Source organism: Paramormyrops kingsleyae, chromosome 17 (genome assembly GCF_048594095.1).
Source record: "Paramormyrops kingsleyae isolate MSU_618 chromosome 17, PKINGS_0.4, whole genome shotgun sequence".
Classification (NCBI taxonomy): Eukaryota; Metazoa; Chordata; class Actinopteri; order Osteoglossiformes; family Mormyridae; genus Paramormyrops; species Paramormyrops kingsleyae.
The window spans coordinates 17,372,671-17,661,028 of NC_132813.1; the positions used below are offsets into that span (position 1 = coordinate 17,372,671).

The following is a 288,358-nucleotide window of genomic DNA, read 5'->3' on the forward strand; positions in this document are numbered from 1 at the left end:
CTCGACAACGTACCATCCACCATCTGCCCTGTCCGGTCCCCCCGACCTGACCGACATCCTCTTTGCTTTCTTTCTGACTCTGTTCTGCAGTGACTGCTCCCCGTACACAGTTCCTGTTGTCGCCGTAATAACCCTCTCCCTAACCCCTAAGCATGCTCCAGTGGTCTCTCCTTCCAGGCCCCCCGAGGAGCTCAAACCCCTCCCCGCCTGCTCCTAAAGGAATGTGGCAGGTTTGCTAACAGGGAGAATCCACAGGGAACTCGGCCATAATTCCCAACGTTTCTCGCATTCTGTTTTGTGCGGCGATGCGGAAGCGCATGTTCCCATTATTCTAATCATTAAGCTTTTTTTTGTATCCTTCTTGTTGTGTGCATCCCCCTTTCTCTGCACTCCCCTGCTTTCCTTGCTCTCTTCCTGTCTGCCTGCCTGTGAGCCATGATGCTCAGGTCGTTTTTCAAACAGCCAGGCTAACAGCGTCCTTACTTTATTTAGGATTTGATTTATTCGGCTGTGAGCAGCCAGCACCTGCTCTTACCCGCAGCCTGCCCCCCGCCCCCCCGCCTCCTCCGCCCCCCCGCCTCCTCCGCCCCCCCGCCCCGCCCCCCCCCTCCATGTCCTACATGCTCCCTGCCCTGCCAGTCTGCCCTGTCACTGAAAAGAAGCGACAAAACACATACAGCCGCTCCTCAGCTTACGATGGGGTTCCGTTCCAATGAACCCAACATAAACTGAAAATATCGCAAGTCAGATATGAAAATGATATGATGTCACACATAAAAACCACTGTACGACACATTGTTAAACACTGTCTGAGATGTTTACGCTTGTGGTTGCTACAGAGCCTGGAAACGAGCCTGTGTGGAAGCTGACATCACCCTGCATTAGCAGAAAGTATCGTACGAGACGGCGACAGCCGGGGAAGAGATCGAAATTCAGTTTGATGACTATTAAATGTGCATCACTATCACACCATCGTAAAATTGGAGCATCTGTACCCATCTAAGTATGTAGTAATATCTATAAAACTCTGTGACTGAGCTGAAACCTGGTCGATGGTGTTTCAGGCGACAGGGCCACCTCACATGTTCTTTGTATTTGTTGTTCACTGTATTATCCACCTTCCACCTTGAATTTGCTGAAATTAAAGGAGCATGCTGGGATTTTTTTGACCTCCCGTTTTCTGCTGCTGCTGGTGACGCTGTGTGTGTTTGTGTGAGTGTATGTGTGTGTATGAGTGTGAGTGTTTGTGTGAATGTACGTGTGCGTGTGTGAGTATGTGTGTGTGTGCGTGCGTTAGTGTGTGTGTGTGTTTGTGTGGTTGTGTGTGTGTATGTTGCCCCATGTGACACTGTGCCACTCCATCCTCTTCCCTGGTCTCTCTCCTTCCACATCCTATCTTTCTTGAGGACTCGGTGAGAGCCAGTGAGGTTTCTAATCCCGCTAATAGTGCTTATGGGATGTGCTGGGTGCAGAGATGGGCTGCAGGGTTGCCGTGACAATGCGAGAGTGGTGGATAAGGGGGCAGGGGGCCACTTCAGATTCCCCAGCTCTGCTCCTCTCTTTGTCTCTGGAGTTACAAGAGAGAGATCTCCAAAAAGGCAAGAGGACCTGTCAGTGGGCAGTGTGTTTGCCCTCTCTGTACAGCCCGTCTCATCCATCCATCCATCCATCCATCCATGTTTATGCAGTTGAGGCTTACAGTAAAAATTTGAGATACAAAGTGATGCAGAACTCTTCGTTTGTCCATATTTTTCTACTTCTGGGCCAGGTCCAAGGAGATGATACAGCTGTTAAGGAAAGAGCAGCATGTAATAGCACATCTGGCTGTAAAAAGGGAAAAAAATCTAAAAGTGACTTTGAGTGAAAATGTCACCCAAACCACACTACAGTCATTTAAAAAAAAAAGAATAATAAAAAGCTGTCTGGCAGACTGCCTCTCTGGCCTCGTTTCTGCTCTACTGCTAGCCTGCATGTCCGCCAGGGCAGAAGGCTGAGGTGCATTGCAGGCTCTGTCCAGCAGGGGAGACCAAGAGCAATTAAAGCCTCATATGAGCTTTTTGTTGAGAGACGACGTGACAGACTCAAAGCACACGTGAGAGCCATTTGGCAGGGGGCCTTTGCCGCGAGCTGATTTCCACCCCGTCGGCTGCTGGTCCCCACTCAGCATCACCCACAGGTGAATCCTTTTACCAAACGCCCTGCCGAATATGAGAAATCTGGTGATGTAAATGAGCCGTTTTGCACTTAAAGGTGCTCTTTGATGATGCGGAACATCCGACCAATGGGATTTCAACAGCACGCAGGGGAAATTAAATTATGTTAGACGGAAATGCATCATTAGTCGAAACGAGGCCCTAACGGCGTCCGGCTTCGTTTGTGCACCTGTGGTGGAACATCTGCTCGCTTCAGTCACCCTTAAATACATACAGGCCAAACTACGGCTCCCAGATGTTTCAATCCCTTCATCTGCATAAAAACACTGCTTAGGACATCGCAGGCTGCTCTCGCTTTAATGACAGCGAGCGTTCATGCCGAGCAACTGAGCCGTGTTCTTCGTGGTCCCGTCCGATTACGGCACATTAGAGGACTGGACCCATTTGCCGGCAGCGTTATCGGCCGCAATGAGTCTCTGCGGTGCAGCGATTCAGGCCAAAGCCTGGGTTTAGCATCAGCAGCTAACGGTGCCACCGCTAGCCTGGATGTGAAGCGTAAACACAGAGCTAATTAAGTGGCACGACAGCTCACTAATTTCATCATAATTAAATCACAACCTAGTTGGCTAAGCAATGCTAAGGACGGATAGCATCTCTCGCTTCTTTGTGGTGGCCTTTAAGCCAGGACTAATATTTGTTGGCCATGGATGTGAGACTAATTGCTCTCGGCAGACGAGCGTTTAAAGTGCAGCGAGCTAAAGTGTGCTAACAATTAACACCAAATATTCATCCATGATAAAGACCCTAATCTGGGAATGCGGAAAAAAACAAAGAAAACTTTCATTAGACCGTAACTACTGCACCCTGGTTACAGCATTACAGGTTAATTAGCCCTACACTGGTATTTGCACAAATTTAATGGCCTTTTAACTGACAGAAGGGTGTGTGTGTGAGGGGGGGGGGGGGGGGGGGGTCTGAAATGCTAAGGTTTGACTGGAGGAATGGAGTGGAATGCAGAAGAATCAAAACACACACATATTGATACTTTTGGTCAAGTGGCATCAAAATGAAGTACATTATTCTAAAGAAGTGTCAATTAATCACTGGAGTATTTAAGGATGTACTGCAGTCAGAAGCTGGATACTTTTTAAACTGCCATAAATGACATATGCACAGTTCCCAGGTCACCCATACACAGCGCCCCCTGAAGGGGGGGAATGCCATTGGCCGGCAGCTGGCACAGCCCATCCAGGGAAACTAAGAATGTACCACCTTACCTGTAAGCATTGGTAAGTTTAACAGCCTCTCAGTGGATACTCACTCTGAGTAACGCCTTTGGCTCCTTTTTCAGGCCATAGCCTGCAGGGGGCAGCGGCACTGATGAAGGCAGGGTAGCTGGTGAGAGTGAGGATGGCCGCCATGTTCGCTCCCCTTGGAGTTAAAGGGAGGGGCCTCCCAGCAGTTATGCTGCCTTATATCCATCCATCCATCTCCTGTAACCGCTTATCCTATTCAGCATGGGGGGGGGGGGGGGGGGCTGCAGAGCCTGTCCCAGAAGCTATGGGTGCAAGGCAGGGAACAACCCAGGATGGGGCACTAACCCATCGCAGGGCACACCCACACACCACACACACACACACACACACATGTAGGGTAAACATATCCTTATGGGGACCTCTCATAAGGATTACCGGTCCCCAAAGGGAAAAAGAACTGATATTTATCACGTTATGGGGACATTATGTCCCCGTAAGGATAGGTAAACCTGCTCACACACACACACACACACACACACACACACACACACACACACAGATATATCCTTAATTCAGCAAGAGAACCAGTTCTGTGTGCTGAGTCATTACTCCTCTAAACATTGTTTATTTTACACTCCATCCGGCAAAAATAAATTCATTTCAAGGTTGTCAGAACTTGCCATTTCGCAAGCGGCGGTCTGCCGATAACCCGCTCTGACCACATTCGTTAAGCGCGCTATTAAGCAGAGCTGGTCCTTGTCAGATGAAAATAAGACAGCCTATTACACATAAAAAATAATAAACATTAGTGCTGACATACTACTCCCATGTAATCTGACCTTTCAGCATTCATTGAAGTAAAATGGAGAAATTGCTTGTTTAATAATTCCACCAGAGCAAAAGGGAAAAGATATTTAAAATATAATGAATTGGTAAGCGATTTGTTGACAGGGTTGTGGGCTGTTATTAGGGGAAGGGAACATCTTTTCTTCGAGTTGAAAGGAGAAATATTGCAGCAGGAATGTCCATTTGTCCTTGACGCACTCTTAAATAGAATCGGGATTAATTATTAAAATATCTCATAACTGGCAATGCATATTAGCTAACAAGCATCACTGTCCCATGGGGTGCGGGCAATCCGTCCTTTCTGAGGACATGACTGGTGGCCTCAGTGGTGTGACAATTGGGGGGAATTAGTGCGACATGGATTGTAAAATTTTAAATGTGTTACTGGGCCGATGGCATGTTTCTGTCACCTCCCGTCGTTAATCAGGGCTGAGTGGCCATGAGCCGAAAACCTGAGCTCAGAGTCTCCGCTTTGCACACACGTGCAGCTTTGACCTACAATTTTAAAACTCTAGGCTGAGGGACAGCTACGTACACCGAAGCAGGTCAGGGAAGGTTCCTGATAACGATCTAACAGGCTGCTTCTCCAAGCAGGGACTGAACTACAGACGCACATGCTCTCCCCCAGATCTGGCAGCGAGGAAATTCATTTTCAAAAGAGCTGGAAATAATTCTGCCTTTCAGACTCCCTCCGCTTCTGCACGCCGAGGCCACCATTGTCCCTCCCCAAGGTTCATAGAAATCGATACTTTATAGAAAGGAGTAGGGCGCTGAGGGCGGTTTTTCATCAAACATCAGAGAGAAGTCTGCAGTGTTCCCATATTAAAGGATTTAAAACGTCGCACTTAATGAAATGAAGAAATCAATTCTGTCGCCGTGACGAAAAAAGAAAAGATATGCCTTTAAGTATTAAAGAGCAAACGCCGTTTACATATAGTGGGTCTGTTCTCTGAGATCACTGAGGAGCCCAGGCATCCCTGCTCTCCTCCTTGTCCTCCTCTTTTCTCCTTCCTGCCCTCGCACACCTGAACATCACCCCGCAGTCGTACTGTGATACATTAAATGGCAGCCATCAGCTAAGTGTATTTTGTGAGCTATGACACGTCACTGGAAAACACACTCGGCCGTTTGTGGCACAGCGCCTGTCCGACACGGGTGCGATTCACAGAGGGCTCCAGTTACTCAAATCTGGCTTCCCATGGGGGAGGGGGGATGAGAGGGAAAGGAGGCCAGGGCCTGACAGGATGGGGCTCTCAGCCGCTTGCTAAGGGGACAGCCAACCACCACGCGTCCCATCTGAGGAGGAGGAAGGACACACATAATCATCCATTGGCTCACTGGTCATCTCCAGATCACACTGCGGAAAGCAGCCCTGTCATTAGTCTGCTGCGCTCCGCAAGAACAGCACATGTTACGGTGCCGGGGAGTCCCATCCGAGTCAGAGTCTGCAGATGCTGAAAGGTGACCAAATCTGGGCAAATCCAAAGTGCTTTTTTTAACAGGTCTACACGTGGGAACCAGGTGCGAGACAAAATCATCCACTCGTATTCTTTACCCCCCCCCCTCAAATCTGTAAACGAGACAAGGGTATGTTCAACACGTTTTAGCTTTGGCGGGGGGACGGGGGGGGGGGTAGCACTCGCTGGGGACAGGCTATGAGCAGCAGAGGCTAAGCTAGTGTGGGCAGAAGCGAAAGAAGAGGCTGCTTAGGGCCCAGCGGCCACTAGACTCACCTCCATCTGATCCGCCTGTCAGACCCGGAAGGAAGATGACAGATGACAACCAGGGCAATCACATTCTACTTAGGGCCCCGAAAAGGGTTGGGCTGGCAGAAAAGGCAAAATCTCTGAGGCTTTCAGGATGTCTGGGAGTCATCGACGGCAGGTATGTGATTCCCAGACATTGTGTGTGGTGGACTTCAGCGTCCAACATGGGGGGGGGGGGGGGAGAGCTGGTCAGGGGACATGCAAGGACAGAGGAGGGTCCTGGAAAAAACTGAAAGCTGGAGAGGTAAGGAAAGATTTATTACAAGAGAGGACATACTACCTCAGATAAAGGAGGCCTGTGAAGTTAGCGTCTAAGTGAAAAACAAAACCTTACATGAAAAATGACTGTTACAAACAAGAGGATGAAAAAGGATAAGCCCAGCAAAATATATCATTATGATTGTAACGCTGCTTTCCCATCCGGGATGAAAGATGTGGATATTCGTCAGTGAAAGAGCTAACGATATCGGGAAACAAAATAAAACATTACAGCGGCCCAGAAATACGTTTCGTCAGGCTTTCTCCCGCTTTATGGATCCCGCCCCCTATCGGCCACCTGCAAGACTGCAGTCATCCTCTTCCTTCAATCCCGACACCGAGCCTGACACCGAAGATGTATGATCAGTTTGAATATAAATGCCTTTGTTTCCCAATTTGCAATTCCACCGACCACCCTTGCTATTAGTTTTTCATTGCTGATCGTATGCAGAATAAATATAGATGTTCATGCTTTTCAAATATTAATTTTACATTTTCTCTATCCCGCCCCGAAAATGTACTGTTTTTGAATGAGTTTATTTCCCGGTGCTTTTACCAGACTGACTACATTCATTCACATTCCACTGCCATTTACTGTCCCAAATGAGCAGTAGAAACAAATGATTTTTTTCTCAACATCAGGAGGATGCCATGTGAATGTGAGAAGGCACATGCGCCGTTTGCAGTGAAAAACGCGTCTTTTCAAGGATTTGCCAAAACACTCATTATGCCACCAATACACAAAGCACTCGCCTTTTTCTTAAAGGCAATCTCAATGAGCTGGTCTCTCCATTTACCACCTTCCTTCTCACTCCATCCATCTTCATTACAATATAGAGTGTCTACAAGCCAATGCGGATTTCTGGCTGGGTACCACTCCAGCGAAGTTTAAACTGAGATTTCATACTTGTTTACTTATATCTGTGCACTGTGAACAAATCAAGGCGAGAGATCCACATTAACTGGATGTGCTCTAAATGTATACATAGAGAGAGACGTGTGAAAAAGTATCCCGCATAAATACACACGGGGCCCCGTTAAAATGTGGAACGGTAGGAAATGGAGATTTATAGATACCAAACCTTGGCATCTAAGTCAAAAATATCCTAGTAATAGACTAATAACTGTATGAAGAATCATTTTTGAAAAATAATTACGCAATTGGTGGTTTATTTTCGATTACGATTGTAATAAAAATAGGCCTAATAGTGAAACATTTTGGTAAACAATATTAAAAGTTGGCTACCTACAACCGAGACCACACCCGCTGTGTGAGAGTGTCAGGCAGCTCCACTGGACAATAACAGCAGATGCTAATCAGGAAAATAGGGAGAGGGACGTTTTAACGGATAGCCATTGCATTCCACATGAATATGAATAAATCCCTCCCAGTGACGTAGAGCCGGTCCCGGTGCGCCGGTCCGCGGTGCCGCTCCGCCAGATGCCAGCGAGCAGCGGCTGTGCGGTGCGCCATCGCCCGGCTCCGCTTCACCCCGCAGCCCGAGCATCACCTGAGCTTTACTGAACGGAGAGGAAGAAAGAAAAGAAAGAAAGAAAAGTGCAGCTTGTGGCAATTTGAAGAAGCGGTCCGAAGAGAAGGAAAGAGAAGGAGGCTGGGAGGAGGAGTAGGAGAGAGGTCATCGCGCCCTGTCTTGATCTGTCTCCGGGAAGATGCTGCGATCATCCCTGCTGCCGCTCCTGCTGGCGGTGGGGCTGTGCGCCGTCCGAGCCGGAAAAGGTGGGTGAAAGCGCAACTTGCAGTGTCCGAGCTGCTCATTTCTGGGCTGCACGGAGGTAGAGCGATGCTGGATCTCAGCACCCTGCCGCCTGGCTGATGCTCTTCCAGCTTAAGACGAGGAGCGCACCTCGACCAGCGGGCTGGATCCCTACCGCCGCGTCCGAACCGCTTGATTAATTGCGCTCGGCTGTTTCCTTTGCAGTGATCTTTTATAAAACCTTAACATTTGAGTTTTATTTGTGGCGTATGTTCTGTTTTACTATTCTTACTTCAGCATCTCAGCACTCCTGTAAAGAGACTTGATTCGTATTACTTTATATTCCGGGGACAAATCAAACAAGAAATAAATGAGTGAAAACAAATAATTTCCTTATAGCTGAGTTTTGGGATACAATCGCGCAATAAGCAGTAATAAACTATTTTGTTTCCCAAAACAGCTTAAGGTACGACGAAGCAGCGTGGCGTGAAGTTAATCATGACCAATTAAGCGTTATGATGATTATCTAAATAAACATCAGAGGGAAACCCGAACCATTGCCCTGTGGTAATTGTGTAAGGTCACACTCACGCGGATCACTGTTCCCTGTTCACTTTCCGTTTACGGCTGTAATTTTAGTCCTCAAATCCCGCATCACGGAAATAATGACCAGATAACCGCGGCGTGACAGAGACTTCGTGTGGGGAGCGGAGTGAAGGGACCGGGATGAAGGTGTCGGAATCACCGGGCTGTCGGGTCCCAGGCGCTCCCGATCAGCGTCTTAAAAACAGCCACCAGCTAATGAAGCCCCCGGGGTACGGAGTTCAGGTAAAGCGTTGCTTTGTATGATGACCTTAAGTAGAGACTTGCCAGTGTATGGCGTTATGACAGGAGAGACCCGGCCACATATGCTCCATGTTCAGCCATATGAACGACTTTCCCTGTTCGGTAATTCCCCCGGGAAACGGCTGAGTATCCAGCGTTGCTGAGGGTGAGGGAAGGGCCGAGAAGGGAGCGCCTGAGGGCGCGGGGCGCGGGCAGCTTTACCGGAGAGCTGGGAGTGCTCACATCCACCAGGCAGACAATAAACGGTGGAGCCAACAATGTGACCAAGCAATTAATCCGCAATCACTCAGACCTCACCGCTGCAAGTTATTTGGTCACGCAGAAATGGCATAAGTACTGTAAATTTTCTAATCCAAAGCAACATTAAACCCTGATTTAAATACATTAAACGCGTTTAACCTATCCATTTATCCAGGAAGTAATTTAACTTCCTTTGATCAATGTGCATGTGTTTCTGAACAGAGGTAGGACAGCACTGACGGAGTGAGCAGGTATTTAGGGTCTGAATGGGCAGGTATTCTTTCTGTGGGCTGCCTGTGACACTTTTAAAACTGCCAGGGATGTCAGTGTCCCTGCCAGAGCTACTGCATTGGACAGGGGACACCCCCAACTGTAATCTTATCTAGCGGAGAGTTCTAATCCATAACCCTTGGAGTAAAAATCCTACTCTGTATCCCTCACACTGCCAAAGTAGCCCGTCATAGCAGAGACTGAGCCATGTTTTAAGCCAAACTTTCTGAGAGTGACCGGAGGACGTGGACTTTGGTCGGGAGCGTGAACTTCGCTGGTGTTTCTCCAAAGGGCAGCGGCGGTTTGGAGCCGTGTTACTCCGCTGCTTCTGCTGCCTGGGGCGCAATCTCCCATGGTGGCCTGGAGAGGGATGGAGAGGGAGGGTGACACAGACCTTATCATGGGGAGGGATGGAAAGCGGCCGGTATCTGTGCTGGCTCTTGTGGGGGGGGGGGATCGGCTTCTGCCGGCGCTGCATAAACATTGCAAGTGATAGATCTGGTCGCGCTGCGGTGTAAAAATAGTTCTTAGCGGCGAGGCAAAGGTTGTCTGTTTGGTTGGCGTAGTGCAGGGAACAGATGGGAGAAAATTGGAAAAATGAGAAGCAATTTGCGCATTTACTGTCCCTATGCCCCCCCCCCCTTCCCCGCCCACCCCCTGCCTGTCCGAGCCCGCGCCCTTCACTCTCCTCGGATGGTGCGCCGATTTCAGGGGACGCCAGCGCTTTCTGCATCCAGCCTGTGGGCGTCGTCACGGCACATTAACTCTGTCATTAATGCCGAGAGTGGGAAGACGTGCTACAATCTGGGGGGGGGGGTTGTGTGGTGTGGCCAGCTCTGGCATCCCCCCAGATCGACTCCAGGCCACTGCAAATAGGGTGGGGCATGGGGAGGGGGACATTGAAAGCTCCATCGATTTCTACTTAGACACCCTGAGAATGTGGGGGGTGGGTAGTTGTGATCACAGGAGCAAAACAAACAGGGGAGTGGCTCATCTGTGCAGCATGGGGGGGGGGGGGGGGGGCTGGGGCAGGGGACTGGCAGGCGGGGGGACAGTAAGGTCACTGAAAGGAAAATGAGTACAGGGCAGTTTTCTTAATGACATTCGGTTTGTGCTTTTTATGCACGGAAAGTGCTGAATTGCATCTGAGGATGTCCCAGCTTCTGACTCAGAAATAACGGGAGTCATTCGGCTCATGTGGACCTTCGACGTTCACGGTGACAGCGTTGTTTATGTCAAAAGGAACGGTGTGAAATATTCAGAAGCGCTGCCAGATCCAAGCCGTGGATTTTACCCACTGCTCCGATCGGCTATCTCCTGTTTTACCCGTGGTTGCATCTGTGTTTTGCAGCCTGTTTGTTGGGGTTCTATGCATCTGGCGTGTGTGTCTAGCTGCAGCGCCCCACGTGAGCGGCGCGAGTCAGGCATGGAGGGAGACATGCGGCGTATCGGCAGCCTGTAGGGCGGCGCCACGGCCCACAACTTACGACATCCGTCGGCGTCTTTCGCGCCTTTTTCCTCGCCACTCCTGCTGGATTTTTTTTTTTTTTTGCACCGAGAAGGTGCAGCCTGGTACCTTCTCGGGGTCAATGCCAGCCGCTGTGACGGAGCCTGATCTTACCTGCAGGGTGAAGGCGGGATCACTGAGCGGGGGGGCGGGGGAGCAGGGGAAAGGGGGCGATACCTCCTCAGGGCACAAAATCAAAATGACAGGCCCCATGAAAAGGAGGCGGATCCATGTGGGTGGCATGTCAGGTAGATTTGTGGGACTTTGGTTGGGCACGGTGCTGGGGTACAGGGCCACACGCTGGCACGTACCCTGGCACGCCACGGATGCAGTAAACTGGAGCTGACAGACCGTCATGCCGCCCGCAGGCTGAGTTGTTCTCTTGGGCAGATGGCAGGAGCCCAGGAAATGAGAGCAAATGAAAAAGTTAGAGTCAGATTTAACCAGAAAAGCACAAATAGACTTTCTTGGCAAAGGGTCAGAGATGTGAGGAGGATGGGGGGGGGGCAGAAGCAGATGCGGGGACGTGCAGACCAAATCTCCCCTCAATGTGGGAGATGCCGACCAAATGGACAGCCTGGGAAATAGAGGGGGGGATTTCTGACAGTCACATGGGGGGGGGGGGGGGGGGTGGCTGCAGGCTGGGATGTGGAGTAGCTGTAAGTAAACAGCTCCGGGGGCTGACAGTCAAGAAAGGAAGAATGTCGGGGAGGTGGGGGGGGGGGGTGGACGAGGGCATTCTGAAGCGCCTTCTTCACAGCTGAGAAAGGAGAAGCATCCAGAAAGTGTCCCTGAGACAAACGGGATGCTGGCTGGCCCTGGTGAGGGATGCTGAGTCTCACTAGGAGATTTGTCCTGCAGATACATGTGATTAAGTTTAAATGCAGCTTCTGATTGGCCTGCATCCCCCACACCTCACCCCCCTTGTCTGTGGTGACATCACAGGTTGTGGGGGTGGGGGGGCTTTCCTTTTTACCCCATGGGATTAAAGCAGCAATGATGTCTGTACATACCTACTCGGATCCACATGGGTGTGAGAGTGTGGCTGTAGGTTAAGTCAGGCTCGATCTTGGTGGGGTAAAGCTGTTAAACCATTGAGGGGTTACCCTGTCAGTCCTCCAACTGACTCAGCATTCAGTGTCCTGGACCTTCCTCTGTGAGACAGCCAGTGTCCCCCCACCCCTGGCAATAGCAGCAGCTCCTAACTGAGAAAACTGGGTCACTGACTTTGTAAGCGGAAAGCAAGTGAGTGCGGGGAAGGCGGCCTGGTTCTGTTAAGCTGTAACTGCATCCGCCAGTCCCTGCAGCATGGTGAAGAGCGGCCAGCTGCGTGCTCACTGCATGGGGGGGAGGTGACAGGCTCGAGTCTGGGACGCGCTGTGCTGTGTTGCATGTGTGTCCCTGGCAGTGATTACCACTGGGCTTTGGTGTCCGCAGTAGTTCTGTCAGTGAGGGATGGTCACCGTTTCAGAGAGACACATGAAGTCAAAGGTCACCGCAGTGTCGCCTATACATGGCATCCCGCTGCAGAGCCATGTCAAGCGGGCCAGGGGTGTCGGGCACACACACACACACACACACACACACACACACACACACACACACACACACACACACAGAGGACTGGAACCTTCCACGGGTTTACAGCCCTAATGCGATTTATGTGGTCCCCGACAAAACCCAGTGATGTGGCTCATTCTGCTGGGAAGGTGATGATATGAGTCAGCAGGTGTCCCCATCACCTCTGCAGTGTCACCATGACACTCGGCCGGATGTGTGTGTGTGTCTGTGTGTGTGTGTGTGTGTGTGTCTGTGTGCGTGTGTGTGTGTCTGTGTACGTGTGTGTGTGTCTGTGTGCGTGTGTGTGTGTGTGTGTGTCTGTGTGCGTGTGTGTCTGTGTGCGTGTGTGTCTGTGTGCGTGTGTGTGTGCGTGTGTGTATGTGTGCGTGTCTGTGTGCGTGTGTGTCTGCGTGTGTGTATGTGTGTGTGTGTGTGTGTGTGTGTCTGTGTGCGTGTGTGTGTGTGCGTGTCTGTGTGCGTGTGTGTCTGCGTGTGTGTATGTGTGTGTGTGTGTGTGGTCGTGATTATGTATTTTTTTCATGAAACAGGTAAACAGGTGGCAGGTAATTGTTATGATTGCAGATGAACTTTCAGCGATACGCTGAGAGTCCTTCGCTGTGAAGCTGTTTAGTGGATTTTAGAGAAAAGCAGGGATTAGCACATTAGAGCGTGTGTGTCTACTGTGTGTGTGTTTGGCAGCAGGGGGGGGGGGGGGGGGGCAGCACGTGCAGCAGGTGTGGGACGATACTAGGCTCCCCTGGAGTGCTCATTACTCAGGTCCTGCAGTCCAAAGGCGCTCTCACACCCCCCTCTACCCCCAGCAGCTTTGCAGATCTCCCTATTTCTGCACCTACAGCCCATTATACAGCTCAGCATTTTAATGAAACACCTTCTGCAAAAATACCACGGGCCCCCCACAGAGCTCCCTGACCTGAAACCCAGAAGGGGAGGAACAGGCACTTTTGTGGCCCTGATGTGCCCCCACTACATGGAGCCAATGTTTGGACGGGAAGGAAGGGCCCTTGTGTTGGGGCTGTTGGGAAGAGGCCTTGTGTTGGGGCTGTAGGGAAGAGGCCTTGTGTTGGGGCTGTAGGGAAGGGTCCTCGTATTGGGTGTTGGGAGTACATGGTCTTAGGAAAGTGTTATTAAGGTGTCATTAAGTTTTTTGATTGTACACCCCCTTGTGGGTGAAATTGAAACACCCAGAATGAATGGATCCTGAATAACTGGCGCCCAGAACTGCACAGCTTCAGAGACTCATCAAGTGACAGTCGCTGCGTCATCAGCAGGGGGATCATTTTCGAATCAGCCGTCGAGAGTCTTTAGAGCCCTAGGGGTGGGGGCTGGTGGGGGGCTTGGCTGAGCTTGCTGTCATTTGAAAGGCCTCTTGTGAATTCCCTACTCCACATCTGAAGTGGGTGCCAGTTGTGCAGACCAAATGATTACACCATCTGGGAGGAGAGTACCATGCATTTTCCCCTGGGGTGGGGGGGGGTCTATGCCCACCCATTATAGATGGAAAGATCATCCTTGCTGGGTGGGAGGGGGGAGTTATGAGTCTCCATTAAGGACGGGGCCTTGCTGAGTGGCATAGAGACCGAGTTGTTAGTTTGTTCCCTCTTTCTCATGCCATATTCGCTTTCCAAAAAAAAACACCCAAAAATATCTTTAATGCACTGCAGAGTCGGAGTAGGTCCTGCCCGCCTGATGGAGGTCCTCCCGTGCTGGTCAGCCACATCAATTATGGATGTATCAGCAATTTCACACAGAATTCCTAACTCAACATGGCTGCCCCTGGAAATTCTGCCGTCCTGCTCTGCTGTTTGCTGTTCCCTGTCTGACATTTCACACGTGTGAGTGTGTGTGTGACAGTCTAGTGTCCCATCCAGGGAGTACACCAGCCCCCCCCCCCCCCACACACACACACACCATGACCGTGCGTCTGGCCTGTAGATGATCTTTTCATTTCCTCATTTCCTCCGCTCCAGCTTGTCTGTGTTTATCCATCTGGAGGCAGCAGTACCCTCCCCCCACCCCCCCACCCCACCCAGTATCCCTGTCTCCCATTTAATAGCTGCACTGCCCGCTCAGCAGATCAGTCTTCCCAGAATGCAGAGGATCTTTTCTTTTTTTCCAGCAGCCAAAGTGATTCCATGGTGGGATCTCTCTGGGGATCTGCTTAGAATTGACGTGATTATCGCGCCGCTGTTTCCAGTCTGTTTTAAACCTACAGAAGGTTATATAAATAGGACACATTAGGGGCTTTTCGAGTCGGCCGGCTCGGCACGGACGGCCCGATCTGTCCGGTACCTGCGGCGTCCCCGTCAGCCTGGCACGCCGCAGCCGGAGAAGGGGAGCTGCCATGGAGACAGGATGATGGAATGCGGATGCGTGAGGAAGAGTGGAAGGAGATGGGGTGCGGCAGAGAGGTGGGGGTGGGGGGGGGGGGGCAGCTGCTCGTCGGGATGGGCCCTGACGGGACACCGCGGTCTGATGCTGATTCTATGCCGTAATATTATTTTTATTAAACAAGCGTCTCGGATGATGCGGCGCACAATCCGTCCTCGTCGGGAAAAGGTCAGCCTGAGTAGAGAGGCTTCACAAAATGCCAGCAGGACCCAAGCTATTGAGCACGGTACAATGGCGGGAACCGGAGCGGGGGGGGGGGGGGGGCACAAGTTTACAACAATAGTTTTGACCGATTTCGTTTTGTGCATTCCGGAGCCCTCTTCCCTCCAACAATGAGCGTGTCATCGCCGAGGAAACAGGCCCGGATAATTAGCTGTCTGGGAAATGCCAGCCCAGGCGGCACTGGAGCGGGGCGGTGTGACTGTGTGACTGTGTATGCCGTTTTATTACATGAAGCGTGTAATTTCCCTAAGCAAAATGCCAGTAATCAAGTACAGCTCTTGCTGTCGTTGCTTTAAGGAAAGGAGGAGGTGTGGGGCGGAGGAGTACAGATGTGTGTTATTCAGCAGACTCTGTCGCTGACTGTGTCCCCGCGGAGGTCCGGCCAGGCTGCCAGGTCGCAACAACACCCCCCAGAGGGCTGTATTTGGATTGTGGGGGGGTGAATTGGGTGAGGGGAGGCCAGGAAACCACCGGGGGGCGCTGTGTGGAAGCGGAAAACATTTAGCAAGGGGGTCCACGTCAACCCAACTAAACGTGTAAATCTGAAAAAAAAACTTTTAAATGAGAAAGCAGCAAGTACACCCCCCCACCGCAGACATGAATATCTCTCAATTTGTCAATTAGTTACTCCTGTGCTGCCGCTGATTTCCCGGTGAGCCGGCGGGAGACGGACAGGGGTGGAGAGAGATACCATGTGGTCCGTATTAACCCCGCGTCATGCCGCTCGTGGGCACGGTCATGCCCCCCCAACCCTTGCTCCTATTTGCTCTCGTTAATCGAGAACGACCCTTCATATCTAGCACCCCTACCCGTCTGGTACACTGATTTTAATTAACATGATTGTGAGGGGGGCATAGCCGTCCTGTGGTTGGGTGACAGTCTCACTGCAAAAAATGAAGTTCTAAGCAAGTATAATTTTCTTATATTTAGACAAAATTCTATTTTCATTAATAAACTGACTAACAACACATCTGATGAATAAGATTAATTTGCTTGCATGTAGGCATATTGTCTTATTTTAGGAAATCTTACCAAGTACAATTTTTTTATTGCGCTGGCAGATAATTTTGCTAGTTTTAGGTCATCGTATTTCAAAAGAGAAACAGTTTATCTTGAATTTGAAAGGCCATGTTTTGCAGTGCCAGTGATACTCGGACCTCACTGGCACATTTGCAAAGCCAGAGCCTGTCTTCATTCCTGACCTGTGAACCTAATGCTAACCCTAATGATAATGCTAATGCAAAGCCTAAGGATAATGCTAATGCTAAGCCTAAGGCTAATGCTAAGCCTATGGCTAATGCTAAGCCTAATGCTAATGCCAATGCTAAGCTAATGTCAATGATAACCCTAATGCTAAAATTAACCCTAGCTAGAGAAATTGGGTTTTACTGAACTCAGGGACATGATGCTGCCTGCTATCAGTGTGGGAAGGGCAATGGGTGGGAAAAAGCCTGGGGAAGGTGACTTGGTTTTTGTTTTCACCTCCTGATGTGTCTCAAGGGTTGGGCACTCGCATGGCACGGGACATTTAATGGAGGATGCTGGTTTGTGGAGACTCACTCTTCCCCTGGGTGCTGGTGACATATCTCTCTGTGAATAGAGGGGGGTGGGAGGGGGCGTTCCATTTGTGCCACAGGAAAAGAGGCCACTCTTGTTAGAGAGACACGCTGATCGTCCCTGAGCCCGGTGCGGCCGAAGCATGGACTCAGGGCCGCACATCGCCGGCGTCTCTGCCTCGTGACAAAGGTCGACCCCGTGCATGTCCAGATTCATTCTGCTTCGGCCACTGTCTTGTCTTATAGTCTGAGGTGTGATCTGTGATCTACATCCATCTGTTTTGAGTCCATCAGAATTTACTAGCTGTCTCTGCTCAGTATCTGCCTGTGTTCAGTATCTGTGTTCAATGTCTGTGCTCAGCATCTCTGTTCAGTATCTGTCTGTGTTCATTGTCTGTGCTCAGTATCTGTGTACGATATCTGCCTGTGTTCAGCATCCATATGTACTTCAGAGGCCGTGTCTTGTCACAAAATGAGTGCCTTATATCACTGAGGGAACCCTGGCGATGTCCATGACGAGACCAACATCCTCACTGGGGGATGCTGGGTACTTGCTTCTCGTGACTTAGGGAGGGAGGGTGACTGCCTGATTTCAGATGCCTCTCCCGCTGTCGGCACCGGCAGCGCGGCCCTTGGCATTTGCACGTGAGTGGGCGGACAGCCGCATCCCATCATCTTTCTGCTTTCAGAGTCGTTCGGGATGGGAGGGGGGCTGAGGGGGCGCGGCGGCATTTTCAGTGGATGATGGCGGGATCCTGTGTTCAGCATCTCCGAAATCACCATCTGCTCGCACGCTAACCCGTGGGACCCACTGTGCCCACTGTGCCCACGTGTCAGCACTGGCCTAATGAGGGCGCCGCTGCTGGCATCGCTGGTGATCTCGAGCCGGAGGAACCATCAGGCGGGGGGTGGGGGGGGGCAAGACATGCCCAGAGGAACCAGTGACGGTACGCATTGGTTATTACACGTTTTATATGCGGTGCTGTCCACTTTTGGGGGGGGGGGGTGAAAACAGGCAGATACTGAGCACAGATACTGAGCACAGCCTGCCTCGCGGAAGCCCGGGTCGGCCCACGGTGTCTGGGAGCTGATTTCCCATGGTGGGCAGAGGGGATGTCAGCGCGGCGCCGCTCAGGCTTGGGCAGCACGCAGCCAGGGCTGTTACTGCGCTGGTATTTCGCACCTGACATTTTTAATATCGGAAAAGGTTATACAGCCAACCTCGCTCTTACTTACTACACCGTTCCGGATTTTCCACAAAAACCATCATCATCAGCTGCCTCAGAGCAATTCAGAAAGTTGCCTCATTGACTGGTTGGTTGGTTGGTCGGGTGGGGGAGCCGGGGGTGGGGGGGTGGGGGGGGCGGAGGGAGAGTCACTCAGCAGCGTCGGTGAAAAGTGGCACTGCGGCTGTGACTGTGTATTTTGTGTTGTTTTGGTTCCCATATCATTCACATGGGGGGGGGGGGGGCAAAGCTCAGACAGGTGAGTGTAGTTAATACAGTGAATCAGACCCCCTAGCCTTCTCGGGGTTTGCGGCAATTATTTCTGTTATTTTCTAATCAGGACATGTAATTTAACACCTCATAACACTGAAACAAGCCAGACCCCCCCCCCCATTTTAAGTCCCTCCCCCCACCACCCAATTTTCATTATTATTCGTCACGAATGGCTGCCACATGGGGGATCAGCGTGCTGTGCTCTCTGCGGACCGCTAACATCTCTGCTGGTCCTGAAGACCAGCGCATAACAGCGGGTGCTGCGTCCTGACGTCGCGTGACGGCGGCCGGAGAGACCGTCGGCTTCCGCCTTCCTCCGCCAGCTGAGTAAAGCTCCGGCTCCCCGCCAGCTCCTGACCTCTTGGTCCCTCTCTAAGCTAAGCTGCACTTAGCTTACGCATGTAGTCGGAAGTCTCTGGGCTTCAGGTATATGAAGCAGTGCGGTATGACATGGCAGGTGAGATGGTTAGGACGAGATGGAGGAGAGGAGAGCAAACACAGGGTGGCCATTTTGGGCCAATGATGCGGGTGAAAGAATGTCACCTGACTTTGGTCCACCCCCTGGCATCGAAGCCCCTCCCTTAGCTCACAGTATTTTAGATATATGAACACAGCCCCACCTCACATACATATCATTACAGTAATCATACCTGGAATGCATTCACAGCTGCCATAGGCTTTACCCCCAGCCTTCCACAGCTAGAGCATTCTGGGCTAAGGAGATGCTCCCCCCCAGAATGGCTTTCCGGCGAGGCTTGATGGCATGTAGCGATTAGCCCCTGCGGGCTGCGCTGCGAGTTGGGCCGTGTTCACAGTCAGGCCCCTTTCTGTCTTATTTCTCCAGGTTAAACCCGGTAACTGGATTTACCCGTCAAATTTAACCAGATGCAGGAGAGGGAACACCCTTAACTCCAACTCAGATCTGCAGCCGGCCCCCCTGAGGGTGATATTGCCTCCCTCTCAATCTTAATCTGTGGGACAGGAATGCAGGGGACGTCCCTCTGACACCAGAACTCTCCAGAACTGTGTGAACTGCTTGAGAGTTCGGTTACTGTAATTGGGTAAACATTTTTTTGGTGCAACCCTTCCCCCCAGACACCTGTGCATCTTAATTTTGGGAGGGGGTCTCTGTCCTAATATGATTATTGCTGCAGTGATGGGGTTGGACTCTTCCCGAATCCAGAACTGGTTCTGTGCATTTCCACTGCAAAAAAACTGGCCCTGGACCAGAAAAAAATCAGCTTCCGTATGGCACCATAGAAAAGCTAGTGTCAGAATTTGGAACCATAACATCAGCGAAAGTGGGACGGCTATTGCGTCCAAACCATCTGCTCACCTGGAAAATACAATCTATAGCTGATATAGTTTAGTCTAATTTCACTGATGCCTGGGTGAGGGGGGAGGGTGGGGCAAAGGGCCAGAGCAACAGGGAGGCAGGCGAGCGGCTTCCAGGTCTCTCTGGATTTCTTCATGTGACTTTTCCAGTGTAGAGGCTTATTCTCATCCTGGGAGCGGCAGCAGAGCTGCAAAAGGTTTATGGAGTCCCGCGATGTTCTTACGTAGCAACCCCTGCTTCTCATCGTCGACGGGGGTGGGGGGGGGGGTGAGCTTAGCTTCATAAAAATGCCAAACAGTGAAATTGCCCTCTGAACTGCCAAGTTAGCTTGAAAAAATGGGGAAAGCCATGCAGAGAACGTTGTTTGGGTGTTAATGACAGAATCTGGGCGGCCATCTTGTTTTTTTTTGAGGCACTGCTGTGGTTCGTCCTGTTTTCCTTTATAGTGTAACCCCCCCCCCTGGCTTGCATCAAGCACCCCTCTACGCATGTTAGAGGCAAGCAGCCGAACGGCGGAAGGGCGATATGCTGGAAAGACTGAAACAAAACTCAGATGAAAGTCGTCCTCTCTGCTTATAAAAATTAATGGAGCCGGAAGATACCATTAGCATTTCAAACGGGGGGGAGGGGAAGGGGGGGCCTCACATATGAAACGGACTGGTGTAATCATGACCAGAAATAATCAGCCGAGGGAGGCGGGTCACAATTGTCAAAAAAAATGAGTTGTGATGTGTTGAAAGTGGCCATGCTTGGCTAATGAGACCTCAGCAGTAATGAGCGGCAGGGATGTGACCCTCCAAGCTTGGAGATGAATCTGCCTGCGGTTTGCTGTGATAATGTGCATCATGAGAGTATGAGAGAGGCACGTAAAATAATGAGTAAACCATGGTGTGCCGCTGATACGGCCGCGTGGACGGCTCGGCAGAGTGCGTGCCTTTGTTCGTTTGCTCCGTGTTCATTAAGATAATGACTCTTACGCACTATCCTGTTTCAGCCTGATAGTAAACATCTCTCTGAGGCTATAAAGCACATGGGAATCGTGCTCTCTCTCGTGCTTAGGAACAGAACGCTCAGGGCAGCGGGAGCGCCGTTACCGTGATAAAATCCCTATTTCAGACCAAGATCCTCCCCCCGGTAGAGGGGGCCGCAAAAGTGCTTCCAATCTATGGCATTTGTAAACATCTTTAACGTTCATGGTGCCCCGAGTGTCTTCACCAGCTCTCGCATGAGGCCTGTCATTTCCGATCCTTAATGAATTCTTCTTTTCAGTGAGATAACGAGGCAGTGCGGGACCGGCCCGATATTCTGAATCTGTAGGATTCAGAATATTTCCTTTCAACGTTACCCTACCGTACCTCTTATCATTCTCATCACACATACTCTGCTTCAAAAATTCAGAATCTGAGAATTTCAATAAAGCAAAATTCATTCATCTCGATAAAAATCTCGTGACTGCGATTTCAGCTCAGGAGCGGCACGCGCTTTAAGGAGCATTTAGCTACCCGGTAAACGGCTGCTCATTACATTTCACATTTTAGCATATTTAGTGGATGCTTTTATCCAAAGCAACGTACAATTGAGGCAGACAGCACATTGCAATCATTACCATAACAACCAGAGTCCAGACATATCGCCTGTTGATGTATTTCGGTGTTGTGTGTATCACCGTGCCCTGCGTGAGGTAATTAACTGCTGTTTGATCGTTATTTGAAAAAGCAAGCACCTCTTGGCAAGTCGGATGCCTCAGAGGCCGGTGCTGAGTTTCTAACCCCACGCTCTGATCTGGAGGAGGTATTTAACCTTTCGAGCGCCGGAGCGTGGAGCTACTGAATATGTAGCCCGTTCTGGGTAATCACTTCCACTCTGACGTCTGTACAGTGCTTTTCCGGAACATTTGCTCTGAGTGAATCGAATCGATGTGCAAGTTCCTGTTGTCCACAGGCCGCCAGCGACACCCGCCTTCATTCACTTTAGCGGGCAGTGATGGACAAGGAATCCAGCAGGACCCCCCCCACACCATCCGTCACTCCCCTGCCCGACCCCGGGGGGGCCTACTTAATGGTTTTATTGCTGATGCGATGTTGGTAATTAAGATGAACCACCACCGAGGTGGGAGATCAAACTCCACCTTCTCGTTGGCTAATGTCTGTGATCGATGTGTTACAGAAGCTGAATCGCACACGCGGTTGATGTGCCTGTGCGCTTTACACGCGTGTGCGTGTTCCGTGTTCCGTGTTCCGTGTTCTGTGTGTACGGCTTGGAAAGTGCCGCCAAGGTCATTCGGAATGCTTTTCCCACACGATCCCTGGCAGCGTGGCACAAATTGCCCCTTATCACTGCAATATCAGTGCCCCAGCGCACTGCAATATTCTGGCCCAGTGCTCGTTCACTTGTGAGTGAGAGCTGTTTGTATGGCCGGGCTTTGGCAAGGGCTAACTGGGGCCCCGAGCTGTAAGGGGCCCCAGAATAATCTTACAGGGCAACGTTTTGTATGTAAATATTTTATATTCTTTGTTGCTCTGCAAGTACCTTGTTTAAAACTTACGTGGATGTATTGTCAGAAATGTATATAGTGCATTATATATGAGATGCTTTATCTTTTTATAAATAGTTATAGCCATGTTTATAATACTTTATGAATGCAGTATAATGCATTAGGAAGGTACCTTTGGTGCTGTCGTACCACAAAACACTTAGGGAGGCACGTAGCTCTGAATCCGCAATGGTTTATTACGCGGATGGCAAACAGAAACAGAATTGGCATGCTTGATCGTGGTCGGAGTCACGGAGCAAAGGGTTGTAGAAGCCAGGCAGGTCAGTCTGATGAAGAAGGCATAAGACGGGGGATTACACACGGCAGGGATCTGGGGAGTTGGGACAAAGACAGGAGCACGCAGGTAGGCTGGGTCAGGGCTGAATGGAGGACAAAGAAGAATCACTCAGTACATCACATGGAATCAACAATACCTCACCCCTGCGTGGCGGGGGGGCAAGCTCCTTCAAGCCGTCAGCCACAGGTGCCGCAGATCTCCACTGCTCAGATAGCGAGCTTGCGAGGGGGGCATGACAGGTGCTTATATAAAGTGTTACCATTATGTTAAAATGATTTTACAAGCTTGTTTCATTTAGAAACTGTTCTGGGTGTTCAGGGAATAAGTATTCAGTAATAGTTTGCACTTATCATTATTTATGGCTTGATTTGAGTATTTGGTGTTCCTGCTTTTGCAGTTTTTCGCAATAAGATTCTGTAGTTGATTGTTTTCAGACTTGGTTAGTGATCATACTCGGTCATTCTGTAAGCCACACAGTGCTGGTGTAGTGTGCAACATACTCTGGTTGACTCTGAATCCTTGAAGTTGATATGTGTAGCACTTAGTAATTTTTATACTCCAACATATTTTGTGTAGGTAGGGCCCCAAAAATGTCTCTAGCCCAGTGGACTCCGCCCTCTTTAGTATGGGCCCGGCCATTTGGCAGGCCTTCTCCCTCCCCAGGCTACAGGTTCTGCCCCCTCCGTCTGGAGGAAGGCATTATGAAGTTTCCATCTTTGTGTCGTTGTGGGACAGATTTCTTCCTTCACGTTGGACCTCTGCGGGGATGGGGGGGGGGGAGGTTTTTTCCTGCTCTCTGATTATAAATACACCCCACATCCGAGGGGTTCAGACGGTATGGGCATACAGCTTAAGGGCACACTGACTTGATGAGGTGAGATTCGTAACAACAGTGTTTAGGAACACTACCTTGAACTCTGGGACTAAATCACCACCGAACTCATTTGTCAGGAGTCTTCTCTTTGAGGGAATCTCACAGATTTCTGTGGGGGGGGGGGTTCAGGCTGTCGTAGATAAGGACTAGAGGTTTCCTCAGTGATGTCTGTTCTGCTGTGAGTGGACTTAAATAGGTTTTTCCGATAGCAGGATGTCCATTAGATTTGGGGGTGGTAGTGGGGGGGGGGGGGGGGGTTACCGTGATAATATAAAAAAACAACCCGAAGGTGTAGCCCAGGGTCTGTCCCCTGTCCCAGCTCAACTATCCTGTCAGCGTTCCTATGCTGCCCCGAGACAGTTGGGTGACGGCCAGGAGACTCATTCATCATCTGTCCAGACGGCCTCAACGGCGCCGGAGGGTGGGAAGGTGGAGTATTCCTACTCCATTCATCAATGACTCTTCAGGATTTAACTGTAAATAGAGGCCCAGATGTCATGTGATCCCTCCAGATGTCATGTGATCCATTCAGATGCACAGGAGAGCTCTGTAAGGGAGCCCGGAGGACACAAATGCATGTAGGTATACAAGTGTGTGTGGGTATACTGTACATATGCATGTTAAGGTTCAAGGGGGCGGGGCTTGAGTCACCTTTCCACCACCTGATCCATACTTCCCAGCTTCTCCATCGAAGCACTAAGCAGAGCCGGTCCCCGACGCCAGTGTCCCCTTGATTCGCTGGCGCTTTCTACCCCACATTCACTCGTGTTTTTAAATGTAACTATAACATTCGGCCTTTTTTGGATGGTCTGTGTCCTTGAACGGTGCTTGACTTGGCTGTGAGGCTGCAGCTGTTGCGGGGGGTTTCACAGTGTGTTGCTGTGCATGCAGTGGTGGTGGGGGGCGGGGGGGGGCACATTCAGCACTGCTCAGTTGCACATCGTGATGTGATGTTTCGAAGCTCGGGTGAAATTGAAGTGTCACACCCCGACGATTATCTTTTCCAGTGTCCCTTAACGTGTATTGTTTTGCTGTTGATTTTAGCCCCTCCCCCAAAACCCGAATCCCTTGCCCCCCCCATGTGTGGAAGGTGCCCCGGTACCCCCTGGCGCCAGGGGCCATGGCCAGTGCCTTTCCCAAGAGCCGTCAGATGGCTGCTTTCCTCCACAGTGTGTATCAGCTGCGTCTCCAGAAAAACAGGCCCGTTAATCCATTTTTTTGATGAGTGAGCAAGCTAATCTGCTTACCTGCCCATTGTGGATTAACTCAGCGATAAAACAAGCGGGTTAAAAAAAAGTGACTCTCTGCAGAGACAGAGCACCTCTGTCAGATTAACTACCCCCCCCCCCCCCCCCTCGCCTCTGTTCCAGTTCCTCTTGCTGGGAGCAAAGTTTCCTATTATTCATTTCAGAGAAGATCAGATACGATGTTCTTCTATTAAATAAAGGCTGAGCCATTTGTTTCTTCCATTCCTCCAAAAACGCCTGGCTGAACTCAATCTTTCAGAAAATGTTCCTCAGAAGTTGGCTGAGATTTTAAGTTTTAAGCAGCCCTGTCTCAGACCTGACCAGGAGCTTGCACTGGTCAGCGGGGGAGGGGGGGGGGGTGCTCGGTGCTCATGTGTTTTTGGGGCAGAAGGGCTTTTCAGAATTATCAGGGTCTGACAGGAAGGGGTTCACTCATTTTCTTTGGTACATCTACTGTCAGGGCAAGGATATTTCTGGCTTAAGTCTGCCCCCCCCCCACATCTCACCAGAGCAGAGTGGAGGAGGATGCAGTTTTTGTTTAAAAAATCCATCAGGTCTCATTGGGAGCTGCTGTGTTTGGGAGTGCAGATGTAGGGGTGTCTGCATATGCAATCTTACGAGTAAATGTGGATCCTCTAGTGCAAAGTGGCCTCCCCGATCCATTGAGGGAGGGGCTACATGCTGTGCTAAGCCCTCTACTACTTTATTTATTGCATTTTAAATGTGCTTTCTGGTTTTTAAAAATATTACTGTAACTTTTCAGAATGAAAGGCGATACAGAAAATGAAGGAAAGGAAATAAAGGAAATTTATCTTTATGGAATTTTCCAGAAGAAAAGCTTGCAGCGTCGATTTGGGAAAGCTTCCTGTGGGGTTGGGGGGGGGGGGGGGGTGGGGGATGAGGAAGGGTGTCTAACACAAATGGAGGGGGAGTGTCTCACAGCTTTTCCAGGTGTGAGCTTACTGGAGAAATACAGCCTCATATGAAATATGAACGAGAACATGGCGGCCAGGTCCACCCTCACACATTTTTGGGAAACGCTTTACATAAACTGCACCTTCATAGTGCTTTTATATTACATTCATAAAATGTTCAGTGCAGCTTCATAATGTATTCATTAAGTATTCATAAAACATTCATAAACATCATGTATGTATACATTAACATCCTAACATCTCTTAACAGCTGTAATATACATTAATAACAAACATTATTTAATAATAACAAACATTATAATTGTATAATCATGTAATGTTTGTTATTAATGTATATTAAAGCTGTTAAGGGATGTTAGGATGGTAAGATGTACTTGCATGCTGCTTATGAATGTTCTACGAATGCATTATGAATGCATTATGAAGGTGCACTTAATGTAAAGTGTTACCTGTTTTTGTTTGTCGCTTTGTGGAGTTTTACCACAAACTTAATAAATGTCATACTATCCTTATTGGGAGCGGCTCGCCCCTCCCTGACACCACACAGTGCCTCCAGCATGCTTATGGGAACCGCCTATGAAGCCCCATACCCCCCCCCCCCCCCCCCGCCCTGCAAATCTCCCTGAGCCCTGTTTAAAAACAAACGATATGTCTGCCTTACCGGCAAGCTGCAGAAATAAAAACAAATTTGCGTTTCGTTTTCCATTTATTGACGTTTAGCGCCCGAGAAATGCAGAACGCTTTTTTTCTTTGTAAGAACGAATTACCTGCACGCTTAACACGGGTTAGTTTGAATTTATAAACGTATTATAAATTTTGCATTTTATTATGATCGCTTCCCTGTAAATGGGTTAGTAATGCAGTCCCCGCTTCGCTGGCAGAGCTTCCCGTGCTCTCTGTCCACCCACCCCCCCCCCCCCCCCCACCCCATTGGCTTCTGCGATGTTTGAAAAGTGGCTGAGAGGGGCTGAGAGAGGAATTGGCTTCATGTGGAAATGTGCGGCTTGGAATTTCGGGGAAGAGGGGAAGGAGGAGGCCGGCAGCTTCATCCCACTGCTCCTGCTGGAGCTCCTCATTGACCCCATCCTGTCCATCACGCCTCTCCCAGAACCGCCTGCCCCTCTGTCCCCAGCCAGCACAGGATATAAATCACGCCACAGCCAGTCCCATCTCGCTTACAGAAGCTCGTTTTGCTGTAGACATTCCCTCCCTGCTGGTCGTGTTTCTGAACTGAGATATTTTTGCTGCACCTATACCCACCCATCCATCCAGCCATCTTGTAATCCAGGTGGGGGGGGGGGGGGGGGTGGCATAGGGCGCAAGGCTAGACAGGGGGTCAGACCCTCACAGGGCATTCAGGCACCCCAGGCAATTTAGAGAGAGCAGTCAGCCTCACTGCATGTCAGTGGACTGTGAGAGGAAACTGGAGAACACAGAGGAAGCCCGCGTAACACGGACAGAACACAGAGAGAACGTGGAGAGAATACAGAGAGAACATGGAGAGAACACAGACAGAACATGGTGGAGACCATGGAGAGAAAATTAAGTGAACACAGAAAGAACACAAAGAAAACATGGAGAATACATGGGGAGAACAAGGAAAGAATGTGGAGAGAACATAGAGAAAACACGGAGAGATTGTGGAGAGGACATGGAGAAAACACGGAGAGAATGTGGAGAGGACATGGAGAAAACACGGAGAGAATGTGGAGAGGACATAGAGAAAACACGGAGAGAATGTGGAGAGGACATGGAGAGAAAATTGAGTGAACACAGAAAGAACACAAAGAGAACAGGGAGAAATCATGGGGAGAACATGGAGAGAACATGCGAAGCCCACACACGGAGAGTGTGAGGCCCCCGTAATACATTCTGAAACAGCCTGTCCCCCAGCAGTTCCCGTGGAAACAAACCCGTCTCGGGTGAATTATGTAAAAAGCATCAAGGTTTTTAATTTAAATATTTTTCCAAGGTAAAGGTGGAAAAAACATTAAGGAAATTAAAGGCATGGAAGCTATCGATCACATCTATGAATATTAAAAACGGGTAGCATTGTGCATGAATTAATGGTTCCAACTGCCAAACAAAAGATGAATCATAGAGAAAGATTATTAGATTATCTTGGTGAAATATGGTTTGGGCTTTGGCACTGCTTCAAAAATGAACTTGAACTAAAGCCAATAATCTGCATCGAACCAAACAGGGAGCGGCGGGGATCAGACTGAGAGATTAATCACCGTGTCCCAAACCAAACGGAAGCCTTCACAGATATTCTTGATGAGATGCTTTAATAAAAAGGTCAGGAGACACAGAAGCTTTCATGTGCCTCATTTTGAGATGGCTGCATGAGCAGAATGAGTTCCTGAGCTGCCGCACTCCGGACCCAGCCTCTGGGATGACGTGTGATCACGGCCCCCCAGGGAGACACCGCAAAGCCCCCTGTGAAGGGTGAGCCGCTCCGTTCGTCCTCCCCGATTTAACCCTAAAAACCTTCCCGTGCTCCTCGTCCTGCAGGTGGTGTGACGTTTGGAGACACGCTCGCTCGTTTCTTCTGTGTCAGGCAGCTGTAAACGCTCGAGTGGCCACGCTGTGAAACGCTGGCGTGTTAAACTTTACGGCAGATGACCTTCCTGGCGTGTTTTTATTTGCCCGTTGACTGGGAGGCACCTCCGTGAAATCAAGTGTTCACGCTTTGAAATCAGCCGTAGCTGTGACGTTCACCATCACCGCCCTGTTCCTGAGGAGTGTGTACAGCAATCGCTGTTCATGGGGACTCAGTTAGTGTGTGTGTGCGTCTGTCTGTGGGTATCTGTGTGTGTGTCTGTATGTGGGTGTCTGTGTGTGTGTCTGTGTGTATCTGTGTATGTGTGCTTGAGAGTGTGTGTGTGTCGGTGTGTCTCTGTTCTTGTAATTATTACATTGTGGGGATCAGATTTCCCCACGATGTGATAAAAACCTGTAACTTTTTACCTTGTGGGGACATTTTTCCAATTACGTTTAGGATTACAGTTCTGAATGGATGGATGGTGGCCACAAGGATGTAAATACAAACCTGTTTTTGTCTGTGTGTGTGTGTGTGTATGTAAGTGTGTGTGTGTGTGTGTGAGTGTGTACGGGCTCCCTCGCCTCTTCCACAAGGTGCAGTCAGTCAGAGTAGTGCTGCGTTTGCTGCTTATGCATCAAAAGCATCTGTTGTGATGTCAGAATGACAGAGAGTAAGGGAGGGGCCTGTGTGCCGTGGGGAGGGGGTGTTTTAACCTTCAAGAAGAGAGTCTGGTGTTACCGCGACGCCATCGATCTGCCCGGCTAAGTGGCAGCCAATTGCCTGGCTTGAGCAAAGGGAACCAATGGCGGCTCAGAGTCTGGTCCCGGCGAGGGCTGTTCAGCTCCACTTCCTTGATCGTCAAAGGTGATTATTGAGCAATTCCTCCTCGGCGACTGGCCGATAGGTGGAGAAGGAGTCCGTTATAAAAGCAAAAATAGGAACAGGAACGCAGGAGATGACAAGCTTTCCGTCTAGAGCTTCCCCCTCCCTGCACGCTGCCCCCATGCGGCGGCACGAGTCCACAAATCCTAAAAAAACTCCCCGCTTGTAATTATTATCAATTTTCTTCAGTTTAGCCTCGTGGCTAGTTGCATTAGTGAGCTTTAACTTTGCCAGCTCTGTCAAAAAGTTAATTAAATTTGTCTTCTGGGCTTGTGAAAAAGTCAGAGACCTTTCGCTCTGCCGCCGGCTTTCTCATATTCATTACGGCATAGCTAATTGGCTGGCGGTGCTCAGTCCACGGCCCGCGAATCCGATGTCGGTTGCTGACACAGAGGATGCGGGGCAGTGGCCATCGGTGATGGTGGCCCGGCAAGTGACGCTCTGTCTCCCTCCATCCATAACGAGAGACGGACACTCCCGTCGGGGTGCCTGGCCACCCCGGATCCATCTGTGTGCTTGTTTAGTGGCTCAGCGCTTATTCAGTCATTAGAAATCTGTGTGTGTCCCCTGCCGAGCCCAGGGGAGCATCATCATTAGGTGTTAATGGGAAGGACTCTGTCAGCTGGCCTTTAAAACCGCCGTTGGCTTTGGACCATCAGCGCTGGCAAAATGATCATGAAAAGATACAGGCGTACACACACACACACACACACACACATACACACACACACACACACGCTTGTGTAGGGTAAACATATCCTTATGGGGACCGCTCATTCATTTCAATGGGAAAAATGCTAACGCTAACTATGACAACCTTAACCCATAACCATAAGTAACCAAACAAATACAAGAGTTTTTGCATTTTTAGTTTTTTCATAGCAGTGACCGATTTTTATAAAATAGAGTTTTCCCTTATGGGGACCAGGAAACCGGTCCCCATAAGGGAAAAAAACGGATATTTATCACGTTATGGGGACATTATGTCCCCATAAGGATAGGTAAACCCGCTTGCAGACACACACACACACACACACACACACACACACACCCTGTTTGTTCTGCTTTATTAGCTGTCTGGGCCACACCATCACAGGGCTCTAATCAGGATGCCGGTAAACTAGCAGGACATCCCCACACTGCCACTCAGTTTACTGAACAAATTGGCCTTAAACTCACTTTGTCCCTCTGTGAGTAAAATAAATTAGGAACAAACAGCACATTTGAGATAAGTTTGTCTCTAAAATGCTCAGCTCTTTGCTGCTAGGGAAGGTGAGTGCATTGAAAGCAGGAGGCATGGGGGGGGAGCAGAGTGGAGGATACTGGAGATTTTACTGGGTGTGGCTTAGTGGCATGGAGGGGGCCGGAGATTTCCCTGGGCGTGGCTTAGCGGTGTGGAGGGGGCCGGAGATTTCACTGGGCGTGGCTTAGTGGTGTGGAGGGGGCCGGAGATTTCACTGGGCGTGGCTTAGCGGTATGGAGGGGGCCGGAGATTTCCCTGGGCGTGGCTTAGCGGTGTGGAGGGGGCCGGAGATTTCACTGGGCGTGGCTTAGCGGTATGGAGGGGGCCGGAGATTTCCCTGGGCGTGGCTTAGCGGTGTGGAGGGGGCCGGAGATTTCACTGGGCGTGGCTTAGTGGTGTGGAGGGGGCCGGAGATTTCACTGGGCGTAGCTTAGCGGTATGGAGGGGGCTGGAGATTTCACTGGGCATGGCTTAGCGGTATGGAGGGGGCCGGAGATTTCACTGGGCGTAGCTTAGCGGTATGGAGGGGGCCGGAGATTTCCTTGGGCACAATCTCGCATCCCGCAGCCCTGCACCCATCCTGCCTAGTGTGACATAACAGTAAGCCTCCAGCTATAAATCTCTTTGCATTATATTAAAAACTGCACGTGTGTCTGTGTGTGTGCATGTGTGTGTGTGTGTACACGGTTGTGCGTGCCCAAAGGTATGCTCACCCAACGTCTCCCATAAGCGCCACTCTCTGTAGCTGGTGCTGCCTTACCCCGCGTGTGAATGCTCTGTGAGTTAATCCGCCGCCCTGCGTGAGGTACTGATGCTCTCTGTCTGAGGCAGCGGTCGCGTCCCTGTGAGCCGGAACCTCGGCATGAATGTGCCCGGGAGAGACGGCGAGGCCCCGAACATCGAACACAAAGCAGCGTGTGTCACGTCATTAGTTGCCATTAGAGGTGGCAGGTCTGCTCGCTGCCATTAGACAGACACACTTGGCGACTTCAGACTGTGGCACAGATAAAGAGCAGCAAGGCAGCGCACAGAGCATGCATAGAGACGACGGGCAGGGCTCCTCTGATGCCTGGCTGGCAGCTGGAGTGGAGGAGAGCTTTTTTGGGAATCAGGAGGCTCTGCGGCAGGGAGCTGGAGGAGCTGTTGCTCTTTCTGTACAGAGAGAACTGGGGATGCAGAGAATCAGTTGAGAATTCAACCAAAAAAGGTCACAATCTGAGACAAAAAACCTTGGTTGGTCTGTGCATGTTAAAGGCTGATGATTCTGAAAACAATCCTTCCTGATTGGTGACACTTGTCCCGCCCTAAATTCTGTTTCAACCAATGGGAGCCTGGCTTTACTACCTTTGGTGTCGATCTATTGAGCTGCTGTCCCAGAGCCCATCTGATCCTCCGAGCCGTGCAGCGCCTTTACAGGAACTGCTGCTCCATATAAAATGCTCCCAGCTGGAGGTGTGGATCTCCTCAGCCGAGGATGGAGTGCCTGGCTCCTTTGGGCAGCTCCCTGTCTCCTAGTGTGGCTCCTCCATGGTGTTTCTCACCCCCTCCTGGGTCTTTAAGCTTTCAGTTTATTCCACAGAAGGGCCTATCCCAGTGATTCTCCTGTTATTCCGTCCATGTCCCGTTCCCCAGTATAAATTGACTGGGCCCGTTTCCGCAGGTTAGTGCATCTGTGACGTCACCCAGGCGACAGGCCACAAGTGACTGGATCAGAGAGATAGATAGATAGATGGATGGATGGATGGATGGATGAATGGATGGATGGATGGATAGATTGCACAGTGGTCTGTGAAATGAAAACGGGAATGTTCCATTCAGATATCTGGTCATCCCCAAGTGGGGATTATCTCCATTGCAGGGAATAAAACTATTAAGACCAAAGACTTTGACACTGGCGTGTTTAATCTGAAATAGAGGTGTGAGGTTTTAAGGATGGGGGTGGTGGGCTAAAGGAGGGGCCCCTAGTCACCTCCATGTTCAACCTCTTTATCTGTCTCTCCTCACATCTTCTCACATGTTGGTGACTAATTGGCAGAGTCACTTTTGCTCCCTACCTGCTCAGAGGATGAAAGAGGAGCGACACGGTGGCTTGGGGAGACCATTCGTTTCGTTTCTGTGCTTATTAACTTTGCAGGAGTCCTTTGAGGGAGTCTTTTAGCATCTCCCGTCTGTCAGTAATTAGGCTACCCTGAGCTGTGCTCCTCTTCGGGAGTGTGCTGTCTGAAAGGCATACAAATACATGAAGATTTATCGGATACCTGTGTGATAACCAAAGTCCTCGTCACCCAAACATTGAATGTTTTCTCTGCATTTACATGCATCTCCTGATGTGTCTAAAGCACAGCAGCACTCCAGAGTATGACTATTCTCCACCTGATTGGTCCTTTTTTATCATATGTTCTGGGTTTTTTATGCCTTGAGCCCTGCCCAGCCAGACTGGATACACACTCCATGTTTTTTCCCTGAGGAATCCAGCACTGGGGGTCTGACCCAGGGCACAGAACTTTGTCAGAGAGCCACCCTTGCAGCTGACAGTGGGGGCTCCCCTTCTCCCTTGAGCCATGGAGAGATTGGATCACTCCAGATAACCGCTGGACAAGTCAAGTCATCCCAGGTCCCTGACACCTAACGTTATGTCGGGTAACTGCTGGACAGTTCGGGTCCAGCTGGATAACTGCTGGATGGCTCAAGCTACACTGGGTAACTGTTGGACAGTTTGGGTAATGCTAGATATCCACCAGGCAGCTTGAGTTACGCTGGGTGACTGCTGGAGTTACCCTGGGCAACCGCCGGACGGTTTGAATCATGTCAGGTAACCGCAGGACAGGTTGAGTCACACCAGGTAACCACTGGACAGCTCAAGTTATGCCAAGTAACCGCTGGGCAGCTACACTGGGTAACCACTGGATGATTTGAATCACTGCTGGACAACAGCAAGCTGCACTCAGAGTAGGTCCTTCCAAACTTTTGATGACCACAGACCAGTTTATAATGTGCAAATAATTCACAGACCAGTAAAACCTGTTGACTGGGGCAGGGGGGGAGGTGGGGTGGCAGTGCTGGTGGTGGAATGATCCGCATTTAATAATTTATTAAGTGGCGGGACAGATCCACTGTTTCCATTTTTTTGCAGTGTCATCGAAAAGGGAATGTTAAGGGTTATAAAAAAGATTTTAAATATATTGCATTCTGTGGCCTGGGGCACAGGCCAGCGTCTCCACAGACTGAGGGAATACTCTGCACAGGCCAGCGTCTCTCTGTTGACTGGGGGAATACTCTGCACAGGCCAGCGTCTCTCTGTTGACTGGGGGAATCCTCAGCACAGGCCAGCGTCTCTCTGTTGACTGGGGGAATACTCTGCACAGGCCAGCGTCTCTCTGTTGACTGGGGGAATCCTCAGCACAGGCTGGCGTCAGAGACACCTAAAGGACCTGCTATGGATGTCTGTTCTCACGCCATCTGACATTGCTTCTGTGGGACTGCCAGAGATTCCGAGTAGCTCTCCTGCTCTTAGTTTCTCTTCTTCACATTTTTTTCTTTAATCTTGTATTTTTAAAAATTCCTTCCTTTAGAATCATTCCCCAGCTCCAATTAGTAATTGCGTGCCCAGGGTGGCAAGGCTAGGGCTGGATATTCGAATGCAGCCTTGACCTGCTCAGCCAGGCTGTCTGCTGTAGGATGCAGTTGGAATTGATTAGACAAAGTGAGCTGAAGAGTGCAAAGTGTCGGGCATGTTCTCCTACAGCCATTGGCTCCTCTGATCTGTCAATCAAACAAGTGCTTTGTTTCCATATCCAGATTGATCAAGGACATTACATTCTTTCCTACTGAGTGCCATCTCAGAATGTGAGCAGTCTCAGCTCCTGTTACAATGATACGGTTTTGCCCAAAACAACTTGTCTTTTCACAATGGATGGCCAGAGAGGGCCATCCCTGGCTGTATTTCGGGGGGTCATCATTCATAGCCCGATGTTCCTCCTAATTAAGCTGTAGCTTACACTGAGATTTGCCAAGTCAAGACGCCAGGCTCACCATGCAAATTATCAGCAGCTCGGTCACTGAAAGGTGGCTCCACAAGGCTCTGTCGTGCCGTCCTGGTAAATGTCACTCTGGGGAGACCTGCATTCATAAAGGGTCGGCACACCCTTTAAGGCTCATATCAAAGGATGGGAGAAGACACCTTTTTTATTTTTTCACATCAGGAGGTGCCTTATTCTTTAGTGTGTCCTAAAGGGTTTTATTTCTGCTGATTTGGAGGGGCTTATGGGTAAGCTAGATATGAACAGGTGCTGGTGTAGGAACACAGGTCTTCTAATGATCAAGTACATGGTGTATGCAGTGTTTTCCTGTATTTTGACCAGGTCCAGCTGATGATGCCATGATCTTCTGTACTGTTTAGTTGTTGTTGGCTCTCTCACATCATGAATTACTGCACCTGTGGCACCATCCCGTTGACCGTCCACACATAACGTTTAACATTTAAACCAGCACTGCTTGCCAGCAAGTAACAGTACCAGACAGAGTGAGGTACCTCTGTCAGAGAATGGATGCAATCCTCCTGCCTGGGATGTTCTGTCCTTGTTGTATCAGCCACCTGTTTTCTCTGTTCCCCCAACCCACCTCCATAAAGGTGACATGTCCAGACCTGAAGGAATGTGCGCTCGTGGGTATTGTCACCTAGTATAACCTGCCCCCCTTAAAAATCACTGCCACTTGGCTCAAGTCTGAACAGGCGAGGTCGTCGATCAATAAAGGTCATCCGTTCTGTTCGCTGGTGACAGCTCACTTCATTATCACCACGAGCAACTCAATCTTCCGTGAGATAATGGAGAGCCACGTTCCCCCCACCACTACCCCCACACAGCTCATTCTCGGAAAAAATAACAAAAAACACAGTAGAATTCCCATTCCAAGTGGTCATACAATATGGTGACTCTCTGGGGCTAACTTGCTGCTCTAAGTAGATGCTCCATTGCTGTTCTTCTGAAGAGTTTTGACCCGATTTGTACGTACAAGCTGAAATTAATGCCAGTCATACAGCTTTAGATTACAAAACAGAGGTCCCCTTGTGACAGTGCAAGTGTAGTGCACTTACAACATCAGTGTGTATGGGCTGTGTGAGCTTCCGGCTGTGAATCTCAATAGCCACTGGTACCTGTGGACCAGCAGGTAGCACCTCAGACACAGATGCGTGGACCAGCAGACATGAGAAGGACAAGTTGTAAAGAAGAAGAACAAGGTTTTATACCTCCTTTGAGGAAAAACTTATTAACAAGCCAGAAGACTGTTTTTATTGGAACTACAGAAGTACAGAACAAGAGGTTTGATTGAACTACCGGTCGTTAATCTTCATGTCTGCCGTTCCTGCTGACAGCTCTACTTGCACATCAGCAATGAAGTCACAAAAACTCTCGTCCCCTCCCATAATCCTCCAACGGCAGACAGAACGAGCATGAGTCAGAGGACAGGGGCGTCTATGAAAATATTACATTCGAAACAACTTCTTCAAATATTCCTTAAGCGGAAAAAGGAAAAGCAGAAAGGACGGCCTACTTTGTCATTTCAGACACGCACCCGGAAAATGGTAAATATAATATGCTGCTGTGAGAGTGGAAAATGAAACCCGACAGGGTTTTAGGGTGATTGCATTACCATAATCACAGGCTGCTGTAATTCTCTGTAATGAGCTGCTTTGCGCAGATGGGGAACGGGCACTCAAATGCTGGGCCGTGAAAGGGGGCAGGCGAGGCAGTTGGAGGGAGTGGACACTCGTGGGTGGGGAGAGGGGTTGAGTTTGTCGAGCTCGGATCTATGAGTTCATGTTTATGACCTGATCTCTAGTTTATTGAGGAGAGCTGATGTTTATTGAAAAGAACTCCTTTATTGAGAAAATGAGTAGAGTAGAACTCACATTTATGGGTAGAGCTTATGCCTTTGGATTAGAGCTTGAATTTATGGGTAGATCTCATGCTTCTTGTGTAGGGCTTGCATTTATAGGTAGTTCTAATGTTTCTTGAGTACTGCTTTCATTTATTGGTAGGGTTCATGTTTTTTGAGTAGTGTCCGCATTTATGGGTAGGGTTTATGTTTTTTGAGTAGTGTCCGCATTTATGGGTAGGGTTTATGTTTTTTGAGTAGTGTCCGCATTTATGGGTAGGGTTTATGTTTCTGGAGTGGAGCCATGTTTATGGGTCATGGGGAAGGAGACTTGCAAGCCTGAGAGCAGTTGGGAGATGCCGTGTCATCTGAGAATCACCTCTTCCTTGTTGTCTTCAGCTCTGAAGCAAGACTTATACTGGAATTAAAGGGAATTATATAGCTGTGCAGTGATCTTTTTCTCCATACAAAATAACTGGACAGTAGTTTAGCGGGCGGTTATACTGTCAGAGAGGATGCACTCATTTCAGCTGTTCATCTCCTGGTGTTTCATCGCCTGTATGACTTGCTGCTATTTCTCTCCTATTTATAGCCTGACTGTATGCTTTTGAATGGTCAGTACAGCAAAGCCTTGGAGAAGCGGCCTGCCCCCTGACAGCTCTGCCATTCTACTGCCATTTCCATTCATTTGAGGACCACTTCTTCATTTTTAATGAAACCTGTCATCCCAGATTGTCTCTCATTATTATATTATATGTCCTTGTGATCCTTCACAGCCTGGCTGGGTTTGGCTGTCACTCAGAGGAGTGCTCGTATCGATTATTATTTCAGTGTTATGACGCCTTCACTTTGTGCTGCTTCACTAAGCTGTCTGTCATCCCTGCTTCATTTTGTGCCACTTCACTACGCTGTCTGTCATCTCTGCTTTACATGTTGGTGCTTCACTAAAGTGTCTGTCATCCCCGCTTCATCTTGTGCTACTTCACTAAGGGGTCTGTCATCCCTGCTTCACTTTCTCCTTCTTCATTATGCTGTCTGTCTCAGACACTAAGGTGTCTCATCCTTGTTTCACTTTGTGCCTATCCCCTACACTGCCTGTCATCCCTGCTTTACATTGTGTGGCTTCGGTAAGCGGTATGTCATCTTTGCTTCACTTTGTCCTTCTTCATTATGCTGTTTGTCATCCCTGCTTCATTTTGTGCTGCTTCAGTACACTGTTTGTCATCCCTACTTTACTTTGTGCTGCTTCAGTCAGCTGTATGTCATCCCTGCTTCACTTCGTGCTGCTTCATTATGCTGTCTGTCATCCATGCTTCACTTTGTGTCGCTTCACTATGTGCCTGTCATCCCTGCTTCACTTCTCTCCCTTTCATGTTTCATTCCATTCTTCAGAGGAAAGCGGCTGAAATGTCTCCAAGCTTTCCGGAGAGCTGCACCGATGTGAGGCATCTGTTTTGGGAAGGAACACTGTGTGCGGTTCTTGCGTGTGACTGGCTCGGCAGGAGACTTGGCTGCAGTTCACTGTGGGGGAACAGGGACCCAATTATCAAGCTCTGCACCTGCTGACACCCCCTGCCCCATGACCAGGGAGTGCTCAGTCACTCTCAGGGGCCGGCAGAGTGGAGCCCCTCGGAGGGGGAGACTGATATATGGGTGAAGCTGGTTGGCCTGAGCACAGCGAGAGAGAATGGGGGGGGGGGGGGGAGGGGGACGGTAGAATGTGTGATGTGACACCTGGGGGCATTGTGGGTACGTTGGAGCTGTCAAGGTAAAAACATGCTTATTTGGTGGCTTCTCTAGTTAACTTTGACAGAAGCTCCATGAAGGAGCATCTCCAACCTGCTTCTGTCACTAACCACCATTCTCTTGTCTCTCCAAAGCCCTCGTAGGTCCTGCATGTGCTCCATGATGCACTTCATGCAGGCGGGAAGACGTGAGTAATGGCGTGTAAACGCCACGTTCGGTTAACGTGTGTGAGTTAGAGTGCCGTGGTGTCATGGTGGTAACAGGAAGCAAGAACCGTACGCGGAATCTGTGGCACAGTTGATGCCTTTCCTGTTTGTGCCGTGAAACGCACCTCATGGTTACCGATGCCCTGGGGCCCTCACCGCCAGTGGGCTCTCGTTCACTCAGACGTGAGCGGCTGGGCAGGTGGTCTGTGGATTGGTGGCACTCTGCCCTTTGCAAAAAGCCCAGTGGTCCAGCTGCAATCTGCAGAGATGATGCAGGGTGAGAGTGAGCGGGGTGCCATGCTCGTCGCACGCTGCCTATGACGGGAGCCTCTCCGTGCCACGTCTCCGGGATGTGGTGCCATTGCCTTAAAGTCCCCGGCGTGTGCTTCACCGTGATTCTGGCATGGAAGGCAGAACAATGCAGCATCGCTGCAGGAAGAAATCGGCTTCCCGAGAGAAGAATTGATGTGCTTTGGTGTTTTATGACAATTGGAGGAATCAGAGTGAAGATGACAGGCCATTGTGAGTGTGTCCATCGTGGAGGCGATGTGACAAAAGCGCACTTCATCATCAGCTGCAGCATTTTAGAGGAGGGAGTGTGTGTGCGCGTGTACAGAGAAGTGCAGGCTGTGTGTGTGACTGAGTAGCAGCTCGTCATTCAATGTTCACTCTGCGTATCGTGCTTCTGTGCACCCCGCACACTCACAGGAGGGTTCAAGGGAGGGTTCTGTTTGCAGGGCTAATTATCACACATGCCCCCTTCCCCTGGATGTACCTGGGCAGTGCATCTTTGACTGTCATGTTTGCCGCACTCCTGATTTCTGTTACCGATGCGTTAACCATCTTTTGCTAATCAGCTGTGATGGAAATGTTTATTTTTCCAGACATTTTTTCCACCTCATGCCAGCAGTCCTCCAGTGCTCCTGCGGAGAACTGCGGGTCCTATATACTCTCCGGAAAGGGCACTTCGTGCGCTGATTAATGCAGGGTCAGGAACGCCGGAATCCACATATGGGGGAAGGGGGGGAGGCAGGATGAACAGAGGAAGTGCTGGAAAAAATCAATTTGTTTATGTTTCCTCCCTGAAATAACTGGGATTTTTTTTATAGTCCGGCCAAAATGGCAAAAGGGGCAGAAAGTAACTCCACAAGGCAAATAAGTGACGCGGAGGTGATGGATGGTGATTAAAGTGCGCCCCCTCCCCCCCCCCCCCACTTCACTCTGCCGTTCATCACGCCTGCTTTGTCAAGACGCTACTGCTGGGCCAGACTACATCCCGGGGTTCAAAAACAGCAAAAGGGGGATTTTAAATCAATGTGACATTTATAGAAATAAAAGCATGTTTGGACCGAGTGCTGCTCACATCATTCCCCCGTGTACAGCCCCCGGGCAGGGTGGGATGGGGATGGCGCACTCACAAGCCTCGCATTTGCCCGGGACTCACACCCCTCCTGTACTTAAACATAGAGAGTGGCAGCTCTGCCAGTATTGTTGTTTATTTATTATCTTTACCATAAGATAATGGCTAAGAACGGTGCCATGAGATACACTGGGCCACTCTGCCGCTTTCCCACACTCATCCTCACAATTATCCCCACATTCATCCTCACACTCATCCTCACAATCATCCTCATACTCATCCCCACACTCATGCTCATCCTCACAATCATCCTCACACTCCTCCCCACACTTAAAAGCTTGTGAAATCCACCCTGCAATTAATCATGTCTCCTTAACCTGACAGCTGGGGGGACTGGAGGGTAGCAGCCATGTGGCTTGTTGACTCATATCCATCCTGCATTGTGCACCCCCCCCCCCCCCCCAGTCCCCCACTCTTTGGTCTAAGCATTAAAACTAAATTCACCACCTCTCTCTCTGGGCCTGGAGATGGGGGGAGGGGGGACTTCTCCCTGCTTCATTACGAGAGGAGGTTCAGCTTAATCAGGCCAGGAGGTCCCGTCCCCCACCCCACCATTAGCCAGAGTGGGCATGAGTAGCTCAGCAAATAGGCACTGATTGGGCTTTATTTTTAATGCCATTAATTCGTTAAGTAGGTGCTCCCCCTGGACTGCCATTCTTGTTAGCAAAGCCTCACTGTTAGCTTTAAAGCTGCTTAATTAATAAGCCAATTAATGGTGCTCCAAGGCAAGACCTGAGTGAAGGAGGTGGCAAAAGAGGTGTCTGGGTTCCCTGGAAGATGGTGACAACCCCCCCCCAGAGACTGGGGACAGAGAGGTAGTGGTGTCATCATGCCACATCTCCTAGGATACAGCATCGTTTGGCCATCCGGGATGCAGCCTTCCTGAACTTTCTGTGCTCTCTGAAACTTGCCGTTCTGACCTCTGACCCCACTGGAGGTCTCATCGCACACATTGAGTGTTAAGGGGCCGTAAACCCGGGGCTGGGGGGGAGATAAACCAGAAAGTTCAGATATCAGTACAGGGTTCCAGTCCCAACCTTCTTTGCCCCCCGTCACCCCATCACTCTCTGAGTGGACAGTTACCACTGGCTTCAGTACAAACCTCCTATTATAAATCACCAGCCCTAAAATCCCAAGCATTTTGGGTGGCCATGGTGTCGGATTCTCAGGGAGACATTTTGTCCCTGTGATGTCGGGGAGACACATGGGCTCAGATTCCGTCTGGGTGACGATTGGTGGGGCTGGCAGATCGAGTGGTTCCAGCTTGGGAGGGGTTAACATGAGCTCCACACATAACCTGACGTCGGGAAATGACTTGGGCCGCTTCTATTTCCTGTGGGGGCCGGGGAAGGAGCGCAGGAGGAGCGAGCTGGATTCTGCTGGGGGGGGGGGGGGGCTGCCCCCCTGCTGCTTAGAGCCGACAGCCGCTCCATGCCATTAAGCGCTCACGTTCTCTGTGAGATTCTCACTTGGGCTGGAGCGCCATACGCAGAGATTCCTGCTGATTCCTGCTAAGGACTGAGGCTTTGAGTAGCAGGAGGCCCTCTCTGGTGGCCCTGCACTTACATGTGATTCTTAATCCCGTTTTAATGCGTCATTCTTATCTGATTGCCCTTTTTAAGGGGCTCCTTTACGGCGGCTCTGTGGAGCGTGTTGCGCAGATCATGAGCTAATTTAATCACTTTAAATACATTGCACAAACTTCTAAGAACACAGTGTCGCCAGATGGGTCTGTCTTTGTGCATTGCTGGGCCTAGGGGGGATGGCAGATAAGATCCAGGCGTGGAGAATGTGAATATTAGTGCATTTAAGCATTAATCGTGTGCCCTACAGTCTATATGGAGCATCAGTAAGTCTGACTTTGAGAGAGAATCCCAAGCATTTACCAAGGTCATTATTCATGGATTTCTTATCAGCAACATCGGAGTGACCCACACACATGCATGTCCTTGGGGCCGCGTGTGCACTTACACACCCATTCACGAGAGTGTGTACAAGCATGCAAACATGTATGCGGGCACAGGAATACACGCACACGTGAAAACATATTAATGTACCATACCAACACACGAGTAGTTCTTGAGTGAGGTGGGAGTCCCAGTGTGGCACTGGAGAGGCAGGGAGGGCGGAGGGCAGGGTGGAGAGGGCATAGGATGGGGTGAAGAGGGCAGAGGGTAGGGTGGAGAGGGCAGAGGGCGGGGGAAGGATGGGCAAGAGGACACTCAGGAGTGTCAAGAGGCACGAGTGGATAAACAGGCTGCATCCACTCGCCACTGGGCCGTGGGCTTATGGGCTGTGAGGCGCTTGGCAATGAAGCCCAATGAGGCGGATTAGTCTCACAGCAGTGGAAATATGAAGAGGACTGGTGCACAGCTTAAATCAGAGGATGAGTGAGGGCGGGGGGCTGGTGGGGGGGGAGTGGGTGACATCAGATAGCAACCAGGAGACAGCAAGTGCAGCTGGAGAAGGCAGGAGGGTGACAGGTAGGAGAGCAAAAATATATCTTTGAAATGCTGCTTGTCCTGCTTATGGTGGAAATTCCACAGTAATGCTGCCGTCCTACGAAGGAGTTGGACATCCTAAAAAAATAGGAGGTATATTCCAGTCAGGGCACTGGGGGTATTTCAGAATGGGGAGTGGGGTTTTCTGTGCCTTTTTCATTAACGGTTTTGGTGCGGTCAGTGCCACCACCATCCCACCTTCAGAGATCATTACAGAACCATCCATCAGTCTTTAGAACCTCAGTCGCTCACACTTCAGCGCCTGACGTGAGTGACTCCCTTTAGGCTCCCTGTCCTCAGTCTCCCCTCAAACATCTGTACTCAGTGTCCTATCATCAGTCTCCCACAACTATCTGTACGCATTCTCCCCTCATCCCTCTGTACTCAGTGTCCTCTTATCCCTGTGTACTCAGTACTCAGTCTCCCCTCATCTCTCTGTATTCATTCTCCCCTTATCCCTCTGTACTCAGTGTCCTCTTATCCCTGTGTACTCAGTACTCAGTCTCCCCTCATCTCTCTGTATTCATTCTCCCCTTATCCCTCTGTACTCAGTGTCCTCTTATCCCTGTGTACTCAGTACTCAGTCTCCCCTCATCTCTCTGTATTCATTCTCCCCTCATCCCTCTGTACTCAGTGTCCTCTTATCCCTGTGTACTCAGTACTCAGTCTCCCCTCATCTCTCTGTATTCATTCTCCCCTCATCCCTCTGTACTCAGTGTCCTCTTATCCCTGTGTACTCAGTACTCAGTCTCCCCTCATCCCTCTGTATTCATTCTCCCCTCATCCCTCTGTACTCAGTGTCCTCTTATCCCTTTGTACTCAGTACTCAGTCTCCCCTCATCCCTCTGTATTCATTCTCCCCTCATCCCTCTGTACTCAGTGTCCTCTTATCCCTGTGTACTCAGTACTCAGTCTCCCCTCATCCCTCTGTATTCATTCTCCCCTCATCCCTCTGTACTCAGTGTCCTCTTATCCCTCTGTATTCATTCTCCCTCATCTCTCTGTACTCAGTCTCCCCTCAACCCTCTGTACTCAATCTCCCCACCCCCCCATACTCAATACTGAGTTTCCCCTCATCCCTCTGTACCCAGTACTCAGTCTCCCATCACCCCACTGTACTCAGTTTTACTTAAGTCCTGCATTCAGATTGATGAAAGGGACTCATTTCATATCCTTGCTGGGTTCCTGATGGACTTTTCTGTGAGAAAACGCCTCTTCATCGTGTCTGTCACCTGTTGGTGGCCTTGCCTGCCTGTCAGCATAAGAAACAGGATCTGCATGGTGCCGGGCCACCCTCCAGACCACCTGCTGGGGGCGCTATTTTGGCTATGCCTTATCTCCACTGGCATTTTGGATAATTTTCCAACCCAAATCCCAGCCCAACCTGTTCAATTCAGGCTTTAGATATTAATTTGAGATGGACCTGTTTCCCCACATGCGATCGGATGTGTATAATTCAGAATAATTCCTGACAGCCCACATGATACTAACACTGCAATCTCCCTTCTTACGGGATAAAGACTAAAAATATAAAAAGACTAGAAATATAACAATCTGATCTGGTTTCATCTTCCTGCTTCACATGGTTGCTTCTCATCTAAAGTTCTGATTCAAACTTGATCGGTTTGGTATTTGTCTAAATGGCATTTTTGGAAAAAAAAGAAAAAAAAGAAAATGAAACGTGGAAATGATGTTATATTACATGCCGCTGCAGAAAAAAATTAATTCAGTCTAAACTAACCTAAATTCACATTTTAAAACCTTTCTTTTGTCAGACTTAGCCGGACAAGGTCATTCATATATATTTACAGGCAATGTGGGCTCATGCAGTGAGTCCTAGCTGGAGGTTATGCTGATGGGATTCATAACACCTTGTCCAGAATGTCTTTCAGTGCTAGGTCTGCATGCTTTCTAGAATGTTCCATAATCATAGCGCAGGGACCATAAACAGACCATAAACGCTTCCACATTGATGGTCTTCAGGCTCTTAAAGGACCAAGGTGGAGGTGTGGAGTCTGCAGACTTTAGCTTCTAAGCTTCTAGCTTGGGCAGGACGGTCTGTGTTTGCGATACGATACGCATGGTCTTTTTCCCAAAGAGTTCCCTCATTTATGCTTCTGCTTTTCCTCGTAACGAGATCCAAAGTCAGGCCCCGCTGGCTTCCATGCAAAGCAAAGCGGGGTCTCTGCTCACCCCCCTCCCACCGCTGGCGGCCCTGGATTTCTCTGGAGAATTGACGGAAATGGCCCTGTGAGTTTATTGGCCGCAAATTGGCTGTGCCTCGCACAGCGAGCGCGTGATAACATCACTGAAATGACATTCCTTACTGGCAACGCGGGGGTAGATGGAGGGGGGGGGGGGGGCAGTGATCTGCGGGGCACTGCTGGGGGCTTACTCTCTCTCACCATGAGACAGGAGCCGTGGCATTAAAGGGATCCGCTTTGTGTATGGCCCGAATGAATTTGCGTGACAGTCAGGTAATGGGTAGGTCTTGTTTTTTTACATAAATCATGCAATTGCTGTTAAATATACTGTAGCTTTCAGCAAATACATCTCTGTATATTGTAGCAGTAATAAAAATACTTCAGATCACAACAAAAGCATGTGAAGAAGGTAAAAGTAGTATGATCCAATGAAATTCCTCTGAACCAATGGCTATCTATGAGATGGGCTGCGCCACTTTAGTCTGAGGATGGGGGAGCATCCTGGGATCGATGGCAGTCAGTGTTCATTAAGTCGGGAGGCAACGTCTTGTCACACCCACAGTAGCGGAGTTTGTATAATTTACTGGCACAGGTATGACGGACCTGATTAACATCTGACAGGTTATTTTTTCTGCTTCCCCCCGGGTGAGGACAGGAAGGTACTGCCCATGGCGCGCCACTAGAACCCAATGAGGAAGAAATGTTGGGGCAAGTCAATGGATTCCCCCAGAGACAGACAGACAGAGTCCCGGGAACCCAAGGGGGACCAATCCAACCAACAGCCCCCTCAAAGGGCTGTACGGTAATGGTCAGAGCAGGATGTTTCTGTTGGCACAGAAGAAGAGTCCCTGTGGTTGTTCCCACACTCCTGGAGTCTGCTCTCAGATGTTAGGTGGTGGGTGAGACCGTGCAGTACCATCACCATGGGGTAAACTGGTGCCTTGGGGTGGGATTGGGACCCTTGGGGTGCAGCCGAAGCATATCCACACAGATTAAAACCACAGTGCCCCCCCAGTGCACCTCTAGAGTATATAAAGGTATTATAGCTGCAAGTGGCTTTAAAATCTGATAACTGGACTAAAGTGTGACATATGGCTCTGTTGGATCTGCCTCACGGTGCTGTCTGGGAGGAAGACCTGCAAGCAGCCGCGGATTTCATCTGTTCCCGAATCTGATCTCAGTTCTCTCTGGGCCATTATTTTCCTCCATTCGCAAGCGGAATCAGCGCAGAGTGGTGGTTCAATTCTATATTCATTAGCCAGCTAGTCACTGTACTGAAAGACGAACAATGAACCAAGACGTGAAAAACACAGCAAACACCTGCCCGTCAAATGCTAACGACGTTAATTAGCGCTCTGATCGCGGCCCTGTTATTTACCGGAACGTGCCGGTTGAACGGCGTCTTCTGCCGATGACAAGGAGTAAGTTCCCATTTGCCAGGGATGTCGCTGCGCAGAAAGGAAATCCATTAACAGGATGTGATTGGCTGCCCAAGGTTTGATATTCAGCTCTCTCGATTCGGAGGGTTTGCGTCAGGCACACGCAGTCTTGTGCACACACCCACACGCACACACACACACACACACACACACGCACACACAGGCCTGTGTCACTCCTCAGCTGTGCTGTGGTTTATTATTACCAGCCCTCCAACCCCACCTCCCACAGTCGCCAAGGGCAGGCAGATAAGGGGCTCGACTTCGCTCCTTTATATACGTATTCATCGCGGCTGCTCTTCACTCCACACACAAGGAACTGCGGCACATTCCCACGGGGCCAGCCGCCCTGCACGGTTTTTCCTAACCATGGCATTGAGATGAAAACAAAGCGCTGCCCCCCACCCCCCAAGACAGGGTCACATGGCACATTCCTCCGCTCCTGTTCCTCCACTGCTGTCTGTTGACGGCACCCCCTGCTGCATAACTCGCCGCTCTCGCCCCCATGTGGCATGGTGGGGTACAGCCGGCACCGCGGCCCGCATTTTAATGAGCTTTGCTCTGTGATTTGATGAGAGCATCAGGGGTAGTGACAGGGGGGTGGGGGGTTGGGGGGTCATGGGTGTGACTTGCCGTTTTCAGATGCTACTGATTGTCATGGCACCCAGCCCCGCCTTAGAAAGGAAGTCAGTGGCTTCCATATTCAAATCCCCCACCAGGTTATGAATGATCCTGCACCCGTTTATGTTTCTGTTTGTGTTGGTGGAGGGCACTTTAGGGAGGGGGGTAGATTCGCTTGGTACAATCGACTGCTTAAGAGAAGGTGCTAGAACTTCCAAGATGCTAGCATGGCTCTCTCGTGGTCCCAACTGATGGTCTGTAACTGGTACGGCTAACTCCTGGTAGGAGTGTGGGGGGCTTCGGTAACCCGTCCTCCGTTTGGACCAAAGACGCCCATGTGTGTTTCGGCTGACTTATTGAGATCTGTGGCTTGGGCTCCTTTGCTGGACTTCAATCTCTTTTTCTGCGGCAGTGGACCTGCATGGGGCCGACCCGTCATCTGGAGAGGCGCTTCCTGACTTAGTGGGTCGCTGGCAGAAGTAGCCACAGCATCTTAGAAAACATCACCATGGAAGCCATGAAGATACGTGTTTTAATGATGTGACTTTTCCAGTGTTTTTCCCGATCCACTGTAAGAAGCACAGATGTTAGGGATATTCCAGTCGGTCAGGTTATGGTTGGGGCAGTGCTGGCTTTCATGTGGGCCTCCAGACAGGCCATTTCATATTACACAGTCTGCTGTAGTCATACAGACACACCCCTCCCCCAACTCTGGTGGCCTTGACCTAAATTCACCCTTTTGATTTACTGGTAAAGCGCTGCACTAGGAATAAGCCTGTGTCTCGCCCTGGGGCCCCCTGGGAAAGCGGAGGCAAGGGCACCACGATCCAGTGATGCCTTCCGGAAATGAGCTGGCGCCGTATGCAAGCGACGGGATGCAGCGACCATGAGACTCTGACCCTACAGTGCCGTCAGGTCATGTGTCACCCCCTTGGTGACAGGAACTTTGGAAAGGTGCATAACAAAGGACCTCAGCTGAAGAGGGTCAAGGTGATCCATCCATTCATCTGTTCACCAAGGCAACTCGCCTCCTGCTTTCCAAACGTGATGAGCAAGAGATAAATGTCCATTTTACGTCTGCTGCCCACTGTCCACTCCATCCTTGTGGGGACATTCACAGCCTTGTGTTACTGTCCCTGTCAGCATTATTGTCCCCGTCAATGTTACTGTCCCTGTCAGTGTTATTGTCCCCGTCTGTGTTATTGTCCCCGTCAGTGTTACTGTCCCTGTCAGTGTTATTGTCCCCGTCAGTGTTATTGTCCCCGTCAGCATTATTGTCCCCGTCTGTGTTACTGTCCCTGTCAGTGTTATTGTCCCCGTCAGCGTTACTGTCCCTGTCAGTGTTATTGTCCCCGTCAGCATTATTGTCCCCGTCTGTGTTACTGTCCCTGTCAGTGTTATTGTCCCCGTCAGCGTTACTGTCCCCGTCAGTGTTATTGTCCCCGTCAGTGTTATTGTCCCCGTCAGCATTATTGTCCCCGTCTGTGTTACTGTCCCTGTCAGTGTTACTGTCCCTGTCAGTGTTATTGTCCCCGTCAGCATTATTGTCCCCGTCTGTGTTACTGTCCCTGTCAGTGTTATTGTCCCCGTCTGTGTTACTGTCCCTGTCAGTGTTATTGTCCCCGTCAGCGTTACTGTCCCCGTCAGTGTTATTGTCCCCGTCAGTGTTATTGTCCCCGTCAGCATTATTGTCCCCGTCTGTGTTACTGTCCCTGTCAGTGTTACTGTCCCTGTCAGTGTTATTGTCCCTGTCAGCATTATTGTCCCCGTCAGTGTTATTGTCCCTGTCAGTGTTACTGTCCCTGTCAGTGTTACTGTCCCTGTCAGTGTTATTGTCCCCGTCAGTGTTATTGTCCCCGTCTGTGTTACTGTCCCTGTCAGTGTTATTGTCCCCGTCTGTGTTACTGTCCCCGTCAGTGTTATTGTCCCCGTCAGCGTTACTGTCCCCGTCAGCGTTATTGTCCCCGTCAGCATTATTGTCCCCGTCAGTGTTATTGTCCCCGTCAGTGTTATTGTCCCCGTCAGCATTATTGTCCCCGTCTGTGTTACTGTCCCTGTCAGTGTTACTGTCCCTGTCAGTGTTATTGTCCCTGTCAGCATTATTGTCCCCGTCAGTGTTATTGTCCCTGTCAGTGTTACTGTCCCTGTCAGTGTTATTGTCCCCGTCAGCGTTATTGTCCCCGTCAGTGTTATTGTCCCTGTCAGTGTTATTGTCCCTGTCAGTGTTACTGTCCCTGTCAGTGTTATTGTCCCTGTCAGTGTTACTGTCCCTGTCAGTGTTATTGTCCCCGTCAGTGTTATTGTCCCCGTCAGCATTATTGTCCCCGTCAGTGTTATTGTCCCCGTCAGCGTTATTGTCCCCGTCAGTGTTACTGTCCCTGTCAGTGTTATTGTCCCCGTCAGCATTATTGTCCCCGTCAGTGTTATTGTCCCTGTCAGTGTTACTGTCCCTGTCAGTGTTATTGTCCCCGTCAGCGTTATTGTCCCCGTCAGTGTTATTGTCCCTGTCAGTGTTATTGTCCCTGTCAGTGTTACTGTCCCTGTCAGTGTTATTGTCCCTGTCAGTGTTACTGTCCCTGTCAGTGTTATTGTCCCCGTCAGTGTTATTGTCCCCGTCAGCATTATTGTCCCCGTCAGTGTTATTGTCCCCGTCAGCATTATTGTCCCCGTCAGTGTTACTGTCCCTGTCAGTGTTATTGTCCCCGTCAGCATTATTGTCCCCGTCAGTGTTATTGTCCCCGTCAGCATTATTGTCCCCGTCAGTGTTATTGTCCCCGTCAGTGTTACTGTCCCCGTCAGTGTTATTGTCCCCGTCAGCGTTACTGTCCCCGTCTGTGTTATTGTCTCCGTCAATGTTACTGTCCCCGTCAGCGTTATTGTCCCCGTCTGTGTTATTGTCTCCGTCAATGTTACTGTCCCTGTCAGCATTATTGTCCCCGTCAGCATTATTGTCCCCGTCAGTGTTACTGTCCCTGTCAGTGTTATTGTCCCCGTCAGCGTTATTGTCCCCGTCAGCGTTATTGTCCCTGTCAGTGTTATTGTCCCTGTCAGTGTTATTGTCCCTGTCAGTGTTACTGTCCCTGTCAGTGTTATTGTCCCCGTCTGTGTTATTGTCCCTGTCAGTGTTATTGTCCCCGTCAGTGTTATTGTCCCCGTCTGTGTTATTGTCCTTGTCAGTGTTACTGTCCCTGTCAGTGTTATTGTCCCTGTCAGTGTTATTGTCCCCGTCAGTGTTACTGTCCCTGTCAGTGTTATTGTCCCTGTCAGTGTTACTGTCCCCGTCAGTGTTATTGTCCCCGTCTGTGTTATTGTCCCCGTCAGTGTTATTGTCCCCGTCAGTGTTACTGTCCCTGTCAGTGTTATTGTCCCCGTCAGTGTTACTGTCCCCGTCAGTGTTATTGTCCCCGTCAGTGTTATTGTCCCCGTCTGTGTTATTGTCCTTGTCAGTGTTACTGTCCCTGTCAGTGTTATTGTCCCTGTCAGTGTTATTGTCCCCGTCAGTGTTACTGTCCCTGTCAGTGTTATTGTCCCTGTCAGTGTTACTGTCCCCGTCAGTGTTATTGTCCCCGTCTGTGTTATTGTCCCCGTCAGTGTTATTGTCCCCGTCAGTGTTACTGTCCCTGTCAGTGTTATTGTCCCTGTCAGTGTTACTGTCCCCGTCAGTGTTATTGTCCCCGTCAGTGTTACTGTCCCCGTCAGTGTTATTGTCCCCGTCAGCATTATTGTCCCCGTCAGTGTTATTGTCCCCGTCAGCGTTACTGTCCCTGTCAGTGTTATTGTCCCCGTCAGCGTTACTGTCCCCGTCAGTGTTACTGTCCCCGTCAGTGTTATTGTCCCCGTCAGCGTTACTGTCCCCGTCAGCGTTATTGTCCCCGTCAGCGTTATTGTCCCCGTCAGCGTTACTGTCCCCGTCAGCATTATTGTCCCCGTCAGTGTTATTGTCCCTGTCAGTGTTATTGTCCCTGTCAGCATTATTGTCCCTGTCAGTGTTATTGTCCCCGTCAGCGTTATTGTCCCCGTCAGCATTATTGTCCCCGTCAGCATTATTGTCCCCGTCAGTGTTATTGTCCCTGTCAGTGTTATTGTCCCTGTCAGCGTTATTGTCCCCGTCTGTGTTATTGTCCCCGTCAGTGTTACTGTCCCTGTCAGTGTTATTGTCCTTGTCAGTGTTACTGTCCCTGTCAGTGTTATTGTCCTTGTCAGTGTTACTGTCCCTGTCAGTGTTATTGTCCCCGTCTGTGTTGTTGTCCTCATCAGTGTTATTGTCCCTGTCAGTGTTACTGTCCCTGTCAGCGTTATTGTCCCCGTCTGTGTTATTGTCCTTGTCAGTGTTATTGTCCCTGTCAGTGTTACTGTCCCTGTCAGTGTTATTGTCCCCGTCTGTGTTGTTGTCCTCATCAGTGTTTTTATCCCCGTCATTGTTACTGCACTTGTTAATATTATTGTCCTCGTTAGTGTTATTGTCCCCGTCTGTGTTATTGTCCTTGTCAGTGTTATTGTCCCTGTCAGTGTTACTGTCCCTGTCAGTGTTATTGTCCCCGTCTGTGTTGTTGTCCTCATCAGTGTTTTTATCCCCGTCATTGTTACTGCACTTGTTAATATTATTGTCCTCGTTAGTGTTATTGTCCCCGTCTGTGTTATTGTCCTTGTCAGTGTTATTGTCCCTGTCAGTGTTACTGTCCCTGTCAGTGTTACTGTCCCTGTCAGCATTATTGTAACCGTCTGTGTTATTGTCCCCGTCAGTGTTATTGTCCTTGTCAGTGTTATTGTCCCTGTCAGTGTTACTGTCCCTGTCAGTGTTACTGTCCCTGTCAGTGTTATTGTCCCCGTCTGTGTTGTTGTCCTCATCAGTGTTTTTATCCCCGTCATTGTTACTGCACTTGTTAATATTATTGTCCTCGTTAGTGTTATTGTCCCCATTAGTGTTATTGTCCTCGTTAGTGTTATTGTTTTTGATTTCTGCTATTATTGCCATTAGCAGCTTGCAGCTGTTCCTTCTTCACAAAGACTGGTTTTCCACTTCAGGGATAAACTCTCCCGCCGCCGTACCTCTATGTGTCCGTCCCAGTCTATAGATAATGGGGAAGATCAGCTAGGAAAAGCGGAACACGAGCAGGGCTGCCATCGCAGGGCTGCCATCGCATGGCACTGGAGAGCAGGGTGGGCGGCTGCCTGAGCGACAGACAATCTATCTGCGGCATTGGGCTCCGTCGTGCGGTTTTTCCTGATATGCCGATGAATGCCGTAATCTGATCTGTGCCAGGGTCTGGCTGTCAGGCTGTAGGTGTAATATGAACATTTGCCCGGCTTGGAAATAAGCTGCCTTTAACTGTAGGTGTACATCAAAGCCACATCTACAGATATATATACACTAATCACCTGTTAAGAAGGTGAAGATGTGAGAACTGGGGAAGATGTGACACAAACAACATGTCTTCTGGTTTTGGCACAATCACGGCTGAATAACTTATAATCTCAGGATTCTCTCTCTCTTTTTTTTTTACTTAAATCATTTTCTAGTGCGCTGCTTCAGTGAAACACTATCACACCCATAACCACCAGCTTTAAGGCAGAATAACTATTAAATTAACAAGAGGGTTGAAGCTGAGGACAAGATTTAATCTGCAAGAATGTCATGCTTATATACTCTTATATAATGGAATCCACGGAACAGGTACGAGAAATGCTGTTGTGTGGTCATGATCAGGCCTTGTGGACTTATTCTCCTGCCTGCTGTATAGGTTAACCCTCATCAATGACTGTGATCAGTGTCTGTGAGCTTGTCTTTTACAAGCAACACACCCTCAGGCTCTGTGACAGCGCAGCGGAAGCTGTAAAAAGAGCAACGGCGGCAAGAAATTCTATACGATGGCATAACATTCTGCCATCTTTTAGCTGAAAGCAGGGTCCTCTGACCCTATAGGCAACATAGGCAGCTGCCTAGGGTGCCAATTTTTGAGGGGGCACCGATGTACCAGCCAATTTCACTTTGCTTCAGATGGGGGTGCTGATGCCCGCCTATCAGCTACTGTAGGACTGTTAAGGAAGGGCCCGGAAAAAGCCTGTATCTTTCTTCAAAATGCAAAAAATCTTAAATATTACATCGTTGTGAAGAACTCAGATCACTATTTGGGTTTATGGAAATGAGCTTAAATGAGTAAATGTGAAATGCCAGGAGAGCTTACAGGCCTGGATGTCCGGACAGCTCTGTCAGCTGAGACTCAGCCTGGAACTCTGCTAAATCCCTGCGTGTGAAATTTCCTCCTCGCTGTGAAATCCTTTCTGGAACTGTGGTAAATCCTGGTGAAGAAAGTGTTGCTTTGGTCACAGAGGGGATTATATCTCCAGCATAGTCGGATGCAGCATTAGGCTGTGTTTGATTCCCCTCTGTCGCCAAAGAGCATCTCGAAGAGGCGAAAGGACTTTATCTTTCTTTCCCTGCACGGCATTCCTGGGGCGTAGGGATACGTATGTGTGCCCAGGAAATGCGTGCTGCGGCTTGTTCAATAAGTACCCATATTGGGATGCTGATGTGCTCAGAATATCTTAAAAGTCATTAAAAGTTCTGTGAGTTTGTGTTTGGTCTTCAGCGAGCCAGGCCTGGGGGATTGCGGCCAGCCCTGGCATCCGCTGCTGACCCTCTGCATCCCACTTCATCATCTGTCCCGCTCGTCTCTGTGTCCCTCTTCATCATCTATCCCACTCGCCTCAGCATCGCTCTTCCTCAGCTGTCCCGCTCACTTCGGCATCCCTCTTCATCATCTGTCCCACCTCTGCCTCCCTCTTCATCATCTGTCCCCATTGCCTCTGGGTCCCTCTCCATCATCTGTCCTGCTCCCTTCTGCATCCCTCTTCATCATCTGTCCCACTCCCCTCTGCGTCCCTCTTCATCATCTGTCCCACTTGCCTCTGCGTCCCTCTTCATCATCTGTCCTGCTCCCTTCTGCATCCCTCTTCAACATCTGTCCCGCTCGTCTCTGTGTCCCTCTTCATCATCTGTCCCACTCGCCTCTGCATCCCTCTTCATCATCTGTCCCACTCGCCTCTGCGTCCCTCTTCATCATCTGTCCCACTTGCCTCTGCGTCCCTCTTCATCATCTGTCCTACTCCCCTCAGTGTCCCTCTTCATCGTCTGTCCTGCTCACCTCTGTGTCACTCTTCATCATCTGTCCTTCTCCCCTCTGCGTCCCTCTTCATCATCTGTCCCGCTCGTCTCTGTGTCCCTCTTCATCATCTATCCCACTCACCTCAGCATCGCTCTTCCTCAGCTGTCCCGCTCACTTCTGCATCCCTCTTCATCATCTGTCCCACCTCTGCCTCCCTCTTCATCATCTGTCCCCATTGCCTCTGCGTCCCTCTCCATCATCTGTCCTGCTCCCTTCTGCGTCCCTCTTCATCATCTGTCCCACTCGCCTCTGCGTCTCTCTTCATCATCTGTCCCACTCGCCTCTGCGTCCCTCTTCATCATCTGTCCCACTCCCCTCAGTGTCCCTCTTCATCATCTGTCCTTCTCCCCTCTGCGTCCCTCTTCATCATCTGTCCCGCTCGTCTCTGTGTCCCTCTTCATCATCTGTCCCGCTCATCTCTGGGTCCCTCTTCATCATCTGTCCCGCTCGCCTCTGTGTCCCTCTTCACCATCTGTCCTGCCTCTTCGTCACTTTTCATCATCTGTCCCTTCCGCCAGTGTGTGTCCCACATTGTGCCACCAACTCATGTCATCACATCCCACTTGACCAGTGCTGGCTTCGATGCTGCACAGTTACATTTACGGTGCAACCTGTAAGGTTGGCTGCCCCTGGCTCTCTCCCCAAAGCCCCTTCACTCCACTCCCCTGCCCACCAGGAAGACCTCAGTTGTATGTCTGTCAGCCACTGCTGAGTGATGATAAGTGAAGGGAGGGAGAGTGCGAGGGAGAGTGCAGTGGGCACTGTAGGACGTCCCTTACATGTCACCCCCCACTAGTCAGGCTCTGGAGACCCAGCCAGTAGTGCACATTGTACATGGTTGGGAACAAGCCTGTGACTGGAGCCTTCTCCTACTCCCCAGTGATGATGGGGAACATGGTCACCATGGGAATTCCTGTCCGCCTGATGTGCTGTGCTCTTTGAATACCCCCCCCCCCCCTCAAATCCCCGGTGTAGAGGCTAATCTGGTCCAGCTCTACCTTGGCCTGGTGTGGTGATGGAGGGTGCTGCAAGTTCTGCTCACGCGGTCAGGAACGGCGCCCTCACAGGAGGGCTCCCCCCGGACAAACAGCACAGGCGATGGATGTGAGTCACAGAGTTCTCTCCTGGCCTGTCCCCTCTGGTGCCCGACAGTGCCGCCAGCTGGCTCGGCCCTCTGCAAGGCAGCTAAAAATCCGAGCTGACAGCAGGGGATTGTGGGAGATGCCTGCACTCCCACCTGATCCTTCTGAAAGGACACAGCAAAGAAGAACAGTGCCTGTGGTGTTTATTTAAGCACAATGACAAGCGGGGCCTTAAATCATCCTCAGGAAAAGCATATTTCATGATCACAAGCCGCAGGCCATGTGAGCTGTGGCGGGTAGCGTTCGGTGTGCGCGGCGTCCTGCGCGGCTGGGGATTATTACTATGCGCAAACACGTGCCTGGATTAGAGTGGCCGGCACATTAAAGCCAGCCTAAGCACTTCATTAATCTTTCATCCCAGCGTTTAGTTTTACGCCGAAACATTTTCTTCCTCTGTGTTTCTGCCTCTCTTCTCTGAAAGTGCTTCCCCTGATGGGAAAAGAGCCACCGGCTCTGTGTCCTGAGAGTGCAGCTCCAGCTCCTTCCGGACCTCAGTATGAGCGCAAACAGGGGAGGCTGCTCCAGTGCCCCCCCCCCCCCCCCCGCCCCCCCATCTCTTCAAGCCCAGATGCCTTTGATGCTAACGGCACTTTGAACTTGGAGGCAGTGCCGGTTTACTCTGTGCGCTGAACTCCTTAAATATTCATGGTGTTGTAGGTCTCCTGGATCCCCGACGAGAGGTTTTATTCACAATAAGGCTGATTTATGCCCCTGGGTCCCTGCCTGCACAAAGGCCCCTGCCCCAATAAAGTAAAAATATTACACCTCGACTTTATCTCTCAATCACTTTACATCCTCGACCTCACGGAAGCCGCTCGAAGTTCCCCTTCTAGCTCCTTGTAGCACCAGCGCTGATGGTGTGAGAGTCGCTGATGTTGGAGGCAGCCATCTTGCCTGCCCCCCCCCCCCCCCGCTTTGGTGCCTGACTGTGGCTGCATTTTTTTTTTTTTTACAGTGTATAGGCTTGCACTTGGCTGACCTTATATGGCATATGTTTTATTCCATGGTCTAATTGTGATTTTAGTTCTGCATGCACTAGGTCCTGCAACCTCAAGCAGTACTAAAGACGTATATTCACAGGTTTTATCGTATTTTGTCCCCATCCCCTGCTGGTGGCGCTCTGCTCATTTAAACATAATGAGCGTCTTCATTTGATGCCCAATTTTGTTATTAAAGGCTTATGCACAAAGAAGTGAGATTAGCTGTGAGTAGCCGGCCACCACCGCTGACCCGTCACCGGCAAGCGTGCCGGTTCTGAGCAGCCGGCCCCCGTACGCCTTCCACAGGTTTCAAGGTTACCAATTTTGTTAGAACAGCTTCTGCTCGAAAGGAGCGCAGGTCAGCTGACATCCAGCCAATCGGCAGTCTCCCTGCCTAAACTCAGAGGAAGGTCACTGTAATCATGGAATCTGTACTGGTTCGCTTGGTGGTGGGTTTATGGTATGGTGACAAGTCACATGAGGGGGTGGAGTGGGGGGGGTAATGGATACCAAGCAGACGAGGTCTTATTAACCCCCGATTTATCTCAGACGCTGTTTTCATGTACCTTGCACAGCCCTGACTTTATAAACCGTCCACGTTTCTCATGGCAGCCCCCTCACCACCACCATTACGGCCCCCAAAGGGCTGGATCCTCGCACCCATGCTTCCCAGTGCTGTTCTGGCAGGAGCGCAGCCTATGTGAGTCAGATGCTAGCACCTCGTTGCTCATTCCCCCTCCCCCCGGCGTTTAGGCGCCTGCCGCCGTTGGGCCTTTTGTTCGGCATGATGGATGGAAGGAACGTGGGGAAGACGGGGAGGAACAGAGGAGGAGAGACAGATTTGCGGTAACCGGACTGAAAAAAAGGGCAAGGAAAACTTACAAGTGTGAGTGTTAATGGTAGAGGTGGAGAACCTCACAGGATAAGGTGGCTTTCTGACACACTGAGGGGACCCCCCGAGTCTGGGCTAGGCGAGGAATCCCTCATTTCTGTGTCACCATCATAACAGAGATGGAGAGGAGACAGGGAGGGAGAGAGTGTGTGTCAATGTGTGAGAGAGTGTGAGAGTGTGTGTATCAGTGTGTGAGAGAGTGTGAGAGTGTGTGTATCAGTGTGTGTGAGAGTACGTGGGGAATAGGCATCACACAGCAGGGGGTGGGGTTTGAGTCCCCCCTCCTCTCCCATTCTCTTGAACCGTGGCTCCTGTCAGCACCGCAAGGTGATGCCATCTCACATTTTCTTTTTTGGGTCACGGCTGCTGCCTGCAGAGACCCCAGGACATGTTTTATTGATGCATATTTGCTGCTGTTATCATTAGCGACGCTTTCATTGCATTCATCTTTTCATATTGTAGCTGCTGAATAAAGTCCCCCTGCTGTTAAAGTAGGCTGTGTCACGTGTGTGTACATACACACATGCACACAGCACACCCACATTCATGTCTTTGTGGGGACCTATAGGCATAACCCTAATCCCAACATGATAACCTTAACCCCTACCCAGCTCTAACCTTAACCATAAGTTACCAAACATTTTTACTTTTTTGATTGCATTCACAGATCTTTGTGGGAACCTGAAAAATGGTCTCCACAATGTGTTTATTACATTGTGGGGGACTAATCCACACACACACACACACACACACACACAGGTCTGCTTCAGAAGCCCCTTGTTAGAGCAACATTCTCACAGAATCAGCTGAAGCAGTTCAGCCACCATCTAGAATAATCCGGGAGACCAAAGCGCCGTATGGCGGCAAACAGACCTGGCAGCTTCAAAGGGAGGGGGCTCTCTGCCCAAGTTGGGGGCGACCGAAGGACTCCGGCAGGCCTGATGCAAGCCCCGGAAAGTGCTTTGTGTGATTCGGCAGGCCGACGGAGAAAAGGGAAACTTTAAAGTGCTGCAAAGCGAGTGACTCGGCGGCTTCGGGCAGTGGCGGGGTTAGCCGGGTTAGCGGGGTTAACGGGGTTAGCGGGGATAGCGGGGTTAGCCGGGTTAGCGGGGTTAGCCGGGTTAGCGGGGTTAGCCGGGCCACAAGGCGGGTGGGGAGGGGGATGGGTGCTGGGGGGTCCCAGGGGGCTCTGGTATTGGGGCTGGGCCTTTCCGGCCACCCCGAGGGGAAGCATCAGAGGGAGGCTGGGAAAGTTTATGCACCCGCCGGCAGACAACTCACGTACAGAAGAAATAACAGTTCACATCGTGTCATTTCACCTGGTGCAATTCCGCTTAAGTGCCTGGCCCGGGTGCGCGGTCACAATGAAGGGGCCTCCTGCTCCTCCTCCGCCGTTCTGCTGCTGCTGTAGAGGGGACGACTTTGTCCTTCTGTAAATGAAAGGCTCTTTGAGCTCTCGGATGGATTAAAAGATGATTTCGAAGAGCTGTGATTAAAGAGCGGGGGGGATGTGACCGGCATAGCGGCTTGTGTGAAGAGCATAGTGGCTTTTGTGTGACGCGCACACTTGACTGACCTGCGTGTGATTATTTATGCTAGTGACCCCCCGGCCCCTCGGCCCTCCTTCTTCAGCCTTCGCTTCCTCTCACCCACAATCCCGTCCGTTTTCATGGCTGTTACCCAGCTGCAGGCTATTCTGTGTGTAGCCTGTCAGGCTTTTAAAAATAGCGGCTGTATGGAGCGCACATGGGGTGACTCTCCTGCTATGAATTATGAATCATTCTGCTGTACGATATCTGCAAATGTTTATATTTTTAGCAAAATCTGTGACATTCGCAGAATACGTAAATATTAAAGGACAATATTAATGATTTATGCCTGTTTCCTCCTGATGCAATGCGTACAGAAGAAAGAAGCCAAATTTTTACGTGGCAATCGCCCCGCGAGCCCGACTCTCGGCCCATCCCTACACGAGCTTCTCTCCTCGCTAAAAGCGTCGCTCGCGATTGCAGGCCTCAACCCGCTGTGTGGCTTAGCTGTGATTGTTGGAAACCGGTTCTCTGTACACTGTGGTGGCCCTGGGAAGCACAACTCATGCTGGAACAAGCTGCTGGTCGAGGTCCCTTGACTTGGGGTTATAGGAGAGACGCGCATAGACACACACACACACACAGGTTTGAAATTATGTCTTTGTGGGGACTCGCCATTCATTTCCATGGGGAAAACTCTAATACCAACATGACAACCATAACCCCTATCCAGCCCTAACCTTAACCATAAGTAACCAAAAAAAAATACGAGACTTTTGGCATTTATAGTTTTTTGATTGCATTCACACATCTTTGTGGGGACCTGAAAAATTGTCCCCAACACGTCAATTTTTTTTTTATCACATTATAGGGGGATATTTGGTCCCCACAATGTAATATAAACCTAATCCACACACACTCACACACAGAGTCACACACACACACACAAACGGACAGACAGACACACACAGGTTTGCATTCATCTGTGTGCATACACAGTTTTTTTTTTTATGGGGACCGGAAAAATATCCCCACAAGGTCAAAACAACAGGTTTGGCCCCTACAATGTAATATATACATGACCACAGACACTAAGACACACACACATCGGTTGTATACACACGGCCCTCACCTTATTCGTAGTGGGCCCACTATACCACCTGACGGGTATTAACAAGCTATGTGTATCTGCCCCTACCCCCCCAGCTCTAGGAGAGGCAGTCTTCTCACACCATGTCCCATCAGACCACCCCCCGCCCCAGGTGGGGGCTTTAGGAGTGTGCCAGGGAGGGGGCTAAAAACAGAAACAGGATTCAGCTGTGGAATAAAAACAAATTGAATAAGACATCCACATAAGCTAAATAAATCGCAGTGGTACTCGCCTGGTGCTGCTGGGAACGGCGCCCCCTGCCAGCCTCATCTGTTACAGTTTTGGGTAATTTGCCTCAATTTACAATCACCCAGAAAACAATAAGCGTGTCCCTGCCCCCTTCACACACACCCCCCGCCCCCGTGAGGGTGAGCAACTGAGACCGCATCACGGAGGCTGGGGGGGGGGGGCATCGATCATCAGTGTGTCCAACGTCAGCATCGCTGTCGCTGCCACTGCGGACCAGAGAGCATGCAAACAACCTCTATGGCCTCTATGCTCTTATGATTCCACGATCATGAAGAATGAGGCGGGAGAGGGACAGTCCCGTAAAGGGATAGGCAGGGGGCCAGGGGGTCTGGGGGTCTGGGGTGCCTCTGCTAAACTGGGTCGGCTCCTGGCCCTCCATGAGGTCCCAGAAGCCATCTGCAGGGGCCCAAGACTGATAATATCCCCACCCCCTGCAACTCACCCCCCATCCCGGATCATCCCTCACCATCTCGACCATCTCGGGGTTGCTGGTTTATCTATGAAAAACCGGCTGCATTACCATCTAACTGGAATTGACAATTGTAATTGCTTTTCCAATTATGCTATTTAGAAGTCCCAAGGTCCCATGAAATCAATACCCCCAGCTGGCATGCCCCCCAGGACAGGACGTCTGTCCATCGCAGTGCACACCAAAAGAAAAGATTAATTTTACTGGTTAGAAAATTGTATTTGGAGACAAATACCATGTGAACAACACCAGGTGAAAAAGCAGAACTGCGTGATATTCACTCTTTATTATTAGTATTAATATAGTTATTGTTGTCGTTCATATTCATCCTGCGTTCCTCCCCTCCTCCCTCCCTCACTCCCTCTGTTTCCTCACTGTCTCGGCTCTGTGTTGCTTTATCTCCGGCTCTCGTTTGATCCACCTGACATTCGCACACATGGCTCGCGGTGATTAATGTCGGCGTCGGCTGCAGCATGCTCAGCTGCATCTGCGGCAGTCCTCGTGCAGACCCCCCCCCACCCACCCACAGCAGAGGCTATCGGTGAACAGCTCCACGGAACGCAGCCCAACACCTGAGTGCGCTGTTAGATAAGCGCTACATGCGTGAGATTAATCGCCACGTCCGGAGTGTGGGCGGGGCTGAGCGGGGCTGGGCGGGGCTGGGCCTGGAGGTGCTCTGCTCCAAAATCACACGCATGAAGCCCTTTGATGAATGGGCACCGCCGTGCGCTTTAATCCTTTTATTTGTTGGGCATTGTAATGAAAAAAGAAACAGGTGCAAGAGTTGGCCGGAAGGGAGAGTGATCAGGGTGCGAATATAGGCGCTGGGTTGTGGGGCCACGTTGGACTGCCCTCCCCTACAGTAAATACATCTCAGGCTGGAGTGTGAGTGAGGGTCAGAACGAACCCCCTCAAATAGTGAATGTGAGAGTCTCCATGCAGCTCGTGTCACTTCAGATGGGTCTCAGCAGCGCCCCCCCCCCCCAATGGGTTAGAGCCCTAGAATAAGGGGTGTCAGTCCGTAGGGAAGCAGAGCACAGCCATGCACATCCAGCCTTTCAGCCACCTTGCGGGAATCTTCACAGTCTGCAGCGTCCAGCGTTTACAGATAATCATTCGATGAGTGGTGGTTGTGTTGCTGAAAATCACTTGTTAATGAGAGAGGCCAGCGGATAATGGCCAGACTCGTTAAAGCTATCAGGAAGTACAAAAGTAACAGCGCAGTGGTGGGCAGAAAGGGATCTCAGAGGTTCTGAAGGCAAAGGCGGGTCCGACCGGCTGGGTCAACCTAATATAGCCTAGGTTGACCCAGCCTGTGTTGGTGCCTGGGTTTTCCCCACTGCCCCCCCGAAGCTCTGTCCCAGCCCGTCAGCGCCAGACTTTTTCATCTTCCGCCAGGTCACGTGCGGCACTTTTTGGACCGGCGGAGCCCTTAACTAATCAGGCCCGATTGAGATGTTAATTGCACCTCTCACATCATCTGACAGAGCAGGTTATTTGAGAACCTGCTGTACATTTCAATGATGTTAACTGCCATCTCCAAGCTAACAAAACGTCCCCTGTATTTGTGAGACAGCACAAAGCATATTCACTGATTTAATTTACTGAGATTAATCAGTCAGCCATTCAACAACATCAGGAGTAATCACTGATTAATTGAAAACAAATTAGCACTGTATGATGTATAATTATTTATTTACAATTATTCCTTTTTCCCTACAATTTGTTTGGCCTCGGCTGAAGGAAATCTTTGGCTTCTGTGCTCACCAGCACCTCGCCAGCACCTCCATCAAGCATGTCTGACAGTCGACTTGAGCTGAGGATCAGGCCCCTTGTTGAGTCTCATGCACCACGGTATGAAAGACTCTGCTGTCGATGGGATGCCTTGGTGCCACGGATTTGTGAAGCTGGCATCTTTGCAGGGATGGAAAGCCGCCATTATCACCTCCGTCATCCCGCCAGGTGATACACTGTCTTCCGTCCCGAGAACATTCGGGAGAATGAGCCTAGTCTCCACCTGCAGCTTGTGCCCGGCCTGTGCTTTCGGGAGGGGTGAGCTCGCTGAAAATGAAACAACACGTTCCAGGAGCTGTGAAAATCACAGCTGAGGTGCATAGGTCAGCATCCTTGTGGGGACTGCTGATTGGCTGATGTGGGTCACGGAGGTCGGCCACTGATTGGATGAGAGAGTTGCTCTGCATGGGTGGCAAAGCCCACAGAGGATGACGGTTATTTCCCTGGTGAGCGTCGCTGGTCTGCTGTGTGTTTTCTGGCTTTGTGGATTTGAGTAAAAGTGTATGGTTCATTCAAAATGGATCCTCTTCCATAAGCCCACTGCCATATTATTCAGGAGATGATTGTGGATGTGAGGCTCCTGCTGCCCCCGGGATTGTGTGTGTGATTTTGAGACCTCCTGCCTGTGGACCCCCAAATGGAATTGTGTTGTATGTTCCTCTGAAAGCAGAGGAGTCTGTTGTCAAGGAGCCACATGATGAAAGCTGGTAAATATGGGAAGGCGAGCGAGATTACCGCCATCAGCGATTCCACGTGTCGCGCTGCAGCGAAGGGGAGGGTCACGTAGCCTCCCACACGCTTCATCTCCCGGCCGGATGCTTTTTTCACGGCGGCGAATCGATGCCAGTTTCGCCAGAGGGTAATGAGAGTTACTCTGCTGTCAGGCTTTAATTGTACTCCGAGAATGGAAATCTGAATAATCAACTTGACGGTAATCACCCGCAATTAAACGGCAAAAAGCCAGATTTGGAACACCACAACAATATGCAATCGGTGGCGTCGGGCCACGCATCCCGCGAGGTCCCTGCTCACCTCCACGTAGGTGCAAACCCTCCCTCTTGCTGCCGTGAGCGATTCTGTCGTAGATACGTTGAGAGGCGTCCGGCTGTGTGTTTGTTCTGTATTTAATTATGCTGTCTGTCTTCGGTGGGCGCCAGCGAGGCGTTGACAGGGCGTGCTAACAGCTCGCAGTGAGAGACAGGAAGGCAGAGAAACTCGCTGCTGTCGAGGGGGAGCGGACATGTTTGAGAGATTCGTTTGTTTACTCTTCTCTCCGGAAAGGTCCATCCCTGTGACAGGCAGCGAAATAACCTCCTGTCACACAGCAAACGTGATGGGAATTTCATAACCCCGAGGCTTTTCTCCTTACCCTGGGGAAAGGAAAATATCGATTAACATTTCCCACTGTTGACTTTAGGAATCGCGGTGGATCGCAACACTCGCTGAAATATAACAGGGATTATTTCCCACTAGAGTGCTTTTTTTTCCAGTTTTCTGAGCTCATTGATGGCAAATACAAAAGTATGTTCCTCGGAAAACCATTATCACACAGACAAAAGTTAAATGGATTAGCTGGCTCAGTGCGAGTTTCGCACGGACAGTGGAAACAGACAGCCGGCAGGTGCTGGGCAAACGTCAACAAAAGGTGCAAGGAGGGCTTGGATAATCTCAGCAGGGCCATTTCCACAGCAGGCTCAGGATTAATAATCCTTAAATTCTGGTAAAAGTGTGGCATACAAGGAATGCCGCTGTGATGTAGCCACATCAATGGGAATCTCACATGAAATACTGTAAGAAAATATCTAATTTCACAGAACATTCTGTTTATGTGTTGAAATTTCCCCTCTACTTTGAAGATGATGTCCAGCCCAGCTGTAGCATTCACCGCCGCTGAAACCATAAACAACAAACCGGTCCAGGCTGCTTTTAACTGTACCAGGTTCAAATCCATGTTAGAGACTCGTAAACAGGACCTGTCCAGTGCCTCAGAATTCTCTAGAAGGACAGCTGGATCCGTCTGGGTTTTATATCGTCTGGGTCACCGCCCCGCCAGCACAGACTGACAGAAATGGCCACCCACATGAAAGGGAGAAAATGACGGTGACAGCAATCATGGAAGCTGGCTTAAGCAGTGCCCCCCCCCCCATGCTGCTGATGCCATTACATGTTTAGTGATGGGCAGGTGTCTGCCCCCCCCCCCCAAGAGACAGGACCTCCCTTTTCAGACAGCTGCGGGAAACAGTCCATTACTGGGGCCTGAATGCATTAGCTCCTGGGGGGGGTGGGGGGGGGATCCTGCCAGGAGCACATTGCCCCCCCCGTCCGGCATTAAGTCTGAGCCAGAGAGATGAGGAGTACGGGTCAGCGCCCCGTGTGGGACATGTCATTATGTGTGACAGCGACAAGGCTAACAAGATTAGCACAAGCAAGAGCTCCAGCTAGGGGATAGATGTCACATCAAAAGGCAGCCAGTCAAGCAGATTACCACTGCCGGCGTCTTATTTACCTGGCTTTGGGGGATTTTTACTACTGTTTCTTGCCTGATTGGTGCAGGTAGGCAGACAGGCCCTGCAGTGTGGGCACATAAATATTCAGGGTTTGAACCCTGGCAGAACTGGGCCCCGGGGGCTGCATTAACTGCTGTTTCCCCGCCTTGCTCCAAATTCAGTTTGGCAGTTACCAAGCCACCCTCGACTCAAACTGCTACAGCTGTCTGAGGTCATATCCCAAGCAGTGTAGCATCGCCCCTCAGTTTTTGGGTCTAGTGTTCAGTGCCACATTGTCCCCTGAACCTTTGGGGGGGTGGTACAGTCAGGGGGAGACAGAGAGGAACCATGAGACTGGAGTCCATCTCATTAGCTCACACATCGGATGCTCAGCTTCTGTATGGCCCTAAGTATCAGCAGAGCCGTCATGGGATAGGACCGACATTAAAACATTTCCCTACAATGGCAGGTGGCTGTTAGGGGGTTTTCTGTGAAATATATGGAGGGATGTGTGGCGAATTAGATCACACAGACGACCTTTAAACTCACATCCCATGTTTTACTGACACGCTTGTGTCCTATCAAAGCAGAAGCAGCCTCTGTGTTCTTCTGTCACTGAATAATTTTAACGATTCTTTCTTTGTGTTCATCCATTTTCACGGCGATTGAATTAATCCGTCAGCCGAATGCAGCAATAATATTAGGGAAGCATTCATTAAATTTCTGTCAGAAAGGCATTAGCTATTGTTGCGATTCCAGAGCGCAGGATGGAAGGATGGATGGGGGAATACGGCGCTGTGACACCCCTCTGCTGTCATCTCCACACTTCAGGCCTTTCGTCCGGACTCTTGTTATGGAGTTAATAGTAGCTTGGATGTAGTTTGACAAAAAATGAGGAGGCAGTTTCATCAAAAGAAGGAAAAATTTGTCTGTCAATTTGCTATTCGTTTTTTCCGATGCGTGTATTCTCTAAACGCCCACGTTGTGCTTGAGTGACGAACAACGCTCAGTGCCCTGAGCTGCTCAAATAGGGCCCCCCTTCCTGTTTCCCGCAGAATCACCCCTCCTGGGTCTGCAGATCGTGACCTGCATGGCAGCAAATGTGGATTCTGTGTTTTTTTGGTAGGAAACCTGAAAGTCCACTGCTCCCTCCCTGACACAGATAGTGTGCTTTGTTAGGGACAGTGTGCTTTGTCAAGAACAGTGCACGTTTTTATGGATGGTGCGGTTTGTCTCGGATGGTGTGCATTTTTGTGGATGGTGTGCGTTTTCACAGACAGCACGGTTTGTTATGGACAATGTGCTTTTTCATGCACTTTTTCTCAGATGGCGCATTTTGTCACCAAAGACGCACTTTGTCACAGATGTGTGCTTTTTCACAGCCAATGCGCTTGGTCAAAGATGCCGTTTTTTTATGGACAACATGCTTTGTCACGGACAATGCACTTTTTCACGGAAGATGCTCCTTTTGACAGTTTTTTATGGACAGCATGCTTTTTCACGAATGACGTGCTTTGTCACAGATAACATACTTTTCCATGGACAATGCACTTTTTCACAGACAATGTGCTTTTTTCAAGGATTGTGTACTTTTTCACAATTGACAAGCTTTGTCACAGACAACACTTTCAAGGATGATGTGCTTTTTCACAGAGGCATTCTCTTTCACAGATGGCATGCTCTTTCACTGATGACACACTTCGTCATGGGTGGTGTTGTGTTTCACACATGGTGCTCTCTTTCACAGACAGCATTCTCTTTCACTGATGGCGCATGTTGCACATAGCAGGCTTTTTCACGGACAGCATGCTTTTTCATGGACAACACACTTTGTTACAGATGGCACGTTTTTTCACGAACAATATGCGCTTTTTCACAAATGATTTCATGGAAGGATGTTTTCTTGCGGCATTTCAAGGACAGCATATTTTTAATGGACGACATGCTTTTTCATGGATGATGTGCACGATGCGCTTTGTCACGCTTGCTTTTTTTCACAGAGACAATGAGTTTTTTCACAGACAAAGGGCTTTTTCACAGATAGTGTGCGTTTTCACGATCGACATGTTTTGTCATGGACAGCGTGCTTTTTCTTGGACAACATGCTTTGTCATGGATGATACGCTTTTTCACAGATGATACCTTTTTCACGATTAACCCACTTTGTCACACATGGCTCTCTTTTTCACAGACAGCAGTTTCTTTCACAGATGGTGTGCTCTTTCATGGACACTGCACTTTTCCACATACACTGTATTTTTTTCACGGACGACACACTTTTTCACGGATAGCGCGCCTTGTCACAGATGGCACACTTTTCTACAGACTATGTCTCCTAGAGACAGAGAAAAATTAAGGACAGCAGCCCGACCACTTCAGCTGAACCGGGTGTGATAATGCTCTGATGTGTATATACTGCAGACAGTTCCCCCCCCCCACTTGCTAATGCTGACCATAGCCTTCTGGTACCCTTCCTCATTTTCTGCCTCTGTGACTATAAATCTGCTCTTTCATATCGGGTGCCATTGCCTCCGACTTCCACACTAATCCAAAGTCTAGTGTGCACTTGATGGGAGTGGGGCGAGCCTGGGGGCCTGGGTCTCCTTGGTCTCCACGTGGGGGCCACAGTGCAATAGGGGGCCCGTCTCATTGGAGTGCAGGGTCGCAGTGAGGTTTTGGGATGGCCCCGGACATCTGCCGATGTCACCCGCTCAGCGGAAACGCACAATTAAATATTTAGGGCATGGCTTATTGTGGGGGGGGGGGGGGGGGGGGGTCAGGGTGAACGCTGAAACATGGAATGTTTCCGAAATGGAGGTTTAGTGTGGAAAGTGGATCCCCCCCCGAAAAAGCATAAACTGCCAGGCTGCATCTGAAAGGGGGTCAGGGGTAGGAAATGTAATTAGATTTACTGAAACTTTAATGTCACCCGCCCTCCCACCACAGTCAAATGAAAGTAAATGGACTTTCCTGCCCTTCATTACTAATTCAAAGAGCTTTGATTGGTCCAGATCCTAATAGGCCCATATGAAATATTCAGGCATTGGGAAGCAGCCTGCTGTCACTTTTAAAAAGTAGCAAATTGAGAATGTTAAGCCCCCCCCCCCCCCCCCGCCACATACACACACACACACGAACGGTGAGTTGGAAAAGATAGCCGTACATTTCAGATGGGTGGGGGACGTGTGATGTCACCTTGCCGTGTGACACTCGTTTGCAGCTGAGGGTGTGAATGCTGAAGGCAGGGATGTGGGGTGGGGGGGGGGTAACGGGAGTCAGGCAGACACTGTTTATCATTCTCTGTCAAAGCCGGAAGCTTTGCAAACTCCTCTCCCTACCGCCTGGCGAGGAGGGAGGGCTGCGGCTCACCTTGAAACATGTCGTCCGTTTTTTCTGCCATTTCGGCCTCAGAAGCAGAGAAGCGGCAGATCAGCGTGAGATAAGAGGCAAGAAGGTGTTAAAGGTTCAAAGCAGAGAGGGAGAGAGAGAGAGCAGACGGGGGGGGGGGGGGGAGGATAGTTTGCATGGCCTCACCGACGAGGTGGGAGTCCGAGTGGAGGGAGACTCACCCTGCAGTCAAAGCCCATCGTGTCCACCTGCCTCATAGCAAACCATACCCCCGTTCCCGTTCATCGAGACGCTGTGTTCATCATGGCTTCTGAGCTGACCGTATCTCTCAAAGCTTAATTTCATCCAGATTTTTCCATTAATGAACCATCCATGAAAGTGGCAGGTATGCCCACAGACTACGACTGATGTGACTCCGCAATGCTCTGGTCCCTCGTGGGGATACAAAATTACAGTGGTACCTCGGTTCTCGAACTCACTAGAACTCGAATTTCTTGAAAATGACCTAGAACTCCATCTGAATATCAGAAGTCGAACCGGGAACGCCGACCTAATATAAATTGTACGCGCCAAGAAATTAGTCATACAATGCAATTCTTACTTGAATGCCTTCTTCACAGACTGGACGATTAACCAAATAAAGCAGCGCAACATTACAGTAACTAGCAATAAATAAACCACTAACTTACAGTACGTGTACTATTAGAGAATTTATGTCATTTATTTAAACTTTATTTTACCAGGTAAAGTATATACTGAAAACCAGTTCTCACTGCTTTACGTGATATTCGGGAGAAATAGCAGATTACGCATCGGAACTGCCTGGGATACAAACGTCATGCGTGTAACTAAACTCTTCAGCCAATATGGGCAAAGGTGTGTCGTCACGGAGGCGGTTCCAGTTTGTGCAGCCGGGTGAGAGATCGCAATGCATCTAACCGTAATGCATTGCGTCATGATCAGAATGCGTTGCTTTAAGCCAGCGCTGTAAGCAAGTCGAACGCACCCAATGACCGGACTGAGGAAACAAACTGAAACGCGGACTTAATACAGAGGACTAATGACAGACCAGAAACAGCTGATCACACAGGGATTCCACACGGGGTTAACGAGGGGGCGTGGCACACGGAAGGAGCGGACGATCGTTTTGGAATCCATTAAGAAAAAAATGCTCATCTTGTTTTATCCTGTTCATTTTGTGTTTAAATGCAAAAAAAAAATAAACATATTTAAGTGTAATTTTGGGGGGTCGGGAACTAATTAATTGGTTTTACATTATTTCTTATGGGAAAAATTCGATCAGAACTCGAACTTTTTAGGATTCGATCCGGAGTCCGGAACGGATTAAGTTCGAGAACCGAGGTACTACTGTATCTGTTATGTAAAACAGGCAACTTCCTGCTTTAATTACCACCAAGACGCGGTAGGAAGTCACTGGTGCTGAGGTCAGGGGCACCCCCCACCCCCACCCCGCCCCTTCACCATGGTGCTACTGAGATCCCCCGCTGGACCACCCAGCATTTCAAGCAGGTCCCCACTGGTATCAGCCCACCCCCTGACCACTTGGTCTTAGGACCAAACCCCACCTGTAATCACCCCCACCCCCCGAGAATCCAGCCACATCAACTGGGGCATCCAGTTTGGAGCAAGAACGTGAGACCCCTCCCACCAAACTAAGAGAAGGCAGACTGTCCCTTCAATGGCTTTTATTTTTGGACGTGTGAAGATCTGTGCTTCCCTGCCATAATCGTTTAGAAGCACTCTGCTGACAGGACAAGGCAGCTGAACATCGACAACATAAAAATAATACATGCTTTTTTTAACTCAGGCAGAAAAGAAACATTTATAAATGTGTCTCTATTGTACTCTGGTGGCATCAGCATTTGCCCCAAAGGCATCAGGCTCAGGTTCGCCTCCCCAGGCACTTTTCCTGCCCCCCCCTCCCCCGAAGGGCCACCATCCCTGTCTTGTTGCCACAAACAATCAACTCTTTGTTTGAGGACGGCAGCCCAGCCTGGCTCTTATCACACCCCAGGAACCTTCCCAGAAAGGTCACCTTCCCAAAAATAAAACCACGATAAGTTAAATTATCATAGGTCAAATCAGGCAGTCAGGCTAGAAAAGAAAAGCAATCGATTCCAGAATATCCTTCACTAGAAATATAGCACCTTTGTTGGATAATGCCCTGAACAATGTATGAAATAGTGACCGACAGCATTTCGCAGTCAGAGGTGATCAAATAGCATTTCACTGCATTTAGCACTGCATGAAGTGGGTTTCCATAGCAGGTCCACCCCGTGTGGGGGGGGTGGTTTGGACCCACTATGGAAGCCTTTTGCCTCCTGGGGGGGAGCTGAAAGCTGATCTTCCTATTCGTCCTTGTTGAGGCTCCTGAGCCCTACAATACCCCCCCACATGAGTAGAGCTCACGCCCATGTGCTTTGGCCTGGACTCGCACGCCAGAGCCCCACAGGTACCTAAAGCGTTTGTTTAAGCACCACCCAGCAGCCGGGGTGCCCTGGAGCTCATTCAGTCCCGGTTCTGCAGGTTTAGCAGCTATGGCTGGGTAACTAAAACGGGCTTGATGCGGCGAATCCCAGAGCGTCGCAGGTTCTGCTGCAGAGGTTTGTAGGAAAAGGATTTAACAAAACAAAAAGGACTCAAAACTCAAGACAGCAGTGAAGTTGAACCTTTAACAGCCAAACTCCAAACGCCGTAAAAATTAAATGCTCAAACCCACCTACCTTCAGGCGCAGTGGCAAAGCTCCGCCTCTGCTCAGCTCGCATCTCACCCCCATCGCATTTAAAGTGTAACAGCTTGATTAGTCCAACGGGAGCCGGCTGCTTCCCATTAACCGAGAGCTTTGCCACTGCGCTGCTGCTGAGCCCCCTGCCAGCTCACCACACACGTCATTGTTTAGTCCCCAAACAATCTTAGACAAACTGTCAGCCATTTTAAAGCTTTTTTAAAATGCTCTTTGCACACACTTCGGCCTATCTCTGCGCCTTCATCACCCCAGGCGGCTGATTAGTAATTCTGTAAAAGCTACGTCTCAATGACCGTATTTCAGATGGAGAGGCCACATAAGGCCTTTATTAAAAAATGATGCATGATGCATGAGCTGTGAGCCTATTTTATAGCGCCCTGCACAGAGAATAATAGTATCAGGCAGGAATTCACAGCTGCTGTTGTTTTTTAATGTTTATGTATTTATATGAAGACATCAAGCATGACTTTATGGAGCCCGTTTATCAAGAGCACATTACAATATTCCCAGTAAATATTAATTAAAAAGACCAGCGACATCAAATGAATGAACTGTTAGCAGGCAATCAGGGGATCAAAGTGTGCTGGGTGGCGCTCAAAAGGGACTGACCCCCATCTCGAACACCCCCAACCCCAACCCCAAGTACACAGTGTCCCAGCTGTGGCAGCAGCAGACCATGATGTGGAACAAAAAGAAATCAACAGTGTGCAGCCCCAACCTGGAGTTTCCCTTCATCTAAATCACCTGATAGGTTCTTCCATAAAGCAGTCAGGAACACAAATCAGCTGTGATTCAGCCTCTGTCATTTACATTCTATTTAGCCGATGCTTTTATCCGAAGAGACGTATATTTTTAGAGAGAGACACAGGAGCAATTGGGGTTAGGAGCCTTATTCAAGGGCTCAGCAGTGAAATCACCCTGACAAAAGTGGGATTTGAACCCACAACCACCTGATAGGACACGCAGCATTCTGAGACACATGCCACCTGCTGTCAGCAATCACACGTTGAGCATGTTATTACCCCACATCATGTGCCTTCCTCTGATCATTATGGGATGTGTGTCCTCATATTCCACTTCCCCAAAAGCAGCCGCGTGTGTGTGTGACCAAGGTCTGCTTACGCATCAGATGTAACGTAGGGATGGTGATATAAAACACAGCAGGTGAGAAAAGATTTAACAAGGCGATCTTCACAAATAGCGTGTGTTCATTAAGGTAAAGGAGATTTCTTGCAAGGGAGGAATTTTCATAGCCTTTTGAAGTAATAAAAGAAGCAGTTTTTTTCTCTTGTTATCTTTTTAATTATGTTCTCAGTATTTAAGCTGGATATTGTGCCACTCTAATCAGTGAAACTGTGTTTTTATAAACCTGAGATTCATCTGAAATGGTGACAGAGCAGCTGATTTGTGTTTCTATTCACCCATTCATCCATCCATCCGCCCCTGTTCATTTAAGCATGTATTCATCCTTGTGCGATTAAGTGAGGGTGCACTGGAAGGTGGATTCACGTCACTGTGATGAGGTGGGGTACTGACCGGCTGGTACACACGTGACTCCTTATTTCCATGGAAACCGAATCCCCTCTTTGCTCCTGACAGGAGAAGCTCACAGCCACTGTCTGATATTCAGGACCAGAACCACATCATGGACCCTGAGATGTTACGGACACACTCAGCTGACATTTCTGTCCCAATAGTCATAAAACTGAACTTTTCATTCAGTGACACCATTTAAGAATACAGTGTTACCTTGTGTTATGATAATTTAAATCATGCTCGTAGCAGAATCCACTGGCTGGAGACTTACTGATAAGATCTGAATCCAGTTCAGCACTGAATCCGTTTTATGCAAACGAACATGTACTTTGTATATCGCAGTTACTCATTCGCCTTTGTCAAGCCGAAGCTTTTATCCAAAGTGACATTAGATTAGACCTATACTTGCTGCTGAATGTAACTGTGCATAAACCGTTGCTGTAAGGTGCAGGGTGTTCAAATCACCCAAATCTGATAATAGCCAGGGATTGACATAACTTGTACGTAAGTACGGATTCACATTTAAAAGCGATGCGTGCAGCAATCGATTGTTGTAACAGCATGAATGCGTACGTATTTTATGTGCATTTCTGCCGATATAACAAGAAATTATCGTGCATTTTAACCTTTATATGCTAATTCGTACTTCATTTGCGGCATAGAGGTTCACAGAGGTCAAAGGTCATCTTCTCTCCTTGTACTCCCTGCTGATCATGTGGCATTCCTGACAAACATGCGCCTAGTGCCATAACGCGCATTCAAAACCGGGAATAAGAAACCATTTGGAGTACTTCATGCAGCGTAGGTATATATTGTACATCAGCGGATGTGCTCAGGTTATGAAAAACTGCATGTGAATTGGCAGCAAGGTTTCTCACGCAGGAATTTTAGAAAGGCACCTGGGCCAGATGCAGCTATCGCTGACAGGCGCGGGATTCTGCGGGAGGAGGCCTTCCGTCCATCTCACAGAGGGCGCTGTGCTGACAATATCAGCAGTAACAATGCAGCCCAGTCAGCCTCAAACACACCCCCAGCCCCCCCCCCGCAAGAAAGACAAGGCTGATTCAAAGCTTACCCAGCCCTCCCCCATACCTTAATGGCATAAAAGTTATCGTAATTAACCTAGGAGCTGATTAACGACAGCATGGGTCTCTTTGGCTGGGGGAAACACTAACCCTGTTTGTAAAACCCCCTCACTTTCCTAAACTTAATTTTAGTTATTCTGTTTTTGGAACTAAATCTTTGGCAGTGAAATGACTTTTTCTTTTAAACTTTTATATTGGAACCACATTTCTAAAGTACATGTTTAAATATTTCAGGAAATGTGTGCTTCACTTATGGTGCTGAGCTGTGAAATTTTATTTCAAGCGGGAGGTGGTGTACCGTCGCACAGCTGTATGGTAACTGGGTCAGAGTGGCATTAAGGAGGGACGTGATGATCTATAAAGCTGAACCCCCAGGGCACTTACTGGCATTAAGGAGTGAACAAGAGTGTCTCAAGAGTGCATGTAGGGGAGTACCTTTCTGGGGTACCTTTAGGGAGCAATTGATCTTTAAAAATTAAATACATGCAAACTATATGTGTTCCGTTGCATAAATAAGAGCCCAGAAACTGTCCCTCATTGTGGGCAGCTGTAGTATCACATGCTGATTCTGCTTGAAGGCCAGTGGCTCAGCTCGAGGTCAGTCACTCGCTTACTGTGCAGCCACTGCTCTCCGGCGCCCCCTGTAGGGGACTGTTTGGTGGTGCTTCCCCCTTCTGTTCCTTTCTGTTGAGGCTGACTGCATGTCTTGGGCCAAGTGTTTCTCCTTATGCAAGCGTGGAGTGGGGGGGGGGGGGCAGCCACGCCCACTTTCCACCGCGTTCTCCACACCGCAGAGACAGTGTGCATTGTCAGTGCCTCAATTGCGGCAATCGATCCGCTTCCTCCCTCCAAGGCGCATTTAAAGGATGGAAAAACGATCAGTGGGATGAATATATTTGGGAAAGACGGAAATAATGGAGAGCGTCCCAGGACGGGGGAGGGGGTGTGCCTATTATAGTAATCGCTATCGACTGTTCCATTTCTTTATTTATTTCAGTGAGGAACAAATCAAATGTGTTTAACGGAGCAGCCTGCGGCTAACTGGCATGTCTCTCTCTCTCTCTCTCTCTCTCTCCCTGCAGTGAACAAACACAAACCCTGGATTGAGACTTCTTACCACGGGGTGATCACAGAGAATGCAGACACCGTGCTGCTTGACCCCCCACTGGTGGCTCTGGATAAGGACGCCCCTGTGCCCTATGCAGGTGAGCGAGGGGTGCGGTGGGCGGGGAGGTTCTCATAATGGTTACAGACACAGGTGATTGAACTGCTTCACTGAGCTTGTGTTTCGGGTTACCTCTATGCTGCAGTATGGGGTCTTAGGTTATATGTATGCTACAGTATGGGGTCTCGGGTTACCTGTATCCTGCAGTATGGGGTCTTAGGTTACATGTATCCTGCAGTATGGGGTCTTAGGTTACCTCTATGCTGCAGTCAGCGGTGTAATTTCCTACCAGTTCTGAAGCTTGGGGTTTTGGCTTCCCCTACTCTGTTCTCTGGGGTCTTGGCTTACCTCTATGCTGTAGGATGGGGTCTTGGGATACCTCTATGCTGCAATCTGCGGTGTAATTTCCTACCAGTTCTGAAGCCTGGGGTTTTGGCTTCTCCTACTCTGTTCTCTGGGGTCTTGGCTTCTTCCCCCTCTGCTCTCTGGGGTCTTGGCTTCTTCCCAATCACTGTCCAGGGCCTTGGCTTCCCCCCATTCTGCAGTCCCGGGTCTGTCATGCCAATGACACGGCTGTTTTGTCAACTCCAGTCCTCTGTGTCTACCAGGCTGACTGATGCCTGTCCAAGCCCTCGTCCTCCGTGCGAAATCCCCCGATCTGGCGGCTCATGCCCTTCGCCCGTGGCCTGGCTCGGAGCCCTCCGCCTCTGCCGGCTTACTGGTTATTTCTGCCCCTTTCAAACAAAGTCTCATGGCACTCATTTGCTTTCCCTCCTGGGGGAGCCTGGACGACGTTATTCGTGATGTTTCCCGGGGAGGAAAAGCCATAGATGTAGCCCAAGTGACAGAAGGGTGATGTGCAGAGTCGGAGAGCCAGAGACAGTGTGGGATGACAGCTGGCCTCCCAGATAAACTCTCTGCAAAGTTACACAAAGTTCAGCTCTTCTGATGGGGGTCACGTTACCTTTTTCGCTCATACATCCTTCTGGTGATTAATTTGTCCGCTGTTTTCAACAAGCTCCTAGTAGTGAGAAAACAGACATAATCATGGCACAGTGAGTGTACAAATGAGGGACGGACTCGGATTAAACTTTCAGTGACCAGGACAGGTCTTTCGGCCCTGGGGTGGGGGGAGGGGGGGGGTATCCTCCATAGGTCCAAGACACTCCGAAATAAGATGAACATTTATTCAGAAAATGGCAAAACACTAAATCAGCTCTAAGATTACTATTGGTAGCAAACTGGTAATGGACCCTTTCAGCCACAGTATCCAACTATGTGCAATTATGCAATTTCTAAATCAATTGAAAATGTACTGTACTTGTATATGATAATCAGTGAGCTGATACAGTTGGCTGTTTAGTGAGCCACATTAGCAGTGTTATGATGTGAAGCACTGCACATCAATGTTTGCTTTGGAATGAGGTGCGTGCATAGTGCAAATTCTACTATCTTTTTTTTTTTTTTTTCAATTATGAACAGTGTGTTAATTGCTAAAAGCCCATTTTAAGGTTTTAGGCCATATGATGTACTGTGCTGGCTAGCTGGCTATTTTGCTCTCACCTACTGCGAATGACCCAAGGCAGTGTTGTAAAGTTTGCACTACAACTTTTAAATAAATTGGAAAATTTTCTGCACTCAATTAGCTTCTAGCTAACCCAGTGGGACGTAACGGTGTGTGGCAGTACTCCTGTGATTCGCTGCGGTGATTTTCCCTGCGCCAAAGCTCACGTTAATTTATAGCTAACCTGGTAGGAGGTACAGGTGTGTGCAGGCCTGCTGCGATTCGCTTTCCCTCGAAGGCCTGTCAGCTGCACAGAGAGGATCTGTGGAGGCAGCGTTCACACCTCATTAATTAACAACTGGGATTCATTTCCTCTGATGGCCTTGAATCGCCGGTGTCCATTGAGGGAAGCGTGTCACGCCACCGCAAGCTACAGTACATCCCCACAATATCACCACTCTCCCGTCACCATGGAAAACTGTATGCCCCCCCCCCCCCACAAAATTAGGCACCAAGAAGCAGTACAAAGCATATAAGCTGGGCCTGTGGGAGCTGCTATGTGAAACGCAGCTTTGATCCCGTTTTAGGCTGTTTGTTTGTCCCTCAGTGAGGGCAGTTTGTAAGTGAATTCAGGAGCTGAAGTGTCAACACTGAGGGGTCATTAGTTACTGAGGGCAACGTGAGGAGACTCCTGCTGGGGTTAGCAGTGGACATGGCACCGGACGGCACCTCCTCCTGGGGGAAGCGGGGGTCACGGGCATGGACCGAGCCTCCTCCTAGGGGGAGCAGTGGACATGGCACCGGACGGCACCTCCTCCTGGGGGAAGCGGGGGTCACGGGCATGGACCGAGCCTCCTCCTAGGGGGAGCAGTGGACATGGCACCGGACGGCACCTCCTCCTGGGGGAAGCGGGGGTCACGGGCATGGACCGAGCCTCCTCCTAGGGGGAGCAGTGGACATGGCACCGGACGGCACCTCCTCCTGGGGAAGCGGGGGTGACGGGCATGGACCGAGCCTCCTCCTAGGGGGAGCAGTGGACATGGCACCGGACGGCACCTCCTCCTGGGGAAGCGGGGGTCACGGGCATGGACCGAGCCTCCTCCTAGGGGGAGCAGTGGACATGGCACCGGACGGCACCTCCTCCTGGGGAAGCGGGGGTCACGGGCATGGACCGAGCCTCCTCCTAGGGGGAGCAGTGGACATGGCTGCAAATGGCGCCCCCTCCTGGGGGGGAGCGGTGGTCACGGATGGAGCCATAAATTACACGCAGCAGGAAATAAATCTGGCAGTTAGACAGGAGATCAGCCTTGTAAGGCTTCTAAAGTCCGAATGTCAAACCAATATTTAAGCGGAGCTGGGAGGAATCCGGCAGCCATGATGAGGGGGCTTTCCTGTGGCCCTGCGCTGCCTCGTCCTTCTCTGGTCGTCCTTGCTCTCTCCGTCTTCTCTTTCTGCATTTGCCATCTGGAGGTTTAATCTTCTCCTGATAGAATTCTCTAGCATCTGCCCGGCTGCTATGGCGGAAAGTACACCGGAACAATAAAATATACTTTAAAAATGCATGCAAAGAGTGATCCACAGACGGCTTGTCTAAAAAAACAGTTGATAGCGATCCTGCTATATCGCTCCCCACCAATCGCTGCCGTACATGCGACGAATGTAACATTCGACGCATGTCGCATGTGATGCTACGTTCTCCCAGGAAGCAGCAGGGTTAGGGTTACTGTCTCACAGAATTTGGGGCGGGGCGCCTCCTCTGGTGTGGGTAGGTCGCGTATGACTGTAAGATCTCTCTTGACTGGCGGTATCTCATTTAAATGGGGGGGCCTCCTTTTGACTGCAGGGCTTTCCTTTGACTTGGGGTGTCTCCTTTTGTCTCCTTTGACTGCCTGTGTCTCCCTGTTTGACGGTGACTCCCCCCCCCACCCCCCGCAGCCAGCTGGTGTCCCTTTAACCCGGTGCCTTTTCATTAGCCGCCTAGCTGAGCAATGACACCGTGCAGTTAAGCTCCTCTTGTCATCTCCTCCCCCTCTTTCCATCCTTCGTTCCCCAGAGTTTCGCTGCAGTTTAGCTTGGGGATTGGGCGTCTCCGCGACACACCATTAATCGCTATGGGAACGATGGGCCGCTCGCGTGAGAGACACCCACCTTGGCGGAAAATAACAATAAGTCTCGGGCTGAGGGCTGAAGGCTGCTTCCTTCGGTGAGCCCTGATCCTCCGTAATCAAATGACTGCACTGGATGCTTTTGTTTACCTGGAGTGCAGAGCGCTGTACGCCAAGGGCCCTGGGGGCCCCTGCCCCCACAGGACATGCCTCATCTTTATTGTTCTGGCTGATTGTATTTATTCTTTTTCCTGTAGCCGGTCGGCAGAAAAACAAACAGCTGAACGCGAATCGCAGGCTTCCTCACTGGAAGGTCAAATTAAAGACGGCAAAGCAGCGGCATCTATTCCCGCTAATGACATTACGCACCGCCGGCTTTTCCCGGCTGTGGGTTACGCGCTCGCTCCCGTTATCTCCTCTCTGGGGGAGGGCAAGGAGCCTGTGTGAATGTTTGCTCTATTCGTGATTTTGTTTGGTCGGGAGATTAATCGAGGCCAAGCTGAAAGCAGCGCTAGATTAATTCGAGATTGGATCTTAAGTGGGTTTTGTGGGGGGGTTGTGAGGGGGAACGTGGCGGGAGGGGGGAGGGCAGAACGCCTTGTAATCTGGAGAAACACAAACGCTGCTGCTCATCTATTTGTTTCCATTTTTTGGCTGTTGCTCTCTGCATGTTTATCAAAGACGGGCACCCTCATACGCCCCCCCCCATACACACACGTATTCCCCTTAAACTGCAGAGTGTTGCCGCGCCAAATGGCTTTACGAGAAGTGGAGAGAAAAGACAGACGGTCGGAATGGTGACCCGGGGCCGATCTGTAATTAACGACATTAAAAGTGTGGCTTTGAAGAAGGAGGACGGGCTTGGGGCCTGCCAAAAAGCGGGGGCTTGGAGAACAAGGCTGCCCCAGGAACCATCCGTTACTGACGTCAATGTTCAGCCTTGTACAGACACCTTCAAGGTTCGTAGAGCACTGACAGGTACTTAATGCCGTTTAATTATAGTGAGATTTATAATCTCTGGGGTCAGGGCAACAGAGATGGGGTATCAGTCCAGCAGGCGGGACAAACTTTACGGCAGGAGATGCTCGTCAGCGGTCCTGAAGCTGGGGGCGGATTAACTTATCTGAGGGCCTTAGGCTGACATCAGCATGGACGCTCAGGTGTGGTCGATCTAACTAAGCGTGCCATTTTTCCTGTGACGGGGCATGGCGGCCCTGAGCTACAGCCTAGGACCGCTTGCGCATTAATGCGTGCCTGCCTGCGGCGCAGGGTCATGCGGAACAGACCGGCAGACCAGACCCATGTCACCATGACGACGTGCTTTTGGACCTCACATGAGAGGAACTCATTCTGGCCGTCTGTTACTCTCTGGCTGATGTCCTCAAATGCTGAAAAAGTACTGAAAAGAAGCCCATTTGTCCGAAGGGAGCAGATCTCTGTGTAGCAGAAATAGCCAAGCCTGATGACTGGATGCCCTTCTGGCGGGAAGAAAATATACGGCTTTCTCCTTGTGGCCCGGAAGGTGGTGTTTGCAGGCCGCTCTTCATGGGGCTGGGAGGGGGGGGGGGGCATGCCCGGGCCTTACTTGTCGGTCAACTGAACAATGATTTTAGTTAAACAAGTAAAATACCTGGGCAGAAGAAAACAAATGGAGAGGAACTGTGGCCTTTCTAGAGCCTTTTAATTGAAGCCCGAAAATCCTTGCTAGCGAGCCGAAATTCCGCCTGCCTGCTAACCCTAAGAACTGCACGACGTCTGCAGCTGCATGCTGGGATTGATGTAGATGCTGTAGCTGCATGCATGTCCCCCTGGGCATCAGCACAATAAGGCCCCCCTTACATGTCCGATTTCTACACTCGCGCCGTCATTGTTCCTACTCTTGATTCGATTTTTGGAAAAATGTTCTTATTTCTGGCGCATTAAGCAATTTGGCTTCTCTAGTTTTTTTTTTTTTTTTTTTCTTTTTTCATTTTGATGCCCCACTAGACTCTAAGGTTCTAGCAAGATCCATTTTGACTCCGCAAATCCAATCAACCACCCACTTTATTTTCTGTAAGCAAGTGACTGCGAGCATCTGCCAATATTTGATATACTGCAGTCTTCGTCCAATTAGACTTTTTTATCTGGCTTATTCAAAGGCTCCTTTATGCACAGGGCCCTGGGGGCACTACCAGGTTGCCCGTATGGTAGATCGATTGATGCGGGTGGAGAGGGTGCATGCTGGGATTGATGTGGATGTTGCTGGTGCATGCTGGGATTGATGCAGGTGCTGTGGGTGCATGCTGGGATTGATGCAGGTGCTGTAGGTGCATGATGGGATTGATGTAGGTGCTGTAGGTGCACGCTGGGATTGATGCAGGTGCTGTAGGTGCATGCTGGGATTGATGCAGGTGCTGTAGGTGCATGCTGGGATTGCTGTGCTTGCAGGCCGGCCCTCGGCTCTCCACAGCTCTCATCTGCCCCCAGTACGCGGCCGTAATTTCCCTCCCACTGCACATATAAATAAGGAAAGTGCACATCATCTGGGTGGGGGGTGTTTCACATGGATGCGAGTGAGGCCTTTTCCCTGTGGGACGGCCATGTCTGTATGACGCAGGCAGTGATTTGTGGAATGTTGCTTTGCCAGATGCTGAGTCAGAGGCCAGCCTGGCTCTGGGAGGGGTGTGACCCCCCCTGCCTTTATGGCCCACCAGCTCTGACAGTTATGGGCCTGTTCTAAGTTGGCCTCAAAAATAAATCAAACTGCTGGAGGAGAGAAGCGATTTTCATACCCTGGTCCCCCCCCCCTGAAAGGACCTATCCCCGTCCTGCTTACTAATGGATACAGAGGTAACTGCAACTCACACTGGGTAACTTGGTAATAATTCAACAGACGTTCACTGGTTATAATTTGTATTTCTGCTAATTGGACCCTCTTTTTAATCAGCCAGCTGTTTTTATTAGCGAGTGGAGTATATGCTCACGGGTATGAAGGCTTGTTACTTTCGGGAGACGGGATGTGCTCCAATCCGCTGAATCGGTACATGTTTGTTTGGCCCTGCTGCCGTTTGCTCGGTGCGAACAGCCGCCGGCAGTTTCATTTAACAGGGAAATCGTTTCCATTTAACTGTAGCCTCTCCAGGGTCTATACTGGAATTGGGAGCTGCTTTATGGACAGACTGGTGCATCCAGGACTGGCCAGGCGAGTGGCTCTCAGCCTTGAAGGTGCGCAGGGTGTCTGGCGTGACTGTTTTGGGAGATACCTGTAGATGGTTGCCTGCAATCTGCACACAGCTCTCTCTTTTCTGGAAAGCCTAACAAACACCTTCTGACATCAGTCTGCTCTGTAGCACCGTGCTCTGTCTTCCACGGATTACTGGGTTTTTCCGAAGCAAGAAAAAAGAACAAACTTGAAAGATGGAAAATTGAATAAATAGATCACCGTAAATTGATTTGTTAAAGTCCTAAGAAGTAAGAAAAATGTTCCACCTAGACCGGAAGGTACCGGAAACACATCCATCATTCTGTTACGCTGTTCCTGCCTTGTCATGTTTTTTTTTTTTTTTTTATAACATTTTCATTCTCTGCTGCAGTAATGAACGTTTTGTACCCCCTCCCCCTCCCCCTCCCCCTCCCCGAGGTAAGACAGGCCACGATGAAGCCAACAGGGCTGCCTCTCAGAGTCTTGGCAAGTGGGAAACCGACGTGTGGGAGTTGCGGCCCTCCTCAGAGTGAGTGACGTGTCCCAGCGCTGGGGAAATTATGAAAAAAGTAAAGCAGAGGGAAACCATCAGAGGATTTACTCACTAGTGCCCCCCTCAGGCAATCTCCACAGCTTCCAGTTTACCTGTTTCCTATAAGGTGAGAGATTGGATTGGCCACCTGCTGCATCACCTCTGATTGGCACCATTGCCTTCTGCACCTCAGGGCAAGAGGCTCACTAGTGCCCACTTGTGTCCAGGGAGAATAATACAGCTCAGACTGATACCAGGCTGCACTGTCAGGCATTGGTGGCAGAAATGAGCAGAGGCTATTTTTAAATACATGTTTTGAGCAAGCAGGGTCAGGACAGCAACTGGAGTAATTGGGGTTAAGGGCCTTGTTTAAACGCCCCACAGTCAAATCACTTCTGTAGCCCAGGAATTTGAACCAATAACCTTCTGATCACAAGCTGGGAATTGTAACCCATTGAGCCACACACACCCTGACTCTCAACCAAGCATGTGCAGTCCATGCTGTAAGCAATGCATGCTGATTACCAGCAGACGGCAGTGAGCCATGATTTACAGGCAGATAGCTGCACTCAGGCACGGTCATCTCCTTCCTCTGTGGCTGTTACTGTATATTTGCACAGCAAAGCTTTATTTATATGCTAAAGCAAAGTGTTATAAAGCGTGATTTATTCCGTCTGGCTAATAGAAGCCCGATTGGACAGCTGGAGGCCAGCACCTGGCCCTCCTTGTGGAGCTGCGATACGCTTTTCCATGGCACTTTATCTTCTCCCATGATGCACTGGGGCATGTGGCCATTTTACTCAGGTCTGCAGTCACTCAGCCTCTCGTCCTTCATATCACACCCCAGACGGGTGTTTCTGCACCGAAAGAAAAGATTGCAATTTCAGCCCTCAGGCGGAGAAAAACATCAACCAGGCGGATACCATGCGCTGCCCCCCCCCCCCCACCCCCCCGCCCAACCCCTCGCTATCCAATTGCTGAGATCTGTGCCATTTCTGGAAAGCACTGGTTCCAAAGATTAAAAAAGGAATCTCCCTTCCAGGCGCGGTGTTCAGATAGATCCCCCCCCGCCTTCACGCCAGCTCCTGCCCCCCACCCACGGACAGAGGAAGCATGGGAGCCTCAGAAAAGATAGCAGAGCAGAGATGAGAGGTGGGAGAGGTGGGCCCCTCAAAGTGTAATGGTTTATTTGGACAGAGGAAAGCGAGCAGCCATTTTCCCGTCACTTAGCGCCTCTGTGGGGAGGAGCGGGTGTGTTGGCTGGGGGGGCCTTTCATCTCTGCGGGGGCTGGGGGTGAGCTGCTCCACAGGTATGGCTGTCCGCTCTCCCACCTTCAGATGGCTAAAAACCACACTCCACATGCAGCCTTCTCTGTAACAGGAAGAGGGGCTGAACAGCCCTCTCTGGCCTCTCTGCGCCTGCTGCCCATTTGCCGTGCCGGCGAGCAGCAATTTTCCCACCCGTTTGCTCCTGAAGCCATCGAGTATCATAAGTTGAGGACATTAGTGCCCTCGAAAGGGCAGGAAGGCTGGACCAGTAGCACAAAGTCAGAGAGCCTGAATATGCCGGGAAGATTGGGATGGGCAAGAAGGAAGATGAGACATAACAGCAGAGAAAAGCAGTGGGTTGGGGAAGAAGCAGTAAAGGCAGGTGCTTCTTGGTGTAAATATCATGTAATGGTGTCTCCATGTAAAAATCCAGGCCTGTTTATCTTTGTTCTGGAGCAAACATAGCTTTTTGTCTTACGGAATGCTGTATCAATTCCAGTACTGTGGTAAAAGCTGGTGTTTTGCAGTCGTGAGTTGCCTCACAGTGGTACAGTCTTTGGGAAATGGTCCCTAACCCGTTCATCTCACAGCGGTATGGCCCTTCAGAGACGATCCCTAACCCATATATCTCACAGTGGTACAGCCCTTTGGAGACAGTCCCTAACCCGTTCATCTCACAGCAGTACAGAGACGCTCCCTAACCCTCTCATTTGAGGCTGACACGGATAAATGAACATCGGCTAAATGCTTGCTTCCCCTCAACCGCTCCTACACGGAAGTCGCCTGAAGCATTTGTTATCGACAAGAGAAACGAGGCTTCGAAAGCCACAGAGGGTGGCATTTTCATATGCTGTCAATCAATGAGGAGGGTTTAACCCACTTGCTGTCAGTGTCTCCCCATTGGCTGAAAGTGGGCGGTGACTGGCAGTGCTGCGGTAACCCTGCTGAGATGTGTCACCGCTATCGCCGCCGCGTGACGCCGTCGCCGGCAGCGGCGCGCTTTGGAGTCACCGCGCAGACCTTTAAATAAGCAAGATACACCTGGATGAAATGAACTTATCTGATGTCGCCGCTGATGAACAGGACTCCTGCGGCACGTTAATCCAGCCTTGACACGATTAAATATTAAAATGAAAAAAATTCAATCCAAGACGCCTTACAGACCCGTCGTGCCTTTGAAAATAATTTAATGAGTTCAAAAGATACGAAGGACTTGAGGGGTCGTTTTAATAAGCTAACAGATTTAAAAAAGGTACAGCGATATCCACATTTTCTCAGAAGCTGCCAGTTCAAAGCAGTTCCTCTAAGAAGCAATTTAGAAGGGAGAAGATTAAATTAATTCTTAGGGGTTGGGGGGTTACTTCTGTCAAGAAATCTGATGCTCTCCCCCCACTGTGCGTCCAGCTGCTGTGTGCAGGATGTGTGACTGTGTATTATTTACCCCCCCATCTCCCTGCCCCCTCTTCTCATCACGCCATCTATACCTTCTGTTTGCTTTTAAACATTTTAAATTCTTTCTTGGCCATTAACTTCTAAAGATTCACATGGTGAATATTGGTTACTCCACATTACATGTGTGTGATATAGTTTTCTCGTTTTATCGCGCACAACCTGAGATTAATTTTCTGCAGAAGGTTTAACCCCATCCTGTCAGCAAGGTGGAAGGGGCACCGGGTGCAGAATATCACAGACACAAGACTGAATCACAATATCAGCAGCACACATCCCAGGTCACATGACAGGTCACATCCCAGGTCACATGACAGGTCACATCCCAGGTCACATGACAGGACACATTACACGTCTACTTTCCTTTGAACTTCCTGAAGGAAACTGTTTGCATATTAGTGTACAAAGTACCCATTTGTAATCAACCTGAGGACTCTACACTTTAAAGAGCAAAGAGAATTAGTAATACTGACTTGTCTCCTAATGTAGATGAGAGGCGTAAGTCGTCAGCTGACGAGGCACTGGGTGGATGCGTGCATGTTTAATGGTCCGTTCAGCTAGACACCCCCGGGAGTCGCTCCTTGGGCGGCTCTGCTCTCCGAACTTCGTATTTGTTTTCTCCGGCCCCAGGGAGCCGTCAATATCAGTGTTTCCTTTGTGTCTTTTTTGTGGAAACCTTCAGTTCTAAATCCTTATGAATGCTTAATGGTTTTTATAGTATAATAGTATTTTTACAGCGCAGTTTGTGTCTTGAACGTTCCCCTCAGCTATTAATATTATTATTCATCTTTTTGTTTTGTTCTGCTGTTTATTTTAGCATTTACATAAATTAATTTTAGGCTACGGGACATTAAGGCACATGGGAGTAGCAGCCTTGCTTCAAACCGCGGAATAACAAGCTCGCCGTCACACAGCATGCGGATGGGCAGCGCAGCCCGGTCGCGGCAGTGCTGCCGGAAGGTTCTTCGGGATCGCGGGCGACTGAAATGAGACTCTTGGGCATTTCAGTGTCACACTTTTTCCCGCCAGATTCACTGGGATGTTAAAAAATTCGGCAATTACAGTCAGGGGCTTTTAAGCTGATTCAGAGGATAGTACTGAGATCCAAGAATAACGATTCACAGCGAGTATCCAGCCAGAGAGAGGCACGGACGGGGTGGGGGGGTCACGGCCAGCCCCGAGCCCCGGAATGTGTGCTTACACTAAACACCACTTAACACTCTCCCGATTATTCAGGCCAAAAAAACAATTGCTTCATATTTTAGCAATTTGGCTCTGAAATGTCGGCAGCATAATTAATAGATATTTTTAGCAAACATTAGAGTCAAACTTTGAAATGTGTTTTGAGTACTTTAGGCTTTAATTAATGCGCTAAAGATGGCTTGCTGGGCCTGGTTTCATTAGCCCAGGATGCGGTACGAGGCCTCAGCTTGGGACAGGGTCATTGATTGGACCTCTGTGGGATTCGTCTAGGTGCCGGGACTGCAAGACTGAACCCTGACCTACCTACACTAAGCTAACTCACTTAGACAAAAATCATAGTTTTACTTCATGAAAAACATGTACACATCATTTTCTTTGACTGTCTTCTTTGACTTTTGCACAGTACTGTATGTATGCATGTGTGACTGCATACCCAGATGGATGGTAGGATTTCCTCATATATATATATATTTTTCCCCCCCCATATATTTCCTCATATACATTTGTGCACATGGCCAGAGAGGTCCAGATGAGAGCTGCAAAGTGAAACTGACAGAAATGTGGACAGGCAGAAATGTGGACAGGCAGAAATGTGGACAGGAGGAGGATGTTCACCCCGCTGTGTTTGGCAGTGTTGGGGGTGGGGGGACTACACAGGAGCAGACGGTGCAGGAAGGTGACGACCGGCTGCACCTTATGCTCACACTGTCATCGAAAGATCCAGCCATCAGTGACCTCCACACAGCAGCAGCCCCTCCCCCCAGACACTGCAAGCCCCACCCACTGGGTATCAGGGGTATGGTGCAAAGAGACAGAGAAAGGGGGACTTCCTGCAAGGGGATTTTAGACCCAACAGCAGGGGGCGCTGTGGGCAGCCAGCTTCATCTGGGGCACCCCCCCCCCCACACACACACACCCCACACATACACACACGCAGGGCCATTTGTGTGGGATTAAGCAGCTATATGTTTTATTCATTCATGCCTCAGGCTCAGCCGCATACATACATACATACATACTTACATACATTCATACATACATACATACACGTAGGATATGAAAATACGAAACACTCGGCAGTGGACAGGATGTCAGGGCTGGAAACCTACAGGGACGTTGTTTTCCTCCGAAATGTTAGCCTTGGAATTCAAAGTGGAATGCAAGAAAGGATTAGAGGTGAGTTTTCTGTGTGTTTACAGGCTGCCTTTTGGTGTCTATTCCAAGGCCATGGATTAACGCAAAACAATGCCGGTCAGAGCTCGGGGCTGAAAGACGCCCCCCGCTGACTCAGACGTGCATTACAGCGGATCCTTTTCAGAGTTGAGATACATCCTGGATTTCCCTGTCAGCTCATCCACCGTGCAGCCTTATCTACACACCAGAGGAGCTCATTTTCAGCCCTAGAGTCACCCCTGGGATCATATCAGAGTCACGATCGCGGTCACATGCAGGGCTAATTGGTTAAGCTAGCTATCGTTTCTGTAATGTCTCCATGTAATTATCGTTAATGTAATTTCCCCATGTTCTGTGGAATGTAAATCAAAGTCTAAATGAGCTCCTACCCGAGCGGCAACACTCAGGCGACCTGGTGGGTGTGGGGGGGGGGGGTCAATCCTGAAATAATGAGAACTCCCCCATCCATTCCTGGTCATAATAAGGAGTCTGTGCCAGTTAGTGGAGAAGGACTGTCCTGCCCATTAATTGCTTGTAGACAGTGAGGAAAGAGTCATTTTCTTCCTGCTTTCTGTCTAACAAAAGATTCTGGTAAATGATTATTCAGTTGTGTGACTGCCGATTAATAACAAAGTATAGTGGCCACCCCCCTCCCTACAGCTCACACACGCCCCCAAGGGCACTGATGGAGGGAGCGGTTCCCCTGACCGTGTGTCTAACACAGTCTCCTCATTCACACATCAGGTGGAGCTAATTAATATCCCTACAGTATAGGGGGATGAGAAGGAAAGAGCAGGAGTGAACAGGAGAGAGCAGGAGTGAACATGAAAGGGAGTGGGAGAGAGCAGGAATGAACAGGAGAGAGCAGGAATGAACAGAAAAGAGCAGGAAAGAGTAGGAGACAGTAGGAGTGAATAGGAGAGAGAGTGGAAGACAGCAGGAATTAACAGGAGAGAGCAGGAGTGAACAGGAAAGAGTAGGAGAGAGCAGGAGAAACAGGCCCTGCTCTTATGCCTTCGGATAAAGGCTTATTCTAAATTACTCATTTCAGTGGGTTAAAACACTAGTAAATTGCTCATGAACACCCCCTTCCATCTCTCTGTCACTAATACCCCATGGGTAATGTTTGGGCTGGAAGGGGGCATTTTCAGGCCCCTCAGGAATGCTCCCAGACCCCATTCCCCCTGTTCTCCTTCTACCCTTCATCCAGTCTAATTCCTAGGCCACCCAGATCCATACAGCGAGGCAGAACATGCCAGAACACACCATTTGATTTTCCCAGAAGGCCACCTATGGATTAATCCTCAGCCTGCTCCCAGCAGGTCGCTAATCCCATAAAATGTGACGGCTTTTTCCGCGGAGGTGGGCACTCTCTCCGCTCAGCGCCGGCCTGCCAGCTTACGGCCTGCTTTCAGAAGATGGATTTAAGTCGCCCGCTCGCGGATGACTTACAGAGCAATTCACGTCCGCTCGCCTGTTCTGTTTGTCGATGCTGCTGCCCCACTGACTGTGTGACAGCGCTATAACATCAAGGAGGGACAGGGACTCAAGAGAGGAAGGATGTCATTTGAGAAGCTCGTTATGAAATGCTGAGTGTTTTAAGTACATCCAAAGTAAAGATTTCAGAATGGAAAAAATATGGTATTAAAACCAAATCCAGTGTGTAATTTATGCCTCCTACTGGACATTCCTGACGGCGGTGGGGGGGGCTAAAAAAATTTGGAACATAATTGGATTGGTTTCGGTTGGGGGGCCAATAGGATATGCTTTCTTGGTGGCCAAAATCCCTAGCGGCACCCCCGTCCCTGAAAGCATCCCCCCCCCTTCATCAGCCTAGTCTGGGGACCCACCCTGGATGTGACAGGAAGCCTCCCAATGACACCAGGCACCTCCTCGCTGTGTTGAGATGGCGACGGTTGCCGTGACAATGCCCTTTCCCGTTGCCCCGGTCTCTTTGTAGCGGCAGAGGGGACACCGACTATGTGCTCAACTGCCCTGCCTGTGATCCCCGCTTTCATCTCTCTGGTCCATGAAGTTCCTCCATAAGGGGGGGCATATGGTCTTATGTACTGCCAGTACTAAGTCCCACCTCCGTCCCTTTTGCTCCCTGATTATGATGAACTGCTGGATCCTGTGGTGGACAGACTCTGCATTTCATGAGGTATTTCAGCAATTTCTTCCCACAGACTTTTCTTGCCTTGTGTCCATCCTCTCCGGCACAAAATGCTGGCAGCAGGACTGAGTCTTTAATTCCATATCCCACGTAGTTATCCTGGTCTCAGTGGGATCTCGGATGAAGGGAAATTTGAGGTTCAAAGGCACTAAAAATGAGTGTGTGCCATGGGGGTGGGGGGGGGGGGGACATCGGGGCCTGGGGTGTGTGAGTCAGTGGGGAACAGCACACATGTTTAAGAGTCATTGTTATTGTGATACTGTTTATTTGGATGAATAACTATTTTACTTCTGTAGTTGTTATGGTGAAATTTTATTTAATTTTAACAGGCATCAGTTTAGACAACATTTAGCAGGCCTATTAGCAGTGAGTAGCCAAGGTACCTCTCAGGCCCTTCCAGTTGGGACATTGTTGTGATGCTGCCATGGAGAAAAGGGAGCTGGCTGGGGGGGGGGCATGATGCCCCTTGGTGCAATGTCTGACAGCCTGGGCTAGGAACTGGCACCCAAGTCCGTGGAAGTGACAGACTGACATGTATTAGCAAACGAGTACAAATGCATCCTGACAGGGCCTCCCTTCCCCTGGAAAATGAGCCCCCTCCCCACAGGCACGGCCCTCAAGTTTCCCTGATAAGTCAGAATAATTTAAGGCCACATCCCCGAGTAATTACCAACTGTCTCCAGCCTTATACGGCATGCTTAATCAAAGTCAGGAGTTTAAAATCGCTACCTGGCTGGTAATTTCACACGCCGCGCCGTTCAGACCAGTCTGTTCTGCTGTTAGGGAAGAGTAATCATGGAGGCAGCTGCCTTAAAGGCGCCTTAAAGGCACGGTTCACGATTTCTGATCTCCGCCTCAGAGAGGGGAGGCCATCTGTCCCTTTAAGTAATGCCTTCCTGCCTCTCTGGGGGTTCAGGCTCAGTTTAGCCATGATATCCTTACTTTGTCGAGAATTCAGCGAGGAACATCTAGTGCCTTTGTTTAGACCCCTGTGGTTCAGCTCTGTTTACGCCCCCTGGTTCTGTTTGGTCCTCGTTTTTCTCTCACCCTCCCTGGTGTGTAATTCGTTCCCGGTTTACTTCACCTTCAGCAATTTAGCTTTTTTTTTTTTCATACAAAATTTTCATTCAAATTGTCCTTTGACTGCACACATTAATAGGGCTGGATAATTTCCTGGAGAAATTCAGCTGGTGCACATTGTGCCATAGGAGATACGGTGGCCTCTCCTGCGATACAGACCAACAGCATCCAGCGATCGCGCTGCTCCATTAACCGCCGTGCCCCCTGCTGGCCACATCGACTTCCCTCATGTTTAGATTGCTTAGAAGCAGCGTAAAGCGCACTGAAATAAATGTACTGTCTGGGATAAGAAACAAAGGACAAGAAAAGGCCAGAACGGAAGAAAAGAAAAAGGCAGACATTAATCACCATGTTCAATAAGTTAGGGGTTATAAAGTAGGAGGGAGAGAATGGTGTAGGAGGAAATAAAAAAAGATTATCTGAGCTCTGTGGCTGATAAGTACACAGTGAGCCGGCTGGCCGTATTTGCCGAAGTGCGGCGTGATCCATCATGGGATGAAGACGGACTCCATTGAGCCGACTGCCCCAAAAACCTCCTCACTGTGGGGCAGCGCCGTGACACGCCGGGGATTCTGGGAAACGGCGAAAATACAAGGGAGGTTTTAGCTTCAGTGGGTATGCCAAGCTAGCTTGGGTGGGGACCTGCGTGTGGTGCCCTGTATGTGCCCGTCTGCACGCATGTGTGTGTGTGTGCCCGCCTGCGTCTGGTACCCTGTGTGTGCCCATCTGCACCCATGTGTGTGTGTGCCCGACTGCGTCTGGTGCCCTGTGTATGTCTGTCTGCGCGCATGTATGTGCGTGCCCGCCTGCGTCTGGTACCCTGTGTGTGCCCACCTGCGTGTGGCTGTGTCTGCCTGCACATGTGTGCACTAAGCCGTGAAAGCTGTCCCGTCTGCCGTAAGCATCACCTAATATAACAGTGTAATTGGACTGATATTAACATGCATCCTTGGGATTAATCTTAGCCTGGCGAAATAATTAGCCAGTCAGGCAGAGATGAAGCATTCCCTACTCCTACTTCTCCAAATATCTTAAAATTGACTCGATCCCAGTTACTGATGGCTGGCAAACTGCAGTTATTACACAAATAATTACTGATTAATCACTGCCAGCATTTCAGTTTTTGATCAAATTCTTATTGATTACAGAACTGAACTTCACAAAAAAACTTTCATGGAAACTTTCTCTGGCCAGTCACGACCATTAATCATCTCTGTAAATCGTTGCCAATAGCAACAGCGATGGATGGTCACCCCTCCCCCCCCACCACCACCATGGTCTGAAATCACGCTGATTTACAAATTACCTTTGGTCCCCCATCGCCTTCCGTTGCGCTAATTACTCCACCCAGTTTGGCAAGCGCCTGTTTCCCACTACAGGCATCGTGGGTCAGACCTGCAGGATGCAGTGAGTCACAGTTTAAACACGCCGGTCTCGTGTCATTGGGTGGAATTGCTCCTGAAATGCAAATATTCATCCTTACACTTTTCCAGTGTTTTTATTTGCCTAAGTTGTTGCTGTTGGTTTTTTTTTTTAACTCTCATTATGTTCCAGATCTCTGAAATATTGTTTCTGCGGCAATCTGTCATATTTTGGAGTAACCAACTGCATCAAATTATTATATGTACAGGGGTCTTTGCCAGGGAATTGTGGCGATTTCTCCCTGTCATTGAAGAGACTCATTATTGAGAAAGAGCAATATTCATTACCTTCAAAATGAGCCGCTAATATGATGCAACATAAAAGGCATTTAATGAGGTTTTTCTGGCTTTTAATTTTGTATTTAAAAATTCATATTACAAATGATCGTGCTTTTAATGAAGATTGGAAAAATCAGCAACTGTATACCATACGAGATGAATCCTCTCAGAAATAACGACATTAAGTAGATTTTTTTTAATTTTGTGGATGATCGACCCCATTCGCCATGGAAAAAATCTGCGTACGTCTGCGATGTTATAATTAAACTGCTTCTGCTGGGGTTTCAAGGAGGGGACTGTGTGAGAATGAGCGGAGCGTCACATGGCACGCGCTGGCCAGTCTCTCGGGGCTTTACTCTGTTCATGTTTGGTGGCAAGTAAACATCACGCATTCGCAGACAGAGACATCATCAAACAAAGACACACACACACACATGCATGCACTATTACACACACACACACACGCATGCACTATTACACACGCACACACTATTACACACACACACACACACACACACACACGCATGCACTATTACACGCACACACACACACACACACGCATGCACTATTACACACACACACACGCACACTGATGCAGAATAGTAGCTCCACCTAGTTAGCATGTCACACAGGAAGAGAGGGTCTCTCTCTCTCTCTCTCACACACACACACACACACACACACACACACACATACATATGTTTGTATTCATATCTTTGTGGGGACTGTCCTTTCATTTCCATGGGAAAAACCTTAATTCCAACAATGTTATATATACATAACCCACACACACAGTTAGCTGTTAGCAGGACCCACCGAGCTCATGAGTTCTTTACAAATTACCCCTTGCAAGCACTATTCTTCAGCCTATGTTTAAGTGCAGCGTGAGGTGGAAAGAGACCGTGCGCTAGCTGGGCGTGATGTCGGCTTGTTTTGCTTTCCCTGCACATACCGTAGTAATGTATTAGTTTTTAACACCCTCTCAATAACCTCATTTTTAGCAGTTAGTGTCTCACAAAGGCTTCATTATCCCCTGTGATAGAGGGATAAAGGAGAGAGGTTATAAATGAAGTCAGAATGCAAGTATATGTGTGTTGGGTTGGGGGGGGTGGGGGGATATCCTGGAGGATTGCACACTGACCCAGTGTGTCTGCGGGGCTGGGGGAAACACTCCCAGCATTCATTGCACCGCATGGGTTACCTGCGTTGCTGACACGCCAAGGCCTCAGGGCTGACCTCACTGCTCCACGTCGTCTAATCAAAGCAGAAAGATGTGCTGTCGTGAGCCGCAACCCACCCCCCCCCCCACACACACCTCCCCGATGTGTGTAGAGAGGGCATCTCTGTCGCTGATGGAGCACGGGGTAGCCGGAGGAATCACACGCCCCCCAGGGAATTATCAGCTGAAGAAACAGGCTCAGAGCATGGCAGCTTAATGAGACGGGGCGAATTGGATCTCCCCGGCTAGCTTAGGCTGAGCCTACTCCCATTTCCAGCGTCTAGCAGCATGGCTGTTGGGGGGAGGGGGTCAGCTTTGATGGAAGCTCCCATAGGAGTGAGGCTGGGGGACAGAGGCTTGTGGTTAAACCGTGTTTTGCATCCCAAACGTTTTTGATCAGCTGCAAACAATCAAGATGGAGATGCTTCAGCAGGAAGGTATCAGATGGGGGTCCCTCCCCAGGCCCCCGCAGGACGGTACTGTAGTGCTTAATTACAGCCGGATCTCTGCATGAGGGACTCTGACACAGGAGCCGTCCTGGGTGCCGGTCACTTTGGGCGAGGTGCAGGCCCCCCACGCAACCCCAAGTGAAGCAGATGTCTGGAACATCCTGTAATGTGGCAATAAGTGCTGCTTCATTTGGGAGGCTAGCAGGTGGGCTTTCAGGGTGAGCCTCGTCCTTCCCTCTGCATTAACCACAGAGTCAGGAGCATGTGGGGAGCCTTTCAGGCAAATAATATAGGCAGCCTTTCCCAGGAACTCCTGCTATTAAAGGCCCCAAGGCACTGAGGGTTCTGATTGGTGACACACAGGGAGCCCCCCTGTACACCCTCCATTTAGGACAGGGAGGAAAATGCCCCCCCCCCACCCTGCATCTGTGTCCATGGGCTTCCCCCCAATGGCCCCATTCACCATCCCCAGCCTTCTGTATGACCCCCCCCCCCCCCATCCCCTGTGCCCCCATCGCTTTGGCCCAGTCCTGCCAAAACGACATTAACACGTCTGTTATTCAGATATCAAAGGCTGTGTGAGGTCCATCGCACTCGCCAGCCGTCTTTAAAGTGTCTCTCTATCGGTCTGATTCCAAAAACTCCATCCTCTGATATCCAGGAAGCGTCTCGGCACGGAAGAGCCGCCCCCACGAGCGATAATGAACAGAGACGGCATGTCCCCACCGCGCTGTCTGGCAGAGAGCCGCGCTCCGCTGCTCACCGTGACGCTCCTCTCGCGCAAAGATCAGACGCACCTGCCGGGCCGGTTGAACCGGCGCCGCATCCAAGCGCCCTGGTCTGTGCCTCCCGTGATCCGCGGACGGGACGGGCGGGATGCTGAGAGTTGCCCCCCTCCCCCCATCCCTTTGCAGCCCCTCTGAGATAAGCTGAAGGGCAGCATCAGACGGTTGTGCTTAGAGCAGAGAGACAGGCGCAGTGCGGTCAGCACCGGCCCGCCCGCATTAATCCCTGACAATCGAATCATATAATCCCTCAACACGAAGGCAAGGGGGCAGCCCCAGAGGAGTAAACAGGGGCTGTAAAGCCACCCCCTGAACGCCCCGAGTCAAGACAACCCCTCTGCCATTTTAACCACACCGGGGTCCACATCTGACAGGCAATCGCTGCATGGTGCCTCCCTCCAGCCAGAAGATCGCACAGGCAAATGCTCCCCCCACAAATGGGCAAGTATCAATCTGCCCTGAGAACCTGGGTTGGAATTATCGTAAACGTTTCACACTCGCTCGTCGTGCTGGAAGCCTCCTTTGAAATTACACTAGGATTTAAAAGTCCTTCGACGTCTGCTTTTTCTCTTGCGAGGTTCTCAGCTTGATTAAAATGTTTTGTGAGTTTCTTGTCTCTCTGATAAGTTGCTTAGAAACAGGGCGGGGATTCATTTATAGATCTGAAACGCAGATAATTAACTCATAGCACCCTGGTAACACGATGCTTTTAGGTGGATTCAGCGAGAAAATAAACACAAAAAGGGAAGCGCGGATCTTTTTTTAGAAAATCTGTTTGATAAGTAAGAGCTAACGGATTAAATGTGGTTTTCTCGCTGGCTCTGGATTCGACAGAGGTGGGAGATGGATTGAGGAGAGGGAAGATAGATTGGGGCAGCATCCACAGGAGGGACATCTCAAAGTCACTGTCATCCCCACGGACCCTGGACTACATCTGTCAGACTGTGTTACGCTCGGCACTCTGAATCCGCTGCTGAGACATTCCCCTTAAAAGGGCTCATTAAATAGAAAAGCTGCCCCTTTTCAGGAACAAGGAAGCCTTTTCCATGGGTAGGCTATCGATGGATTTTAAGCATTTTACAGTTTAATGTATGCTTGAGTCATTTATGTGTGATTGATGAGCACTGGTGGATGGCCAGAACTGCATAAACACTAGCATGTCACCCAAATCTACATATATCGTTGCCAGCTTTGCTCAATCGACAGGTAATGCTTGTCGATGAAGAGTCTGAATGCCGACACACATCCCAGTATAGGAAGCCGGGGCGCTAACCCCCTTCTGATCACCACCATGAGCATGTCAAGGCCGCACAACCCTCGTCGACACTGAAAATAACAAGGATATTAATTACAGCCAAGGGATATCCATCAAGCACTTGACAGCTTTCCCGGTTTGAAGGTGATCTTTGCCGTAAAAACAGATGGCATCCTGGGAAGCCAGAATTCCTGATGCGCCACCGAAAACGAGGGTTTCGATTCGTTAGCATGATGGGGGGGGGGGGGGGTTGACGACGGGAGTTTTTGCAGAGCTGCCCTAAAGGAGGGGGGGGGGGAAGTCCTAAAGCTCGGTGCTGCTTCATGCCGAGTGTTAAATGTGTGACTGTGAAGCCAATTAACCTACGATACATATGGTGCAGTGAAGGGGGGGGGTTAAATACAATAATTTGGCTGGGGGGGGGGCGCTGATGTTCGACATATAGCATATATAGCACACACACACACACACACACGCACACACACTCTCACCTGACAGTCGTTACCACACATGCCTGTCTCTTGGCTTCTCTGCAGGAAGCCGTGATCTGAATTCCCGGTGTCACCTGTGGGAATCTTCTTGTCTTCACATTAAGGACTGTCAGATAGCTTAGTGCAGCTGTCCATTCCCCAATCCGCAGCACAGACATGGGCGTGGATGCATGCACCCCCCCCCCCCACCCCCCCCCCCCGCCCCAAGACAGTGACGATGCCACAACATCTCACTGCAAAGGAAAGAAGGAGTTGGCAAAAAAAAAAACTGACAAAAAAATAACACATAAGCCAACAAATGTTTTTTGCTGTTTCAGAGATAAATGCTTCGCCAAGAGCTCACTGCTGAAATGTTTCCTCCTGTAGACAAAATATCAGATGCGTTGACAAAAATAAAAAAATGTCCTTTTAAATAGAGAATGGTTAAGAAGGGAAAATGTTCTTTCTTTTAATGAAAAAGCTATACATAAAGGCAAACAAAAGAGAGTGTTCCTTACAGATAATCATCATGATAAAACTTTAATTAAAACTTTACTTCAGAAGCACAATAAATGGAAAATATCGAATGCCAGGCAGTCTCCTGCAGACAGTTATGACTGTTCTCACTTCATTAGACCAATAACGAAAGCCCATAATTCAAAACAATACCTTACATGAACAGATGACGTTTCCATTTCCTGTCCCTCATCTCCCATCTTCTGTCCCATGGGCTGATCTGGGTCACTATGCTAGGTGTGCCATTCCGCCGTGACGTGGTGACATTTCACAAAGGAGATGTCTCCGTCCCACGTGTGACACTTCGGGAGATTAAGCTTGCAGAATCAATCTCTTCAGGCCGCCGCCAAAAATGGCCTCTCATACATTTTATTCAGGAGCGCTGATGAGCATCTGGGGTTGTCGGTGCGATCGTCTCTGCTGGCACTTAGATGTCACCTGCCCTGACAGGCATCTGCCTTGCAGTCTCCGATGTCGAGGGGCTCAATCATCTAACTGGCTGGAGAGCGCCGCCCTACCTGCCGCCTCCTGCACTTCCCTGACTCGTCCTGCCAGTGTCACCAGTGGCAATGCTGCCCAGAGCTCATCCCACCTTTAGCCAGTAGGGGGCGCCCTTCTTCCTCTCACGTACAAATGTGTGTTTCTTCCCACACATAAGAATAAATAATATAGATAGTGCTTCCCACTGTTTTAAAGCTTATCACTGTAGGAAGGGGTGTGGATATCAGGGGATGGGAAGTCAGGTGACCAGAGTTTTTGCTAATTATCTCCATCCCAAAGTCTGACTATGGGCTACATGTGTGTAAGGTGTCAGTTCAGAGCTTTTGTGATATTTTTGCTTGTTTTCTCATGCATATTTACATTGATTATCAAAAGACAAGATGAGTGCACAATTCAGACAGTTAACTGGGCTCAACCAAGGTCATCTATATGGTAATTATGGCAGATTCAACTGGAGTGTGAGGAAGATGTGAAGCCGACTGTTAAAAACCCTTAACCTGTGGTGGGGGGGGGGGGGGGGGTGGCGTCTGTGGGTTCCGTTTTCTGAGGTGGGGTCAGGCTGAGCAGGGGGTGGGAGGAGGGTGACCATATGCTTAGACTTTAAGGTCGAATTGTCCACCGGGTGCAGGCGGGTTTTACGGGAAGTGGCGGGGGGGGGGGGGGTATTACGTTAAGGGTACAGAAATGCCCTGATAAGCTTGTATATTCAGATTTGGAATAATGGTCGTTACAGCAGTCGTAGTCAAACACACAGGTGTTAAATTTCTCCTTGAACACAAACTTAAAAAGAAAGTTTGCCCTGTTTAATTTCCCTGCAATGGTGTACATGTGGACACTCATTACTAATAATGTGTTTGTACATCCTGCAGCATCGTTAGTGCTTTTTTAAGAGCAGAGCAAAAATCTGCAGGATAATTAATACGCTCTCGATCCGCTTGGAGGCTGGACCGTCCGCAGCCCCCACTGCCCCTGGCGCACACAACCAGGGCACAAGGAGTGTGTATCTGCATACTCTCTGAAGAACAGGCAGCTGTAACTGCTGGCCCAGCAGCAACTTCTATCCCCCTTACAGGCCTGTAGGAGGCGCTAACACCCAGGCTGGCAACCGTTCCCTTGCATTTTGTCTGCGATGTAAGAATTTCAGTGGCAAGCACTGAGGCGTACAGGCCCCCCACTGAGTTAGAGGGCTTGGCGGTGAAAGACCTGCCACTAAGCGATGCTGGGGTCCTGCAGGAGGAGGCTTTGGGCAAGAACCTTCAAAAGACCTTGGAGGCTCAGGAAGGCAGCGTGCTCCTGGTTTCTCTGTGTTTCATCACATGATGAATGCAAGGTCTGCACTAATGTGTCAGCTTTGCCACATAAATGAGAAATATAGCATCTGGCTATAGTTTCCGGTGTGAATCGTGCTAATTTCGGCTGGTCCCACTGTGCCTTCATCGGTGCCCATCGCACTGGCAAACATAACAGCCCAGTGTCCTTAAGGTCGACTGGGGGTGGAAGCCATGAAGAAATATTAGTACAAAAGATCATAGTGCTTTTTAAAAGAATGTTTGTGCAGCAAATGCTGTGGGACCCGATCCAACTCCTGAAGTTGTGTTAAAATACTTGGCCGAACCTTTCAGTCGGCATTGCCGTTTCCATGGGGACCGTGATCCACCAAGCTGCTGAGGCTGCGTGCCTGACAATAATAATCGTACGGTGTCACCCACACTGTCACCAGGAACACCACGGCGTGACCCTGCCGCCGAACCTGGGTAGGCGCAGGCTCTCTGAAGGTTGTAGGTTCCAATCCTGGCCAGGGTCCTTAACCCTGAAACAAGCAGTCTAAGTGAAGTCACTTCCAGGGAAACGGAAGGTGGGGGGGCGTTCACACCTGTGTCCCTCCCCGATCCACAGACGAGCCCTATCAACAGTGGCGTCAGTCACGCCAGCCCCTCTGTGCCCCAATAGCCCGCTCTTTCGCCCCCTGCAGTCCGTGTATCTCACGAGCGCCCAGGTGCCCCGGCCTGCTTCTCCTCTGTTTATCCTCCTTGTAAGCATTGGTGGGGCCTGCGAGGGCAGGTGACTTGGGGCTCCAACGCCACACCAGGTGAGGCGAGCGCCACACTCCGAAAGCCACTCTGCCACTTAATGCCCATTGTGTTTCCTGAATATTATTATGGGGTGGCTGCTAGGCATAATTGCTGGACTTTGAGACCGATTCAACCTAACAGCTCGTTGTAATGATGGGGGCATCAGTCAAAAGCGTTGGCTTGTACCCCTGGGGGGACATAAGGCAGTTAATCAGTGCTGTATTGTGATTGTTATATAGGGGGACACGGCCAAGGGAATATGGGCGGGGATTTAACATAAAAAGACAGAGACCAGGGACAGAATGGGTTTTGATACAGTACAGTCCTTCTTGGAGTCCAAGACGTGGCAGAGCATTGTGGGATATCAGAGTTTTTTCAGTGGATTGTTCACTCAAAGCCTATATGCTGTCATGCCTCAGGCCAAAGTAGATAAGTTAAGAATATCAGAAAAATGGTGAGAGTCACAGCCAGCAGTGGAAGAAATGTGGCCCCACAGTGGACGGGATGACCGTGGGTTGTCAGTCAGTGATAGGTGGACCAGCTGAGATGATAGCCAGTGACTGCCCACTGTACAATTCAAAGCTTTACCTTTCCTATTGGTAGTCACAGCCGAGGGAGGCGGGCACCGTGAATGCAGGACTGCTCCTCACCCTCTGGCCTCACAGAGGACAGCAGCTCCACGGGAATGCTGGATTGAATCAGCTTTGATGTCCTGTGTGGCCTCCAGAAAAGAAGATTTTTTTTTTAATCCTTCCGAGCAAATGTGCAAAGTCATAAATCGGGCATCACGCCGGCTTCCTGGAGGGGGGGGTGGGGGCCATTAGGGGATCTGCGTGTGGCCAGGAATGGTTTGGCCACATTTACATTTGTACAAATTATAAATTAAGCAAACCTATTAATTAATCACCGTTGGGAAAAATCAGGGTCAAACGTCTATGAATAATTTTGTGCCCTTAGTATCTTAACTTTGAGAAGCTGAATTTCCTGATGCACCGTAGAACTCGAAATAGATATGCAGTACAATACAAGATCCAGAATATTCCCAAACACACACCTACAGTGCGACGGGGGCCCTGATGAAGCCATGATGACTAGGAGGGAGCCCAAGAGCCCCCCCGGAATGGTGGGCGATTTTGTTTTTGCAGGGGTGGGTGCGGCTCCACACTGAGAATTAAACATTACAGATCAGGGCTTTCTCCCCCTACAGGCATACATGAGCGCTGCAGGAACCTCCCACATCCCATGCGTGATTACTCTCTTGCTGAAGAGCGTCGGAGACAAAGGGGAGTAGGTGTAAACAGCACGATTCAAGGAATCCATCAGACAGGCCCGCCCCGTTAATTCAATCTGCTCCCCCCTCTGCACTGTGCCTCCTTTAATTGGGGATTTGGACTCATCCAGAAGAAAATACCATGTGCAAAGAGTCTCTCATTGTACGGAATATGCTTTTTTAATGAGTTTCTGGTTCCCTGTTAAAACGACTGCACGTCGATGGCAAAATCATCCTGCCTGTACATTTTAAGATGTATCACACAATCCCCCATAAAGCACTGAGGCAGACTTTCATAATTACATGCATATTTTAGCATCTCTCTGCCAATGCAAATGTAAGCTTGTCTCCCGAGTCACATGGCTTGTCTTCCCGGGCTCCTTAAAAAGACAGCCTGTTCCAGATTGTTCCTTAAAAACCAGAGATCCACTGCCCCAAGAAGGCTAAGCGTAGTATTGCCGTCCCCTCACCTCTCTTTCCGTTGGTTTCTTTTTCTTGCTAAAAGCCTCTTGTGTTCTCATCCTCCTGCTGGCCAAAAAAATAAATCAACACGCAGCTGCTATGCGCAGACAAACATGCAGTAAACACTCGCTGTGACTGTGCGTGTCATGCTAATGGGCGAGGCGTAGCAGAGTGCGTGAATTAAGCAAACAGTCACGTCCAAAGCGGGCCTTCTTGTCCTGAGTACATCTGCTGGCTGGCCGCTTTAAAGTCTCCTCTCTGTGGTCCTTCTCTTCCATTACCGACTATTACCCCTTTCTGTTCATTCATTTGATCCGCAAAGTCATTTTCATTATTCCGGTCTTGTTTATTCATGGCAAATGGCAGAGGAGTACAATGGAATCTTTTACTGCATAATTTGAGAAAATTGTTTACTGCGTATATGTAGTTCTCTCCGTCTTTAGCTAAAGTGGGGGCCTGTGATGCCGTCCGTTTGCGGCCCCTGCCTGTTGGGACTGTGATATATCTCAGTAGCACTGCACCCACAGGTTAAGGATCTCCTCAGAGGTCCAGCCGTCCTGGGCAGACCAGGAGAGAGTCGCCCAACAGGATGCGCACAAGCTGCAGATATGCTGTCTGCAGGCGCGCAGTCACTCCACTCATCTATGCCAAAAGGCTTTGAGCAACACAGTGATTGATCATAATACGGGGAGCTTCAACACAGTGACCAGTCAGAAGACGGGAGCTTCAACACAGTGACCAATCACAGGACAGAGACCTTCATCACAGTGACCAATCAGAAGACAGGGAGCTTTAACACAGTGACCAATCACAGGACAGAGACCTTCAACACAGTAACCAGCCAACTCAGAGTACAGTATCACTGTACTGGAGAAACATGTAGACGTCATGTGGAGAGTGGGGTAGTGAACGGTAAAGCCTGGGCCATTAAATGAATATGCTCCAAAAAACACCAAGCCATACAAAAAGTTAGTTAATTAGTTAAAAGCTCCTCAATTCAATGTGAATGAGAACTGACAAAACATTATTACAAGTGGCACGGAAAAGACAGGCTGACCTGCCAGAGCTCATAGTGAACCTGGTGTTTCAGGGGTCGGGAGAATTCGGCTGTGCTGCCCCCTCCCCTGAAAGATGGCCTTTGTGAGGGGTGCCGCCGCGCCAAGCTGCAGCTGCGCTGGGTGAGGTTTCTTCACCTCCAGCGGTTCTATTACTGACACAATGATTTCATAAATGGATGTGATAGGTACTTGTGCTGTTCTAGATCTGTCGGGGTGGGGGGGGGGGAGGTCACCTGACTTACCGGCTTAACAGCCCTGGAATGTACAGTATTAAGGATCACATGGTGAAAGTGAGCACAGTGATCTGTGAGCAGCGTGGTGCGCTGGGTTAGCGGCCAAAGTCAGCAGAATCTAAAAGCAAAGGATTCTGGTGGGGGGAGGGGGGGGGTCAAAGAGATTGTCTGCAGAATGTCTCCTTAACCCATCCCTCCCAATGCTCTTCACACTGCACTTCATGTCTCCTTGCTGTTCGAGAGGCAGCAGGGTGCCATTATTTGGAGGGGGGGGTCCTTTTCATAATGAAGGAGGAGGGGCGGCAGGTTTACAGGGAGCTCTGCAAGGTCGAACAAAACGCGTGTGAGCCTCCCGACATGCTGCAGGGGGAGCGTGCCTCTAATTAAAGCCCCCCCCCCCCCCCCCCACACCCAGCCCAGAATGGAGAAGGGATTTTTATTTCTCTCTCTTACTCCTGCGACGCAGTGTAACTGCACTCTTTCCCTGTGATGCTGGTATCGAACGCAAAGCTGTGGGCTTCTGCCCCGCTGATAGAGGGCGCTGGTGGTGCAAACTGTGACTGCATCACACTGCATTCGCACGCCAGGCTAAAAAGAATTAAAGTTTAAGAAGGTGCTTGCTGACAGGGATGGGCACAATAGCACCTCCTGGTGACGGATGTAAGCGTCACGTCCTGGAGAAGAGACATGGTGTCCTCAGGGAGGCCCCCCCCCCCCCCACCTCAGGGGTTTTAAAGAAACACCCCCCCCCCCACTTCTCCTTAAAATGTGATTCCATCAGAAATTCATCGTCAGACACCAGTGCAACCTGTGATTCACGGCAGGTGCAGGAACATCTGCTGTATGCTCTCCAGAGCAGTTTCACACTCTGACATCACTCTGCAAACCTGCGTGCAGACAGCAGGCTCGCGAAATGGAGACCAAAAAAAGCATATTAATGTAAACTGCGAGCTTCGAAATGCAGCTCACGTGTGCCTGTGTGTGTGTGTGTGTGTGTGTGTCTGCGTGTGTCTGTGCGTGCATTGTGGAGAACAAAACTGCAACTTTTTACCTTGCCGGGACATTTTTTCAGTCCCCACAAGGATAAGCTAAATTTTGTAAAAAATCTGTGAATGCAGTCAAATTTTTTTTGTTGTTGTTTATTTATGGTAATGGTTAGGGCTGGGTAAAGTTTAAGGTTCTTATTGTTGGGATTAGGGTTTTTCCCATATAAATGAATGGACAGTCCCCACAAAGATATGAATACAAACATGTGTGTGTGTGTGTGTGTGCGTGTGCGTGTGTGTGTGTGTGCGTGTGTGTGTGTCCTACATAGCTGATAGGGTGGCATCAAGCCAGACATTCAAGTGTGGTGTTGTTATGTTATACCTTTTTGCCATCAAAGCAGCAAAACTCGCACAGGAAAACGTATGAGATTGTTTAGCCCCAGCAGGTACCCATAAGAGGGAACGCCTTTCATTGCCCAAGGGAGAGCCTCTACATGCTGTTTGCTCTGGACTTCCAGCTGTTGAAATTTCAGAGAAATCTCACTTCGGTGCCACAAGCTGGCTGAATGAAAGGATGATAACCCTAACCTGGGACTGCCATCCCCCACTGCCTGCACACTACGCCCCCCTGTGGTGGGGTAACGGGGTGGGGTCTACAGCCACAGCCCTGACATGGGGGGTTCGCCTCCTCAGGAGGGTTCAGCTGATGTGGGTGAAACTGAAAAGCTGTGGCTTTAGTGAATTTATTTATTCAGATTGCAGTGACTGGGATGCTGCAGTCGCCTCGACCTCACTGACCTGCCTCCATCCTTAATCCCGAGACGGATCTGCGACACACATAGACAACTAAACAGGCAGCTGTGGCACATTCCCCACCCTTAAGTGGCGACGCCACACATTTGGCCGAGAATTTGCCACGTATTGGATTTCCACACCAGTGATGCCTCTCTGTGCTCCTCTCCGAACACACAGTCGCAGCCACGCAGTCTCTCTCTCGCTGTACCTTTCCACTGTTCTTCCATTTTGTAGCCTATTTGATTTCAATAAGTCATTGGGGGGGGGCTTAAATGAGGGCCCTGTGTCGCATCACACGTCCGGAGTGGTGCCGAGTTATTATTCCAGCTCCCGGGGGGGTGGGGGGTGGGATTATAGCGGGAAAGGGCAGAGGGAAAGAAAGAAAATGAAAGGAAAGAGAGTGGAAATAAAGTCTGCCTTATCAGGAGCAGCCAGCGGCGACGAGGGCCGAGCGACTGCAATCCAATTTACCCCCTGCTGCTACCTTTGCTGATACCGCTGCCATTTGCCATCAGGGGGCAGCGCTGCGGCACGCAGGCCAAGGAGCTTCTGTATGGGACGCATCCTGCATGGCTCTGAGCCCCGCCCCGCCCCTTTCCGTCAGCTGCCCGTCCAGTCACCCTCCTCGCTGCCAGATGTGTCAAGTTGCATTTTTAAACCCCCCTTTTCTCTCTGCCCCCCCCCCCCCCCCCATATCACGCAGGTGAGATCTGCGCATTTAAGATCCATGGGCAGGACGCCCCGTTCGAGGCGGTGGTCCTGAACAGGACGTCGGGGGAGGGTCTCCTCCGGGCCAGACAGCCCATCGACTGCGAGCTGCAGAAGGAGTTTACCTTCATCATCCAGGCGTACGACTGCGGCGCGGGGCCTGGCGGGGGCGGCTGGAGGAAGTCCCACAAGTGAGCCGTGTCCGGCACCCCCCTCCCCCCGCTCTCAGACCTCACTGTAACCTCAGTCACTCCCCCATCACAGAGCTCACTGTAACCTCAGTCACTCCCCCATCACAGACCTCACTGTAACCTCAGTCACTCCCCCATCACAGACCTCACTGTAACCTCAGTCACTCCCCCATCACAGAGCTCACTGTAACCTCAGTCACTCCCCCATCACAGAGATCACTGTTACCTCAGTCACTCCCCCATCACAGACTTCACTGTAACCTCAGTCACTCCCCCACCACAGACCTCACTGTAACCTCAGTCACTCCCCCATCACAGAGCTCACTGTAACTTCAGTCACTCCCCCATCACAGACTTCACTGTAACCTCAGTCACTCCCCCATCACAGAGCTCACTGTAACTTCAGTCACTCCCCCATCACAGACTTCACTGTAACCTCAGTCACTCCCCCATCACAGACTTCACTGTAACCTCAGTCACTCCCCCATCACAGAGATCAACAACAACAACAACAAATTTATTTTTGTATAGTGCATTATCACAACATTACATTGTCCCAAAACGTTTTACAGCATCCCCACCCAAAGCCCCCAGTGAGTAAGCCATAGGCGACAGTGGCAAGGAAAAACTCCCCAGAAGGAAGAAACCTTGGGAGGGACCAGACTCAAAGGGGGAGCCCATCCTCCAGGGGCCCGCAGGGAGAGTCAGATACAGTTAAATCTGAAACACAAACGGGGAGCAGGGGGGAGATGACAAGCCGGTGCCAACGCTCCCTCCAATCGCCAGGCAGCCAGAAGGCAGGGAGCGGGTCATACAAGGAAGATGACACAGGCAGAATGGCGAGCTGGATGCACGGACGTCATTGGTAGTGGCGACGTCACATGTTGCAGGGTGTGCTGGACATCTTGATAGATTGAGGGCTCCAGGCAGCACCACCCAGGAGAAGGTGGTGGAAATAAATGCAATTAGTCAAAGTAAGGGAGACTATAGGCAGTGCTAAAAGTTAGATGAGTGCAATATGAAGTGCAATGCTCCGACAGATATGGCTATGGCAGCATAAGTAGGATTACCTCAGTCACTCCCCCATCAGAGTTCACTGTAACCTCAGTCACTCTCCCATCACAGACTTCAATGTAACCTCAGTCACTCCCCCATCACAGAGATCACTGTAACCTCAGTCACTCTCCCATCACAGACTTCAATGTAACCTCAGTCACTCCCCCATCACAGAGATCACTGTAACCTCAGTCACTCCCCCATCACAGACTTCAATGTAACCTCAGTCACTCCCCCATCACAGAGATCACTGTAACCTCAGTCACTCCGCCATCCCAGAGATCACTGTAACCTCAGTCACTCCCCCATCACAGACTTCAATGTAACCTCAGTCACTCCCCCATCACAGAGATCACTGTTACCTCAGTCACTCCCCCATCAGAGTTCACTGTAACCTCAGTCACTCCGCCATCACAGAGATCACTGTAACCTCAGTCACTCCCCCATCACAGACTTCAATGTAACCTCAGTCACTCCCCCATCACAGACTTCAATGTAACCTCAGTCACTCCCCCATCACAGAGATCACTCCTCCACCCAAGAGCTCCACGCTCCTCCTATGACCCTAACAGTCCCACTTCTACAGGCCAGATCAGTAGCGCTATAATTATAACTCTTTCAGTAAATCCCCCTTCTCTTCTCTTTGACCATAAATCACCTAAAGACAGTTTTTTTTTTGTTTGGTCAGCTATTGAAAATTTCCCCAGAAGACTCACTTTGGAAACACTGATCACTTGGTCCCATCAGTAGGGGGTTTTAATCCCACACCTGCCCGGCCCCGTCCCGGAATTAATCACGCGAGCAGCCTCCATCGTCCCCACTTGGCAGCTGACACTTCCACCCCTCTTTTCATTTACCTCCAGTCTCAGCAGCAGCTCGGTGCAATCGCCGGCTGCCGTGACAGAGGCTGGCCTCAGCTGTTTGCCAGTGACTGGGCCACTGCAGCGTGTCAGCCACCACAGCCAAAATCAGAGGGGGGGGGGGGGGGTGTCATTTGGTAGGCAAGCATGGTGGCTGGGGGGGGGGGGGTGTAGCAGAAGGGCATTGGACCGGTGTTTCTGCAAGACAAATAGCTGTAGTCTGTTCACTGCTCATGGAGCACTCATACATTAACTATACACTAATCACACACACACCGCTCACAAACCTCCCACACACCATTTGTACACCTCTCGCACTCTACCTACACACCGCTCACATACCACTCACAAATTACTCACACACTGCTCATACACCACCTACACACTATTCCCCCACTGCTCACACACTGCTCACAAACAACTCACATACTACTTACACACTACATACAAACCACTCACACACTACTCACACACTACTCACACACCACCTACACACTGCTCACACGTGAGGATGAGCAGACTAAACAAACAAGCATCTAACTACCTTTCTTAGCCCCTGCCCCCCCCTCCTCCCACACACACACACACACACACATACACATATCATTAATCAGCAGTGCCAATGCGATCACCCACACCCCTGGGGGATACTAAATAAAATGGCCAAAATCAGGAGTTACGCATTTAACACTGAAGTACGCATTTAACTTTGAATAAACAGTCAGCATTAAACGAGCCATTTTAGGTCTCACTGGCCCCAAAAGGCAGGGGGGGCAAACTCTGCTTTGTGTCTCTGGCTGAAGAAAACTCACATATATGTCACAAGACAGGTCCTGAGGAGTGATCCTATCCTTCGAGACTCTTTATAAATGTTGGGAATTGGTGCAAGATTCACACTGTGCCATATTACCCTCAGCAGTCACTGCATAATCTCCCACACTGGTTCAGCTCATACCTGCATTAATAAGCTGTTCATTAAGTGTTCCTGGGGTTTTCCTGAAGCACTTCAGTGTAATTGCCAGTCACGTCCTGTAGGAGAACAGACCCCGAGCTAATTCTGGATAATCTCGCAGGCCATTAATCCGCACGGCCGGTCTGTCGCGCACCCGTGGGTGACTTCGCAATCCAGGAAAGGCCCTACCTTCTGCCACCTCAGGCGCAGATCTGAAAGAGCTAATTGTCACTCAGGGGCATTCTGCTCACCAGACCGCTGCAGGGGGGGGCTGCGGGACAACCCCTGAACCCTCCCCAGGCGGTCCTGTTGTAGAAACTCCTCGGGGACGTCTACATTAGCTACACACTAGCTGTAAAGTGGGTGGTCTGCAATCCCATTGCTGGGGACACCGGGATCATTCCTAAAATCCATTCACCAGCCTCCTGACCCCCGACAGTAAGACTCTCCCGACACCATCACACTGCGGCACAGTGCTGTTGTACGTCCTGCTGGCCACACCGAGAACGACACGTGTGTGTACAGAGCTCATCCCAGCATGCTAAGGCAACTGGGCTGCGGGTTTGAGATAATGGAAGCAAAAAGAGAGGAAGAGAAACAGCCTGCCCTCCTTCCCCCGTTGCCCCACTGCTCCCATCACTCTGTGAGTGTGAGCGTGTGAGTGTGAGCGTGTGAGTGTGAGTGAGCATGGGGGTGACACGTCCTACAATGAGACTCAGGGCTTCATTCCTACCGTCTTCAAGGTGAAAATGAGCGTCAGTCTCCACACGCTTCACGCCTGTGCTGATGATTTCATCTCTTTGTTTTGAGAGGAAGGGGATAAAATCACACAAACATTAAGCAAACGGTCATTTTATTTGCTTTATATCCTGTGGTGGTGGCTTTGGAGTAATATTACATGTGGCTATTTTGTTGTTGTCATGAGGGAATATTTTAATATTACAGTTAGATTTGTTATGGAACGTAAATCATCTAAATGTAAAGTAACAGCAAATGTTGCCCCTTCGGTGTATTATATATTTGTCACTTTATGCCATTTTTGTGTATGTTTTTTCTTCTGGTTTTGAGTCAGCAGATGTGAGAACACGAACTGAATATAAAGAAGAGCTCTAATCGTTTATAATAAGTGTAAACAAATGAATTGGTGCCTCACTCATACTCACTACCGCCCCCTGCTGGTCAACCCCCACCAGGGCGGTAGTGCACATCCAGGTGAACGACGTGAATGAATTCCCGCCGGCTTTCCGGGAAGCCATGTACCACGCAGCTGTGACGGAGGGCAAGATCTATGACAGCATCCTGCAGGTGGAAGCGGCGGACCTGGACTGCTCCCCACAGTACAGCCAGATCTGCAACTACGACATCGTCACGCCTGACACGCCCTTCGCCATCGACCGCAACGGTCAGTGACCTGCTGGAGGTCACACATGTACAGTACACACACGGGAGATCATACAGGTACATTACAGACACACGGGAGAGCAGGTATGTAGAGTTCATGCATATAGGACATCATATATGTACATTACAGACACACTGGCTGGTGGCCCGTGAAGATATTTACCACAGTGCTGCTGTTCCACCTATCATGGTTACATCCATGGCATGTACAAATACAGAGAGAGAGAGAGAGAGGGAGAGAGAGGGAGCATTGTTCACACCCCCCCCCCCCCCGCCCGCACTTGCATTACTCAGGACCATCTGCAGCCTTTCGCCAAAGCCGGCGGGAGACAAGTGAAAACACTGTACTGTCACCCACCGGCAATGCTGTCACTGTCAGGTGCTGCACGGACACCGTGACGAAGGGACACTGCATCAGCCATGAGGATGAGGCTCAGAGACTCAGAAGTGGCCAGGTGGCCCCGGGTTCGAGGAAGCTCTGTAGCCCATTTGGGCAGGCTGGCTGTTAAGCCTCCACCCATCCACTCAGCAGGCTTCACCCCTTTCTTGCCTCCCTTAAATTATAGCTCTAGCTGCCCCCCACCCCGCAGCCAAGTCAGATCGATCCGTGGCCCGAATCCCGCCACTCTGTGAGGTAATCCAGGTGCAGTTCTCTGGCTGCCAAACACCCATCTTGATGGCTTCATGTGCTCTGCTCTTCCTAGGAAACATCCGGAACACGGAGAAGCTGAGTTACGACCGTCAGGGGCAGTACCGCATCCTGGTGACAGCGTTCGACTGTGGCCAGAAGAGGGCAGAAGAGAGCGCACTCGTGCATATCGACGTCAAGCCCGTCTGCAAACCAGGCTGGCAGGGTGAGTGACACCCCACCCCCAAACCCACCCTCCCTCAGGCAAAGAATAGTTCAGATAATGCCACTTCCATATGCCAACAGGGCAGGGTGGGTGGGGCTTTGTGAGGCGTGTCCCTTTACTTAGTCGCTAGAGTAATTCCCATGTGACACTTGTAGCATTTTAAAGTTGCCTATCTATCAGGATGGATATGATTCACGGTTGCACATGGTGAAAGAGCGAGAGAGCAAGCATGCTGTCTCCCCCGTTTCCCACCCATCCCCGCGCACTGGGGCATCGTGACCTTTACGGTTCCGAAACACCCTTCGCCTCCAAATTACGGCCGTAGCATGACGTGTGTCGGTGGGAAGAGCCCTCTAATTACCATGAGAAATCTGGCTGTCAGCAGCAGAAAGTCCTGATATCCTGGGGGCCTTACGGGGTACGTTCTGGCCCCGCCCCCCTCGCCAGTCAGCCCTCGGCACAGCGGAGGTTCCGATGCTGTTCACACCTCCCACATCCCCGAGCCTCTTCACCATTTACAAGCGGGAAAAGAACATTCTGGATGCACTCGTCCAGCTCGTTATCAGCGTGAGTCCAACCCCTTCCAGCTTTCCAAAGAGATTTAAGTTTTTAAGGGCCTTTGCGGAAGGAGCTCAGCGCTGTACCAGAGAGGGGGGGCTTTCAGACAGAAGGAATACACACACAGCAAGGGCGGCAGGGAGGGGGCCTTTAGTGAAAGAAAGATATCTGAGAGGGAGTGAGGAGAGACACAGTCGCTCGTCATGTGCCCCCCCCCAAATCTGCCTTTTGAAGCCCGTCCTTCTCCGCTGTATGTTTTTTTAAAGGGGATTTAGACGTGTCTTTATGTACAGAGTGAGTGGCTGGGGGGTTTATCCTCCTTGCAAAGGACAGCTTCCCCCCCTCCCAAAAAAACAAACAGGGGGTGTAAATGGCAATGAAATGTGAAGTGGGCCACCCCCTGTAGGACCCCCCCCCCCGCTTCCCCAGCCTTTTCTGCAGTGGAAACGCGCTGATGTGTGTTGGCGGACCCTCTGCACATGGCCAGGCAGCCCTGCTCCTCTCTGACCCCCACCCCCAGTCACACTCACACCTCACTCTCCACTCATGTCTCTCCTCCCCTCATAGTGGTGTCCACTAAAACTTGGCTCCGGGCCCCGCCGACCCCTGGGTAATGACACACTTAATCCAGGTTGTCTCCCCCACTCCCCCCCCCAGCACCAGTCAGAGCCACCTGAGTAACCCCACTGTCATTTAAGGCCCCCAATAGCCGGCGATCAGAGTCAGGGTCGGAGCGACACTGCTTCATATCGCCTGTGCCCATACCATCAAGTGACCCCTGCAGTAAATATGAGTGCACCTGAGGGGGGGGGGAGGGGGTTAATGTTTGGGCCGAAACGTGTAGCGTGAGCCAGAGCCCCCGTTCACCAGCGACTTACCTCCCGCCGATTCTTGCCCGCTTTCCGGGGAGCTCCGTAAAAAGCTGATTTGATCAGAAGAACTGATCAGCAATGAAGTAATTTCAGATAAGGGGGGAGGCTAAATTAAAAGAAAGGAATGAAATCAGTTTTCCTCCAGGACTCCCCCGGGCCGCCGTGTTCCGCCTGGAGAAATCTTCACTTCCTCCAGCCATTCCTCAGGTCTCATTCAGATCTTCGGGCCTGATACAGCCCATCGACTCCCTTCTATGAATAAGCTCATTCCCTCCCTGTCCAGCCCCGGACTCTCTGACTGTAGAGGCGCCCCCTAAAGGCCACGGTGCCTGAGTATCCCCCACTTCCTGTTACAAAAAGCCAGAAGTTGCATGCATGCGAATTAAAAAGAGAAGGCTGCTGGTTCTGTTATATCAGAGGGAGATTTACAGATTTACTAACCTCATAGTTGGGGGGAGCTGATTTTCCACTAAGATTGATTTGTGATGCTTATGTGACCCAATCCAGCAGTCTGTTGAGCTCTTATCGTTTGTCCATTAAGGTCTCTTCCCATAATGCAATGGGTCCCAATATGGACCAGGTTGACTGAGGACCAGACCAAGGACACCCCTTGACATATGTGACCTTGAGCACGGTGGCATTAAAGCTATATCCCTGCTCAGTGCCCAGAGCTACTGGAAAACACAGCAGGGGTGGAGGGAGGGGAATCTCCCTCTGATCTCAAAGGAATTAAATAATTAGCCGTAGCCACAGAGCACCAGGGCCTCCCACAATAGCCTGACCTTCTCCTAGAACACAGAGCTTTCATAACACATTTCCTGCCTGGACACAAGCAGCGTCACATACAGCACAGCACACAGGCTGACAGCAGACAAACACCTGCTTAACAGGCACCATATGAATTAGCGCCATGAATACTATAGCAGAATAAGGCCAGTTCTTAGCTTATTAGGGCTGTCACTATCAATCAATTGGACGATTAATTGAGTAACTGCTCATATGTAATATAATATAATATAATATAATATCAACATTGCAATTGGCATGAGGCAGGAACCAACCAGCCACTACAGGGTGTGGACCCATTAACACATACGGGCAGTTTAAGGCACTCTACTGAACTTAAGTTGCATGTTTTTGGACAGCAGAAGGAAACCGGAGTAGAAAAGCCACGCATACAGAAGGTGAACATACAGACTACACGCACCTTCATTTTTGCAGTGATTATCTTGACACGAATCATAATAAGCAAGTAATGAGAAGTAATGAGAAAGACAGGCAGTGCTACTCCGAGAGGCTAAACGGCAGATATCAGTAGCCTCGCATTATTGGGTCCATCAAACCTCATACATCTTCTTTTAAGGTGTTTTTTTGCATTGCAGTTGTGCTGTGGTGATATTTAAGTTCTGCTTTACAATACTGACAAACAGCTGCATCCTCATTCACTATTAATGTGAAGTGCTTCCACATAAGAACATAAGAACATAAGAACTATACAAACGAGAGGAGGCCATTCGGCCACATAATTGATGCTTTGCTCTTTATTTGGACCCTATCTGCTATGCGGCATCTTCCTTCTGCCATATTGCTGTCCATTATACACTATATTGCCAAAAGTATTGGGACACCTGCCTTTACACACACATGAACTTTAATGGCATCCCATTCTTAACGCATAGGCTTTAATATGGAGTCGGCCCACCCTTTGCAGCTATAACAGCTTCAGCTCTTCTGGGAAGGCTGTCTGCAAGGTTTAGGAGTGTGTTTATGGGAATTTTTGACCATTCTTCTAGGAGAGCATTTGTGAGGTCAGGCACTGATGTTGGATGAGAAGGCCTGGCTCGCAGTCCCCGCTCTAATTCATCCCAAAGGTGTTCTATCGGGTTGAAATCAGGGCTCTGTGCAGGCCAGTCAAGTTCCTCCACACCAGACTCGCTCATCCATGTCCTTATGGACCTCACTTTGTGCACTGATGTGCAGTCATGTTGGAACAGGAAGGGGCCATCCCCAAATTGTTCCCAGAAAGTCAGTAGCATGAAATTGTCCAAATGGCTTTGAATGCTGCAGCATTGAGTTCCTTTCACTGGAACTAAGGCACTAAGTCCAACCCCTGAAAACAGCCCCACACCATAATCCCCCCCCCCACCAAACTTTACACTTGGCACAATGCAGTCAGGCAAGTACTGTTTCTCCTGGCAACCGGCAAACCCAGACTCGTCCATCGGTTTGCCAGACAGAGAAGCGTGATTTGTTACTCCAGAGAACACCTCTCCTTCTCCGGAGTCCAGTGCCGGCGTGCTTTACACCACTGCATCCGACGCTTTGCATTGTGCTTGGTGATGTAAGGCTTGGATGCAGCTGCTCGGTCATGAAGTTCTCTATGCACTGTTCTTGAGCTAATCTGAAGGCCACACAAAGTTTGTAGGTCTGTAGCTATTGACTCTGCAGACAGTTGGCATGCGTTGTCCCCGCTCTGTGATTTTACGTGACCTGCCATTTTTTGGCTGAGTTCCCAATTGCTTTCACTTTGTTATAATACCCCTAACAGTTGGCTGCGGAATATTTAGCAGTGAGGAAATTTCTCAAATGGACTTATTGCACAGGTGGCATCCGATCACGGTACCACGCTTGAATTCACTGAGCTCCTGGAGTGACCCATTCGTTCACAAATGTTTGTAGAAGCAGTCTGCATTCCTAGGTGCTTGATTTTATACACCTGTGGCTATGGAAGCAATTGGAACGTCTGAATTCAATGATTTGGAGGGGTGTCCCAATACTTTTGGTAATACAGTGTATTCACTCAGGGTGAAGACCACAGAACAGGGGCACTTCTGCAGCTGTTCGCTTCAAGATGCACACAGCAGATCACCAAGGTCCTCAATGCCCCTGTCAGGACATGGAGAACTGGGAGAGAGGTGGAGATGGGGGGGATTTAAAAAAAATGCCATTATATTTCAAACGCTCGCTGTATTGCCTTCGGTCAGTGTGCACACCCACCCACCCCGCTGACACGATGTTGGCGGCATCATTTTGGGGAAATTACGCATGTTAAACCTCAGTTTAATTAGGCACATATAGCACCTTTCCCAACACAGCAGCCTGATCACAGTAAATATTAATCACAGGGTGGGATTATCCTCTTTCTACATAAAGAAACTTATTTCCCAGCAAGACTTGGGTGGGCGGACGTTTGCGCCAAATGATCGGATCCCCGGAGCCCCTGTCCCCACATGAAGCCTCTCTGTAGGGGGAGCTGGCCGGGGGGGTTATCGCGGGTGCAGAGCGGGCTGGTTGTGTGCATTCACACACTGTCCTCATTATGTCTACATGGCTGCGCTGCGTGTGACTCGGGTCTAAAAATAATGCAAAGCCAGAGCACTCTTCCAGGTGTGCGTTTGTGCTGCGCTTGTGCTGCGTTCAGGTGTGCACTGTGTTCTCACGTTTCCTGCTGACGGTTTGGTCCAAAGCGACTCTCTGCTTACCTACACAAAACGGCAGAGTCGGTGTGTCCGGCCCAGGCAGTCGCCTCTTCCCTGCCGCCTCCTGCTTTCCAGGCTCTGCTTCTCATATGAAAGCATGGCACCTGTCCACCAAAGGCGGCAGGGCTTCCGCTCAGGACTATGCTCAAGTGGGACTCGACTGAGTAATTCTGTGGGTCCCGCCTGGTTCTTTGGTCCGTTTCTCTTGCTCCACCGGGCTTTGCTGGATGTGTGACAGAGCAGGTTAATCACCAGATGTTAATTACGTCTGTCTCTCCAAACCTCCCCCCCCCCCCCCCCCCAGGTTGGAGCAAGCGGGTGGATTATGAGCCAGGAACTGGCAGCAAGCAGCTGTTTCCCAAGATGCACCTGGAGACATGTGAGGGGCCGCTGTCCTCGGTGCGGACCACTGTGGAGCTGCAGACCAGCCACATTGGGAAAGGCTGCGACCGGGAGACCTACTCGGAGAAGTCCATGCAGAAGCTTTGCGGTGTGTTCGCCGAGCAAAGGCGACCGCTGGGGGGGGGGACATTCATGCAAATTAGCCGCTTGGTTCACCGCGGTCTCCCGTCCACCGCCATTGGGAGTCGGGAAGCTGGAAACTGTAACTAAACCGGGAATTTAGAGTGAAAATTACAGCAGGGAAACGTGTGCATTTTACGTGTCGTGCTGCTGGTGTGATTTATTGGCCAGCTGGTTTATTTATTATTTACTTGCGCTGAAGATCGTAGCTGTGGAAGTTGTCGGACAAGAATTTGTGGTGTTCTAAGGACTGAGAATCGGTCTTGCGTCCAAGGAGGATAGTGGTGCTGGATTGGCTCCCCGCCTTCTCCACTCGCAGTCCAAAATCAAAAAACAAGTCCAGATGTGCTCTCTCTCTCTGCACATCTGTTCAAGCCTTGTGTGCGACTTAAGCACCGGCCGACTCCAAATCCCGCCCCATCCCCTGTGGTGAGACCTATCGCGTTCCTCCCCCCGAAAGATGGATTTCCTCCTCAAATCTTCCTGAAGGTGAGGGGTGTTTACATGAGACAAGGGGGGCTTTGCCACCATGGATCGCCGAACAGCAGCAAATCTCACTCCATCAGTAACAGCCCTGACCGCTCCAAGCGGCCTCATCTGCTTGCGCAGCACCCTGCCGGCATTTTCTATGTGTGTTTTATCGCAAAAGAGCCCCTTCACAGCCTCGCAGTCGTTATCAAATGGAGTAAATTATAATTGCTTTTTTAAGGCAAAATCAATTTAAGATAATGCAGAGAGCAATAGCGAGGATGCAAGGATCGCACAGAGGCAGACCAGCGGATTTCCGCATACACACTCCTCTGCCAACACACTCAGGGAGACGATGATTGCATTTTACAGGGCGGGAAAATCAGGAAAAGCGGGATAAGGAAGTCCCAGAATGATAGTTTTTCCCCCAGAAGCACTCTTGAGTTCATATTCCATATTGTCCAAGTGCGGATCTGCATGCAGATTCCCAGATTTCCCTTCCCAGGGAGCAGTTTGGGAAAATGGGAAGGGGCGGGCAGGCATGCAGGACCTGTTTGACAGCGAGAAGCCAGAGAGGCGCTTACCCATGCTCCTTCTTGGAGAATGGCCATCATCAGGAAAAAAAAAGCAATGCCCACCAGGATCAGGCAGAGGAGGGGGCTGAAGTGATTTCATTTAAGTCAGGCGAACATGTTTCTCTCCACGAAGGCCAGCAGCTTGAGATGTCACAGCGCTGCACGGCCGGCTCTCAGCACCGGCATGTCATTGGGGTAAAATCCATAAGCTGCTTTCAAAACAAGGCCACACATCACCTGGTCAGCTCCGCGCCGCCTTTGTTGCCATGGCAGTAATATGTGACGACATCCTCGGGATCGATGTCGGGCTCGGTCCACAATTTATCCCGCCGATTAATATCTGTGCATGTCGATGCTTTCATGTCTGACAGGCCGACACGATGATGAGGGTTATTAACTCATAAGCCGTCGTAAATCTAGGAGACTGGTCGGCATGAATTTTTTTAGATAAAGTGCCGTCCACCCTCTGGTTGTCATGGTAACCCTTCAGGAGCCTCGTCGGGCAGCACGGACCTGCTCCCCGCCCCCAGCACCTCCACCAATTGGACGGCCTCGCTGTTGACGGACAGCGGGCGGGACAGCGACCTTATCTTCCGCTTCGACGGACGCCAGGCGGCCAAGATCCCAGACTGGGTGGTGCCCCAGAACCTGACGGACCAATTCACCATCGCCACCTGGATGAAGCACGGGCCGAGTCCGGGCCTGCGGGCGGAAAAGGAGACCCTGCTGTGCAACTCAGATAAAACCGGTGAGCGGGGTGGTGACGGGGCAGTGAGGTGGCGGGAACTGTGGGGCATCAGGGCGATGGGCCGGGCGGATGACGGATGGTGGGGTGGTGGGTGAGGAGGATAATGGGACAATGGATTTTTGGGGTGGGGGGGCTGGGGAAGATGGGGAGGTGGGAATGATGAGACCATAGGGCAGCAGGGCTGTGAGGCGATAGGCCAGGAGGACACTGAGGGGGCGAAGCCACAGGTTGACGGCCCAGGGGCCCACATGGGAAGAAGGACCAGGGCCAAGGACAGGCCAAAACTTCTTTATGGGAGAACCACTCTAGGACCTTGAGTCTAACTCTTCAGGCACCAGTATGTGTCTGACTCCAGCCCCAGCATGAGGGTTAGGGTTACACTTCAAGCATCCTTGAACAGTCCATTGTCACAATACAAATGCTGCAGGCTCCTTGACGGTACATGGAGCTCTGTAGAGAGAGCATGAGTGTAGAGATGCATCTATTCCTCCACATCTTGAGAAAAACCACCCTGTCCACGATACTCTCCCTGTGGCACTACAATTATGGGCACATAACATCATTTGGGTTTGCAGTTATGCTACTCCTGACACCACTAGGGGGCGTTTTGACTAGATGCCAACTTTTAAGTGTTTCTCCCCCCGTCTGACATACAGAAATGAACAGACACCACTACGCCCTTTATGTCCACAACTGCCGATTGGTCTTCCTGCTGCGGAGGGACTTTACCGAGGCAGGCACCTTCCGACCCGCCGAGTTCCACTGGAAACTGGAGCAGGTGAGCATGCACCTTGTCTCGGGGGGCGGTGGGGGGGGGGCACCATTCCCAAGGTGAGCATCTGGGATGGGCGTCATACTCTGATGAATTGCATTTTTTAATGTATGTTAAAGAGGCACCAGAAGGTGGAACCACAGCCTCACACCTATCGGGCTGGGAGTTTGACTTCCTGGCCTTGAGCATATTAAATATTTTAATTATTTTAAAGATTTTATCAATCTCAGGGAACTAAAAGTATATGTTTAAACAGTGTGCCCTGTGAACTCTAAGGCCTGTGATCCATAAAGCCTATGACCTGTACGCCTGTGACCTGTAAAGCCTATGACCTGTACACCTGTGACCTGTAAAGCCTATGACCTGTACGCCTGTGACCTGTAAAGCCTATGACCTGTACGCCTGTGACCTGTAAAGCCTATGACCTGTACGCCTGTGACCTGTAAAGCCTATGACCTGTACGCCTGTGACCTGTAAAGCCTATGACCTGTACGCCTGTGACCTGTAAAGCCTATGACCTGTACAGCTCATGACCTGTAAAGCCTATGACCTGTACAGCTGGTAACCTGTATGACCCATGACCTGTACAGCTGTCACCAGTATGACCACAGACATATTTGGCCCATGACCTGTATGGCCCATGATCTGTGAGGCTGTAAACTGTATGACCCGTTACCTGTATGGTCCATGACTTGTTCAGCCTGTAACCTGTTTGGCCATGACCTATGTGACCTGTATGACCCATGGTATGCACGCTCGTAGCCTGCGTCCCCATGAACTGTATGGCCCCTGAATACCGATGACCTGTACTGATATGTACTGCCTGTGACCTGTACATCCTGTGACTTGTTTGACCCCTAAACTGTACGGCCCGTGACCTGTATGATCTATGAACTGTATGGCCCATGACCTGTACGGCTTTGACTTGTTTGGCCCATGATCTGTATGGCCTTGACCTGTACTACCTGTGACCTGTACGGCCTGTGTCCTGTATGGCCTATGACCTATATGGTCACGGAACTGTATGACCTATACTGCCTATGACCTGTACAGCCCATGACCTATACGGGCCATGACCTGTACCGCCTGTGATCTTTACCACCTGTGACCTTTACTGCGTGTGACCTTTACTGCCCATGACCTGCATGGCCATGAATTGGTGCCTCCCTTTAAATCCATACCCATCCGGAGAAATGCAGGGATCTTTGAGAGATGACACCCTAGTGTGTGTGTGTGTGTGTGTGGGGGGGGGGGGTTACTGTGTCAGCCTGTGGCAGCTGGGAGGGTGGTGCATGAGGACCCATCATCGTCTAAGGGCTCAGGGGTCAGACCAGCTGTCAAATCCCCCAATAGGCGGAGAGCCACGGACAGCTGGGCACTGGTTGGGGGGGAGGTGATTAACACCAGTGTGAAAATAGGAAAGTCAGTTGACAGGAAGCAAACTGGGCTGAGTAGAGGCAAGGGGGGTTGTGCTCAATGGCAGGTTTACAATGTCTGTCACGACTGAGGGCAGTGAGGACCGCTCTCCCTGCAACTACAGGAAGGGGGTGCTAGAGAGCATGGGCTTGCGGGGAAAACAAAGCCTGTGGATGTGCCAGTTTAATTAACTTTTATATTTTGTTTGCCTCCTCCTCAATCTGTCTCTTCAAACAAAATGAAGTTTTAATACCAGCAAACCCAGCCAGCCCACCGAAAACAGCAGCCTCATTTTAATCTCTCGCTTATCGGAACTTTTTAATTACTTCCTGCTAAAGCCAATCAGGGGCAGTGGGTGTTTCTGGGTAGGCTACTTGGAAGCACTCTGCCAGCTGCCAGCGGTGCATTGTGGCTTCCCGAAAGTGGAGGGGGGTGGGGTCAGTGGCAGGGGGGTGTCGGGGGTGTCCGTCCGGCACGAGCGAGCAGTGCAGCAGCTTCAGAGCATAGGGGTCTGGGGAATAGCAAGCTACACAGAGAACCTTCCAGATGTTCGCCTGGGCGTGGGATGCTGCATCCTCGTTAGCCTGCTCCGGTACACTTCACAGAAATGATCTGCTTCACAGTGTTTTGGTCAACACGGGTCACGCGGCAGGATGCTATCGCCTGTTAAAAAGCATGTCCCCACGCCGGGCTGGCATTTCTCATTCACTGCTGCTTTTGCACGTTTCCCGAGATGCCCAGATTAAGCGCCTTAAGCCCCTGTCCGACATGCACCGCCACCCTGAACTCAAGTCCTGCGACTGTGCAGGTTCAAGAGTGGCCAAAATACTGCCTGTCCAAAAATCAGCGTCAGAGCTGTGTTATTCCACTGCTGACAGACTGCATTTTATGGCAATTGAATGGCAGGTGAAGTCTTTATTCTTTTGGGTCGTCTGTCTGTCTGGGGCAGGTGGGTAACGGCTGATTAACACCCTCGAGTAAACAAGTTTGCAGTGTGAAAGCGAACGCGTGAAGACAGGGAAACGAATCGCAGAGATATAACACAGGGCGTGAATTTAACAGTGCGGCTAACAGGCCCTATGCCCAGACAGACATTAAAGTCAGGAAGAGTCCGGAATTCAATCGCTTCCCGGCGTGCCACTTCTCAGACCAGACATATTTTTCCTCCTCTCTCCTCTGCATCTTACATCTCACCATTGTTTTGAAGGGGGGTAGGGAGGGGGGAACAAATTTATGTGCTGTGCTGCGGTTTGTTTGTTTATCTTTCGTTACCCATCAAGTCTGCTTCGCCGTGCTCCCTGCACTGTCTCCTATGATTTGTTTTCTTGTCCTGCTTTAGGTAGCTGCCGTGTTTTGTTTGTGGTCAATAAAGCACCTAGCAAGCCTCTTTGTTGGCGGGGAGAGCTCTCCGTGCCTCACGCTGCTCCCTCTGCCTGCCTGATTGCCGACAGCCCTCCCTGACCCTGCCTGCACTCAAATGGAGCGTAATCGGCAGACAATGGCAAAAAAGGGCCTTAATAAAAGCAGCTGGGGGTCTGACACATGTTGGGGGCGCTGCTCGACTCCCGGCTCCATGTATGAGGCCACTATACATCCTGAATGTGAGCCACCTCTCTCCCCCCCTCCCCCCAAAATTAGCGGGACATTTCATTTCAGGGAATTTGGACCAGAATCCCATGGGAAGTGTACAATGGATCTCTAGATCCTGCCACTGGGCCATGGACAATGTTTACATGAAAAAGACTATTTGATCTGTTTGAATATTGTCTCCTTTGTAGAGCAGCGAATGTGTGTGTGTCATGGGGGAAGCTTCTCATACCCTGTTATAGATCCTGCTATACTTACAGTTCTGAGGCTGGTTACTGGCATGTTCTGCCACCTACAGACCTTTCCATACTTTGGCACCCAGCAGCAGAAGAGCTCCCCCTACTGGCAGCCACTGGTCTGTGAGAAGTCATGTGACCATCCTTTTCATCAGCTGTGTCTGAATGCAGGTGCTGCATCCTTCTGGGGCTGCACTCGAAGAACGAATGCGTGACAGCGGTGCAGCAAGGCCGTCCCATTTCGAAGGCTCCTTCAAATGCAGCCTAGACAACTCTTACCGAGATCCCAAAATTCATTGCGTGAACATTCAAAGGATGCAGCCTATAAAGGCTACACAGACTGCGTCCTTTAAGGGATGCAGCCCCCAGATATGGACACAGCCATGGTCTTGAACTCAGAGCTTTACCCGGAGCCCTTGCTGCTCTGAAGACCTACGAATCCAAAAGTGAATCCTAGAATGGCCTTTGTCATTACTTATTGAAACAACCTGTCATGGCTTTGAGGTGATGCTCACTAGGGAGAACATGACCGGCGTATTCACAGGTAAGCTTGGCTTTCGGTTCCCCTGAAGAATTTTGGGGATCCTGCAATGACAGCGACACACTGAAATGTCAGTTATCCTGTCTCTGTACGGGGCTGATCCGCCAGACCCCACTCGGATCGCCAGCATGAGACCTCTTATGGGCCAGCAGGAGACGCGGGCCCGGCCTTGGAGCTCGGCCTGCCCGAGCTGGCAGGAGAACTCGCGGCACCTTTAGGACGCTGCTATTCTAAAGCTGCTTTTTCTTCACGCTGAGTAGCTCCGTCAGCATGAAGCTGGGCTGTCAGATGGATTACTTTGAGAACGAAGCTTTTTTTACTCTAAGGAATCTGCTGTTATCTTTATCCAGGCAGAAAGGACAATATGACATGATTTAAAGGGATACCAAATTAATTATGAGGCTTTAATCTTTCGAGTGATTCTTTATTTGCCTATTGGACTCGCTGTCTCTCACTGCCGGTTGCAGCCGCGGTAAATCAGCGTGGCAGGTTCACCTGATAAACAGGCTCCAGCTCTGTGTACAACGTGTCTGACTGCGTCGCCTCCAGGGAGCAGGATGCAGATTAACGGGACCCACCTGTCACTGACAGTCTAGGGAGTAGATTAATAGATGGAGAAATGATGTGGGCAGGGCTGAAGGGGGCGTGGCCTGCACGGAGAATGCGCATGGGTGGGGCTGAAGGGGGCGTGGCCTGCATGGAGAGAAGACATGGGTGGGGCTGAAGGGGTGTGGCCTGCATGGAGAGAAGACATGGGTGGGGCTGAAGGGGCGTGGCCTGCATGGAGAATGCGCATGGGTGGGACTGAGGGGGTGTGGCCTGCATGGAGAGAATACATGGGTGGGGCTGAGGGGGTGTGGCCTGCATGGAGAGAAGACATGGGTGGGGCTGAGGGGGTGTGGCCTGCATGGAGAGAAGACATGGGTGGGGCTGAGGGGGTGTGGCCTGCATGGAGAGAAGACATGGTGACAAGACCCCGTCCCATCAACAGTGACTGGGGAAAAGTCGGTGTTATGCTTGGCCGTTAATGATGGTGGCCTGGGTGACAAAGGGCTTCTGCAGGATCGGTGTCCTTCACAGCTACACTGGCACTGCCACAGCTACAGGACTGCATCTCAATGCTGGTGAATTTATGGGAGGTTTTCATTGGCCAAATTCAAAGGCTATCTTTTTTAGATTTAGGTAACCAAATGGGCCACAGTCCTTCAGTAGATATCACGTGACGGATGGATAAGCTAACCTAACCAGTGACTAACTTTTAAAGGAATCAAGATGACATTTTGACTTTTAATGCTGCTCTGTCATGTTAAGAGACCACAGCACAATTTTTTGTTTCCCTCATTTCTCAATTTATGGGTAAACGTCTGAATAATTTACATATTTTTTTTTTCAAACTGTAGCCTAGTTCTTCCCTGTTTCTCATTAATGAAGGGCTTCTTCCTTGCTTTATGGGACTTCAGTCCTGCTTCTAGGAGCCTGATATGATCTGTCCTAGCAGTGCACTTCACACCTGCACTTAATGTTTCCCATTCCTTTTCAAGGTCACTTGATATCATCCTCTGATTCATGAGATACTGTCAGATAAGTTAACAATCATCTCTGCCATTAGAAAGTTGCTTCCGCCCTCTACCTGACTGGTTTCTGGTCAATTTTTCCGAGGCTCTACTTAACCAGATGAGTTTGGAGTCAATGGTTTGGAATTTAGTTTGGTAGTTGGTAATAATATTTTTACAAGTGAATAAGTGGATATTATTTTAGCCAAACGGTATTGATGCCAATCAAATAACTGAGAGGGATGTGACATTGGATCCTCCAGGCCTGGAGGAGGTGCTGTGTTTTAGTTCTTTTTTTAAAGAAGTGACTGCTTGCCCAGGTAGCTACCTCACCTCGAGCCTTGGATTTTCTAAATCCTCAAGAGCTCCAGACTTCAAAGACGATCACAGACGAAAGGAGAATCCTACCTGCCAGATGATATTTTCAAAAATTCGATTTCTGCTCTGAAGTTTACTGCATGGCCACCACAGACGCTCCACTTAAAGCCACAGATTGAGCATCACCAAACACTTTGTGTGTGGTGGAGGTGGGGTTACTCCCTAGTTTAGGTTTCTCTGAAATGCAGGATCCTTGAGATTTTCCTCCACTCAAGCTGTTTTGTCCTAGTAATGTTGTTTGGAGTAGATAATGCATCTTAAAAAAAAAAAGCCTGTCTGCTCCATTTGCGATTCATCGATCAGTGTTACTCTTCTTGCAGAACAATTGATAATTGACATGTAGCCAAGCAGCTAATTCTATAACATGTTTTAAATGACTTTTTAATCGAACGTGTTAACTGGCATCCTGAATAGAGGAGTCTGATATCGATTTGCATCCCAACATATTTGCATATTTGGAGTATAACTGATGCAAAAATCAATATTAGCTGTGAGGAAGAGAGAGAGAAAGCAAGAGCACTAGGAGGAGGGGTTAATTGGTGTGTCTCGGTGCCTGGAAGAGGGCATTTACCTGTAGACCTGCAATGCACCTGCATCATGGGTTCTGCTGCTATGGTTACAGACCATACAGCCATCACTGCATTCCACGGGCCAGCATCACATCACTTATCTTGCTATTTATCATTGACCATACAGGCATTACGTCATCACTAATCCCATTACTGGTCATGGAGCATGTAGTCATTACATCATTACCCAACCAGTTACCATGACAGAGACTGAAATGTGTTTGCTCTCATTCTCCACATCAGTCACTCGCTATTTATCATGTTCATCTTCCCATATCCATCCATTAGAGAGGCTTCCAAATCCTTAATGCTCCAGCTCTTCTTCCAAGACTGTTCTAGAAAACAAAGAGTAGTTGAACTTGAATCAAACCAAAGGTCATGTGACTTCACGCAAAAAAAGTGGCTGCCAGCAGGGGGAGCCCTTCAGTGGATGGGTGCCAAAGTATGCAAAATTCTCTGGGTGACAGAACAGATGCAATAACCAGCCTCAGATATGTAAGTTCATGTCTGAGCAGGATCCATAACAGGGTTTGGGAAGCTTCTCCCATAACACACACAGATTTGCTGCTCTACAAAGGAGACAGTATTCGAATAGATCAAAGGCTTCACTCTGCTGAATAACCCACTTGGTCTCAGTTCTACTGCTATTGACTTATTCAGCGCAGTAATTACAATAAAGACACAGACACTCGTATTATACCAGTCAGAAAAAAAATTTGAACCATCCAAATCTGCACAATTGTAATTCAAATTGTTATAAATTGTTCAGCTGTCATATACAGTTAAGAAGCTATTTCGCAATATTGAAGCACCAAAATCCAATCTGTACAGCCATTCATTAGATTAAGACAAATGTTCACAATGTGCAAAAGTCTTCGTTAAAGAGTTCTGGGCAGTTCTATGGAAATGATTGGAGGCGGGAGACAGTGGTGCGCTTCCCAGTAAAGATCTGACTACAGTGCAACTGCGAGATAATCCTGAAAAGCAGCTGCCCTCTGGATTCGTGTCTGGTAGCATCATGGTATGGAAATGAGACGCGACTCCTGACGTGTCATGGTACTCCCTCTGGATTATCATGCCACCTGGACCAGGTCCACCATCTAAACTCCCCATCCTAACCATAAGGAGCCTGCTAAACATCTGGGGTGGATCTCAATACCAAGAACGCAAAGACCGTACTTGTGATCTTTGCAAGACCGGTCTTGCTAACTTGCCTCCCAAGAACGTACGTGGGACGCAGTGAATCATGTGATTGGTTTTGTTTGGTGAGGATGCAACTTATGCATCCTTGATATTTGGGGCGGAGCAAGAATGAAATCTGGGGATTTTTACCGTCCTCTGTACTTCTGTTCTTGAGTATTTTACCTGGTCTTTGGCAATGGAAGATGAGGTAAAGCCAATACAGGAGAACACAAGGACAGTCAGGTACGCATATTGAGGCTCATCCCTGAAGTCCTGGGCCTCGGGTCAGATGACCGTGAAGTGGGTACTAGGCACGCTGTTCAGAGACCTGGAAGTTTCCCATCCTAGGGACTAATTACAATGAAGTAATTTCCATCAAACCCCAGAGATTAATCTGTATCAGCACCATTGGGAAAAACAGTGAGAGGCTGGAGGCATTATGGAAAATAAGGGGAGCTGGTGTGTTGTTGGAGCTGGTCTCCACCTGCAGGGTGCGCCCCTCTTACAGCGAAATGAGGATTTGACTGTAGTGTATCCTCCCTCCACTGGGAGACACTGGCCAGCTGGTCCCGGGGGGGCTTGGGATTCAGTTATCAGCTGTGAGAGGCTTCAGTTCAGTCTGCTGTAGGTGAATAATGGTTCTCTATCAATAATGTAGTGCAGTTACTGTGGGTTATAGAGGAGGGCCTGGTGCACAGAACTGACTCTCTGTGACTCACTCTGGGGGGGGGGGGCTGAATATCGATTCCTCAAAGAGCAGGCATGGAGGGCCGGTGGGCTTGTTTTTCTTACACACCCAACATGAGATAGTGCTCCAATCCACACAGCATCTGCTCCCACCCCCTTGAAGGACGCGCACGAGCCCTAAATGAGATTAATACCCCGGGGTTTCAAATGGCCTGCTCTCGATAATTGAAAATATTTATCCAAGCCCTGCTAAGGGGGGCATCCACATTGCTTCCTCTGTTACTCCTCTCCCCCCACTGGTACCAGGTGAGGAGTATCTTATAGGACAACACTCTGGCTCATTACGTGCCTGGCTTTGCTGGTTACGGGGGTGACGATCAAGTGAATCATCGGTCTCAAACAGTAGCGACACTTGATGAGTAGTAGCATGATTATGCTGATCACTCCTTCTGTAACTAATCAGCCTCACTGCTGCCAGCCTCTGCTGGAGTATTTAGGCCATTTCTTACTTCGTTATGTTTATGTCCCTGGGAACTCACCATAAGGGGGCGCCAGTGGGGTGCTGTGAACTTTTGTGAAATCGATCATGTAATTAATCATCGTGCCAGTCTGTAATTTACAATAACCTTCCAGAACTTTCCACTGAACCACCAGAGCTACCTGCATATGCAGCTAAAGCAAGCCCCTAACCCTGAGTTACACACCCCCTAACGCTAACCCTAACCCTACACACTCTGATCCCTAACCCTATCCTACATTATACACTCTGATCCCTAACCCTATCCTACATTATACACTCTGATCCCTAACCCTTCACCTTATCCCAGAGGCCCATGAGTCTTTAAACCCCCAGAAGCTCATGGCTACCACACACACAACACAGACCGTGACTGAAGCGTCCTCACATTTCAGGGCAAACGGTGCACTAAACGTGTGCATTTTCTCGGGGTTTCTCACCTGACAGATAGACATGGCTGGATACTTTTCCAGAAAATTCCACTCGAGGGCCCCTGTGGACTTGAATCTGCTGCCTCGACTTAGAAGCCCAATTCCTGCACTACTAGACCACCTGTAAGAATAATAATCGACCATAACGTCACACTCTAATAAGGAGGGATATATGTGTTCGCCTTGAGCACACAAAGGACAGTTTATGTTGGTATTTTTAATGCTGTGTGCCTGACCCCCCCTCACAGAACCCTCACCTTTTATTTTCAACAAGCCAATGAACCATCTTCCATCCCACAGAGCACTCAGATACTGCCTGATCCATTCATCCCCTCTTCTCCGTCCTTACCTTGAAGTCACCTTGTTCCTGGGGCTCATCAATCAGAATAAATCAGTCCACTACACTATCACACTCTCTCCCTCCTTCTCTCTCTCTCTCTCTCTCTCTCTCTCATCCTCCCACTCTACCACCCTATTTCATGACATGTCTTATTAATAGCCGCGTCTTTTTTGCTATTCCTAGGCCACCCTGGTCTCGGCGGTATGGATAAAGCGGGTGAATGTGCGGGTGTCTCCATGGTTGCGGGTGCCAGTCCAAGCAGAGAACGTGGTGGCCAGTTTTGCTGTGCGGAGGAGCCCAGGAGGAGATTACACGCCTGTGATGTCACTGTGCAGTGCCCCCTTTGTATATATATATATATATACACTGAGCATTCCGATTTGATATTGCGAGGGAGAGCATCCTGTCTTCCTCGCTGTCTTGGCCTGTGTTTGGTGCTGAGGGCAGCTGTGACCCGTCCAGCCACCTCCCTCCTCTACTAGCCTCATACATTTCAGTAGCCAGTCACAGCTTGGTGTTGACCTTGTGGCGTTACACCCTGACCAATCAGCTCTGTGCCCATTTCCAAAACCGTGACAAGCAGGAGAATCACCAGAGCAAGAGGCAGCATTCCCAGTTTTGTTTTGTCCTTCTCTCCTCTCCCATCCACTAAGGAATTTGGAATAATTCTTTTCAGTCCCGAGACAAGATCAGCCGCTAACAGAATTAGCTGCATTACAAAGGACTTTCACTGAAATGGCTTTTTTGTCATTTATGCTTTCATGTAAAATTATCAGGCAGTCCGGTGTAATTAGCTGAGCCCCTTATGTCGCGTAATTGAATTGTGTGCACATTTTGTTTGATGTCCACAATGGGACTCAACTGAGGTTAGAGAGAGAGAGCCGCAGAGACCAGGTTCTCGGCCAAGCAAAGCCAATCGCAAAGCCGAAGAACACGCAGAACCTCATGTCTGCCTGGTTCTTGACAAACCGAGAATGAATCAGTAGCTGGAACTTGCTCAGGATTCTCTGAGGTTGCCTCAGAATGGGGAGAGACGTACACATCACACTGGGATTATAGGAGACTGAAGCGACTGTGTGGATTTTGGTGGGTGGCAAGTGTTCTAGGTATGGGAGACAACCACCCCTCCCCCACCCCCACAGTGCCTCTTCTTGATTTGGACCCAGGAATGCACTAGTCTCCTTCCCCAATGCCTTGGGCAGGGGGCTTCGTGGGCACATATGCTAACACACAGGTGCCCCACCCTCCTGGAGATCTCATTTTGATATGGCTTGTGACAGAATGTCACTTAGCTGCAAGCTTCCAAAGTCAAAGGATCAATGTGACGGTTTCTGCTGTGTAAATTGCCTTCATTCCCTCTGCAAACCATGCTAAGGTCCCAAGGCAGTCTGCGGAGAGAACCTGGATCCCCACACGGGATTACCGCCATTGTCACCGCGGTGACGGTCACCAAAATATGGCCTCTGGGTGAGGTGCTTGTTATAGGAGCCACTGTGTGGTGGCCAGAGGGCAGAGACTCATGTGAGCAGCAGGTGGCGCCAGAAGCCGGTTAGTCATTGTGAGCAGCGCCTGCGTGTCACCTTGCATTAGCCTTAGAGCCCCGAACTCTAACCCAGCCTGCTGTGCGGCACCATATAACTGCTTCAGGGGAGACCAGTGGGAGTTTATTTTTTGGGGTGGGGGGCTGTACTTGGGCCTTATAGGTGACAGGGCAGCAGCTGATGGGGGATGTCACTGCAGATTAGCGCTGGTCTGAAAGAGCCGACTGTGGTCAACTGCGCAGTACATCAACACACATCATGTGACCTGTCAAATCAGGCTCCGCGACGTGCGTGTGGACGCCTTAAGGTTTGGCACAGGTTAACTCCTCTGTTTGGGTGATAGATGTAAGGTAAGGCGGGGTGTCACTAAGAGGCTTGCAGGGACAGGGCAGATGAGCCCCCCCCCCCCCCCAGCCCCTGCTGCGGACAGATGAAAGGTGGATGAATCATCCTGTATTAGCAGGCAGAGCTGTCACTTCACCCCCCAAGGGACAGGAGAGAAGTCCTGGGAGGGGAAGGGGAGTTTCCTGTCTGTGGGTTTCATTATTCGCCATCCCCAGGCTGCTTTTTCTAAATCCCTGGCAACAATGTGAATGTGCGACTAAACAAGAGTGGCTACAACAGAGTATGTGTCCCTCCACATCTCTGTGTGCATGATGGTGTACGCTCCCATATGGCCACTTTGTACACTGGGCGGGGCACTCACCTGTCTGCTACAGGACCAGGAGCTGGAACAGGAGTGAGAGCGGGAGCGGAAGCAGGAGACGGAGCGCTAGCTGTAATAGGAACAGGAGTGAGAACCGGAATGGGAGCAGGAGATGGAGCGGGAGCTGGAATAGGAACAGGAGTGAGAGCAGGAGTGAGAGCGGGAGCGGAAGCAGGAGACGGAGCGCTAGCTGTAATAGGAACAGGAGTGAGAACCGGAATGGGAGCAGGAGATGGAGCGGGAGCTGGAATAGGAACATGAGTGAGAACCGGAATGGGAGCAGGAGCAGCCATCAGCCGTCTCTATCCCTTCCTCTCTGCAGAGAGCATCCTTGCAGGAGATCAAAGACACTCATTTGTGACTCCAGCCAAGAGACAGATCCACTTTCAACCCACCGCATGTCTTTTCGCCGCAGATCTGTGACAAAGAGTGGCACTACTATGTGATCAATGTGGAGTTCCCCGCGGTGATGCTCTACGTGGACGGCGTGACGTACGAGCCCTACCTGGTGACTGATGACTGGCCGATCCACCCATCGCAGATCGACGTACAGCTGACGGTGGGGGCCTGCTGGCAAGGTGAGGCGTGTGCATGCATGAGCATGCGTGTGCAGTCATGTGTGATCTAGAACTCTTTTCATTAATTTAGCAAAACCAAGGCAGGTGTGTTCTCTACCGACGAGAGGATGGCCCACTTTCATGATATAAAGGGTGTTCCACTGTGGGTGGATATCCCTCATCCGCAGTCTTCCCGCTTTCTTTAAAATGATGACAAGCAGGGTCTCCGGACTTTTGATTTTGAGTCGCTGGGCACCCCCTGCCAACTATCACAGCCAAACTCTGGGATGATTTGTTGTCTGCCTTTATCTTTTATGAACGGTAATTAGCGTTAATTTGCGTGCTCTCTTATGATGATGAGCTACGGCCATTAGCGTGAAACAGGAGGCGTGCAAGTAAATGGAGCGTGAGAGAGACGGCCTGAGCGGAACACCTCGCCATCTGGCTGGGCTGCAATGTAGGGGCTCAGTGGTACCGGAACCAGTGGCCCACTCCAGGTCATAGTCCCAGGTCTCCTGGGCGATGGGTGTGTTGCAGATCTGATGGCCTTTAATTGAGATTAATAGTAGCCTCCCCCAGAATTGCAACATTGAAGATTTGGATCGAATATAGTCAAATTATCTTGAGGAATCCATCAAAACAAGCTGATTTGTTCATGTTTTAAACAGTAAACTGGGCTGATGGGTGGGGGACATGGGGGCTAATTCCCCCCCCCCCCCCCACACACACACACACACACACATACACACACACACACACACACAGATCCTCAATCCATTTTATTTATGGTCTAGAATAAGATTGAATTTCCCTTGTTTTAGAGGCCCTGACAGTGCAGCTGTCTTCCTGTTTAATTAACCACATCCGTCAGAGGACGGGTGGACGTGGCTGGGTTCCCAGAACGTTACCCTGGGAACGTTAACAGGAGCCTTTAACGGACTGGAAGCTGCCAGTCCATCAGCTGCGGGTCAGAGAGGCAAACAAACACGGTCCATTTGTGTTTCGGGGTCCAGAGAAAGCCTCTTTTGGTGCCAGACATGAGTGATAGGCCACGTGAGAGCTATGAAGCCCTGGACACGCCTCCTCCCCTCCCCCCCCAGATATGCATGTGCCATGAAGCCCCCCCCCCCCCAGAAATGTATGTGCTGTGAAGCCCCAGACCCCCAGATATGCATGTGCCATGATGCCCCACTCTCCTGAATTATGTATGTGCTAGGAAGTCCTGCCTAAAAGATATGCATGTGTTGTGAAGCCCCGCCCCCCAGATATGCATGTGTTGTGAAGCCCCGCCCCCCAGATATGCATGTGTTGTGAAGCCCCGCCCCCCAGATATGCATGTGTTGTGAAGCCACGCCCCCCCCAAGAAATGTATATGTTGTGAAGCCCCCCCCCCCGAAATGTATATGTTGTGAAGCCCCGCCCCCTCGGAAATGCATATGTTGTGAAGCCCCGCCCCCCTCGGAGCCTCCTCACTGACCATGTCGCCCATGTTGCTTGGCAGGTGGCGAGGTGACAAAGCCACGCTTCACTCAGTACTTCAGAGGCAGCCTGTCAGGACTGACAATCCGGCCCGGGAGGATCGAGAGCCAGAAGGTTATTTCCTGTCTCCAAGCATGCAAGGAGGGGCTGGACATCAACTCCCTGGAGAGCCTGGGCAAAGGCATCAAGGTAGCGTGTCCGACGGCGTGGACAGCAGGGGGCTGCCATCCCTCTCCAGCACTATCACTGGCCCCGTGACCAGGGGGACATTATTCATATTTTATAGCGCTTTCTTTAGCATTCTACATTACACAAAACCTTTATTTGGACGCCCAATGACACAGCTGGTAAACTGAAAAAGTCTGGGGACAAGTTACGTGACAGTCACCTTGGGTACAACAGCTAATCCCCGGTCACCAAATTTGGGAGGAATCTGTGAACAGAGCAGGTTTGAACCAAACGTCTCCGCGCATACAATAATTAAACTGAAACCAAAAACCAATAACCAATAAACAAGAACATGGAAAAAAACACTCAACTTCAAGATACTGTGGTAAAAACACACACACACACACACACACAAAAAAAAACACACACACACAGGCTTTAAATATAACATATGGGTAACAGGGTCAGAATGCCACAGTAATATCACAGTAAAACAGTGCAATATTAGGAGCATAATCCCACACCTGGTAATTCTGCCGTGACTCATGTTCCAGGGTGACTCAGAAGGCAGAACTGAGAAAGCTTCTTACAGGTTTATTCAGAGAAAGCAGAGCATTCCACACCATTAGCCAGCACCCAGTGTCCCAGGAGCCACTGCCAGCTGAGAGGGCAGGAAGGCAGGAGACGGCCAGAGAGGGCAGGAAGGCAGGAGACTGCCAGAGAGGGCAGGAAGGCAGGAGACGGCCAGAGAGGGCAGGAAGGCAGGAGACGGCCAGAGAGGGCAGGAAGGCAGGAGACTGCCAGAGAGGGCAGGAAGGCAGGAGACTGCCAGAGAGGGCAGGAAGGCAGGAGACTGCCAGAGAGGGCAAGAAGGCAGGGGACGGCCAGAGAGGGCAGGAAGGCAGGAGACGGCCAGAGAGGGCAGGAAGGCAGGATGCGGTCAGAGAGGGCAGGAAGGCAGGAGACGGCCAGAGAGGGCTGTCTGCCTTGGATGGCTGCTGTTTGATGGCATCCTTCCCATTTGCTACCTTGGACACTGCCAATGTGCCAATAAGGGAGCCTAATATTTAAAAATATAAGAAATGTACAGTACTATTAAGTTACAGTACTATTAAAATCATTACAAATTTTGCAGCAGACGGGTTAAGAACCAGCATTGTCAGAGACCCCCCCCCAAAGGAGGGTATTGAGACTTAAAAGTCAATTTCATACAGCAGAAGGAGGAATGCAGTTTCTACTTCCTGCAAATGCCAAGTGAGGGCAGAGCAGGGAAACGCGTATCAGGCCGTGAGATGGTTCGCGTCTAGAATCAACAAATTTGTTGCAAAATACCAAAAATCAGCTGGAACATTCATGCATGAATTTCTTATCTGCCACACTACCTGCTGGCCAACATGTGTGTGTCACATAGCATGCTCCAACATGTGTGTGTCACATAGCATGCTCCAACATGTGTGTGTCACATAGCATGCTCCAACATGTGTGTGTCACATCGCATGCTCCAACATGTGTGTGTCACATAGCATGCTCCAACATGTGTGTGTCACATAGCATGCTCCAACATGTGTGTGTCACATCGCATGCTCCAACACGTGTGTGTCACATAGCATGCTCCAACATGTGTGTGTCACATCGCATGCTCCAACATGTGTGTGTCACATAGCATGCTCCAACATGTGTGTGTCACATAGCATGCTCCAACATGTGTGTGTCACATAGCATGCTCCAACACGTGTGTGTCACATCGCATGCTCCAACACGTGTGTGTCACATAGCATGCTCCAACACGTGTGTGTCACATAGCATGCTCCAACACGTGTGTGTCACATCGCATGCTCCAACACGTGTGTGTCACATAGCATGCTCCAACACGTGTGTGTCACATAGCATGCTCCAACACGTGTGTGTCACATCGCATGCTCCAACACGTGTGTGTCACATCGCATGCTCCAACATGTGTGTGTCACATCGCATGCTCCAACATGTGTGTGTCACATAGCATGCTCCAACATGTGTGTGTCACATAGCATGCTCCAACATGTGTGTGTCACATAGCATGCTCAAACAAGTGTGTGTTGTATAGCATGTTTTAGCACATAGCATGTGCCCTGTGAGAGGCTATTCTTCCCTCCACCATGTGAAAATGTGATTCGGGAGGAAATTAAGGGTTAGCGAGTATTCTGTAGGTAAGGGAGAGAGTAATTGGTTCTGATGTGCAATTAGACAACAGACCCAGGTAGCGATTAATTGCCAAATGGGGAATTAAACAGCAGGTTGGAGATAATGATTCTTGGTGAGCTGGGGGGGAGGGGGGGTGTAGGTTGCTGAGGGTAATGAGTGCGGTGGGGGGGTCCTCTTCTTGGCAAAAACAGGTGTTTCTATGTCTTCAGGACGGTACGGTCTGTCTGAGCAGTAAAGCCGGGTGGCAGATGCCAGTACAGTGTGGTCTGTCTGTGGGATAAAGCCGTATGGTGGATGGTGGATGGTACGAGTAGTGCAGCGCGGACTGTCTGAGCAGCATGGGGGTACAGGGCGGTCTGTCTGAGCAGCATGGTGGTACAGGGCGGTCTGTCTGAGCAGCATGGTTGTACAGGGCGGTCTATCTGAGCAGCATGGTGGTACAGTGCAGTCTGTCTGAGCAGCATGGTGGTACAGTGCAGTCGGTCTGAGGAGAACGGTGGTACAGGGCGGTCTGTCTGAGGAGAACGGTGGTACAGGGCGGTCTGTCTGAGCAGGATGATGGTACAGTGCAGTCTGTCTGAGCAGGATGATGGTACAGTATACTGTAGTCTGTCTGAGCAGCTTGGTGGTACAGTGCAGTCGGTCTGAGGAGAACGATGGTACAGTGCAGTCTATCTGAGCAGGACGGTGGTACAGTGCAGTCTCTCTGAGCAGGACGGTGGTACAGTGCAGTCTCTCTGAGCAGGACGGTGGTACAGTGCAGTCTCTCTGAGCAGGACGGTGGTACAGTGTAGTCTCTCTGAGCAGGACGGTGGTACAGTGTAGTCTGTATGAGCAGGACGGTGGTACAGTGCAGTCTATCTGAGCAGGACGGTGGTACAGTGCAGTCTATCTGAGCAGGACGGTGGTACAGTGCAGTCTATCTGAGCAGGACAGTGGTACAGTGCAGTCTGTCTGAGCAGGACAATGGTACAGTGCAGTCTCTCTGAGCAGGACGGTGGTACAGTGTAGTCTCTCTGAGCAGGACAGTGGTACAGTGTAGTCTGTATGAGCAGGACAGTGGTACAGTGTAGTCTGTATGAGCAGGACAGTGGTACAGTGTAGTCTGTATGAGCAGGACAGTGGTACAGTGTAGTCTGTATGAGCAGGACAGTGGTACAGTGTAGTCTGTATGAGCAGGACAGTGGTACAGTGTAGTCTGTATGAGCAGTAGATCCACACGGTAGATGGTGGTACAGCGTGGTCAGCGTGATCCTGATGCCCCATGTCTCCTGTTCTCGGCCCAGTTCCACTTCAACCCAGCCCAGTCCATCCTGGTCATGGAGGGCGATGACCTGGAGAACATCAACACAGCGGTCAGGAAGGTGTCCTACATCAACTCACGGCAGTTCCCCACACCGGGCCTGCGGCGCCTGCGCATCTCCACAGCCGTGCAGTAAGTCCCCGTCGTTAATCCCGCGGGCGACTCCACGCCCTCGTTTAGGTTACTATGCATCCCTGTCATTCGCTAAAGGCAATCGCTCATGTCATTTTCTTTAGGGTGTGTGTAAATATGCATGCAGGGTTTATATATGCATGGGAGGGTGAGTAGGGGCATGCTCTGAGGGCACGGTCCCTTCAACCAGAGCACAGGGGGGAGAGAGGAGGAGCATAAATAATACTGATAGGAAATATCTTTCTAAAATTGACTCTGCCTGGTTGTTGGTTCTAGGTGTTTCGTTTTCACCAGCATTAGATGTTTCAGTGCCAGTAAGTGTGAGGGGGGGCTCAGCCTGCCCCTCTCCACTAGTAATAAACTAGGGGAACAGGCTCCTCCCCTCTCATATAAAGACAATCCACCCCCTACCTAGATGTGGCTCTACTCCTTTGCCATTCAGAGGTGGCCCCGCCAATGAGACTCCCCCCCGGGAGCTAAACTCACAATTGAGAGCCCATTCAGTTTTCCCAAATAAACAGCAGAAGTGGCCCCATCTGGCAGGTAGGGGGCGCCATGTGGACAACTCCGCAGAGCACCGCTGTCATTTCAAACCCGGGAGGCAGGACTTGGATGCCAGGCAGCAGCTTGACTTAAAAGAGATGGAGATGAGCCATTTCAGAGCAGTGTCCAGCCCCTGGAGCCCAAACGATGAATTTCACCATACAAAAATAAATAAAGTACTAGATTGGGCTCCTGTTTGTCCTCAAACGTTCTGCCAGTGCTCGAGTGGCATCCTAGCAGCACTTCTTCCAGGGTCGCACCACGGCAGTACTACTCCTCGCATCTAGGGGGCGCTATGGAGCAGTACCATTAGACACCCGTGATGTGAATCTGGGTTCGACCTGGCTCTTCGGGATCTGGGGTATGACACGGAATGCAGCGAGACGGATTACAATGTCAGACAGCTGTGTGTGAGACAACGTGTTAATTGTTTAACGCAGCAGAAAGATGTGGCCAAAATAATTAAAACCGCAGGTTTGCTTTTCCCAGAATTATCTGAACCTGATAATTCCGCTCAGTAATTCCACTGGCAGCTTTTTTTCTTAACACCAAAGATAATTAGTGCTCGTGTTAGTTTGTTCTTGTTAATGGAATTAACGGCACATGACTCCTACTGGCTGTCACATGAAGGAGGCGTCGGCACGGCAACGAAAAGGCACGCAAACTCAACACGCTAGCCGCCCCCAGCAGACTCCGCCCACGGACTCCTCCAGCGAGATGGTTTGTGCCACTTCAGATGCTGTCGGAGATGCCACACCACACACTAACGAAGCCGTTAATTAGCGACATTATAGATATCGTACCTACGGAAAATACCGCAATTTGTTTTTCAACTGGCCTTTAATAACCATAATTACTGAGAGCGTCGGGGAACAGGCACCGTTCAGCTGCAGCTTCCCTCTGCGGCACGCCACGATTTACCAAGCTGGACGAGATCCAGCAGCTCATCAGGAGAGACACTTCTGGTGGGGGCGGACTAACTTCTCTAGGGGCCCTAGGCTGACATGGTGGGGGGCTAAAGGGGCCACTGGAGATATTTTTGGGGCTGAAAGAGAATTGAGAGTGAATAATAAACAATGAACATATATAATATTGTAATCAAAGTGAGGGGGGGCAGCAGTAAGTGGGGGCAGGAATGCTGTTGGTAAAATGTGCTGATGCAGAGGTATTGTGTTGCAGGATCGATTGGTGAAATTTAAGAAGTTTAATCATTCCGTCTTTTAAGGTTAATCATGAATTCTTGCGTACTTTCATTTAATTGTGCTCTGTTCACAAGTTATCAAGTTATCTACCAGTCTGGTGAGGCGGTATCAGATAAGGGAGATGTGATCAGACAAGGGAGATGTGATGTTAGTCTTGTAACTTTGTGCCAGTTCGCTTGGCAGTGAACCACCTATAGAGTGCAGTGGAAGTGTCAAAGTGGAATAGTCCATTACAGCCGGGACAGGGGCGACTTTATCTATCCTGAAAACTGTTGGGTTATGACTGTGCCCCATGGGCCTCACCCCGGTGACGTTCTGTCTGTCACGAGGTTTGTAGGCTGGAGTACAGCTGTGCTAAGGGTCGCCATAAAGCTGAGACGGGGGGGGCAGGAGCCCTTTAACGTTTATTACCGCAGATGTGGATGAAAGATGAAGCAGGCACCTTTGGCAGAGTGCCGTATCAGAGTCACTGCCCCCACGCGGGCAGAGGGGGGCTGCATTACTCCACGCCGCAGTCATACGTACCGGGTCAGCGCGACTCTCTTCGCAGCTGCAGCGTCTGTGGAGGGCATCAGGTGTCTTAAATAAAAAATGTGCTACATCTTCTCGTTCCTCTGCCCTGCTGTTTAATTCATGTGGGCAGAGCAGCACTGCTGCTTCAGTAGTGATTCGCGCAGCATCGCCGCGACGCACACGTGTGTTTCCATGCTCAGGTTCACTGGTGTGACGAGTGTAACCGTGATGAGGGGCTAAATGAATGAGTTTGCAGTGGAAAAGCAGAAATGATCTCTGCACCCTGCCTGTGAGGAACGGAAAAGCTACACCGCGTCCCTCTCACAGGTGCTTCGGCGAGGACACGTGCATCTCCATCCCGGACATCGAGGCTGTGGTGATGGTCCTGCAGCCCAGTGAACCGCAGATCACCATCACCGGATCAGAGCACCTGAGCCGGCCGGCCTCGGATCTCCAGGACCCTGCTGGGCTGCTACTCTTCCGGGACCTGCACATCGTCAGCACCATCAGCCGGGGAGATGGTTCTGCCTACCGCACAGGTATGACACCGTCACCGGGGGCCATTAATTCCAGCATCGCGTTGACCTGTTTGTTAATTAGGCTGGTGAGGGCGCCCCCCAGTGGTCACTGTGCCACAGGGAAAGGCAAAAGGTGAAAAACATTTCAGGTCAGAATAGCTGCTCATCGTCTCACGGATGATGTCTCTCCCCCACAGCCCACGGACCAGGGGTCCTGGAGGAGATCATCCACAACCTGGACTACTGTGACCTCCTGGTGATCGGGGAGGAGCTGCAGACGGAGGTGGAGTCCTTGCAGCTCCCGCATGCCGCCCTGCTGGGGAAACACCTCGACGCCACAAACTCCACATCTGGTATCTCCATCTACGGTAAGCGACGCCTCACCCTGCCCCGCCACAACAACATGTGAGATCGTGACCATGTGACCGGTCCCACCCCCCCCCACCCCCAGGCGTGGACTCCATGTCCAACTATGAGCGGGTGATCAAGCAGCTGAGGTACCACAACCAGCACGCAGCAGACCTGGGGGGCCGCAGGTTCAGACTCACCTGCTCAGAGCTCAACGGCCGCTATACCAGCAACGAGTTCAATCTGGAGGTTAGCGCCACCTGTCTGTGGGAAGCATGAAAAGCAGAACACATCTTAATTAATGCTATTAAACTGTTTCTCTATGATGGTAAATTGGTTGGCACTTCTGTTCAAAGTGACAATGTACCTGAAGGTCCCTGCTATAGCAAAGCACTTAATTAAATTAATTACTTCCCTAATTGGAGGAATTGAACCTTCATACTTGTTCATTAGAATCACAAAAGCCCTGTGCCGCCCCCTTCTGCCCCCCACAGCCCTCATGATGCTCATTCTACATTACTGCCCCCCCAGGTCAGCGTGCTGCACAGCGCGGCCCCCCCGCAGCACATAAACCACATGGCAGCGCAGCCCCAGTACCTGCATGCCGTCCAGCAGCCGGTTGCCGCCCACATCCCCGGCCACGCCCACAACTCCGGTAAGGACGTCGCCGTCTGCAGGGACAAGTGCATTGTGGGTTTTCAGGGACGTGGTTTGGTACAGCACTGGACCACAGCATGACATAACATGACATGAGCCAGCAGAGTGGCTTAAACTCCTCAGTGCAGTCATGATGATTTCACACATTGCGGGACAGTGAGACACATTCGCCCAGTGCAGCGATGCTGTTGATCACGCTTCTGTGTCGACGTGAGGCTAAAAACAGCTCTTCCCCTGATGATAATTCTCCACCTGAGCAATCAGGTGGTTTCACTGTCTTGCGTAAGGTCTGTGGAGCTGGAGATCAGCCAGGATCGGGGGAGGGGGAGAGACGGAAGAGCTTTCCTCTCAGCACCTAACCAGGGGAGATTTAACTGATTAGGACGTCCACAGGAGGGGGGGGGGGGGATTGTGTTTGCTCAAGATCGTACAATGATACTCTTAAGATGGCCTGCAAATTTGATGGTTAGCACGGATTTAAGTCAGATAGACATCAATCTCTACTGCCCCCTACTGGAGGAGATGACACAGAGCAGTGGGTGACAGATGAACCAGGGACCTTCTGCTATTTGATGTTTTCACTGTTACTGTCAAGTACATAATTAACTGTAAAGAATAGGCTGTCTCATGGAATCAAACAGAAATTACGTTCAAAAGGAAAAAACAATGTTTAATGCCCTTCAGAGGTGCAGGGATCTCTGCCCCCGTTTGCTGATCTCCAGTTTGCCCATGACACCTCAGCACTGCCCTCTGGAGGCTCCTCAGGAACACACATGATCTTTCAGGGCAGCAGCTGGCACAGGGCAGTTAGGGAGAGGTCTTAGTCGCTGCCTGCAGGCCAGTTTCATTAACAAAGTACTTATTCAATAATAAAGTACTGTATAATTAATCAATATGCCTGTATGACTGAGATATGGTCCAGCACCTGACGTGTTTGTGCCCACTTGTGTGAGTGCATGTTTTCCTGGATTTTGTGGTGTCAGCAAAGTAGAGCGATAGAGGTCCTGGAATCATGTCATCGGGGCCACATTGTAATTCCACTTTGCCTGCTCTACTCTGTCCTCCCCCCACCAAAACCCTTTAATGCACAGCCATCCCAAGCTTTGCCACCGTGGTGATCGTGATCTGCATCGCTGCCCTGGTGGTCATCGTGGTTCTGGGCATATACCGCATCCATGTGGCCCACCAGCAGGATGCCAAAGGTGAACACGACAACAAAGATGATGGAGAGATGGAGTGGGACGACACAGCCCTCACCATCACGGTGAACCCCATGGAGGTGAGACGCCTCATGGACCAAAGGGGTTCGAAACGGAGAGGCGGGGAGTCAGAGACAGGAAGTGAGACAGAGAAAGAGGGAGACATAGAGGCAGATGTGAGAGGAAGCAATACAGTGAAGGAGAGGCAGAGGCAGGAGGTGCCAGACAGGTGGAGCAGAATGAGGATGTGCACTGCATCTTCATGTTCTAACCTGGGTTTCTTCATGGGCCAGAACTTGGAGGGGACACAGGCTGCAGATGAAGAGGTCAGTGAGGAAGAGGAGGAGGAGGAAGACGATGACGAAGAAGAAGATGAATTGGAGGAAGAAGTCACGAGCGCAGAGTCTGAAGAAAGTGATGAGGAGGAGACTCGGGGTGCCCAGGGGCCCCATGAGGGCGACAGGAGGGCCCAGTTGGAGTGGGACAACTCAACATTACCTTACTAAACACACACAGCCATGTTCAGGAAACCTGTGCCTGATTCTAAGGCTACTGATTCATTGGCAAGACTACCATCTTCCAAAAGGTCTGTTTTTCTGAAAATCAAGCCCTTTTACAAAATGTACTCTGCTGGTCTGAAATGTGTACTGCACAACAAATTTGCTCCCATAGAGACTGCAGTGTGACTATAGGCAATCCCCCCCCCCCCTTCTGTCCTTTAGCTATTCAAAACAGTAAATGATGATAGCTGTCAATCACTGTCGCACGTAAATTATAAAAAGACCACAGTTAATAGGCGCACAGTCACACCCTAAGCTTGTACTTGTAATTTCAGACTCCAGTTAGACAGCTGGGTGGCTGCATTTCACACCTTCACTTCGGATCACTACTTCCTACAGAAGAAAGTGAGGGTGCATCGTCTTGTTGTTGAAAACCCGTAGTCTTTGCCCAAAACACAGTAATTTGCTTGTTAGAAATCCCCTCAGCAATTTTCTGGGTCTGAAGTCACACAACAAATATTTGTATTTGTTAATTCTCGTTTCCCCCCAAAATACTCAGTTGCTCAGAGCGTCCATGGCGGGGGAATGTGCGATTCCGCAATGATTAAAACATCTTGCAATGTAACCCCCCCGTGACCCCAGTTGGGATTAAGCTGTGTCAGGAAATGGATAGATGGATGCAATGTAACCCAGGCGCGGACTGGCCATATGGGAGTTCGGGAAATTTACCGGCGAGCCGGTCGGCAAAATATACCAAGGGGGAGGACCCCCCCGGTCAGCGGCAAGATTATCAAAGTGACGGCAAATTCCCGGCCTGCTTTTTTTCCCAGTCCGCCCCTCATGTAAGCTGTGTCCTTATGTGAAGTACCACAGGAATTTTAAAGTAATGTACCTTTAATAAATATGATTAATTTATTCGCAGTATTTTAATATATTAAAGCTGTTTTTTTCTTGCAGTTGAATATATTTTACTTATGTCGATCTAAACTCTTTCAAATGTTTATTTTAATGGTAATTCTAAATCTTTAGAGATGCAAGACACAAACTCGGTTTGAGAATCAGACTTCTGCGGAAGCCTCCCTTTCCGCTGACAGTGAGGGAGGAGTGCGGCTGTACACTTTTATATACCGGTCTGTACATAGCGTTTAGAGTAGCGTACCCCATTCCCGGCTCACAAGCCTCCCCCCTGTCCATGTGCATCCCCTCGTCCCAGCCCCCTTTCTGTGTACCCATGATGCCGTGTGCTGTCCCGTACGGGTTCAGACGATCCAAGCGGAGCCGGCGCGGTTCCCGTGCCCCCCCCAGGGCGGACCCCTTACGATCGCGCCGCGGTGTCGCCTGGCCGGATTCGGAGAGGCTGAAATATCATCACGATGAGGCCGAAGCCCCTTGTCGTCAGCAATACTGCCGGAGAAACACCCCCTACTCTCTGGGGTCTCTCCACCCGGACTGGGACAGGTGTAGGTACGTGTAAAGTCTGTGTCAGTGGTTCCTTTTTGCCATCCGTGACCGTGACTCCCCCCTCCCCCTTTTCAGACACGGATCCCCAATCTCCGGCTCTTTCCATACCGTCCATCGGATACAGGGAGATTTATGTTGACTCCATGATTGCCAGCTGTCTGTTAGACAATAAAAGGAGAGGGCGAAGTGCAGTATCCCAAGCCTGTAAAATGTGTAAAACGTTTTTTAATTGCAGTTTCTCTCCGACTTTGTTATGGGTTTCCTTCCGTTCCGGTGGTCACTACAGCACTGTACATCGGCCAATAAAGATCTGTTTTACAATCCACCTGTTTCTCTCTTATTGTGTGTGTGTGTGACTGGCGGGACCTAAGAGATCACGGTCTTGCTTATGGCAGACGGGAAGTGAGTGCGACATGCGGGCCGGCACAGCGCTGCCGAGTCGAGCCAGACCGAACCGGGCCGATCGGGGGCGGACAGCGCGCATAACTAGATCTCACCACCGGGACCTCATTTCCCATCACAAACGCATTAGTGCTGCTTTGAGAAGGTCAATAATTCACCACTAACACATTAGGCAGCATAACTGCTATGAAATTGCCGTCCGGTGTACATAAATAAAAGTCTGTTTTTCTTGTACGACTGACAAAATATTAGTGCGGCCACACTTGATCATTGTTGCTAAATTAGCTAGATAACAGCACTGTAGAGAGCTTCCCTGTACAGCAATACCTTCCATTACACTAAAAGGCAAAAGCTCTCCCCAAAAAGCAAACCTGCTAGCAGATGAGCCCCGCAGGGCTGTAGCACTGCAAGATGAGTTACGCTTTGGCGCCCACAAGAGGCCACAACTCAGTAATAGCACCTAATAACAATGACTTAGTACGTTCATGCGCTGCGGTCACATTCGACTCACTCCACTGCTTTCACGGCGCAATATCATATATATACAGTATTAAAGATTATTATTAAGGAGAATAAAAGACTGATTTGTGAAATACTCTTACCACTTAAATATAAAATGATTAGTTCATACTTAATCTAACCTTGTCGTGGTTCTGGCCACATCTGGTCTCTCTTCCAAGTTCTGAGACCAACAGATACCGTCAGACCAGATGGGGACACAAGTATGAAGGAAAGGTGAAGGCAGGGCAAGCTCTGCAGTGATCAGGGAGCGGCTCCCAAGATGGGGCAGGGCTACCAGAACCTGCTTTGCTTCAGAAGAAATTACCATAGGTAGAAACTGCGCCCCCTGTTGGACGAGTCCCAAGGGAGAGCTTCGGTATGTCCAGCCACGAGCCATGGGCAGACAAGCCCTTTACAAGGACGCTCAGACCTGTGTCCACTGCCATAGATGCTGCCCACTGGTGCTTTATGGGAGAAACTGGAGCATGCTGGGAAATGTAAGCTTTCTCGGTCAAGCTCGACAGATTATCAGCTGCCACTCGAACGGAGTAATGGGGGTAAAACATAGTGAGACGCTGCCGTTTGCTGTGAGACGTAACTCAGCCATTGTATTTATATCATTTCACTGACTTTGGACACACAATTAACCTTGAGGCTAATTTAGCATCATTAAACCGCATTTCAGCTGTTGGTCGGAATGAATAATTTCCTGACAGCGTTTCAAAAGCTTTTCAAAAATGAAGACCCAGCGATATCCCTGGCTAATAACTGTATACCCAAATAAATTCCCCACAAAATATGAAGTGTTTGGTTAATTGATAAAATTGCTCTAGGGCACAGAACATATACTTTAATTATTCTCGGATAAATAAAGTAATTGGAGTCAATAATTAGATTCCACAGCTGTATGGGAAATACATTGGCCACACACAGTCTATATATTCATATCTTTATGGGCACTCTCCATTCATTTCTATGGGCATAACCCTAGAATCCAAAATATAACAACCCTAACCGCTACCCAGCTCTAACATTAATCACCTGTAACCAAACAAAAGACTTCCCGCATTTTTAGGTTTTTGATGGCAGTCACAGATTTAAAATCAACTTCAGGTTTTCATTGGGGGGGTCCCCACAAGGTAAAAAGTTACAGGTTTTTAATAACATTGTGGAGAAATCTGGTCTCCACAATTTAATAATTATAAACATACACACACACAGACTGCTAAATTGCCTGGTTCACTTGAACAAGCATTCACATTTAAGGTCAAACCTCATGATTAAACCATTAATCCCGACTAAGCATCACCAGCTCCTCTCCAAATCCAGGGTGTCGCTTCACGCCCACAAAATTACTGCAGGAGGACAAGCTGCAGCTCCTGCTGAATGGCTGGGCTATGCCGGGCTTGGCTGAGCGGCGCCGGCGGGTCGTCCAGAAGGCAGAGCGGCCCGGGAGCTGCCAGCCGGCACTAATCTGTGGGTTCATGTTCAAAACAAACAGCGTGGAAAGAAGAGACTGGTTCAAATTCCATTAAAGGCAAGTTAGCGTGATTAATAAAAGGATTTATGGGTAACTACCTATTAAACACAGGGAAGTAATTTCATTACCCATACCCTGCCCATTGTAATAGGTTGGTAGTAGCGTGAACATTAATATTGTGTAATTTTAATTAGACGCTCAGGTGCAGCGTCTGTAAATTACTGCACCTATAAATTAAGTTAACAGGTTAATTAAAAGTCTTCTGGGCATTTGCTGGGTGTCAGGGTTAAATGCCTTTGTGAAGCAGCGTCCAGAGATCTGTGTGTCCCACAAAACGTTGATAGGGCAGATGGTGTTCTGCAGTCCAAAGATTTAGACTAGGCTTGAGTTTATCGCTCCCCTTGTGGAGGGATTATCGTTGAGAGCCGCAATTGGCTTGGTTCTGATGGAGCAGCATCGCCCCCTGGTGGTGAAACACCCTAGTCGTATCAATGCTCTACTCCACCTGGTAAAATGGCCCACGTGGTGACTGAAATGGATTTACATTCGCATGCTTCCCATCTCTTCCCCACAGCTAGCACAGCCCTGAGGCAGGCTGCCAGTTAGCGTGCGCACAGAATGCTAACTGTGCGCTTATCCCCCGCAGCCCCCAGAGGAAAGAGGTGATATCAACAATTAACACCCCTGTTTATCTGTTTATTTTACAGATTCCCTCTCAGCCGGTTTTGCTTTGAAGTCTTTTTTTTTTATTGGTAATGAAGGGCGCTTCGATCAGCGCTTATGCTTAAAATTACCATTCGAGATGCAATTAATTTTAAGAGGCAACTCAACATTGGGGCACAAAACAAATCAGCCTTAATTAGAGGGATCTGCAAGCCAGTGAGGTGGGAATAGCAGGACGCCCTCTGGGGCACGCCGCTGCCTCCATGGCAGAGCACTCACCGTACTGCTCATTACCGACACGCGGACCGCCACCAGCAGGCTATATAAGCCGAAACCTGCACAGTTAGCGTGTAGCAGTGCAGTGCGCAGCATTAAGGCTGGTTCAGATACACATAGCCTGCGCAGAGTTAGCGTGTAGCAGCGCACTGCAATAAGGCTGGTTCATACGCATATAGCCTGTAGTTAACTTCAATGGGACGTGTTACTGTAGCAGTTAGGCTATAGTGATCAAGGTAGCCCTCCACATTGCCTCACTTTCCACTTTGGCCTTTTAGTCAGTACGCACTCGGTTAGGGAGAGGCAGCCATTTAAAGCATTTACACGCCACAGGAATGGTTTCCATAGCAGCATTTAAACAAAATAATCCGTAATGAAATGAATGTCTCCCGAGGTGCAGCAAACACCGGGAAGCTGTCCAACTCGCACACTCACACGAAGCCCCAACGGCAGGCATGTGGGCGCGGACGGTGACCTCAGCGGCGACCGGACCGCACGCTCTTGGCGGATTAGTGACATCGTACCTCCGGCGTCAGGCTGCAAACATCTGCATACAGAACAAATGGTTGGGTCCAGAAAGCCCGCTTGACGGGAGGGGTGTGTGTGTGTGGGGGGTGTTCTTTCAGCGAGGGACAATAAGGACGTTCAGTTCTGTTTATGTTGTTAGCATTTGCACTTTCAGTGCCATTACAGGTCAGGTTGAACTCCATGCTAGTGAAGCACAAATATGGATGGAAAATGTATACTTAAGCTCCTTAAGGAAAGTGTTTCCACGTAGTCTAAAAATCACCGTGTACGGAGTTAAGAAAGCTGAGTTTTAAATACAACCCAAGTATTATTGTAGGAATAAGGGGCAAATGAACATGTATATAAATCTTCCTCAGGTCTAGAAGGACCATTCATCAATGTTTACATTCGGACGGGAGCCCAAAAAAATGTGGAATATGCGGGTGTAGTTTTCAAAGGTGATCACCAGGTGGCAGTGTGGAAACAGCCCGGACAGCTGCACTTTGCAAACTCGGCGATGAGAAGGCTTCGCAGGCGAGTGGATCAGAGGCAACAGTGGATTAGAACCTAATTAGAGAGCAAAGCCTTGATGTCTGACCCTGAGCACAAAGGCGGGGCATCTATATCACATAGAAAAGAAACACTCTGTCCTAAAAGTGACTCGACACTCTCACCAAAATGCTGCAGCGTCAGGGAGGTCATTTTTATTAGAACGTCTGTGACTGTAGTGGATGGGTAGTTGTTCAGGTATCTGAATCACTCCGCACCAGTGCAGGGTCAGTGACCTTCGCCTGATGCTGGTATGATACAGAGGACAGCCTCAAGGTGGTCATCTCACAACACGCTCCAATGTTAGCCATCATGTACAAAGCTGACCTGCAGGGCCACAGCCGCGAGAGGGACAATCCTGATGTCCCTATGGCAGCAAGCACCTCTCTCTCACTCTCACACACACCAGTGCTGACGTCACCCCTGCATGTGACCGAATCCAGGGATTTGTGTCCAACAGAGCACCACTAACTCAGGTCAATGGCTCTGTTCACACTCAACACAGGTCACAGGCATTCAGCTAGAGCATTTATGCCCAACAGCGCCATCCTATGGCTCCATGTAAGCATGACGCCATCTCATTTATATGTACGCAAACACACAGTAAAACGACACACTTAGTCCCTTCAGTAAAGTCTGACTTGCTGAGTAGTACAGTGGATATTCCAGCCACAGGATCTGAGTCGCTAACGTCTAGATCGAGTGGGAGAGAGAGGGTTAAATCTGTTTAAAACCTGGTAAACACCACAAATTCAATGCACTAAAAGCGAAGAAACAACCCAGGCATACATATTGCATAAATAATGATTATATTTGGGGGGGGGGTCTCATGGTGAACCGACATGTTTAAGTGCCATAGCAGCAACCCGTCTCTGGATCCCCACCCTCAAGTGCTACTCCACATGCCCACAGACCCCAGGCTCAGGTTATAAAGAGCCAACGGGAAATAAAGAGCCACTTCCAGTGGTCAGATGCAGAAAACAGCCTCCCATACAGACACTGACATGAACTTCAGGTTCACTGGCATGTTTACCCATTATGCTCCATGGTGAATGATGCAAAACTTGAACTTCCGTAAGACCTGGGCCCCGTACTACAAAGCGGGGTTACTGGCTTATCGGGGTAACTTGTTGGATTTAAGGTAGTCTGGGCAAAATGTAAGTCAACGAATATTAAGTCCATTTAAACTGTGGTACCTTAAATCCGACAAGTTACCCCGATAAGCCAGTGACCCCCGCTTCGTAGTACAGGCCACAGGAGGGTGTTCCCCAAAGCAGCATTTCTCAGTCAGCTGAGTTAAATTAAGCTAGAAGTAATGATTGTCATTGAGAGCTTAGGTAAGGATCATTCCTATTGAATAATTATGACTTCCAGCTTAAGTTAACCCAGCTGACGGCGAAATCCTGCCTCGTGGAACACCCTGCTGAGCAGAAACAAACAACAACAACTCCATCTGTTTACCACCCCCAACCAAGTGAAGAAACAGCTGAGGGTCTTAAAGAGCATCTGGTTTGGGTTTTAGTGCTCTCATCCGTTAAGCGTGTGGGCTTGAGATCTCACAGAACACTATTATAAACACTCCAGTGTAAAGCACAGAACCAGCAAGAGGTTATCATCTTCAGCACAGGGTCCTCCTCCCTGAAGCACCAGCAAACGGTCATCTACACAGATATCGGTTATCAAGAACTCCCGCCCAGGAATTAATTATGCATGTATGCATCTTTCCATCCATCCATCTATTCATTATAAATTATAAGACGTCTCTGAACGGCTGTGCTTCCGAACTGCTGATATAACAGAAAATCTATGGGCCAGAGAACCATCAGCAAGCTACCAAGGGGTCCGTGCCTGCACTCGCTCCGGCAAAGGGCTCATTTTTAGTATGGCACAGTGAGAAAAGAGAAGAAACAGCCCAGACGCAGAGCTATGAGACTGCCGTATAAATAATCCATGAGGAGAAAAACGCAGGCCAGTTAATGTGCATCATCCTCCAGTGACCTGGCAGTGAACTGCAGGCCAGAGAATTAGCAGGGTTAGGGCTAGTAAAGGAGGGCAAGGGCTTTTAATAAAGGGTTAGGACTGGTGAAGGAGGATTAGAGTTAATAAGGGCTGATGGTCCCTTAAAGTCAGAATGTAGCGTCTCTCTCAGGGCACAACCTGAATTACAGTCCTCCGTGTTCAGGTCCAAATGGACCGGGCTAGATTTGCCAACTTGGCCAGAACTTAGCTTCTCGGTAGCCGGTACTGATGGGCGTTAAGGTTACTGACCATCGACAATGGAAACACTTCATAGGTGACCAGAGTTCAGCCAGTCGGGGAGGGGGGGGGGGGGGTTACTGCACAGGCCCAGTCTGCCCCCCAGGCCCCCGGCCAACTAATACAGGATGAAGACCATGAGCCAAGTCCCATTCTTCAAGTCAACTTTATTCACATTTAAAATATGCCAAGGTCTACCGACGGCCCCAGTCTCAGCGGGACAGACAGGAGGGCGGAAAGCGAGATCCGGCAGGAAGTATGAGAGCCATGTCGATGCTGATCGGAACGGAAGGGCAGCACTAAATGTCGTCTAGTGCAGCCACTAAATGAGGGACAGAAACAGCAGCAGACAGATAAGCGAACGGCGACCCACAGTATAGGGTGGGTCACGACCCGAACCCTGACAATGAGCGCAGTGGACCGGGACAGGGGGTGTTACTAAGCCATATTAAAAAGGTTTCAGACCAGATGAAGCGCATTTAAAAGTTAAAAAACAAACATGAGTCCAGGGTGGCACAGCTCTGTGAGAGACTGCAGAGGGGGGGTGCAGCCGCCCTTGGTGTTGGATGGGGTTAACACACGCTGCTCGGATCCATCCGGAAGCTTCTGGCCGCTGTCACACATGGGCTGGCTCTGAAATCCTCACTGAAGTCCAGGACATACTTTAAGAAAAAATATATACACACGTCGAGCTCCTTGGGCCCCCCTCTGTGTAGCTGTGTAGGGCTGGTGTGCTTCCTAAACTGTTCATGGACACGGGGGTGGGGGGCCCAGAGTTTGGATATGACCGCAGAACAATAATTTAAAATATTAAAAAGTAAACAAGTCTCTAAATGTAAACAAGCCCTACCCCCCACTGCTCCCAGCGCCTCTGCATGCACCGAGCCTCTGCCTAGTATTTCCATGCTCTACCCCTCCCCACAGTCTCGGGCCTTGATCGCCGCTCCCCCTGGTGGTCGTCACTGGTACTGGAGGTATTTCTTCAGGGACTGGGGCAGAGGAAGTGTCTCTATCTGGTTGAGGCGATCTCGGCCGAGGGCGAGGCGGGCTGCCCGGCGGCACAGGTCCATGAGGGGGAGGGGCTCCGCTGGAAGGAGGGAACAGAGGAGGGGGAGAGAGAGATGGAAGGGAAAACCATTAGCAACACCAAACCCAGATTTGCAGACTCACTCTGCCAAAGTTGGATTCCTTGGGATCAGTTGAGTATCATCAATGCTAACAGGAAGTGACACAACTGGCTACGGGTAACAAGAAGTGAGCGAGCAGGATGTTAGATACCCCCCCAACCCCCATTAGAGGGCACTTGACAACCATGGCCTAGAATCGCGTACGTTACTTTACACGTTGGTGCGTTCTGTCGACGGCAGCCCTGGTTCAGCAGCCTCTCCGCGTCCAAATCCTCAAACAGCCAACCCATGGCCGCCCCCTACTCAGGCTCCAAAAAGCTACTGGCAGACCTCTGTGGCATCCTCTGGAAGCTTCGGCAACAAGGCTCAAGGAATGGATAGACACAGATCAAGGACATAACTGGTCTTCATGAGGAGGAGGAAGACAGGAGGAGGGGTGGTACGAGGCGGGACGCACCCAGAATACTAATGAAGCCCTCGGCCATGGCGCCACTGGACAAACGGACCTGTTCTGACCCATTCACACCGCGGCTCCCTGCAGATTCACATTGAGCGTCTATTAGGGAGTTTATCTCTTGACCTTAAAGCATCATGCTATTTTACACCATACAATATGATAGCATGCCCACACATGAACACTGCTAGAAGAGGAGGTGAAGGAGTAACACGCGAGATGGAGTTCCAAAAGCGTGCTCCCCCAGAGGGAACCAACTCCATAAATACTGATATCAGTGCACAGCCTTATTAATACTTATTCAGGAGGGGTCACTCCCAAAAACTGTGGCATTCCTTCACAAAGAGGAACTGTGAACAGAGTCCCAGCAGAGGAGTCCCAGCAGAGGAGTCCCAGCAGAGGAGTCCCAGCAGAGGAGTCCCAGCAGAGGAGTCCCAGCAGAGGAGTCCCAGCAGAGGAGTCCCAGCAGAGGAGTCCCAGCAGAGGAGTCCCAGCAGAGGAGTCCCAGCAGAGGAGTCCCAGCAGAGTCCCCGCTCTCCAAATAAGAACATGGGCCCCCGCTGGCAACTTAAAAAGACTCTGGAAATATGCAGAGTTTGCAGACATGGCAGAGCAGAGCGCTAAGCCATGGCGGATCAGAACACCACTGCCGCGTCACACCAAACACGGCTCCTCACCAAACACGGCTCCTCACCAAACACGGCTCCTCACCAAACACGGCTCCTCACCAAACACGGCTCCTCACCAAACACGGCTCCTCACCAAACACGGCTCCTCACCAAACACGGCTCCTCACCAAACACGGCTCCTCACCGGCTGCAAACTGTCAAGGCTGCATGCAACTCAGCTCTCACTCAGAACTGGCCGGGTCGCTCATTACTGACCAAACTGAACTGTGTTTAAAATTGCAGTCAGTGGAAAGAAATGGAGGCTGAGATGATCACCAGTGTGTGTGTGTGTGTGGGGATTGGGTCTGTGTCACAAACACAACCATGACCCCCTCCCCCCTCCCCGACATAACCACCCCATTCAAATGGAGCAAGCCACGATCGATACCATGACCCCGAGGTTGCTGGCCGCAGTGCCCACGGACACCCTGGGGCGTGGTGCCGCGATTAAGCACACCACCCAATCCCACCGGCTGTAATGAGCTCTACGGCGCCGGCCAGTTTAATGCCCTGGTGTTTTTCATTTGGACACAATGGGACGGGTCATTAAAGTGGGTAATTCAGAGGCACGGGGTGCGATTCGTCAGTGCGACGGGAAATGGGACCAGTGGCCCGGCAGGATCCACGAACATACCGGATCATACCGGAACAGGTGACGCTGCAGATCTGTTAGCAGCGGAAGCATGGCGCAGCGGATTAGCAGCCCTGACCAGGCAGAAACAGTCAGGATACAAAAATCATAACGCAGCAGGCTTAGGGTTATGGGACGGATGGGACTCCACCATCATCATCATCATCATCATCATCATCATCAGAGCTGCTGTGAGGCAGGGTATCATGCATGGAGCACAGAGACAGACAGAACCACGACTCAAACCCCATAAAGAACCAAGTGTGAAACTGGGGCTGTGTGCATTTTTTGGGAGGCGGCAGTCAGTTTAATCTGGGAGTCCGTGTGAGCTGGAACTGAGACCATGCAGCTAACCCCCCCCCCCCCACACACACACACACACACACACACACACACACACACACACACACACACACACACGCACACGCACACGATGGCTAACGTGAGCTAATTTTCTTCGCGTGATTAAGGCTTCGCCTGTGGTTCTGGAGAGTTCTCTGCATAGATATGCCAGCTCCCCGGCTACTTGGCCGGCACGCAAGAACATTCCGAATAAATAACGCAATGAAAGCCGGCACATTTCCGGCAACAGACTTCGCCGTGTGGTTTCGGTACCTGGTCCTGCTGCTCGGCGTTCCTGCCGACGGAGCTGGCCGGCCACACGCTACACGGGCCGCCCACACGCTACACGGGCCGCACCCCGCCCCAGCGGGATCACCAGCAGCTGACACGAGCTCCTCTGACACAAAGCCACTCTGACAAAGACCAGAGACAATTCCCAGTGTGAATAGGAAATATTCCCTTCCCGACACCATCATCCATTTTCCCATATTCTGGGCTTGCTGGGGGTCATTAAAAGGAATGAAAATCTGTCCTCATAGCAACCAGCATCCTGAAGGGGGGGATTCAGCACCAACGGCAGAGCGGCGCAGTATGGAAAAACAACAGCAACAGTGAAGTTGTACAATCTGCCCCCCAGTTCCTCATCAAAACTGAACCGTAGGCAGTCCGACCTTATAAGCAGCGGGAGCAAAATCACTAGGGATAGACTGTAAAGGGACAAACTGGGCATGAGTCTAATACAGAACTGAGGATAAAAATATCCCAGCCTGGCTTTTAGGAAATCCAAGACGTTGTAGCCAGCAGAGGTCTCATTAGATGCAACGGCAATGGGAAGGATGGGAGAGGGACGGGCGAGTCCGTTTAATTGTGGAGAGACAGACTAAGCCAGGTCTCACTGGACAGATCAGCAGCAGGACTGAGGGAGGCCGGAAAGGACGGCACAATCCACAGCATCATTAATCATTCATCTCCACTGAGACAGCATAATGGATTTAGCCGTACAGAAAACCACAGCAGCCAATCCCAGGAGGCGACAGAGTAGCCAATCGGGCGCCAGCCTGACCTGGCCCGCCCTTCTGCAGCAGGGCTCCACGGCAACCTGGTCCAAGCTTCAGTCTTTTCTGTCATGTCTCTCCTGGCACTCTGGCTGTGGGCCTTTACCATAGCTATGCTTATTAAGGCTTGGCAGGGGGGTCGGGGTGGGGGGGGAGGCGTCTCTGGGTGAGATGGGCATACACCAATGAGACGGGATTGGTCAGGAGGAGGAAACAAAGGCATGATGTTCAGCGCCATTCCACTGCTGGAAAGAGTGGAAATACCTCCCACTGACACACTATCCGATGCCGACCCCAGGCGGGGGGGTAGGTCGCATCCCAACAGGAGCTGATGGAGCTGTTTTGAAGGCAGTTACCAGGCTGCTCCACCAAGTTCTGATGGGTGAATGCGATGGACTCCCAATTTTCCTGACAAATGCTTAATCAGCATTAACCAACAGCGATCAGCGTCACCCCGACAGCGATCAGCGTCACCCCGACAGCGATCAGCGTCACCCCGACAGCGATCAGCGTCAATTCACAACAATCAGTGTGACCTGCATGGACTTCAAGCGGACTGGGATACGCTGGTTCTTCCGTCGCAGAGGACAGATCCTAGAGCTGAAGAAACCGCTTGGTGAGGAACGAAAACACAGCTGGAACAGAGACCCGCACGTGTAGTTAAAACCCCAGAGCCTTTAATCGAAGTAAGACCTCTGTAAGAGTAAAGTGACACCGTTAGAGACCTGCAAGAGAGCCTGAAAATGCTGATCTGAGCAGGCAGGAGCAGAGAAGGCAGGACTGACCCAGTAACCTCAGGACCCTTAATGTCACCCGAAGATCAGGGGGATGAGGTCATATGCCAGTCACAGGTGGGAACAGCCATTAGCCAGCTAGCTCACCCACCCCCTCCTCTGGTGATATAGGGGGCGGGGGGCAGTTCACTGAGGAGGAGCGGTAAGAGGATGCGTTAATGCACCCCCAGCCAGGGTGGAGGCAGGGCAGGGCAGGGCAAGTCATTTCTTCTTAGACTGGGACTGATGGAAAACAAGCATCTGTAAGATCTGGTCAAACTCAGAAAGGGGGGGGCATGTGGGAGGAGAGACAAGCGTGTGTGTCAATCACGGACTCCCACGACCCCCAATCCCCGTCTGTACCGGAAAGGCAGCTTGTGACGGCATAAGTGTGACAGCGGCAGCTTAAACTCAGGGCTGCTAGCAAGTAACAGCCCTGGGTAACATGGGGAGAGGATGCAGCTCCATTCAGGCGGCAGGGAAGAAAATAAATAAAAAATGTTAGCGATACACCCCCCTCCTGGGGAAGCCGACATACAAGCCACAACCCCCCATGCTGGACTTCAACAAAATGACAAACTGCACTTTAAAAAAAAAAAAAAAAAAAAAAAAAAAAAAACCTGCATCTAATATTTCCAGTTTGAGGACTGAAGCAGTGAAGGAGCCACTGCCCCCCCCCCCCCAAAGCTGGCCAACCGTCAGCTGCAATGACAGCTCCAGGACAACAAAACTGCAAGGAGGAGAAAAAAAAAAAAAAAAAAGTATGTTTCAGTTATGGAAGGTGATCATATCTGCTTTTGGTGTAGCAGAATAGCCTCACACACACACACACACACACACACACACACAGTTATACTCAAATCTTTGTGGGAACGGCCTGTGCATTTCTATGGGCAAAACCCTAATCCCAACTTTAACCCCTATCCAGCCCTAACCTTAACCATAACTGACCAAACAAAATAATTTTTAGTTTTTTTTTCAAATCTTTATAAAATTGAAATTCAAATGTCCCCACAATGTAATGTATAACTGACACAGACAGTTAAGTTCACATCTTTCACCGTTTACACAGGCAATGCCAGAACTCCCAGCTACCCCGGGTCACGCAGGGGTCAAGCCATCTGGCACTGCCGCCCCCCCCCCCCCCGGCATGCAGCCACGCGATACCCTGGCGAGTAGGTGACCTCTGCCCTCTCATAGGGGTCAGAAGCAAGGCTGGGGGGTGCTACAAAATAAACAGTGGCGTGGGGAGGGGGATGTCACGGCTCTGCCATTTTCTGGGGGGGGGGGGGGGGCACTTGCCATGCTTATACAGAAGCCAACCGGGCCCCCCCTCAAAACGAGTAATTCATAAGTCTGGCAGAGAGCCGGGGCCTCGATCGCCCCTCGCACAGCAGAGAGAGAGCAGAGTGCAGACCCTACGAGGGAGACAGACTCTGAAAGCCACAGGAGTACAAGGCTGGACTGTACAGCAGCGAGGAACCTGAACCATGGAGGGCCGGCGTGGCTGCGGCTTTTCAGGATGACCTCAGTCAGCCAATAAAGCAGCGGTTCTCAATGCCCATTGTTATTGGCTGATCCCAAAAAACCCACACCCTCACTGGCCTCAGGCAGATGACGTCACACCCTGTCACTCACCAGTAAACCCTCAGATGATCACGGTCCCCCCATTGGGTTGCTCGCTGCCAAATCAGATGAGCTGGAGGCCCATGGGGAGATCCAGAAGGTTTCCAAAGTTTCAATCCTGTGTGCAATGACAGACCGAGAACATGAACCCAGGGGGCGCTAGGGCCCTGAGGGGGAGGGGGGTTGGTGGAACCCAAGTAATTCAGGATTGCACTGTGAAAAGTGAGGCTCTGGCTTTCCCAGCCTTCTCAAAAGATGGAATTATGGGTAATGACAACACAGAAGGGAATAACAGCGGTTACCCAGATTGGGGCCACACAACACGGGCCATCACAGTGAAGGGTTCGATTGTACCAGATGTGTCAGATACGACTGTGGTCTCGCGGGCCGGGCAAGGCCAGACGCAGAACGCCATCATCGGGAGGGACGGCTGGAAAATATGTCCTGACTACGTTTGTTTCTCCTAACAGCAGCTCAGTGCTTTCAGTCCCGATGCATTCTGGGAGTTTCTATATTCAGCTCTGCCCGCTTCACGCCAAAGAGCTTTTCCGCCACGTCCTGAATCTCAGGGGCAGCTCATCTAATCTCCTGCTGGGGGGGTTGCAAACCCATTACAGCCCAGACTGTAACTTAGTCTCTTGAGCTGCGACAATATACTTGCCCCCCCCCCGCTGCACTCTCACCCACACTAAGCGTGTATTACAGATCACCCCTCAGCACCAGAAGGGGGCAGAGTGGGTCTGTTTCCAAGGCTTTATCCTGGGAGCAGTGGAGTGGGACAGTGGATTCCCTGTCACCATAGATACAAGCCACTATAAAAATACATTCATCATACAAACTGGCGCACCCCCTAAAACACTACAACACAAGGAAAAATGGGATAATGGGGGAAGAGGAGACCCCTGGCTGTTGTCAGTGTTATTTAAAGCAGTTCCTTAATTCAGACTCTGGGGGCAGCATTTCATTTATTGGATATAGAGTAGTCATGCTAGGGGCGAACACATCGGTTAGATCCCCGTGTTAGCCACACTACCCGGGTAACATGCCTCTCAGACTGGATGCGCTGTTGGACTGATAGGTGGGGACAGAATGCCCCCCCCCAGCCCTATGGACACAATATCTCCCAGTACACAGCATCAGTATCATGTACAAACTAAATGAGGGAGGCTGGACCTTCTGGAGTCTGATCCTCAGGGGTCCAGGCCGATCCTTTCGGCTGCCCATCAGCCACTCTGAGTTTGGGCAGGTGCCGACTGGCCATCAGGAAATTCTGGAAGTTTCCCATTGGGCCAGTCTAACTAGAGCCAGTCTGTGGCTAAATATACCAATGGGACCCCCCCAGTCAATGGCAAAATATCCATTTGGGGCCCTTTGAGAGCAAATTCCCGGTCTGCTATTTATTGCCTGTCTGCCCCTGGGTTTGGGGCTGACCCTAGGACACTCATGGTACCTCTACACCTGGGCAGCGATGTACCCACCGCAGTACCCACCGCTGTACCCAGGCAGGAAAGAAGCCCCCGGTGGGAGAGCCTCAGGACCCAGAAAATGATGGAGTAATCTAGGATAAAACTCAATAGGTCTGCTTCCCATCTCCCTGGCCCTTAGGAAACATTTTTGATTAAACGGCATCGTCTCCCATTTCTCTGTGCTCCTTAAAGTAAAATATGCCAGGATCGAGGCGTCACGCTTCCCCTGAGCTCAGGGTGGCCTCACCTCCAGCGAGTAACGTGGTTAAATAAAACGCCCTTTTTCCATGAAGGTCTGCCAGCCGACCGCCACAGCCAGACTCTCAGATCAGCCATCTTTATCGGGGGCTGCTTTTCCCATGACCCCCCCACTGTGCCTGTGAACTGTAAATGACCTTGAGAACAACAAACAACTCCTTAAATCCTGCCGGGGGGGAGGGAGGGAACCCAGCTGCGTTCCGTGGCGGCCGGTTCCATTTCCGGAGATCACAGAACCGCTGTGTCCGTTGGCGGCGTTTCCTTTTGACCAGACTGCGACAGAGTTCAGCACGCCAGAAATGGCGTATTGGGGGGGGTCACCACTCCACAAGGGGAGTGGCAGGTGAGCATTAGAGCATTCTCAACGCTTTAGAGAAAGAGAATCCCTGTCTTCAGAGAGGGGAACACAGGACCATGCGGGGGTGTATCAGGCAGCAGCACAACGCTGATAAGGCTGGAGGGGCGACCAGCTGATTCAGATCACGCTCTGTGGCAGAAATGCTGACCCAGCGCTGGCACTGGCCGATTTTAGGCCCCGAGGACGGTCTCCCGCAGGGAAGCGATGTGTAACCATCCTCCAGGGCCGTTTAACCAAGCGCACGCCTGCCACCTCCCATTTCCCAGGCAACAAAACGGGATTTCTGCTGAGTTTGTCTTTTGGTTGAGACCCTCTGACATCCCAAGAGGCTGATGGATCACAAAAGTGCCGAAGGTGGTCAGTGTGGAGTTACTGGATACTGGTTTCTCCGCTCTGCCCTGGCAGGGTGAAATGCATGCTGGGAAGTGACAGGAGAGGGGAAGTCATGGGGAGAGATGGCAGAGGGTGACATGCCTTCTAACTCGCAGACACCTACAGGACACTAAACACTGTCTTCCATGGACCAGCAGCCTGACCTGGGAGCCCCAACGTAAATCTGGGGGGGGGGCTGAGAAAACTAACATTAGCAGGCTGGGAGACACGTCGCACACGCTAAGATTAGCTGACAGACGGCACTCAGACACTAACCCCCCCCCCCCCCCCCCCAGTTACGGGGGTGGGACGCTCAGCCATCCGAGGCTGAGATTCATCCGGTTGTTTCATCAGGCTCATTGTAAGCAGCCCCCCTCCCCCAGTAGTTTCCACAGTGACTCTGTACAGTAATTGTGCCGCCAAATATTACAGAGGCTTAGCTGGGGGGGGGGGGCGTGAAATTGCCCAAGAAACAAAAGTTCCAAACGTCATGAACATCTCCCCATGAAGAATCGGAGATGCGGTCACACTCTGCCTAGGCTGCATATAATGCTGCCGCTTCTGGAAAGATCTGCAAAGAACTGTAATGGGACCCGAATGAACAGTGAACCCCATCGGCACAAACAGGCCCTGGGGCGGGGGGGGGGGGGATAGGATGGGGCAGAGTAAGATTCTTTTAAAAACAAGGCCTTTTCCATTCCATGAAGCAGCCATCCTTTCGGAATTCCATCCTCCCCACTGGACCTCCCACACCCCGCTAAAAAGGAGGTCAATAGATTATGTGAGCGGAACTTAAGTGAAGATGGTTTATATTCAGGCAGTTGGCGAATTTGTGCAGGAGATGTGTAGTAATGAAGACCACATGATACGCGGGAGGGGAGGGGTTAGTGCGGTGGGGGAGAAAACCTCCATAATGCCCAGCCTGTCAATACCACTCAGGCCAAATATTACCTCAGAAATCAAAGCCTCCTTCAGACAGCAACAAGGGGGTTCAGAGCTGCCAGCGTTCGATTATGGGACCAGGAGAAAGAAAATAGGTTTTGGTACCCCCAAAATGGATGGGGGGGGTGTCATTTAAACACAGAAGTGGGCTGTTTCAGGATGCCCACTGGCAGAAAAACAAAGAACAGAGGTCTGGGATTGTAAAGAGTCTGGCATCTGACCGTTCGGGAATTCTCAGAGCCCTGTTAAGGGAACATGATTATACAACTGAGGGGAACCTAGACCAAACACGGCGGCGGGTGGGAGACTGGACACCAGGTGAAGCAGCGGTACGCTCTAATACTGCCGGCGGTGGGGACAGGAGAGCGGCCAGGCCGTGGGAGGGAACATTCCAGAAGCCACGTGACGGCCTGTCAGCCTGAAAGCCAGGCCGCTTCACGGGCTTTCTAAAAAACGGAGTGGAATCGTGCCGGGGCAATAAAACGTTAATGTCCGTAAGCGCAGGAGGTCAAATTAATCAAAACGGAACACTTCAAAATCAAAGGGTCCAGCATCAAGCACAAAGCAGAGACCCAGCGGCAGCAGCAGGGCCCAGGCACTCTCACAAGCACATACAGCCCATAATAAGCACCAGCGGCAGGGACCAGCGTTCCAGACTCACGTAAACCCAGTGACCCGCACAGCTGTTTATACAGGGATACACATCTGGCACGACCTGCTCGGAGTGTTTCCCAGATGGGAGAGATCTCAGGCTTTGCCAGCAGGGGGCGCAGACAGAGTCCAGCATCACAAGGTGGAGCAAACACATGTATGTGTTTGTGCGTGCGCTTGGGGGGGGGGGTCATGCGATTCCTAGGGGGGCGTGTGCCATTCAGTGCGAGGGATTTATCCTGCGTTCCATTTGCCTTGGGATCCGATTTTCTGCTAAAAACTCGGGGAAAACCCGTTCAATTTGCCACAGGAGTAGCAATACCATGGACCCATGTGAAAAAGCAAGATTTTTTGCTTAGCCGGACAACTTGTTGGATTTAAGGTTTAAAGTTTAGTTTAAAGTTTAAATTGCCTTTATCTTCGTTCACTTACAATTAGCCCGAACTACCTTAAATCCTACAAATAATCCGACAAATCAAAAAATCCAATTCTAGCCCGGTTAATTGGTAGCCATTGTTAGAAATATCACTTGATAACACATTACGCGCATCGCTTTACATATAAAACTCCATAGCAACACATCCACAGATAAGTTGGACGGTATAGCGTGTGCGACCGATTTAATGAGCCACAAATGAGAAGTAGTGCTTAAACAGTATAAAACTACAACTTTCCCTTCTGTTGATAAAAGGTGCATCCATCTTGGATTCTGAACTCGGGATCCTCTGTCCTGTCCGAGATATTTCTCCGATCTCCGAGAAACGGGAGCGCGCATGTCGTCAATTCCGGCTTCAGAACTCGGAATCAGAGTTCCGAGGGCAAACTGAACGCACCATTATACCTCCTCTCTGCCTTCGTTTGGGGCTCCCTGGCTGAAACAGAAGTTCAGCCATATTACAAGCTTAATAGGACCTTCTCACAACCCACGTTCTCCTCCTGCATCTGACGACCGAGTTCCTGCACTCAGCTGCTCACAGACATACTCACTCTCCAGCTGCTTAACCCAGTTCTGAACTCATTATCCGGACCCAGACAGCGATGGGAGACCACACTGGAGTCAGAGATATTGGCAGGGTGGATAACAGGCTCTGCAGAAGCTGCCTGGGACCAAACCTGGATCATCTGGGAGCCGAGAATGGCAGGAGTTTTTCTAAAGCTACTGGAATGTTTACCATGCCAGTGCGTGTGTGTGTGGGAGGGGGATCCACTGTGACCCCACCCCCCTACCTGTGGCTCGAGAAATACGTGACTCAACAGCGGTAGGGTGAGAGGGAGACACCATTATCACAGCATGACATCATAGAAATGCCGGCACACTGTCTGCAGAGGGGCTTGGCCCCACCCCAGAGAAGCAAGGGGCAGGCTCACAGAGGATTGGGGAGGGGCAGTAGACCACTAACACCCAGGGGATTCTCGGCCCCATGTCCAGGAGGTTTCAGCACCAATGAGGCTGAGATCTGCATCCACATGTGTGTGGACACCCACAACCCTGGTGTTAGCTGGACAATCACGGCAGTTTCACTAGTGAAAACACAGAGCCTTAAAAGGAGAACACCCCCAACCCCCCCTGACTGAACGGACATGCGGGAATATCGATCCGCGCTCGGGGTAACGAATCAGCAGAGTCCTTCAGAGGAGGAAATTCAGTAGGATTCAGCGATTTTGAGAAGTAAAAACACTGCACTCATTTCCGCTCTTTTCTCTTACTTGATGGAAACCCAACCCCCACCCACCCACCGACTCCATACTAACTGCACAGTACACAGTTTGTGCGGCACTATGTTGGGGGGTTGCACTTACGGTCCAGGCCATTGATGTAGCGCATGGTGATCTCGCAGTGCCCCCACACTGCGCTGACGACGGGGTACAGCTTCTTGCCCTTGAGCCCCCTGAAGGCCACACCCAGGTACTGGCCGTCCACCATGAAGCTAAGCGTGCCCTCGTCCATGTCCAGCACCACCAGCAGCGACTCGGGCAGCACAAAGGTCTCCTCCGGCTGCAGGAAGGCGGGGTAGCTGGCTGCGGCCGCCGGCCCACGGTTCTTGCTGTCGTGGTAGAGCTTGTTCCGACCCAAGTCCCACCCCCAGGATTCTGCGTCACTCCCCACCAGAGCAGTGTAGCCCACCGAGTGCAGCGGGGCTGCCACAGTGGCCACGCCCACCACGGCATGCGTGCCGCGCTGCCGGGCAGGCCACTGGACGTGCCAGGCGTGCAGGCCGCGCACATGGCCCACGCGGCCCCGGATGCAGTCCGTGCTCTGGGCCACCGGGTGGCGGTGGAAGGTGAGCCGGTCGTCCTCCTTGACGAAGATGTTGAGGGAGCGGTCGTCCGGGTTCCAGGCGTGCTGCAGCTGCACCGCGGCCGGTGCCGGCGGCATGTCCAGCAGCAGGTCCAGCCGCGCCGGACGGCAGAAGTCAGGCCCGCTCAGCTCCCTCCTGGCGGGCCGCAAGGCGGGCTCGCCCCGCGCGTCCACGGCCTTGATGCTGCCGGAGATCTTCTGGCCCATGGTGCCGCGGCTGGCACGGCAAGGCCCACGAGCTCTGAGGCGGTCGCCGTTACCTCATCGGGGGGGAGGGGGGGCTCGTGGCTCCGTCACAGGAAGCAGGCTCCTTCGGGGGAGGGAGAGAAGAGACACCGTGAGCAGTGATACAAAGCTCACAACGCAGCAGGGGCGGCACGGACAGACTGCGACAGACGCCCCCCCCCCCCCCCCCAACCCCACCCACAGACTAAACAGGGAAGGAATCACGGACAGGGCCACAAAACACTCAGCACCCCACCCTCACTGACTGAGGAGAGAGAACTCAGAAAAGGGGCAGGAAACCAACAAAACAAAGTTAGAGATTTAGAGTCATGCCCCCCCCCCCCAAAACAGCAGGCAGCATCCAACCGCTGCCACAGATGGGGAGGAAACGCCAGGGTCACCGTCGCGGGCATCAGATAAGCAGTCAGACCTAGTTACTGTTCCCTGTTTTTTTATTTATATATATTTATATATATATATATAAAAAAAATGTGCACGCTCACGCACATCACCAACCCTGTTGTTATGGATCCTGGCAGGCTGCTTTGTGTTTTCCAGGAATTAAACCCCCCCCCCCCCCGTGACGAGGCCATGAGGTCAGATGCAGTCTGAGGCTAAGTAACAGGAAGGAAGGAGAGCGACAGAGACGGGGCGAGAGACAAAGACTCCTGTACGTGTGAGTGCCGGTACACCTATGCTACTTATCACCGTTTTCACGCCTTAGTTTGGAACGCAGTCTCAAGTTCGTGCTGTCCCACAGGCCGAAAATCAGAAAATGTGAAGGCAGTGTCATGATGGGGGGGTTAGAGACAGGCCGTCAGACCCCAGAGCAGAGGCAGTGTCGCGATGGGAAGCGGATCTCAGGCACACGCTGTCCAGGAGACGGGGGTCACGCTGACGTCTGCAGGTATCAGATAACCCCCGACACCCCCCACCTCCATCAAAGCTGATACACTTCAAAGCCCAAAGAAATACAGCCCCTCCCCCCTCCGCCCGGGTACATTCCAACCCCCTTGGTCATGCAGTACGTGCGTACCCATGTGAGCCAACTGTATCACTGCTGATCAAAGTGCCCCCCCCTCCCCCGGGGACACGATGCGTGCGGGAGCAGCCCCCCACACCCAGTGGCAAAGATGGCCATTACCCTTATTTGAACGGGTGCCGTCTGAGTTCGAACTTGGTGGGGTGGTCAGGACCGACCCAGTCTGGGGCAGTATGTTCTACAGAGGTTCATGAGACAGAGGAGTTTGGAGAGACCCCAGCTGTATGCAGGGGGGGGGGGGCAGGTCACAGCACGTCGCTCTGAGGTTTTCCATGAGTCAACCCCCTGTCAAGCGACCCACATGAGGTCTGCAGCCTGGACAAGGACGGACGGCCGTGAGCATGTGAGAGACACACGGCCTTTCAGCAGAGCCGTCCACCACGAAGAAGCCGTCGTTAGAAAGATTCTGGAATATTCCTGAGGTCAGCTAGGCCGTGCTGCATCTCATTCCATGCCGGTTTAAATCCGTCCATAAACCCTTCAAAGTGGAGCCCAGTGAAATCATGACATCAAAGGAGTGTTTCCCCACAATACCACTTACTTCTGCTCCAGAGGATACGAAAGCGGCAGGGTGACCAACGGTGCCCCCGCCTCCATTGTGGACAGGGGCAGCTGGCCAAAACTCAAAGGGGGGGCTCTTCACACAGTGCCCCCCCCCCCCAAACACTGAGGGGAATCCTTGTCTTGCCTGGAATTGCGCTATTTTTTAGCCAAGTTTCAGCGTCGCAGGATAAAGCCGCTGGCCCAGACTCGCTGCAGCAAAACACCGTCAGTCTGATCACCTTCCCTTTAATAACCTCTGCCTGTAACAGAGACACGTGGCTCTCAGGCACAAAGGCCAGGAAATTCCTCCGGCGTGACGCGGTTACACCTCCAAGGAGGTAAACAGAGGAGCGGGAGAGGCGTCTGTCTGCTTCAGGGCTGTCCTGCCCCCCCTCACAGACCATAAGACAGACCGGAACGGACGTCAAGCAGAAGATCAGGATCCAAGAAGAACATTTGAGGCCCTGTTCCCACACACACACACACACACACACACACACACACACACACACACCTCTCTGAAGGTCACACTCCATTAATCCTGTATCAGGTCAAGTTACTGAAAAGACTCGAACATTAAGACTACACCATCACTGGGATACTGTGTTAAACACTGTGCTGCCCAATAAAATGATGACAGTTTGTCTAACTCTGAAAATCATTCAGCAGAGCTATGGAGGATCGGCCCTGGTGGGATACTCCGTTATGTCGAGTTTGCTTATTATACTAACAAGTACCTCCGAGCCTGGAACCGGACCACAGATGGCAGAGACAGAACGACCTGTCTGAAAGGCTGAGCCAAAACACAGCTGCAGCGTTAACCGGCCAACAAAAGCAGAGCCATTAAACTTTATCAGCGACTTTGATCACAGACGACAGCTGTGCCAGACCTCACTAACCTTACACCACAGTGTGCACAGGCACCGTCCCGAGGTAACACCACAAACAGCCCCCCCACCCCGAGCGGCCTTACTGACGTTAAAAGTCACGAGGCGACCGGGACGGAAAGTACAGAGGTTCAGGTTTCGTCATACGGATGCCAGAAGACGGCGGAAGCCCAGACGCGCCAGCGTCCTGTGGAAGAACGGGCCGACCGCGGAACACAAGGGAGCGCGGACGGCACCCTGGGATGGATCACTTACAATAAGAACGAGTGAGTGACGCACCTTACCATCAAAGTAGGGTCAGGCTCCCTCCATCGCCGCGGGAGGCACAGCCTCCGGACACCGCAGAGCCAGTCAGAGACTGTCAGTCAGCGGGGCACGCTGGACCCCAGAGCGGGCCAAGGACTGCGCTCTACACCTATCTGCGAGCTGGAGGAGGAGAGTACCAGGCACAGGCAGACGAATGCCGCCTCCCCCTTCCCCGCCTGGCTGGCCCCCACCTCACAGCAGTAAGAAGCTTCTGAGCAGGACCGCCTCGTGGATCCGGGAAGTACCAGCTGGCGCCGTCCTGGCCGGAATGTCGGGGACGATCACGCGCAGGGGGCTCTCCCCTCGCGGTTAAGCGGGCAGGAGGACGAATGTGCCGGCGACGCACCCGGCAGAGCCGCTCCGGAGCAGCTGCTTCCCACGCTGAAAGCCGATCTGCCTGATCTCATCAGCGAGGGCTCACAGCACAGCGGCCTGGGAAAGTGGGAGGGCCGGGCCAGGCCACGCCCCCTTCCTAGCCCCATCTCTCAGGCTCCACCCCCCCATTCAAGTTTCTCAGCTACACAGAAGAGCTCACATTCAGTCTTTACCGAGAGGACGGACAAACTGGCTTCTCTCTTAGGAAATAAGACAACAAAACTAAAGTGGTTGAGGCCCTTCACAGACAGAGGGGACTTCACCTTCAACTACACCATAAACCAGGAGCATTCAACTCACGGTCCTCAAGGGCTAAGCCCTGCTGGTTTTCCAGCCTTCTTTCACCTGTGAGCCAGGTGTGAAACCTCTGACCAATCAGAATCAGTAATTATTAAACTAACTACCTGGGAGAACTGAAAACAAGGCCTGGATTTGGAATCGAGGGCCTGAATCGAATAACCCTGCCATAAACCATGACTTAACACCAGTCTAGGTCTCTGCTAGCCCTGTTTTATATAACAAAGGAACCAGAGGGAAATTTAATCAACACTGATTATTTTGAGGCCGAGATTACAGCATTCCGGGGGGGGGGGGGGGGTGCTTGACAATCCTGTAGAGGAAATTAAAGGAACATCCCCCCCTCCCCCCCTTCCAAAGGACGAAACACCATCTGGGACACTTTTACAGCTGCTTAGCTCACAGCCACAAAAGCCAGACAGCCAGTCAGAGGCAGGAAAGTGTCCTGTGAGTGAGGTCACCAACAGCGGAATGGCGGGGAAACACCCCCAGCCCCCTTTCAAGACAAGTGAAGGAAACAGCCCAGTTAGGGGGGAAACCAAGATGAGACTCTGGCAGTTTAGGACATCCAGCTGCCGAGGACAGAGGATGGGACCCCCCCCCACTGCAGAGACGTAATATTGGTAGTCAGACCTAATTACCCAGTGAGCGAGCCCTGTAAGAATGCTGCCCCCCCCATCACAGTCACCCCCGTCTCCGCACTCATAACCTACTTACCAATCACGTAATCATTTCACAATTACAGTTTCATACATTACTGCACACTGTCCATCAGAGTGGCTCAGTGAAGTGTAAATACTAAACCCTGGATTGTCAAACGGCAGGGACGGCACCCATCAGGCTATGAGAGCGGACTGGGCGCGTGCGAACCACGTGTCAGAGGCGCCCGGTCCGAATGGGAACAGGACGAGACACGGAGGTGAGGGAGCTGCCGGTGTGTCAGACAGCATCTATACGGGAGCCAGGCGCCATGGCAACACGCCACCTCCCAACACACGACCCCCGTCTCTGCCTTAAAGAGCCGGAAAAAGCGGGATTCGAAAATATCTGATGGGCGGGTTTAAACCCACCCCCCCCAAGTTACATCCTTACATCAGCAAAAGAGACAAACTGACTCCCACGGGGATCAGTGCCTTAATGTGGGAAATCCCCCCCCCCCCCGCTCTCCTTTAAGCCTGTGACAAACAGCCGTATGACCCTCACGCTCAACAGAACCTGCCCCCCTCCCCCTCCTCCGGATGCCCCCCCAGACCAGCCAGCTCCCATCCGAGGGCCTCATTGTGCCTATTTCCCTCCAGACTCGAGACCGAACCTCAAAAAAAAAAAAAGCCTGCAGACTGAGGGTCACAGCTGATGGGGAACTGAGTGTTTGGGTCACATTCCTCCACTCACTCACTTCACGGCAGAATCCGACACGCTGTTGGGAGTTAGTAATGCTAACCGCTAATGGTAATGCTGTTAGAAGTTAGTGTTAAAGGTTAGAGATGAGAGATATGGATTAACAGTTAGGGGATAGCAGTTAGTGACAGGGGTTAGCATTAAGCTTTGCACAGGTGATCCTCCCATTTGGACCCCAGCTCCATTTCTCTACTCTGTAAATACATCCTGTAACCAGACCCAGCGAATGACCCTCGTGGCAGGGATTAAATCAGGATGGACCTGCCGCTCAGCAGATCGATAGAGAAAGGGGTAGGGGGAGCTATGGGGCCACGCCTCCCCCCAGCATCGGTCTGTACGCCTTTCCCCGGGGGAGAGAATTCCAGTCAACACCATGAATATTACAGTCCATTATGCAATCCAGCAGCAGCTTCCGCCCCACATGGCTTGGGAGCTCATCGCCCCCAGGATCCTGGATGCCCCACCCCAGCCCAGCCCACCATTGTGCAGCTTACATGTCTACACCAACACAGCCACAGCGACTCACTCCTCTCCGTCTGCAGTGGAGTGGCACTTGGGAACACCCCGAAGATGCTGGGCTGGTCGCTGGGAGCGCATTGGCTCAAAGCTGTCCCCCCCCCCACCCCACCACGGGTCTGGAACCCAATGCCTGCGCCTGCAGCCCCACAAGCCCTCGCGGGGCGTCCAGCTGAAATATTCAACACCACCACCGATCCCGTTACGCATGTGGGAGCAGACAGACTCGGGTTCCGCCGCCGGGCCCGGGAACAGAACCTAGAAAGAGAGCTGAACTAATTGCACTAAGTGCTTCAATAAATCAGCGGGGGGGGGGGGGGGGTTGAGGGCACAGTCAGGTATTCAGGAGGAGAATGAAGGTCAGATGCAGACTGTCGCTGCATTTTCCTGGGTTGCTGGCATCATTCGCATAAATAGCAACTATTTTCACACTTAATGTTTTAATAGGTTTTATTTTAAGCCCTCAGGAAGTGAGAAACATCTCCCAACATGTCTGGGGCCCACGCCGAGACCCTCACGTCTGCATTCCTGAAATTGGATGCCATTAAAAGCGAGTTTCAGAAAGCTTTAGGATTCAGTAACCCAGCGTTTCCTCTGATAAAAACACGGGACAGTATTTACAGATGGAAGGGATCTTTACCGTAAATGATGCACAAATCACATGGCCTACACCTCTGGTGCAGAGGAGGAAAGGGGAAAAGCCAACATACTCAGCCTCCCGCCACAGCGAGCGCCAATCTTATACATGGGGAAATTGCACGTCTGTCATTTATGTGAGAATTGGCACTTTGCAAATCGTAACTGCCAACTGAAAAGGGCAAAGGCCCCCATCACTGGGGAATTTCACAGGATAGAGCCCCCTCCTCAGCTGAGTGCTAAATATGCATGCCCCCCCCCCCCCCCCATAACAGTGAATTCTCAAGACTGCAAATAAATCACTCCGCAACTTGCAGCATTTTTGTACTGGTGAGCAGGACGTGACGACAGGCGTGTGACTAAAGTATCTATGAATACCCAGAAGTCAGGGCGCGTTGCCACACCCACCACAGGAAGAAACATCTCCGGATCTCGGTTAGTGACCCCCCCCAGGCCAACATGTGGACCAGTCCCATCCTCCGAAAATGGCCACCTATCTGCCACTGGCTGGGGTTACGTGGCCGTCCCCTCGGCCTGGTCCAGCTGCTCAGGTCCTCAGCAACGAGGATCCCTCAGGGAAACGCGCCACATGGCCGTAATGCCGTAACCGACGCTCCCTCACAATGCAGGTAATGTGCCTCAGTGGGGGACGCCCAGAACAGCCCCAAAGCGAGATCCTGAAATAAAGATTCAATAGGCCGCACAGCAGGCAGCCCCAGGTAAAAATCGGCAGGAAAATCCCAGTTCCAAGGCAGCATGGGGGGGGGGGGGGGTGTAAATCACTCAGGTCTGTTTCCATGCATCCTATTGGTCATGCCCCAAGATAGAAAAAAGCCCCTTTCACAGTGGAAGCCCCCTAGAACCAGCCAAAACGTCGCACGGATATTTGGGGCTCGATAGACATCAGAGTAAAGAGAAGAGTAACTCAAGCTAAATCAGCAGGAGCAGGCAGCGTTCTGGGGCCAAGACGAGATCTCAATGGCTTCAAGTTACTCCGTACGGATAATCCACTTCACATGGATACTCACTGTCTGCGTTAGGAAGATGGTCTATACCCAAGTACCCAACCACCTGAGCACCAAACATGCCTCGTGACTGTTAAAGCATGCACACACACACACACACACACACACACACACACACACACACACACACACACACACACACACACACACACACACACACACACAAATCTACACCAGCTGGCCTGAGACATTCAGTCATCATGTCAACAGACAACATCCAATAGGAAACAGGAGATATTTTAAGGAGAGTCAATGCTGTGAGCTGCAGGCGGTCAATTTCCAGCTATGACAGAGAGCTCAATTGATGGGGGGACGGACAGGTTGTTCTTTCCTACTACATCCTCCTCCCGTTTCAGGCCCACCCTGTCTCACTCACCACCCCCTCCCCCTCCCCAGAGCAGGTCGAGGTGACCCACAGTCAGATCAATAAGCAACAAGAGAAGGATCTGATCTGAGGGGGGTGGTAGAGTTGAGCTAGGAGTGATGTCTCACTGCCAGCTCTCTTCCTCCTGCCCTCCCCGTCCAATCTAGCCCCCACGCTCAGCGCTATGTGGGGGAGCACTTTAGTAACCTTAAGACACAACAGACAGGCAGCGCAGGAAACGTCTGACTCAGACGTCAGGAAGCGCAGAGCCGCACCACAGAAACCTGCTTCATCACCGACGCCGTCAACAGAGCAAGAGTCAGAATTGAATGTGAGGAAGCCGGAGGAGTTCTTGCATCTCGGCACGACACACGGGGCAGGAGAGTCCCAGAGCCTTTCACACCAATTTGGAGGCTTTAAATATACTGAGGGATGCGGTGATTCCCCTACGAACAGCTCCAAAGGCTCACATTCTCACAGCATCTGCGGGAAAGCTCCGGAGCGAGAGGGGCAGGCGCTGAGGCGAGGAGCGGCTGGAGTAAATGAAAGCAAAACCGGGAGCGGAGTCAATAAAAGGGGTCTTCCCAAAAGCACAGCTCGGGGGCTGCCCCCCTCCCCCGGAGGCACAGGAACAGTGACTTTGACGGCTATTAAACGTCAGGCGCTCTCGACCACCACTGTGAGCTCAAAGACATACAGCGAAAACGACGGACCTGTCAGCGACATTACGGCGCTGCTGAACTGACAAGCGCTAACCTTAGCGATGCCGGCTTTCCAAACAAACATGCTATGCTCACAGGCTCCTAATTAGGGAAGGAAACTGTATACCTTCAGGTGCAACATGGACCTATTTATTCAGACACACAGATGGAGATTAACCAATAGGCACAGATCCCAGAAGAGCATAAGTTCGAGGCCCAAGTGTAGGCTGGCCACTGAAGCTCAGGAATGGTTGAGGAAAATCCCCCTCACACAAAGTCAGGTATACCCATCCTTATGGGGACCGCTCATTCACTTCAATGGGAAAAATGCTAACGCTAACTATGTCAACCTTAACTCCCACCCAGGCCTAACCACAACCTTAAGTAACCTAACAAAATACAAGAGTTTTTGCATTTTTAGTTTTTCATAGCAGTCACCTATAAAAAAAAAAAGAAGATAGAGTTTTTCCTTATGGGGACCAGGAAAGCAGTCCCGATAAGGGGGGGGGAAGATATGCATCACGTTATGTGTCCCCATAAGGATAGCTACACACACACACACACACACACACACACACACAGCAGCATGTGCTTACCCTACTGCAAAATCACAATTTTTTTTAATTAGATGCAGGACAGCCCCCCACCCCCGTGCTCCATGTTACAGTGCACGTTTTAGTGTACAAGGTGATCCCACTACAGGCCAGTTCTGTCATGCAAATAATGATTAGAGGAAAACTAACATGCCACTGCAGAAAGGGAAGTGCCCCGTGTGACAGCTGGCCACCTCAGGGACCATCCCCCCACCCTGATCCAGCTCGGTTTTCCAGCTGCCCTCGGAGGACAGCACTGCTGTGACGGAGCAGTCACATCACTGCCAGGTGCCTGGGCAAGACACTAAACCCCAACTGCTGCAGGAGCCAGTAGGTCCTGCAGTCCAAACCTCACCTGTGGACCAAATAGATCGACATGAATAAGGGTTGGGGGCCAAATCACACCCCCCCCAAATGCCGATTCTAACCCGACCGGCCAGTATGGAAGAGTTTCTGCATACAAACGCAGATTGTTCATTATTCAGGACAAAGGCTGTAACTCAGCAGAAGGGGATGCTGGGTAAAGTGACTTGACACTTTATGTAAGGAGGCAAAGAACAGCTGTGCACTGGCAGGGACACGTCACCTGTGTAACTGGCAGTCAGGCTTGGGGGGGGGGGCGATCAACAGCGTACGTCGCACTTCATCAGTAGACAGACAATGATTTCTGCTTTAACGGCGAGTTTGAATACAAAAAGGCTCAGATCCATTTAAAAACCATTCAGTGGAGAAAAAGGAGTCACTCTGGCAGTGAAGGTTCAAGGAAAGGCCTGAGCATACCCCCTCCCCCATCAAATCACATGAAAACACCAAGCAACATTGCCTAATAGCATGTTTAGTCCATCATCTATATGCTAATGTGAACACAACGCTGCCCCCAGTGGCTACTCTGTGCCCTTACTCCCATAATAAAGCAGTCCTCCAGCCAGGCTCCATTGCACTTTGAGAGTAATTCCAGAGGGGCGACTATGCATCTCCCGTTCTGTCAGAGAGCGTTTACACGCCAGCAAATAAATCAACTCCGCCTTTAGGGTGCAGGCTGGTGGTTTCACAGGAGACCGGATGGAGAGCATCTGCACTGAGCAGGGTCACCAGGACACCTGAAATTAGACATAGCCGTATCCCCTACAATAAAGAACCCCCACCCCCCGCCAACACTAATGGTGGTTTGCCAGAGTAGAACCTCCCAAATGAAAGTATACCACATGAAGTAGTCCTGAATTTCATTGCAAGCGCAGCTGTTAAAAATGGCCACCTCTCTCCTCGCTTGTCACAGCTTCCAGTCACAGATCACAGCCACCTCCGGCACAGCAGCAAGCCGTGACAGTGTGGCAGGGGCTTAAAGAAACATACATGTAACAGCACAATGGTGACCAATTCATGTTATATAGATACAAAGCCCCGGTTTTGCATCCCCCCCCCCCCCCAACGTCCGCTGCCAAAGTGCTAATCTGCAGCATCTGGCCGTCACACCGTTCATCACGGTGGCCACAAACCTTCACGCCAGGGGCTGCTTGTCACCTATACTCTACCTGATGTCTGACTTGTTAAATCAATTGGGAAAGGGTTTGGTAGGTTTGATCAGGAACCCCTTCAGAAGCACAAGATCAGAGCTCTGCGCCCGTCCATCTGCATCCTCCATGCCCACAAAGCCAGCTTTGCACGCAGCTGTAGGCTTTACGTGCCGCACGGAGGAAGGACTTCAGCTGGGACATGCGGTACATCATGATAAAGTCATGGCTCTGTCCGCAGCCGCGATCCCAAGCTACAAAGTCAGGATCAAGGACGGGGTCAAGTTTTGCAAGTAGCGCATGGAAACGTTAGGGAACGGCGGCTAATTTGGTTAACAAAGCGAACAACTTGTACTGCGAGAGACCCACAGATAAGGAGAAGGTGCTCGTTATATCCGTCGGACAGATGCAGCTGGTCAAAGCGAAAACGGAGATGACAAGTGTGGACGGAGTGGGAGGAGGGCAAGTACGCTGGGAGGATGGGGCAGGTGGAGAGTGCAAGTCCCCACAGTGATCTACACCGCTTTACCGCGTCATGGAACGACATGGTACACTAAGCCATGAGATTCCACCGCAGAAAACTCTACTTCCCCATTTACAGAAGCCAGCTGCCACTAAACACAGAAGTGGGGACAAGGTTGAGGAACCTGAATCCCAAAACCTAGAGGGACAAACGCTAAACAGCCACGACAGGAGTGAACCTTCATGGCACCGGCCACCATAAGCAGCCAACATTAATGGCACCTCTGACATGGCGTGACCTTCACCTTACAGAAGAGGTGATGACTCCACGTGCACAGATTCAGAAGGTGGCTTGGTGCACTATTCCAGGTGGGATACCCGGGTTTTCCTTGGTGCCTGACATGGGGGGGGGGGGGGCTCCTTTGTTGGGTTACAATTTGTCAGGCATCTCCCCATAGACATTTTTTGTAACCTGAACCCTGGCAGAAAGCCAAGCTCCTGTAAACATAACTGTGGATCGCCGAGGCGTGAGACGATTTCCTCTCTCAGGGAGTTCTGCTCAAGAGCGACGGCAGGATGGAGCACAGCACTGACAGGCAGATTGATTTGGCAGCTGCACCCCTGCAGGCTGGGGCAAGCCCACGATGAAAAACGGGGAGCTCCGCTGTCAGAGGAGACTTGTGGTCCACGTCCCCATCACCACCTACAGTCATGATCCATGGGTAACGAGCGAGCAAACAAGGTCGGCGAGTGCAAACGGCCATATTGAAGTTTCGCCACAGGGATGCCAGTCACTCTGTGACAGGTTGAGAACTTTGAAGATCTGGATGGACCTAAAATAGAAATAGAGCTTCTGCTCCTTCAGATCGATAGCCGTCAGCTCAGGCCGGGCAGGCATATTATGATGCAGGTACGTTACAGTAGGCAGGAGACCCACAGACTGGAGGGATTACATATCTCCCAGCTGGCTGGGGAATCTCTTGGGATCCCAGAGAACTGGGCAAAACCTGCAGCCTTGGAGAGAGATCTTGTGTGACCTGGTGAGCCACCATAACCCTCCGGAGACACGGCGATGAGATGAGAGGTTTACAGCCTTCGGTGAAGAGGATAACTGTCCGATTGGCCGAAACTCAAGTTACCTTCCGAAAGCTACAGAGAAGTGGTGGAAAATGATGGTTCAAAAAAAAAAAGAAAAAAAAAAGTAATCAGACCAGAAAGGCCATAGATATCAAATGTGCATCTTTTCCTATGGATATTTCATAGAGCAGCGGTGGCCAATCTTATCCGCAGAGGGCCGGTGTGTATGCAGGTTTTTGGGGAAACCTTTAGGTCAGCTGTTCAGACCCAGGTGTGAGGACTCTTCAGCCAATCTAATGAGGGAGTTGCAGCAAAACACACACACACACACACACACACACACACACACACACACACACACACACGTGTTGGTCCAAAGAGCAATGCAAACACTCACTGCCATTTTCAGTTTCCAAAGGCCTGAAATCAGCAGCACCCCAAACTAAAGGGATGCATTCAGATGTCTGGTAACCGCCAAGTACAATTTAACACACTCGCTGTCTAGTAAACAACTCAAACCAGATCTGGATGACGTGATCTACACAAACCCGCCATTGGCTTCCAGAACCCCAAACGGCTTAGTCAGTTCCAGTTTGGTTAAGATTTAAAAGAAATAAAATAAAGCCACAGCAGTATAGGCAATATAGAGAACACCCATTAATTCATCAAGGTTCAAGGATGAACGCAACACATTATTGGGTTTGTAAATCACTTTAAGAAAAACTGCAAAGAAAAAAAGCAGAGAAGCTTGTCTAAAAACAACAAGGCTTTGATGTGTCAATTAACATGAGGCTGGGACGCATTCTCTGGCAGCGGCAGCAGGAGCCTGTGAAGCCTTTCCCGCTCTTGGCGTGGAATCCTCCAAGGTTGCCGAGAAACCTCAGTAATTGTTTTGACATAATTCACACTCATTTCCTACAGAAGGACCTTGGAAGGGCTGTCAGCCAGCAAGCTCTCAGGACCTACATCTCCTGCAGTTCATAGAAGGAAAAGTGTATAAGCGGCAGCCACTGCTGGCAAGGCAGCGTATACATGCACACTGACCCACCAGAGCAGCCACGCTAAAGGCAGTGTCACCTCCCGGCGCTGTGCCTGACCCCCTGTAGCGGCGTTTACACGTCCAGGCTGAAAACCAGCAGAGGCAGAAAGGTCCCGGTGGTTGTGACCCTAACCTTAACCACGGGACCCGAGAAGCCTCACAGTAGAACTATCTGGTGGAAAAAGGTGTTTTATTTCACAAATGCTTTGCATGCCCAAGCTCCACGGAGCACGGGCGCGCGAACCAGAGAAAAGCGCGTATGAAGCCAGTTTTACCCGACGCGAGCTGTCACCCGGTAGGAGCGCGCCTCTGACGTCACGGAAACTGATTTGCACAGCTCCACGACACGCGTGCTGCCATCGCACATTTACGCCAACGGGCTACATACCTAGCAAGTAAAGTAGCCCTTATAATAGAAAGATATGTTCTACTTTAGCCAAATATGATGCCAGATTTAATTACACCTATCTGGAAGTCAGCTGGCAACACTGACCTTGGATTATGCAAGTGCAGTTACACAATTAGAAATTCTACCAGTCACAATTGTCATATGTAATTGGTAAACTCTTTAAATAAGCCACCAGTTAGTTCAGGCTTGTAATGAATACACACCTCTAATATACACAATCTCAATTAACTTGAGTACCAATTACCTTGATTAATAACAGGCAGTAAAAATCTGCTGAAGGGACACACATTAATAAGATTAACTAAATAGCCTTTTTAATTGCTCAAATAAAAACACTCGTAGACATTTGTGTCACCTGAACAGCGGGTGGGGTGCGTGAACGACGTTAGTACAACATGCAGCCGCAAAAGTTAATCAGCGGAGCTGTCATTATCGTCCCCTAGTGGACGATTTGTCCACTGCAGCTCGCTCACCTGTTTTTATTAAACACGGAGAAAAGTGAAGCAAAACATTTCATTTGTAGTAAAGTGACACAGTTTGCACTCAGACCATTTAATAAAATATTTTTTAAAAAGTATACGTATCGTCTCCCATTTAATATAGTTTGATGGATGATTCGTTTTTAACACTTAAGACGCATTTGTTAAGGCAATATGCCTGAAATCAGTTCGCAGCTTATTCACGTTAAATGTCGGGGCATTTTCCAATCCACTCTGTAGTTTCGTTTAATGGATGTAATAGGGAGCCCGAGAAGGGTTTAATGGTGCCTCCGTTCAGACCCTTAACATGGAGGTATGCCTTACTAGTTACTGCGCCGTGTACAGGCTAATCCCGGTACCACTAAAGCCAGGGTTACGCTTTACAACATTTCCCCAAGCTTCTGTTCACCGGGACTTAAACTGATGGTTTCACTGACGCCTGTACCCAAGACACGCGGAGCTATAGGCACGTAAACTGCACGCAAAATCAAACCCCGAACTCAGGAGTCGTTTAGCAAAGTCAGCAGGAAAAGCCGTGACTACGACGTACGAACTCCGTCCACATCCCCACCGCAACAATTTGTACAAACAATGTGGTTACTCACCGTACAGCTTGTGGGCGACACAAAGGGAGCCGGCGCCGGGTTTATGCGCCGGGTTTCCGCAGCGTCTGAACTCCCTTGTAGAGAAGAAGCCGCTCCTCTCTGAGCCGCCCTGGACCGGCGTTCCGCTTTTGTTACAGGAGACCGGTCACCGCTCTCGCCATACGACTCTCTCATTTGCCCCCATGGAGGCTTTTTAAAGACACTATTTCTGCTCCCGAAGTCCGTCCCCGGCCGCCCCGATCTCCCGTCACATTCCAGCCGGCAGCTCGCTGTTTGAACTCGGGGAGGAGCGCACATGGTGCTACGCAGCGGCGGCTTTTACTGCTCCCGGGGAAGCAGACATGCGCTCGGCTCTCTTAGGATGCGTGTTATTTATGTTATTAGGGAGCATTTCTTAATCATATTACATAATTCCTACTGGGACAGGACATACCCACTGTTAACCTCTAAGATAAGAAAATGGCAGTGTTCATGATATGAAAGTTTCTGATCGAAAAAAAACAGAAATCGGGAAGCTCAATATACAAGCCCATGTAGTTAAATTGCCTTCAAATGCACGGACACCAGTTTGATTTCAATGGACCTAAATAATGGCGCAAACAAAAGTAATGAGCTGAGAAGGTGAATCACGTTAGGCTATTTATAAGCGGTCATCACTGAATAAAACATGGAATCAGTTTGTGCTGAGTGAGAGGATATGCAATAGGCCTACAAATATGCCAGCTTCCAAATGCTTTTACCGATTTATACAGATCTAGTTTTAAGATGCGTAAGTTTTACGATTTAATACACATCATAGCCTACACTTCTCCGTTTTCATTCCCACATATATGCCTAAATTGCGGACTTTTTAGAAACACAAAGGCAGTGGGATCCATTTCCAAGCCACACAAAAGTGAAGTGAAGCCGATCTTCCTGAAACCGGAGCCTACTGGGAGGACTTCTCGTGCTCGGTTTGAGGGACAGAGGACGCGGTGGGCTCTTCCGGGTCTCTTATAGTGTCTTTGTTGTCCTACAGCGTCAGAAACCGTGACAGCGCATTAGAGCAGTACCGGCGTTTCATTTCCAGCATCAGTTACAAACAGTAACTGGTTTACACCCAATTACCGTGCTCCGGACATTTGATGGCCCCGCCTCATCTCTCTCTATTACTGAATTAATTTTTAAATGTTTGCACCTCACCGGAGATAATGGGCTCCGTTTTCCTTTGCAGTTGATAGGCTGAGTGATCTTTTGACTGATTTCTAAGCATGGGCTGATGAAAAAGTACGGTGCAGTACAGAAAAGTTCAGTAGCGATCTTGGATAAATCGCAATCACACTGGGTCGGAACCAGAAGAGTGTTTTAATGGAAGAACGATTCACAAAGGGCTACTGTCGGCCGTAACCAACGCCAGTTCTAAATTCCCCAGTTGAACGGGCAACCCTCCCTGATAATTAGACATCCGGCAATCTACAACCCACAAAAAAACTCACATGTACAACAACCCTGGACAACCTCCTTATATATCCCACAGATACCCCAGCTCCTCTTTGAAGGGGTCGCCCCGACATCCATCACAGTACATTTTTCTGAATAGGTCCTGTCCTCCCCCACCGATGCGAGCCAAACAGTAAGCAGAGACACGGCTCAAGGGAAAGTTCTCCTGCGGTCCCAGCCTCCCTGTTAAACGGTGTCCGTGCGTATATGTGCCCTCCGGTCCTGTCTTATTCCCCCGCTCCCGTTGGCGCGCATTCGGAGGCTGCTATTAATACCGTTTAAGGCTGCAGCAGATCGTGTATAGGCTCAATGCACAAGCAGATTCATCTGTACCGTCTGCCGCCAACATGCACCCTCTGCTGCGGGGTAGCTCCAAATAAGACGTGGCTGGCTGGTTGCTACTGATTCACCCTCTTATAACCACATTTTGTAAGAAAATAACTGATCATTTCTAAAACTGCAGACACAATCCCACGGGCCTTATGTAACTGGAATGTTCCACCACTTTTTTCATTCAAGTGGGAAGAAAAGCCATTCTGAGGGATTAACTTCGTATTTACACCACGCGCAGAGCTTACTTGTGTTTTTCTGTACTCAAGAGACTTCTTATTTATAGCTTTACTTAAACAAGCCCAGCAAATCCCAGAGAATTATGAGTCATTGAGGATTTAAAAGCTAGAATCCTTAATGGCACTGCATATTGCAGTATCTCCGCAATCCACTGCTTTGTGGAACAAGTGTGTAAAACCAGCACTTAGAGCTGGTACAGACCGACCAAACTCATTTTAACAAGGGCCAGCTGCGCATCGATCCCTCGTATCGGTCACGCTGACATCCAACATGCATGACGAGACGCCTATTTGTTTATTTTTTCACAACTCTCTCTTCTATGCGTGTGAATGCAGATGATCAACATATCTGACGTCAAAAAGGAGTTTTTCCCCCCACTTTGAACACCTTCACCTTGTAGCCTTCCATGATGTCGCATCTCTGAGATTAAACACATACATATTTGAACAGATGACTCTGAACAATGCTCGGCATACGTTATGCAGTGCTGTAAATAGGCTTCATTTTGAAATGTTCAGCATTTGCACAGAATTGCCAAAACGAAATTCTATTATACACTCAGTGGGCAGTTTATTAGCTACACTTGCTAGTTAACAGTCAGCCTCCAAACAGTGAGTCACATGGCTTCAACTGATACACAATCACACAGACAGGGTCAGCAGGTCCAGTTACTGTTTGGCTCAGCATCACAGTGGTGGCGGGATTGCTGGTGCCAGACGTGGTGGTTCCAGTATCTCAGAAGCGACCAGCATCCTGGGTATTTTCATACACCTCAGTGTCTGGGGTTAACAGAAAATGGCACGATAAACAAAAAATGTACCAGTCAGCAGCAGTTTTATGGCTGAAAGCACCATGTTAATGAGTAAGGTCAGAGGAGAATGGCTGGCCTCATTAAAACTTAAAGTAAGGGCACAGGTGCAAAAGTAACAGCTTGGTATATAACAGTGACGTGCAGAAAGGCTCCTCTGAATGCAAACCTACCCATGAAGTGCTTCTGGTGGCAAAAGATGGTCCCATGTAGTCAGACCATGACTATAATTAAAAGTGGTTCCTACCTGGAACTAGTTAGATGTACCTGATACAGTGGGTCCTACCCAGTACACTCTCAGAAAAAAGGGTAAAAATTTGTACCTTTGCTTGTCACTGGGGCTGTACCCTTAGCTGTAGGTAATCATACCTTTTAGGGTACAGAAATGGACTCTGAGGAACATATCTGTACCATTGATAGTACATTAATGCTGTGTGTACCTTTGGGATGTTCCCCAGAGTTCATTTCTGTACCTTAAAAAGGTACAAGGGTACAGCACCAGTGACAAGCAAAGGTACAAATCTTTACCCTTTTTTTCCCCTCTAAGAGGGTATACTGACACAGCAGGACCTACCCGATACTAGCTAGGTGGGTCCTATGCAGTAATAGCTAAGTGCATGCCATTACTTTTTGATATGCAAATAAAAGCACTTATCCAATATAAAACAGCTGATGAATATTTCAATTGCGGGGTAAGGAATGATATGGAGAGAGTCATTACAAGAAGCAAGATTTTACAAAAATTAACTAAAAAATAATTAAATAAAAAAAGAGCCAATTACAGGTCACACTAAAGCTCTGCTGACACCTTGTGACGAAAAAAAGAACTGCAAAAACGCACAAATACCTGTTCAAATGCCGGTAAAATCAGAGCCGCTTCCAAAGAGCATGGTACACGCAGGTTTCAAAGCCCAGTAATTTATACACTGTCTTTATTCAGGTTTTTGGCAACATGAGAATGTATTACTTTTTAGACGTTTTTTAATCAAACATTTCTTCGATTATGTCTATGTATTGGTACACAAATCATTTTTTGTAATTCATAGCAAAACTGTCACAATAAAACAGAGGATCAGCTTTGCAGACTTGAAATAGGTGAGAAACTACAGGAAATTAGGGCGACACGGCACTCAGTGTGGTTAGTGAATTAGACTCCGTACACCGGGTAACACTCTTCTCATCTTGTCTTGATGTCTGTTATACAATGCATAGGGTGACACCAATTAGGCCACATTTCCATCAGGCTGAAATGAATAACACAGGAGAAATCAAAACAATTGAAAACAATCAAGAACGCTAATATTGTTAAAGAACAAATTCATTGACCTCTACAATCATGGTGAGGAACCATTTATGAATTTGTTTTCATAACAGTACGGCTGTAATGTCATCTGGCCAGACAGACATCACAACAGCCTAGAACAAACCTTTCACAAAGGTCACCCAAAAGCCTTCCTTCTGAGAGAAACTCTAGGCCTGACCCAGGGTGGTGTGTGGGAATTAGCTGCACTGTTAATTTTTTGTATATCTCCCATTGCTCTAGGGCAGGTGGCCCCCAGGTGGCGCTGAGGAGCCAGCGTGGCTGAGAGTGCTGTGCAGCAGCACGGCACAGTTACAGTAGCTTAGAATCTTCAGCAGCACTGCATCGCCGCACTGGGACACCAAGAGGCCAAAGCGCAGAGAGCTCGGTCCCAGGAGATGAGCGACTGGTGTGTAAACCACGTGCGAAACCACTGGGACTCCCTGCCAGTTCACAGTAAGGGGACACAACACTGGCGGATGATGCAGGATTCCACTCTGCTGAGAGAGACGCGGGATGGACGCGAGTTCCCGCTGATGGAACACTGTGCGCTGGTTGGGGCCTGAGCGAGTGGCGTAAACTCACGCAGACAGACACTGCGTTTAACCGTGTGCCCACGCACACACACTGCATTCTCTTTAAAATATGCAAAAATCATGATGACTTGCAGAGAGATCCTCACTGTTGGTGACTCACAGCTGCTGTAATACGCAAGCAGCACCCAACACTTCCAGTATTACCTGACAGTCAGAGAACACTGGTCACTGCCAGCTGTATCTAATGGAGCCTTTGCATCCACTAGCAGCTAAATAAGCATTTGCTGCTTGACTTTATAACCCCACTAAAAATGTGGAAATCTGTTCCAAAACTGCTCCAGGGATTCACTCGGGGGGGGTGAATGATCAGTGCTGGACTACACGTATACAGGTGCTGATACTTCATAATTCACCAATCTGACCGCCTACAGTACAAGGGGGTGGGAATTTACCAACCCCCCACAACACTTGGTTGTAATGCAAGGGAGGAAATATACATTGGAATTTTGAACCAAACTAAATGTCAAAATAAGACAACCACATGACCTTAGGATCACAGCTTAAAAAGATTTTGGAAAGTGCTCTTATAAGCAGGTACATGTGGTCATGTGAAAATAACATGGACAGTAAGGACTCCGGTAAGATACAACAGGCAGGAGGACAGTAAGGACAGCCTGCCAATCAGGTAGTGAATGTAAACATCAAGGGAGAAGAAGAAGAAAAAAAAACACTGGATGTGCACAGATTCCGTTCAAAACAAGGTGACAAAAAAAGCACAATGTGGTCAAGAATTAGAGGAACTACAATAATCAAACCAGTTTGAAACTGAGGCCATTATACCATAAACCCAAAACATGGAGGGAGGGGGAGACAGAAAAAAAATAAAAAAATCATGAAATGAGAAGCACACACACTTAACCAGAAACAATGCGTAAGACAACACGTTGCAAGTTTAAAAACATTTCAGATACGAACAAATGCAGTTAAAATACTTAACTGCAAAAATTTTGCATACCATGAAGACCTCAGCATCAGTGGATGTTATTTACATGTAAACATATATATGCATCTGCTGCACATATATACTCACACATGACATCCTTAACTAGTCAGTACACTGAATTATTTAATATATTCAGCAGGAATCATTTATATATTTATTTTGTAACACTATTCCTTATAATACACAAAACAAAACAAAAAAAGGTTTCACAAGCCAGAAGGCCACAAAAGTGCATATGGAATTGCTTGGGGGTTGGGGAGAGAGCCAGGCCGCCCCTGCACCCACCCCCCACCCCCCCGTTACCTGCCCTAACTCCCAAACCCACCTCGACCATACAGTCACCGAGACTGAAAGGCAGACTTCAGGTAGCAAGACGATGGCTAGCGCGATTCTTTGTTGCATAATGTAAGCAGGAACGCAACAAAAACACTTTTCAAGTAATTAGAAATACAAAAGGAAGGCTTTACTCGCATCGTTCAAAGGCTGATTAACAGTTTACCTTTCAGCTGGAGGCCCCGGGCTTAGGAGTCACCTCCTCACGTTCAAGTAATGAAGAATCCAGCTAACATCGGCGGAAGATCAGAGTATGGTGCCTTCATGCCAATCTACTGTAATTCAACGAGGAACGCAGCAGTTCTGGGGGGGGGGGATCAGCAGGGACTTGTCTGCTAACAGGGGTCACGAGGCTCCACTGCATGCTGCATTCCAAGAACAAGATGACAAGGACGGCGCCCTCCCAGTCTAACCACCCGGAAGCTGTAAGAGGACCCCCAAGCTGATGCTAGCGCTGGGTGAAATGTGCATCTACACTGATGCAGAGACACTCAAGGGTTCATAGTCACACCGAGGCTTGAATTAACGGGGTGCAGCGTGTTTATGAAATGGCAAACATGCCAACGACATGCTCTTAGGTCAACATGTGGCAGCGTCTGGAGCCCAACAAGAACCACTTACCATTTGCGAGGCTTTAAGACGCCTGCTAATCCAACCTACCCTCCCACCACAAGACATGTCACATGACCCCAAACATGTCACATGACCCCAAACATCACCCTAGAGTGGGGAGGGAGAACTTGAACTTTGATGGGGGAACATTCACTTAAACACTAAGCCACACATGAAGCTCAAATTGTCCTCCAACCTTGAGTAGAAAAATAAAACCCCAAACTTCAGATAGACTTCATTACCCCCAGCAGACCCTTTCAGGAGGGAGTGGGGGGGGGTGCTGTCTCATGATGGGATGACCTGTCCAGCCAAGGCTTTAACAGCTTTCTTCTCCCCCAGGATACAAAGTCCAACACTGAAATGTACGAGTAGCAACACTGTATAACAAAATACCTTCACAGGTATAAAACTCAACCCCTTTATCTTAGCATGGAAGCTTTTCTTTCAAATCTTGCTCAAGGACCCAAAGATGAAACCACTCTGCTGACCCTGGGATTCAAATCGGTGACGACCTGATAGCACAGTGCCCCAACCCACTGAGCTGCACAGCGCCCCCAGCAGATACATACGGCATTGAATCTGGGGTTTTTTTTTTGTTGTTGTTGTTGTTGTTGTTCAATCATTAGTATAGTTGGTATTACTCATATTTTGAAAAACCATCCCACGCTTCCCCTGGTGGGTTTCCTTCTCTGAGAAGACCCCCTCAAAAGCAGCGTTACTGGGGAAACAGCATCTTGACAGGAAAGCAAGATAAATGACAGAAAGGGAGAGAGAGAGAGAGAGAGAGAGAGGTTAAACACAGAGGCTGAAGAAGCAACGTCTCTCTCCAGCTCCTGCCCGTCAGGGTGTGTGCAGCTTGCAGGCTGTCCCGGTGTGACCCCCGCCTTCTTTACATGTTGGCAACCTCCTTGCTCATCATCGGGAAACTCCACCACTCGCCGCCCCCCCTCTAGGAATGCAGGGTGCTGGGTGCCAGTGTATCTGGGCCGCCTGACCTTTCTTTGGTCTCCCGTTGGGCGGCCCAGGAGCGCTCTCCAGGGGGCCAGGGGAGTGAAGGCGGGGCTTAACCGTCCAGCAGGTAGACCACCAGCTCGTAGGTGGACATCATGATGGCCGTGTTGGGGATCTGCCGCACCAGGTGGGTGGTGAGGCCACGGTACAGGGCCCGGTAGCCCTCCTCCCTTACCACCATGGACAACGTCTGGAAGAACGAGCGGTACTTGGTGCCTTCTTCTCGCAGCCGGGTGCGGATAACCTCTGCAAGGCAGGGGGTGGGACAATAAATAAACGGAACGGCAAGCCGACAGAGACGGCAGATAGCGGCACGGCTGCTGTAGAGGCGTCTTAAGAGACGAATCGAGGGACAAGTACCATGGGGGTAGGCGATGGAAGTGGCGCAGGTCTTTGACGTGGCCGCGGCCAGCATCAATCCCAAAAAGTCAGAGGCGTCCTTCACGGACTCGTCCTCGTCGTCCATGTTGGAGGTGGCCTTAGCCTCGATGAGCCGCCTCTTGATGCTCTCGTAGATGACGAAATGGACGACCGTCTCGGAGATGCCAGCGTACGAGGCGGACATGCCACGGTAGAAGCCGCGCAAGCCGTCGGCGCGGTACACCCGGCGGACGCAGTCCAGCGCGCTCATGCGCCGCTCCCCTCGGTTCCTGGGAGTGGTGACAAACAGATGAACAGGCAATTCCACTAAAGCAAGAGAGCGTCCTGCACAGACCAACACGCTGAAAAGGGGCCAGGGCTCCAGGACGAGGAATTCATTTACGAGGAAATGCACACTTGCCTTAAAGGTGGCCCTCTCCCGAGGCTAAGTTAGCATAGCCAGTCACAGCACGCAACTTCTAGGGGTCAACGACAATGGTGTGCGTGGCCCTGTCTTACCTGGCATCCAGCTGCAGACGGGTTTTGATAAGCCAGATGGGATTGGTGGCTGTGATGGCGGTGAAACCTGGGAAAAGAAAGGGGCCAATTTGGATGGACACTCCACCATTCTTAACGCCACACTAATAAGCACTAGGAGGCGCTCCGTTATTCAAGCTGTGTTTGTGACAATGCTGGATGATGGGCTACTATACGTCTGGGAAGCTATTTAACAAAAATAGGGTTTGGGATACGACATTTCAGACAGGAATGCGACACAGGCTAACGGTGTAATGCATTGAAAGCTGCTGCACCAGGATACGGCAGGAAGAATGTAAACTATCCTGCTGTGAATCGCTACTGTCAAAATGCAATTCTGCAAAGACATGAAGGACAGTGGCGTCCTGACGCTATACGGGACCGACTCGTCCTGCCGGAGCTCATCTCAGCAGCACTGCTTAAGCATCTAGCTCAGCAGGATTTTACTACTACGCTTTCTGGTGGTGGCTCCCCTAACTGGGAGAAACTGGATCTCCTTGAGCAATAAATTTCAGCACCATTGTCCACCGTAGTGAATGAAACACCTACTGCGAGAAATGGTTTGACACGGGTGTCTATAGAATATGGACGGAACAAAAGTACGACTGGCAAGAACATCTTACAGGGCTGTCAGACTAATTACAGGACGACACAAAGACCAAACATGCAGATAAACTGGGAGAGCCAGGATAACTGAACACATCTTTGTGTGACTGTGCATGTGTGCAAAGCCCAGGTGTTGCATATGGTGGCCGTATGTGTTTACAACACCGATGACGCCAGCTAAGGCAAACTACTGTGTATGGATTATTTCATCCAATCATGCACATTGCACGTGCAAAGCATTAACATGATCATGTGACCACAGCGGAAGATAAAGGGTGTGTAAAAATATACTCATGTATCATCAGTCTGTAGAATGTGAGGGATCAGTGTAGGGCCAGTGTGCAGGTGGGATTACAGTGTGTGTGTGTTTGTGTGTGGCCATCAATACAGAATGCTGCCATATGAAAACTCCAGTATCATCTTGTTAAGAGTGTGTGGGGAATTACTTGGTTCTAAGGGGTATTCTGCTCTTAATGACTCTCAGAGGCCTCAAAACCCAAACAAACTGGATTAAAGTAGTGACAGGACCCTAAGGTGTGGGCTGAGGATGGATTAAAAACAAGATACCAATAATGACAGTAATATTAACAGCAGTAACAGTAAGAGCAGTAGAAAAGGCTTGCATGTACTCACGAGGGCCAAGCCTCTCCTTACAGCTGCAGAGAGAAAGCTGCAGGTATGAGCCCTGAGCTGGCAGCATCTCACCCGTCACGCTGCTCAAAGCTACAGTAAGAGCCTAAAATAGACACAGGCTTTTCTGTACCACAGTGAGCAAAGCAGAGCACCTTCGCACACTGCTTTGCTCGCATACACTCCCATGTGGTGCACATGTGCAACTGCAGGTTATCCTCTTAGCCCCTACATGCACACGCCACCCCAAATTTACATGAGATTTAGTATTGGGGGGGGGGGGGGGGGGGGAAGAAAAAAAAAACAACACGTATGGCGCTTTTCCACTGGCATACAGGAACCGACCCGTACCCGACTCGCACCGCGAAGACAGCCCAGTTCCAGCTCGCCTCGGTATTCTGCAGTACGGTCACCTAAGTAAAGGTGCTGTTGGGTCCGAAGAGACGGTACTGTCCACACGGTACACAGCATGATTTACTATGTGGAATTTTTTCTTTTTGTTTTCCACTAGCACATCGCTGTGTAATGTTAGCATCAGAATAAGCATGTGTTTGTGAAAATTTGCATTACGAATCCATGCTGTTCAGCGGTGCTATAGTAGATTTCAAGTAGGAGGTTGGAAATTTGCAAGTTCTGACTTATCTGGAATGCATTAATATATTGCAATGTGCAATACTACTAATAATGAATAAGAAAGACTATGCCGTTTTTCTCCTTCAGATAATCCATGCTTATAGACACGGGTGACTGGTATCTCTGTGCTGTCAATCAGATGCTGTTGACGCAACCAGCTCGGCCCTGCTAGTAAGCAGAACCATCACCGCACAGGTACCGGTCGGGTACGGCGCACACCCTTTGCAATGGAAAACCGTCAGTTTGCGGCACGGGGCGGGTAAAGCTTGGCTCCTGGTGGAAGTGGAAGAGCACCAGTAGATTCTAATGGTCCAGGATGTTAAAAAAAAACAGTTGTGTATAAATTTACTATTAAAAGTATATTTATTCCCCCCTTCATAACCACAGCAAGCTGTATGACAAGGGACAGGGCTGGTAAGATAAGTAAATGCTAACCTTGTCAGTCTGCCTCTAGATAGGCAGCAGACAGCAGAAAGAGGAATTCCATGTGTATTCTGCATGTTCTGACAGCGCACGTGGAACCGGGATCATGCATGTCACTCATACCAGCCCTGTGGACCTTAAAGGGACCCTGGATACCAGGGGGAGGAGGGCAAAGCCACACCCCCCTGCCCCCCCCCCCCCACAACCCCTTAGGAAAAACTGTCATTCAACATGCATCTCAAACACGAGCTAGTTGTCTTTTTCCCGCCCCCTTCCTCATACACACAAGTAGAGCATTTCCCTCAGAAGCAGATGCTACTTCACTGGGCGACCACAGGCCATCGCAGACCTCACAGGTCCTAACCCTGTGGCCGTGATGGACTGAAGAGGGTCTGCAGGCGCAGGAAGGCCAGAAATACAGCCGACCAAAACACAGGGCTCGTTTGCGGACTTGTTTGGGAAACGGGTCGTCCCACATCCGGCAAGAGCAGGAGCTACGTAGGCAAACCTGATCTCTGCTCGATACCCTTTGATAATCCTTCACAAAGTGGTCTTCCAGGCATGTCGGTCTGGAGCAGGATCTACATGTAACCATAACACCGCCTAGGTCTCCAGGGATGGGAGACTCCAAAGATTAAGAGAACAGAAGTGTTCAAACCTGCCTGAGACAGAAACACTCACTTCTGAAATTACAAGGTTAGCATTTCTCAATAGAGAATCCCCGGTAGCACAATCCCCATGTAAACCAGAGAGCTGGCTACTCATGGAGGCTTTTCTCCTCCCAATCCCTGTTCTCCTAACCCCCCAACCCCACCCCTCCCAAAAAGAAGCATGGTCCAAGATTAAGAAATTAACCATACAGAGGCTATATAATTAAAAACACACTACAGAGGGAAGTCAAAGTATACTGACCATCATTCTAAGAAATGGATATTTACAGCACTATCAAAAATCTCTACAAAATGGTAACAGGTGAACATCTTACTCAGTATAATGGGCATGACCATTAAACAGTAACCAGCACACATCTCCCATTTTAGTCAGGATAAGATCGTGTTATGTTCTGTCCATCGCGCACGACAACACGGCGCAGCTAGTGGGTCGCTATGGGGACAGATAAGGTGCCAAGAGGCTGGCTCCAATACAAACTGCAGGGCTCCTCTGCTGCTGGCAGGTGGAGTCAACAGACCTGGGGTTACAGTGGCTAGACGAGATTAACAGGATGCCCAATTAAAGGGGGGTGGCATGCTCACATGTGGGATTCTGCACCAGACTGACTGAAGCTCCACCTAACAGACAGGTTTTTCAGAATCGTTCAACACAGCCAGGTGGGCGTGCAGCGATTCCTGAATTTTCTGCTTGTTTCCTGAAAATCCCACAGACTCCAAAGCAAAAACCTCCCAAACTGCGTCCTCATTCAAAATCTGGACAACGTCTTGAAAACACAGACAAAGGACTCAAGTGGGAACAGAAACGTAGCCATTACTAACTGCCAGGTGCCATATTCATAAAGGCTAGAGAGGAAAGACAAGTAACCAAATACTAACCAATGGGCAATGCAGCAGAGTAATGCAGAGGTTTTTTAAAGGTTGTTCGCTTCAGGCTAACCGGTTACATCATTAGCAAACCTTAACAGGTTACACTTGCATGACATGATCACCCCCCACCCCACAGGATCTGTCCAGGTATGCCTAACCGGTCAAACGGAGTGGTCCTTACCTGCCAAACCCGCTGACAACATGTGAACTTGTGTGGAGTCGGGTTCAAGTACGCCATTCAGCCTCTCCTTCGCACCCGAGTACGCAGCAAAGTATATCGCTCTGCAGGTTGGGGGGGGGGGGGATAGAATTTAGACTCCTATGCATAAGTAGGAAAAACAATGCACATGCTCACAGATGTGTGGTGTCCCCCCTTTCAAACAATGACTTGCTGTTTGCACCAAAATAACGAACCTGAAGTTGGGCTGGGGGGCTGCCATTGGGCTACTGACTGGATTAATATTCTGCCGCATATCCCGGCCTTGAAGCATTTAGCCTGAGCCTATGTGTATACACAATTAGACAGGCAGGTTAAGACGGGTTGCACTATCGCAGGGACAGGAGAAAATAAAGTGCTTCCGTGTATCCAGCACATGCACATTTTTCAGAGCAGCCAGCACCCCACCCCATGCGGGCAGAACTCCATCACGGCCGAGTGCGGCTCGCATCCGTGCTAAAAGGGCCATTATAGCTCGATAAAAGCAGCCAGACATGACCTGCCGTCCATTTGCAGGAGGGGAGCAACCCTGAGCACACAGGTGGTTTCAAAACGACATTGCGCAAGGTGGCATTACCCATCTCCCCCCGCCAGCAGGAGGATCAACAAAGCTCTCCACACACACTTAGCGTTAGCCGCCATTTATCTTGACGGCGGCCGCTCCACACCCCCCCCACAAGCAGGAAAAGGACCTTCACAAGCACCCATCTGCTCTCATTGACTTACCACTTCAAATAGCACTGATTTCTTGACTACCACCTCGCCCCCAGCCAAAGCAGGGTTAGGTAACAGGAGGTGTTGCAACACTGGTACTTTTCAGGCATAAAACGGGCCTCTCACGTCATTCCTTTATTTAATCAGTCAGAGTGGAAGTTGGACAAGACGGATGGATGAAACAGCGGGCAGCTCTCTGACCTACATGCAGGAGGAATCACTAAACGGGCTCATGCCCAGAGCGTGAAAGGCACACAGAAGGACGTCCCCAAGCCGAAGGCGCTGGGCCGCCATGACTACCAGAGGCGGACTGGCGGGGTACCGGCTCAGGCGGCGGAAGTATAGGACGAACCAGTCTGGTCACGAGAACTGAGCTTTGCTGCAGTCCCCACAATGGCGAATGACTGAAATGCAGGGCACACTGACAGGCATGCTGCTTGACCAGTGCCATGAACGGTAGGCGGGACACAAGTCGTTACGGGGCCAATCAGCCACGCAGACTCCCTCCTGCCAGAGAGCTAACATTGTCAAGAGAACGCTCACAGGCAGTGTAAAAGCCCCAGTCTCTCAGCTCATGTGAGAGCAGGATCAGTGCAAGAGCATCCCAGCGAAGGCTCTGCATGCCGGCAGCAGGCGATCTCTCCCCGGGGGGTGGAGATAAATATATGCCGCGATGTATTTTCTCATCGGTTATGGATCCCTGCCTGAGCCTCAAAGTCAACGACAACTTGTCCCAGTTTCTTTGGAAGAGCAGCTAAATTTCTGAATTATAACTGTGTAGGATGATGATCAGCTGATGGTCACTTTTTTTTTTGGCTCACCCGAAGTCACAGTTTTTACCCATTCATGCAGTTGAATATCTAAGAGAATTTCCCCCGGGGATCAATAAAGTTTCAAGAGAACGAACCAGGTTAATGACCTTTTTCAAGGGTATTACAGCATGGCCCTTCCAGCAACTAGACCCAGAAACATGTGGGTTATAAGCCCATGGCCTGAACCACCACCTGTTGCCCCAGTTACCAGTGCCAGCAGGCAAATTCATGTCCCTCTCACCTAGTGATGACTGCAGCCGAGCAATGCAACCAGCACGGTAAATGTCACAGCACAAAGATCTTATGGGCTCTAAGGCATTTCTGCTAATGTCACAAACTTGGCAGCAGCGGTTTGAGTTTTACAACAGCTAAGGCACTCACACACTCCTGTGACACGTCAGTAAAATGACAACGGAGATACTTAGTACCTGGATGGTGCCACGCCCACCAGGTTAGGCCCGAGTCCCCTGAAGAGGGAACGGGGTCCTTCCTTTTCCAGTATTAACCTGTGGGTAGGGAGGTGCAGATTGTGGTTATAGCAACACGCAACAGCCAGCAAGTCTAAACTAGCAGCTATTCTTTAAGACAGAGCAGGGTTGGGTTCCAAGCCGTTCCTGCCAAGACGGGCCACACATGCTGCAAAAAGGGCCTTTTTCTGTCAAAGAGTGACTTTCAGACACTGTCCTGCATTGCTATGTTAAAAGACTTCTGTTGATATAAAAAAAAAAAAAATGCAGAAATGAACACAAAGTTTATAAGTTACCAAATATCGCGAAATACCGCGGAACATCCAGTTTTGCGCAGGAACATTTCTATCCTGTGGGTCAGATTTAATAAGGATTTCTAAACATGTTGCGGGTTGTACAGTAAAATCCAGTTATAATGGACTTCAAGGGACCCAGCTAAACAGTCCATTATATCCAGAGTTGCTGTATGCCCAGAACACAACTACAGGACACCATTTACTCATGCCACACCCCAGCAGACACACCTGTGGTATAGATTATTATACTGTACATGTAGTTTGTCCGTTAAAAGCGAAATTCTGTTATATGCGAGTCGCTAAATCTGATGCTTTTTCTGCATGTTCTTAAAAGCACATGGCCGGGACCAGCGGACTTTGTCCGTTATAGACGGTATCCAGTTATAAGTGAGTCCACTATAACGGGATTTTACTGTATAAATAAAAGTCTGTGTTCCATTTTTTGGACTGTATGATCAACCCCCAAAGTAACTAATAAATACCAAAATTACTTGTACATCATCCATTGTTTTGAGGTGCGGGTGTAGTTTTGTGTGTGAAGTTGCAGGCTTTTTGCATCTCCCATGATTATGTAGCATAAAAGTCACAGTTCCTGAAAGAGAGCTGGCCCTTTAAGATCTGTTTTTTGTTTATTTAACACTTTTTAACAAAGGAACATCACAGAAGACAGAATAAAAAACATGGTGTCCGATTTCCGGCAAACTTTGGGAGCAGCACTTTGTATGTTTACAAACAAACCCAGGAGACCTCGGGGTGTGATTTCCTATCCCAGCATACCCTGCGAGTGCAAGTGGAGAAGCCAGAGATCTGCGGTATGCAGCACATGTACATATGTAACATACGTGACGGGGACCAAGCGCCAGGTACGGCTTGCTTACTTGAGGCAGTGCAGAGGCCCTGGGGACACCCGGGTCACACTCGCCCCATTCACCGTGTTCAGATGCACCTCCGGGATGTAGAGCCTGACAGATGAGGACTGCAGCCGCGTCTTCACCACCTCCAGTGGGCATGTCAGGATGGCGCCCACGGTGCCCCCACACCTAGATACAGCCATGGGAATTTGGAAAGGGAATTTGGAAAGGGGGGGGGGGGGGGGATTGTCAGACAGAGAGCACAAGCCACTCACTCTCTCACACACACCCCTGCGATACACCGAATCATAGAGCTGATATTTGGCACTGGGGGGACGACGACACATGTCGCCGTACAGTGACACCCCTCCGCAGGCTCCCAGGAGACACGCCGTTACACTGATCCCCTGTGGATTCACACACAAATGAGAAATTCACTAGGCCGACCAATTCGCCTGCTCTGAAAAACTGAAGAGCCACATATCAAGACGATTAGCATAGAAACCGATGAGGCACCAGATACTCCTGTGGGCTCACTCACACCCCTGACCCATGACACACTTCAATGCCAGGGCCCTGCTGTGCGTTACTTCTAATATTAGACACAGACCAAATTTCACTGAGTGACGGCCACTGTAAAGAACAGCACATGAAGAGTGACCTTGGGGGGTTAAAAACAGCGACCAGTGGGGACAATGATAAAGCAGCTCACCTGAGGCAGCAGCCCTACCCTGATAAACAGGATAACATACTGGGCCAAACCGCAATGTCGCAGCTAACGAGCTGGGTCCGGTCACCAGAACGGCCCGGCAAACTGCTCGCGCCTGGTACCACGGGACACTAACGGGGCAGCTTCTTCATATCTTTTTCTCTAACAAGCAAAAACTAGAACTGGAGAAGTGAGACTACACTGTGCGAAAATAATGCAACAACACGACCCCCTCCAACAGCAGGCGAACAGGATGAGCCCCGTGACGTGGCGTGGCGGACTGGCCAGGTTTCTCCCCAGTTCTGGGAAAGCAGCAGCTGGGTCGGGGGGGGGGTCGGTTGTCAGACCTTTAAACATGTCACGCCGCTTCTTAAACAGCCCGTCACCAGTACACTGCAAGCAGCTTTCTTCCAGCAGGGTTACAGTGTCTGATACCAGACATGCACCAGTTTGTCAGATAGTCTTACTGTTGCACAGTACGGAAGAGTATCAAAAATAAGCTGGATGCGTTTAGCACAGCGTCCCGCCTTATTCACCCAAGGAGCAGACGGTCACACGCACACGAGTCAGATACAAACATCCCACCGTCCCTGAGAGGTCATCAGTCTCCTATTCGTGACCGACGCCGGTGAAAAGTGTCGTGCTGTCCGCCGGGGAAACTCCGCGGCTGCGACAGCTGGGCTGGGCCAGGCCGTGGGACCGACACCGGCTTCGTGTGCCGTACGAGGGCACCACACAGGGCACTGAGGCGAGCAATGGGAGCCAAGAACCCCGCACGACCGCCCAGCTCGCTCGCCCTCCCCGTGAAGGACGTGCAGCCGTGGATGGAGGAGACGGCGGAGGGGGTGCTGCTCCAACAGGGCCGGTATCACTTTACACCGCGCCGCGGGAAGCGCAGTCCCAGCGACCGTCCGCCGTACTCACCCTCCGGCGAAGAGATGAACCAGCGCGTCTCTCTGACTCATCCTGGCTCATCGTCCGGCAGCCGGGCGGCGCGAGGGTCGGACGGGGTGAAGCGAGCGGCCCTCAAGAGCGGGCCCGGTCGTTAGATAGTGCAACGAACCGCCGCCTCCACGCGAACTAAAACTGGGCTTCAGCTCGCAGCTCCCAGCGGTAGGAAACGACCAGTCCTCAGAAACATATACGCCTGCTTCTCCGCGTCATTCCCCCGACAGCTCCGAGCCACGGTACCTCAGCCCGCCAGTCAGTCAGCGGTAGCCGCTCACGATGGCTCGCAGTGTTTATGCTACGATGACGAGCAGCCGAGCGGACGCCCCGATTGGCTCGTACGGCAACTACGTCACCACCGGCTCCGCCTCAGTCACGTGACCGAGCTGTGAATGAAGCCGAGAGGCAAGTGGGCGCAGTGTAGTCTGGGATAAAACCCACGTGCGTGATAGTGCTGGGGGGCGTGATGTTTGTATCATAAGACTGCTCTGTATTTAGCGGTTTATAAGCTTCATATACAATAAAACCCCTCATCCTTTTCAGTATTTTACTTTTTGACGCAGGAATGGTCTGTTTAGTGCATTCTATGTCAAATGAAGATTTAAATAGTATGCTGGTTGGATGGGAGAAGCTTCATATCACCTCAGACAGAGAAAGCTTTTTGAGTAACTGAGATGTTTTTGGTGTTGGTACAGCTTCTGTGGTGCTGTGTAAACACACCTCAGCAGCCACTGCTCCAAAATAACACCCTGTCCTGAAAAATGGTCTTGTTGGCCTGTTTGCAGACCACTCAGACTACTCTGTTGCCAGAAAAGCATCCATTCACAGTGGGGTCATAGAGGTTCATAGTCTATGATACAAACAGTTGTGGAACTTTGGAATTATAGGATTGTCATGGAGTTGTAGTTTATCAATGTATTACACTATGTTTATCACAAATGCAGAAAATGCGAAGAACACTTGTCACAAAGTGTGACAATGTGATTTTGTAGTAGATTCTTTCATCATAAACTGCCATCAAACTCCAACGATAATATGACATTACTCTCTTTTTGTACCTTTTATCAAATTGTGCAATATGTGTCTCAGTGTCTGCTTCAGTTACGTTGGGACCTGTCACCAGAGAGTTTTGGTGTTACTATTGTTTAAACCAGCCTCCAAGTAAATGGCCAGATATTACTTATGCAAATGAGGTAGAGCCCTTTGAAACAGAACTTGACTGAGAAGCTTTTGAGGAAAAGATGCTTCTATATTGACACAGAAACCTCTATCTAGGTAAAGTACCATTTTACCCGGCTGTAGAAATCATTGGCATGTTCTCTGGATAACTGGCACGTTTGCAGAGCAGCTGAGGGAGATGTCTTTTTGGTGTTGTGTTTGATGGCAGTCAGTGTGGCTGCATGGAATGGAGTACGGTCTACTCTATGGAGCAGCAGAATGGATCGCACTCAGTCCTGGTTTTATAATTAGGCTTGCAGTCTGATGAATTTGAGATCATGTGAGCTGGGCAGCCGGTCCTAATCGCATTATGGATCAGCGCGACTGTACGAAACAGGAGGTCATTACCCCAACTTCCCTACACGCTGGTCTTTTGTGGCCAATCTCACACAGATCCTGCATCAATGGGCAAACTTGCACCACAGTTCAGACTATTTGCATAATGAACTCAAAGTTTTATCATCTTTGACTCTGTATCCTATTTAAATGGATAATCGACATTCCTGGGACTGAAAATTCCTTCGGTTCTCTGTCGTTTTTTCTTGCAACAATGAGTATTTATTTCTGTGGGTCACAGTTGTGTTTCCCAGGAAAAATGTCACACACCCAAGCCTAGTATCCTCTGTATGTTTAACTTTTTACACAGTGCCATTCAAATGTTCTGTTGACCCTGATAAATCAGAACCTGTCACGAGATTGGAATAGAGCAAGATGGAGTGTAATTATGGCAATGATTCTATCCGTGTGAGTATACTTATGTAATATATCCTGGATGCTGGTGGCTAGGGTAATGTTAGGTCTAGTCGCATTCCAAGGGTCTGTGTGAAGATACGCATTCAATATGCTGATAATGCAGTTAGCATGTTAGCAGTCTGCCAGCAGGAACAGCACGGCTTGTGCCTTCAATCAAAAGCACGAGAGCTTGTGCCTCCAATATAAGGAGAGCATGGTGCTGGCCTTCCCGGAGAGGAGGCTCTCGCTGGGGGTGAGAGTCTCCGCCTTCTCCTTGCAGAGGCCTGAGCGGCATGAACCGATTGCAGGGCATTGTTGTATTACATTCTGCTTATTAAGCTATTTCATGATGCAGCTCGTACTACGTTAAGTAGCTTGTCAGCCGACGTTTTAGTGAAACAATTCAGGTTAAGTAAGTACAGTACTTAAGAATAGATTAGCAGACTTTTCCAGGGAATGAAACTTGCATAATTTTGGCCCATGTTCCAGTCCACTAATCGTCAGACCACCAACTTGCCTGCACATGTCGACCAGCTGGAGATCCCTTATAGAAGGCTACTCAAATCACAGTCCTCAAAGGCCGAGCACTGCTGATTTCCAGCCTTCCTTTACCTGTGAGCCAGGTTGAAGCCTCTGACCAATCAGAATCAGTAATTATTAAACTAACTGCCTGGGAGAACCGAAAACAAGGCCTGGATTTGGCATTCAGGGCCAGATTTGAAGATCCCTGCCCCAGCAGAAGCGTGGGATGATGTGACTTTGACGTTACATTTATTAGCAGCTGCATGAATTACCTTCTCACCGCTGGCATTCCTTAAACGCTCTTTGTTAGATTAGTCATGTGCATGTGCATGTTCACCAGGTGCCAAGCACACATCGTCCATGCTACATACAGGGCTCACTTAAAAAAGAGCTATTTTGAACTTTGAAAGCAAATATTGTGAGTTACATTTCGAGAGGAGATCTGTTTGATGATACCGATATGGTTTTGCTAAAATAAATAAACAGAGATGTAGCTCTGGTGAAACATCAGCCATCAGCAAATACAAGCAGGTCTGACAGCAAAGCTGTATTTTTAGCATATAAAATGAACTCCACACTCACACACACACACACACACACACACACGCATATCAGCACACCTGAGCATACACGGACGTTTCGCTGGAGCAGTGGCTCATGCAGGTATGCGCTCCGTGTAGCACTCATCGACATATGTGTGTGTGTGTGTGTGTGTGTGTGTGCAGGGTCTTCCTGTGCACTCTGATCTGCATCGGCTGACATTGCTGGGGCATCAGATTGTCCAGGGTTCACTTTGCAAATAAAACCTGCCCGTGCTGTAGCAGTATTTCTGTATTTTTGTGTATTTAAGCTACTGGATGCATTTACAAATGAGAGAAATTTACAAACGACAGGAGGCCATTCGGCTCATCAGGCTCGTTTGGAGAGAACTTACCTAATATAGTACCTCATTAATTTCCTTCGGCATCAGTAAAGTATGTATGTATGTATGTATCTGTCTGTCTGTCAGTCATGTTTGTTTATATGAAGGTAATAGGTAGTGGGCCAAATAAAAAGATTATTGTAAGGGAGACTGAAGCTTTGAGGTCCTTAGTCCCCTGAATTTTATCCATCTGTATATGAAGATCATAAGAATTACAGGGATTTAATGCTTAGTTTGACATTAGCTATTATGCTGTAAAAGCATGCATTGTTTTCAAGAAAAGCAGCCAAAAATTATTTCACACTTTTATTTTGGTGATTCAAAAGGAAATCAATAGCAACCACAAAAGGTACTGAAACAGTAACAACAAATAAAGTATTTAGAAAAAACAAACTGTAGACACTGACTTTGTCAGCAGGACATGAAAAACAATGTGTCCCTTTCAGCTGGAATACCACACCTGCCATTTGCAGACCTCACATTACTATTGTCATTCAGATCAATCTTTCAAGGCTTGCATGGGCTCCTCCATCACTTACTTCCTCCATAGCAATGGCAGGCGTGTAAAGAGCTCAACATCTCAGCCGTGCTTTTGTCTCCAGTCCAAGATGTGCAAAGAGACCATATACACGAAAAGGCTGCTTAAAAAGTGTGTCTGATTCAAGATTTGTATCTACCACATGCATGAATGTAGTGGTACATCAATGGTGAAATGATATTGCCACTATTCCAGACTGTGCAATAAACACGGTAAAGCAGGATAGCAAGGGATAGCAAAATTAAATAACAAAAAGTGCTAAACAATAGAAATATTATAATAAATAAGTGAAAAACATGATTAAAAAATGGAGATAACTATATTTAAATGATATTAAAGTTCAGGTTGCAGTTTTAACTTATTTCACTTGGTGCTGTTAATGGCCTGGGGGCAGAAGCTTCTCCCCAGTCTCTCTGTCCCGGCCGTAAGGCTCTGGAGGCGCCTACCTGTGCAGTAACTGGGACAGTTCATGGCAGGGGTGCTGAGTGTCTCTGATGATGCCTAATGCCCTGGACCCACATCGATGGATGTAGATGCCCTGCAGGGTGGGCAGTTTTTTCCCTTCACTTGGCGCATCATATAACCCACTGCAGGGCTCTGTGGTCCTCGGGGCTGCAGCGCCATACCAAGCAGTGATACTCCCAGAAAGCACAGTTCCCACAGCAACGCTGTGGGTTTTTTTTGCAATGCGGAGGAGATTTTCAATTGCTGCCTCAGGTGATACAGTCACTGTTCAGCTTTCTGCACAAGGGTGGACCTGTGGCTTGTCCATGTCAGGTCCTCAGAGATGTGTACTCCGAGGTACCTGTAGCTGCTGACCCTCTCCACTGGAGTCCTGCCAATCTTGAGAGGTGTGTACTTCCTCTGCTGCTTCTTCAGGAATCATCTCCTCGGATCATCTGCTGGGTCTTAGAGACGTTCCAGAGGTGCCGTTTCATTCCCGCTGGAGATCTGTGTCAGAGAATGCCCGTGTCTTCGCCTACTGAGTTGTAGGGCTCACTGTGCTTTATGGTTCGATCTGCTGGACCTTTGTGTCAGCAGCTATTAATATCTCCGGTGTCATTAAACTCCGTCCACCGTGAGGTTATGGCTTTAGCGGTTACTGACACGGCGAGGCAACTCTGGACCCTTCAGTGAGAGTGACAGCATTGGGCCCGAACTCCATGACTTCATGCTATCCCAAAATACATGTGTGAAGACTGAATTCTATCAGACCACATGAAATCAAATGGAGAGTGGAAAATTGCAGCCATCATCGGTTCCTTGGTATCTGTATCTTCCAAAGTTAACGAGAATCTGGGCTAGTTGATAGCTTCCTCTGGAGGTGTTGAAGCTCCAGATATTACTCTTCTGAAAGACTTTATTTCTAACTTTGATATTCATCTGGGAACCATAAATATTGACATAAATTAGATGAACCTTCAAAACATATGTGTACAAGTATGAATTCATTTTGTGGAGTACTACACATACTGATGGTATGCGAAAACTTCAGATTAAGAGCAAGCAGCCTTTTCGTAATATTTCATTCCGTTAAAAAAAAAAGAAAAAAAAAGCTGATCTTTCTTTGCAAGTTTTATGGAAAATTCCTCTTGTGCAGGGGAGACTGGCCTACTTTGGTAAGTTACAGCCGCTCTTGGGAATCTCGTGTAGGCAAAAAAAACAGAAAAAGAATCATTTTCCACAGCACAAGAGCAAGACAGATGGAAACGAGCTAACAAGCATCTCATGATGGCCGCATATGCTGCAGATTCTTGCCCAGGTCCCATGACTCTCGTCCTGCCGGGCTTGGAAATAGCTTCTAATGAAAGGCACGTTTTGCACCCAGTTCATATGACAGACATACTTCCAAATGTTATAGAGGGGCAGGGATGGGGGTACGTAGCGGCCACAGCATGGGAAGCTACCCTAAGAAGCATTTAAATGCATCATTGAATCACCAACAATTGGAGACCTGCTTCAAACAGTTGGGCTGATCTAGCAAAGGGCCGGGGTGTCTTCAGCTTCCTCAGGGGCACGTCTGGAGTCTTCCATGTGTCTGTCCATCTGTGTTGGTATCTAAGTGCTGGTCCATCAGGGGATGCAAGTCATTTTATCTCCTTCTTTTGGTCCTCTGATTCGCTGGTACTCCTGGGTGCAATTCTGTTGATTCAGCCCAACAGATTTTGTAATAGTGTGCTGGGGGACATAAGTGTGCATTTAGCTCTAAGGGGATGGAGGAGTGTCTTAATGGTTAGGGAAGTGCACTTGTAATTGAAAGATTGCTGGGTCGAATCCCCGAACAACAAGGCACCACTGAGGTACCATGAGCAAGGTACCGCCCCCAAGCACTGCTCCCCGGGCACTGAATTAGCTGCCCCCTGCTATGTCACGATGTCACATATGGGTTAAATGCATAAGACACAATTTGTTGTTCTGCACTGTGTGCTGTGGTGTGTGAACAATGACCACTGATCACCAAATTCTAATTCTAAAGAGTGTGTGTGCAGCTCATATGGACATGGCCAGGGTGGGTGCAGGGGGTGGAGCAGACATAAGACCCCCACATACAGTGATATCCCCATTAAAACCAGCAATGCCACTGTAAATTAAGGTGCAGGTGAGCTCCAGTGCCATTTTATTTGCAGACTTTGAGACACCAGGCAAAAAAATGTCAGGGCCTTGACAGGAAGCAGAGCAAGGGCAGTAACAGGGTGTAGCCTGTAGGAGGGCGTGCCCAGTGGGAGGACGTGGCCAATGAGAAGACATGGCCAGTAGGAGGCCGTGCCCAGTGGGAGGACGTGGCCAATGAGAAGACATGGCCAGTAGGAGGGCGTGCCCAGTGGGAGGACGTGGCCAGCGGGAGCGCATGCCCAGTGACAGGGTGTAGCCTGTAGGAGGGCGTGCCCAATGAGAAGACATGGCCAGTAGGAGGGCGTGCCCAATGAGAAGACATGGCCAGTAGGAGGGCGTGCCCAGTGGGAAGACATGGCCAGTAGGAGGGCGTGCCCAATGGGAAGACATGGCCAGTAGGAGGGCGTGCCCAATGGGAAGACATGGCCAGTAGGAGGACATTTCCAATGGTAGTGTGTGTCCAGTGGGAGGGTGTGTCCAACGGGAGGGCATGGCCAGTAGGAGGGCCTGCCGAATGGGAAAACATGGCCAGTAGGAGGGCATAACCAGCGGGAGGTCGTGGCCAATGGGAAGGCATGGCCAGTAGGAGGGCATGCCCGATGGGAAAACATGGCCAGTAGGAGGGCGTGCCCAATAAGAAGACATGTCCAGTAGGAGGGCATAACCAGCGGGAGGTCGTGGCCAATGGGAAGGCATGGCCAGTAGGAAGGCATGCTGAGAACGGCCTCACATGCAATCCTACTGTTTGCTGCTAGTTTGTAACTATCAACTGGCCTCAACAGGTATAGCATGAGCCTAGCATAAAGGCACCCCCCCCCTCCTCCCCTTTACCTTAGTTTTTTCAATAATATGCTATTCTCCAGTACACTGGGTCAAACTGTAGGTTTCATACTTAGAACCCTTTGAAGGTGAACCTTAGGATGGATGAGAGAGTTAGACAAACACAAGAAATGAACAGGCAGTAGGCGTTGTCCCATGTGACAGTGACAAGCCTGTATCTCTCAAAAACTCATTAATTCCACAACCGTGGACTGTTTTAGTCACCTGGATAAGCTGGTCTGCCCAGGAAACCAGCAGTGTGATGCTGTTTTGTTTTGGGATAAGTCTGCAGCCAGCTGATCAAACGGAGACTTCTGCTAAACACTGATCCCAAGTTTCTCAGTCAAGGTTTGCTTTCATTAATAAAGAGTATTCATGCCATAACTTTGTCTGAGGTTATACCCACGTGTCAGCTTGCTTTTGTTGGTTTATAGTGCCTCCATTGCGTCAAAGCATGTTAAATTTTGGGCCCCAGAATCCAAGTATGTGAAACATTTTCTTAAAATTAATATTCCACTTCAGTGCTTTTTGGCCAGGCTCATGTCAGATGGACCTATTTAGTATTTTGGGTTAGAGTTCACACTGATGAGTCATTGTGACATTTTCATGTGTTTAAACAGAGGCTGGCAGAGCAAAAGGGACAGATTACTAGGTTTACATAAAATAACCACAGCTGACTAATACATGTGTAGCGATGCTCTGTTATTCCATACATTCATTTTCTATTCCAGCTTGTACAATACAGGGCCATGGGATGCTGTGTTATTGATTTTATTGTTAAATGTAGAGGTAAATACAATGGTCTGCCCAGTACTGTCATGCCGCCCAGTCTGTATCATGTGCAGTCTTGGATTTCCATTTTGTTCAGCCTAAAAAAATTAAGATTTAAATTACGATTACGTGTAAAGACTAAGGCGGCGTGTAAGGCGCGTCTGGGCCACATTGTGGCAGCATTGGTTGTTTTTTATGATTTTTCAGCCTAGCCGCATTGTCACGACTCCCCACGGCTTGATTGTCCGTAATAAAGTTGCGAAGACGTCATTACATCTAGCTGTTCTGCTTCACTCGTATTTCTTCTGATAGCCATGAGACAGTGGGCATATGTGCGATTTACTGCCTTGTGCTGAGAAGGATACGTCTTTCATCTTATCGCAGATGACACTTCCAAGATATCACATACCCGAGGTCATATTTCTGACGAACCAGGTGTTATTTCTGATTGATCTTAAATCACATGATATTTCTATATTACACATAATGTCCGAGTTTGTTGAATAATACCAACAAACTCTTCTCTTCCGCAAGATGCTGAAAGCAGCTGGCTGTCTTTATATTAGTCATCCGCAAGGTGGCGCGACTGGCTGCCGGGTGCACATGCAGAGTTTTCGTGAACATCAAGGTCTGCTTAATGCCGACAGAGAGAAAGAGAGAGAGAGAGAGAGAGAGAGAGAGAGAGAGTGAGTGGGAGTGGAGGGAAAGAAATCTACAGTCAGTCACTGATTGGAAGAAGCTATCGCAAGCGGGCGGCGGATTGAGGCTCCGATGTCGCTGGTACTTTAGGTGCGCGTCTCCACCGGACCGGGTGAGCTTTTTACGTGTAGTTTTTCTGCAAATAATGTTGATAAAAAGTGTAGCGGGCACAGTTTTATGTAGCCACCGTCGGTCGAAATGACCACAGCTCAGATGGCGTCGCGCTGTCTCCAGTAGCCGGTGATGTTAGGCTGCTGGCTTTCTAGCCTTTTTTCTGATGTGAAGGAAAGCGGAGACGTCTGTGTTATGCTAAGGTAGACGGCACGGGGCTGGACTCGGTTGTAATGCATGCAGAGCAGACAGAGGAGCCGTATCCAGAAGAACCGAGCCCCACTGCTTTGAGCAGCTATGGAGGAAAGTCGCCGCCGAGCTGGTCTCATTCACAAAGCCACAGTTGTCAGAGCAGAGAAGCTTGCAGTTATAACGGTGGACGTTTCCTGTTTTACCGGCATTTTCCCACATGGGTGCACGGATTTATTTAATCCCCTGGTCGTTTTAGACGTGCAGAAGAGACTAATATGAATTAGTTATAAGGGGGATAAGAATTGTAATCGTTTGTGGTCTGGAGGTACAGATGATCGGTTGAAAGGGTGTGTCCTTGTTTTACCCAAAATATTTCCGCTGTGAGGATGCAATGTAGGGAAGGTTGAATCATTTTAGACCCGTTTGGCTGTTTTCGAAACCCACCGCTATGCAACGCAAAGCGATACAATTGTAATGCACCACGATGGCCAAGCGAAGCCACCAGAGGCGCGATGTCTGCTTTTCGCGGAGGTCCGCTTTAAAACATCCAATGGACCCACTGCAACTCCACTACCTCTGTGCTGTGCTGAAGAGCCGTGGCCTTTTTGTCACTGTTAAAGAAAATATGGTGTGAACGAGCTGCATCAGCTGGACGCCCACATAGTTGCATGTAGTGTCTTCCATAAAGGACCTCAGAATTTAATTATTTACCCAGTTGAGTGACTCCCTATACGGTTTCTCTAAACTGGCTTCATGCACTGCTTTGAGACCCTCCTAAGCATACTTAAAAGACGATAATCAACAACGCCAGCAGTGAAGCTGCTGATATGTATTTGAATTTTGGTCTGCAATGTTTAATAGGCTTGTTTGCTGCAGTGGATAGTGTGGTAGTCACTGAGTCACGCCTTGAAGGTCCCAGGTAGGGCTTGGCCACCATCCTGTTGCAGACAAATCCAGCTGCCGCATCAGTGCTGTTTTTGATTGCTTTGCATAAAAAGCCACTTTCTAATCATCTAAATGTAAACACAATTAAGTCAAAAGATGCTACTCTCTTCTGTTACCAAATTCTGTCCTCTGTGGCTCTGGATGCTGCAGGATATCAAACCAATGACAGATCCAGAGATACCTTTTTAAAAATGCTACTAAAGGTTATGTGTCCAGGAAATGTCTGTTTCTCTGATGGAGACATTATATTTTGATGGGTTTACTACTGTCATCTCACACCTCGTTTGAATCTCTGCCCCGACTCTGTATGTGTGGACATTGCATGTCCTCCCTGTGTCATCGTGGGGTTTCCTCTGGGTACTCTGCCCCCCCCCCCCCACACAGTGAAAAACACACTAAGCCTAAGGTATATTACAGTTGCCAAATTGCCCGTAGGTGTGCATGTGTGTGTGTGTGCCCTGCGATGGGTTGGTGCCCCATCCAGGGTTGTTCCCTGCCTTGTGCCCATAGACTCCAGACCCCCTGGGGCCCTGAATAGGACAAGCAGCTATAGAAGATGGATGGATGGATGGATGGATGGATGGAGACCAGATGGGCAGAAATGAAATTAAATGGAACAGATGACTCCACACATAGGTGATCTTGAAGAATTCAGCCAGGGGATACATGTCAGCCTGGCCAATGTACAGCCACAGGGAGATCTGGGCAGCTTGCGACAGACCCGCGAGCTCGAGCAAACAGACGCTCATCATCAAATCAGCCTCTTCACTCCCCCTCTGTTTCTCAGCTCAGACATTGGCTGTTGAGACGGTTACATACATATTAAAAGATGACTGCTTATTCCGAGATCACTTCTTATTTTCAGCAATTATCCCTCTCTAACCTACAGCCTGCATTTACGGCGAGCTTGGCGTGGGATGTGTGCAGGCTGGTTCTGTGGCTGCATCTCATAGCAGACATGTGCAGACAAGAAAAACCATGTAAAGGTCACAATAGCAGATCCACTGTATAGTGTGCCCTAAGCTCTGTTCTATTCTAAACCTAATTATGCATTTGTTTGTGTGGTGGATGGATGAAGGAGTTGGCATCTTTGAACTTGAACTTGAAAAAAAAAGAGAAATCCTTATGAGTTGGTTATTCTACCAAAAAATATGTACTTCTGAAAGCACAGAGGACAGTCTTTTGTTTTTTATTAGGTTTAACATGTTTTGTGTTATGCCGTACTATGAAGACACTGAAAGAGTGGTTATTTTTATGTCTGTGTTCCTCCTATCTGGGCTATAATGCCAACACAGCGCAACAGCAACAAATGCAATCACTGTAACGCCGGGTATTTTTAAATGTTCCTTTCTGCTATTTGTATTAGTGGTGGCCTCATGGTTAGGGACACGCACTTGTAATCAAAAGATTGCTGGTTTGAATCCCCGAGCATCAAAGTACCACTGAGGTTCCCTGAGCAAGGTACCACCCCCATGTACTGCTCCCCAGGTACTAAATAATAACTGCACACTGCTACACCCCACATGGGTTAAATGCAGAGGACACGTTTCATTGTGCAGTGATGTGTCAACTAATTACTTTCGCTAGGAAAGAGAAACGGCCACTTGGGATTATGCAAGCTGCAGAAATTTCCGATGGTGTGCCAGACCTAATGCCTGCCATGCATGTCAGTAAAAGCCAGGCTTGGATGTATGTCACGGGGCATCTGCCATCTCTTCTGAAACCCCCTTGCAAAGTGCCTGGTGTAGGTTCTCTCTCTATGAACCCTGTTATTCCCCTATCCACAAGGTGGTCTTTTTTTTGAGTTTGGGGCTGCAACAACTAATCAATAATGGCAATGATAATTGGTAATAAAAAATAGTTGACGACAAATTTTGTCGAGTTGCATTTTTGCGTTTGCTGCATATATTGTGTTTAATGACTTCACCGCCTAGTGACGTTAATGTCGGTGTGTTAAGCCTAGTTCATGCTACACTTTTCCATCCACAGTTGTGCATGCAGACTCTTGTGTACATACTACATTTGTCCATGAATGCAGATGGTCGCAGTCGGTGCATCCACCAGACGAGCAGAGGGTTTGTAATGCGACAAATACAAGGAATGTAGCGCAACGGTAACAGCTGTTTTTGAACATTTTTAAAGTTGTCAGTATAGGCTTGGGTAGTGTTACGATAATACAGCATAGCGTGGCTTTGAGAGATTTGTAAGATTAGCTTTTGAAAATGCTGTCAAAACACGGTACACTTCGGAATAAAGTACAATAATTAGCAAGCTAAAAATAGCAGACAGTGGATTTTTGTTTCTGTGTCACTTTATGAAGAAAATCTCTATACAGTGTAAAGTTTTATTACAACTGTGACTTAAAAAACCTCTTAAATTCAAATGCTTTTTTGGGCCATTCGATTAGTTGATCGCCTGATCACATGATTAATCGATTATCAAAATAATCATTTTTTACTGCCCTGGTGTGGCTTTGTACTCCTCCTCTGGATTAGAATGAATTGAAGCTTAGCGATGAATTCTGACCATAGTATTTACAAGCAGAACACCCTGCTGGCTAAGGGTAGTTACCTTCTGATTGCAGTAGCAGGTCTCTGTATCTCGGGAAGAGACCATGGCTTTGCAGTGAGATCAGAGACCTTGGCTTTGCAGTGAGATCAGCAGTAAACCCACCTTGCTGAAAGCTTTGCAGGTACCCATGTCCCACTCCAGTGTGCATCGCAGTCACACGGCACTGATGCTGTTTCTTGTCCAGGTGCGTGGAGCAGGAGCTCTCACAGGGCAGGGAGTGGATGGCTGACCGACCTGGACCACACAGCCTGGACCATGCTGGCCCGAACCCGGTTCGTTCTGCTGCTGGTGGTGGCGGCAGTGTTGGCAGTACTGAGCTTCAGTCTACAGTTCTGTAAGTAGGGCAGCCTCCCCCCTCCCCCCAAGATACCACTCAGTGTGTGTGAATGCATGTTGTATATCAGCATTTTCATGAAAGCTCCCTTAAGTGTGTCTTTATGTTAGTGTGTGCCTAACACTGTTTCTTGGGGTCTGCTTGTAAGCATAAATCATTATGTGGCAAAGGGTTAGACTGTCTGTTTGCTTTCCGCAGGTCCGTGTAGAGACTTTGAGGGACATATTCTGAAGGGGAGGGGGGAGCACACAAACTGGAGACACTTTAAATAGTTTGGCCAAAAGGAGTACCCCCCCACACCCCAGTCTTCTGACCCCAGCATGTCATGTGAATTAATGCATGTTTTTTTGGCATAATTTTCACAGATTGTTTTTGTTAACCTGAAATGGATAATTAATTATGAAAGCCCCTTTTTAAGTACTTATTTTTTAAGTACTTATTGATTTTTCTTGGATTTCTGCAGATCTTCAGTGTATGAGAGGCATCTATTTTAGTGGGTTGGATTTAATTGGCAATGTTAGTGTCTGTGTGCATAGTTTAAAGGGATATCGCGTCTTTAAGGTCAATACGTTAGAAGAGACGGTACAGGTCTATGTGTGTAGCGCACAGGCCTCTGTAGGTGTGAGCTGTCGATTGACCAGCTATCGCCTTTGAATTGTCTGCTTTGTGCAGAAACCACAGGGTCATGCATTTATTTTTTTGTCATCTTTAGCCCATTGTGCTTAAACTGGGATGAGAAACAGAGTCACTAAAGGGGGGTGTATTTAAGCCGTTAAATTGCAGCACGGTCCCTCAGTAGACAGCCAAAGGAGCCACGTCGCACCAGGAAATTACAGCCCCACAGAGGGTTCAATGCAATATCACTCCAACTGTTCATTAAAGCAAAGAACTGGGGGAAAAAACTGCCGGAACAGCAGATTGGCGGTGCTGTGGTGAGAATGCGAATGCGGGGTAATTAGGCTGCTAAGTGTCAGCAACCCGCTATCCTGCCTTCTGGTCAGGGAAGGCCTAGGGGGGGTGATTAGTGGTGGTGTCTCTGATCAACACATTATATGTCAAGGGTGAGTGTGTGTGCGTGTGTGTGGGTGTGTGGTCATGCGTATCAGGGCTGTGCGATATGACTAAAATCTCTCATATCCCGATAACGATATATATCACGACTGCACCTCATGTTTATGTTTTTTTCAACAGATCAGCTTTGGTAGGAATTGGACAAAAATTCTCAAATAAAAAGGAGCAAGGTCACAAATGTAATGTGATCCACAAATAGACGGGAAGTGATGCACAAATGTACAAAACATGTTTAACATGTACAAATCGCTCTGTATTTTTGTGGATATGATTTCACACAACACAAATTAAAAAATACATATTTGTGGATAGTTAAATACAGTGGTACCTCAGAACTTAAACTTAATCTGTTCAGAACTCTGGTTCGAATCCAAAAAAGTTTGAGTTCTGATTGAATTTTCCCCATAAGAAATAATGGAAAATCAATTAATTGGTTCCTGGCCCCAAAAAATTACACCTATATATGTTTTTTTTTTTTTTAAACATTTAAACACAAAATGAACAGGATAAAACAAGAAGAGCATATACTGTACTAAACACATCTAAGCACATTTATCAAAATAGTAATTTGTAAAGTAACAAAATAAATGTATCCAAACAATGTGTAAAGTAAAAAAATAAATAAATCAATGTGTCCTGCCCTGATTGTCCGCTCCTTCCGTGTGCCACGCCCCCTCGTTAACCCCGTGTGGAATCCCTGTGTGATCAGCTGTTTCTGGTTGTTGTCATTAGTCCTCTGTAATTAGTCCGTGTTTCAGTTTGTTTCCCCAGTCCGGTCATTGTATTGTCCGTCTGCGTTTTGCCTGTCTTACCTGTAATTAAACCCCCTATTCCCCGATACCCTGACGTTTGCGCCTTTGTCTCCGTTCCGTCCCCGCTCGGCACAACAGTATTATTATAATTAAATGTATTAATGGTTTATTATTAGATATAAAAATAATTAGAAATCTTTATTTTTAAATGTATTTTATTATATAATAATTACTGTTACTATCATTGTCTAAATGTATTTTTACTGTATAAATATATGTATTCAGCTAGTGTAAACATGCACGATGCTATCACAGCGAATGCGAGGCTGAGATTGAAGTTTTACCCTTTGTTTCCACTTAGAGACGTGCCGTGTGACTCATTTCCCCGCGCGTGCAAGTTATCTTAGGTTGGGGTTCACGGTTCGACTTCTGAGATTCAGATCGAGTTCTAGGTAATTTTTTTTCTGGTTGGTTCGACTTTTAAGAAATTCGAGTTCTAATGAGGTTGAGTACTGAGGTACCACTGTATTTGTGTATCACGGTACATATTTGTGGATTGTCTTCTGTGGGTTACAAATAATAACGTCCAATAAAAATTTCCATACAAGGGCCAGATCCCATGAGGCATGTAACCTTGCAAACTGTCATCCAAATTATGAAAATATGTTGATGTAAACAGTGTATTTTGCGACACCACGAAATAAACTAACATAATATGAAATGATAGATGTTTTTATTTCGTCATCCGATACACATCGTCATACCGCACAGCCCTAATGTATATATTACGTTGTGGGCACCAAATGTCCACACAGTGTGATAAAAACCTGTTATTTTGACATTGTGGGATTTTCTGCCCACACAAGGGGAAATTCAATTTTATAAAAATCTGTGATTGCAAACAAAAAAACTTAAAATATCAAAAGATTTCGTTTGGTTATTTATGGTAAAGATTAGGTCTGGGTAGGGGTTAAGGTTGTCATTGTTGGACTTTTTCCCCATAGCATTGAATGGATAGTCCCCATAAAGATATGAATGTGTGTGTGTGTGTGTGTGTGTGTGTGTGTGCGTGCACATGTGCATGTGTGAGGATTAGGTTTATATTACAGTGTGGGGACCAAATGTCCCCCACAATGTCATAAAAACCTGTTATTTTGACATTGTGGGGACCATTTTTCAGGTCCCCACAAAGATCTGTGAATGAAATCAAAAAAGTAAAAATGCCAAAAGTATTTTGTTTGGTTATTTATGGTTAAGGTTAGGGCTGGGTAGGGCTTAAGATCACCATGTTGGGATTCGAGTTTTCCCCAAAGAAATGGAGAGTCCCCACAAAAATATAATTACAAACGTGTATGTGTGTGTGTGTCTGTATGTGTAAAACTTAATGGGAGAGCAGTCAGTGCCTGAATGAGGCAGGAGTTTGTTTTTTTATGTTTTGTTTTATGGTTACGCCAGTGTGCACCCCCAGCTCTGCACCACCCACTAAGGACACTGTCATTTTTATTTGAGTTTCATTTTTGGCAAGGTTAGGGGAGCTGGATGAAGTGGCCGGGGAGAGGGAAGTCTGGGTTTCCCTGCTGAGACTGCTGCCCCCGCGACCCGACCTCGGATAAGCGGGAGATGATGGATGGATGGATGGGTTATGCATGTGGTGAAAGTTTTGCATGATGCATTAAAAGTACGTGCAGTAGTGAACATGACCTCCCTGATCTGGGAAGTATTTACACAATGGTGAACAATAACAAAGAAAGAAAAATTCTACATTCATAATGAATTCATTCATAATGAATGACCCTTTCCTGTAGATAGTGAAAATGGACATCAGTACCTGACTGTGGAGTGTTTTTTTTCTTTTCTTCTTTGTGGGGAAGCAGTGTTAAGTCTGTTTCTAACATTGTGTTTGGCTGGTTGGTGAATGTGTTTTGTACAGGTGTGGTATTTCCCTCTCTGTCTCGGTTTGGGCGGATGTTGGGTTGTCGTTCGTGGTAGAGCCCTGCCTGCGCTCCGTGTCGCCGGGGGAGCGTAGGAAGACAGCTGCTCTGGCAGCGTAAGATTACAGCCTGTCAGAGGGCACCGCACCTACCAAGCATGAAGCCACAGCAGAAGTGGTCTCGTATCTACTGCAGCTGAAATGGAAAATGCCATGCAGGTTTAAATATGACTGGGAATGTGCTCTAAAGTCTTTAAAACTGTTCTTACAGTCTAAAGATATATAATTAAAGCCAATCGCACCATTTAAGCAGTAGGTGACGCACACCTTCTGGAAGGCGTAGAAGCAGCCTTCAGCATGCAGAAACAGACATGAGACCAGGCATGCAGAAACAGACATGAGACCAGGCATGCAGAAACAGACATGAGACCAGGCATGCAGAAACAGACATGAGACCAGGCATGCAGAAACAGACATGAGACCAGGCATGCAGAAACAGACATGAGACCAGGCATGCAGAAACAGACATGAGACCAGGCATGCAGAAACAGACATGAGACCAGGCATGCAGAAACAGACATGAGACCAGGCATGCAGAAACAGACATGAGACCAGGCATGCAGAAACAGACATGAGACCAGCCATGCAACACAGGGTCAGTTGGCCTCAAGCTGCTTTTCTCTGAGGGACTGAGATTACCATAGCCCCCCCTCCAGATCCTGTGCTCCTGTCCAGGATGTCCAAGTGCAACAATCCCCCCTCGCCCTTGCTGTTGTCCCCTGCGCCCCCCCCCCCCCCCCCCGGTCTGAAAATGGAATGCTCCCAGCCACCACAGAAACCGAGAGCGGCGTCTTGTGTTCTAACCTGATTGAGTTGGAGTCGGCTGCATTGTGCCTTTCAGCTAAAGGTCGGTTTCATTGATCGCCTGGGTTACATCACAGCCCCAGACCCTTCGACTCCGCTTGGGCAGGAAGTGGGCCAATTGGGTTTTATTTTTTGATAACTTTTGGATGAATCGGGTAATGCACTTAATACCCCTCATGTCATCCTTCCAGTATTTCTGGTTAATTCTCTGGTCTTCCCCTACCCTCTCTCTGCAATCTCATTTTGGCCTTCTGCAGATTCAGTGTCATGGGGAGGCATTTGTTGATCATGTACCCCCCCAAATACGCCACTGTGCACCCCCAGCTCTGCACTACCCACTAAGGACACTGTCTTTTTTATTTCAGTTTCATTTTTGGCTAGGTTAGGGGAGGTAGACCCCCCTGAATGTGAATTCATAAATAATGCTTGGGCACCCCACCCTCTACCCGTAAAAGTCTGCTAGCCTGAACTATAACATAAAAAGTATGTTCTTATGTTTTTATAAGACCTATTTATATAATATACAAATTATGCAAATTGTGCTTGTACAAAGTTACTCCTATACACACTTGGAGCACTATACTTAAGATTCAGTATTAAAAATGCAACAGTAATGGCACCGAGAAGTTTCAAAGTTACTGTGTTCATAAACATGCACCTTCTGTTTTTAGAGTAATGTCATAAACTGACTTAAAAATGCTGTTGCTAGGCATAGTGGAGTGAAAGGGTTTTATGTTGAGGGTGTTTTACTGGACCCATGTGACAACAGTTCATTTATTTTTGTCTTTATTTTGAGGCTTCTGTTTGCAATAATGACTTGTCTATACTTAATAGTTATAGTTGTATTCTGTTGTACTATGTTCCCTGCCTTAAGCCTGTAGCCTCCAGGGTAGGCTGCAGACACCACCCCCCCATCCATCTTCTGCAGGTGCATGGAGTTGTATTCTTAATAGTGTCTCAATATATTTGCAAATATGGAAGGAAACCCTTTGCATTTTGTTTTAACCAAACTGTTTTAATGAAATGGTTTTGGACAAGTGGCTTTGATTTAAAATGAAACATTTAGCCTACTTCATACAAAACACAGATATATAATATAATATAGTATTATAATTAATATAATATAATATAATATTATAATTAAAATAATATAATATAATATAATATAGTGTTGTGTACCGCTATTCTGCCTAAAAATACCCAAGTATGCTTTTTGGTGTGTCTCGCCACCCCACACTGCCCCCCAGGTACATCTTGGGCCCGTCCATCAGATTTATTCTGCCGCTGGCACTGGGATTCTGTGATAACAAGACTTTCAGTTCCGGAACTGCTGGATAAACAGACAGCTGACACCCCATCCTTTCTGTGATGTTAATGTTCACTGTTGTTGCCCTTTGGCCTCATAAACAGAGCTGCACCCTGTACTGGTTATACCGGCATATTCCCCTCTTCTGTGTGCCTGTCACTGTGATCGTTATGCCCTGTTTTTACATGTGTATCACATTATAAGGGCATGTAATTAATGGTACAAAAACCTCACTTTCCATTGCAGATATTATTTTTGTCCCGATTCACTGCACTCATAGCACTGGCGTTGTCCTGGAGCACAGCAGGAAGAATGCCAGGGAAGCAGACAGGCAGATGAACCGTGGTGCTTGATTGTGACATTCCCCCATCTGATGAGGTTCCTCTTTTTGCTGAAACTCTGGTGTTACCTCCTCTTTCACAGTGATGAGGGGATTGTAAGGCGTAGAGAGGAGGTGGAGTGGAGGGAGATTTTAATGTGAGGAGAGAGGAAGTCTGAAAGCATGGGCTGGCACCAAGCAATGAAATGGACACTGTACATGCTGGACGTTTTGAACAAGGGCAGATTTACTGAATTATCATCACTGACTGCAGCTGCCCGACTCTCCCTGCCAGTACAGATGGCAGCCCCCCACCCCACCCCACCCCACCCCACCAAGAAAAAACTAACCACCATAATATCAATAGCAAAATACCCTGAGGTTGACCACATGATCTGACGGGCTCGAAACAGAAAGCCACTTGATGATCTCAGATTATTGACTTTTTTTTTTAAGCAAAAAGTCCATATTTGGTCTGGGACTTTCTGGTGGTGATAATGACAGTTAAAATGCAAGTCGGCTCCTGAAGCTTATGGGAAATCCGTGAAGTCTGACAGTACTCTTGGGATAAGTTTTAATGTATCATGAAAGCGATGTCTACATACTGATCACGTATGATGTGTAGGCTGTCAGATGGTGCGCAGTCACTGAGTACAGGAATTAAAGCAAGGCTCCGCTGTGGACAGCTGCCACACAAAACCTTTCCAGATCCAAAGCAACTGGCAGGATTTAAACTGTTAGAAATCATTCAAATCATTCTGTTCAGACTGTGAATTCACACATGAAATTTGTTTAGTCTGTAGTAACATAGTACACATAAATGGGAAAATTCCAGGTCGCAATTGTGTTTGTACAATATGTTTTTCTCAAAGGAGAATCAGTCAGACATCTTGCTGGTTTGGATGTTTATTAAGAGATAGACTTTGAAGTGCTGCCAATGTCTGTCACTGAATGAGTAGGTGGTCTGGTACCTGACTGATTTTCCGAGAGGCTTCTTTTCACCCCTAAGTGCCCTAGAAGGTCCCTTCCAATGATGATGCAGGAGGTCTCCCACTTAGAAATGAGTCCTGGTAAAGATGGGTGGAGGGTGTGTACCGTGTAGACATGGGGTCTACATTTCGGCAACGTGTTTTGCAAAAGCTCTTACGAGCAGTTCCATGGGCGTCTAACCAACCACAGACTATAAAGGGGCCTTTCTACAGAGAGCAGTAAACTGTGATTGGCTGCTGGTCGGGGACCATTAAACTTGCAGGGGCTCAGGCATCACAGTGGTGAATAGATGCCTGTGTGTAGCTGGTTGACTGCGCCGAGCTGTCGAGAGGATGGTCTCCTTCTCGTCTATATCGCCAGTGCTGCTGCTATTGGTTGGTGAGTGAACCCTGTCCTGTTTTATTTCATTCCCCAGAAATGGCTAGAATTATTGTTCTGGGATTTGGTGTACATGTGTATCTGTATCCGATTCCCGTGAAGGTAAGAAGGTGAAGGGATGGTTGTTTCAGCAGCGCCTCAATTGTGGTATCTACCCAAATCAGAACCAGGGTCGCCCCTGTGTTTCTTTAGCACGTCAGACAGGTGAAGCCAAATGCTGCGTGTGACCAACTTGCTATTAGACTTGCAGCTTATGCACAGCACATAAGAGCTCATATCCACATAGCTTACAGACTGGTTCGGTTGCATGACTCAAAATGTTTGTTTGAAAGGGTTAAAGGGGATGTGTCAGGGGGTTTATGCATAAAACACTGCAGTCTGCTGTGATGTCTACTGTGCGGCTTTGCTGGGCAGATTTTGCCCGCTCCCGTGCCCTTAAAACACACACATACACTATAGTGAACGCCGGCGTCTAGACTGTCAGACAGAGAGCCCCGCAGTGTGGTACTCCTCCCTCGACCGGTGCGGGCAGTCCCGTCTCCGCATCCCGGCCGCCCAAAGTTCTGCCTGAGCACTGACGGAGTTTTCTGGCGGCCATTCCCGGGAGAGCCTGAGGGTGTCTGAAATAGTCCCTGTCCCTGTTTTTCCAAAGAACAAAGTGATGACTTCCCCCAGGGTTAAGACGAGTGTTCACCTCCGGGGTGAGATCAGACCCCAATGTTGGGTGGAGGAGCTGACAGTTTGCTTTTCTTACCTTTCTGTGGGGAACCATAAATTGCCCGTGGCTTTCAAGTTCCTCAGATATGTTTATTTTATTTGCTCTTTCTGCAGGGATGTTTGTCTCACTTTCATTTTGCTGCTGCAGGAGATGGGAAGATACTTGTTAATTATGGCCCTATTAATCTGAAGTGCTGTTGATGTGTGTGTGTGTTTGTTTGTATGCACACTTGACTGCCCTGTCCTGTGAGTTGTGTTCCCCCCCACGGCTCATCCTCAGCTATTCTTTACATCTAAATAAGGTGATCTGTCCTGTCCTTCCCCAGTGCACATCATCCCTGTCTCCCCCGTCGGAGATGAGAGGTCCCCGGGGAAGAATAGGAAGAGGGTCCCTCCCGTCTTACACACAGAGCCCCCAGTGCTGGACCCCATCAAGGAGGCTTATGCCTACTGCAACATCCCAAATCGCACAGAGCGAGGCTGGGAGGGTAAGGCCTTCTCGCCCCGGCCAGCGGGTGGCCAAGTGGCTTTTGTAGATGTGAACTGCCTCAACACCGGAACACACCAGAAAGGACAGTTCACCGATGGCAGCGCACTTGTGTAGTTATAACGTGAAATGTAGCTGGGGAGCTGCAGATCCCTATGTGTATAAAACATTTTATAGTTTTTTTCACAGAGATATATAACAGGAATGATGTTTTTTATCTCCCACCTATATTTTTACTGTATCTCCCTCCATATTTCTTTCCCCCGGCTCCCTCCCTCGATTCCACATAATAAAACACACATTGGTCATAAAGCGGCCTTGGATTGCTGATTCGTCCAAGTCAGCTGAGGGAAGCTTGAGTTTCCCGTCCTGTTTTTCTGGTATTTCTTTAGTTGGAGTTTTATGGCCCTTAGGTCCTCAACAGGCCTGTAATTTTAACACAGAATTTTTGTTGCCATGCAGACATTCTCCTGCATGACTGCTAATGTTTCTGTCCGCGATCCTGGCACTTTAACACAAAGGACAATTTGTTAGGCGTTTTCACCTCTGGGGTTGCTAATCTGTTTTCTAGATCTAGAATTAACTGCTGTGCGCTCTTTCTCCAGCCAGCTGTCAAAGAGTCATCAGCTCTCATTTGTGGTTCATTGGTGATGGAGGAAGTAAGACTTTCAGGCTCATGGTGGGTGGGATTGCGAGCCGCCCCTCTGGGCTGAACGGTCATACCCTACCGATGGCACGTGATAATCCTTCCTAGTGTGGCTTTCAAAAGCCCCTCACCACTTTTCTGTGAAGGGTAGTGCTGTCACAAGTACTGTAGCACACGCTTAACCGTTGTCTGTCTAAACTATGAATACATTTTATAATGACCTGAAGGCAAACATTTTATTACTGATGGCCATTATCAAAGGTAAACTCATTGTAGTAAGACACAGCTTTCAGTAGTAGCACGGGTGATGTGGACAACTGCACATGTATGCGCCGCAGCCACGACGCATGCACCACGCAGCCAGTGTGTTCGGGGCCTAAGAGAACAGAACAATGCAGTTTCGAGTTTCACTGTAACTTCACATTGGAGAGGTGGGAAATGGGAGGAGTAGCAATGTAGCTAAGCATCCGCGACACAGGCCTGTTCATTGGCCATGTCACTGAATTACATGCTTAAGCTAATAATGTAGGAAAGATATTTTTCCAACACTCATATTAGTCTGTTTTTGAAGACTCCCTCACAGTCCTAACTGCACGGTGTCATCATCCAGGCCACAGCCCAGCCGACTACGAGCTGCTGTCAGTCCAGGTGATGATTCGCCATGGCGACCGGTACCCGCTCTACGCCATTCCCAAAACCAAAAGGCCTGCCGTTGACTGCATGCTGGTGCCCTACAGGTGAGTCGCTACCCACGGCTGCTGCCGTGACGACACCATAAGCACTGTGCCTGACGAGGTGGTGCTATGAGATTGTTAGGCAACCATGGTGAAAACCCCCAGTGAAAATGCATACAAAGGTTATATCTGATAGATATCTGTTTGACTGATTACTGTTTCAGGGAAACTGGCAGTTTAGGTTTCAGCTTCCTCTATATTACTGTCATATCCTAAGACGTACTGCTGAACTCTTACCATAGGAGGGAGTGATATGGGTGTCCTCTTAGCTGTCCAGCCCCACCAGGTTGTCAGCAAGCTGAGTTTAGGCCTTGCCATAGCTAATGTGGGTGTGTGTACCCAGCTGAACGCGTTGGGTGGTTAGAAAAGGCACGTCCTTGGTCAGTACGTCACGTTGCCGAAGGGTGAGCTGCTTCTATTTGTATTCTTGCCTCCAAGGGATGAAAAGCCAGAGGGCAAGGAAGGCAAGGAAGGCAAGCTGCATACAGAGGCCTTGTGTTCCCCAGGCATATGTGATATGTGCAGGCACAACATACATGGATCGGGGGCAGGGGTGGTGGCAAAGGGTGGCTGTGGCCCCCTTTACTGAAATCTGGCCACCTCATTGGCCCCCACTGTCATATATGCATTTTGGTTAAACCAGACCATAACTGTTTCTCTGTGTCCCTGATGATGTACTGATAAAGAATGAGCCCGTAGTGCTGCTCCCGGTTTGTTCCTGGGATGGGCTCTGGTCCCCTCCGCAACCCCAGTTGGGATTAAGCGGTTACGGTGATGGATGGATGGATGGATGGCACCTTAAATATTCCTTTTTTTCTAGATGCCTTAAATTCATATTTAGATTTATGTTCCACCCTAAAATGACTTTTGGTCCCACCCTGGCCATCCCACTGAAAATTTTCTGGCTCCACCACTGAGGCACAGTACCTTCTGTCCAATATGCTGAGCGTTCCTGACGGCTGAGTGGCTGACAGGCAGCTCACCCGTTCCTCTATGATGAGTCCTGAGATGGCTCCCCTCCCTGCCTCAGAGCCACATTCTCACCCATGTGACCTCCGTCACGTCTTCCCCAGCTATGGTTTCTTTGTTCTCATGTTCAACAGCCATTTTTGGTTGAAGTATCTTCCCTTTATGTGACCTGCGGTGGCGGATCATTTCCGGCCATGTCCGCTGTACCAAGTGACCGGCCCAGGAAACTGAAACATCCGTGTGTTTCCACTTTGTGCACAGTGAAAAATCTTTGGGCAGCACCAGTGTGCTGCAGCTGAGTTTTCTGTGGCTGCCACACCCTGGCTGTCAGCCCTGACCGCAAGCAGCTCTCCCCTTTTCCACTGCAGCTGAATGGCCTTTTTGTTACCCGCCCACTTCCCCTGCCAGGTGGGGCTGCACTGTCTGCCTCCTGCCACCACACACACAGTGTGGGCGGCTTTGTACTCGTCACCTGTTCTTCTGCACTGCGTAACCCTCCGACTCTGAAATGGAACCTTTGTCAGATTCCTCAAGGTGTCGAGGAGATGGGGCCTGGTGAAGGCACTGAGGTGGGGGTGCTTTCCAGTTCACATGTTAGTGTCTGGGAGGGGAACCACACTCTCTGTGTCAGAGAGCGCTTTTCACACCGCAGGAATTTTTTTCAGGAACCACAACCTTTTTTCAAGAACCAGGAACTAGGCCCAATTGTAGTTCCTTGGAAGCAGTTCCGGAACCTTTTTTCGTACCTGCTCCAGACTAGGTACTTTTCATCTGAACGCAAACTACTGGGGTCGCGCTTACAGCTGTGGCTTGCTGAGTGGTTGACCACAAGCACCAATGCTAACTTGGAAGTTACATGGAAGTGCAGGGAAAACAGAAGTAGCAGAGCAAAAAATTGAGCAGATGGAGTTACTTTTGTACCTCAGTTACATTTAATGCATCAAATACTACATTTCTTTGCTTGTCTCTCCAATATTTCTGCATTGGAAAATTCGATTGATAACCAACATAGTGGTGGTGGTGAAACTTGCCAGCACTTATTAGCTGAAAGAAAAAAAAAATTCTGTGGAAAACAAAATATCAATCTGCTGGCCAGACTTAATAAGAATTATGGGTCGTATAAATAAAAGGCTGTGTCCTGTTTTGATCGCAAATGATCCCCCTGTAACTAACATAACATAAAACGACTTGTTCATCCTCCATTGTTTTGGAGTGCCAGTGAAGTGTTGCATGTAATTACTTGTGAAGTTTAACATACGACCTTTTGGCATCTCCCATGCGTATTTCGCATAAAGGTCCCAAGCTCCTGTTGTGCAGTGTGAAAGCGACAGACAAAAGTGGCCAGGAGCTACCAAAGTCCCAGGTCTAGACAGCCCAGGAACTTGTGAACAGGAGCCATGTTCCAGGTCCCTAGAATTTCCTTGAGGAACCGATTTGTGGCAGCTTTAAACTGAGAAGTCCGTTGGTTGGTAAAACATTACAGATCATTTTGTACAGTGCCAGACTCCTTCCAGGCTTTTAGTGTAATGTTTATTCATGTCTTTCATCAGTGCTCTACCAACTGTCGATGATTGTGTAACTTATTCCTCTCCTGTTATTAAACTGCTTCTCCTCATCTCTATCTCCTCCTTCTATCATACCAACCGAGCACCACCTCACACAGGGCCAATACAAGAGTGTGGGGGGGGGGGACTGCAAAGGTGGTCGCTTCAGATGGGGAACACACTCTGGATTGTGTCCATTGTGGTACTGAAAAGAGTGTGTGTTACAGGGAGTACCAAAGCCTATTTATAACCAGTGCCATAATCTTCCTACTTTTATTTTTACATCCTGTAATTATGGGAATGGAGCCGTGTTTGAGTCGCCTTTCTGCCACGCTGGCCTGCAGCTCTTCTCAGTGGCTTTTGCTTATTCCACTTCGAAAGAATGTTCCTTCCCCCACCCTGGTATGTGGCATACCCCCTCCATCTCTTCCTCTCTCCCTTCCTCCCTCATTCTACCCCATAATCAAGCAACCAAGCAACCACACACACAGTCCCTAGGTGTCTCCTAATGAGAGCACTTTCAGCCTGGCATGGAGACTGCTACCAGCTGCTGTGGGTTTAATGAGTCTGAAGACACCTTCTAAAGACGTTCATTTCCTTATTGTGGTGAACTTGTGGAAAGTCTGGTTACTTTGTGTGCTCCTGTTGGGTATCAGAAGGCAGACTTTGCTCCTGATTAACAGTGTTGGTCACTCTGCTACATTAGTACAGCTGGTGCTAATTAATCTGTGACTCATTTAGCCCGTGACGTGTAATTCTGGCATACAAATGTATTACAGGCAGATGTATTAAAACAGCCCCCTCCTGGATCTACGCTTGTCACATCACTGTTATCCAACCCGGGTCCCAGGGTGAATGAAATATCCTGAGACTCAAAAGATTCCCTCTTGCTGGACAAGCATGGGGGGGGGGGGGGGGGGCGGGAGTGAGGCTGTTAATCAGAGGCATCACGGTGGGGGAAGCTGCAGCCTGCCGGGGCGAGGATCCGCGTAATTTCCAGGCGGGGTGGGGATGCTAATAAATGGAATTATTCACAGTGGCTGTCGTTGCCCTGCAGACTCAGGTTTCCGCGTCAGCTTCTGCCCGACGGCTGGGGTGTGACTGAGGTGACTTGATCTTTCTATACGTGCCCCAGCCTCCCTCAATCTCAGCACTCATGTCCCGGATCCTGCTACACAACAGAAAGGGGCTGTGTGAATAACCCAGCCAGGTCTGGACCTCTGAGCTCACATATGGGGCGCTACTCACGGAGGGGAAGGGGGGACAAACAAAGAGAAGGAAGGGGAGGGGGTCCGGATGGCCCAGTGTTGGCTATACAAAGTAGGACTAGCCCTTCAGTATTGTGGTCTCGGGGGGGGGGGGGGGGGGTTGCACTGTGGTACCCCTGGACACAATGCTGCTCAGCCCTCAGGGTGCACTACCCTCTCCTGATCAGACTGTATGTGAAATTTAGCCCCTTGCAGCATGACATGAGGGAGTTGACTGGTCTGGGTGGGTTTTCATCTATAGGGCTTCTGGGAAGTCCAGCTGTGTGACGCAGTGGCAGTGGTGAAGAGAGATTTCAACACGGTACTGTGTGTTAGGCGTCTGACTGCTCATGTGTGAAGGAAGTCGGCTCTGAAATCCTAGCTCTGTGTGTGTGTGTGTGTGTGTGTGTGTGTGTTTTACAAAACCAACATATTCCTTTAGTAAGGTGATATGAAGGAATGTGTTTCAGTCCTTGTGTTTCCTTGTCTCAAGTTTTCTTTAAATGTCAAGCCGGTCTGTTGATTTAAATACATTTTATCTAAAGATACTTTACTGGATAAATATTTTTTTTTAGGTTTTACATGTTTAATCAGCTGTCAAAAAAGATTAATGTAGGGTGTTCACAGATTGTTATAATTCTTCCGTGACGTGATCTTTGCAGTTTAGTGATTTAGCGGTAATCTTTTTGATGTGCGGTGTCTTAGCGCCCTCTGGTGGTAGATATGACAACCACACCGACTAAAAGACATCAAATCACTGAAAGAATAGTTAGCTTACCTAAAGTTTACTTGGCTGAGCTGTCAGCACAAAGCTTCATAACCATCTTCTGGGGGAGTATAAGGACCTGTTTTGTGTTGTTTCATGCTGTGTTTACAATTTTAGGTGGGGACAGTTTATATTTCAGCACGCTTCGTTCTGAACATTGAGGATATGATGATGTTTTTGTGGGCTGTCTTTGACCCTGCAGTGTGTCTGTAGCTGCCCTAACTCTAACCAGGAAGGGGGCGGCGTTCTCACAGAGCGATCTGCTGTCTCTGCCCCCCCTCCACCCCGAGACGCCCAGGCTGCCTGCCCTTTATTCCTCGTTCCCAGCTATGTATAGGTCCCTGCGGGCTCACCATGTCCTAAACCCCACCCACTCCCCCACAGCCACCCCGGCCAGCTGCAGCTGTGAGGAACTGCCCGTCATGTGGGGATACGCAGCAGACCCACAGCTTGCTGAAGAGTGTGAACTTGTTCGCTGTGTTATCTGATGGAATAATTAACATCCCCCCCTCCCCACAGGAGCCCCTCCCACCCACTGCTGGCCACTTTTATCAATCACATGTCTTGGGGAGGGCGTGGACGCTGGGACCCCACGTTGAGCGCCCTGCCCCGCCTCCCCAGTCACAGCATGTGTGAGATGGGGGAGCTCACACAAACGGGTAAGACCGTGGACTGTTAAAGGGGAGGGTTAAAGTTCTCAGGGTGTGCTGTCTCATGCACTGCATCTGCCGTACAGTCCAACTGAATAAGTAGAGGTCATCAGGCTTTGATAAATCTGTATGAGCTATGATAAAGTTTTCCGTTTGATATTATTTTGCTTCAAAGCAGGTAAGGGAGCAACGTGTGGCTCAGTTGGCTAAGCCTGTGTGCCTGTAATCAGAGGGTCACTGGTTCAAACCCAGCCTCAGCACCTCTGCGGGTCCTTGAGCAAGGCCCTTAACCCCCAGCTCACTGGCCGCCCTAACAGGTGGCTGCCTTTGCGGACAGCTTACTCTACGAAGAGCAAGTTAAGGGAGGCGTAAAAAAGACTATTTCCCCACGGGGATCAATAAAGTATCGATTATTATTATTATTACACAAACACGAAATAAAAGCTGAAGTATTATCTGTATGTTCCCTGATACCATTTCCTTTATGCTCAGAGGTGTACTGAAGCTTGTATCTTCCCGTAAGCAGACCTCTGCTTCTCTCTTGCCTCATACAGGCATCGTGCAACACCTGCGAAATGGACAGCTCCTGCGTGACGCCTACATGAAGCGGCACAGGCTGCTGCGGCCTGGCTGGACGGCCCGGCAGCTGTACGTGGAGTCGACGGGCAAGAGCCGCACGCTGCAGAGCGGCCTGGCTCTGCTGTACGGCCTGCTACCGGACTTTGACTGGGCCGAGGTGCTGGTGCAGCATCAGGCCAGCACGCTCTTCTGCGGGGCTCACTGTGACTGTCCCGCCCGGAACCGCTACCTGGAGGAGGAGCAACGGCGGCAGTATCGACTCCGCGTGGCGGACACCGAGCTGGACCGCACGTACGCGGACATGGCGCGGATGGTGGGCGTGGCCCCGCGGCAGCTACGTGCCGCCAACCCTGTCGACTCTCTGACATGCCACCTTTGCCACGGCCTGAGCTTCCCATGTACTGCGCAGGGCTGCCTATCGCCACGGCAACTGGCCATAATCAAGCGGCAGCAGCTGGAGGATGAGGAGGACCGGCGTCGCCTGGGGCTATACCACCGCTACGCGCTGCTGGCTGCGCACCCCTTCCTGAACCGTACGGCGGGGTGCATGCTGCGCGCTGCAGAGGGCCGCGATGGCGGGGAGGCGCTGGCGGTCTTCTCGGCACACGATGTGACGCTGGTGCCGCTGCTGAGCGCGCTGGGGCTGGCCAAGGCCCGCTTCCCGCGCTTTGCCGCGCGCCTGGTATTCGAGTTGTGGCGGATCCCACCGCAGCCCCGGCAGGAAGATGGCAGCTCAGAGCGCCAGCGGCTGTTCGTGCGCATACTCTATGATGGCGAGGACGTCACCTTCCAAACCGCCTTCTGCCAGTCTCGCGAGCGCCACCCTGGCCAGCCCCTGTGCCCCTTTGACAACTTCCTGTCGTTTGTTCGCAGGGATATGTTCAGGACCCTCAACGCCACCAGCTACCAGGAGGCCTGCCACAGGCGGCCCGTCTAACGGGGGATACCTGTCCCCAAAGTGTCCCAACCTGTTACTTCCTTTTTGTCGCAGTAGCATTAGCTGTGACTCACGCTCTATTGCTACAAAAAAACCTTCTGTAAAATCATGATTCTTCCCTTCAAAATATAATTTTGTGTGCATTACTTTGTGCATGTGTGTGTATAATACATACAGTGGTGGCCAAAATTATTAGAACACTTGGCATTTTTAAGAGGTCTCAGTTGTTTTTGTTGAAGTGGCCATTAAAATATCCATAAAACGAATGAATTCTAAAAAGTCATCATCATGCTGTATAAACCATAGAATAGAGCCACCATAAGGAAATTTAGGTCATGTTCCTTACAAAAAACAAGCTAGGCTTATTTCACTGTCAATGGCACACAATCATGTTTCTTCACAGAAGAAGCCAAATTACTTGTTTAATCACTGTCAGGTGTGATCATGGTTGCACTGATGGTGAATCAAGAGTCTTACAGCTGAGTGATTCTCTTGAATGTACAAGGTCTATCCTGCTCATTAAGTGATTGGTAACATCAGGGTTTGTCACTGAGGCCGACCACCAGTTGGTATAAATTCAAAGCCTCTATTAGTAGTCCTGAAGCACATGTTGCTCTTCTTTGAACATAGCTAAGGTGAAGAAGGAGCTAACGAGTTCGATTAAAGGCCCTTCTTGATGCTGGCTGGAGTTACCGCCGCATAGCCAAGGACTTGAGATGCAGTCCAAGCACTACAAAGTACACTTTAGACTGCCATGATGCCCCCAATTCACACTAGAACCGAAAGGGAAGAGGGAGGAAAAAGAAACTTTGAGACAGACAAATGAAGCATCTAAAAATTTTCAGTCTTAAGGACAGAAGAAAGACCTCACGAGAACGGCGTGACGAGATCAACACCACAATGACTAATGGTGCATCAGTGTCCTCAAGAACTGTGTGTCGGAGACTGGGAGAAGAAGGACTTGTTGGCAGAATAGCAGCATAGAAACCATTTTTGAGAGAGAACAATATAGTGAAATGCCTGAAATTTGCAAAAGAACACAAGAAATGGAAAAAGGAAGATTGGTATAAAGTGTTGTGGACTGATGATTCCAAGTTTGAACAGTTCGGCGACAAGCAAAGAGTGTATGTTTGACGGAGGAAGTGGGAGAGATATAAAAAGGAGTGTCTCTTGCCAACAGTTAAACACGGAGGGGGTAGTATTATGGTGTGGGGTGCTATTTCAGCCTCAAGAACAGGTGACTTAGTGAAGATTGATGGCATCATGGATAAGAAAGTATACCACAACATTCTGGTGAGGCATGGAGTACCATCTGATAGTCATCTTATTGGGCCTGGATTCATTTTCCAAGAGTACAGTGACCCTAAACATTCTTCTAACTATTGCCGGAACTACCTGCGACAGGAGTAGTCTGCTGGAATACTGAAAATGATGGACTGGCCCCCTCAAAGTCCAGACCTCAACCCCATCAAGCAAATTTGGGGCGAGTTGGAAAATAACCTGGACAGATCTATTGTACATTCAAAAGAAAGCCTTTGGCTTGAGTTGCAGAAGGCATGGGATAACGTTAGTGTTGAAGTTCTCAGGAAATGCACTGACACTATGCCAGAGAGATGTTCAATTTCAATTTCAAAAAACTTTATTTGTCCCCGAGGGGCAATTTAAAAGGCATAGAGGAGCAACGCGCACAAATAACAGTAGTAACATTAAACGCAACCGATGACACACAGACACACAATAAACTATGAACATAATAAATGACTTAAAGTACAGAGGCAATAGTATGCATGATGATGAAAGTGGGGAAAAAAAAAAAAAAGATGTGCTGCCGTAATTGCTGCAAAAGGTGGACACAACAAATATTAAAGTTAAAAGTGGATAAAAACAGTAGGACTCACTTCATCTGATATTTGTTGTACTCAGCAAAACCATCTGCATATTTCATGAACATTATGAAATGAAATCATGTTTTGGAGGCAAAAAAGGTCAATATTTTCAGATCTGTCAGGTGTTCTAATAATTTTGGCCACCACTGTACATACATATACGGCGTATGTAAATGTCATGCCATGTTCATTAAGTTATATATGTTTGTTAGATTATATTCATATATGTCGTGTGTGTCACTAGTCACTTTGGATTTTAAAAGGAAACTTCACTTTAATAATAACTGAACAGGGGACTTGTTTAAGCAAGACTCATTTCTGAACAGACCTTGTGCCGTTTGTCAAGCCAGAGTTCAGCACTACTGAGATTAATCAGTAACTCGCATGCAGGGTGAACATGTGCTAAATTAACAGTTAAAGGTTTTCTATTACTCATAGATAATCTGATTTCCAGTAGATGATACAATGTAAATACCAACATGGTGCTGTTTCAGGAGATCTCCCGAAGCTTCTGCCACCTTTTGTGGAGGGAGTACTCAGAAGTGGGTTGGCATTAAAAGCTGCGTTTATTAACCTGGTCAGGTAATTAATGAGATTTTAAATAGTGGAAAACTGACTGTCCTCGGTGTGATTTTTTTTGCACAAGTTGCCATGGAAGCAGGGTTTGTTTACTTCTTCAGACACTAAAGGAAGGTACAGACGTTCCTCTACTGTATAAATGCAGATATTTTCTCAAGATATTTTCTATAGGTGAATTAGTTTTAATACATATTTTAAGCAAATCTAGTGTTGAACATGAAGGTGTTTTACTATTTTGCAATTTGTATGTGTCCAATCTACAGATGTTTATTTTAGTGCAGTCAATTCGTGAACATTTCCCAGTAAATAAAAGTTTATGAAGGTCCCCCTGATAATTCTGCTATTTTTATGGCTGTACCATCTTTCTAATCATAGTATAGGGTATGGTGTTTTGTAAACCATGTTATTACGATTTAAAAATCTATACATCGATGTATTTTGTGTGTACAAGGGTTTGCTGAGATGAAAAAAAGGTGTAAAATTTCATAATGTATACTTAAATAAATATTTTTTTTCCATATTTAAGAAGAATTCCGTTTCATTGGATAAAGCCTGCCCTCTAGTGGTTGGGAGCTGAATGGGCATAAATATGATTTCTGCCAGGTCAGTTCAATCGCTCACACCTCCCCATTTGGAAAAACAGATTAATGTCTAGGAGGACGAAATGTTTGCTGGATAACATGCAGTGAGTATTTTTAAGTAAAAACCTGAAAAAAATGTGGTGCACCTGTACCCTTACTTGGGTAGGTGTTTCCCTGATGATACAACTCATTGGAAAGAAGCCTCTTCCACCCCAATGTCTGCCTCCAACACTGATACCTCTCCAGTTAATGTACAACTGCACATGGATGGGGGGCAAGGTTCACCAGTGGGTTACTCAGTTTGATAGTGCCTCTAGTGGGGAAAGAATGAACTGCTCACAGATGACATCAGAAAAATGGTGATGCGGGTGTGGAAGGCAGGGGGGCAGGGCCTCAGGAGAGCCGGGGGGCGCATTGGCACATGGAGCAGGCCGCTGACAAACACTCTGCAGCTCACAGGGCGGTGTGGAAACTGAGTAGCTGACAATAATGGATGAGGTTGTTAGCGAGAACAGGCCGACTACGCTGTGGTTGTACAAACACCCCCGGTAACAGGTATGTAGGCTGTCCAGTGACTGTTTAGGTGACACTACCCCATCCCCCCCCCCCTACAATCTATGTGTCCTTGGAGTAGGGGGTGGGGGTTAATGGACAGGAATTGGAGAAGAGTATTTCCCCATCTGCTGTCCACTGCTCCTCCCCTGACAGATGCCAGCTACTGTCTTTGCTGGGTGTGGGGCATTATGATGGATGACTGGCGGGAATAAGAGAGTTGATTAGAGTCATGTCTCACGGGCAGACAGATGCTGACAGACGGTTCAGGGAAAATGATTTCTTGATACAGCCCAGCTGGCCGTCACACATTCCTTAAAGTAAATGAATACAAATTGGCTGCAAAATTAGTATGGATGAAGTATAAATAATAATAAAAAGATGATAAAATATTTCATTTTTTAACAATGCAATGTATCCTTCGCCTTATCTCTTCACCATGATGTAATACAACTATCTATAAACAGTGGTGGGGGTCACCTTCCAACAAAAAGGGATATATTGCCATGTTAATGTACCAGGCCTGATGACAGGCTCTGCATGTAATGGTTATTAATGCATTAGTTACGCATGGAAAGACTGACCGAAACCCAGGAACGCTCGTTAAGCACAAGACGAATGCATCCATGGGAGCAGAAAACAAAGGCAGCAGCTGTAGCGTTATGGCTGTACGAACGCACTTCTCTCGTGGGCGGGCCCCGTGTGTGCGTCGGGCGTGAGATGAGCCACAAGGTGACCACAAAGCGCAAGCTTCCAAGAAGCCATGGTCGCTATGGTTTTATTCAACCTGATTACTGCTGGTTAATGATCAACCTCTCCAAGCTGGATGCTGCATAGCAGCAAAGCTTTTAACGGGGCCACAGGAAATCCTACACGGACCCATCAGCTCTGTTGTTTATATGAATCTGTGTCTCCCATGTAATGTTGTATATAGACACAAGCCGGGTGGAGTGAGTTGCTGACATGTACTGTTTTCTTACGCCTCCAGCCTGTACCTGGTTTTTGCCCTTATTGATTTTGACGTCCCCTCTAGTTTTGGCCCAGCCAAGGGGCATGGGATTGGTGCCATCGTACTTGTTCAGTTGGGGATTACAGCCATCCGGCAGATGACGGCACACCGGTAGCCGACGGTGATGAGGAGGGAGCATGTCTGCGGTTGGCCGTTTTGTTTATCTACCTCAGTCTTAAATCTCCGTGAGGGGAACATGGCATCACAACAACAACAACAGCGCGGGCGTGTAATAACAGGAGGAACACCGTTGTGCATATTAACAGATTAGCGTCCCGTCACCTGAACCCATCCGCCATCCAAGGTCGTGCCGCTCGCCTCTCTGATTAACGAGCCGACGCTTGTCACTTCGGGCTGGTGGGACAAATCGACGGCTGCTGTCGCAGGCGATGATTCACACACGTGAGCACCGTCGGCATGAGGCTCCCCAGCCTTCGCCAGGTTTTCCAGTTAAACGAGGGGATTTATTCTATGCTTTGGAAGGTGCTGAGTATTAATGCAGCCAAGCTGTTTTAGAGCAGGGTGGGGGGGCCGGGGTGCTCTGGTCAACCCTCCTGTTGCTCTGACATATATTCTAAATGCATAGTATGCTGTTACCCTTCCAGAAACTACACTTGAAACCTGTAGAACTTATTAGCTGATCTCAAATAGGTTTTTGTGAAGATGAAATTGTACATTAAATTCCTGTGATACAGTTATACACATACTGGTTCAGTACCACTAAGCCTCATAACCAGTAAAACAGATCTCCTGGTGAGCAATACGGAAAAATGCTGAGGTCATTTATCTTAAAGGCCATTTAAAACTAGCTGGGAAGTATACTGTAATTCAGCTAGGAAAGGTTCTATATGAACATTCCCTGGGGTTGTCTATGGCATCCATACATCCACCCATTTTCTGAAACCACTTGTCCTATTCAGGGTCACAAGGGTCCAGAGCCAATCCCAGAGGCTATGGGCGCAAGGCAGGGAACAACCCAGGATGGGGCACCAACCCACCCAACCAACTCACACCTATAGGCAATCTGGTAACTCCAAACAGTCTCAGCATGTTTTTGGACTGTGGGGGAAACCCTACGACCACATGGGGAGAGCATGCAAACTCCACACACATGGAACCCTGGCAGACAATTGAACCCAGGTCCCAGAGGTGTGATGCAACAGTGCTAACCACTGCATGACCATGCCGCCCCCAGTCTATGGCGGTGTTTATGGTCTATGGTACTCACCCATTCGGCCTGTCCTTATAGACGGGGGGATCCCCTAAACGTGAACCTCACCTCCAGTGTTCCTTGGAGAGATTAGAGGTTGCAGAACTCCATCCCTTTCCTCAAGCTACTCATGCAGTCCCTCGGTCCCACAGATCTACATCTCAACAGCAAGTCAGCCTGCAAAAAGCATCAGATTTAGATATTATTTTAGCCAAGCTTAGCACTAGTAAATCGATGGGTAAATCACCCTGTAACCTGAAGTGTACCCAGGCCTCTCTGGCCACAGACACTTTCTTGACCCCTGATTCATATCTCCCAGTCTGCTGAGCTTTAGACAAGGGGAAGTAGGTGTGTGCTATGGGGACACAGAAGACCTAGGGAGGCTAGGTGATGAACTGCTGGTCTGACAGCTTAGCTTCTGCTAAGGAGCTATGGCTTGCCACCTCAAACTCCTCGCTCCAGACTGTTTGCACACTCACAAAGGGTCTGCCTGTCACTGCTGCGAATGAACTCAGCATGACCGTACAGCTGTCTAGAAATCTCACTGAACGGGAATCAGCTTCTCTCCCCTATGTATATATTAATGTGCACAGAGATAAGGGTTTAAAGCCAGGGCTACTAGTATACTGAAACATGAAGCAGTCAAATAAAATGTACTAAATAAACATCATAAATATACATTGTACATATAACGATGATTTTTTGTTTTCCTTGTTTATTTAATAAGTTTTTGCAAATGTTAATGTAGTGTATACAGTAATCTTTTAAAAATCGATCGTGTAAAATTTATGTCCCTCAGGAAACCGAAGCAAAGATCTTGCTGTACACTAGGTGGCAGTAGCGGTCCGGTTTAGAGAGCTTCAATCACATCACTGCCGCTTTGTCATTCACTGCTTACGACTCCGCATAGCTTGTAATCAATAAACGAAAAACGGACTCCCTCACTCGGCAAACGAAGGAACCGATGAGTCATCTTGAAAAAAAAAACCTGATGAGTTAAAAAAAAAAACTTCAAAAAGGTGCCTGATTATCAAAGTGTTGATATTTTGTGGCGTTTTCGTTTAATTATTTAGGTAAATTCAGGACACGTATCCACGTAATGTGCCCCCGATCAAGACCTAATATTATACGAACGATTGGTTTTTGTATGGCGAGGCAGTTTAATAAAAGAATGATATTATTAATGACTAACTGCTCGTTTAGACCATCTTGTCATTCACTTGTGATTTATAAGGCGATTTAGGAGGGTAACACCTGAGACAAACCGGTGCAATTAACCATGTTTCATCCTCTAAAACAAAAGAGCTTCGTGCTTGCTTCCTGTATCACGTCTGCACAGCACCCTTCCTCTGCCCCCCTCCACGAGTGGTGCGCAAATGGCCGGGTGCGATTCCCCGAGAAGCATATCCGCGTCATTGGGAAATGATCGGGAAATGTCCAGCTTAAGTAAGGCATCACTAATGCGCCTCGGAGCGCTACGCTCATCCGCGAAGCCCGACTAAATGGCGGCTTCGGCTGCCATCCACCGAGCAAAGTGCGGGGATCATCCCTGAGACTGTCAGAGGGGAGCAGACAGCGGCATCCCCCCGCCGGCCTCGCCCGGAGACACCCGGCAGGGGGGAGCTCCTCCACCTCGCCGTTATTTCTGTAAGCTGAAAGCTCAAAAGTCAAAAGCAGCTCACTAATTTAGGCAAAATTTTTAAAAATGGGATTTTTGGATTCCATTAAGTTACAGCAAAAAGAGATGGATATAGAGGACGACAAAAATAGGCCTACATATGAGCTTATGGCAAATAACCCACACCACAAACTAAATGTAAACCGAAATGGGTTTATAACCACAACAGCGACTGGAAACGAAGTATGAATAATATGGTATGAGAGATGTAATAAGTGATGAAACTCGCACAGTAACTCTGTACGTAAACTGGATAAATGAGAGAGGAACGGAACTGGCGCTGCTAGTTATCCCGTTTACCAGGTAACGTCCACGTCAGCGGCCTTTAACTGCATGAGTAAATTCCACCGGGACATAAAAGGCTATAAGGTTTGACAGAAAAGCCGTTATTTAAGCTACAGTTTACCCTAAACGTCGTCTTCATGCGGCGGTAGCTGCACACATACACAGGTACATCTGGGGACCTGAGGGTAAGCCGAGGCGCGCCCCCTCGCGGTCAGGGTGTGGGTGGGTATCAGCGCGAGAGTTTCATGGCCAAGAACAGCACATTTTGTCTTCTTTCTGGGGTAACTTTGATAAATGATTCCACAGTTAAAGTCTTATTATTCCGATACATTTATTACTGACATTTCAAGAAAAAAATAAATACTAAATAGCATATTGAACTGTTCAAGCAGTCTGACTTTTCCAGCACCGCCTGATCTCTTTCTAATATCTATCGTTTCAGAAACTTCCAGTGATTAACGACAGAAAACAATTAACTGTGGCACCTGCGCGACCGCGTGTCGCGCTCCCGCAGTTATAAATGACACGCGATAACACTGACTCACGTGCGGCGTATTTGCGCGTTTCTCCAGTCGTGGTTTATTTTGTGTGTGTGTGAGTGTGTGAGAGACAGAGAGTGAGAGAGAAAACTCATTGGTTAACATTCTGAAGCGTTATTGTAGAATGCTAAGTTGTAAAAAATGTTTGTTTTCAACCGGCTCAATTTTAAAATTGTCAGATAATTTTGTTTCTAAATTCCCTCCAGTCTCACTATTGGGCCTGGGTATCTACTGGGTGAGATTGAAAAGAAAACCAGTGGTATCACTCATCCCGAGCTTCCAAACCTAAAAGGTAGTAGGGATGTGCGGATCAATATTCTATCAATCTGAAGGCTTTCATTTTGAGAATCGATTCTAACGTTAAAATGTCTATTTTTTACCTTGAAATTTAATTGTCTATATTATTATAAAGAGCAGACATAAGAAATGGGGCAAGGCCACCCATAAGTGGGGAAAAGGGAAGTTTCCCAGAGAGTATAAGGAAATGGCACGACCAAGGTCTTGAACGGGGGCACATTATATGAACGATTGGTTTTTGAAATAAGACAACATTTGCGTGTCTAACCGGTTAGTTCTCGGTTGCTGCCAGCAAAGACCCTCCTAACCTTCCATCTCTCGTTCGGTACCAGCAATACCAACCTCGCATCAATCAAAACTGTATCGAAAAGACAATCGATGGTACCGGCCATCACTACGATAGGGCAGACAGTGGCAACAGGTGAGGGGATTGAGAAATACCGGCTTATAGGAGAGTGACGCTCTCGGAAACCGTTGGCGAGCATGCGGACACGTGGCTGTACCTGCATACCACAACGGTCTCCCAATAAACGGTACGGTGCCGTCAGTCTTCCGACGCCTGTGTTTGTGCTTCATGGTCTTTGGCTAAGTTTATCTGTGACTTGCCCCCGTCGATGGAGGCTGAAATGACAAGTGAAAGCTCTGCCAGACGTTGTATCGGAAGAGGAATGGTTTTAATCTTGTTCTGCTAACGCTCTCCCACTGCTTTGGCAGGGAGGGGGCTCCTTTTTAGAAATAACTTCATGAGCCCCCCTTTGGAAACATGCACACAATAAAGCTCACATCTGGCGTTCTGTTGTAGGACAGACAAACTCCTGTCTTCACCGACTGACATAATTGCAGCATGATGGATTTAGCTGCGTTTGGTGACGGCAAGGTTTTACTGCGGCCGACGGACGCCGGAAGGTCCTTTGATGGATTCGTGGCAGCCCGGTGCGGCAGGTCCCAGATGGCTGCTTGAACAAGTAGACAAGGAGGAAGGTAGGGAGGGAGAGAGAGAGGAGAGAGAGAGAGAGAGAGAGAGGAGAAACAGGGTGGTTGGGGGCGCCTGGGTGGAGGGGGGCTAGTACCTGAAATGGTGGAGGTGGGGAACGATAGAGCAGTGGTAAAAAGGGTGATAAATAAAACAAGCATGAGAAGAAGTCCTGAAATTAAAGACATGCAGGATATATTTTAGTGGCTAATGAAAATGGTAATACAAATTAAAGTATAATGTTTATTATATTAATAATACTTATTATATTACTCACCTATGATGCTTAGCCTACATTGTAGCAACGACATTTTTTAAACCTTCAGCAAGTGGGCATTTTTGACTGCTACACAGTTTCTTCTCAACATCAGGTATCAGATCCATTTTTGAATCAGTTAACAAAATTGTCATCTCAGTGGGTGTCTCAGGTGTAAATCAGGTGCAAATTAATATTTCCCCAAAACCCTGCAGGTCTGCAAGCCGCTGAGGACAGGAGTTGGATGACATAGCCAGCAGTGGAGACCCAGCAAGCTGTGTTCCAGCAGAGGGCCGAGGACACGAGGACAGCAGAGGGCCTGAAGGACCAGGGCCGTGCTGTTCAGGTAGCAGCCTGTCCCAGCAGAAGGACAGACTGCGCATTTGTCATGTCATATTTGTCAGAGCAGAGCGTGTGGCGGCGGTTTGAGTCGCACTTAAGCAAATACAGGAATGATTGAACCCTCGAGGCTCTGGTTTAGTTTTGATTTACGGCAGCTCATATTAGGGGTCATTAAGAAAATAATCATGATTTATAAATCCTTTTTTCGTAAAGAGGAGGAGGGGGAAAAAAGGAGTCCAAGCAGGCTGAGCAAATTGAGTTTGGGCTTTGCGATATCGTTTCTCCATCAGCGTCTGTGAAAGGACCATTTCTCAGGTCCAGTCACGGCGCCGTTATCACCATCCATCACTCTCGGGGGGGTTGGGGGGGGAGCTCTTGGCCACTGGTTCCCAGTACTGCAGGTCACCTGTTGCATGCTTTTCACTGGGTGCCCATTTCCTCAGCGATGTTCTTTATCTGTGTGTGTGTGTCTGCGTGTGTGTGTGTGTATGTGTGTGTGGATTAGGTTTACATTGCATTATGGGGACCACATGTCCCCAACAATGTAATAAAAACCTGTTATTCTAACATTGTGGGGTCCTCACAAAGATCTGTGAATGCATCAAAAAAGTAAATATTCTGTTTGGTTACTTATAGTTAAGGTTAGGGCTGGGTAGGGGTTAGTGTCCTCATGTTGGGATTAGAGTTTTCCCCTTAGAAATTCAATTCAATTTTTCAATTCAATATTATTTATATAGCACATTATCACAACATTACATTGTCTCAATGCGCTTTACATTTCTGCCTCGTAAGGATCCCCCATTGAGTAAGCCAAAGGCAACGGTGGCAAGGAAAAACTCCCTAAGAGGAAGAAACCTTGGGAGGAACCAGACCCAAAGGGGGAGCCCATCCTCCAGGGGCCGGAAGATGAGTCAAACAAACAATGATGAGACAACAGAAATGAATGGAGAGTCCCCACAAAGATATAATTAGAAACCTGTGTGTGTGGATGTGTGTGTGTATGTGTATAATATGTATACTGTATTTAGTTGTTTTTCTTAATGCTATTGAAGTAGAATTAAATTTAATTATCATTAAATATTAATTATTAGATAAATAATTACATTTGGGGACGCTGTATGCGCTGGTGTGCCTTTTTTGCTCCGACGAGCCCTTTTGCCATACGTGTGTTTGCATGCGTATTCGGTACCCATCAGCTCCGAGATCAGGCCCATCAGGGTACCGCCGTTCAGTATGAAGAGTGTGTCTGCATGTACCGTGAGTTTGCACACGTCGCAGTGCAGGTGAGGGGAATGTGGATGGAAGGAGCGGGGGAGGAGAGGGCACACGTGACCCTGCATCTCTCATTGCACCCTGCCGTGATTATCTACGTGTGCATTACCCCCTCCCCCCCGTCTCTGTTACCCCTCATAAACCTGCACTGCTGTCCCCTGTTTACCCTGCATGGCCTCCCTTTCTCTCTGTCCCTTTTCCTGCGTGCTGTCCCTCTCCCCAGCAATGCCATTTTGATTCTTGAGTAAAGTGGGTCAGGCATTGCTCAGATCTCTGTCCCAGGAGAACCTCCCCCTCCGATGCTCAAGGTGCGCAAGGAGAGTGGCGACTACCAGAGGGACATAGCATGCTTTGCATGTTGCTGCCACAGCCCTGCTCCCCTCCTTTTGACGTCTCCCTTCGAGTAAAGCAGTGCTTTTCCCCCGCGTTAACGCAGCCCGCTCACGTCTGTGTGCGTCATCGAGCGAATGACTTTCGGCATGTGTCATCGTCAATTCCACGCCTTGCGTTCGTCTGCCTGGCAGACGGCCGGTAGACTTTCCCACAGCATCAGCCGCGATTCGCTGCGAGTTTTCACTTTTAGTCTCTTTGTGTTCTCCTCCGCTGGAGCCGCATCGATTTTGGTGAAGGTCAGTCTGAAGGCATTTATTTACTTTGTGATCCTGGAGATTTTTTTACATTCCGACTCTCCTTCACATGAAATATAGTCCTTAATTTAGGCCCAGACTCTTGGCCACTGCTTAGTATTCATTATTTCAACAGCAAATTAATAGTTCGGTCGGTTCCACTTTACAATAAGGCTACCCATATAAAGAGTTTATGGTTTATAATCTGGTTATTAATTAGGTTGTAACACTCTGTAAAATATTAATAGACAGTTTTAAACAAGTTATAACACAGTTTTCTTTTTATTGATGAATTACTACCATTTACAAGTGCCAAAAGGGAGTCTAATTGTAAAGTGGTTCCAGTTTGGTCTTCCAAGCTAAGGGAATTTGTTTATTTGTTATTAAAGTGTATGGTTTTTGGATAAAGTGTATAACCTGTACATTACATACAAAGCTAGGTAAACCCCTGGGTTTGAGTGGTTCCACCCAATGCAAACAATGCCTAGAAGAGCAGTAAATTCATCACAATCGCCATGGTAATGAGCGTTTTTTTTTTTTTTGAGCGGAATCTGAAACGCTGGTGTGGTTTCATATCGATGTGAAACAGGTCCTCTTTCCCTCTTGGCGAGCAACGTTCCTAGCGGCAGTAGGTGGTCTGCTGCAGGTCCGTGTCGAGGAGGCTGTCAGTTCGTGTTAAAGCTTTTCAGAGTGTGTGCACCGTCAGTAAAGGTAGAACGCTGCTTTTGCATTTGTATTTATGCTTTTCACGCAGCACACGTGCTTATGTGGAGTAACAAAAATGTAATTTGTATTGAATAGCTGCCATTGGTACCACCACATTATACAGTAATGGCTTGGTAATAGATTTATACTCAGAGCAACTTAAAATGCCGCACATTCGGATGTATCTTTACTCCTCTGTGTGTGTGGAGCTTGCCTGTCCTCAGGCTCATGTGGATTTCCTCTGGGCACTCTGACTTCTCCCCAAAGGCACGAGTTTTAGGGAAATTTGCCCTTAGTGCGATATTGCGTGTGACTGTGTCCTGAGATGGACAAACATGTCATCCAGAATGTGTCTAGTCTGCTGGATAAGCAGTTATGGAAGACAGGTGGATAGATGGAATCTTTGTTCAAGGAAGAGTCAATTCTAGGTCTTTGAATTGACAGCCATTTGCTGTCTTTGGCTGCCTCTCTGCCTGCAGCTGTAAACATGCAGACAGCATAATGGGGAACAAACTGGTAAAGTGAGACGTCTTCATTTTGGGGGTCGAGGCAGAAACTGGAAAGGTGAGAAAAGGGAGAAGTGGGTAGGAGTGCCTGGCCCGCGCTGGGCGTGTGCGCCTTGGAGCCCCGGCCTGTGCCAGCACAGGCAATGCCATGCTGAAGTGGCAGATGGCGTCTCCGCGATGCCCGCAGAATTGCGATTGGATCGCTGTCCCGGTACCGCTGTGATCGACCTCTCCCCATGCCGGGAAGAAACACAGAAACTCGTTTGTTCAACCTTGATTTCATTTAACTGCCAAGAGAAACGGACTGGAAGAAAGAGGGAGATAGAGGGAGGGAGGGAGGGAGATAGAGAGAGAGAGAGAGCAGGATGAAGGCGTGACAGATTCTAAACCGTTTCTGTATCTCCTTGTATTCTGGATATATAGACAAAAAATAGCGGAAAACAACTCCTGTGACTCGATATACCTCAATATGGACACTGGCTGTGTTTCACAGGAAAAATCTGTAAGGCTATATGGAATTATGATTGTATATTTATTGTCCCTGTGGCCTTTTTGCGAAGGGGATGCAGGGTGGTTTGGGCAGGTTGACATGCTGGACAGATAATCCAAAGGAATCAACAAAAGGCGGTGATGACTGAAGTGAGGACTGATACCTGGGGGGAAGTAAAAATCTTCTGGGCCACGTTAACCCACTTCATTTAAATCAGAACTGAAAGGGCATTTTTTCCATTTCCATCAATAAAATGAATTTTTTTTCCCCCCGTCAACCATTTAGAGAATAAGGCGACATGTAGTCAATCCATTTTTTTTTGTCCAAAAAACTGTCGTCATCTTTTGTTGCACTGTCACGACAGAGCTGCCCCCACTGCCACCCCAGGCCCCTTCAGCCCCCCCATCTAGCTGTTGTGCTCTGCAAGCACTTTTACGTTTAACATAATACACTTCCCCCAGAGCAGCTACCAACCTTATTAAACAGACTTATTATGCAATTTAGACCAACAGTAAAAGACACATCACCATAATATCTCTTGCTGCCGAAAATAACTGTTCGGCAATGTTTTTGGGTGTAGAGAGGCGGGTAAATTACACAGACAGGTTCATCTTATATTTTGTGCATATTTAAATATGTAGATCTCCTGTGTAATTTGAAGCTGTCATTGCCCCAAAGATGTTCATACCATGGGGGCTTTGGCTGTAGTGCCGGAGGATGCCAACAGAGGGCACCGATGACAGAGCTTCACCTGATATCCTTTCACCTTTCCCAAGCACCTCAGGCATCCCCTCACTAAATCAGCTCCTCAGTGCTTCTGGATCACAGCCTAGTGAAATGCCATTTTCATTGTCCTCTCATTGCACAGATAGCTTGCTGTCACGTAGTGATTCGAGCTGGATGTCTGTTTTAATCCTCGTTAAAATAAATAAAAAAGTGTATTAGTGATAAAGTTCCTGAATGAAGATGTAGCACTGGAAAGAGATTAATGCTGATGCGATTGGAGATCGAGACCAGGTCGGATGTGTGGTGAAAACAGGGCCAGAACTGAGCTGCGTAATTATGCCTAATTCCAACTCAAGGGATTCACGCATATATCAAACAGAAAGTGAAATTATTTCAGTGTAGGCCAGCCTGTCACTTCCCATGTTTTACAATATATTCCTTCTCCTTTTCTTTCAAAGGGCATTTTTATTTTATTTTATTTTTATGGGGCTTGTCTAAGTGGTGAGTAATAGCAAGTCTAGAGAATGACATTAGCATTTCTGGCAAAGGGTAGGCTCATTTTATGATGCTCATTTAACAAATTACTTGCCCCCTGCCTGCAGTTCTTCAAAGTTTTTTTAAGAGGTCCGCTCAAGGACATAGCCTGGTGTCTTAAAGAGATTGCTTGCACTGTAAATTTCTGCAGCAGCTCAGATATAATACCATGTTATGGTGTTTTACATATGAGCATTTCCTTGGGGTATTAAAAAAAAAAAAACACTTAAGGTGGTTGATTTGTTTGCGATCAAAGACCTCAAGGTCCGTTTACGGTCCTAGAAAAGAAGTACATAGAAGGAAATAATGGACAGAGCAGAAGGAAGAAAAGGATGACGAGGAAGGAGGAATAGGGATTAAGGAGGAAGAAAGGGAGATGAAGTACGTGCAGCCAAGCTTTCCCCATGTGTCTGTGCTGCCTCTAACCTCCCGTGTGTATACATAACAGGCAGGAAGATACCTCAGCCTTGGCCAGCCATGATGGAATTCGTCATTGATTGAGCCCAATAGCTACTCCTTCAATTTTCTTTAGCAATAAAAACTAAATAAACTTTCACTTCTTTGCCTGGCTTAAATCTGACTTGAAAGTGCAATATCACATTTTGACATGGTTCACAAGCTTGTCAGCCAATATATTTCACTCTCCGCTTGTCTGTGTCTTTCTCCCTGCGTGAAAAAAAGCAAATTGCTATGGAAACAAGGGATGGGGAAACAACGTGATGCGGAGGGGGTGTCATTTTATTGTGTATATAAAAATGCTGCCTCCATTTTTCCAGATTCTAAATTTTTATTTGTCACATGCATGAATGTAGTGATACACCAGCAGTGAAATGAAATTGCTGTTACTCCAGACTGTGCAATAAACAAGGCAGTCAATGTAGTTTTTAATTGGTGGTATTAATGATCCTATTGTCTTAGGGGTTGAAGCTTCTCCTCAGCCTCTCAGGTTACATCCACATTGTTACATTTCAATTTAAAAGCGCAGACAATGAAGCCTGTTTTCACCTTTCATTCACCCTACCTTGGAGTTTTAAGCCCCCCCAAAACAGAACTGTATACATTTGAAAACTCCATTTTAGCTTTGCAGTGTGGATGAGTGAAAATGGAGACTCCTGAAAACACAGACTCTTAAAGTGCCCTAGTTACTCCCTACCCATTTCATGGCCCTTCTGACTGGTCACCTGGTCACCCTATTGAGAAGTGAATAGTATTCCAACATAGCAGATATGGATGAGCTACTTTAAATGGCAATTTCCCTGTTGCTGACCTGCATGCAGTTAAATAGCACATTATACAGTGTGCAAAAAGAGGCTAATTTACCGGTAACTCTGTCAATGCATGCATACCCAATATAGGCTAACAGCTACGTCATATACATTTTGACTCGTTTAATTTTGTATGGAAAATGATGTGAAAACGCCTGTGTGGATGGAAATACTTTTCCTTTGAAAACAAAACTGTAGCAGTGTTTGGATATAGCCTCAGTTCCGGCCATAAGGCTCTGGAGGTGCCAGCCTGAGAGCAGCCACTGAAACAGTTTTTGGCAGGGGTGGTGAGTGTCTCTGATGATATTTAATGCCCTGGACATAATTTTATTCCTCATATAGTGTAATGGGTCGCAAATATGAGTTGTTGTTTTTTTTTACTTATTCAACAGTTTTTTGTCTGAGGTGGCCAGATTGCGTATGTATACGTTTCTGATGTGAAATTTTTATCCAGTTTGAGCTAGTCAATCCATTTATACAGCTGGACTTTTTGTTGGAGCGATTCAGGTTAAGTACTTTGCTCAAGGGTAGAACAGCAGGGCTCTGCTTGGGACTTGAACCAGCAGCCTTCCAGTTTGGATTAGACTAGGGCAGCACCATCTGCCAAAGATCTCAAACAGAACTTCAGGTGCTTCTCGGTCCACAAGGCGTCAGCAGCAGCATCTTCCCAAGTAGGACAGGGACTGACAGGCCAGTGGAGTCATATGAGAATGTGATGAGAGTCGACTGCAGTGTGACCTGAAGGTTTCGCACAACCGGCGATGGTGCAGATATGCAAGAGCATCACCGTGTTTGACCCTGTTGTGCTATAAGTTTGAAAAGTGCCCACCATTAATCTGAGAGATTTTAATTAAAAAAACACCTAATCTCAGGACATCTGAAATAGATGAGTAACCAGCTCAGAACGGGAGGCGGTCCCTGACAGGAATCGATAGGATTTTTCTAAGCCAGTTCGATCAGGGCCGCCAGCTCTTCCCCCCAGGCTGTATTGATCCTGCCACCACAGCTCTATTTTAATTCTCCTGCAGGTCATTTCCTTCATGGACATGGGGTTTTGCCCCCCCCCCCCCCCCCCCCCACATCACCACCTCCATGCCCTTCCCCAGATTCCTGTGAGGTTAGCTTTTTCCAAAAGGTGGCGCCATTTTCTGTGGGCACCCGGAGAGGTCCCACCCAAATCCAGTAACTTTTCCAAAGTCTTCTACCTGGTCTACTGTTTTTCTAAATGCCAGAACCATCCAGTGCCCCCCTCCCCCCACTTCCACACACGTCTTAAAGCTCACAAAACAGCCCCCCTCCCTTCTTAAACAAGGGATGCTCCCTAGTGGGAGGTCTTCCCGCATGACACAGAAAGGGTTAAAAGCTTGCGATGGAGGGGAAACTAATGCTGATGCATGGGACCGACAAGCGGCTTCGTTAGCAGAGGTGCGGAGAGCACAGTGGCCATGATGAACGGGGCTCCGAGTTTTTCACCGTTATGAAGATTAATCATCGCTTTGCTTGCTGTAGCCAGTGACTGGGAATGAGCCGCTAATGAAGAGAGTCAGCAGAGTTCTGAGGTAGACGCTCACTCCCACACAAGGACCGTCCAGGAGATTTAAGGTAATTACACATGTACCCCAAGAAAGAAGAGCCACCCCTTTGGAATCTCCCTGGCTGGAGGAGGGGTAGGCGGGTTCAAACGTGGGGTGATGACAGCACGAAAGGACTTAGAGTAAAGTGTATCCATGAAGCTGAACGTGTTTGTGGTCCGCCTTCCCCCCCATGAGTCACTGAACTTGCTGAACACGGACTACTAGAGCTTGACAATTATGCCTGTTCCCTCTGGGAGCATTTGGACTCCGGAAGAACTCAGAATCGCAGAAGAATTATATCTCATGACTTCGCTTCTCTAGTTGAGTGACATCAAGGAGCGTCTGGGTGATGCGGCTCATCCCTGGAGGACAGGGCGATTCCAGCATTCTCTTTCCGTAGGAGCGTCTGGAATCACTTCAGCTCGGTTTCCTTCATCATTTGAAGGCCCTTTCACTAATACATCCCCCAGAAGAACTTCACTGGCACTGAGCCTGTGGATGTCAGTGATCCATCTGAGGAAAAATAATCGTTAACTTAAAGGTCCCCCTCCACACCCAGCCCCCTGCACTCTCCTATATCCCCAGCTCCGCCATCCGTCAGGCCTTCCTACAAATATGCCAAAGGACCCACTGCACCTCTAAGTAAAGGTGAAAGGGAACAGCCAGAAATGGGCATCCCCTTTGGGGTGACCCTGCTGATAGTGACCAGGACCCATAACTCAGGCTTAGCCGGGGGGCTGTGCACAGTCCTCAGCCACTAGGTTAGCTGGGACAGAAAACACACATGCATGCTTCCCGGTGCAGCCTGCATTCCTGAGCCAAATGAGTTCATTTCTATCCCTGCTCAGACCACATGCTGGAGAAGGAAACACAGCTGTCAGTGTTTCTGGGGGGTGTCTGTGGCGATGGGAGGGGGGGGGTGAGGAATCTCTTTACACAATAATGAATGGCCACTTCATCGCTGTTATTATTGCATAGAGTGAGAATACCTTGTTCCTCGTCTCTTTGGGGTGAGGAGAGATGTACTGCAATAGGGCTGATGCATGCCCCCCCCCCCCCCCCCCGGTGTGCCATGGAGCCTCAGAGCCGAGAGTCTGGCCATGGCTCCCCCCCGTCTGCCTCAAACGGAAATGGAATCTCACCAGCCTTCCTTGCCCTGTGTCTACAGTCCGAGGCTTTCTGACTGAGTTAAGCGTGGCTTGGGGGTGGGTCAAAAAACCTTTTTCATAAACAATAAACACAGCACCAAATACACCCACCCCACTGTGAGGACAATGGATCTCACTGACCACAGGAATTTAAGGGGAGTGATAGCTGCTGTTCTTTGAAGAAATCCCCTAAACTGCGATCATGTTCATGCCCCAATGACCTCCATGACAGAGCAGATCCTTGTTCCAGTCGCCAGCGCCAGTAGTAGACTGCTCAGCGTCGCTCGTTACACACTCTTTACATTTCACCCTCACCCATAACTAAATGATAAAATCAATAAAATTCCACAGAATGCCGGTCAGCATGGCATTTCACTTTGACTTGTGGGGCATTTTGGAATCCTCCATTCACTGTCTTCTTTTGGAAGCTCTTCACCAGAGGTGGGTAATTCAGGTCCATCAAGAGAATAAAGGTCCAGACCAAGATTATGTTTTGACCAACCAGTTGAGTATAAAGTCTCACAGTCAAAGAGAACTCAACTGTTTGGTTGACACTTGAAATCTTGGTCTGCACATTTACTCTTTGGACCTGAACTACCCACCTCTGTTCCTCACCCGGTGCTGACCTGTTTGAGGATGGATCCATTTGCTCTGGAGGAGAGGATCCACTCCTCTTGTGCAAAACCTTTTTCTGTTCTCCTTTCCAGAGTAAATCTCTGGTTTATGTTACTGTTTCAAGCCATATGTGTTGTTTGTCCAACTGAGTAAATATTAAATTGGTGATATGGGAGTATGTGTGTGTACAGTTTTCTGTGGGACATGTGACATAGGGGGGTCTGAAGAGAACTGTTTCCCCTCATCGGTTGGTGGCACTGCTGATGTTGGGGGGCCCTGGTTTTGGTCCGAAGTCAAAACCCAAGCGAAAGACACAATGGTGCTCTGAAGCACGTAGAACCGTGCCACCTGAAACACCCTGCAGAGACACATGTTGGTCCCTTCCCTGCATCTAATCTGGACCCATCATTTGTGTCTTCAGTTAGGTTTGGTTTGGTGTATCTACTGCAATTAAAGCAACCCATGAGATATAAGCTAGGTGGTATAAAATGTTAATATGTCTAGTAAGTCTCATCAGGAAGACATACAAGGCCGCAACGGGCCAATGGGTGCACAGACAGCGAGGCCTAGCTGATGCTGATTGGATCATTGGCTTCCTCCCCCTTGTTGAAGTGAGCAGTTTATGCATGGCAGCTTGTTTGATGTCTTTATTTGCACTTTGGGGTTTGTTTTCAGTGATTGGTCTTTAAAAGGAGCCTTGTACCATTTTCATATTTTCTCCTCTGAAAACACTTCTTTGTTTGATGGGCCTGGCTATCCTTGTAGCAGACTGCCCACAACACAGTCTGTATCTATTACCATATGAGGAGTTACTCTAAAGCTTCACCTTGAAATAGTTACCTGAAATGGTTATATTCCAATACACGCAGAATGGACCTTGATGCACCAGTGATCCCCGGTAATTGATTGCCGGGTGCGGCGGACAGGACTGACTCCGCCTGAATATCTCTTCACTTGTACTGATTTTTAAAATTGATCGTTCATTTTGAAAATAGAGTATCAATTCCTGAGCTAAAGGCAAACCTACAGTTAAACCTATATGTCACTTCAAGCTAAGCCATTAGGAGAAACTATCATATAATTCAATTTTTAAAAGCACCATTAAAATCTGCATATCCTAGTTAGCCGTGAAATTTACAACTTCTTTACACTGCATTGACTGTTGGCGCGTCCAAACCCCTAAATTTCTCTTCTTGGAAAAGAGGGCAGAATTTTTCCCTGCATATAAAAGGCTAATGACAGAGTATTGCCTTTCCCATTAAAAAGCTGGATGTTGGAATCCCAAACCTCATCTTATTTATCATGCTGAGGAACTAGAGCTTGCACAAAGGGCACATTTCAGTGGAGAAATATTTACTTTCTACCATGTTTACAATGGGGGGGTTGGGGTCATGTGTCTGAGAAAAGGGCAAAGTGCTCTGCACTGTCTCAATCATTACCCTGTCATAACACTTGTTCTCCGCCGTGCTTCCAAAAAAGTAACCCTCATTAATGCCCCCCAACTTTCCGCACCTCATTAGGCCGCAGGGTGGGAAAGGCGGGGGCTCGCCGGGGTCGAGATACGTTCCTTGTTTTGGGCAAGAAAGCTGGACCGATGGCTGCGGCAGTTCGGCCTCCAGCAAAGGCATTGGTGGCAAATCCAACCTGTCAGGCTGATATTTCGGCTCGTCTTCCTGCCTTAAAGTTGAAAGCAAATAAGAATGGAGTTTAACCGGAGTTAAAGCCAGTTCTCATAACAGCACAGTTTGCTGCACGAGGAGTAACTTTTGTTGCCCCTTCCTTTGAGTAACCTCCATCTGTTTCTCACCTCTCTGTCGACCTCGCCGCTCCCACAATCCCCTGCCTCAGTCCTGGACTTTGCACCCACTGCCTTCTGAAAGGACATCCTCTGTTATCTTTTGTGAAATAAACTACCGTTCTGAAAAATGGAAGGATTCAGTGCGGGTAAATTGGCTTAAAACCTTTTTAACGCAGACAGGCCACAAGATTTAAATGATTATTTTTAGAATCATTTTATGTCGATAATTTAATCATTTTTATTTATAAAAAATGTTTCTTCATACAAGTGCTGAAATAGAAAATATATATTTATATATGTGTGCCCTGCGATGGGCTGGCCCCCCATCCAGGGTTGTTCCCTGCCTCGTGCCCGTAGCTTCTGGGATAGGCTCCGGACCCCCCACAACCCAGAAGGATAAGCGGGTTGGACAATGGATGGATGGATGGATGGATGGAGATATATATATATATATATATATTCTATTTCAGCACTTGTATGAAGAAACTTTTTTTTTTTTTTGACCGAAAATGAAATTACAACCAAGGACAAGACAGGAAACTACCCTGTTTACCATTAAGGGTTTTGAAATTTTTTATTCAAAACACAAAATATGTCAAATACACAAATCGCCCATACAAAGTTTAAAATCATTGTACATATATTGTTACAGATGCAGTCAGATGCATTACTTGTAAAACTGCAGTTTAACTCGGGGATTTGTCCCGCTGTCCACATGGAAAATGCTTCACGGCTCAGTCCTTGCTCCCAAGTCGGTACATTTCTGAGTCCAATCATAACTTCAGCAGTCAAATCAGACAAAGGAATGAAATTTGATGGATAGTTTTTTGAAATGATGTTTGTACTGTTCATAGCTGGGAATCATTCCACAGCAGCCCAGGGAAATATTGAAAACAAAGTCGGAATAAAGGCGAATGGCAGACAGAGGCTCATTTACAAGAGCATAAGCTCCACATCAGTGCTGAAACAGAAATCATCCATGAAATATGAAATTGACTACATTTGCAGATGGAGAGCTTGGGTGGCTGGGATGGGGCGTGCTATTCCTGTGCTATTCCTGTGCTATTCCTGTGCTTGAAACAAGCAGCCTCTTTGGCCAGTGAGTCTTCTCTGTGCCGCAGCGCCGTAACACGGTTCAATACATGAAACCTGATGTGGCATCAGGCTTTGCCCCTATACTTTCTGTGGGCTCCACATTCAGGACTCTTTTTTTTTGGACTCTAATTTTGGGATTTTCCCCGCCTTCTCTTCTTCTGGGACTCTCTCTACAGCCTCCTCTTGTGAGAGTCTCTCCCCATGGCCTCTTCCTTCAGAAGTCTTTCCCTAACTCCTCTTTTGGGACTCTCTCCACAATCTCCTGTTTTGGGACTCTCTGCAACCTCATCTTTTGGGAGACTCTCCCCTTCTCCTCCTTTGGGACTCTCTTTGCAGCCTCCTATTTTAGGACTCTCTCCAAAATCTCCTCCTTTGGGACTCTCAGCAGCCTCGTCTTTCGGGAGTCTCTCCCCCCTTTCCTCTTTCGGGACTCTCTTCATTGCCTCCTCTTTCGGGAACCTCTCCACGGGCCTGTTATAGAGTGGAATCAGGGCTCTGTGGGGGGGGGGAGCTGCGAGGCCTGGTGTAAAATCACACATAAGCGTTTCAGTGGACCAGACGAGGCAGTGAAGTTACCAGCAAGTCTGCCTTAAATCTCAAGTGGGCCTCACAGTGTAAGCCAAAGGAAAGCTGAACGAATAGCACAAGCCAAGCGAGTCACAGTTTAAGAAAAGAAATAAGAAACCGTGCTGCCTGTGAGAGGAAGACTCCCGTCTCAGAACCAGGCCCCCACAGGACGGGTGAGTTCGGAGCGGCCACACTCTTTGCTCTTGAATTTAATGTAAAATAAAGTTGTCCTCCGAAGAGGGGGGGCGGTGGTGGGCAATAAAAAAAGAAAAAAAAAAGAACCAGGCCCCCCTCTCACGTCTGCAGTCACAAAGCGGCCGACCCGGTTCACCAAACCTACCCCCCCACCGGCACCTGGGTGCCCGGGACATGCTATGGTCACATCAAAGCTGCTTCTGCTGAGGCTCCAGTCACCTGGACCGGGTCATAACACTATTAAAAAATACCCAAAACGATCATAATGGCAGCTACTGTATTTAGCAATTACAGTGTGCATTACCGGTTTCACCCAAATTCCTGAGGTACCAGACACAATGCATCTGAGTCTCCCCTGAACGAGGTCGAACAATAATCCTGTTGTTTTCCATTTCATTAAAACCACTGCTAATTTTTTTTAATAATTCCAGCCATTACAAGCATGATTTAACACAGGAATGCTGTCTTTGCCTCATCCATAATATTATGGTTATTGGTCAATTATTACAATAATCTTAACAAAGTTCCCTTTAAGAAGACTTAATGCAGAAATATATAGCGGGATTTTTAACAACTGTCACCATGCAGTAAGTGGTAGGAGCTAAAACAGCCTCACTGTGCTCTTCTTTGGGTTGGGTTGGGCCAGTCACTTTGTAGAATCGGGCCTCTAACGCTGTCCTGTTTTATATGTACAGCTCTGGAAAAATTAAGAGAGCACTCTATAGTTTTTGAAAATCTGCATTTTTAAGTCTTGGATTAATGCTGGTCCTGCTGGCAGAAAGTTACACTGCGAGACAGGCGGCTTCCAGGCTCAACGTTTCTAGGACACGAGCAAGGTGAAGCAGGCAATGACCAAAAACCAGTCAGCTTTCTAATGGCAGAGACGACCGTCAACTTATCCGGCAGTGCCTCATAAATCTGAGGACGACCCCAAGTGACCTTCAAAAAGAATAGAAAACATTCAGTGGTATGACGTGCACTGCTAGGACAACTCATAACATGGTCATAGAAGCAGGACTGAAGGGCCAGAAAGCAAGGAAGAAGCCCTTCATTAATGAGAAGCAGGCAAAGGCCAGACTGCAGTTTCCAAAATATGCATATTTTACACAGGCACTGTCACGATCCGCTCCGTTCGATCCCGATGTGTGCCACGCCCACCTCGTTACCTCGTGTGATTCCCTGATTGTTCTCACCTGTGATTCGTTCTCCGTAGCCTGTCTCTAGTACTTAGTCCGTGTCTAAGTCTGTAGTCCCCAGTTCTGTCATTGACGTTGCTGTCGTTGGTTCGTTGGTCCTCGTCCTGTCCAGTCCGCCTGCAATAAAGCTACGTTACCTGTCACTCTGGGTCAGCTTGCCTCCTTGCTCGCTCGCCTGCACCACCGATCGTGACAGGCACACACACTTAAGTTGAGGAATGAGTGAAATTGAAAATTTTGCTGCGGCCTCTTAATGTTTTTCCACAGCTGTATGTGTTTGCCCACCCATATAAAGTAAATGCAGTTCTCTCGCATGAGGACAGGGGGCAGGGTTTCTTGTTATACTGTAGCATTTATAAATAAAAACAGGCATTGATTTTGGTCGACCCACATCAGAGGCTTGGCAGAAGTGATGTATTTTTATGCGTGGCTGATAGGGGGCAGTCAGTCACATTCATCCATGGCATTACGTCGGCGATTACTGGGTCTGCAGGACTTATACAAAAGAATTATCAGGAGATTATTATTATTCGGAGAGCACACAAGAAAAAATATTTTCAATAATATTATCTTGTCCAGTTATGTTCACATCTCTGTATCCATGTGTTTTATTCATATCTTGATTATTTTTATCCAATCAGAGTTAAGATGTTTCATGAAGTCCATACTTATTCTCAGCGTTTCGGTCTCAGATAAAACCTGACTCCCGCTCAGAGTTAAAGTCTCACAGGAATCATCTGTCAGTTTTCCCTGTAAGTGTGGCTGTAGTGAGGTTATTGCTTTGTTATTTGGTGCTTAATTATCTAAGTAATGAGCTTGTTTGTGCTGTCGTGGAGAGAGCTGTTACCTTTCCTAGATTATATCATCTTGTCAAAATAACAGCTGGTGTAGGTTAATAAGGTAAATGCAGAAAGAGAAAGTCAGGAACTCGACATGTATATGATCATTGTCTGCTGAAATGCATTGTGGGTAGAATGTAGAGCATGCAAGGAGTGTGTGGGGGGGGGGTCATACCACAGGATGCAGGCCACTCATATTTGTTCAAGAAAAGCTTTGGAGTGCTGGAAAGCAATAAGGGGAATTATGGGGATGTGAGCAGACCGGCTCTGGTGACGCTAGCTCCCGTCCCGGCTGACCCAGGCGAGCACACCTCCCCCCTCTGTCCTCTGACTGTGTTTATTTACCTCTGTCCCATACCGACCGACGGCAGCACTCCAGGCTTTGGGCTTGGATTCAGCTGCGCTGTTGTGCTCCTATGAAAGAGCCATTGTTTCTTCAGACACCTGTGTGCCTCTCAAATTAACCCAAGTGGGTCCATGGTTACCTGAGGGGTTTAGAACAGCTTTGAAGTAGACATTCTGTTGCCTGCACCTTATCCTATTGGTTATTTGTCAGGTGGGCAATATCTCAAGATACCTTAAGGACCTTGTGTCTTGGTCTTTGTTTCCAGAGAAGTTGGTTTTAGGAAGATGATTGTGGCTTAAGTACAGCAGAATGGATGGAATAGGGTGACAAAAGGAGTGTGTGTGTGTGTGTGTGTGTGTGTGTGGTCCAGGTATACATTACATTGTGGGGACCAAATGTAATGTTAGGACTGGGTAGGGGTTTAAGGTTCTTCTTTTTGCGATTAGGATTGTGCCCATAGAAATGAATGGACAGTTCCCACAAAGATATGAATACAAATGTGTGTGTGTGTGTGTGAGAGAGAGAGAGAGAGAGAGAGAGAGAAGGAGAGAGAGAGAGAGAGTATGTGTGTATGTGTGCATATGTGTGTGAGAATGTGTGTGTGAGACAGAGAGTATGTGTGTGCCTGTGTGTGTGTGTGTGTGTGTGTGTGTGCACGCGTGTGTGTGTGTGTGTGTGTGCACGCGTGTGTGTGTGTACACCTGGAGGAATCTGCCACCACAAAATAACTCCAGAGACACATAGGAACATCCACACAAAACAAATATGGCACCAGTCAAGTCATAGAAACTTTTTTTTTTCTGTCGTCAGCTTGATATTTGTGAGTTTTGTTGGGTGAGGTTAGCAGTCATTAATGCCATTAAGTGAGTCCCCAAGAAGTCCCCACAGAGACTGCAATGCAAAAATTGTGTCTGTATGTTTTTGTGCAGAACTAGACAGAAGTGCAGACATAGGCATATATGGGGGAGGGCCTGCGGTTATGTTGCCGTGGTAATCACATCACCTGCGAAACATTGCATCGGCATCAGCCAGAAAGGGGTTTCATTTACCAGAAATATTCTCTCGTTTGCACAAATTCTGCCAACGCCCAAGCCAGCGCATTAAGAAGGGACGGGGGTTTGGAGGGGAAGACGCAAATCTAATGAGAACAAAACCTGAACCGAAGGCAAAACAAAGCCAGAGTCAGATCGGGGCTATCCATCTCTGGGCACCATGGCACGGGGCACCTCTGGGCCGGCCGGCCGGCTGCTTTCTGCTTTTGGCTTAAGTTAAAATTGAAATCAGCTAATACAAAAATCACATGTGGTCGGCCTGGATATTGATTTACTCTCCAGGCCTGTTCCGGGGATTGGTTTTCAGGGCCTGAAATCCCGACCGGCTCATGGCCCAGGACCCAAGGCCTGAACCAGGACGGCTCAGTGGGAGATGTTTGGGGCTGGCTGGCCTGTGCATTAATCAGTGCGGGCCTCGCTGCGATGTGTATGCAGCTTGGAATGAGCTTAGGACCCAGCCTGGGTCTGCCTGCTCCAAAACCGTATCCTCACTCTTCCCGACCTGCTCTTCATTTGCTGGGTTCTGTTGGGCGCTTTTACTGGGTCTCTCTGGGGGAAGGTGCTGGCCCCCGCCTTGTAGCGGTGGTGTTTTTCCTATAATTGTGCCCCCCCCCCATACCTTAATCCCACATGGCTAACGGTTCCTGAGAGGTGTTTCACAGGAATGGGAGACCCAGCTGTGGGTGTGCTTTTCCAAGTTGGCGTTTCTCCATCAGCATGTCACTGGACCTCCAACACTGCACGCTCATGCCTCCACCTCGTTTCACTCTCTGATCCCTTTGCAGTTCTTTATTTTCTCACTTATTTCTTCATATCTCATCTTAAGACCTTTAGCCTTGTTTATGCGTCTGGCAACTTACTTGCAAGCCTTTAATGTCCCCCAAACTTCACGATGACCCGTCACGTCGACATTTGATTTAGTCATTTATTATGCCTTTATGTATATTGCTGGGGGGGGAGGGGGTCACTCGCCTTTGGAGGCAGATGCGCCTGCGCAGTCATGAATACCACCACAACTGCAGAAGTGCATTTTGCAGAAGTGACACAACTCTGAAACAGAAGGGAAAATGACATGAATCATGGTATTTAAATTTATGTTTTTAAGGCTGCTGGGGGTGAGTGTATGGAAACAATTATAGGCAAAGTGTGCCATTTGCAATAGAGCTTTCATAGAGAGAAGAAAATATTACATGAAGATGCAGTTGGGTGTTCATGCAAGTCATTCAAAGTCAGCCTTCCTGTCTTTGTCACAGCAAGAAACCTTTACATCTAGCATGTACACTCAGAAAGCACTTTTAGTATTTATGCATTTATGCATTAATGCATCCTGCATTTATGTCAAAACAGGACAACAAAAGGACGGGCCTCTGGTTGGATCGGGGGGGCAAAATGATCACAAAGACCAGTAATTTGTACGAGTTTGTGGGCACAACCCTATAAGGTGACCAAAGCAGGGAATCCTCGATGGGTGACGGGGACAGCAATATACACCTTCATGGGGTGAGACTTCTCATTTTGACAAATGGGTTTGTGACATGGAATGTCTTAAAGTGAAGGAGCCACTGCTCCGCTGAGGCACTTGGAGAGGCTGCAAGGATGTTTCATTCCCATAAAACAGCACAACAAAATCACATTTTTTTTCTTCAGCTCTGTTTAGATGCAATTCATGGATTTTAGGGTCACCATGACCTGGAGCCGTAAACCACAGGGTATGTTCTGGGCGGTAAGCCACACCCAACACATAACCAAATGAACGGGGGAGGGGGGAGCCCGTGGACTGGGAGGAAAGCCAGGTGATCACGGGGAAGAGTGGGGGCTGGATTCTTACCCACAAACCCCGGAGGTGTACAGCAATGCGAACATCAGCCAAGTCGCTGTGCAGGCTCAATTAGCTGCCACTGTGTTTAAACACTGACATAAAATTTGATGTTTTACGTGGTACCTCGAACCCGCTCTAGACCATTAAAAACTCTTTTGGGTTTTTACAGTGTAATCAGTCTTCAACAGTAAGTCTTCAACTACCACAGGTGTTTTCTGCAGATGTTGACAACATCTGGAAGAGCCTGCAGTAGTGTGGGACGGGACAGAGGGCTGAGAGGAGAGGGAACCCAGGAGATTGCAGGAGTGGGATGGTTTGGGATGGTGGGCTGGACCATTCCTGGGAAAGAGATATTGATCTAAATTGGATCAAGATGGGGGCCTGGTCTTCTACCTGATGAGGGGGGGCAAGATCTCAGCCAGGGATTATTGACTCCTTCACAGCAATCAGATCTGACCATCTAAATCCTGGCCTAACCTGAAACAAATTTTAAAAAATCCCACTTTCTGATTCCAGCTTAATGCCATCGCTGGAGGGGGATAATGTCAGGATCTACCTCCCTGGAGATTTCTGTTCGGGGTGCTGGTCCAATTGCTTAGGATCTGACACTTCACGAGACTTTCACCCCCCTTTGTTGTCTCGCCACCATCATTCTTCATGCTATTTTGGATTTTATGTGAATGTAAACAATCGGAAAATTAAAAAGTGAAATTGAAACAAGATGCCACTGATATAAACCGATAGAACAAGTGGCACAGGTTCTGGTTGAGTCCGATGCATCCGGTTCTGCCTCTGGATTTAGATGGGTTGCTAGCCAACAAGCACTTCCTAACTTGACCAAGCTGTCAGCATCTCTGAAACACCCTGCCTGGGTGTTCTCTTTAAGTGCTCTACAAGTATCAAAGCCTTTGTTAAAAGAGAGAGGAGAGAGAGAGGATGCAGGTGCTGTGTGGACGGCAGCTTGCCCTTGCTTTCCTCACGACATTCCCGAGACGTCACGCAAGCCTTGCTGCTGCAGAGTTGTGATTAGGGGGCGAATATATCTGTTGCCAACTTTGCGTGTCTGTCGGCCATATCTGTGAGTTTAAGGAGAGGCGACAGAATGTCCCACTGAGGGCGTGGCATTTGACTGTGTACCTTTGTGGGTGTTAAGGCAGCACAAACATGGTGCTGAACGACCTGTGCGTGCAACCTGCTTGCATCTTGAATTAGCATCTCTTGCCTGCATGAATGGAACATTCCCCTCGAGAGAAGGGCAGAGAGAGAGAGGCGAGGACAGGAACATTATGTAAGCAGACATTCTGCACAGATCCCCGTTGGAGCGTGTTGATGCAGGGTGGCACGCGTTCCTGCTTCCATCCAAGGAGACGCCGTAAATCATCATGCAGACGCCATGTCCAGACTCCAGTACAGAGAGGGAAAAGGAGGCAGGGTGAGAGTTAGGGTTAGTCTACTGTTTATTGTGCTAGAACCCAACAAAACGGGAGCTAGAGGACCACTGAACTGCAGCTTAAGTTAAACCGCTTTGCTGCTTAAGAGTCAGCTTGGAATTGGGGCATAGACGCTCATTACCCTCCAGGTGGGGATGATCATTTAAATGATTGACAACTCCCCCCTCAGCCCTCCTCAGAAGCAGTCTGACGCTGCCCGCTGCACGCCAAGGGATTAGTGGTTTAGGTGTTCTGGGTCAAACATCTAACCCTTTAAACGCTGAGTTTCATGTAGCGATAGTTTCAGCCTAATTTCTCAGTTCCACGAGTAGGTGGAAATGAACTCCAACAATAATAAAGCTAAAACACAAAGCCAAAAATGTTATCACTGATTTATTTCTATTGACATGCCATGAATCGCATGAGCAGTGAAGGCTGGATAAGTGTGACTTCTGCTGCCGATTACTACTGCGACATTACTAAACAACTCACCACGCAGGTGCCTTTTGGGGCTGTAAAGCTACCCCGCTGCACTCTAAAAGTATGATTGTGATATCAGTCTGTGTTTCACCTGAAACATTCTCCTCATTGACTCCTTAATCTTAATCATTTCTTAGCTGCTTGCCCCCCCCCCCGCCCCCCAGGCAGGAGTGTGCTTTGGATGATACACCTCACACCAGTTTGTGCTTATGAAGACACACTGCTTACAGTCTAACACGTCTCCCTTCAGAGTTAACATAAATCCATCCCCATGCTTTGCCTCTGTATCAGGTTGTTGCTGATACTGTATTACACTGTGATGGAGGGAGGGGTCGACGCAGCACACATTACAGCCAGCAGACGGACTGAGGTTAACACCCCCACAGAGTGAAATCAGGCTTGTTTTCTTTGCCAGGAGCACGGACACCGATTGCAAACAAAGGCAAATAGGGAACTCATCCCATTTCAGCTGCAATGATAATATTTTAAAAACAGAAGAGATATGAATTGAAAGCATGAACATTGAATTAATATTAATGAAGGATATCAGAAGTTAAATATGAGGAAAGGGCAGGTATTTATGGAACAGAATAATCCAAATGTAATGGCTTCACATACTGGCCCAAGGCTGACGACAGGACTGTACTGCACTGCTCTCTCTCTCTCTCTCTCTCTCTCTCTCTCTCTCACACACACACACAGCCTCCACCTTTCTGGGGGAAAGGGCTCGGTCACACAAGATCGCCACACAGGGATCCCACTTTGGGTAAGATTCCCCCCCCCCCCCCTCAGGCGACAAGCCTCCCGTTCAGCATGTGTGCACACAGAAAATCACATGGGAAGGCCAGAGCACCCGGTTCGGGTGACTGAGGAGCCCATGAGGGCGTGAGGCCTTTCAGGACAGGAGCAGAGCAGTAACCATAAGCAGGCGTCACAGGAGATGGATTTTGCTCCTTAACAAACCGAGAGGAGTCTGCCGCCTGTTTCGGCTCGATCATCAACGATCACGCGCACGTCTCCGCGCTGACAGTCCCAGAGGCAGTCCCAGCATGCTCACCAGCTCATTTCGCGCTCTTTCTAGAGCAAGATGTCAAAAAATTTGCACTATTCATGCACTGCCTCCTTGCCCCCCCCCCAATCCCCCCCACCGCAAACTTCTTGCGATCAGCTTCTTTTTGCCCCAGGGTGGTCAAAGCAAGCTGTGCATCACTATCAAATAATCCCCATTTCCTCCGAAGATGCAAATTTTCACCTGTAATGAAAGACGATTTGAAAGCATCATGGCTGTGAACAATTTTGTGGAGAATAATGTAAATAATAAAAACCCCACCTTCCAGTGAGGAGCCAGATGGGTGCACATATGGTGGTGACCCTGAAGCATGGTACTGAGGTAAATTATAACTGCTGGGTCGTGGCCACAAGTGTGATGAAGGGACTCAAACTCATCTGAGCCCCTCTTTCTGTGGGGCTGTGACAGCAAATGGCAGGTCGCCACCCCTGTGGTGTCCCCCCCCCCATGCCAGGGCGTGAGGGATGCCGTTTAGCTTAAACTCCTGCTTCATTTCCTGCCAGCCCATGTGATGCTGTGCAGGCCACCATTCGTAATGGGCGTCTTGTCTGCCGGAATTAATCTAAAGTGCGACCCCCCCCCCCACTAACACCGTCCTCTCGTGGGCTAGCTGCCGGACCCAGATCACGTATCTGCCTTTATTACTGTGTCAATCAGAAGGTCGCTGTTGGGGGGTTTGTCCAATCATCAAAACCAAAACCAGAGCCACCGCTGGTCCCTCACTTCCTCCACACATTAAAATTCCTCCAAAGTTGCTGCCCTTAGTGACCACCAGAGGTCACTATTCCCTTGTTTCTTCCCATGCACTGTCTCTTGAGCCATGTGCCCTGCTTCAGGGCAGTTTGTTTGTCATGAGAACACTCTCTACGTCCTCCTGCTCTCGACTCATTGCTCAGTTCATGCCTGTGGAAGACCTCTTACTTTTTGGACTGGAGGGGTCTGACTTGCGTAACACGGTGGGACGAGCATGTCAAACCCAATCAGATCAGCCCGGCGCCAGGGATGTCTGTCATGTCTGTGTTGAGCATTTACCTCTAATTCACTAATTGTTTGGGCAGGTATAAGCGCAACTTTTAAGCGAGAATATCTGCAGTAAACACAGTAAAATCACGGGCAAAAAAAAATGTCTCTGTGTATATGTGATATGTCTCTGTATACATGTGATATGTCTGCTCATATTGAAATGGAGAGCTGAAGCATTTAGCACCTAATCTATTCCAAATGTCGTCACCACAGTTACGATGGCGGCTGTCACATGAAGGCGGCTGGAGAAGCTGGGAGGCGCGGGGGGCCGAAAATCGAGACGTGTGTTTACGTCGGGGCAATCAGGAGCCAGGAGGAGCAACCGTGCATCTGGCTAAGATCAGGGTCGCTGTCGTCCTTCTCAGCCCGGGCGTAACATGGGCCCTGATTCCGGCTGAATGGACGCACTGTCTGGTGGCGTGTGTGAGACTCACAGACTCGGCCGTGCTCAGGAAATACTCCATGTGCTGAATTAGACAGGAAAACACGATACTCTGTCATCACACGTCTCATTTTCAGTTAAACTTGTAAATAAAATGAATTCATAAGAGTACAGCTATCAAGGCACAAGACAGATCTCTGGCGTTGTTTATAAATGGCCAGATGTTTGTTTGCAGCTACCACCTCTGGCCTTATTATCTGTAGCTAAACAGCAGCAGTCAGTGTTTATTTCCAGGTGGCACAGAAATGCCGACGCGCTGTCAGTGACACGGGAGGGGAGCCGCTCTGTGTTTAGGGCGACCTAGCTGCTAATCATGCAGAGGAACAGCTCACGCTCTGCTCTGAATATGGGAGAAAGGGGTTCGCATTAACTGCTGAAAAAACGCAAAGGCGTTTGGTTTTTAACAGGAACAAATGATGCAGAAGTTTGCACAGGGTGTTTGCTATGGCAGCACAGCATTGTAGCCCATGGATAAGTATTAAATACATATTTTAGCAATTTGTCTATGGTGATATATTACGGGTTTACTTTTGGCAAAGGTGGTACAGTTTCACATTATTGCAATATTTCACATTGTGGCAGCAGAGTAAACAGGAAGCCACAGGTCTGTGTCCCAGCGGTGCCTTTTAATGCCTGGAGCGTCACCAGTAATAAGAAGGTTGGAGGTTCTCTATCCCACTGCTGTTCTGGTTGTTCATATTCCTCTTATTAACCAGAACTGCTGTGATTTAAAGGCCTTTAATGGTAACAGAATTTGTGGGTGAAAAGCACAATGTGTTGGACGTCCGCCATGTGCTGGTCGTCTGTCGTCCTGGTGCTGCCGTCCAGGGCGGATTGTGCAATAACCACCCTGTCTAATAAGGCATGGTGCTGGGCACCCAACCCTCCGACCCGGGAGCCCATCAGATCCCTGCCCCTCTTTCCTGTCCCCTGATACTTTGTGTCATGACATCACGGGGCTAAGAAATGGAACTGGAAAGGGGAAAGAGAACAATGCAGCATTAAAACGCCATTGTGATTTCTCGCCTGTTGGAGTTGTGCTCAGTTCAAATGTAAGACAAACAACTGGCTATTTTTTTTCTGATTAGTTTCATTTGCCTAAGCAAGTTCCAAGCCACTAGCCTGTGAAGGATGCATTTCAGCAAGGCGAATGATGGCCTTTGTGGGCATCGGTGTAGATCAGGCTCATCCCATCCTCACAGTCAGACGGCACAGCGTCTGAAACAGAGACAAGAGCCCCCCCCCCCCCCACCCCGAACAGGACTGAGGTTCTGTTTTCTGTATTTTGTTTTTCTCGAGGGTGTTGCGAATATTTCATTTCACAGTGTCACTCAAATGAACAGGGCAGGCAAGTGAGCACGCCAAGGATTTGTGGGCTTCATTCACACATAGAGGAACGCTCTGTCCTGTCACTAATGAGACAGAATAATTCCTCCCTGCTTGCACATGCACCCATCCATGTAGAGTAAGGAAGCATTTTTTTTGTTTCCAGTCCTCGTGCCTTTTCGCCACAAAACTTTGTTTTTTATTTGTATTACAACATTAAACAAGCCCCCTGTGCTCTTCTGGCTGGGCGCTGCGCTGTTCTTCAGTGGGAAGTCGCCTGTCTGCCCCAGCCCCATTCGGAGGGGGTGGGATGCAGGTCCCGCCCCCTCCTATCTGTGGGGGTTTCCTCCCAGCTGTTCCACATGCAAGCCGTCCTCCCCACCACACACAGACACCCGCGGGCGGAAGAGAAGTCACCTTAAAAACAAATAAACAGATGCAGCGCTACTCAAAAAAAAACAAAAAAACAGTCACATCCCGTCTGCCTTCATCTCTCCTGGATCTGTCTGTGACCCCCCCTTTGACCCCCCCCCCCACCATTCCCCAGAACAAAACACGGCATCTTGTTGTAATTTTCATAAGCTCATGTCACAATGAGGTTCCCGGCACAGTGACACCTTCTTCTGCCAGATATGGACCAGGCCGGCATCGAAGGGCAAGGAGAAGTCTGCTCAGAGTTAACATAGATTTCATTTATGTCCGTGTATAGTTTCACCTCTCAATGCGTTTTTTGGGATTGGCAAAGATAGTGTCGAGTTTAGAGGGAGACACGGGCCCAGCAGTTAGGTGCCACTCAGAACACAGGGTCCAACAAGCCATTAGTGACCATCCCCCAAAAGCACTGTGTCACAACTGAACGGTGAAACTCATGTTAGGCGCCTTTCTGGACAGTCTATACAGTCAAAGTGATGAAGATGCTGGTGAGTGCCTCCATACTCCCAAATGCCCCCCCCCCCCAGCACATCCACAGAGACCTGTCTCCCTGCTAAAAGGTTACCCCGCTTTACTCAGAAAATCATAGTATCACAGATAGTCACAGAGACATTGCATGTTTGCCTCAGGCTTCATAGGAGCCGGTGGGAGGGAAGGGGGGCAGCCATGACTCAGTGACAGGCACCAGGCGACATTACGGGGATCTTCCTCGGAGACGTTGGGACTGTCATCGCTCGGTGAGGACGCTGCGAGGAAAGCTTGTAAGGTTTGTGGGCAGAGAGCGAGCAAGGATGCTGTCGGAAGACAGAGAGCCTCCTGGTGCAATGAGAAGGTGAGATAAAGGTGGTCTGGGTGGAGTCAGTCCTCAGGGAGCCCATCAATAGCTGTTCCCCACATGCTATCAAAACTACATTAATGCCACACCTGCAGCCCGCCTGTCTGTATCCAGCCGCAGACGAAATGCTTGTGCGGGAATTAGCAACACGGTAATCGCCATCGATTGGTTTGTTAGCTGGGATCGGCGGGATCATTAGAACTCGGACTTTCCTTTCTGACCTGCGATAATTTGATTGCTGCACAGAACGAGGCTGGGTGTCAACAAGAAGAAGGGGGTTGGAAAATTCCCGGAAATGTTCTCCCAAGGCTCCTGAAGGGACACGCAAAAGGGAGCCGCCACCGTTAGCGTGCAGCTAGTGAGTAGCCAGATTACCTGGATGGGGCCTTGAAAGTCAGGAGCCCAGGACTCATTATGACTAATGGGACAAGTGAGCCTTAGTGTGACTGACATGACGCGCTAATTCGAAGCACTTTTCTCTTATCGCTTTTTATCGCATTCTTGTCGTCGGACTCCCCGCAACACTGGATTCCGCTCCTTCAGACATCTCTCAGTCGGTTTCGGTTGTGATGAGAGGCGTGTGGGGTTACATGCTAATGACCCAACAGCAACCCAAGGGTAAAAAAACGCCCTGGTAGCGTAACTTCCAGGGGGCGGGGAGATGGCCTAGCTGATCCGAGGATCTGCGGAATCATGGGCAGGTGCAGGATAAGCTGTCTCTTTCTTTAGCTGTATGCTTCCATGAGGGCCTCCGTTTAATCTCCATAAGACTGTCAACCCCACCTCGAGTCAACCCCAGAACCTCAAAGAAAGGTGAGCATCGGACCAGGAGAGCAGCCGCTGTGGCAGAGTCCCTGTGGTCTTGTTTGCAAGTGACAGCTTCATGCCTCAGGGATTGTCTGTGTGCACACAGGAGTCGTCAGCAGCAGCACCAAAGTGCACCCATAATGTTAACATAGCATGCAACAGGCTACATGCATGTCATAACAACAGGGTGGGGGAAATGCTCGGCTTTAGCCTGCTAGCCGGCGGGGAAAAGACCGTCATGTCGTCTGCGTGTTGAGACAGCACCATCCAGCAACCTGTGGGCTCACTCCACAGGCGCCCCCACACGCCAGCCACACGGTTCTGGACAGTGTCTGCCTCACTGAACACGGGATGGGAAACAGATGGGGAACAGGAGGGCAGAATGGTGCCAAAGCTGTCAACTGGAAGAAACACAATAATAATAATAATAAGAAGAAGAAGAAGAAGAGGAAGAAGAAGAAGAAGAGGAATGATGCAGGTTAGTGCCACTTTATACAACTATTGATTTTAAGATTGCAGGCAACCCCCCCCCCCCCCCCCACTTTCTCTTTCATTTCACACCGTGTTTCTAAGGGGAGGGGCCGGTTCTGTATGGAAAGTGTTTAATGACACCTCTGTTTAATTAGCCCACCCCTGACTTGTCAGGATGTGTATGTGTGGAGAGGAGCTGACATAAAGGGGGGGGCAGCTCGGGTCGGGGGGGGGGGGCGGGGCCAGTGGGTTGGCACGGTGACGGCTGCCTCGCGCGCTTTAATGGCCTGTCACTGCACGCCCTCACGCAGGGAGCACAGACCAGTGTGTGTTTTCATTTCTGCGACGGGAACAATTATGTCGCAGCACAGGTACGGTGCTCTATGTCTGCGGCTTGGCTTCTCCGCCCCGCACCCTGCACACGCGCCTGCAGAGCTCACTTCACACTCAGCGGCCTGTTTCGTGTCATCTCACAGCGGAGGGCCGTCCTCAAAGCCCGCCTGCGTGTCTCTCTGCCGCTCTGCCGGCCTCGGAGGCAGCTCTCATAGTAGATCGAAGATGCTTTTAACTGCATAAAACACTAAACAGAAAGAAATGTCGCAAGTTTCTGTTCACTGTGTGGCTGTGAGCTGCGAGCGGTTACAGGTCCCCTTGTGACACTGTGTCCAGCTCCTCAGTGTACTGGGGACTGGGAGGCTGGGGGGGTGGCGGTGGGGGTGGGGGGTGGATGGTCTCCCACGTAATGTTACGGGCATCTTTCCATTACTGAATGTAACAGGAGCTGGAGAGAAAGCAGGTGATTCACCTCCCTGTCCAAATGATGATGTCAGTCATTAAGACCTGAGCTGAAATGCCAGGTATGTCACCTCCCCCACCCCAGCCGTCCAAATGGTATGGTCCATAGGGTGCTCTAGTACGATGTGTGTTCGTGGCACTAACCAGTCAGTGGATACAGGGGTGCCACAGGCTCTGCAGCTGTGTGGGATCAGTGAGCCTTCTTATTTTATTTTTGCATATGGTGGTGTGACCAAAAAAGGGACCAGCAGAAAAGCAGTACATTTAAGAGAGATTCCCCAGTAGCTCTTAACAATATAGTGTGGATATTTTACAGAAACGGACAGATGGAAGATAGGGGTTATAAGACAGACGGATACAATCAAAGTAACCGGGGGGGGGGGCACTGGGACAGGCGACCAAAGTGTGGAGCCAAACGGCAGCATTTTAAAGCAGCGGGACGCCCTTGTACGCACACCGGGATTTGGACAGAAGGGAGACGCCTTCCTTTACATCGTAATTATCTGCGCCGGGTTATGAGGAAAATCGGGAAGGACAGCGAGGGAGAAAGAAAAGCCCCCGCTCCGAATGCAGAGTGCACCATGGAAATCTGTCAGCTCCCCCCCCCCCCCCCCCCGACAATAAGGGGATTACAGTGTTATTTACTGGAGGATTCTTTGATTAATAGATGTCTGAGATGCAGACAGAGCACGCTCAGACTGAGGCCCCTTCTCTGCATGCTTCGCTGCTCCTCTCCCTGAAAGCAGCGTGGCCCCCCCACACAGGGGGAAATTAAGTGTAATTAGTATTAACCCTTCTTAAGGGCAGAGACTGCTTCTGATTCTGTGTATCTGTGTGAGATTTCTCGGTGGGAGGGGGGGGTGCTGGCTGGAGTGGATTTTAAATGAGCCAGAGGTCCTGAGAAAGGCGCTTGGCGGAGCCGGGAGGGGCACAGCCGGAAGGTCAAGTCGGATTCTCCTCTTTGTTTAGTGCCTGTCTTTCTCTCTTTCTCTCTTCTAAAGGCCTTTGTTTCGCAGGCAGTATAAGCTTCCCACACCGCCGTGCCCTTGTCCTGGTTCCCTCGAGGTTTGCTGGTTGGTACTTTACTTCCTGCTACATCTTCCGCCTGCCCCGCTACCTTTTTCTCTGAGTAGGTAAGATCGGAAAGATCTGGCAGTTTCTGGGCGGCCGCTATTTCCATTGCCAGGGTAGTAATATATCTGTCAGGACTTAGAGCCGCACCGAAGTCTTAATCACGGCCGCTGTCAGATCGCTCCCCGGTCCGGCTCCTCTGACAGCGGAGGCCTTGCTTCATCCCCATCTCCTTTAAACTAAACTTCTCCTCCAGCAGCCGCTCTTCTGCCTCGCTCGCTTCCCAAGCACCTCCGTGCGTTGCCATGACAGCTGGAACCCTTTGATCATTATCAAAGATGATTGCTGAGGGCTTCTAGGGCAATGCCGGTGCCCCGGCTTCCAGGCGTGCGCACGGTAGCCCCCGGAGCCCCACGAAGGACCTCTTTTCATCTCGCTCGCCTTCCCACTCTCTCTCGCCCTCTCCTTCACCATTAACTCCGCATCCATCGCCCGCTTTCATCCCTACATAAACAGATAGCCTGTCATCGGCCTAATAAACAGCATCTCTTCTGGAGCGTGTCGAGAAACATGAATATGTTTATCTTCTTTAATCATATCCCCCTTTGTGTCCCAAGGAACATTCCAGACGGGAATGCTGATTGCGGCGTTTCATTTCACAGCGCTGCTCAGAAAAGAAAGTGTGGATCTCTGCCATCTTCATTTTTGTTGCTCCTTCTGCATTTACAGGAAGAAGTTGGCTATTGGGTTATATCCTCTCATAGGTCTCATATGATTGCCAGCATCCTCTGATAGTTGCTTGATGTCTCCACTCTGCAAGCAGTGCTGGGGAAAGCATGCCGAAGTCTCTGGCTTTGTGGGCTTATCATTTTTACTTTAAAAAAAAAAATCTAACCAATTTTACACCACAACATCTTCTGTCTGTTGCGAGGAGGTTTATTGTCATTGAGATTATCCTCCCTGAAGACTCATGCATGCCTGCTCTCCATTGACATTTAGATATTAAACTGAATTATCTGACTTAATTTGAACTCATATTATTTTAGTCCCGAATATTTATTACATTCTGCAAAGTTCACCGTCATCCTTAATTTTGCTGCCTCTGAGCAACTTAAAATGTTCCAGAAATTAAATGAAATTCGGTGGCGGTTCTGTGATTCTTTTAAACTTTAAAGGAGCAATGCGAAACAGTAATGAAGACCTCAGCAGTGCACGAGCATCGCTTGGCTCCGGGCGCCGCTGAGTCAGGTGACAGGTGTTAATGTTGGCAGCTTCTGGAAGGTCCAGACGCCGTGATTCTGGGTCTGCGTACGTCACCGGTCAAGAAAACGTTCTGGCAGTGAAAGCAGCAAAACAATGATGTCATTTGGTGTATTTTATCTAGCAGTCCTGCTCTCAGGCATCACGTATTTTGGGGATTATGGGGAAAAATGTTCCAGTATTAAAAAATGTTAAGTATTATTGTGAATCACTGCATTTAAGCAGTGAATTGTTTTTGGGGGAAGCTCTGTTTGGAGCTCTAAGGCAGGATCACTGCTCACATCCTGTGAAAGATTCCTTTCTTGTAATTCCTCTGAACTCCCAAGTACATGGACATGGAATAGAAGCCATTTTGGTGACCCCCATCGCACGTCAGTTACAGAGAGCGTCGATGTGACGAGAGAGACATGAGAAAAAGCGTCCCGTCGTCACCGTCTGTACATGGCCTTCCAGATCTCATCCGCCGTGCCAATCTAGGGCCAAATTAATTAGCGGGCTTGCAAAACAAGTCATATTTCACGGCCTTAATCGGCTGCTAATTGAAAGGCTTTTCCAGAAGGCTTGGTAACCCATTACATCTGAAGCAGAACACTCTGTTCCTATTTGTTTGCGTAGCTGAGGATCACAATTTGCTCAAGAACAGTGTGAACTAGGAGACGTTCTGATAAATGTGAAATATAGCACAGAATAATATTAGGCCAGCTATTGTAAGGTACAATATCTAGCAAAGAGTATTTACCACATGCGTATTTACCACACTTATATCCATGACAACATGTGTGGCTCCAAGAAGGAATGAATGGGTATTACTCAGAAATAAACATCTCGGTCTGGCCTCTGGCTTTTTCTGAGGCATATAGGAAAATGATGATTTGATATCCTAAAACGTAGTAGTGGGGAGCGCACAATAATGTACAAAAGTCTTAGGTCACCAGATAATTTAGAAAATGATGTCTAAATTATGTTGATGGAAAACTTTGATTTTGTCTGTTAAAGTGCGTCAGCTTTGCCATTTCTGAACCTCTCCTCAAGTGACCCCAGAGCTGCCTTCCAATACCCACGTGTTTGTTGAACTTGATCGCTGTCCTGACACGGTAGATGAGGTTGTGAACCGAACACAGACTTCAGGCCACACTGCCGACATCAGTGTGACTTTGACCCTTGCCTTCGCACACGCTCATTGAGGACGAGGAGTGACTCACCAATTTGAACACGATGTCAGCACGGAAGTGGGCAGTCCGGGCAGGCCAGCCGCTGGAAGAAGCGTGTTAACACCACTGAGTCACTAATGCGGCCGTCGGCTCTCTGCCAGGGCCTTCATTGCCCGTCATGATTTATACCAGCTCCTAATAAACTCACCGGGACTAAATGGAGCATCGCAATTAATAAACTCTCATCGGATAACGCATAAAACCTGTAATTGAATCTCAATGTAATCAACCTCTGTATCGCCGGCTGTCTCTCCCCTGCCATGGTGCTCCACAGACCCCGGCGAGCGGCAACAGGGTCGCCCCGGCACCATCTGCTAGTCGGCGAGATGGAAAAGGTGAGTGAAACGCTGACTCCATCATTTCGAGAGCAGATGTGGCTCCTGGTCGATAAAACGGACGAACAAACGTATTAATTATATATAAATGGCCTTGGGATTCAGTGCTGCTGTATGCTGGATGCTTTTCAGCCTTGGCTGTGCTGGTCTGAGGTACCGTGGCTGGGACTCGCCCATTAGCTGATGGGCTTTCGTACATCAGCATCTTGCTTCACCTCTGTCGTTTTTGTTAATAATAATGTCATAAGATGTGGAGGGGGTGGGCGCGGATGCCACGGGTCACGTGATGAACGTGTTCATTTGTGCCTCATGAGCAGCCCCATAAGATCATGCTCCGACCTTCCCCCCCAGTCCCTTCTAATCCTAATCCTCACACTTATCTGATTTTGCAGTGCGCCCCCCCCCCCCCTTTCTGTTTTGTTTTTTCCCTGTTGCTTTTGTTAAACCTGCCAGCATTCCAGTTTGCCATCCTGCCCAGAGCGAAACATTCGTCCGGTTAGCAAATGCGTCGTCCTTTATTCTTTGTCGTCTTTCATCTTCGCTCATCAATCTTGCTGTTTTTGAGTGGCCCTCCATTCCACAGGCAAGCAGAGGCGACAGAGCCAAGCCAGAAGAGGGTGATGTACAACAAATCAGACACAGCGCAACACATTCAGCTGCCATAGTGGGAACATCAGATTGTCAAGACTGGGCTCGGCCCCATCCCAGTGTCGTCCCTCTCATCTCCGAAGCAATGTGATATCATCAGGGTTTGGAGGTCAGTGACACAACTCATTGAGATCATATCCTAACCAGCCTGGTCATTATTTTACAAAAGTGGAGCTTTTGCAATATTTAAAAATCCCACTGCTGGTAGCAGAGACAGACTTGTGTCCAAAGCTCATTCTCTGAAGGTGTAGCCCCCCTGTCGCCTCGCACATGCTGCCAAACCCCCCTTTTTTCCAACAACATACACAGTGATTGAGTTAAAAGTTAGCATACGTGCTGTGGACAGTGCCCCCCTCCCCCAGCTCCCGCCCTCCCGCATCACCACATACAAGCCCCGCGATTGGGTTCATGCTCATCGCGAGCCGTGGAGAAGCACGTGAGTGAAGCAGCACTTCACAGCGAAAACACAGCAGCCCCGCTGCACGCCGTAATTACACCCCCGTCCGTCTGCTTCACATAAGAGGCGGGTCTCCTCCCCAATGGGAGATTAGCGGCACATTTTCAAGCCTTTTTTTGTCAAGAGCAGGTATTTTGTCACAGGCCTGAATGAAAATAGCCCCCCATTACAATGGAACGACCCCCTTACTCAAACCCTATCCGTATGACAAGAGAGGGGCGGGAAATTTTCAGAGGCCCGGCTTAGAGCTACATTCGGGAACAACGCGAGCAAAAAGTGACCCAGCGGTGGGCTAGTGTTACTTTGATACCCATGTTGGGATGGATGGCTTAGCTAACCCGCTCTGCAGGCAAAGGGGCATAAAAATGGCTAGAGCTGCAATAAACTGGAGTTGCGGACCACAGCATGGACAGATTTAAAAACAACCTGCCCAGGACTGCTGAAGGTTCTTCCTTGTGTTTATTAGCGGATGGCTGTAACGTGCCAGTCACCCTAAGCTTGTACGAGTGTCTTTGTAACATAAACGTTTTGTTTCGCTTCAAATGAACACGCCCTCATCGACCAGCTCCTTTGTCTCTGCCAGCTCTTTTTCAGTTTTTATTTTTTTTCTGGGTGCAGTTTTGGTCATGAGTGGCTGCTCTTCTTTTGGGGTATGAATGCTGTGTTGTAAATGTCGCGCTTACATTTCATTGTCTGGCCCTTGGTTGAACCAACGTTAATTTTCTGTTGCTGGAGTTTTTGCTGGAGAAATTCAGGTTAACGGCCTTTCTTGAGGATAGGACTACAGGGCTCCGGCTGGGACTTAAGCCCAAAGTGTCCCTAACCACAGCGCTGCATATTCTTACAGTGTTTACTGCATATCGTCTTTTAAATATTGCTGTTACTCTGACAGTGAATTCAAGTCAAAGAATATGTGTAATTTCTTGAGGTTTAACATAAAAATTGCGGTTGCAGTAATTTGCTGAAAAATAATAGTTCAAATGTTGGGCCCCTTTATGTAATAAATGAATAACTAATGATATTAGGCACAAACCAGGGCACTTGCTGTTCTGGGAAAAGTGCACAAAGCAACATGCGAATGGACTCGCATCAGTCCTTCTTGTCACTCATTAAAAATAATAGCATTGGTGTAATTACTCTCTGCTGAATGGAGACACTAGAATACAACACCTATTTTTCATTGTGTCAACGTTTGAGTGGCCAACACTGGAGTCGCTAATTCAGACCATTTGGAGTGGACGCCATTAGCTCATGGAAGCCCCTGACTGCCTGGGCCCGACAGCTTGCATTGGAGGGCATCTGAAGCATGTCCATTTATTAAGCTCAAGCACCTTTGTCTCGCTTTCGACCCCCCCAGCCCCCGGGAGAGTGGGCCCCAAGCCTTTTGTAGGCTTCACTGAGCCCAGCAGCAAGATGCGGCCTGGTGCGACCCCTGCCTACAGAGAGGGTCGTGCTCTTTAGAGGCGACCGCTACCCAGTCCCCCACTGTCCCCACTGGTGTCTGGTGGACCCCAGTGGCTTTACGGTCTGCGGGCCTGGAGATTTGCTGTGCAAAAGAAAGGCTTACGTGTGTGGGGTCTCCTAAACCGAAGAAGCAGGGGCAAACATCTCTCAGGTTGTCTTTGTTACACCCGGGCCAGTATTCAAATTCTGTCCCATATCAATGGGCCTCAGAAACTGATCACATGACTGGGCGTCACACTCCACGTTCTCAGAGCATCTTAGGCCTGAATGACCTATGAATGTTTTTTTTAAGACCAAACAAACCAAGATCTGAAGATTATTCAGACAAACCCTAACTCTGCTGGCATACGGCCGCACTGGGACACACCTTGCTGGGATATACCCCGCTGGGATACGGCCGCACTGGGACACACCTTGCTGGTATACACCCTGCTTAGATACACCCTGCTGGGATACAGTCGCACTGGGACACACCTTGCTATGGTGTGTTGGGCAGAGGTCCCTTTGATGTCACAAAAATATCTCCCTCTGAGGTGGTGTTTGTACATCCCCTGTGATTTACTCCTTTTTTTAAACAGTTATCCTTCTGCTTAGTGTAAATAAATGGCATACCAGTTAAAAGGCATCTATTTTACAATCCACCCCCCCCCATCCCCTGCCATGCACACAGATGCTGTTGGGACCATTAGGAACCCAGATGCATAATTGAAATTCATCACTCATACTAAAACATACTCTGCTGAGGGCTGTTAATGAACCTGAACTGTTTTATTCTTACTGAAACTTAGGAAGTGTCATCAAATGGAAAGAAATCAGGAAAAGAGATGAATTTCACAGCTGGGGCACTTCAGGGTGCCAATGGACATGCTCAGGATACTATTAAGGTTCTCTTTCAGGTTGAGGGATACTGGTCTCTGAGCGCTTGCTGTTCCCATATTTTAAGGGCCTGTGCACTTTCAGTGGCACAGCCTTGCTGTAATTCCCCCTAATTGCCTGTGGTGGGTGCTGTTTCCGCAGCCCTGTCACCCTGCCCTAGTCGCAAGCTCTGACAGCTGGGAAACTGAGGTGTCCAGACTCTCGGAGCGCTTGGAGATAAGCAGCAATCTGTTCCCGTCGATCCCGTCTGATCCGGTTCCAGTTCCCTCATGTCCGGCATACAGATCTCAGGCTTTGTCTGACCAGTCCTCTCCCTTGGCGTTTGCTGGCAGAAGAAGCGGCAGCAGAAATCTGTGGTGTTACACGTTGCATAATGCGCCAGCGAGCATTAAATTTAGCTCCTAAAATCGGTCTCTTGCTGGTTCAGAGGCAATAGGTTTACTCCGGAAGCAAATCTCCAGGATGTTAGGTGTGGGAGATGGTAAAAAAACAGCCACAGGTCAGTATGGAAATGTGCTTTGATATTAACAACGAATACGTTACGATTGCTGAGGAGATGAGCTGTCCATAAAACCTCACTGTGGACACATTCAGGTAAATCAGCATTTCTAATCACGTACATGTGGAGGGTCTGTTGCCCATTCCCATGCTCTTCCTCTGGACCCCACCAAAGCAAACTGGCCCAGGTAACCACCTGATGAGGGGGAAGCAGTGGAGAATTGGAAATAGAGAGAAGAGGTGGCTGAATGGAGGCAGTTGCTGGTTGGTTTTTGCTCACAAAAGGAGAAGAAAAGCATCACACTTGTGGAAGAAGGAGAGTGGGAAAAGTAAGAGGGTAGACCTTAAGCAGCACTCTCATGGACGTGGTCTGCTCCCTGCCTCCTCTAGCGGCAGCGAAGACTCAGATAGCAGCGGACGGCAAAGCGTGAGGAACAGAATGGCTAATGAAGGCTTGGAATTAGGGGCCATTGAGATGCAAACTGCAGCCAAGAGAGAAAGTCAATTCATCAGCACTTGAGAGGACGTCCAGGCAGAGATCCAAGGTGGGGGGAGACGCTCTCGATATTAATCTGAATTACATGAGCTCATTGAGGAGCAAGGATGACATAGTGACCAGTGATCGCGCCGACACCACCGTCCTCGCTTTGTAGCTCGAGTGACCCCCCCCGGATCTGCACAAGGTCAGGGGGAACGAGGCAGGAAGGATAAGGAGGAGCAACACACACTTTTTAAGGAACCTCAGCCCTCCACAAAAGAGAGGGGGAGGGACAGTGAGGATACAAGATGAAAGAGACAAAGGGAGAGTTAGAAGCACAGAGAGGGAGAACATAAATGTGAACGAGGAAATCAGTGTAGTACAGGACAAGCAGGCACTAGGGCAGTCCCACACACACACACACACACACACACACACACACAGCATCTGAAGATCGCTGTACTGGCATTTCTGCCACAGAGGTGTGGAGGAAAAAACTGACCCGGACTGAGGTTGGAGAAAAGTAATTTCACCCCCTACCCTCCTTAGCAACAACATGAGACATAACATAGTCCATTTTGCTTACGCCCCCCCCCCCCCCCCCCAATAAAAAGCAGAGTGGAACTGAGGATCAAATGGCTGACGCACAATGTTCCCAGTGTCTCCATGTCTTGAGCTCACCAGCACGACTCGTCAGGGATTTAGAGGAAAAGACAAATGTAATGAGATTAAAATGCCGGGGCCGCTGCTTTTGGTGCAGTTTGAATCTGTTTGTAAGTCCCAGCCTCTGCTGGGCCCTCGGCCCCAACCGCACCATCACTCAGTGTCGCTTACACTGCGGGAGCCCCGCTGCGGAACTAGCTCTGATTAAACTCAGTGGAATATGGATGAAAAATGGCCCCTCAGCAGCTGATGTGAGATTATTTCTGATGTATGAGGTCTGACTGGCATCAGCTTCTGCTTTCCACTTGGGCTTTATACAAGTGCTATTGCCTCCCCCACAACCCCCCCCCAGCTGTGATTTTCCAAACTGCTATATTAAAAGCAGGGTCACATGGCAGAGGGGAGTGCTGGCTACCTGCACTGTAACTCTGACGAGCAGGAAGCTGGTTGGTTGTGGATCTGGCTGAAGTTACCCTGGGTTTTATTTTCAGTTTATTTTCATGCAGCCCGTGTTTCGGGGCTCAGAGATGCTTCATGGACTTATATCTGATCCTAGCTTCCCATCAACCCCATAACTCCAATATGAACCATTCTCCCCTTCCAGCCCAGGCCAAAAACCTCATCGATTCAAACCCTAAACCCTTAATTCTAAATTCATTGGGATCTGCAGCAAAGAAATCTGAGCAACTTGCTCTTCTAGAATAACATAGAAACTGATTTTTCAGATCATGTTCTTCTAACTGCATGCCATTGTGAGATTCAATCAATCAAGCTTTATTTAGTGTGGAAAGTGCACATAGAAAAACAGAAAAAAAACAATATTGGGAAAACTGAAAATGATTCCCAGCCCCTTCAGAGGAGACGACTGAGTGTTGTGATTGCGGGAAAGTAGTGTTTACAGAAAATGTAAGTAACAAATTGGACTGATTAGAGGGAGTCAGGCTTCCCATCTCGCGTGGAACAATACAGACCTGCCAGCCCACATTAGCCATGTTTCCCAGTAACATCCATCGACGCTCGCCAACCATCGCTGCCTTGATTAATGAGCGGACACTTCTGTGGCAAATCCGTTCCAAATCCCATTCATATCCACTGGCTCTCCAGGGTCAGGCACCTGTCCAAAACTTAGGGTTTCATCATCCAGACATGCTGGAGGACGTTCAGCCATGAACATGATGTTAGTTATTACAGGAGTTGTCTGCCTAAATGTTTATCTGGAAGCTTCTTCTTCAGAGGAGATCTGCTGTCCCCCACAGTAGAAAAATCATGTTCGTGGAAAGACCATGAAAAATAATACTTATGTAGAAGCTAGAAAAAGCTCTTTTCCATTTATGCTGGAAAATATAGCAAAACACTAAAATTATTTATTACAGATCTCTTTTATGATGGTTGGGATGTCGGTTTCACAAAGCTTTTACTGTGTGTCTGTGGATAGCAATACTCTGGTCAGCATAAACTTGGCTGACAATGGCTGACAATTTTGAAGGTTTTCAGTCGTACCGAAGGCACGTGGGCTCTCGTGGGCACGCTGAAGTTGGAATGCGGCCTGCTTGGGGTCTGTGCCCACGTGAGCGGTACCCGCCACACAGACCACACAGTAAGGCAGGCACAGATGCGCCGGCTGTACGCCCAGCTGCCACCAATTAGCAGTAGCGGTCAGCACCGTCCACTCGACTTCTTGGGCCGCCCCCAGCATATCGCGTCCAGCCTGACCCCCGTATGTCACCCCCCCCCCCCCCCCCACCCCCAAGCACCGCATGCGAGGGACGTTCTTAACTTCAAGCCATCCTGATTGAAATTCAATAACCCGTCATCACATTATATACCTCCCATTTGTCACAGGAAACCCCCCCTGGAGTTCCATTACACGGCCCCCACGGTTGCATAATACACCCGACCCACTCCCCAGAGTCATTACACAGCCGGCCTCAGAGGTGACAGGGATGAGCAGGGGTGGGAAAGGCCAGGGCTCAGTGTTAAGCAGCCCGTCACGTCAGTCCCCGTCTGCTTTTATAACACTCTTACGTACCTCATTAGTGTGTTTATTTGCAGTGCGCTTGCAGAATAGCGTGATGCAGTACGAACCTCCACACACACGCACACACGCACCTCTCAGACCCAGATCGGGCTTTTCTCTGCATGCCCCCCCCCCCCCGCTTACTCTCTCTGGGCCACTGAATCAGATAAGAAACCCGAACCAAGAGTAGCCCATATGTCTCTCTGCAGACATATCTCACAACAAAACGTAGATACTAAGACAGGAGGAAGGAGGGACACTGGGCTGGGAGGTCTAAAGAGGGAACTGAAAACCCTGGGTGTAAATTATTGGGGGGTGGTAGGGTTATAACCCCCCCCCCCCCCACCCAATAATCAAAACCAGCCAATACAACCCCCTGGACACCCTTAAATGGGTGGGGACCTCAACTTCCCCAATGCTCAACCCTTTCAAGGTTATGCCCTTTCTGAAAACTAACAGAAATGCAATATTTTCCAGTCTGACCGGGAACACAGTGAGGGAACACTTCCTTAAGTTGGGCACTATAAACAGCTGCTTAATCTGCAAGGCCAGAGATGCTGTTGCAGTCACATAGGAACAGACCATAGTAATCGAACAGACCATAGTAATCGACCTACTTTCCTCTCAGGATCCTTTTGTTGAAGAACTTTTAATGAAACCTGCCCTTCAGAGGTAACAAATCATCCTGACAGTCTAAGTGAGTAAACCTTCACCCCTCCCGTTCCTTTCACTGGCTTTGCACCCCCTCCTTCCTCCTTTATTTTTATAGAGTCCAGATGGGTGGCCAGAACCTGGCTGAGCTCTGGGCCGCTCAGCTCCGGAGACGTAGACCGGGCTGGATTTTAAAAAACCCAGTGAATCATCACTGGCCTGCAGTTATACTGCATGTCTATGTGTCCGTCTGTGTGTAAGTGTGAGGCTGGGGGGCCCTCAGAGACAGAGGCGGGGGCATCAGCACAGAACATAAAAATCACACATCAATTAAACTGGAATTATGACAGCCTTTTGTTTTTGGCATCTTCTCTTTGAGTTTTTTTGGTCTGGAGTCATCAGCAGCACTAAATGGACACAGTGTGTAAATGTCTGACTGCATCCACCCCACTGTCACGTATGTCGCCAGCATTGATATTACGGCCTCTGAGGAAACCGCCAGATGACTGTTTACTCAAACACCTGCCTAATGAAGCCAGTTCCTGGCCCAGGTCTGCACGACCCAGTCCACTATTCAGCTTCCACACCAAGACTTGAGTGAGATGCCCAACCTTGTGTCAGAGATTAAGACATAATGGACATTTGGGTAACTTAAATATTGTTTCCATGCTGTAATAGCAGAAATGGGCCAGTGATTCTTTCCCTGTTTTTCACCACAGCCATGAAATAAAATATGCATTTTTCTGTCTCACAGTTCAGAAATAACATCCACAAAGTAAATCAATTTTTCAAGCTTAATAAAGGTGTGTGCTTCCCCAGAGAGCTACTGTAAATTGCTTTTTAATTTTGGATCTGTGACAAATATGAAATTCTTTTCTTTTTTTTTTAAACAAAAAGATAATTCAACTAATTGTCTGTTTCGCCTCCATGGGAAACTGCAAAGTGTCTTCATATTTCTCAGCATTAATTGGATTTACAGCAGTTGGAAACTTGTGATTTGTTGCCTTGTGCTCGTAGGCCACCCTCCCCTCACTGAAAGTGCCCGATAAGAGGTGCAGACGAGCCTCAGAGGTGTGCGGGGGGCTGAGGGCTCGGACAGCAGGGCCTTTGTTGATCTCGGGGATCCACGTTAGGAGAGAGAATCAAAAAGCACAGCTGAGATATGACACCACAGAGCAATGAGTGAGGACAAGCCAACCACAGGATCTGGCTTCTTAGACAGAGTTACTTTCTTCTTCACCCTCATGCATTAAAAAGCATAATCTGCACCCCTCTGCTGGGATATACTGTCCCCAGGCCATTTCAGTGGGGAAGATCCTCATTTACCCGATCAGGCGATGTAATCTAGGCCAGTCTGGCTTTACGCTTCTTCTCCCCGTTTTATCCCCTCGGCAGCCCCTGAGCGACCGGGGAGGGTGATGGTCCTGTGCTTCACGGAGCTCCCCACTCTCGAAAGACGCAGGGAACGGCCTTCATGGGTGAACGTGGTGGGGGGGGGGGGGGGAGGGGGGGGGACACCATAGGAGGCAAGGAGGCCACTTCAGTATTAAAGGGACTGAACTAAAAGGGTTTGTACTTCAATCGGTATCGAGCCGCAAGAGCAGGATGAAAGATTGTCTGGCTCCTAATTGATTGCTGTATTGTTTTACTCGTTTCATGTTTGGCTCCTCTCTGTGCCTGGACATGCAAATATAGCTGTTCCTCCTTTTATTTAGCAATATCCGCAGGCTGTTACCATGACATGAATTTATTCGTGGGGGAGCCCTGTTCAATGGAAGGGGTGGCATTGAAGAGTCTTACATCAAGCGCACAGTGTTCCTGTGGTATTCCTCACTGGACTATTATCTTGGGTTTGATATTACAAAACACCGTGGAGTGTGGAAAATGCTTGGCCTGACTTGGCCTGGCTGCTGCTCTTTTTTGATAAGTGAGTGTAAAAGTTTCCCTGTCAGGCTGGTCTCTGGGGCGGTATACTGATACGAGGGCCAAGGGACTATTAATTACCCCCATCCCTCCAGGGATGAACTGACCGCACTCTCCCCATCTGTGCGGGTAACTCCCCCGGCCCCCGGTCTGCACGGAGCTGTCACATTAGCCGAGTGTAACGGCTGATCCACAGCAGGTGCACGCAGATAACTTGCTGGCCTTCATGGAAACATGTATCGCAGCAATCCTGAATGGGGATTTGTTGGTGTACGGTGGTGGGAGTGGCTCGTGCGTGTGTGGTGATGCTGGGAGGCTTTTCAGGTGCCCAGCGTGGTGGAGCTCGGGACGGCCGCGAGTCGGAGGGACACCTGTCTGGGAATAGTGCTGAGTGGGAATTGATTAGCAGTGGCATCCTTAATCTCCCACACATGCCAGCTGCCAATCAAAGCCCGTGGTCTTCACGGGAATCATACTTGGATGTGCCTTTTTATACGAGATAACCAACATGGATACAAGCTACACCCCTGTCTGCTTCCCTCCGTCTGCATGATGTCATCCTCGGTTGCCCCTCCTTCGTTTAAGGCAGCGTTTCCCAATCCAGTCCACACGGACCCAGAGTCAGTCAATGTTTTTGCTCCCTCCGAGGCCCCTACCAGACAGTCAATTTTTTTGCTCCCTCCCAGGAACCGGGAGGGAGCAAAAACATGGACTGTCTGTGGGTCCCCAAGGATCGGATTGGGAAACAGTGGTCTAATGCATTACCGTCCCTTTAAGTGAGCTTCCTGTCGGGGACCATACAGAGGTCCCCTCAGCAGCCTACAACCAGCCCTACAGTGTGATGCCAAGCTTTGGACACCGCCATGCATCTACATAAGCCCACTGTTCACTGTCCACTGGGACCCCCCCCCCCTCCAGCAACCTAACAGTGCTCTGTGCAGTTCATTTAGTTGTGCATTATTGATCATTTTTGAGAATAAGGAGGCACATAATGATGAAGTGTAAGGTGTGTGGAGATCATGCGATGGATAAAAGCAGCTGGTTTGCCGCTGACCCCCCCCCATCTACTCCCATCGCCCCTCATCTACTCCTGGAGATCATGTGACCCTTTGGTCATTAGGCGCTGGGGGGGGGGGGGGGGTACCTGTGGATATAAACAAAGTCTGAAGTTTTATTGCCTCAGGGGATCAAAGTCACATCAAACTCAAAAACGTGCAGGACTTGGAGTTTCCAGCAGGTGGCGCTCAGTTTAGCTCAGCATGAAGCTTTCATCACACATCGCTGCTTTCAGCTCATTAATAATGTGCTGGCCCTCACTGGACAGCTGAAGGGGGCGTTGCTGTCATCTCTGGAAACTCTGTCCCTGACACAGAACTTGTAATGCTGGACTGTATCTGGTGTTTACCTCTTCATTTTTTTCCAGAAACTGGGTAAACCTGTTACTATTCTAGGTCAGAGGAAGTGATAATCTGAGAGAGCTCTCTTTTGCTTGTCTTTTGCTCTCCCAGCATGCACTTTCCCAGATGGGCCTGAAATAAAAGTGATGGTATTTTTCCCTCTTTGTTTGTATTGTGGCTACTTCTGCTGAGCCCTTTGTTTGTGCTTGTCATGCTTGGTGACGGCCATTGGAAATGCTGGTACCAGCAGGGGGCAGGGACTGGGCAAGGGTGGGGTGGGGCTCTCGCAGGAGCAGAAGATAGCTCACAGTCTCACTTACTCTGGATGCATTTAGGTTTCCTGCTAATCAATTGTTTTATGTTTTTAGAAGGGCAGCACTTTAAGAACGAGGTTGTTTGCCATCTGGAAGAACGCCTTTAATCCACAGGTGTTTGCATTTTCCCTGCAAGGCTACCTTCACAATGATGGAGCAGAGATCTGTTTTCTGGCGGATTGCACTGTCAGGCACTCTCCGCCTCGCGGTGACGTTACTACAGCAGCAGTCTTGGTGACATTGTGAGCACTGACGTCTCGAGGGGACCCTCTAGCAGACAAAACAAAGTCTCTAGGTCATGGTGGGTTTCCTATACATTCTTCATTCTCTCTATTTTTAGCTTGTTGTTGCACATAGATTTAATGCCCAGTATAGTTCCTTGTCCTGTAGGTGCAACAGTCTTTTTTCCTGGTGTTTTTTTTTTTGCTTTTGTACCCCATACCCCACAGCCACAGCCCTCCCCCAGGAATAGGCCGGCATCATTCTCATCTCTCCATTGCACAAGCCACTGAGACGGTGAGCCCTGTAAACAGAGGATCCCCATTTTGAGATCAACTTCCCAGCTGATGTTGTGTAACTCAGGGGGAAGTATGTTAGATGGAGGAATGTCGAATTTGGATTGAAAGTCAAGATATCAACAACAAAGGAAAAACAAACAAAAAAAGTTCGGGTAGTTAGAGGCAGATGAATGTGTTCTTATCTCACTGTAGCGCCCCCTGCAGCAGCCTTGAGGAGTGACTCATCTCAATGCTTCTCACTTTGTCCTTCATCCTTCCACTGGGTGCCCTGTGATGGGGCTGCTCACTCGCTTATTTTGTAATAAATCCATGGCAGTGGTAGCTTATAGTTTAAATGATTGCCATGGGGGACAGCAGGAACTCAGCAAATGGTTATATTGAAGAAAAATGAGAAACGTTGGTGAGAGGAACCCTTTAAGAACAGTAAAGCCTACCACAGAGAAAGAGTGATTTAAACTCATCATCACTATGCCTGATGCTGGATCACACCTCCTCTTTGACTTGGATTGGTTATTAAGCTACATTTCCCTGATTGCTACCTAAATGGATGATCTCCCAGTAGGTTAGGAGACTCCTTTTGTTCCAGCGCTTTGGCTATTCAAATCATGCAAATGCCCCCCTCACTTAAGAGCAGAGTGGGTGGGGGTCCATCTTCTGGAGGTCCAGCAGATCTAGGCCTGACTTTCACTTTCCTCTTTCCCAGATGACTTGGCCAAGGAGAAAAAGTACATTGATGGACACTAAATACTGATCTCACCCAATGCTGATTCCCTCTTGATGATCTGTACGCCATCAATCATTCTTCACATCTGTATTTACCAAAGCACTTTAACAGAGTTCTCATCAATAATCTTAAAAGTCCTGCTGGACCCTGCAGCCAGTTTTCACATGACTCTCATATTATTTATGTGATTCAGTGGACGACCTTGTTTGACATTTGGCGAAGGTTTTATATGATCCTGTAGCAGTTTGTTGTCAGATCATCTCGCTCCTCGGCCTTTCAGGGATGAATATATAGTGCTGTCAGACTCCAAGGACTGGATTATGATGGACTCTGCAAGGTGGCCCTTGACTTACAGACTGTGTTCAATCTACGTTCAAGCTGGGCTTTGGGACATGTCACCTAGATTTGTGTTTTTCATGTGAGATGATGGCAGACATGTGGAGAGGGAGCGAGAGTGAGATAAAGATAGAGAGGGAGGGAGTAAAGTAAATCTGGCTTGGGCTGAATAAGTTTATTAGAGCAGAGAGGAGCACAAAAATGATTGGTTCAGAGAGATAACCAATCAGAGTGTACAGGGGGCAGGTCTAAGCATTGAGAGCAGGTGGGACCATAAGCCTCCGACTGGACAGGGTCACTCATAGGATGGAAAACACAGAGACATGACTAGGTCATGCCAGAAGCATCTTCTTTTGCACAATCTATGACGTGGCCATTTGGACAAATTCCAGTCAGACATTATCAAATCACCCTTTGATTTTGCCTTTCAGTCAGTGATTTTGCAGTCATCTGACTGAATTGGTAATCGTTATCTTACATCTCATCCTCAGAGGGGATTTTAAGAAATTATGGATTGATGATTGATTACAAGTTGCTCTCCTCCCCTCTCTTTACATCGTCTTGCCTGAAATATCGCCTTCGTTGCCACAGCTTAAAAGGTGGATTATGTCATCTCTTAGGAAAACAACTCTGATAGTTTATGTGATGGACTGACATGGCATCTGGGGTGTCCCCTATACTGTGTACCCAGTGCTACCTGGGATTGGCTCTGTTCACAATGTGATCCGGTCCTGGATAAGATGTCATGGATGACAGATGCTGTTTCTAACTCACTTTTTTAACCACCCCACACCTTCTGGGGTATGCTGCCTAGAGGTCCAAAAAAGCAGGACATCCTGCCAATCCTGCTGCCTTCAAGACCCCCTGCTTTCCTTGCTGCCTGCAGCACCCATGCTGCCTGTGATGTCCTTCTGGCCTGCCCTGCTTCCAGTAATTCTGCATTTACATCTGGATGTGACAAATTAGAGTGTATAAATCAAGATATTGTTATACTGACTTCCTCTGGAGGTTGGGCTCCTCCATTGGGTATGGTTCCTCCCGAGGTTTCTTCCTACTAGGGAGTTTTTCTATCCATTATCACCTCTTGCTTGCTCTCTAGGGGCATTGGCCAGGGATAATGTAAAGCACTTTGAGAAGGGGCTATAAAAATGCACTATACAAATAAAATTGAATTGAATTGAATTGAATACATTATATGGACAAAAGTATTGGGACACCTGCCTATTACACTCTCAGGACCTTTTATCACATCCCATTCTAAATCCATAGACATTTATATGGAGTTGGTTCCCCCTTTGCAGCTGTAACAGCTGCCACTCTTCTAGGAAGGCTTTCTGCAAGATTCTGGAGTGTGTCTGTGGGAATATTTGCCCATTCATCCAGAAGAGCACTTGTGAGGTCAGGCACTGATGTTGGATGTAAAGGTCTGGCTCACAATCTCCGTTCTAGGTCATCCCAAACAAATTTGCTTCCAATTCACAATAATACAATTTACAGTTGACTGTGGAATATCTAGTAGGGAAGGAATTTCACAAACTGACTTACTGGAAAGGTGGCATCCTACTGTACCACGCTTGAATTCACTAAGCGCTTTAGAATAACCAATTGTGTATAAACCTGACTGCATGGCTAGGTGTTTGATTTTATACACCTATGGCAATGGGTCAGAATGGAACACCTGGATTCAATGACTAAGAAGTGTGTCCCAATAATTTTGTCCATATTGTGTAGATGAATGGTTTTGAAATGACCATGTTTGGGTCATTCCCATTTCTTGCTTACCTGACCTCAAATCCTATGTCCACCTCATTCCATGCTGGTTAAAGAAGAGATTGTAATTCCCTGGCCTTGTACGACTCATTAGAGTGGGATGGGAAGCCATGTGCTGGTCCCATGGTGTGACGTAGCATTTGTGAGGATGCCAGCTCCTTCCAAATACCTGAGGCTTAGCTGTTTTGCTACTCAATGCTCAAAACACTCTGGGCTGCTGTGAGCATCACCTCAAGCCAGACACAGCCTTTATACAGCGGGAGCAGCAGCATGCGATCAGCACACATGGCAAGAGAGCTGGCCCCGGAGATAACGAGCAGCCCGTCCGCACTAATGCACCTCTTTCGCTCTCACTCTGTCTGTCCCCCCCACTTTGAGTGATCAGCAGGGAGAAAAATAAAATCTCTGACACCCGTAAAAAAAGAAACAAGAATTTTGCAAGGGGAGAGGCCATTGCCTTTTTCCGTGGCGACGCTTTGTTACGCAAGACCAAGCTACTCCTCTCCCTGGCTTTCAGCATTCCCTGTGGTCACTTACCTCCGACATTGAGTTCCAGTGTCACATGGACCTCCAGATCCAAGAGAGAAAGCACAGAGGCACGGGTGCTGTTCCATCACTGTCTGTGGCATAGGGTGCAACAGTTCGGCACAGCCTAAACTACAGGTCAGCACAGCCAAAACTACAGGTCAGCACAGCCAAAACTACAGGTCAGCACAGCTGATGCCTCCTCAGGATGGTTCAGATTCGCTGCTGAACTTTCAGTGTGAGGAAAGTTAATGAAGCAATTCTGATTCTTACTTTGCAAGAATCGAATTAATAGTTTGACCTTCAGAAGTAAAATGAAGGATTTAGTCTGATCTGCTTTACATTCAGGCTAGTTTGCTTTTATTGTGCAGGATTTGAAGATTTACCTCCTCCAGTTAATTTATAATTAATTCCAGTTGAATACCATAAGGTCCTACAGCAATAGGATGAAGGTAGAAGGTAGAAATCTTTTCCCTGACCCAGCTGTTATAATTAGTTTACCATCAAGCCTATCTGATACATTTCCTCATGAAAGCAATAGAAGGCAAAATGTTTCCTTTTGTATTTTGCATTTAGCCTCTAATTAAATTAGAACTTTGAAATTAGAAACAGAGAGAAAATGAGTCATGATGCACAGCAGCAATAAGAAAATAGCGGAACGTTTCCCTCGGAGGCAGAACGCGAGCCAGACGAGTGCAAGCGGGGCAACACGCACATCGCACCCCCCCCCCCCTCCCCTCCACACTCACACTCCGCTGCTGCTCCAGTGGAGACAACAGGATTACCGTCAGCCTGTTAGCTGCCCCCCCCCCTCTCTGCGGCACATTCCGGACATCCCAGGGAAGCCTAACGAGGCGGACGGCAAAGAACTAAATGGGGAAAAACTGGAGCGATTATTTATTGGGAGAAACAGGGATTCAAAGCCACAGTGGGCGGGATTATCATTCACCGCTAGTCACCACCTATTTTAACCTGGCTCCTGTTACTATGGTTACTATGCCACGGTAATCTGAGGCCTTGCTTCTCCCACTACTAGGAATAACTAACAATAGTGGAATTTTGCTGCCGACAGTAATTGTGTTTTAACCGCACAGCATTTTTATTTTCCAGAGTTTTTTTTGCAGTGTTTCCTGCTAATCTAGTTCCTGGCCAATACTTACACTCAGACATTCACTGGAAGATTCACTGGAAGTCTAAGAGAATCTAACCCTAGCTGGCTCTGCGACAGCATGCATGCTCATAACGTGCTATTTGCCTTTGCTCGTGCAGCGCTTTGGGCAAACGCATCTGCTAAGTATGTTAAACGTGAACGTCGTCTGTTTTGCCGGCTTTTTCGCTTCTCATTAAGGCGACCCCTGTCGTGATATTTACAGCATGTTTTAACATTGTTGATACTACTGAAATAAGTCTATTGAGGAAGATAAAGCATCTGTAAATAAATGTGCGGAAGTTCGACTTAAGTTTCTGCTTGGAACATCAATGTGGGGATATTGTATGTATATGTCAGACTGGGCCCCTTTGGCAGTGCGACGTTTATCATGTTTTGTACTGAAATGAAATGTAAAAACAAAAAGACATTAAATTTTCCTTTGTGCAGTGTGAATAAAATAGACCTTACTGTATGTGCAGTCCCCCCCCCAGATTACTTGGGCATGTGTTAATTGACTTGCTTTCCAGTCCTAATGACAACAAACATCGGCCGCCTCGGAAGAGTACACCTGCCGCAGCTGGAATGGGAAATTCCTTCACTGCATCGGTATCACTGTAGCCATCAGGCGGGGCAGGACAAGTCTGACACACGGCCGTGAGGGAAGACATGGAGGGCATCCAGCGGGCTGAGAGAGACAGGGCCGTCAGGCAGACAGAGACAAAGGGGGCCAGACGTGCACATCACTCACTGGTGAAAAACGGCACTGGTGCCAACACCAAGACCCGTAATGGCTGTGCGGCGGAGCTTGCCAGCCACGGGCTTTTAGCGAAGATGAAAGTCAGCTGCTACTCTATTCTATGCATGTGTATATAAGCTTAATCCGTTACAGGGGGCACGCGGGCACTAGATCCTACCCTTCATTCCGCGCCCCTTCAGGCCATTACCTTCCCCTTTATTTCATCCTTTTCTCCTCGACACCCTCAGTGCCGGCATCACTTAGATCGCAAGGAGGCTGTGTGAGTGTCCTGATTATCCCTGATTATCTTCCTGTGGGTGTCTATCCACACGTATGTGTGTGTGGCTATGCTGTAAATCGTCATTGTCCAAATTAAATCATTACTCTCCTATCCTGCCCAGCCCAGCACCATCGCAGGCTCTCGCATTGTTCCCGTTCCTGTCCATTTGCCGGACTATTAAAAACAGCAGTCTCTCCCCCTGAAGAGTTCTAGGGGATGTGTTTTTCATTTTTGCTGGCACACGCCTGGGTGGATGACACATGCTTTTCCCACCTACTCAGAACTGACTGTTTTCCAACCAAGCAAGGAATTATCCCAAAGTGATTCCAGCTCAGGTCCAAATCTGCCATGATCGCTTGCCCTTAAAGAGTCAGCATTAGGATTAACGCTTTCTCATACCAAGATGTGACTGGCTACAACTTGGAGCTTGTTGAGTACTGTGTGACATGCCCATTGATTTCCATTTCTCTACACGAGTCCCTCGCAGTGACTAAGAGGAAAACACTTTTCTGACCACTGAGCTCCAAACACAACTGTAACTGAACATGCCTCGGATTTTAAGTTTGTTTTGCACTCCAGGGATGCAAGTCATTCATTCATTCATTCACTATGAGTTACAACAGGTTTTGTAAACTACCATTTCAACCATTTCAATCAAAAAGACCTGGATTTCATTTTAGCACTTGAGTCCTTGCCGTGTGCTGATTGGTCAGTCTCCTATAATCATGCATTTGTCACTAATGTTAATGTGAAGCAGCTGGATGAGTCTTTCAGTCAAGGAAACAAACCAGTAAAAGCACAAGAAGAACTGAACTAATTAGCCAAGTACAGGAGCCTTTCAGTTTTAAAGTAGATCGTAAAACCTGAAGTAGCTCATAGTGTCCCCCCAGGCACGGATCAGGTGGTCACCCCAGGCACGGATCAGGTGGTCACCCCAGGCACGGATCAGGTGGTCACCTCAGGCACGGATCAGGTGGTCACCTCAGGCACGGATCAGGTGGTCACCTCAGGCACGGCACTCGTTACAGGTGAGCTTCACAGTTCTAAAAATAGGGCTTTGTTTGTCCTTATCGTCATTATTTTTTATTGTAACCAATTCCCTTGTTGGCCATAGAGCTGCTGGACGACATGGAGAGATGTTGTAACATAGTGATGCTGGGCCATCTTCTTGGGTGCAAGTTGGTTTTTTTCTTGGGGGGGAGGCTGCAGCCATTTTTTGTCATTTTACGGAGCAAGACGCCATAGATTGCATGGGGAGAAATTCCTGTACAGTGAATGATGTATGAATAACCCCGAGGAACACAGGCTGGAGTGTTACATCATCGAGAGTAATGAAAATGTATTGGCATTATTAGATTAAAATAACAACAACATTACAGTATCGTTCCCACTGAAACCACTGCAATATATTGTGGGAAAATATATTGTTATTTATAATATCCTGGGAGAGGCATGCCTAGTCTTTCTATCTGCTGTGAAGCTGTGAAATATAGAGCCTTTTCTCCATTTATGTATACATCACATGGCAATTTTTTTAGGTGGGCACAGTTGTTTGTGTCCCCCAGTTTGGGGACACCCACACCGGAGCTCAAGGTCAGATGAAAATGTGAATCAAAATGCTGCTGCAGCCACATGGAGGATCGTAGGGGAAAACAGACCAGAAAGCCGGAAATATGGATCTGACATTAAAGGCAGCCCTTCCGCCAAGGTTAATCTGATCACCCCACGGCTCTGCAATCGCGGTTGGATCCCACCCCCCCCCCCGCGCCTTACCGAATTTCGCTTAAGTGATGAGGCGGGGGCCGGGTGAATGTGCCCTGCTGTTGTTTGTGCCCTCACACTCAGCCCTGCCTCACTCCCTCTTTCTCTCTAAAAACCACGTCTCTCTCCTTGCCCCTTTTCATTAAAGGGTGGGGGGGGGGGGGTATCCATAATGAGTCTCGCTGTTTAAACCAGAGACGCTGTTTGATCGGGGGGTAGGAAAGCCGGGTCTGTGTCGCTGTGGACGTTTACCTTTCGGTCTCTCGGTAATATATGCGAGTTCTGGATGTTTCGGATATGCTTGCAGGTGTACTTTTCTCTGCTGGAGGGGCGCGGGGCGTATGAGGAATCTAAATGAGCTCTATTACAATCAGGAGCGGCTTTTCATTGTCAACTTATTCCACTTCTTCTGTATTCTCCATTCAAATGACAGCAGCAAATGAATATGACAAGAGCCCTCACCACTGCTTGTTATGGAGAAACTAAATCACAGTGTATTATAGATAACTTCATAATGCATTATAATACATTCATAAAGTATTATAATCACAGCTATAACTATTTATAAAAAGGCATAGCACATTATAGACATGTTTATTATGCTTTATGAAGCTCTCTTGTATAATGCACTATAGATACCTTCATAATGCATTATAATGGCTTATTGTGATGATTATAATGCATTATGAAGGTATCTATAATGCATTATGATGACTGCTTTAAGCTAAGTGTTACCAAACCAAGTATCTGGGTATCTGCTGTTCCAAGACCGCCCCCAAGGATTAAAGTGAATCACAGTACTTCTCTATGGTATAGAGCTGACATGCTACGGTTCTACTACACTGGATGCCGCTGCTATGCCACTAACTATCCAGTGACATGTTTACCAGCCCACTGAACGTTCTTCTGAGATATTTCTGGACAGCATTAGCCTCGGCTGCCACTAAAGCGAATGCACTTCACTTTTAAAGCTTCATGATAAGCTTAGACTCTTTGCCAGTCATTAGTACTGAATTAACTGGGTTTTCGGAGTCCTAGTTGATTAAGAATATAACCTGACACTAGTTCTGCAGCCTGACATGGAATGGAAGTCGAGGGCACAGTTGCAAAACCCACACCAAAGTTGACCAATCATTTGCCAGTTGAATGACTTGGGGCTAGGGCGGAGCAAAAAAACAGAACGATTCCAGGCACCATTCAGAGCCCAGTCATGTTTTTCCAAGCTAGCATTATCGTGATTGGTGGAATGAGTGGTATAATCATGATGTCATGGCAAAGGAGAGTATGTATTGGAACCCTTCAGAATCCACTGAACCACGCTAAATCCCAAGTCCAAAAGAGGAAAATAAAGAGAACAAGAAACCCCTTTTTGTTCCCAGAAAGGCACCAGTACCAGAATCTCTGTTTAGATATTTTGCTTATTTTCCATTTTTCTTTTTAAAAATAATAATTTATCTCTTTATACGGCCAGATATTATACAGGGGCAACTCGTCAAGTCCTGTGGTACAACAGAAGGACTCTTTTTGGGTCTTTGGCTAGCATTCCTCCAGTTAGCAGCACATACCCTAAAGATCTCACTAAGATCCCTGTGAGGTTTTGCCAGTGCGCTGTGTATTTCCTGTCTCGGGATTCTCTGGATGTAGGTGTAGAAAATCAGCGTATCTACATCTGCATGCATTATACTCCATAAGTGAGACGCGCAGCTGTCTGATTTTATTTTCTGGGAACTGTAATCACAATTTGCATAATATTATTCAAATGTATCCATGATGCTGTAGGTAAAACTTCCAACCTGTGACTGAGTTGGCCTTGTTAGTTCTGTAGGATAACTGCAGAGAAATGTGGACCAAACAGGTCAAAGGCTCCACTGTGCAGATGGGCATGATTAAGGCATACAATTAACACTGACTGGTCGCAAAACATATAAATAAATTGCCGTTAAATACCGCAATAATGTTTATTAGTTTGGCCTGCAGCGCCCACCCAGAAACACCATGCCACTGACTGCTTTGAGTTTTCAGCAGTGGGGGGGCACTGCGACTGCTGGCACTTTGCCTATGTAAACACGTGTCACGCGGGCAAGTGAAAGGGAAAAAACTGCAGCCCTTTTCTGTGCCGCTGTGTCTCCCACCTTCATCTCCAAGTGGCCACTGGGAATTCCTGAGATGTTTCAGGTGGTGCTAGGGTGGGGGGGGGGATCAATATCTCTGCAGTCTTGCTCATTCCCTTCAAAGGCCAGTTAAGTATTCGATGAATAAACCTGTCAGTACCAATTCCCCCATTCCGATTCTCAGTGAGGGCCACAGTGAGCGACTGGCGCCCCATTGTGCTTTCAGCACCCTGCACTGACGAGGCTGGCCATTGGCCCAAGCGCACAACGCTGCTGACAGATGGGGGTCTGTGATTGGTTTCCGCAAATGGAGGCTCTGACAGATTGCTTCGCTTGATTGGCTCACTCTGATTCAGGCCTACATAATGATGTCTCCTGGCTAAGATGTGTTCAGTTCTCTTATTATGTTGAGACACTAGTTAAAAGCACCGGCTTAAATGATATACTCTCTCCGGAGATGGTAATGCTCCCTTTGCGCTCTGCTAATGACGTATCCTGCGAGGCAGCCAAGTACACATCTATCACGAACATCCAGAGTTTGATGCTCTACTTTCTTTTTTCCATTTCTATCCATAAAAACACTCCTGAGGACGAAAGATCCGGAACAGCTGGCACCTGCGGGCCCCCCCCCCCCGCCGTCAGTGCTGCCATGTGAGTGACGCCATCATGTCGGGGCTCCGGTCCCGCATGGCCCAGCCCCTCTCCCACACATTCACCAATACGGTGGGGGGGGGGGGGGGGGCTGTCACGCCTGCCGACAGCTCGCTAGAGTACCGTCTGTTTTTCTGCGCCCTTAAGGGGAAAATAGGCCCTTCTCAATTTAAGGCGCAAGAGTGTTACTTAAATGTTATTTGGTTATTAGCAGATAATAAAGATATATGACATAATGCGGTTTAGGGGAGCCATTGTGGGTAACGGGCGCGCTGGTAAACGCTTGGATCTGGATCCAGCAGCATTCCAGGGCTCTCTGCTGAAATAACAAGTCAGCGTTTTAAGCAAACATTAAACCACATCTTAGGCGACTTTTATGGCCCGATATAAAAACCTGGCTCCCCTCCAGGAGTTAAACACTTTGTTTCCTTTAGTCAGATAAGAAGGAATTATATTTGAGGACAAAAATATGTCTGGGACAAACTATCCATACACGAGGAGTGTGACGGCGGGGAGCTGAGCCCGGCCCCTGTGGTCAGGCCAACCCCCCCCCAACACCACAGAAAAGGGCTCATTAGCAGGACTGTTACAGGCAGGAGTCTGTCGGATCATAGGAACCCTGGCGTGGCTTTCTGGAACCAGAGGTCTGTGTCCTGCTTATGTTGTGTCACCCAGGGGCACCGTTAGGGAGTGTAAAGTTAGGACAGTCCTAAGGGTGCCTGAATAACAGGGGCCCTAAACAATATGGAACATAATTTGATTGGTCTGAGTTGGAGGCCCAATACAATATCCTCTCATGGGGCCCAAAATCTCCTGTGGCCCCCGATATCCTGTTTCCTGCTGCAGTTTGGATGTGCATGAGCCCCAGATGAGCCAATGCGAAGGTTTGGGGGGGGGGGGGGGGGTGCTTTTTACACTGAGATCAGATCTGCAAAGTAATGCCACTCAATCCAAAAAATTTCAGATGCATTTTCAAAGCGCATTTGGCTCTTTTTAAGTGAGTGTTCGGATGCTCTCCAGTTCAATGGCTCCTTTATAGTCTGCTTGGCAGGAAATGCTCAGTCGGCCTCGCTGTGCTTTTACAGGGCGGCATTCGTGTTGCCGAGGAAACCCTGCGACGGCATGTTTACGTGCCTTGAGAGATGTCTCCAGTCAGGCTGACCTCCTGACCTCTTAGTAGAGATGCCCTGTATTGATTGGCCTGATGCTGACAGGCTGCTGAGTTCCCCCAGACTTTCCAATCACCAGTCTGGGAGTGGCTCCTGGAATTGGTCTGGGCTGTACCCCCACCAAATGCCCCCCCCTGCAGGTGGGAATGCTGGTACCAACATCACGGATCTAAACGGCTGGGGAGAAACACAGCCACACACCTTTGATGTCAATGACAAGCTGGAGACTGTGACTTAATACGAAAACAGAGGCCGCCCCCTCTGACAGCGACGAGATGGCCGATCACACCGGCGTGTTAGACATGGTCACACAGAGGTGCAATTCAGCGTGGAGGGTGGGGCTGAATGGTTTTGCAGGCCAGGTGTGCAATGTCCCCCTGGAGAGGAGTGGACCGGAAAAGGTCAGGGGGTGGGGGGTCACCTCCCTGGGGGTGCTCCCCTCCTTGGGGTTCTGAGAGTGTTTTGTGGGAGGCCAGAGTCTGATCCATACAAAGTTCTCCTGCTGAGAAAACAAAGAAAAACAAGATGACCTGCTGAAAACGACCCCCCCACCCCCGCCCCCCGCTGCCTTCTTCATCGCTCCAACTTTTAATTTCCTTAATTGATTTTTTTGTTGAAGT

The 288,358-nt window shown here is 49.1% G+C and overlaps 4 protein-coding genes and 2 long non-coding RNA genes across 10 annotated transcripts; 3 read left to right on the forward strand and 3 right to left on the reverse strand.

Annotated features, from left to right (window-relative positions):
* Nucleotides 1–7,660: 7,660 nt before the first annotated feature.
* Nucleotides 7,661–141,992, forward strand: LOC111860791 (calsyntenin-2-like). The gene is made up of 17 exons (XM_072701449.1): nt 7,661–8,017; nt 73,684–73,806; nt 103,910–104,105; nt 108,167–108,375; nt 109,079–109,228; nt 114,442–114,627; nt 116,193–116,450; nt 117,107–117,228; nt 129,322–129,484; nt 130,965–131,131; nt 134,578–134,726; nt 137,312–137,523; nt 137,700–137,870; nt 137,954–138,099; nt 138,382–138,505; nt 139,599–139,786; nt 140,000–141,992. The coding sequence occupies exons 1-17, from the start codon at nt 7,951–7,953 to the stop codon at nt 140,210–140,212; spliced, it is 2,844 nt and encodes a 947-aa protein (XP_072557550.1). The 5' UTR covers nt 7,661–7,950; the 3' UTR covers nt 140,213–141,992.
* A 6,456-nt stretch (nt 141,993–148,448) lies between these two features.
* On the reverse strand, nt 148,449–176,910 carry LOC111861053 (SPRY domain-containing SOCS box protein 4). 3 transcript variants are annotated; one of them, XM_023845345.2, is made up of 3 exons: nt 175,814–176,910; nt 160,825–161,633; nt 148,449–149,388 (listed from the first exon to the last, which is right to left on the reverse strand). In XM_023845345.2, the coding sequence occupies exons 2-3, from the start codon at nt 161,528–161,530 to the stop codon at nt 149,261–149,263; spliced, it is 834 nt and encodes a 277-aa protein (XP_023701113.1). In that variant the 5' UTR covers nt 161,531–161,633; nt 175,814–176,910; the 3' UTR covers nt 148,449–149,260. The 3 variants fall into 3 exon arrangements, with proteins under 3 accessions (XP_023701113.1, XP_023701103.1, XP_023701123.1); XM_023845335.2 differs by lacking the exon at nt 175,814–176,910 and adding an exon at nt 164,305–164,746; XM_023845355.2 differs by lacking the exon at nt 175,814–176,910 and adding an exon at nt 164,300–164,746.
* A 2,662-nt stretch (nt 176,911–179,572) lies between these two features.
* LOC111860781 (solute carrier family 25 member 36-A) lies at nt 179,573–193,510 on the reverse strand. Its single transcript, XM_023844790.2, has 7 exons — nt 193,183–193,510; nt 191,577–191,738; nt 190,364–190,441; nt 188,374–188,474; nt 184,345–184,411; nt 183,826–184,115; nt 179,573–183,711 (listed from the first exon to the last, which is right to left on the reverse strand). Exons 1-7 carry the CDS (start codon nt 193,221–193,223, stop codon nt 183,518–183,520), a joined length of 933 nt encoding a protein of 310 aa, XP_023700558.1. The 5' UTR covers nt 193,224–193,510; the 3' UTR covers nt 179,573–183,517.
* Nucleotides 193,511–202,027: 8,517 nt separating this feature from the next.
* pxylp1 (2-phosphoxylose phosphatase 1) lies at nt 202,028–226,075 on the forward strand. Of its 3 annotated transcripts, none has more exons than XM_023844854.2 (6): nt 202,028–202,152; nt 206,044–206,193; nt 214,847–215,008; nt 216,264–216,390; nt 221,433–221,572; nt 222,118–226,075. In XM_023844854.2, the coding sequence occupies exons 2-6, from the start codon at nt 206,115–206,117 to the stop codon at nt 223,077–223,079; spliced, it is 1,470 nt and encodes a 489-aa protein (XP_023700622.2). In that variant the 5' UTR covers nt 202,028–202,152; nt 206,044–206,114; the 3' UTR covers nt 223,080–226,075. The 3 variants fall into 3 exon arrangements, with proteins under 3 accessions (XP_023700622.2, XP_023700631.2, XP_023700640.2); XM_023844863.2 differs by having other exon boundaries at nt 202,058–202,130; XM_023844872.2 differs by lacking the exons at nt 202,028–202,152; nt 206,044–206,193 and adding an exon at nt 212,902–213,803.
* On the reverse strand, nt 219,825–231,153 carry LOC111860837 (uncharacterized). Its single transcript, XR_002842107.2, has 3 exons — nt 230,981–231,153; nt 228,966–229,073; nt 219,825–220,071 (listed from the first exon to the last, which is right to left on the reverse strand). It is a non-coding gene; the product is annotated as an uncharacterized lncRNA (long non-coding RNA).
* LOC111860831 (uncharacterized) lies at nt 230,232–233,549 on the forward strand. The gene is made up of 3 exons (XR_002842105.1): nt 230,232–230,543; nt 232,498–232,676; nt 233,140–233,549. It is a non-coding gene; the product is annotated as an uncharacterized lncRNA (long non-coding RNA).
* The last annotated feature ends 54,809 nt before the right edge of the window (nt 233,550–288,358 follow it).

What these genes read in the sequence shown, in the direction of transcription:
- pxylp1 (XM_023844854.2), top strand. Translation starts at nt 206,115, where the DNA reads ATGCTGGCCCGAACCCGGTTCGTTCTGCTGCTGGTGGTGGCGGCAGTG. An exon ending in CACAGAGCGAGGCTGGGAGG is followed by an intron (nt 215,009 to 216,263) that starts GTAAGGCCTTCT and finishes GTCATCATCCAG; the next exon opens with GCCACAGCCCAGCCGACTAC. An exon ending in TGCATGCTGGTGCCCTACAG is followed by an intron (nt 216,391 to 221,432) that starts GTGAGTCGCTAC and finishes CCCTCCCCACAG; the next exon opens with GAGCCCCTCCCACCCACTGC.
- LOC111860781 (XM_023844790.2), bottom strand. Translation starts at nt 193,223, where the DNA reads ATGAGTCAGAGAGACGCGCTGGTTCATCTCTTCGCCGGAGG. An exon ending in GTTCATCTCTTCGCCGGAGG is followed by an intron (nt 191,739 to 193,182) that starts GTGAGTACGGCG and finishes GGCTGTATCTAG; the next exon opens with GTGTGGGGGCACCGTGGGCG. An exon ending in GTGGGCGTGGCACCATCCAG is followed by an intron (nt 188,475 to 190,363) that starts GTACTAAGTATC and finishes CCCAACCTGCAG; the next exon opens with AGCGATATACTTTGCTGCGT.
- LOC111861053 (XM_023845345.2), bottom strand. Translation starts at nt 161,530, where the DNA reads ATGGGCCAGAAGATCTCCGGCAGCATCAAGGCCGTGGACGCGCGGGGC. An exon ending in CTACATCAATGGCCTGGACC is followed by an intron (nt 149,389 to 160,824) that starts GTAAGTGCAACC and finishes CCCTCCTTCCAG; the next exon opens with CGGAGCCCCTCCCCCTCATG.
- LOC111860791 (XM_072701449.1), top strand. Translation starts at nt 7,951, where the DNA reads ATGCTGCGATCATCCCTGCTGCCGCTCCTGCTGGCGGTGGGGCTGTGC. An exon ending in GTCCATGCAGAAGCTTTGCG is followed by an intron (nt 114,628 to 116,192) that starts GTGTGTTCGCCG and finishes GTAACCCTTCAG; the next exon opens with GAGCCTCGTCGGGCAGCACG. An exon ending in ATCTGGTATCTCCATCTACG is followed by an intron (nt 137,871 to 137,953) that starts GTAAGCGACGCC and finishes CCCCACCCCCAG; the next exon opens with GCGTGGACTCCATGTCCAAC.